The following is a 264767-nucleotide window of genomic DNA, read 5'->3' as shown; positions in this document are numbered from 1 at the left end:
TACTACAATAACATGGTTGAATAAGTGTGCACACCCTTAAACTAATACTTTGTTGAAACACCTTTTGATTTTTTACAGCCCTCCATTTTTTGGGGTAGGAGTCTATTAGTAAGGCACATCTTGAAGTGACAATATTTGCCCACTCTTCTTTGAAAAAGGTACTCCAAATGTGTCATACTGCGAGGAAATCTCCTGTTCACAGCCCTCTTAAGATCACCCCACAGATGTTCCATTGGATTCAGGTCTGGGCTCTGGCTGGGCCATTCCAAAACGGTAATCTTCTTTTGGTGAAGCCATGCTTTTGTGGATTTGGATGTGTGCTGTGGGTCCTCGTCATGCTGAAAGGTGAACTTCTTCTTCATCTTCAGCTTTCTAATAGAAGCCAGAAGGTTTTGTGCCAATATTGCCTGGCATTTGGGACTGTTCATAATTCCCTCCACTCTGACTAAGGCCCCGGTTCCAGCTGTGAAAAAACAGCCCCAAAGCATTATGCTGCCAACACCAGACTTCCCTGTGGGCATGGTATTCTTTGGGTGATGTGCAGTGTTGTTTTTGGAATCATGGCCAAAAAGTTCAACCTTGGGTTCATCAGACCAGAACACATTTTCCCACATGCTTTTGGGAGACTTGATGTTTGTTTTTGCAAACTTCAGCTGGGCTTGGATGTTTTTCTTTGCAAGTAGTCTTGCCCCCTTAGTCCAAAGCCCATTCATATGAAGAATACAGGAGATTGTCACATGTGGCACACAGTCAGTACTTGCCACATATTCCGGCAGCTCCATTAATGTTGCTGTAGGCGTCTTTGAAGCCTCCCGGAGCAGTTTTCTTTTTGTCTTTTCATCAATTTTGGAGGGACGTCGTGTTCTTTGTAACGTCTCTGTTGTGCCATATTTTCTCCACTTGACTGTCTTCACTGTGTTCCATGGTAGATTTAATGCTTTGGAAATTCATTTTAGCCTTCTACTGACTGATATCTTTCAACAATGAGATCCCTCTGTTGGTCTGGAAGCTCTCTGCAGACTGTGGCTTTTGCTCAGAGATGACTCTCATTTTTTCTAAATCACAAAAACCTGGCATTTTAACAGGGGTGTGTAGACTTTTTATATCCACTGTATATGGCACGTGATCTGCAAAGTGACTCCATTGGTATTAGTAATGAAGCTGTCACAACCATGTTTTTAAAAGGAATTTAAATAGCTAGGAACACTAGCTATTGAAGTAATTTAAAAATTGTTCACTAAAGCTTCTGGTCTAAAATTCTATAAATCCCTACACTAATCAGGACGTTATTAAGTCTTAGAGAAATTATTTCCCCAAACGCTCCTTCAGCCCATTGTTAGTGTTGAAACAGTTTGGTTTATGCTGCTTACATTTTAATAGTACATTAATAGTAATAGTAATTTAATCAGCCTGGCTGACAGGCAAGCTGGCGTAATAATCCAGAGTACAGTTTAAAAGGAAATATAACGTCTGTGTCTACACAAGTGAACAGACAACTAGACTGTTGTGTTTGAAGCCTTCTATTTGCATATGATTCATAAAATAAATATTTTCCAATATAAAGAATATTTATTCTCCTCTTTGTCCAAAGGATTACATAATTATAATGCAAGACCATCACCTGTGTCAGTCTTTAATTCATGTTCAACTAGTAAGGAGAGCCTCTGCAGGTAAAATATTTGCCCGTCAGGTCAATGGCCTTTATAGCAGCATAAGAGCAGCAGGACACGTACCAGAAAGCACAACACTCTGAACCCGAGTTCCAGCCATTTCGCTCCAATAAGACTATGTAAATGCTGCCAAGATACACAGTGTGTCGTGACAACTACAACCAGCTGTCGGACATTAAAACTATGGACCTGGATGTTGGACTTGCAATGGTTCTGCTACAGCTGCATTAATTTAACTTGACTCTTTTTGTAACAACCTCGTGGTTCCAATCAAGAATAAGAAAGATAGATTTCTGTTAAAAAGTAAACATCTTGGTAAGTCTTATTTTTCACTTGATTCCTAATGCCTCATAACGAAAAGCTTTAGTTTTCTTTAATTCCTTGAAAGTGAATGACTGCTAAAAAGATAAATGTACTCTCAAGTGGGGTTTCATTTTTTGACTTGTCTGTCATATACTAATTATTTTGGTTTTGGACCTCTGAAATGTACTTTCTTCTGGCTTTTCCTAGAGGAGTCACCATGCCGGCTGGATCAGTGAAATTGCAAAGCATTAAAAAACTGGGACAGAATAACCACAGCTATGACTTTTCAGATGAAGGTAATGCACAATAATAGTGAAGATGCATCATTAAACGGAAAAAAGAGTTGTGTCATTTTTTAAATAAAAAATATGGGTAAGAATTACAGCTACAGATTTAAAATTGTAAAAAAAAAAAGTAAAAAAAAAAAAAGTAAAACGCTTGTTCTATTCTTGTGTTGCAGAACCAGCTGGCTCCTATACGTATGTATTTTTTGGAGTATTTCATGCATCACTATTTATGCGTTGTTTTGGAAATCCTCTTGGATATGGATTTAAGTTTTAAAAAAGTTTTTTTTTTTTTTTTTTACACATGTTGAGTGATATGTTACTGACTGCCGTGTTACCCCCTTTGCAAGAAATGTGGTTGCTAGAAAAAGACATCCATCTGAAAGACATGGTCGTTGACCTCTGTGGAGGTCAACGACCATGTGTACTAGTCTGTTTTTGTATGTTGGCAGACATGCACATGTGTTTGTATGGGTCAGTTGATAGTGTTTCAGATAACACCAAAGATAGATTTCTAGTTGTAGTGTGTTTTCAAATGCGGTGCTGCATCAGATTTGAATAAGTAATGCAATGTTATGCTTTAGACATGCTGATTTCATGCTAAATTGAATGCACAATACAGCTGCAACTAAAGATTATTTTAATCATTCATTAATCAGGTGATTATTCTTTCAATTAATAATTTTGTGAAAAATGACAACCACAGTTGTTGTCAAAGACGTACAGACTTTTGAAGACCATTTGCATGTTCTTTCTTAATTTGTAAGGCATTGAGCTTTCAGGGCTACGGTAATGCTACAGTTAGTAACTTAAAAAAATATTATAGTCATATTTACTCAAACTGTAACTGTATCCTGGCACTACTACATCAGGATCATCTGGAAAAAATACACACACACACACACACACACACACACACACAGTGTACAGTAAAATATGTTCTGAAAACATTTGAGGTGAAAATTATGCAATGCAGAAGCAGAATCTTAAGTCATGCTTGATCAATGCTGCCTAGTGACAGTTTAGCTCACGAGCAGTCACTGACACCGCGTTAGAAACTGCTCGGCTCTGATTGGTTATTAGTCTTTGCTGCAGTGGAAACAAATGCCATTAGAAGCATTAGGGTTTGGGTTCAGATCGATTGGAAAACAAAGGCATTATAGAAACCTTTGACGATCTGGTAGGGAATAAATGGAAAAGGGCTGGTTAATGTTCAGAAAACATTTGATAGCGGTACCAATACTGGCACTTTTATAACTGTTACTAAACAATACTTTTTCAATACCAATTTCATGAAAACAAAAATAAATTACGACACAAATCTTTTTATCTGTTGCACACAGAACCCACTCTCTGTGTGACAGATGTTTTCCTGTGCGTCTCATGACGTGTTACATTACACAGCCAATACATCCTGCATTGGTTCATGCATTTAGTCATCATGCAGTTTTAAAGCATGTGTTTTGTATCTTTATTTTAAAGTGTTACACAGAAGATAGGTTTAGCAGCTTACTATGTGTTGTCTTTTTCTATGCAGGGCCACGGCAACTTCCAAGGATAATGACAAGTGAGTAAAAGATAGCAAAAGAGGTTGAGCTGGGCAATGTGAAAAAAAAATTAAAAAAAATCAAATAGAATATTTTTTGACCAAATACATCCATGTGTTGACTATTGGTGCTTTCACTAAATATTAACACAATGAGGGTTTTGATAAATAATCACCAATAATGTGGATACAATGACAAAGTGGGTAAATGCAAATAATAAAAACAGCTAGTAAGTCTGGCCAGTTTAGACAATGGCATCACTTTACTGTTATGCAGCCTTTAAAACCAGGAAAAGATCCAGAGAAACCAGACGGAGCACTCAAACCTCATCAAAACCTGTGATACTGCCGGGCTCAAAGGCACTTCAGCAGCTGCTTTGACTAACTGATTCAAACTGTTCTCAACACTGTGCGGGACAAACTGCACCTTCATTATCCTAACATAGAGCAGTGAAGTCCTGTTCCAGTGGACCACCATGGGACTTTATTTACCAAATCCAAAATTTAAGACGATATCTAGCCTCATATACAGATGTTGATATAATAATATATAATTAATGTATTGCCAGCACTAAATAGAGGCCATGTATAGTTTCACATATCACATAAAGCTGACTGGTCTTCTACTCCAAACAGAAATCAGGAAAATGATGAGCAACCGGCGATAAGGGTTGGCTTCTTTCAGCTGGTAAAATATTCATTTTTCATATGCAACACTGGCCTTTTTATTTCCTTCATTTCTACTTGAGATTTTTCCACCTAATCCAAGTTCTGTTCTTTTATGCCTGTCCAGTTCCGTTTTGCCACATGCAAGGACGTGCTGATGATGGTGGTGGGCAGTGTGTGCGCAGTGCTGCACGGCTCGGCCCAGCCTCTCATGTTGCTGGTGTTCGGCTTGCTTACCGACACCTTCATCGAGTACGACATCGAGCTCAACGAGCTGAGAGACGACAGAAAGGAGTGTGTGAACAACACCATCCAGTGGAAAAAGAACTACCCGGAGGGGATCGGCCAGATGACGCCACTGAACCAGTCGGGCTGGAGCCTCATGAACAATTCAACATGGGAGATGTTCACACCGCTGGCGGGCAGGCCGTGTGGGTAAGTGGTGCATGCATGAGGTGGACTTTTTTCAACATCAAATATAGTCTAAGATGTGACATTAAAAGTTTTAGATCTGTGTTTCAGTGTATGTGGGTTTGTAAGCCTCATATGTGATGAATTTACTGTATTTGTTTTGCTACATTTCAGGGTTCTTGACATTGAATATGAAATGACCCTATTTGCCTTCTATTATGTTGGAATTGGAGCAGCTGTGTTCCTGCTGGGATACTTTCAGGTTGGTCTAAACAAAGATTAGGCGGTATCATGCTTGCATGCTTTTAAAACCAATTCAATTAGCATGACACATTTAGACCCAATCAACTGTGAAATCTTTAAGAAAAGTGTGCAAGCTCTAAAATCCTCTTCCTCCTGTCTGGATATTTTGGCCACCAGCTTTAAAAAATGTGCTTGGCATCAGATCTTATGCTAATAGTCAACTCTTCTCTTCTCTCAGGCTATTTCTCACAGGCCCTGAAAACTGCAGTTATCACACTTTTAACAGTCTAGACCCTTCACTAATGAACAATTACAAATGTTCAAATTACCCAAACGCTTTAGTATATTGGATGATATCAAAGCTGCATTCAACACAGCTGCCACAACATATTACCAACGGAATGGGGCCTACTGGCATATTCGTAAACTGGTTTCAATCTTATTTGTAGGATAGGGACTACTTTCTATTTAAAAACAATGATTTTTTTTGGTTTGCACAGCACTAAATGGTTTAGAAATGATATTACACTTTTAGAAAGCTAGGAAGTTTACAAAAGACAGATTGAAAAAGAATGGTCAAAATCAAAGCAAGAGAGTTTTTCTTTTGCTATGGGATTGATATTAAACTCCAGAGATACATACGCATGGCTAATGTTCACAAGCCTGCATAAGAAAAGAAAAAAACACCTCTAAATTGTGTATGTTGCTTGTGTGTAAGCCTTCACACAAGTATGCCACAGACAAGGCTTACACACAAGCAACAGGCACAAGTCTGTGCACATTTCAGCCTGAGACTGCCAGTTCCCAACACCTGCACTAATGACTCAGCAGTATTGTGTTTCATACACCTAATGTTATGAGCTATGCATTATAGAAACTGCAAGGAATACAAATTTGTGCTTCAAACACCAAATGCCTTACGTTTATAATAGACAACCAACGTAGAAAAAATAGCATGTACTTACCATTAGACATCTTCATAACAAAATAACAAAAGAACAATGCTAGCATCCTCAGCAGCAGTCACAGGGGGGTCCCCTTCCTCTGCTCCATCCTCCATCCACCTTAATGAGAAAGAAATTATTACTACCACCTGTATTAGCCCTTTTAGGTTCAAAATCTTCTTTTGACGTTTTATGGCAGTTGGCAAACAACATTTAGGTGTGCATTACCGCCACCTTCTGAAATGGAGTGTGGATCCCAATGACTCTATTCTACCAAAAAAGCCCAGTTTTTTTCTCCAAAGAAAGGATAACTATCAATTTTGTTTCAAAGTTTTGACTCTGTCTCCACATGCTTTAATTATGAGAACTTACGAAAATTAGTAGCTACTCTGGCTAACAGGAAGTGAAGGTCAAAGGTCAATGGGTCAAAAGGTCAACGTGTGCTGTGCCCATTGACCAAATCAGACCACCTGTGTTGGCTTCATGTTGTTAGCCTAAAATAATTGGTTATAATAACTGATCTGATTACTGTATTTTTTTTTTATTTATTTTTTACAAATTAGAAATTATAGTATTACCTCAAATTTAGCTACAGTACCCACAAGCCCCTCCCTGACGCCGCCTATGGGGGGAGATGTTGTTGTCCCAGTATGGGTAAGAATGGCTGGAATCTACATTTCCCTTCCCAACTTAGTAGTGCATTAGATCCAACATGCACACATTTCTTTTTAAAATATTTATTATTATATATTATATATAAATAAATAATATATATTATTTTCTCAGACTTGACAAAGCTCATCCAGAGCCACAGAAGACATTAAACTGAAGGCTGTGTTGTACTCCTAATGAAGAATAAGTTTGTTTTTACTTAAAAGAGGTCCGAGGTAAGGGTCATTGGACCAATCAGAGTATAACCGGTGTTCTACACTATAGATCTCCCTGTGGGTGACGGCCGCTGCCAGGCAGATTCAGCTCATCAGGAAGTTGTACTTCAGCAGAGTGATGAGGATGGAGATCGGCTGGTTCGACTGCACCTCTGTAGGGGAGCTCAACACTCGCATGTCAGAGTGAGTGGGACAATGAAATGATATCCGTCTAGTGGAGTATTTCTGGAGTAATGGTGTGTATGTGTAACAGTGGTTATGTCTGTATTACAGTGATATCAACAAGATCAATGATGCCATTGCGGATCAAGTTGCCATCTTCCTGCAGCGCTTCACTACCTTTGTGTGTGGTTTCTGCATTGGCTTTGTGAAAGGGTGGAAGTTAACGCTTGTCATTGTTGCAGCAAGTCCAATGATCGGAGTTGGAGCTGGTCTTATGGCTCTGGTGAGACTTAACTTCAACTGACCTGAACAGACTAGACTTTTTGAGTTGAAATTCACCTGTCTAGAATTGTTGACTTTACTTCTCTTGACTTGACTTGTGTTTTTACACATTTTTTACACAAAGTTCAAGATGGTGATTGAACAAGTATGTTCAGCATTTTCTTATAGAAAATAAAAAAACAAACAAAGAGCATGTGTATGTACCAGCACCTTGGCATAAAGGCTTTTGGTAAACAGCAAGACAATGGTAGCACACAAGGAACGTATGCATACAGTTTACATACATACTCATACATCAAAAACACTAACACAGTATTTATTTTTTAACAAAATATAAAAAATGCAATTCGTGACATGAACACACGTCATTACCACCCACCCAGACAAAAGTTAAAAAAAATGATGAAACAGTAACTACAATATTTTTTTACAAAACTTTCTGATTTCTCATTTATGTGTCACTTTGTTTTTCCTCTAGTTCGTGGCTAAGCTAACAGGAAGGGAGCTGCAGGCCTACGCCAAAGCTGGAGCTGTAGCGGATGAGGTCCTCACTTCCATCAGAACTGTGGCTGCTTTTGGTGGGGAGACAAAGGAAGTGCAAAGGTAACATGTGCCACATAAAAAGTGGAAGATTTACATTTTCCAGTACATTTGCAGCTGAGGTGAGCTCTCCTCCTCTATAGGTACGACAGGAACCTGATCTCAGCGCAGCGCTGGGGCATCAGGAAGGGTCTGATCATTGGTTTTTTCACTGGATATATGTGGCTGATCATCTTTCTGTGCTATGGTCTGGCCTTCTGGTATGGCTCCAGCCTGGTGGTGACCACTGGGGAGTACACACCAGGAACCCTACTGCAGGTATCACACTTATCTGCTAAATATGATTCATCACAACCATGACTGACAGATTAGCACCGGAGCAAATGGGAAAAGTATGTTTCATGCAGATCATAAGCAGCCTTTTCTTGTTGAATTTTAGAGTCTGAATTAATTCTGTGATCCACCTTTCCTTTATTCAGTTTTTATCACTTCAGAACAGTGAAAGATAAAACCCAAAAGTGCTGCTTTGAAAAAAACAAACTCAAAACAAATGCATGTGGAATTTCATAATTTACATTTACATAAATATAGAAATATGTAAAACAATATTTCTTCTTGTATTTGACCCTAGTATTTTCATTCATATTTATTTTCTGTTTATTTTGTGCTGCTTGGCTGATTTTTCTGCTGCAACACGATCATTTCCGATTTTATTGGGATCAATGTCTATCTATCTATCTTTTTATCCATCTATCTATAATATGCTGACCTCTTCATTCTAGGTGTTCTTTGGTGTTTTGATAGCAGCCATGAATTTGGGACAGGCCTCCTCATGTCTAGAGGCATTTGCTGCAGGCCGTGGAGCTGCTACCCTCATATTTGAGACTATTGAGAGGGTGAGATCGCTTGATGTTATAATTTCGCAAATTCTTACAAGGTGTATTCTTTTGATAGGAAACCATTGCCTCTTGTTGACAAGTTTCATTCTGTAATTGTGCCACTGTCAGGAGCCGGAGATTGATTGTCTATCCGAGGCTGGATATAAGCTTGACAGGGTCAAAGGAGATATTGAGTTTCATAATGTGACCTTCTACTACCCCTCCAGACCTGACGTCAAGGTAGTTGCATGCTTCTACTCTCGTAGTCATATATAACTGAGAGTAAAATTGAAGTTCTGGAAACAATTTGATTCCTGGATTTTTTCAGTGGTAGTTTTGCCATGGCGTAATGTGATCTCTACTCAGATCCTGGACCAGCTCAATGTTGCAGTGAAGTCTGGGGAGACCACAGCCTTTGTCGGTCCGAGTGGAGCCGGGAAGAGTACTGCTATTCAGCTCATCCAACGCTTCTATGACCCTAAAGAGGGCATGGTAGGTTAGACAGCTCAGACAAATGTTCTCATGTGACAGTCATGTAACAAACTGCTATTCCTCAATCAGTGGGACATTTTTGTCAACTCCTGAGATTGAAGATTTCCTCGACACACTGTAGCTGCCGACTCCCTACTTTTAAGCTTAATTCTTTGTTCTAGTGGTTTCAAAAATAACCATCCCCTGGGGGGTGATAGAAATACATGATAATCTGTTTCATTATTCAACCAATGGTCCTAACAGGCTCATTTTTCACTTTAACATGAATGTGAGGTCTTTGCACACCTTAAGCGCTTATTCCTTTTGGCTTCTAGGGAAGGAAATAAGCTCATACAGCAAAATGAACGTTATGCACAAGACTAACAAACTTACTGTTGGAAATTAGCATCGTTGCAAAAAATACCAAAACCATAATAGCCTCAAAGTACTTACGTAATAGCATAATCAATCAATTTTAGCAAAACCAGCTCTCTGTGTCCCCCTACCTCAGGTGACCCTGGACGGTCATGACATCAGAGGGTTGAACATCCAATGGTTGCGCTCGCTGATTGGCATTGTGGAGCAGGAGCCTGTGCTGTTTGCCACCACCATTGCTGAAAATTTGCGCTATGGTCGACCCAACATCTCCATGGAAGAAATTGTCAGTGCTGCGAAGGAGGCCAACGCCTACAACTTCATCATGGACCTGCCTCAGGTAAAGTTGCACACAGGATTTAAATGCGCTCATGTACAAATTCAAAGGCTTAACAACCACTAGGCCTGATAACTTTCCTTGTGATATTTAAATCGGACAGCAATTTGACACCTTGGTGGGGGAGGGTGGAGGTCAGATGAGCGGCGGTCAGAAGCAGCGGATTGCCATTGCTCGAGCCCTGGTCAGGAAACCTCGTATCCTGCTGCTGGACATGGCAACCTCTGCCCTTGACAACGAGAGTGAGGCTATAGTTCAAGAAGCTTTGGATAATGTAAGTGGGACTGGTCTATTTGCTGAATTAGCTTCTGTTATCATCTCAGTTTTGGATCATTTATGGTTTCATTTCCTGATGGTATGATGATGAAAAACCCTCGTGAAGACATTATTTTACAGTAATTTCAATTTCTTTTCTCTTTGTTGTAAATGAGAGTGGAGGATTACTTCATTCTGACATAATACATTGCATGAAAACTTTACTTATTAGAGTTTGTTCCAAAAATATTTAAATTGTCCTAATGACCTAAGAGTAATCAATGCAATTAAGTAGGCCTGTCTACTGCAAGAACCTACCATGTGTAAAGCTATAATACCAATTTTGAACAATGATGCCTATAGATAAGGGAAAGCACATTATCATAAAATAAAATAAACAAATCCACTCCACAGCCAAAAATCAAACTTGGGGTCTAAATAGAGAGAAAGAGAGAGAAAGATCTTTATATATTTAAGGTCTCACTCCTGTTTTTTATTCAAAATCTGATACCCCCCCCCCCAAAAAAAAAAAAAAAGATTATTGAGCTATCAAGAGGGGTTTTCTCCGTTCCCAGGAAATGATGTACACACAGACATTTGATTTTTGTCACAGGTACGCATGGGTCGCACCACCATCTCTATTGCTCACCGGCTGTCCACCATAAAAAACGCAGATGTGATTGTTGGCTTTGAGCATGGCCGAGCTGTTGAGAAGGGAAAACACAATGAGCTGCTAGAGAGGAAGGGAGTCTACTTCACTCTGGTCACCCTACAGAGCCAAGGAGACAAGGCTCTGAATGAAAAGGCTCGGCAAAGTAGGTCCAACTTTGGGGGATAATGTCTCAAAAATGTATTTATCCAAAACCTAGGAGCTACGAGGACCTACTGACTGATCATCACCTTTTGTTTCTTATATTAGTGGCTGACGATGACAAAGAGCATGAGAGGCTAAACCTGTCCAGAGCAGGCAGCTACAGGGCCAGTTTGAGGTAATGCACATTCCCAATTGCCCCGCACTTCAATACTTGCTCCTTTGCTTACTTATGTGTGTATAATGTATAATATCTATTTCCATGGTCGTGACTGTGCATCTAAATAGGATTATTACAGTAGTCATTTTGTCGTTGAAACTGAGGTGTGTCATGGCAGAAACTGGCACCTTCATTTACATAATTACCCTCTTAAATTTACTTGGACATTTGGAGCATTTAGCTGACAGTATCATCGAGAGTGGAGCAACAGCAGAAGAGGCTCGCGTTCCTCCATCACCACCATTACAAGCACCCAGTAATCAGTGCAAGAAGAACAGCAGCAACAATTTACTCCTGTGTCCTTTGAATATTCATGTGCATGAAGTGATGGACATAGTCCTGTTGTCATGAATAATCTGGTGCTCCTGTTTTATGGCAATTTATTGTATTAATCCTTGTTTTGTATTGTTTTATGTCACATACTTGTCCCTATACAATTAAACATTAAGAAGAAGATTACAGCAGCTCTTTTGTTTTTGCTATTGCAGAGCCTCTATCCGCCAGCGGTCCCGATCTCAGCTGTCCAATCTGATCCCAGAATCTTTTGTTCCCATCGCTATAGAGCGTGGCCCCAGAGACGCTGTGTCACAGGCAGACAAATCTAAGGTGTGTGTGCTGGAGTGTTTGCATCCAATTTTGTATGTGGGTGGTCAACAACTATTTTAATTACTTACTGTTTGAAATGTTCTTGGCATTTGTTTTTCCTATATCAATCCTTAGATAGTATACACAGTTTACATCTTGGACTGGCTGCTGATGTGTATTTTTGTGTGTGAATGCTCAGAAGGAAATCCCAGAGGAGGAAATTGTGGAGCCTGCTCCAGTTGGTAGGATCCTGAAGTACAACATACCTGAGTGGCCCTACATGCTTTTTGGATCTTTCGGTGCGGCCATAAATGGAGGGGTCAACCCCGTCTACTCTCTGCTGTTCAGTCAAATCCTGGCGGTGAGGTTCACATTGTAGTCAGAATTTCTGAAACACACAAATCAAGCTATAATTTTAGAGTGTGGCTCCCTGTGTTGGAAAAACAATCATGTCAGTTTCCTAAATATATTTAGATTCTATATTTGCATAATCTACATTGGTAAACATGTTTTTGTATTTGAACATTTGTCTGTGTTTGTGTGTGCAGACATTCTCAGTAACAGATCCTGTGGCTCAGAGGAAGGAGATTGATAGTATCTGCCTGTTCTTTGTCATTGTTGGCGTGATCTCTTTCTTCACACAGATGCTGCAGGTAGAGTAGTAATCTGCTTCAGCAAGACTGATAGCTTTAGTGCTTCTCCACTGCCTTCACCCCCTGTGTGTGCTCAAGGTTGGGGGAAAGTCACAAGAGATCTCCTTTATTTGTCAAATTAATACCTTCTTTGGATGAAAAAGATTTCCCCACATCCTTCAGCGTTCCAGTTCTGTGATTCATGGACACCCCTGGGGTAGAGGGATGCAAAGACACAATGTTTCCCAGATTAGTTATATATTACATTATGATGAAGATCAATGGAATGGTATTTTGGATTAAATGAAAAAAACACTCCCTGTGCGTGTGTTTTCAGGGATATGCTTTCTCCAAGTCTGGAGAGCTGCTGACACGCAGATTACGGCGGCTCGGCTTCCATGCCATGCTGGGCCAAGAGATTGGCTGGTTTGATGATCACAGGAACAGTCCCGGAGCTCTGACAACACGTCTGGCGACTGATGCCTCACAAGTTCAAGGAGTGAGTTACAGCTTCAGTGGAAAAAGATAGTGATTTTGAAAAGCAATTCAGTACCATATTCAGGGATACAATTATAGTATCAGAGAATGTGACTTTACCAATTATTTTGGCTTGGTATCCGGACTTGTTAAAATCTGCTCCGGTGATCTAGTTCAAATCCATGATAAGAAACAAGACATTGAATGGTAAAAGAATCCTTTTTTTTTTCTTCTAAGGCCACAGGCTCACAAATCGGCATGATCGTCAACTCTCTGACCAACATTGGCGTGGCCGTCCTCATGTCCTTCTACTTCAGCTGGAAGCTCACGCTGCTCATCCTGTGCTTCCTGCCTTTTATCGCTCTGTCCGGTGGCTTCCAGGCTAAGATGCTAACGGGGTTCGCCAAGCAGGACAAGGAGGCGATGGAGATCGCAGGACGGGTCAGACAATGCTTTTTTTGTGCTGTACAACTTCACAAAAATCTATTTTTATTCTTTGTGGATTTTTATAAGCATCCAGTTTGAAAATACCACAGTATTCTGATATTAAGAGACACGCCAAACACATCATCTCAATAATCCCATCAAACCTTCAGGTGGAAGGGAACATCAGCCGACTTACTGACAGCAGATAAGAGAACGTTTAACAACAGTATCTATTTTAGGCTCTAGGTTTCAGTTTTTTCTCATCACTGCTCTGTCAGGCTCAATACCAACTGGGGCCACCCAGGCTCAAAAGGCTGTCATGGTACAGACAACACATAGTGGATAAAACTTCAGGACAAAGAATACAGTGAGACCCAGAAAGCTCAAAACCAAAGAAAAAGGCAATTTACTGTGAACACTATCTCAGTTATCCCAGGGCAGTAAACCCCACCCAACCCGATTAAGTGGATAAGATGAAAGTTGAATTATCCCTATGGGGGGGAAATGGGCTTACTGCAGCAGCATAAAATGGGATATAGAAGAGAACAGATGCTAATGCTTTGTCTGTATCGTATTCTCCCTGACACATTAAAAACAAATAGGAATTAGGAACAACTTCTAGTCAACCATCTGCCTGGTTTTTACCATGTCATTTCATCTGGTATTGAAATGTTAACCGGATTCTTTTATTTGCAGATTTCTGGCGAGGCACTGAACAACATCCGCACCATCGCAGGCCTGGGGAAAGAGAAGATTTTTGTGGACATGTACGAGGCCCAGCTAGACGGTCCATACCAAGCGGCGCTGAAGAAATCAAAAGTGTACGGAGCCTGCTATGGTTTTGCCCAGTGCGTTATCTTTTTGACCAACTCCGCCTCCTACAGGTTTGGAGGTTACTTGGTGCGGCAGGAGGGGCTCCATTTCAGCTTGGTGTTCAGGTGAGAGGAGAAGACTATCAAGTCTGGTGCCATTCTGTGTGTTACTTCTGTTTATCTCCACACTTAATTCCAGGCTATGCTGCTTTCTGTCTTGTTTCATATATTGTTTGAAGACGGCGGACCCTGCCACTACCAACGAAAACTACTGTGTAGAGAGTTAATTCACAGCTATTGCTGAAAACAAAAAATTAAATGGTATCAACAACTGATTTCCAAGGAGAAAGGACCCAACCCAGTGGGTGTGTGATACAAAGGTAGATTGCTAAATTACATTACATTGGTTTCTCTGGCAGGGTCATTTCAGCCATCGTCACCAGTGGCACCGCTCTTGGCAAAGCCTCATCTTACACACCAGACTACGCCAAAGCCAAGATTTCAGCTGCACGTTTCTTCCAGCTGCTGGACCGTGTTCCTCAGATCAGCGTCTACAGCGATACAGGAGACAAATGGGTATGAGGGCGTATGTTGTGCTACGTGTATTCTGCCACATGTCATGCTGAGTGTATAAAAAATGAAGGCTGCCTGCTCCTTCCAGGATAGATTCAAAGAAAAGAATCCAGATGAAAAGTGTAATGTATTATTCCTTTATTGCTTTTGCTTGTTCATTTTACACCAATCATGAAGGAGAGGTGTAGACAGAGGAAGGAGAGACAAAAAGGAATTTTTAACGTACTGTACATCCAAATGGAAAAAATAAGAACTACCTGAAATTGCAAGTACACACAGAGCCCTTTGAAATGTGAGGCATTTTGAATTAAAAAAAAAGACAATTGAATGAAATGAAAGTCCTTGCTAGAATTTCCTTTTGTAGACTGGAGGTGGCACCCTGACACACCGAGACACATCCACTAAAGTTTATTCCCTCCCTCCGTTGTGTTTTCAGGATAACTTCCAAGGCAACATTGAGTTCATTGACTGTAAGTTCACCTACCCCACGAGGCCAGACATCCAGGTCCTGAATGGGCTGAATGTGTCGGTGAAGCCCGGCCAGACGCTGGCCTTTGTGGGCAGCAGCGGCTGCGGGAAGAGCACCAGCGTTCAGCTGCTGGAGAGGTTTTACGATCCTGACCAAGGCAGAGTGGTGAGGTTAACTAACAAACAAAACACTGCACACGTGCATTGAATGTAATGTGTTTTATGAATAGTTTCAAAGTAGATCTGGAAATAGTACAATTTTAAGGTACTTTTTCTTTCCATTCTATACCACTTAATACTCCCACTTTTTACGCCACTACATTTTTTAGCTTATACTAACTAGTTACTTTTCATATATAACAATCCAATAGTAATAAAACAAATGTTCTACCTGTGTCCACATACAACAACAATAAAATATTAAATAAATACACATATTGTATCACTGTACAATACACATACAATACACTGTATCAATATACAGTACATTTCTCAAATTCAGTACTTACACTTAAAGGGGCACTCCAGCGATTTCACACAAGATTCCGTTTACTCATACTGAGTACTATTAAGCTGTTTTCAGAGTTGTACACTGCTCTGCGGTTCTGATGAGAACTTTCTGTACGCTGCCTGCAGAGCAGCAAACGGTTGACAGACAAAGTTGGCGGCTAGCTGGTGAATATACTAAAGGAACCTTCAACAGTTAAACAGACATTCTTCTCAGAAGTTAGTGGAGACAAAAACCAGAGCTAAAAGGAAGCGTGAATATTGGACCTTTGTCTGCCAAGTGAACAGTATTCTGTCTTTGCCAGACTTTCATTTAAACTGCCCTGAAATGCGTCTGGCTACTCTACATAGCATTCAGGATGGAAGGAAAATGTGCTCTGGTTTAATGGCAATTCTTTAAAAATCTAAATTGTCATGGGCGGTGCTAAACTCGCACAGAGCTGCTGCAAAATAGTCGTGCAAGAGAAAAGTCAGATTGGACACATAGTCAAGCTAGCTGTCTCATTTTACCAGGCACAGATCTGAGGACAAGTCAGCAATAGTCCTCATAAATCCACCAAATTAAAAAAAAAAAGAAAAGAAAAAAAGAAAAGAAAAAAAGAAAGCGGAGTGAAACGGAAAATACATGTATCCAGCAACTTTCTGTAATATTGGAGCGACCCCGGAAGTGGAACGCGAAGGTTATAGATTAGGTGAACACAAACACGACTTATGATTTAACATAGTGGCCAAACAGTGGAATTACAACTTCCGTGTCTGTAATAAACCGTTGGGTCCAAAAAATTGTTTTCTCTTTAGATTTAGATGGGAAAAGAGACGTCTATAAATCAGTGGATACATTTTTAAATTGTCACAACCCCTGCAAAATGACTCGTATAAGCATCAAACAGGGGGGAGCGGTGCTGATCATCCGGGTATTTTACACGCAGAAGCTCAACTTTTTTTTGGCGTCAAATAGGCAACGGTTTGCGGTAAACCTGCTCAGAAAGAAACTGGTGAATGCTTTACATATTTCAACAAGGATACATGCAAATGATAGGTCTGAAACATATTGTAACAGCATGTGCTTACCTTTATCAAAATGCCATGTATCATCTGCTTTCAACCTACTCTCTCATGAGGCTCAGCTAAATGTGTCAACATTAGAGTAAAATTTGTCAAAATCAAAGAATAATAATATAATTATTATAATAATAATATTATAATTGCTGAACATTCAGTGATGAAATATTTCTGACTCTCATATTACTTCAATTCATGCATCAGTCAAGACATTATTGCAGACTTTGTGTGCCAGTAAGAGATTCCTGCCAAGATTCAAATGGCCATAATTGAGTTTAAAGTGGTTTGGAAACCCTCAGTCCCAATTCTCTGAGATTTTAAAAAGGATCGTATCACCTCTGCAAAGTCAGGATAGAAATCACAGTAGAGATGTTGTAATGATAGCTCATTAATTATCATATTATTATTATATTGGTTTCTCCTAATGGTAAAGTCAATTGCTTCATGTAGCTGATTGATGGCCATGACTCGACTCGTGTCAGCGTCCCCTTCCTGCGTTCCAAGATTGGCATTGTGTCCCAGGAGCCCATCTTGTTTGACTGCAGCATCGAGGAGAACATCAAGTACGGCAACAACTCGCGTGAAATCAGCATGAATGAGGTCATCGCTGCCGCTAAGAAAGCCCAACTTCACGACTTCGTCATGTCACTTCCTGAGGTACATATATATATATCAGCTTCAAGACAAATAATATATGAATGAAATAGGGATATGACTCACTATGATATTCCTTCCTTCCTTCAGAAATACAACACAAACGTCGGGGCCCAGGGTTCTCAGTTGTCTCGCGGTCAGAAGCAGCGCATCGCCATCGCCAGAGCGATCATTCGTGATCCCAAGATCCTGCTCCTGGACGAGGCCACCTCTGCCCTGGACACTGAGAGCGAGAAGGTAGGCTTCATTAACCCTTACCTTAAACAGCAGCGTTGTCGTGTGTTTAATCCACACACACTTCATATTACAGTACAGTGCTGCTGCTTGATATTCTTCGGGCATAGAGAGCAAGGAGGGCAGACACTTAATTATTGTTATCATTAACATCATTATCATTCATCATCTCTATTATCACCAGCAGCTCACAGTTCACATAGCCCTCCAGTAGAGCCTCTTTAAGATGTAAGCTTTTCCAGCTCAAATAGCTGGACCACGCTGAGGAGCAAAAAGGCCTCTGCAGCACACTGATGCACTGGCACATTCTAATGATAGTAATCACAATTGTGAAATTGTTATAATTGTGAGGCTCGCGTGTCTGCTGTGCGGTAGAACTAATGATGGCTCCTTCCTGTGTGTGCTAGTCCGTGAACACTGCTTAATGTTTTTGGTTGCCATGACAGACCGTGCAAGAGGCTCTGGATAAAGCCAGAGAGGGACGGACGTGCATTGTTATCGCCCATCGCCTGTCTACCATCCAGAACTCGGACATTATCGCCGTTATGTCCAGGGGCTTTGTGATCGAGAAAGGAGCACACGACCAGCTCATGGCCCTGAAGGGAGCTTACTACAAACTGGTTACCACGGGGGCACCAATCAGCTAACTGCTCCGGGAAACAGTAGCCGATTAGCAAGGCAGCAGAGAGAAACAAATGTAAGGAGCAGTGTTGATGCCGTAGATCGAGCTAAAGACCAGGACCGGAAGTATGCTAAAGAAGGTAAAGAAAGAAAGGAAGATACACATGTTCATTCTTTCAGTATTTATTTTTGGGTTTGGATCCAGTTATAAAGAGAGAAGGGTTTTGTGAGTCACACAACCAATTCTGGGGTATTTTATAGGAAGGATATTTTTGAAGACGTTGGGCGAAAACTCCATAATAACTTCCCAGGATATTGTAAATCAAGTGGTCTGAGTGGAAACTAGAGTTTTGCCCCTCTTCTTGGCTCAGTTGTCAGGCTTTAGAAAATCTAGCCCGTGATGAGAGACTTTGGCCAATGACAGGTAATTTCAGCAACAAAGAATGTTCCTATGGGAAGTGGATCCCGCAGTCCAAGTTCTACTGCGCCAAACCAGTCCTTTGGTTGGTGGTAATGGACCTATGAGCTGCTTTACAACCAACACCAAATCTAAAAACATAAAGAAGCTGAATTTCATGCAATGCTGGATTTGACTAAATATTATTTATGTTATTCATGTCCAAAGAAATTCAAAACAATATGTTATTTGTCTCATGTACAGTACAGTATGTACTCTGGATAGTTCGTTGTAATTTCTTGATCAGATGTACTCGTTCTCCAAGCTTCTGAATGTGTTTCTTTTACCACTGTCATCTGAGTGTAACTTTAATGCTGGATGCATGGTTCTATTTTTTATGCTTTATGTGGGAATTGAATAAAACAATGAAAGTGTCTTGGCTTGACTGAGCCATGTATAGTATTTGTGTGAGTGAAGAATGGCCTCATTAATCAAGCATGTTACGCTCTGATAAACTGGCTTGCAGTTTTAACAAGCACCTGGCCACTGTTGGCAGCTGCTAAAGATACGCCACACAAGTGAGCACTCGACTACTTACGGCTACTGCAGGTGTGAGTATTGGGACAGATCCAATGTTTGAAGTACGGATTGCGAGTCTAACAAAATCTGTGTATTTCACATGCCCTTTAGTACAGTTGATGAAAACAGTTTCATTTAACAACTTTGAAACATTTAATAATGTGGAGAATTTAATCTCTAATATACATGAAAGTTAGATCAGGTAACATCAGTAATGTTTACAACCTACCCATTAGAAGCCACGTCAGTTGAATATTTCCCTGTCAGTTGAATATGTCCCTTAAAAAAATAGCTTCTTTTGCTTCTTCTGACGTTTCATGGTGGTTAGATAACAGCTTTTAGGTGTGCATTACCGCCACCTTCTGAAATGGAGTGTGGATCAGAACGACTTACAACAACTTCAACTACTACTAAAAATAGAGCCTAGTTTTTTTTTCTTCAAAGAAATAATGGCTCTTTACCCCTCATGTCCTGAATTTAGTTGCATTATTTCTTGAATATCAAATCTGATACTTAGTCTTTTAGAATCAACTTTCCCTGCTGGTACCTAGGACGATGAATAATTACCCGTTCTACTTTTTACACTGCTCACACACACTCCGGTTTCATTTTCTCCAGTCATTTGAAACGTACTGTTTAGTCCAGTGTCTAAATCTTGTTCCAGAGATAAGGTCCTCTTCCTTTTTATTTACTGTTCATATTTTTGTGGATTTGTAGTGCATTATAATCCCCCCCCCCCCCCCCCCCCCCCCCCCCCCCCCCCCCCCCCCCCACACACACACACACACACACACACACACACACACAGGTGTTTTCAGTTAAGCTAATTAGACCTGTGCTCAGGCCAGAGGTGGGTGGAGCGAGAGGACAGAGGTCTCTGTAGTGTAATGTTTCCCAGAAAGACAGAGAGAACTCAATCAATCAGTCTGTCCACCAGTGGTGAAAGAAGTATTCCACCAAACCAAATTTTACCAAACTGTAAAAATACTCTGTTACAAGAAAGTAAAATTTTACTTAAGTAATAGTATGTAAGTATCATCAGTAAAATGTACTTAAAGTATTAAAAGTTAAAGTACTCAATGCAGAAAAATCCTCCCATTGCAAACCATCCAAACAGATCTGTCAATCAGTGTAATAGGCTAATCAATATATCGATGGGTAGTTTAATTTATAATAAAACATCTTTTATGCACTACATGTGGTTTGTCAGCAACAATTTGAAAAGTAACTAGTAACTAAAGCTGTCAGATTAATGTAGTGGTGTAAAAAGTACAACATTTCTCTCTGAGAAGAGGCATGAAAAGAAAAAGTGCATAAAGTAAAGCACAAGTACCTCAAATTTGTACTTAAGAACATGTACTTAGTTACATTCCACCACTGCTGTCCACACACAAGAGTAATCAGCTCAGTAAGTGAAATCACCTGTACAGAATGTTGTATTTCACCAGCAACTAAACAAATCTGAATGGCTGAGCGTCCTTATATGTACTATGGAGCCCTGAAGAAAAAATGCAATAAGAAGTTATCTGACGAGTCTAAATATAACTCATCAGTACATATAAATCCATCAGTACATATTACTACTAGCTAAATAATTAAAATGGTGTTAATGAAAAATAAAGCTGTGTTCTCAACATCCAATCAGTCAGTAAGAAAAAAGAAAACGTTTGCCCTTCACAATACATTCCTAACATAAATGTACACCAAAGTAAGTTTACTCCTACTATTTATTACTGCGTTCAGTCCGTTTTGAGGGGCTTACTAAATAAGGAAAAATGACTCCTGCTTTCAACTGCATTATCACATGATGAAGGGAGAACTTTGACGGAAAAAACAAGGGCAAAGAAACAGTCACTGTGATGGATTACAAATCTCAAGTGAGTTTCAGTCTCAGCACCCAGCAGAAATGAATACCAATCACTGGAAGGAACTGTAGCAAATCCACCTAAAAAAGAATGGTATGCATAAAAAACCCTTGTAAGTGTATGCGATTTGTATTTAATAGGCTAATACATGCAAAGCCACTGGCACGGCCATTTAATTCTAAACCAGAAATGTATTTTTCTACCTGTCAGTCAGTTGTTAAACTGACAAGATGACATGCTTGTAATAAACACAGTGTTACTCGGTACCAGCATAGCACAGCACAGGCGCATTAGAACCTGCTGCTCTGGGCTGCCTTGCCTCTGAGACACATGTTGGGATAATGCACGGCAGGGCTTCCTGCTATGTGAAGATAATGCTGGATGGCAGCATTTTAGGGCTTAGCCGTTTATAGCCGAGAGCTGCTGTAGGCCTTTCCCTCTACTTTTTCACTTACATAAACCAAACCATGAATAAGCAGTTTGATAGCATAACACAGCTTCTTAAGAAATCCATAAACTGACTCTGACAGGAATATTAAATCCGACGCAGCCGCTTGATTCTCCATCCCGTGTTAACTGGTGTTGACGCCACTGCCGCTTGTGACAGCTGTACCGTCAGAGTGCAGATGTCAGAGACACTCTATCAGTTAGAGGTAATATGTGATCACACCACACTGACCTCTGGGAAATTGAGTCTTTAATCACAATATCTCCAGCACCAGACTCCTGGTAAATTAGCATTCCTTAGATTCAATCTAATCTCACAGCTTCCCATGCCAATTCATTCAACAAGAGGACACTGTTTGACTTTGTGCCATGTAGTGTCAATGCAATTCTGAGTGATGAAGACAGGCGCTGGAGCCTGAGGGATGTGTCTCTGTTGGGTGTGAGAGTGATAAGCAAGCTTCGCTCAGTGGGTTTTGTCTGATCTCAGTCCACAAAAACAAGGCCAACATAGGCAAACAGAATATTATGACTAATATTGTTTTTTTTCTGATTCCAAAAGTTGCTGGGTGTTAATTGGAACTGTGATTTTCTTTTCAGGTTATTTTATTTGTACACGTAGGTAGAAACATAGAAAGGTATTTGTAATTGCTTTGTATGTCTGGCACATATTGCCGGATTGACAATAAAGTTGACTTGACTTTGTGGGAAAAATTAGTTGATACAATTACAAATACTCAAGGTTCCGCCAATCAGGACGACCATGGACGAGAGAGAGAGACAATTAAGTGAAATAAAAACTTTCAAATACATTTTCTCTCAAGTAATATCAAGATCCAAGCAGTTTTAAAACCAAATTAAAAATGCTTCTATTATATCTGTGCTAATCTCACTACTGCTTATTCAGCTCAGGGATAGCAGCAGGAACAAGGCTTTGTTGGGGACTAAACATGCATGATGATTTCATCTTAACATCTTAAAAACGATGCTAATAATTAAAAAACAAAAAACTATTTGTTGCAGGCGCTATTAAATGGATTATTGTGTGCGCCTCTTATAATTACAGCTCCCGTTAATTTCCCATGAGGATCATTTGTTTTACTGTCTCTACCGGCCCGCCCTGCTGGGTGCCGGACAGCGGGGCTCTGTAGGATTTAAAGCGCTGACGGTCAAGAAGTCATTACAGCTCGCAGAGGGGACGGCCTTGGGTGGCTTGCAGGAGCAGTAAATAAAATGGAGGAGACCCTTGTTTTTCAGCTTGTCAGTAGCTGGCCTTAAGGCGGTGGTGTCTTGAGTCAGAATGTAAATGTGGTAGAGAAGAGAAGAAATTAACATGACACTTGGCTTCAGACTGCAGAGAGCATAACTAGAAAGTTCCATGTTTGATCTACGGTAGCAGCTGGAGGTTGTATTCCTACTCCGAGTGACTGAAAGTGTGAGTTGCTTTTTGAGTTTTCACTCAGAGGTTCAATCATACTAAAAGGCTGCTTTGTTCACCAGGCCTGTAGGAAGTATCCTTTAAGTCAGAATAGTATTCAGTTCTGAAAACACATGCTTGACCTTTAACAAACATTGTGGTGATTACAACCAGAATGTCACATAGCTGCATAATCAAATAGAATTTGTTTTCTATCATGAATCTGAAATGCAGGAAGGCAGAGCCAAGATTAAAAGCTGCTGAGGTTTCATGTCTTTTCTTCTGTCAGGCTGCATCATGGTCAGGCCCATGAAACTGAAATTACAGTGGACATTGTAAAATAAATCCAGACTTGAAGATGTATCATTAACCCAAAAGGGGACATGAAAAGGATCGGCAATATAACATGCTCCTAATTTCATCATAACTGATGACAGTCATTACCATTGAATATTTTCATTATCATAATCATTATCACAGCACCAATAACAGAGGGACTGCGACAAAAGAGAGGGCCAGGGCCGGAATTAGAAGACTATCCTGTAAGAAGTTAGTCATTAATAAAATCTGAACATAGAACATAGTTTTTTCCCAGGATGTGTGTGCAGCAGGGCGGTACTATCATTGCAACAATGCCATGATAGCTTATATAGAGACATTTTCAGTATTCAGAAATGGACTGATTCACTTAATAATTTTTTATAATCCAGTATTAGTCTGGACCCTCTCCGTTTTTGTCCAATGTCCAAGGGACGTGGAAATTACAGCAAACAGTCCACTTAAATGTGTTCTGAAACATTTGAGGCGAGAAAAAGGCAATACAGTCCAGTACAGAATCTGGATTCCCACTTAGTAGCCTTATAAAGAGTTATCTTATAACAAAGTGTGTGTGTCATCACAAACTGTGACTGTTAAGTTGTGCTATCTTACAATCAGTACATAGTAAATAAGTACTAACTAATAAGTTAAAGTGCGTTGCTGATGTAACTGGTTAGAACTCAAAGTGGCTATGAGGTCTTAAAATGTGTGGAAAGGGTCTTAAAAAAGACTTAAATGGTATCTAGATTTAACTTTTAGGATTCCTGCATATAGCCTACCTTGCATTCACATTTTTAATATTAACAAAGATAAGACCTTAAAATCACTTGGCACCTCCAAGGGGACCTACTGCATTGTACTGCATTGCGAGACCATGTCGTATTCTGCAGATGGCACACAGCGTTGGGACATGTGAATGAATGACATTCCACCCCCCTTACAACAGAGCTCAATTTCCTCTTTATCTTGACTGTTACGTAACGGTAAATATTTATTATGAGATTTTATCAAAACAAGACATAAATAGCAAATTTTAACCCGTGATCGTTGCGGCTGGCCTCAAGTAAACCTCTATAATATCTATCTATTACTGAAACATCGTGCAGGCTGGTTCTTATAGGGCTGTTGAAGCAGCTCCGCTTGCATTAAGTGTAGACCTATTCAAACTTTCTAAATATCAGGGACGTGGTAATCTTAAAAGTGATTTCTTTGGGTGTTAGTCTCATTTTAGGGCAAATAATTGAACCATGCAAATGTGCCATTCAGCATTTATGAATAACATTTGCCTAAATTACTCACAGTTGTTTGTTTAAGTCAAAAGCACCTCGGAGACTCAGTGGAAACTGATCTGAACATCAGGCCGTGGATGAAAGAGCAGCATTCTGTTAACATGCAGGCCAGCCTGGACACACCTCTGATCTGCTACACATCTCATGCTGATCCCCGCAGCTCTTTGACCTCAGATGCTGCTTAGTGGGAGAGCATCTTTCACACGATGAATCTCCTGATTCACGAGGAAAGCCAGGTGATGCTGAGTCTCACTCTGTCCTCCTACATCTACACTGCACCCTCCCAACAAAGTACTGCAGCATGCTGCTGCCACCGTGAAGAAATACATACAGTATCTGCTCCGTTTTTCATTAGAACAAGAATATGTGCTCATAACAATGTATTTTTCATGTGATGGGAAATTTTACTAAATCACAGATAACATGGTCTCCAATAAGAATGATTGTATTTTTTGCAAATTACAACTTTTCACTTTTCAATTACAACACGCTTCAACTTTTTGGAATTACAACTTTCATTTGTTCATCACTAAACATTGCATATAATAAGTCTGTGGCCTTTCTTTCTGTATAACAATTACAATTTTGATGACAAAAAATGCTGGTTTTCCTCGCGAGTGTGTTGGCAGGGTGTAATTACTGTTCTGTGCTTATTTGCATAAGTAATTAGTGGTGACAGACACTGATGTTTACAGTGATTACTCAGCCAGCCGAATGCAAACAAGAGGAGGGACTTGCTCAAAATGCTGAAAGTGAGTGTTGGATGTTTTCCTACAATAATTTGTTATTAACATGCAAGAAAACAGCAACACGTGTCAAAACACAGAAACTCAATTTCAAACAATTTGTGAGATTAAACTGCATCAACTTGCCAGCTGTTAACGCCTCACCCAGAATGACACCAACACGATTAAAGTCATTTCTAAGAAACTTGGTTTGGCTGGAATCTGTGTGACCAGTGGTGGAACAAGTATTAATATTCTTTACTTAAGTAAAACTACTAATACCACACTTTAAAAATACTCTGTTACAAGTAAAAGTCTCTCATTGAAAATGTTTCCTATGTATAAGTATGGCGTTACCAACTGGAAAATGTACTTAAAGTATTAAAAGTAAAAGTACTCAGTGCAAATAAATCCTCACATTCTAGAAACTGGAAACAATCCAGAGTCTTAAGTTGTAGAGTAACTAATAACTAAAGCTGTCAAATTAAATTAAATTAAAACAATTTTAATTTATCCCAAAAGGGAAATTCAATTCTGCTGTCAACCAGTCTCACAAAAATATGGACAACTTTAAAACACCATCGCAAACGGGGGGGGGGGGCAAAATAGCGCCGCCCTATTGGCATCAAAAGAGAATCCACAAGAACGACCATGGCCAGAATAACACTTGATTAATGTAGTGAAAATGGAGTAAGAAGTATAACATTTCCCTCTGAGATACAGTGGAGTAGAAGTAGAAAATGGCAAGGAATGAAAATACTCAAGTCAAATACAAGTACCTTCATTTGTACTTAAGTATACTACTTGAGCAAATGTACTTAGTTACAGTCCACCACTGTGTGCGACAAAACCTCGAAGAGCGTAATGAAATAAAGCGGCCCGGCAACATGAAGGTAAGGGGGGGGTCAACGACTCCATGTGGCTGAGTCGCCCCTTTTTCTTCATCTGAGCTGACACTGTGGTGACACCCGCCCGAGGTGGGACAGCCAGTGGAAAGGATGATTTGTCATGATTGGGTAGGTGTACCCTCCTTCCTAGTTAATATTGCTCTGGGGGGGTGGGGGATGGGGAGGGGGGGGGGGGGGGGGGGGGGGGGGGGGGGGGGGGGGGGGGGGGGGGGGGGGGGGGGGGTTTGAGTTGACAGTGACATACATCACTTCTGTCTAGTGAGAGAGAGAGGGACGTTAGCAAGCTTATGTTTGTAAGAGTGTGTAGCCATGAGCTTTAGTGTGTGTGTGTTTGTGTATGTGTGGGTGTGGGTGTGTGTGTGTGTCCACGTACACAAACAAAAATGTTAGTGCCCACGTATTTGACTTACATCACAGAGCTAGACAAGGTTACGCTTATTGTGACCATAAAGAAGCCAGGAGCCATTCTCTTGGCAGCGGTTATTGTGTCCTCCGATTATCTGTTATCAGCCCCGAGCCATTACATCCCCCATAATCCCCCACGGGCACGGGCCCACTGCCACTTAATTACATTGTCGATTATCTTCCAGAGTGCGGGAAAGACGAACAGTGCTCCTGTATTTAATAAAATGGATACGATAGGACTGAGTAAGAAGTCTCTGATGTAATGTAATGGTTGACCTTGTATTCCCCCCCCCACTATCCATCTGACCTCAGCCTCCTGGGTAATTGAGTTTCTCCCCACCCCACCTTTCTGAGTAACAGCACTTTGTTGAATCGATTTTGGTGTTTTTTATCGCTAAAAACTTTGAGGAGCTGCAACGTCTCTGCAGAAAGGAAATATAATCTGTTCCTTCTCGTCTGTTTTACACACACATTCATACACTCACATAAACAACACACGCAGAGCACCTAGAGTCGAGTATGAATAATGGCAGCTATTAATCTCCCTGACACTTGTGGTTTGATTGAATCTGCAAAGCTAGCCATGACAATACGCAGGATCTTTCATCTATTCAGGCTTCCGATTGTCAGTCATTTTTTTAGCTGTGTACCCTGTTCCGCCTGGATTGGTGTGAGAGATGAGAAAGACTGCTAACAGAGAACGCACATCAGTCCAGGGGTGGAGAGAGAAACCAACAAGGAAGATGAGATGATTACAGGAGGACAGGCAGAGCGAGAGGGCACAGCATCGAGATGGGAACTCTACATACAAAATGAAATTGCATCATGAGAAGATTCAGTTCAAATTCAATAAATACTGTAGTAATGCATATCTGGATTTGAAAATCATCTAATCATCAAGTATATCTGATCTAAAGTAATTCAGTTCATCCAACTTGATTGAAAAATGACTTAGCGTGTAGTAATTCAATAAAGTTTGTCCAACTAATTTCTTTTTTCAAAGTAGCAAATTCAGAGATAAACACAATTAAATGTAAGATGGATGCAACAGGAAGTTATTTTCTGATGTGGATCCATGTGCAGCGTGTGTAACGCCTGAGGTTAAAAGCCCTCACTGTGACAGGCACAAAATGTTTGCATTTCCTCCATGCTGTTCTTACAAAGCATTTTTGTTGACAAGTTCGGAGAAAAATGTCAAACACATACAGGGAAACGTCTGTGAGGTCCCCCCCACCACTTTATCTATAAATTCATGCATTCCATCTCTGCAAATAGCCTTGCTTTCACATTTAAAGCTGTGTTGTCTGTCAAAAGCATGCAGCGAGCCAGACAGTCTCTCAGGCATCTGCTGAGGATTTCTAGGGCCTTACAGTAAGACCAAAATAAGATGTTGAAACTGCGAGAGAGGGAGGTGGATCGAGTCGATGGAGCCTTAAGCCTTGCTTACATTTTCAGACACAGAAAGAGATGGGAAAGGCGTTGGGAGTTTAAGAGATAGGGACAGAAAATGAAAGGCAAAAAAAAAACTGGAAAAAGTGACAAAAAGCAGACAGGTCGGCAGGTTCACATTAACGAGAAAACATAGTCTGCCATTATTCCTGTAAAACGCCTTAGCGTGGCACAAATGAGATTACAAGTCTTTTTCAGCCATCCATCTTAACTCTGTAGATTTTTGATGTCTTTAAACTCTTCCATCTACCCCTTCCTGGAAAGCAGTCATCTTCTCCTCCTTTTCCTTCACCCCTCTCTTCAGGTTTGTGTTCTGAAGCACACAATTGCATGTGAGATGTGGATTTAATAAGAGATTAATTACGTCCCAAATGAGGCAATAAACTCCCCATGGATCCACACCAGAGGGTTTTGGACCACTGTTAATGACTTAAAACGTCCATGGGTAGTCTACAAGTTCACTATAAGAATATTAGACCAAATGCACGGACAAAAGTAACTCAATTCTTTATTTCAGATGGGATAAAGTAGATGTAAATGTTTCCATACTGGATACATCAATGTTAAAAACTCTCAGTGCAGTAGGTCGTAGGACCTTAATCAAAGTAAATGACCCAGTAACAAAGACCCAGAGGCTTTTTAACACAGGGCGGTGAGGAAGAAAGAGAAGCTTGGAAGTAGCAAACTTTACGGCTGTTAAATATCATTCAGGAGTAGTTCTATATTTCAGGAAATAGGAGGTAATGATTAACTGGTCTTGAAATAAAATCCCGAGACCTCTTTATCCAAGATGGAGTCAAAAAATGCAGTCTTAAGACCAAGACCAATCTTGAGTACTACAACATGGTTATGTAGTTTATATACAGCATTTTAGGTGATAAGATATTCAGGTTTGACTCACAAGCTTGAGTTTCCAAGCCTCAATATATTAAGCATGCGCCTAGTAGTGTGTAACATAATTAGCTCAAAATAATGGATAAACAGTTAAGACAATTAACTAAAAGTAATCGATAAACAGTTGAAGTTCTTAGCTGAAAGCAATGGATAAATGGCTAAACTAGTTCGGCAAAAGTAATAAAATATCTCGCTGAAAGTATTTGGTAACAAAAAAGTGGTTGACTTTCCAGTCTCAGCCAGTTGAAGTGCTACAATGTAGTGTATGAAGAATTTATTTTATGTAGTGTAACATCCACTATAAACTACAATTAACACATTTGGAACATAATTAAAGTCAGGGTACTCTGATGGGGATGCAGGGGAATGTCAGACTTGGTAACCACTGCACTGTGTGATGCTGTAAAGCACCGAGCTGCCTCTGCAGCCTTTAGAAGGGCACTGCTGTTTGCCTGGAGGTAGGGCGAAGAACACAATCCAAGGATCAGATAGATAAAATAGATAAATATGAGTTGTATACATCCCCAGGTATGCTAAAATATTAAAACTCTGACATCAAATGCACAGCAAGCCTGTTACGGGTACCTTGTTCCTTCACCTGCTCTCTGAAGCCAATAATCCTGATATTCACAAGCACACATTAGGTATTTATGAGACTCCACTCACATACAAATATGCAAATATGTCTTCTAAGGTTGCAGCTGGTCATAAATATGAGCCTGCAGCTTTCATAAGGTGAAGTTGATCTCTGTTGCTTCCATCAGTTCCAAGATATTGGCATTAAGGGGTAATTCATTACTCACGCAATTCAAATTTAGCCTGTCACACGCTTCAAGTGCTTGTGGTGGCCCTGCCTCACATCCTGATGTATGCTTCCTATTTAAAACCCATCTATCTGTTATGGATGACAGAAAATAATTTATGCTGCTGAAATCCCGTCACCGACAAGGACAGTTTCTCCTAGCAGAAAGCCATATTGAGGTTTACGTATCCAGGTTGTTCTGCAGCAAGGGTTAACTTTCTGCTGCCGGACACACTTGGAAGGATCACAAGATGTGAGGCAGGCAGAATGTGATTGCCTATAAAACACCAAGTGACAAGTATATCATTTATGCAGCGATGCAAAGGCAAACGCAACAAAAAGCACAAGTCTGGAGCTGATTCTGCCTCGCTGCTGTTACTGTTTTGCAAAGAAGTAAACTCACTAAAAATCTGATGTTCAGTCCCAGCAGATTTCCAAAATCAACTTCTGTTTGTTTTATATCCATCAAAGGTTTGAAATATGGCAGACAGGACTAAGATGAATAGATTCTGGGTTTTGATTGCTAAACTGCATCATGTTTTGACCTTTGAGTCGCAAGTAAATACCAGTCTCAGAGCCATGCTTCCTCCAGGACTGCTGACCCTGGAGTCAAAACTCAGCATAAAGATGTGAGAATAATTAAAGAATTCTTAATTTAAGGTAACACATGTTGTACTGTTCTGGGTGGAGGTCTCACACAAGATATTAGTTAGTTCTGTCTTCATCCGCTGATATTTCTCAGACATTCAGAACAGAATGGAAAGATAAAGATTTTAAGGGAAAAGTGTGATAATTATACTGTACAGAAATTAAAATGAACTTGTGAAATCATTTATATTATAGGGATCCTTAAATGTGGTTTTCAAAATCTGATTAACTACTATAAGTAGAGTAGATGTTGTTACTGTATGTCTTTAATTTATCCCTTTTTTTTATTAAAATGGTCTCTTATCAATTTTCTGCAATCACAATTTGAAAGTTAGAAAATAAATACATATGATGAATATATATACATATAAATAGAATTTTTTGTTTCCAATTTAAACAATGAGTGTTAACCTTTGTTTTTTTAGTTTTAGTTTTTTTAATTATTCCAAAACTTTAAGACATTTGAGATCTTTCTTGAATGGAGAGGTCGCCTTCTTTCACACACCTACACAAAACCGAACATCCAAAACATCCCGGTCGGTTGTCAAGCAACACCAGAACATCTATCAGATCCGTCATCACTTAGCCCGGCCCCTCACACGTCCAGTCGGCATCGTTTCAGGGAAGCTAAACAGCGCTGAGATGCATCCCAGCAGCTCTCAGGGCTCATTTCCTGGAGGAAGGAGACTATTGTTCTGCAGCTCCCCAGCTGTTCACCACGGCAACCTTTGTCTCACCTTGGTATAACTGCGCCTGCACAGATGGCAGATTGCACACCACCAATTTATTCCACGGCTAATTTCTCGTAAACACGCATTCTCTTTCCCTCAAAGAACAGGTCACAAGGAGGGAATTCTAACCGAACGTCTGAAAAAAATAAAGTTTTTTGCATAGGAATAAATATATATACACACAAGGATGCTGCCTTTTAATGAGATCCTCTCTGCAGCGGGTTATGCAGCATTAAAACTAAAAAATCCTCCAGCCTTAATACCATCCAACTAGACAAAATTGCCAAACCGAGGACTGTGTTGTAATGGTTTTGGGTTTCTACTCAAGGCTCCACAGGCATGCCTTCCAATGCTTTGTTTAGAAATCAGAGTGTTCCCAGTTGTCTAGCACTCCGCCTCGCTCGTTATGAGCTTCATTTACCACAAACCCTGGAATAATCACTCGCTTTTCATTTTCCCAAAGCTTTAGCCTTTTAAAATGCTCTACCAATGGGTAGTTTGGCCAATTACAGAGAAGGCTTTCTATTACTCAGCATATTGCATCAAATTGCATATGCCATAGAGGCTAATCAGAGGAAGGCAAAATACAGCATGGAAGATAAGAAGCTGTGAATAACAATTATTCTACATGTATACTACTGGGCAGAGTAAAGGCTTGCTAGAATAATTGGCTAAAAAGGCTTGAATTTTTTGGAAGAAAAATGAATTAATTAGCCGTACAGAAAACATACTGTGGCTGTTTAGGATTGTTTTCATAGCCACAAAACATCTACAAAACAAATGCAGCCTGAACTGATACACTGGAATAAAACTGTTTCAATTATATCCTAGTTTCCAAAACTGCTCTAGAAACTGATCAAAAGAAGTATTTGACGTAAAGATGTCAACCGGGAATAGTTTTATTATGAGGAAATCATAACAGCATTGGTGTGTTTTCTGCCTACAAGCTCCCACAAGATCTCCGAGCAAAACTGTTTGAGGAAAGAGCGCCGCCACAAGTGCTTCCCACATTTTCATGTTTATCTTTGCAAGTAAAGAACAGACATTTTTCATTTCTCCAGCACTAAATCCCGCCGGAGTGATGCTGCTCCCTCAGATGATGACGATGCCTGGAACAAAGAGTTCACAAATCCAACGTGTACACACGCACGCACACACACACGCCTGTTGGCATCCGAGGCTGGAGCAACCTAATTCCACTGATGTTGCCTGGTGCAGATTTGCCCATAATTGCTGACATCTTGCATCGAGATAAGATAAAAAGCTCTTTACTTATGAGAAAAAATTAAACAAATTAACAGGTCAACATTTCTTAAGTCTTCAAAAACGGGAAATCAGATTTCATTTTGAAAAAAAAAAACAGGTCTTATTGCTGTTGTTCTGTACACGCACCTCGTATGAAAAAAAATTGGAATGATTTCAGAGAATTTCTGTTCCTGGCAGATTCTAACCTTTGTTAATTGGTTCACCAGTGGTGACCCACGGGCACGTCATCTTAACATAACAGGTGTGATTTGCTTAGCAATGGGGGTCACTGCTGTAGATGTCCCTGTAGAAGGACAACATGTCAAGTCAAAGAGATAAACAGGCACTGCAAGGTAGTACTGTCTACACACCATGCTTACAAACATCTGTTAGGGCAAAACTAAAAGGTTTTACCATAAGGAATCATATACAGCTTTGTTGTTTGAGTCTAATAATGCGGCTGTTCACTCTGACGTTTATAAAGTAGGCTACAGTCAGTCTGACATCACTGATGGACAAAGGTCAGTAAAGGTCAGTATCTGTCACTAACCGTACACTTTCTCTGAAATCACTCACATCCCTACAACTGACACACAAAATGGAAAATGCAAGGTAAATGTGCAATTTCCAAATGCCTCAAAGATCCCCACCATGTTTTTAGAAATATAAAAACACTAATTTTAATAGTGTATTATCCGATTGGGCTTTACTACTTCTACCTTCTTAAAAAATACAGAATGTCAATGTGCAAATAAATTCCATCTCAAAAGAAACAAGATGTTTCACTGTAAAGTGCATTCTGTGTGTGTGTGTGTGTGTGTGTGTGTGTGTGTGTGTGTGTGTGAGAACTGGAAGTTTCATGCTTCCTCACCGGACTGTGACTGGCTTCTGAACTAGTTGTGATGTCATAAATCCTGCTGGTGTTTACAGGTGTTAGAGTGAGATTTAAGGTGAGCACAGAGACGCTTCCCCTCCACCAAATTAAGTGTTGAAACAGCTTTCTGCCAAGCTCTTTGCTTTAAATATAATATGTGCTCTGACAGTTTGTAGCATTGTGTACTCATTAGGGAGAAACAAAGACAAAAAATACAAAAAATTACCTTTGTGGATCATTGGGAAGGTTTATGCACTGTATTTTAACATAAAAACATCCACTTGCTTCGGTAATTCCTTTGTTGAGACATGGTTGGAAACAGACATTCAGCTGCCAATTATGCAGGTGGTACATTTGATTTAATCTCACTTTGCACACAGTCTGCGTCTACTTACACACCAGCACCTGCACGGAGACGAACACGGCCGTGCTGTTTCCAGAGCGCCCATCAGTGACGTGTTGAGTGCTGGGACCTGCTTCCAACTGAGCACAGCTGATGAAAATAACAGCAGTCCTAATGAGAGGCTTTCAATTCTATGGCTCATGTTTTCCAACAGTCATACCCTTCAGAGTGTAATCTAGTTTCCTTACTTTATGCATGCTGCTGTATTCATTAACAGATTGTGTAATAAATCCAGCCAAACCTTTATATTGTTTTCTCTTATAAATGCAATATCAAGTCTTAAAAAACGCTTTATTTAATCTCAAGTAATTGAAAAGAAGAAAACACTCCAGAGTGTTATAGTCATCCTTACTGCTCTCAGAGTACATTTGTTCTCCTTCATGTTCAAGTAATAGGCAACAGAATGGTCTGCAACCTGCTCACAGCACGGCCTGGGAAAAATAACTGCACAGTACACGTTAACAGAAGTAACATTCACGTGGGAATGAAAGCAGACGATACCTTCACGCTGTCCGGATCCTTTTTCATTGCAAGGTACAAAGATCTGTGGACCTGTTGTAAGAAAATAAGTCTGATTCAGAAGAGAATATTACAAGAGGCAAAAAGGTCCGGTCATTAACGGTCCTTGTTCCACTACTTTCTAATATTATAAGAGCAACATGACACACATGTTTAGCCTATTTAAAGTCATTTAGAGTCATTACACTGTAAACACACCATGGTCCTCACAATGACGACAGCTGCTGCAGCGCCAGACAGTACATCCAATATTAACAACGTGTTCAGAAAGTACAACAACTTGAAATACACGAGGAACATTCATAATTAGAGCTTCCGATCAACCCATGAGGCGAATGTCTGGGTTCAAAGACGTGTTGGCATTTATGTAATCTGCAGTTTAGTAAATGGGGGACAGTTTGTGTCTTGTATGAATGAGTAGTTGAACACAAGCCTCTAAGCTCCCTGTCTTGTATTTTCCTATCAAAATCATAGTGCTGCTGGCAAAGACAACCAACCACCTGAACAGTTTCCAACTTTGTGCCTGCTTTGGGGAGTCTGAGCTCTCATAAACACCTTGAAGTGAGAAAGGACAGAGTACAGAGGAGTATTCTTTGGCACTATAAAAACTCCCGGCAGATCCCCGGATGCTTCGTCAATCCTGCAAATCCTGAAAACGCAGGTGATAAGATGACATTTGACTCCTTCTGGACTCCCCCAGTGGCGCTAGGCTAACAGTCCTGCTAACATTTAAGGTGTTTCTTGCTGGTCATGTCGTTCCAGATTCGGTGCATCTCCTCGGGGGAGATCTGGTGCACAGTGACAACCCGGCGGTAGCGGCAAAGGCTGTAGGCCATCTTCCAGTGGTTGAAGCCGCTGTTCTGGAAGGGGTGGATGCCCAGCTTACGGAGGCACACACCCACGTACACGTCCTCCAGGTGCAGCAGCCTGGTGTGTAGAGACGTCGTGTATATGAGCTCGGCCACGTCCGCCGAGAAGATGTAGCCGGTGCCGGAGCAGAAGGGCGGGTACTTGCTGTCAGGGTACAGATCCCTGGGCATGTACCACTTGCTGCGCATGTCTCTGATCGGCCCTCCATTGATGACGTAGCCGGTGAAGTACCTCCGCCTGGGCTTTGTGGTGGGCTTTAGGAGGTTGTAGATGAGGTTCTCCATGTTGACAAAAATGTCACTGTCTGTCTTGAGGACATATTGAGCTTTGGAGCAAAATGTGGCCACCCAGCGCATGCCCATCAGCGTCTTGAGCGTCAGGTTGTGGTAAGAGTCGATAAAATCCTCCACCACAACGTCGTGAAAGATCTGACTCTCCTGCTCGACCATCTGGTTGAGGACGACATCGGTGCTGCGGCCCAACAGGAAGAGCGTGACCACACGCACATCTGGAAACGTGCTCTCGTCACCCCATGTCTCCCTTATGGCCTGGCGGGCGTCAAATTCCTTGTGGGTGGTGCTGATCAGGATGACGAGGAAGGGTGGCTCTGCCTCGCACTTCATGGCCTCGTTAATGAGGTAGTTAAAGTCGTGCGGGTTGAGCGAGCGCGTGCGGATATTGCCGAAGGTGCCGTTCTTGGTCACCGTGGGCGCTTTGCGTATGGGGATGGTCAGCTGGCCCACGTAGGACGTGGAGGGGCGGGACACACTCAGGTACCACAGAGCGCTGGCCCAGCAAACCACTGTCAGCAAGTATAAGCAGGAGACCTTAGAAGGCATCGCTGTTCACTCGGCTGGTGTTAGCGGCAGCAGCGTTGAGAGCGTCGAGGCCGCGCCTCCATGGGTCGTCTCAGATCTGGTGGTGCAGCGTGAAGGCCGCCTCTCCAACAGTGCTGACATTAATCTGAGATAATGGACTTCTCTATGATCTAATGTTGCGCTGTGATTTAAAAAGAAGCACAGCGGAGATTTCTCTTCACGTGCGTGGCCTCACCGTGTCCCATCGCAGCTCACACAAACGCTTTTAGCCCTCGGTGACAGCATCTAAACAAAGAGATGAGAAAACAGACATAAATCCCAACATAATGAATCCACAGCGATATCATACGTATGTTGACAAAAAGGTGTAACCTCTAACATCTAATTTTCATCAAAACGCATTTATGGCAGCAAGGCGTGTGACATATCTAACAGCATTTGTTTTTATTCCCTATTCATTACAGCCCATAACATCAGCCCACGGTGCCACAGAGAGTTACCCTATCATTCTATCACTGCCTCTAATAACAGCTCTGTGGTCTGAAGAATGGGAGTATCCCAGGAACCTGTCTCTCCGCTCTGACCACCTTCTGTTTAGAAACGCAGTTTATCTCCATTCTGTCCCTCCTGGACCAGACACAGGCTGGCGAATCAGAGCCACTACGGCAGTCTGAGAAGAGAGGGAGGGGTGGGACGGAGAGGGAGAAGGATCAAAGCGGAGATGGTGAAAGTAAAATGTCCTCATATGAAAAGATTAATATCCACTTCCTCTCATTCTCCTGGTCTCATCCCCATTTTTACTCCAGCATCTCCCTTCTGACCCATCCTTTCCGTACCGCAACGACAAACTGGACGTGGCATTTGGGTTTTTACAAATTCCACTCTGTGATGAGCTTCTCCTTCATTAGCTGGCAGTGCTGCAGAGAAACTTTCAGACTCCCTGCTCTAATTGGACACACTGACAGACCATGAGTGGCAATTTAGGCTCTAAATATGGATTTATAATGCTCAACCGCTGTGTGCTTCCTGTGTTTAAGCGTCTGCATTCAAAGGCTGTGATGGATCATCAATTTGCAGGATGTTTGGTGTCTAACTTAATTTAATCCTTCTTTACAAACAGACTTGTATTTTTCTCCTTTGATGTGGTCTTATTCTGGTGAAATCTGTCATTTTTTTTACAATGCATAACTGATGATGAACAAAAAAAGTGGTACAGATCTTATTAGAGATACCAAAAATGTGCAGAGATGCCACTTGGGCTCTGTTTTAAGACGAAAGAGCAGAGATAAAACTGACTGAGTCTTTTATCAGACTTCCAGATTTTGTTATGTTTTGCGGGGCCCGATGGTTCTTTTTAATCAGGGTTTTTCTCTAAGTCCCCCCCCCCCCTCTGTCTCTACTATCTCTTCCCTCTCCTTCTCTCTCTGAAGCAGAGTCATCAATCTCATGGTCCAGCAGAATCCATCTCATCATGGCTGCCTTTCCACACCTCCTCCCTCTAAATCCTCTCTCTCCTACCGTCCTTCTCTACTTCAATGGGTGCTTGCTCCATTTTTGTATGTCTGTCCACCTCAACCCCCCTTCTTTGACCAACTCTCTCGTCAGTTTAATTATTTTTTTTTTTATTGTTTTTGTCTCCATGGGACTCCTTGTTTCTAGTTTCCCGACCTCCATTGTTCTGTCTTCCAGCCGTGTTGAGCTACCTTTCCTTTTCTCCATTTTTCTCCTCACAGCTTGACTCTAACTTATTGACAGCTTCTACCGCAATCAGTCTCCCTAAAGCCACTCAACCTCCACTTCTCCTCCCTCCCTTTTCCTTTACATCGCTCATTTATGCCTTTCACCACCGAGTCTATTGCTTTCATAATCCTCCAAAACAACTGCAAGCTAATTTTTCTGGAGCCCAGAATAAGCCATATCCTCATTTGGCCATCATGCATCTCACAAAAACCTGAGACCTACGTTCACCTCAGAGCAATCTGAAAAACAGCTGCATCGTTTCACGCTTAGGTGTCACTTTGAATTCCATTAGTTCTCAGTAGAAGTCATCTCCTGAATATGTTACAAAGAATAACAGGGGGATGGGATCATGGTTTTAAACCGTGGAGATACAGCTCTTGCAGTGGCAAATATTAATAATGAAAGTGTTAATTGAAGGTTAGCAGTAACGAATTAGCTATGGCCAAAACAGACCCCCAGCCTGGGGAGAGGTTCAATGCTGCCTCTCTACAGATTGGAGAACTTATGTTTAGAGCTGCACCCAACCATTATTTTCAAAGTCAATAAATCTGTTGATTATTTTCTCAATTAAGCAATTATTTGTTTGGTCTAACATGTCAGAAAATGGGGATTATGAAATGGTTGATCAGTGGGGTTTTTCAAACCCCAAGATTACTTTGTCAGATCTCTTGTTTTGTTCATAACTTAAAAGATATTCAGGGAGACACTTTCCTTGGTTCAGGATATGGACAAACAACTCTTGATTCAGCACAATGGACAGTGACACACATTTCTTGATCTGGGACAAACAATTCTCGATTTAGCACCACGGACAGTGACACATTTCTTAATCTGGGTCAACAATTCTTGATTTTCTGTCCTTGTATCAATACATGGTTGTCACTTTCCATGGTGCTGTATGGTAATGTACTTTGTAACACAAGTGTTTGTCACTCTCTGTGTCCAGAAGCATGAAATGTGTGTCACTGTCCATGGTGCTGAAATAGAATTGTGGGTCCCTGTCCTGTAACATGACATGTGTCACTGTCCATGGTGCTGAAAGAGAATTGTGTGTCTCTGCCCTGTAGCATGACATGTATGTCACTGTCCATGGTGCTGAAGTAGAATTGTGTGTCCCTATCCTGTAGCATAACATATGTGTCGCTGTCCATGGTGCTGAAATAGAATTGTGTGTCCCTCTTCTGTAACATGACATGTGTGTCACTGTCCATGGTGCTGAAAGAGAATTGTATGTCCCTGTCCTGTAGCATAACATGTGTGTCATTGTCCATGGTGCTGAAATATAACTGTATGTCACTGTCTATGGTGCTAAATCAAGAATTGTATGTCCAGAAAGACATCCGTGTCACTGTCCACAGAGCTGAAAGAGAATTTCATACATTTCTTAAAAGTCGCTTATAACACCACAACTACAGTAAGATTGTTTTACGGTAACAGATCACATATTGCTATTATGAAACCTTGTGGTTGGTGATCGACGGTGTAGATTTACTGTAAGTAGCAATATGGCTATTCAAAAATGGCGGGACAATGTCCCTTGTAGCACAAGTAAGGACTTTAATGACGGTTCTCTCTGACCAATCAGTGGTCTGCAGTGTTTTCCATCCACTCCATCTAATAGTAATGCAAAATCTAACTCAAATCTTCAATCAAAATTCACTCTTAATATTTAATTGGTGCTGTCTCACTGTCACAGAGTTTGCTACGGAGAACAGGAAGATGAGACGGCCCGACTGCATAGACCACAGGCTAGCATTTAAATACCCTACCATTAGATAACAGCCAAACACAGTGTAAATAACTAAGTGAGTGTCTTTAATACTGTGCATATATAATCAAATGTCAAAGTCTAAAGATAGCCTACAGCCGTTAAGCTCCTGCACAATCATTACCCTTAATGTCCTTGTTATCAGTCCCAACTTTACTACTGTTGGTGACAAAACCTGCATGAAGAAAAGTGTGTTTGCCTATTAGACTTCTGTCTTCAAATTGTATCTCAGGGTGGAGGGAAACTACCAGCTGATGCTGTGATTTTGGCAAGGTGTTAACAATCAGAAATGATACTGCGGTGACCCCTGTCTGTATTGCTGCATGATGGCACTGCTGGCCATGCAGGAGAACTAATCTCTAATGGAAGAAACAAGAGAGAAAGAGATTTCAAGGACCATGACTATGACTGGCCAATATGCTGATTTCAATTCCCTAAAGCTGTGCTCTTGGATCCAAACTGTAATAAACTGGGTCCAGTAGAGAGAGTGGTATCCCGGAACTGTGCCGTCCCGGTCCAATTACAGGTCCTCGCCACTCTGGATGCTGTTTCCAGAGGGAAATGGCAGAACCATAGGTGCTTAAAAACAATACATAGATACATACATACATACATATATACAGTAGTTCTGCTAAATCTTATCATATAGGTCTGGTATATTGAAGCTGTTGCCGAGTGCTATAATGTCTGGTGTTTTGGTCTGTGTTATTGATATAGGTAGTCTATAGTTCAGGTTCACCTACACTGTGCGAAACCAGGCCAAAATTATGGCTCAATTTGAGCAATTCCTGAACGTCTGAGAAGTTTTTTTGCTTTTTCTCCGCCAGTTGTCATAATTCAGCATAACAAAAGAACAACTCCCAGGGTCATTAACATTCTGATCAACATGATGAGGGGCTTTGCATTGATTACTGACGGTTAAAAAAGGGTGTGCACAGGGCGGGAGAAGAGGCTGACTCACGTACGCACACTGATGTATGATTTATAAAGGGAATATTGCTTACAGATATGCGTGCGTTGCATTGCTAATGACATGCTAATGTGAACCGATGACATGACCGCACAATAACAGGCCATAGGGGGAAAGAGAGGCCAAGTGACAGGAAATGATAGGAAACGGTGGAGGAGTGAAGCTGTGCGTCAGCATTACGTGCCCCAACATTAAGTGCCCCCCCCCCCCCCGGAAGTCAATTTAGCAACCTTATACTGAGCTCTGCTGCAGTATTTGCTCCGTTACGCCTCACACTGATTGTGCTTTAATACTAAATAAGGCTTACAGTGATCAAACACTTATCCACTTCCTGAAAGGTAACTACTGAGAGAGGCAGTGCTTGTTATTACCCTGCACCTTGCTACTTTGTAGTGCCAACTGACAAAATCTAACATGCAACAGTTTTGATCAATCCGTTAAAACGGTACTCCAGCACAACTTTCAACTGACATATCATAGAAAGAGCAGTTTAAATTGATGTGGTAGATGCATAATGTTGGGTTTTCAACAACATCTTTTTAACTCCAAATCCATGTCTAATAATCAGCTAGTCATCAACTTCCCTATAGGTGCTATAGTTAAAACAACTGAACTCAAATTATTATCTTAAATTTTTAATGCAACTTGACAGTGCCCACCTGGTAAATGCCCACATATTTTAAACTCCACAAGTTGTATTATTATTTTTTTGCCTAAAAAAGTGATACAATTTACAGCCGTAACTGGCCCGTGACAGGGTGCCGGCCGGCCCATTGATAATTTTCAGAACAAAAGTAAATGGATTCACACAAATACATTTTTGCGTGCCAGACTACAAAACAATTGAGCATGTTGACAAAATAACGTCCCGATAGAAGTCCAAGCTGAGCCCCGCATGTCCAACAAACCCAAGAAACACCCATGCACACATGTCCAAAGAAACATGAGTTATGGGCCTTTTAATGTGTTCATTTTATCTGGTATTTTTATTAAAGATTGTTTGCCAACTGGCGCCAGTCATTTTGCAAAAAGGGGCCCCCAGGCAAAGCATGTTGTGGACCCCTGCTCTAGGCCCAAACTGATGACATCACTATGACTTTTTCAGAGTTATTTCTTTATTCTTGTCTTTTGACATTATACTACGGTTCTGACAGGCTGAGTAGTACTTATCAAGCAAACAGATCTTTCATTTGGCGGCCAGCCCCTTTATTAAAAGTGATAAAAAATATTTGTTGCAGCCTTGCTGTTGACTAGTCAGGATTTCTTTTTATCAATTGCTTCAAGAGCTGGAGTTTATAGCAGCACCTTGTTATCATACGTTAATGAAATCAATTTGACTTTATGTCTGCTTGGGGGGGGGGGTCACAGGGACTTTGAAGAGACGAGAAACATCTGCTATGTTGTCTTTACAATAGAGTGACCTCTATAAGCTGGAGCAAAAGAAGCTGGAAGGCTCCAGATATGTGGGGGTTCATTCGCGTTTAATGTTGCACCAGACAATTGATTGCAGTCATTAGGGCAGTGTAGCGTGACCTTGCCTGGGGGGGGGGGGGGGGGGGGGGGGGGTTGACTGTGTGTATGTGGTGAGTCAGTGAATGAGGAAAGTAGAGAAAAATAAAACAAAGCAAGGTGGTTTTATAGACTGTTATGTCTGCCGTCTGTGTTGCCTGGTGAGCGTGGAGGTTAGACACATCTAAAGGTAAATAAATCATATTACATTATTATTATAACAGACGTGTTGCATTTAGACCGACTGTTTCCTTTTACAGATGGAATGATTGGCAGAGGAAAACAGGAAGCAGCCTCCGACGCCTGCGGTTTCCATGACAGCTGCTTTAAGCAAAGCTGTCAAAACGTTTTGTGAAGAAATCCTTTACATAATAGCATCATGATGTGGTAATAGAATTTGAAAGCAAGGCACCACCTGTAAATATCACTCAATACAAAAAAAAGAAACAAGTGGATAATGGAAACAAAAAATAATTGCTTTTTATGTCTAAGGGGGGGAAATGCTACTCAGGACTAAATTATATTTATCAAACACACTTGCCTCTTTGACTCTAGGGTGTGTGACATTGTCTTAGAGTGGCTGTGTATGCTTTTTGATTACTGAACCAACAGCAGCTTTCCTGGAGGGAGAGAACTCACACTTTCTACCTCTGAAACAAAACGGACTCCAAGGCCACGGAGAGCTGCATTTGAATGCAGTGACACTGCAGGCATGAGGATGTGTACAATAAACAGGTGTGTTTGTAGAATGTCAACTGCATTTGAGGATTTGAAAAGCTCTCTTCTCCATGGATTTAAAGTATACGAGCTAGAAATTTTAACATATCAAACACAGACACAGACTAAAGTGTTCTTGCAGATGCTGACATGCGCTGTCCACCGCCCATAACTCAACACCTTATCTCAAGCTCCTGCTGCTGAATATGTGATAGGCTCAACAGGAGGTTTATAATTGTCAGCCACAAAAAAATAATGTCTTCTGTTCCATGTTTGATCCTCTTTTCCTGCAATCTTCTTCCAAGTCTAAAACCCATTATGTCGGCTTCTAAACATTCAAAAAGGAATTAATGCACGAGGAATTTAACAGCAATGGCCAAATTGGTTAGCATTCCACCTAATGTGAGAAAAGCACAATTAAAATGTCAGGCCTGGTAGGCTTCCAGTGTGGCACTAGTTATGCTTTTGTTTCCTGGCTAATAAAGGACTTGATCGTTGTGGAGCAGCACGGCCAGCCATATAGTCAGTACCACAGGCCACAGGCTGGGCACTCTGGGCTTAGCGCAAAGCCTCTGAATGCAAAGCAGCTTAGAAGTGACAGAGGAAATGGGATATCAATAGCAGCCAACAGATTTGGCTGCTGTACAGAAGCCTGATGCTCCAGCCCCACTCCAGTGCTGACTTGAGCCCAAACTGGGCTGAGGCATGAGTCTGCTGTCAGGCAGAGCTTGCAGAAAATCTTGTTTTATTTAACAGGAACTTGGTTAAAGAAGGGATGCTTTCCTCAAAAGGACATTATAGTGATTGGTGAAAGTTAAAAACACATCAGTTTAGGACTTGAGAACTCATAAGACAATATTTAATTTGCGTTGAGCTGCTACTCCCACCTATCTGGTGCCTATCGCAGGTTAAAACAAGCTGAGAACTATGTGCAAAGGTTACCGTGCTGGTGGATGAGTAAGCAGAAAAACAGGGTTTGAAATGGAAACACAGCTGCATTTCATAATTACATAGTCAGTGTTTTCTCAAGAAAAATGAGCACAGGGACATCTGGTTTGTTTTGCATTGTCACTGACCTCAATACAGAATCCGCACTACGGCGTTAAAAAAGGGGGTTCGGAGAGCCATCAGCTTCAGCTGGCTCCTCCACACTGGCCAGACATGTGCTATGAATGCTAAGCTCCCTCATAAATTGGAAATGACAACTTGATTCATGCAGGTAATACATTTCACTGTCCGACTGGGTGACATTGCTGTTATACAATACTCAAGCTTGGTGCTGCATCGGGGTAAGTGATAACAATGCTCCCAGAAGATGGTGGAATTATGGTAATGCCTCTGAGACATACTCAGCACCCAAAATTAAACATTATGTGCTAACAGCTGGTGAAGAGAAATGCTAGACTAACAAGGTAGGGTGTTTCTGTTGAAGGGAAAAGGTGAAGTTGAGGATTGATTTGGGAGCAGGTAGTGATAACCTTCATATACCTGGCAGTGGAAGTCACAGCTTTATAGTCTTGATAAAATGTATCAGTCAGTAGAGAGTGCAGGCGCCTCGGGCAAGGCAATGTTCACTTATTTAAAACTTTTATATTATCCAGAGCACAGTTTTGCTGAGCACGCACTCAAAGCAGCGGGCCGGCCTCACATCTGTACACTCACACCAGAGAGCTGTTTGGTTGCTCGGTTCAAGCACCGTTTTCTAGTGTCAGACACTAACATCTATTATACAATGGTCTGGTGAATAGTCCATTCTGATTGGCTGCAGGGTGTCCATTAAAAGTAATGACACATTAAAACTTATGTAGGAAACTACGCATTATTGATTCTTTGTCTCTGCTTTGGCTTCACCATTTTCATTATTTTAATCTCATTTGAATGTTTTTTTTTAAAGATTAATTATGATTAGGGCTTTCATTGGATAGGATGGATTAAGACAGGAATAGAGAGAGGGGGAGGACATGCAGCAAAGGGACACGGTCAAAATTGAACCACGGACCGCTGCATTTAAATGTTTTTTTGCTTAACTTGCCTTGCGTATGTACTGCTATTTTAATTGCCACCGTGTATGAAATTTGCAATATATATAATCCAGGTTCACTGCCCTGTAAGGTTTACTACATGCATACATGTGGAATCTCCTTACATTCAAAGAAGTAAAACCTTGTAATAAATCCTACAAAACTCAAACGTCCAAAGTAATCACAAGGGTCTAACAATAAAAACAAAGGAATTTAATGCACATGCGTGGGTGTTTGATTGTAATTTAACTGAAAAGGCCTCAAACAGACATGACTGAGTGCTTGGACACATTATGCCACCAACCGCAAAACGGTTTGAGAGAATATGAACGCTTAGAAACTGACATCTCGTCGTGGGGCTGTCATTTCCACGTGCAGAAAAGCGCATCCATCAGCCCCACTGCAACAGCACTCAACCAGAAACAACATGAAATAGAATTGATAGGATTGCTTTCTTTACTCAACAGCAGAATCTAATTTTTGTAAATAAGGCAAACCTATCTATGTGATCTTCTTTATCTCGATGACGCCTTGTGATTTGAGGTGAGGGCTTTTATATTCAGTCATATCAGATAATCTGTTAAGCAAGTGTCTCCTGGAGTCTCATCACATGCAGAGGAACATTTGTGCAAGACTGAAAAACAATCCGACAAGGCAATTGATCCAGCAGCAGGCTGCAGCGGAAGTGTAGACACACAAGTAGCACCAACCTCTCAAACCTCTCCTTTGAGTCAACGGTTTTCATTTAACCACTTTTGCACCTCTTTCTCCCTTCAGTTCTTCCTGTGCTCTCTCCCTTTCAGTCGAATATTGACCTTAAGCCTGTGAAAGTGTCTACAGGCACCTTCAACACTAAAGCAGCCAGGGCGATACGTCTCCGTGCTTGTAAATTCTCTGCTATTGATCCGGCTCTGAAGGGCCTCTCAGGGGGTTTCTCAGTAATTTTATTTTCCTTTGTTTACGTCCATCAGCAAAGCAATGAATCAGACTTCCATAATACCGTGTGAGGACAATCTCCTGAGGACTTCCATCAAAAGCACCAAACCTAAACTGCACACAGAGTAAACATTAAAAAAAGGTAATAATAAGTGAGTGACAGGGAATAACAGACTGATAGAACAACAGACAGGCAGCTTGAAATTAAATCACTACCATTATTATCATTCTGAGAGATCCCCTTTTCCCCATCATGCTCCTCTGTCCATATTGCAGCAGTTTCTATGGGGACGAAAATGCCCCAATCTACCAGACACTACATGATGTGAATTGCATGCAAATTACAATATTCATATTAAGTGTTTCACTCCAAATATGAAGCAACCACCAATTGAAAAAAGAGGCACTTAGGCTCATGATGGATAGGACAAAAAATGAGATAAGTGATGTTCCATTCTGAACACAAATGGGTAATTTCAGCACTTATTTGATCAAATTAGATAACTTTTACGCACACCCTCCTCTCTACTTGGAGGATAATGAACATTAATTTAAGGAATTATTTCACAAAAATGAGCCAGAATTGTAGTGTAGTGTTGCATTTAGAATTTTTAAAATAGCAAGAAAAAGAAAACTCATCTCCCCTGAAGGGTACAAGCCACTCAGAGATTTCTATAGACAAATTATACTTAAAAGCTGAGATAGAAAACATTGCCATTAGTTTATGACACTAACATGATTTGTTTTGTCGCCATTGTATTAGCGTTTAAGCACAAGTTTCAAAAGGCATTTACCTCAAAAGCCTTAAAACATAAAACTAAAAATATGCAGTATATCCACCACACAGCAGACCTCACTGCAAGCCACCTGACCCTGTTACTGCTGGCTACTAGCCACCTTGCCACTGGCTATCTTGATGCCAGCGCCTGGGCCACATCACTGTGTTCCCCTGCTGGAAACCCAGGTAGTGACAGACTACTAGGGCTGGGTACCGAACTTTGATACTATTAGGCACTAATGATTTGCTTACGTACTAATGAAAGAAATTCCCTGTCAATTAATACCAAATTTCAATAATATAATAAATATAATCAGTGTCAAGGAGCCAATAAGCATGCAGCATGCTTGTACCTAAGATCTAAAAATGCTGCTGATTGGCTGTCTAGCATTACACACCATAGAGGCCTGCAGTGAAACACTGTTACACACAGATATGGCCCTAATGTGTGTGTGTGTGTTGCATTTTGAGAACCTTGACTACAGTGTGCATCATAATAAAAGATTTGTACAGCAATGTGCAATGTGGCAATTTCTTTCATTTTTTTTAAATGGATTTTAATCATATTTGTATGGAAAAATGTTCAGGAACAGTTAATCAAATTCACAGTTTTGGCACAGTTATATGTATCAATGATTTTTAGCGATACCCAGACAACATACATGCTGCACAAATCTCTTATGAGACCATGACGTCAGCACCCTGTTGTCAGCGTTAGCTGTGTGGCTCTGCAACATTAAAAGGCCACATGCTCAGCAGAGTCCTTGTGTTGAGTGGGGACCCAGTGAGTGGGACACCTCCCAAGTCAAGCTCTAATATAAATGCAGCTAATTAACTCATGGATGTCTGTACAGTCAACATTATTTCCACACATACACACTCACTTAACTAATTTACCTAGGAGAACAACTGGAGGGAGCTGATGGAGACGAGATTTCAACCATATGTCCAGCGCTGCTGACCGATGGCAGAATCCCAGCAGTGTGCTTCACTCTGCTGCAGCGCCGACGAGTTATCAGGAACACCATCTCAGTGCTGGCAGACAGTACAGCATGGAGCAGGCTGAACACATCCCATTATACAGCAGGGCGCCGACAACTGCACCTGTCTAGATAACATGAGCGACTCCAGGCAACGGTGATGCTGGGGGGGAAGGCGCACCATACATAGGCAGAGACAATGTAGACACACACACACTCGCAAGGTTTTATCTAGCAAGTGCTTGCGTCCATATGTCCTCAACCGTCTCTCCATGTAAAAAAACTAAAAAAAGTAGTATTTTTTTTAGGCCTATGTGCACACACAGGTGCCCCCCACATCTCCCCCCCCACCTGCTTGGTGTCTTTGCTGTGAGCTTACAGTGCTCTTGTTAGTTGCTCGGTTGAACCTAAAAGCTTAGCGGATGCCAGATGAAGGGTCCTGGGGTAATTACCTTGTCTCCTACCCTGTCTCTCACACACACACACACACACACACACACACACCCCTGCCACTGCTGATGGCAGCACAGGCTGAGGACATGCAGCTTCAGCACTCCTTCCGGTAAATAACACTCCTCCTGCTGATATGTACTGGGAACACTGCGCACACGCACACACACGCACACGCACACACACACACACACCGCAGTGTCTCCTGAGCTGAGGTCTGCATTGTCTTCTAAACTGTGTCCAGGTATTACAGCTATTACTAACTATTAGAAGTGCAAAAACTGCTAAGAATGAATCTTATTATCTGTATATTCGGATATCCACATTCTGTACATGAGTGTGTCTGGTGTATGGAAATGGATTTAGGTAAGGAAAACCGAAATTATCCAAAATATACAGTACATGTTATCTGTCCCTGAATTGATGATTTAAAAATACAATCCTGAGATTGATGGATAAAGACAATTACTGTTATTTGCAACTGTAGTCCACTCGTGGTCACAGACTGGGGCTACTACAAAAACCGGCTTGCCGAGAGTTTCATTTTAGCCATTACGGAATAAGTGGTTATTAGCAGCAGAGGATTTGATCTGCAGCTGTTTGTCATTTTAACCAGAGGATGTGGCATTCAGCGCCAGCTAAAAATGAAAAACCTGCTTCTTAAATGTGTTCTGCCTTGCTCCTTGCTCATAATGTAAAGAGACTTAATGGTCTGATTAAGAGATTCGTTAGGGTCCCAACTAACAAACTTGCCAACAGCAAACTGTTTTCAAAATGGAACTCAAACATTTAAGATCATTTACAGTTTGCTCATTTGCATCCTTCCAGAGACTGTTCCATTGGCCTGTGAATGTACTTAGATTTAGTGGGATGTGATGGTTATGTCTTCTACTCCTCACATCACTGACATCCTATTGTAGTCTTTAAATACTTTTGATAGGCTTGTTAAATGTAAAAGCATTTGGCAGGCATTAGTTGGATAATTAGATTTTTCTTTTCTTGCTTTGAAATAAAAAGCTTCTTTTTTTGCTGCTCTAATCCAATTCATGAACCTAAAACTTTTACAAATCCATGATGACATACAATTCAGAAATCCTTGGCAACCAATTTCAATAACAACACAGTACATCTGATAGGTGTAACACAAGATAACAAGAATTGACATCCAAATTGTAAATCTGCATAAATGTGAGCTAAGATTCTTATCTCGTACATGGTGAGATGTATATTCTTAAAATAAAAATTCCAGACAAATGGCGGCCAGTGGATGTCAAGAGAGATAACTATTAATGGACTCCTCTCTCCCTGCACACACAGTGACACACATGCACAAGCTTCTCTATCCTGCAGAAATCACAGCAGGCACTTTGGTTCTGATGTGTGCGTGTGGATGGCGTGATAACCCACGGTCCGGCTGCCCACAGCTGCTTCGGGCGCTCTGAGGTGAGGCGGCTATCTCCGGCCAGCATGAGGTGCAGTCAGAGGCCACGCTGCTCAGTATGCTCTGGGTAAATAAATGATTCCACCTGTCGGACCCGCTAAGCTTCAGCTTCACAGAGGTGAAACGCAGGAGAATTCATGTCTGTGAGTCAATTTCTTTGTTTATGTTTCATACGTGCCTGTGTGTGTGTGTGTGAGAGAGAGAGAGAGAGAGAGGGAAGATCGAGCAACAGAGGACAGAGTGGATGCTTTCAGAGTTTGGCTTCGATCTAAACCATGAAAAAATATATAGTGTTCATTCCTCTGTAAGCCTGTCAGACACAGTTTAGCACACACATTACACCCCCTCCCCCCAAACACACAGAGAGAGAGAGAGAGAGAGAGAGAGAGAGAGAGAGAGAGAGAGAGAGAGAGAGCAATTCTCGGAACTTTCAACCCCTTGCACACATCACTATTAGCTAGAGGTGTATTCAGAGAAGTTATATTAACCTTAAACTGTATTTTTGTTTGTGTCGGAGCAGCCCTGGAGAAACACTATGAAATCAGAGGGATTGTGTATAGTATCTGTGTGTGTGTGTGTGTGTGTGTGTGTGTGTGAATAAATGTGTGTTTAAGAGCCGGGAGGAGGAGGAAAAAAAACAAAAGCGTGGGCAACACACAGGTAAGGCGTATATGTGTGTATGTATGTTTTACAATATTTATGAGTGATTGTAACACTGTGCGAGCACTACCATGGTGACTGCATCATGTGAAGTTCTAAACACAGCTGCATCTTAAAAGAAAGAAATTGCATTCATCTCCTTCAGATTCTCTACGGCTAATGAATATTTAAATTCTTCCACAGAGGACTGGACAAGGGTAACTGGTGTGGATACGGGCTGACTGCACCTCCAGCTCGGTGTCTGATCTCTGAAAGCCACTTTAATGCGAGCTTTCCAAACATTTTCACAACCAGGCCAGTCTTTGACAGAGGAGGCATTGTTACAAAGATAAAGAGAGAGAGAGAGGAAAGGAATACAGATACACAAATCTGAAGGAAGGATGTGGGGCTGAGCAATGGGGTAAACCTAAACATCATAAGTAAAAATTGTTACTGTTCCATAGCACAGAACTGTCATAATATGTCTGCACAGTTTAATAAGGTTGTTGATCAATACTAGGGACTCAACAATTATTTTGCCAAGTGCTATGTTTCCGACAGTGTAAATAAAACACCCATTAGATGACTAAATACCTCTTTAAAAGTACTCTTCTAATAAGGATCACAGAGACATTCAGTGAAGAGGTCTTTGGGGGAGTCCTCACAGGCATGTTAAGGGGCTGCATGCAAACTGAGGTGGGGTCAGCAGTATCCTCCCCCAAAAATCTAAAAATTGTATATTTATGGCACAGAAAAATAAAAATGCAACTGCTCCCTACTATTGAAAAGTTGCTAAATAAAAATGTATTTTAGGGCTAAAAGGCTTTTGGGAACTGGTCAACATTTTTAACCAAATGCTAAAACAGATTGTTAAATTGTGCCCTACTCATTTAAAGAATCTCGCACTGACATTTGGATAACCTGCATTGTTTTAAAATATGATGAATAGGATGTAGGCGGTGCAGGTCTAATATTTTTTAAAGTCTTTAAACATCTTATTTTAACCACGTTTTAGTTTGTCCGCATTTTAAATTAAATAATTCTATTCAAATTCATGACGACACAAGATGAAGTGTAGAATCAAAGCTCCATGTGTCTTGGTAACAGTTTGGTGGAAGAACAAATGAAGTGTGTGGGTTCAGAACACTGAAGAAAAACGTGTGTAATGCATTAATGGTCTGATCATATGAACTTTCCAAACCGTTAGTGTGTTTATTCTAAAACAATAGAATTTATGTTTTACAATAAATCCCACAAGGGATCATTGAAATAATATATGGGATGAGAAAAAGTTATAGGACCCTGCCATGCTCTCCCAGAATATTGACACTATGCTATCTTCAGCAAAGAGAACAGTGCCTAACAAAGCCACTTGTGTGTGTGTGTGTCTGTGTGTGTTTATTTACACAGGAGTGTGTCAGTGATGACAGAAGTGATGCAGTAGCAGTCTCCCGGTGTTGTGTTTAGTTTAAAAACGGAAAAGGAAATGTTAAGTTATAGTTAATAGCTGATACTTGAAAAGGTACACAACTTTATTTGTTTAATACTGAAGACTGTCAAAGGAAATGCTTTTATTTTGAAGTAACCTACACGGAAGTTGTGTGTATTCTTGCTAGTTTTGCAGATCAACGTGAGAAGCTAGATGTATTCAGTGTCCGCCAGGCCTAAACTGTTCTTTTCTTTTGTAAACTGCAGCATAGAGAACAATAAATGTTCTTAGTAAAAGACAAGCGTTTTCGGTCGTCATTCGAAGCCATTCCATTACACCCGGTGTATGATGGTCAGACGGCAGATCCATCTGTGTGATTAGCCACTGGACTGGGACGGATTGATCTGGGCTACCCGCTGAGAGGACGCTTCCCCCCCCATCACAGATGACTCTCAAAAGTAAAAAACTGATGCATGCATTCAAGCCTATGCCTCCTCAGTGGGTTTGGGTTTTTTCTTCCATTTCTCCCCCTTGACACCTTTCTCTCATCTTCCAGCCTGTTCTTCACCATCTACAAAATGGCCTCCATCACAGACCGGTTCATTCAGCTCCTTGTATCAAGAAGCTCAGCTCAGGGGGCTCGACTGGAGGGGCACAGTGACAGATGAAACCAAAGCTACTTCTCAGAGCATCTCTGATTACACTGTCTCTCTTTTAGTCGGCTATTCCACGGAGCTAATGTCTCATCATTTCGTGATCAATAGGGGAGTTCGGGCTGCCCTGATGGAAAGCTGAGATCTCAGAATGAGACAATTCACAACTCATTTCTCAGTTTCTTTATCTGCTGTGACTTAGACCCACTCCTCTTCGCAGGATCAGAGAGCCTGTTACGAGAAACACCAGCAGCTCTTTGACCTGAAGAGTGTCCCTGCAGCGGCGGCCATCATGACTTTGACTCAGCCAACCAGGAGTCACAAAATACGTTCAAATACATTTTCTAGATTGGCTCTTATGAGCCAAGAAGGTATTATAAGCTTCTATGTGCATCATCAGAAATGTGACACCTTAGCCTTATACCTCAACTTGTTAAAGTTATTATACCAGTGTAACATTTTCAGGATTTATATTTATTTGAAAATTACCAGATGCTAATGTCACTATTAATGTTCCAACTAAGACAGATGGAAGCACAATAACAGTTGTGATCATTGACCATGTCACCCTGATCACTGGGAGCCCTGCAACATCTGAAAAATCAAAGTGCACGTCCGCTGTATATGGACATATTGTTAGAGGCTCATAATATAACTATGAGGTCAGTTGTTGTTAGTGCCCAAAGGAACTGAAAAGTCAACAAGAACCATTTGTCCCTTGTTTTCCTCTGGGTGGGACCAGTGGCAATTTTGGTAAAAACATTCAGTCTAACAAAGAAAACCCGTTTCTAGCCCAAGGCCATTTCTATCAAAGTGAGATGCATTTCCCAGCATCCTTGGGTCCTATATCTGTGTCGCCATCAGGTCGGTGTACTTCTCTATCTTGTTCTGATAAACCAAGGGGAGATGAAATATTCACAAAGAAAGAGGACAATGACTTATTTTCCTGTCCTCTCTGCGCTGACACCTATCACATCCATTTGAATGAAACACTTTTCTGCACATTAAAATAAGTGAGTAGAACAGAACAGTTACCGTGACAACAAACTCTGCACCCACTTGACACTGTGAAAAAGACTAGTTTGGTTTGGAGTTGGAAGAAAGTTTCAATTAAGTTGGAATTGGACGTGTTTTCATCTTGTCACTCATTCTTAAGTATACAGCTCTGTCTGCTCAGGTCCGGAGGCAGGAGGCGGGGTAGGCTCCTGTGCATCGGCAGAGATCCTAAAAACTCTAATAATAGGTGCTCACCGACCCCCCTCTCTTGCTGCAAATTCATTTTTCCATCTCTGCCCTTGAAAGGATGATGTCTGAGAGCTGTCAGGATGAGAACTTCTTGGTTGCGTAACAGCAGCCACTCTGAGGCAGGATGAATATTGAACTTGGCTGGTCGGGCCTCAATGAGCCACTTACTCTGATTGAGTTTTCTGCTCAGTTTGTGCCGAATAAATAGTGGGCTAGGATTTGATTCCAACCGATAACAAAAAAACTGAGTTAGAAACTGTGCTGGAAGTGACAAAATGTACAACTTTCCAAAAATATGAAACCAGATCAATATAGTAAAAGCCAAAAGTCAAAAGGTCCGATAGCTTATGTGTGCTTAACACATACGTTACTGACAAACATTTTCCAATCCATGCAAGTAGAGCTGTGCTTTATAAATTCATATTTTCTACCTTCCAAGGGCTGCAAAATTTGGAGAAAAAGTCATATTGAGATTTCCAATTAAGAGATTGTGTCATAATGGCATCATGAGTCTACTTACTTGATTATCAAGGACCATGCACAAAATACTACAATTAAGACTTTTGACATTTTTGCAGTTATATTATCATTGTAACATCGTGGTTGCAATTAAATTAATCGCGCAGCCCTAGTTTCAACTATTAAAAATCCATTCAAAACTTGCTCAGCACACATTATAAAACAATAGTCTGCACCGGTTTCCCTCAAAGTAAGAGGTTCAAGATTACGCAGTGTTGGCATTGGATAAGACAGGGCTACTGCACACACATTATTTAGACAACTTAGTCTATATACTTATAATTAAATCATCTGTTTCAGTCATTAACAATGTCATGAAATAAAGACAGCTAATATTCTGCTGCTATCCAATTGTGTCTTTTATCCGAGCACTAGACTCCAACCACAAAGACAACAATGACTAACACTTTATACTGTATTGCTTGCTATTTAATAACCAGGCTTGCATTCCAGCTTCCATTAAATCACTAATTAAAACATCCACAGTCAATGTTAAGAGTTTACAGATCATCTTTCTATCACTTTAATTAGGCTAATTTCTACAGTGCATATTGTGATGCTATTTATTTAGGGAAAAAATGAATAGATGAACCCGCGGTAATAATCATAAAGGTTGTTAAGAGGGAATCTGTGCTCTCTACTCAAGCTTAGTGGAGCTTGAGCAACAGGAGAGCAGAATGTGACTGCCATTTTACTTCATTTTCTAAATGACAGCTTCCGTGGGTGTGAAAATGAAACTACTGCTTACATTCCTAATTAGATGTTACAGTCAGGTAAAATAATTGGGCTAGTTCTGATAATGTTAAAGGAGTCGTCAAACATTTGGTTGTAGATATGAATGGCTCATTCTCAGGAACGAAAACACAACCATTCTAATTTCAGTTGATTATACACTAAAGAAAACATACTTATCAATATTATATTCCATTTCTGCCAATAGCTCACCATACATTCTACACACTGTTTCTCTAAGTGAACATAAAACACAAATCATCAAAGTTAAATCTTTACCAGCTGAAGGTGGCTGTAAGCACTTTAACGTATCTCTCTCATGATTCACACACAGGCGTTGGACTGTATGTGTGTTGACTGTCAGCTTTTACAGCTGGGATTTGAGCACCTGCTATCTATTTAAAGTTGACGTTGCTACAATGCACATTTGTATCAAGTCTCGCTTGCTATTTTAGTGTCTGCGAAGACGAAGACTTTATGGGCCGTACATCAGCCGTATCAGGTGATACATCTGAGAGAGCAACTTCCATCTTCCCACTGCCAGGCGGAAAGGTTACGCTCGTGTTTATGTAACACTTCCACTGAGAGAAAAGGAGATGCAGAAAGAAAGATGTTAACTGTTTCAACCAAATACGGTTGTTCATTAAGGATTCAGATCCAAAACAAATCATCAAGCTTTAGAGAATTATGTGTATTACATACCATATCTCTACTAAATTGGAAAACCTCTGCGTGCGCACACACACACACACACACACACACACATCTGTCTTTGAGATAGCTCATGAACTGTTCATCCAAACTACTTCATACTTGGTTTCCTGGGTAACCAATGAACTTAGGGTTTGGAATTTTGAGTAGTTTGGACAGCACTGGATGTTGGTTATTAATAAGTGATTGGCTCTGATAACGGGCCAGATCAATGAGTCCATAAGGCATATGTCTGATTAGTCCACATTTAAATTTTTATATTTTGTGATTCTGAATCTGCAATATTCTGCATCAGGTAAATGTGGTAGTACAAGGTTTTCCTCTAAAGTAGAAGTATACTGTAAGTCAGTGGTAGGCTAGTTGCATATTAAGTGCTTTGGGTTTCTTCGGTACGTATTCTTGGGGATCTGTAGAATGCTACAAGAAGCAATACCACGAGCCAAGCAATCGGCCCAATCCAAGCAGAGACGTTATGAATGGGCATTGTACTAGTACAGATAAATCCTGGGAACGTGATGAGAAAGTGAGCAGCAGACACTCAATATCTCCCAGCACATGTAATCCAATAACTTCTCATATAGACAGGATCATCTCCTTTAAGGATGGGTGTAAATCTACCAGTGTGTGATCGCTCTATTAATCTGATAAAAAAAACAAAAAAACACTTGATAATAATTAAGATTTATTGTTTTAGATCTGCACAACAGATACACTTCAGCGTGTTCAAGGATTTATTTGTACACTGCGTGTGTGCCAGGAATGTATTAACACTCAAGCCACAAAACGGTCTTTTCATTTGTACATTTGGTACATCAAAAAAATACTGTACTGTTGGTGTACAGGGATAATGTGAGCCATTCCATGGTGTGATGATATGTAGTTTTTCATTGTTTCCAGCATCAAAGAGCTTATTTAGCTTAATTAGAGTGTTTAATCATAACTGATGGTTTCAACCGGTGTGAAGGAACACACTGATGGGGCTGTTGGAGCATTACTGCCACCTGTAGGTCAGTGGAATCACCGGAAACCCCTGGCAGGTGTATGCATCACGCAAACTGCATGCTCATTAACATGCCTAGGGACATGAAAGAATTGCTCTATAATCGCTGTTAGTGGGGTGGAAAAACAAAAATCATTATGTACTCCTTTACAAATGAAATAAATGTTGGACTGACTGACTGGTCATGTGCAGTCTTTAACTACTGCTACAACTCCTAAAGAGCCGAGCCAAGTTCCAGTGTGTATAGCAGCCACGGGACGAGGGATACCTTAAGCACAGGCTCACCAACTTAAGGGGGACTGGCTTTATGGTGGGCCAGATATTCTCATTTAGTGGCATGCTGGTTCTCCATGTTTTCCTTTAGTTCTTTCTCCCTCGCCCCAACTGACAACTAAACTCTCACCAATATGCAAATGAGCACATGACATCATTTACACATAAGTGATTTAAAAACCAAGAGGAAACCCTGCTATGCTAGATCTTTTATATCACAAAAAATATATATAAAAATGCAGCAGCACGCAGATTCGATGAATGATGGTTTATGACATCCAGTGTTAACCCCCTATAGTTAAGCCTGAAGACTCCTCTTCGCCGCAGGTTTATTTAACAATGAAATGTGCGCCCTACGACAGACCTTGAAGCGTAGGTTGGGCTTCTGAAAGAAATTACAATGCATTAGCATTTTAAAATGTTTTCTTCTTCTTCTTCTTGTTATATTAAGGATCATCACGGTAATTGCATTATAGGTTTGATTATATTGCATATAATTACATTTTGGACAGCTGTTACATGCACTGAAAAAGCAAATGTACCTTTGCCGCCTAGCTTTTTAACTTTGCGCCAACAACGGTTGGTTTAAAAACACTTGACATGACATTATATTTTACTTCTGACCCTCATCATCACTAATTACCTCTTGTATGTACATACACTGATTTCACATTAGCATATGTTATGTGCTGGAGGTAGGCGTTTTGGACTAATGGCATAATAAACACAAACCAGTAACCAGGGGCAACAATACTTTTGAGTTAAGGAAAATTAACCCTTTATGGATTACATTTGAACCCACAACTGCTTCATACGTTTTTCTGTAATTGACTGCACGTTTGAGAAGGGTAAAGATTTGATAAAGATTTGAGATTTATTCCCCGCCAGCATGTACTGTAGAGACATTAATGTGTCTGTATTAACACATGTTGGCCCAGTACAGTTGCACAGTAGCTATTCAACAAATTCAGGAGCTCAAGTTTCACTTGAAATGAAAAGCGGCTTAAGCCTGCCTGCAGTGTTTCAGATGGTGCGCGCAGGATGAGACGTCGAGTGTGATTAACACTTTTGATATCCAGCACCAGTTCGGAGTTCGGTTGGCTGGCTTTCAGATTTAAGAGAAGTTGAAACTTTAATGATCCCAATTCCCTGTTGGGTCAATGAAGCTGCAAGCAGTGACAAGAATAAAAGAGCAAAAGCAGAGATGTTATAAAATATGCCAACAGTAAGTTGGGATGGCAGTTGATAAGATTTTATTGATAACTATGCCCTTATCGATTCTGCTCATAGGTTGGATTCTTTATTACTTTCCTTTTTGATTCTTGGTCAAGTTTCTGTGGGAAAAACAGTGTGTCTACGCAGGTTTTCAGCACCAATATAACTGTTATAATATTTGGTCTGAACATGTTGATTAAAAAAAAAAAAGAACATTTGTATAGTCATCAATCAATTAGTTAGGATCTCCTCGATTAGGATCAATCAATTAGTTGGTAAGTGCTACATTAATCAGCAACTATAGTGATAACTGATTAATCAGGAAGAGTCATTTAAAAAAGAGAAAGTAAAAATTCGGATTCCAGCTTAAATGTGAATATGTTCAAGTTCATTTGCTCCTCTGACAGTAAACTGAATATGTGTGAGAGTTGAACACGGCATATCAGGACGTTATCTTCGGCTTTGGGTAACACTGACATTTTTTACAATTTTCTGACATTTTATAGACCCAATAACTACTTGATTTATTGCCAATGAACATAATTGGTAGTTGCAGCCCTAGTTTTCCTACTTAGAGAATAAGATCTGCTAGAATAAAATCTGCACAGCCTGCCTGTGGGGCACTTATGGTATTATAAAATGCCGGCATTAATAACAAATATTGAAAAGCTCGACGGCATGCGATTGTGATGGAAGGGACAATTTGGAACCAGTTCTTAACTGGAACCAGTTCTTGATTCCCATCCCTAACAATAGGTCAAACACTGGTACACCCTGTATGAGTGACGTTTGAAAGGACTTACCAAACTGGGGTTTTGGTGGTTCGTTATTCTGAACCTGCTCTTTCTGGAAGAGTGAGGAGGCAAGTCTATTATCCGTCTTGGTCATCGGACACACTACAATAACTAGAATAAATCAGTGATGAGTTTTATGTTCCCACAGGGGTAAAACTGGGCATTGTGTTTAACTGGAGCAAATAACAAATGTGTCAAAAGACTTGGTAAGAACCTCAGCAGAACTAAAATATCTTTATAATAAACGTTTCTAATGGTTGGCCGTCAGTGATAATAGTGTGGAAACCTTGAAATAAGTTGAATAGTGTTTTGGATCTCTGAACTGTACATTTTATTGACTGTCAGATATTGTATTTTCCTCAAGCAAAGGACAGGCAGAGGGACCAAGGTAAGACCTGATGGTGAAAAAACTGAACTGGATGCAGCTTGACTTATAAAAGAAAGGCCGTCTTCTTATAAAAATGTTCAGGTCTGTATTTATCAAGCTCTTCAGAGCAAGACATCAGATTTTGAACGCCAGAGTAAAAACATTTTTCTTTTTCTTAACTTCAGATATGACCTGTAAGGACCTGCAGGTGATTTGCTTGAGATGTGAATAGTGTACATGTGGGAGCTTCTCAGATGATTAGCATGATGGCATAAATAGTTATGTTTTACGCATGTGTTTCGTAAGTACTGGGTATAAAACTGGACAAACAAGACTTGGGTTATTTTGCATGTGATGTGGGAGAGTTTGAAGCAGATGTTTTGACATATCCCAATTACTCTAATTTATTAAGATATTTCTTCATTTTGTAAATCTTTGCTCACCGAAGGGAAAAGGGATTGAAAATAAACTTCTCCATCCACCAGCCAAATGGTTAATGAATGTTCAAATTTTAACAGCCACTCAATAGATTACCACTGGGTTTTTTGGGGCTGGTGAGAGAAGCAAATCGACCAGTCGCATGCATATTTTTTACCAGTATTTGGCTGGTAGACAGTGCCAATTTCAAACCACAAAGTTGCAGTTATATATTTAAGGAAATACTGAGTAATTTATATCAAAATGGTCATTTTGAGTGTGAAGTATTCCTTTAAACTTGAACGAACTGAAGCTGTTATACTGTACGGTACTGTCTGCACTACTGCATTTACTCTTTAACAGTGACAAGAACAATCAGGTAGAAAACAGCAAATAAAATAGTCCCTCTTTAACTCCCTCTTTGGTTCAAGAGAGATTGTTGCACTTGATTTGAATTGTCCACCTATGTTGGATTCTGAAAAAAAAAGTATACATACAGTACACCTTATCACATTTCTCTTGTTGATAACAAGGCCAGTGTGCAGACGTGGATATATGCTTTACACTTCACTATATCACAAACTCCAGTCGTAAAAATCTTAACACTGTGACAAAGTGCAGGATGTGTGTGTTCTTATTATCACGATCATCATCTGGTTGTCCATCATCTGGATGTTATATCCGGTGGACACAGTGTGCATTAGAGATAACAAGTCCACAGATATGCAGTGATTCATTCATTCACAGACTCATTCATTAATGAAAAATATAATTTAGCATTATTCCCTTCAAAACACACATTTCTGCCTCTTTGGATTCAAGCACTTTTCTATGATGTACTGTGATGTCTGCTACTTTTTAAGAGAAGCTGTATAAGTAATGTGCTAGTCTGATTTACATGAAACCATTTTAATCTGAATTAATGAGCAACAAAGTATCTTACACACATCTACAAGCACACAAACCACAATCCAAGCATGAATGCACACACATATGGAAAGAGACCACAGTAGCTGTTGATGTTAAATACTTCTGCTGCCAAAAATGAGTGACAATTGTAATTCAAAACACATTATCCTGTGGCCACAGTGGTAATTATGGTTTCTAATGTGGGACCAATTAGCAAGACCCATCAAGCTGTACTGCTCTGAATGTGCAATTAGATTTAATTACATGATAGAAGTTGTGCCGATAACAAGCGAACATGAGATGACAAAACATGCTTATCTCTCAAACGCTGTCCTGTCTTTGAACGTTCCCTATTGATATGATGGGTAGGTATTCCAACCCATGAAGGAGAAGCCACACTGTAGGGCTAATACTTCACATTTAGCCACATTTGGCATCTTTTCAGATGCTAAATGCATGCGGAGTTTAGACCAACATAGGAGTGTAATTTGGGCCTGATTGATGCAGTGTTTGCAGGCTGGCCTTGAACTGTTCCTTTCTCCATTTACTACATCTACCCACTCTCAAGCTAAGGGGTGGGACAAAATATTGATACAGCAATATGTTATTGTCCTTCGTGTGATACGAGAATGGATACGCTAGCGCCAAATATCGATCTTTTAATTAATAAAATAAGGCCCTCTAAATAGATTTCCCTGCTTCAAGCATCACTACTTTGATTTTGCACATAAGCACGGACATTGTTTTTATTTACTATTGTTGCAAAGTTGCTCTATAGTTCTGTAATTTTAATTTACAGACTGAGAAACATGTGCGCTGCACAATTGTGCCGTTTCTTACCAGTTTGTATCTGCAGTAAATATAAGAGAGAAAACCTGTACTTAACCTTTTATTGGAGCATTTTGTATTCATAGACAATTGTAATGTATTATTATAGGATTGTCTAGCAATATATTGATTATCGCAGAATTGCTGTATGGTGATATTACCATTATCGTGAGCCATGTAGTGTGTGCCGTATTGTGCGATATCCTTTGATTCCCACCCGTACTTAAGCTACTTCTTCTGGTTTGGATTTCATTAAATGGAAAGGCCTCAGTACACATAACAGCAGATAAACAGTCACATACTGCTAATGTATCCAAGCTTATATAGACAAATATTGTCCAAATGTAACATACTAACAGTAGGATATGTGGGGCCCATTAAAACACACCTATACCTATGTCTATGTTCCTTCTCTCTGGTGATAGTAGTTTGAAAACAGAGTCCAAATCCTCAATATTTTCACAAAAGTCAGATAGATACTCTGCTGGAAATCATAGCTGATCCATGTGAGACACAGCCTGAGGTCAGAGCTGGCTTTTGGTTTGACTGGCCAGTTACTGAGAGCTGTCAACTCTGCTTCATTGTTCCTACAGCAGCAGTGATGTAATGGGAAATAAAAGAGGTGAACATCACTCTTAGTCTTTTCCCCCGGAGTAGTGTGGTTCCTTTCTCCAACGGTCTCCTCCTCTCCTAACCTGTTATGTTATCCTTTAGAGGCTATTACTGAACTACATTGTTTGCACAACATTTTAAAACTATTAACTGTTCACTAAGCTGGTCCCCAACACTTAAAACCATAAGAGGCTAGTCAGGCTTGCCAAGCTGTTTAATACGATGCTTTGTTAAGAGAGCTAAAGGCATTTTTAAAGGATGGTGGGACTTTTTGGGTAAGAAATTGATTGTCTGTTTGTCTGCTTTACCATAAGCCTGCAAATGTAAGCATGTCAGGCTAACTACAGTTGCTTACAATAGCCTTGGCTGATCATGGCTAGAACAGAAACAATGTGTAAATAATTTATTTTATAGTCACTAGAAATCATAATCAACTATTTCTACTTACAGGTCCGATGGCATAAGAATTTCCCTTTTTGAGGATTTTTTGACATTAACATGCGTTCCCCCAGCCTGCCTATGGTCCCCCAGTGGGTCCCCCGAGCCCTGGGTATCCTGCTCTGCCTTTGAGAAAATAAAAGCTCAGATGAGCCAATCTGGAATCTTGCTCCTTACGGGTTCAAAAAGAGCAAGGTTACCTCTCCTTTCTCTGCTTTGACGGCCCAGAGAAATTGGCCCACCCACGAGAAAGAGAGGGACATCATGGCTTTCAAACGAGCAAAGTGGCAGTTGGCCAAAGCCACACCCCCACATCAACTACACACCAAAAGCTTAAAAAAATAATTGGGGAAAACTACAATCTGAAATGAGATCATACAGAACAGTATGGCCCAGCTGTGCATTCTTTAACATTGATGCAGTAAAGGAAATGGAAATGTGAAAGAGAACAAAGATAAACTGCAGGTCACAAACAGTATCAGCAGTGCTGCTGAGTTCAGCTTGCTGCCTCGCTTTATCAATATACTGTACATAGAGTTTGATCTATGCTCCTATTGGAAGTTTGACTTTTCCCTTAATGGGATTTGTTCTGCTGATTATTAGTCTGCCGCATTCAACGATAAACCAAGAGCCATGCAAAGGCGAGCAAATCAGGCCTGCGTCTGAACTGAGATGCCGTAATGAGCACAACTTCGCCGGCCCCGCGGCAGGAAAGCCTAATGTCAGTAACCTGCTGTGAAGTAATGGCTGTGCACGTCACTCTCTAATGCCATTTACTCAAACATACACACGAACACAGATATGGAAAGATGTATACCAGTGTGTGGACAAACAACAAGGTTGTTTAAAAAGTGTTTCATTATCCTCTTTTACCCCCAAATACACTAATGGCCAATTATTCCAGATATTTTATCAGCGGTAAAGTTAGCGAGAGTTTTAGCTGAAAATACCCTGCAGACTTTGTCATGTGAACTATGTTGCTTAATAAAGGCTGTCTGTGTGTGTGGAAGATGAGTGGCATCCATAAAAAGACAGGGTTTTCTGCAGCATTGACATTTGTAGGATAAAACATAATAAAATAAATATTTTTTCCTATTTAAAAAAAGAGCTGGCTTTCACCCTGTTGCATTGTTTTCCAAAGAAATGTATTATGGCATCAAAGCTCTTCACTTAATCCAATCCTAGTGAAATAGTTTTAGGTTAAGTGCAGGCAAACATGTGCACATACTGTAGATATCAGATGATAACTGGTCAGTGTTGCCAGATTTGACTGACACCAAATGACTATCAGAGCCTTAAAGCAGCCCCACCATCATTAAAATAACTGATTTTGTCGGTCACTTTAATGATGAAATGTCACTCTTTAGTTATCATATGTTATTAGGCATTGCAAGTCAAGCTGATAGAACTCAGTGCCAATCTCCATCATAAGTGTAGGAGAGGGATGCACTGGAACGTAGCATCACTTTTCATTGAGGTAACAACCCAAATGGTACAAAATGTAGCCCAAGTTGCCCAAAAACATGTTGCCCCTGCACAATTGAATAAAAAGAAGCTCAATTGGGTGGGAAACCACATAATCTAGCTACACTGAACCTTTGTTTTCTTTTCCAGGTAAGTTGGAGTAACTTGAAGACACACAACGGATTGGAGTGTGGTTGGCTCATTAGCGGCTGAGGTGTTGCACAGGATGCGTCGCAGTTTGGACTAACGTCGACACACTGGGGACATCAAAGAGAATATGTGAGAGGCTGACAAGTATGGCAAGCCATATTGAGGTGACAGAGATGTGTGTGAGTGTGAGAGAGAGAAAGACAGAGAGAGAGAGAAAGAAATAGGAAGAAAAGAGGATTTGTGGTATTTTGCATATGGTATTCAATGTACTAGTTTTCATCGGTGTATCTATATAGGACCCAATGAAGTTAAAAGCTGTATGTCTTTTCCTCTTTAAAAAAGGAGCTGGCTTTCACCCTGGTGCATTATCTTGTGATTCTTCAAACGTTTTTAATTGCTTTAACCAGAAATGTCAATTATACTCTAATGTACTGATGAGATTTAGGGCAAACATGAAATGTACAAATAATTTTCCATTTTCATGCAGAAAAATCATCAAATTACAGTAAACTGTCTATGTAGCTCTGCAATTATTCTCCATTCCCTCGTGCTTCTGAACATCAGGGGTACATGGAATTACAACTTTGTTGACAACAGTCACTGATCTATGGGAGATGCATTAGTTGCATAATGCTAACTAGATGTTAGGAATTAAATCAAAAAGGAAAGGATAGTGAGAAAAGATGGGCAGAAAATCCCAGAGAAATGGAAACAAGAGTGGTTAGGAGACAGAAATATCACACTGGCAGAACAAGCTATGGAGTGAGAGAAACATCAAGAAGAGGATTTCTTTCTATTGGTGTCACGGGGGATTGGGAGCAGAGGGAACAAAGATACACACGTCTGTGACCTCAGCCAATAAAAATTGCTTTTGTAAACCTAAAAGCCCTGTGACACCCATCGTGGGGTTTTATGATCTCCCGTTGCAGCGCAGAAGCCTCCTTATTCCCTGTGAGGATGTCGCTGCTGTCTGTTTACCCGTGAATACAAAAAAAATGGAAATTCAAAATCTAGCAGATGATGCAGCTTCCCTTTGAGATGTAGCGCTGGGTTAGAGTGACGGCTACACTCCTGAACTCTACCTCTGATTCACTGTCTGACTCAAACAAACGGCCTTATCACACACTTGCCCTTTGTCTCGTGTCTGTGCTATTAACGCGTGGGAAAAGCTGCTTTTTTAGTATCATTGGTGGTCCATACGTGTGAATTAGATGAAACTAACATTCTCCATGTAGCTAAGGATGCACATACAGTACATTCTGTTTTTACACCAGGGAGTGCAAATACAAAAACACAGAGTTAGTGTGTAGGTGTGTGCGTGGGTGGGTGGCCCTGCACTCAATATGTGTCCAACTGTTTCTAACAATGTATCAGTGTATGTGGACCAACCAGTGGGCCATTATTAAACTTCAATACCCATTATTTTCAATAATTTGCACTATGGATGAATTCAACATTGTTCCTTCTAACTTATAAATTAGTTGAATATTTAAAGCTAGTGAGCGTGACCTATGGTGTCTTGTCACAGCACTTGAATGACAATGCCGTCCCTGTGCTTGGGTGAAATGAAACGGAAAATGAACAAAGCTCTTGCGGAAAACGTTTAAATGACTCTTGATTATCTTCGCCATAGTGCCAAGTGATACACTAGTCATGTAGTTAAGACACACTAATCCCTCTTAAGCTAACTACATATATTAAGCAAATGTCTTAATCTTAAAATAAGTCAGCGTAGAGAATTTTAATATGTCAGATTTTCTGCATGTGGATGTTTTTAAATCAAAATCTGACCTTTTATCAGTTTTATGTCCTACAGTAGTGGTATATCCAACATTCTACCCTGATGTTGGGGCTGATCAACACTTCCATTGGTCTAATCATTACAATAATGTACTGTAGAATATATGTAATGATTTTTATCAACAATTTTAAACATCTGATGTCCCTTTCACTCTGATGTCACCTCGACCTCTTCCATTTCTGCCAGTGTTTGAAGCTTAGAAACCAATTTCCTCCATATAATAACTCATGGCCGACCATTCTGTTAAATGTGAGAACAAAGATGACTATTACAGTTTTAAAGACCATGAAAATGTACTTTTTTTCACCACTGTGAAGGGGGTTCACTTGTAAGAAGGGTGATGTCAACACCAATCAGGATTCCGCAACTTTTGAAATAAATGAAACCCAGTATGCTTTTTTTGAATTTTCTGTCATATATATAATGTTACAATGTCAGATGTTCATAGTAAAGCTTCAAATTTATGCTTATGTATTTAATAGAAATCCACGTGAGTCAAAACCTTGGATTTAACACTTCTTAACACTCTGATTTCCACAGTTCTAATTTCAGTTTTCTATGTATGGTCATATGCTCCAGGCACGCTACCGCAGTGTTTACATTACATACACTACTATATGCAGGGAGAACTGTAATCTTGGTTTCAGATGTTATTACTTTTATATTTGCATAAAGCAGTAACATAAGCATTCTATCATAGGCAGACAGTCACAGACTCTGAACAATAAATGAACAATAATCCTTGTAAGCTTTCCTGCTAAAGTCTTATCCAATTTACAAACATGAACGCATAACTTGTACTGCACCCCAAACAATCACCAGGGAAAACAAATCACACTACACATGCAGCTAGATGGCAAACCTCCCGCTCACAATAAACAACATGTATGTAATGTACCTGTAAATGCAAAATGCAAATGTCACATGGGTGCAGTGGATGCTATTATGGTCTCTACAATACCAATAACAAAACCCATGCCATGTAACAAGCTTTTCCTGCACTTTAGCTGGGACTATTAAATATATTTTTTATTAGTCTGCCAATGTCAGATTAGTCTGACCAAGAGAGACCATGATGTTGCGGGTTAAAAGGCCTTGCTCATCTATGGTCTAGCCACATGAGTGTCTTCAGTAACCTGGCTGCAAAAAATAAGAATAAATAAAAAACAGGTGCACAAGTTGTCCTACTTTACCAAGTGAGGGAGATGCTGATCAATATGCCATTTCTTTTTAAGGACATTTCGACATTTAACAAAATGACAAGCAGAAGTGTAAATAATCAAATGAATAATAGCTGAATTCCATTTAGCTGCTTCAGTTTCAGGGTCCTTGCATGCTGAGTCACTGTCACAGCACACTGGAACACTTGAATTGATCATATAATATTATTAACAGCTGTGCTTTTCCAACTATGACATGTTAAATATGCTGCCGATTATTTAAACGCCCACACGGCCCAGAATAGTGAACTAATCGGAGAAAATAAATAAAACATACCTGCGTGGATGCTCTTTATAAACTAATCTGTATGTGGGAGTTAATCATCTTACACAAAGTGATAAAAGAAAAAAAGTCATGCAATCAAGCCTGCATCAACATCAAAGATAATGTGCGTTTCTCTGACGGTATACTGGCCCTGCGAGAAAAGTAAAATATTTTTCAAATCCAACAGTGCATGTCTTATGACCCTACATGCTGTACGTTACACGACCACGAAGTGTGTCCTGCAGAGCCAGCGTTAAATTCCAGCGGCAGCTCTACCCACCCAGGCTTGTTTTACTCCCTCCTCTCATTTCATGCACGATAACCTTCGAATTTAGAGGGCTTATGGTTGGAGTAATACAATGCATGAACTATCACTAAATATCTCTGAGTAATTCTAAATTACATTTTTAATTATAAATGTAAATGTGCTGATATGTAGAGATTCCTTTTTACCTTCATGTTGTTCCCGTCAAAATGGAAAATTAAAACTTTTGTTGACGCTTTTAAATCAATGTTTTCAGACGTTTTCAACACTACGTAATACTAACTTATTAACTTTATGAGGTTTTAAAGTTATTTTTTTAATTTATGGTCAATGATCCTCATTTACAGGAAATGACACCTAATGTTTGAATTAGAAATTAGGAATTATTTCGACTAAAATTAGAGGAATGGATGTTGGTGGATAATCACAGACTGGAATATGTCAACTTTAACTCAATAATATTTCAAAAGCAATTCAATTTGTTTTTCAAATGCTATAAAATTGAATAAGACGCCCCAAAATTAATGGAATATACAGTATATACAGTATGGTACATGTCCAGTGTTGTAATATAAAAAATTACTAACACTTTGTTACTGTACGCAAGTGGAATTTTCACATATTTGTAATTTACCTCTTTATTTTTATCTCTTAATTTTTTCACTTTTACTCTCAACTGCCTTTTCTAAATAAAATGTATACTTTTACCACTATATTTCCCCCATTACTCCAAAATAAAATCAAAACAGGTTTGGCAAAACATTGCGCCTAGATTGCCAAAAGTAAAGAAAAAGAGGAAGAAGCATAATAACTAATAGCGCCATGGAAGCACCTGCGGCAGGCTCTGCCTTCATCGTAACAAACAATGAGATGAGCACCCCGGCGACACTGGTCAATGGAGTTGGGATGAAGAGAACGTTACACACCTGTGGCCATATTTGCAAGATATATTTTCTTGTGGTTGTAGTGAAAGATTCTTCGTCCCAAAAAAGGTAATTCTGTTTCTGTTTTTCTCTTTGTCAATGTCAGCGCTATCAGCAATATGCAGTGTTGGGTCCTTGAACCTGAGGGAATTGTGCCTAGAAAGTCTGTTGAAAAGACTTTGAATTTAATGATTAAAAAGGTGTGTGAACCTTGAATATTATGCTTTAAGCTACAATAAAGTTCATGATCAAAGTTTTTTTTGTTGATGTTACTTTTACTTCCAATTATAAGGTGACTAACGTTTTATCAAAGTAATTTTCTGGTAAGATACTTGTACTTTTACTTGTGTATTGATTTCCAAGTACTTTATACAAGACTGTATGTATCTTGATCATTTGGCACCGGGCCGCAAGGTAACATCCTTGATTAAAATAGGCCTGCTTCAGGCAAGGAGGGTGGTTCCACTGAGGTGGAAAAGTATGGACGGCCCAACATCTGCTATTTGGTCAGAATGGCGTCCTCATTTGCTTTAGAGAAATTACCTTATGGAAATATGGGACACTTATGCAATTGCTGGAACGTGATCAGGCTAAAATTATAGGAAATCAATACATAAAAAAACAAGTACAAGTACAAAATACTATACACACATATTATATATGTATAATTAAATTACTAATTAAATTTCCCTAATTGTTTTCTTCCCTTCTCTCTTCCTTTTTCATTCAATGAAAAATAAAAATACACAACCATATATACAAAAAGGTGTCAGGAGATGACTATGACCCCATAGTCCAACACAACAAAACAGAACAGATACATGTTTGATACAGTTTAGAATATACACAATAATCCACTCTGTATCCACTCAATCACGTTATTTTTCCTCATTTTCTCGCAGCAAAACATAATTGACATACAGAAGGAAGGATATTTCCAGATACAGATACATGTAGTACAGATGATGTAAATAGCCCCGTTTGGTTCTATGGAGATGTACGCGGGGTAGCTGAGTAACGCCTTGGTGCTGAAGGTCACACACGCATGCATCGATCACAGTCAGGGAAAGTGAGAAGGAGATACTTGTCTTGATTGCCAGTGACACTCTTACAAGTGAACTTGCATGTGATGCAGAGGGAGATGGAACAATAGTGTGTGAGTGAGGGGAAAAGCATGAAGAGAAGAGAGAATGCGGAGAGGTATGGGTGTTTGACATTAGGCTTTCTCCTTGAGCTTGCCGCCAGCGGAGGGTCCCATGGTAACCTCCCGGTGTCAACAAGAAGGCCACTGTAGATCACTGAGAGAGTCACCAGCCACAGGGTAAGAAACTAACCCTGCATTACAGCAAGAATAGTCTAGCATTGCCAGACCTTGGTCCACAGCGCTGCAAAGGAGGGTCCGGCAAGTCCACACTGCATTCCGGGATGGGAGAAAAACCTGCTCTGGTTTATTGGTATAGCTTCAAACCAATCACAATCGTCTTGGGCGGCGCAAAGCTCCGGACACAGGTAGGATGCCTCGTGCACGTAGGGAAACAAGCTCTGGAATTAAATTGGCTGATGAGAGTGTGATGAGAATATTAATCCACAAAATATACAGGTTCTAGTTTGGAGAATGTTTCCCCAAATCGAACGGATTTTAGAATGCCAATACAAAGAAAGCGGAAGGTGAGCAAAATCCGGCCCAAATGAGAGACATCTGGCGGAACTTCAGGAGGCACCGGAACAATTCCGTAAATTAAATGTTGTCGATATAGACTACAGCAAACAGCATTTGAAAACTGTGAAAACTAGCACTGGTCACATCCTTAAACTGGATTTTTACTGTTAATGTACTGCACACACCCACACACCCACACCCACACAGAGAAGGATCTCTCTAATGTGTGGATGTACAACATCACTCATCCTCCTGGTTGACTTACATCACTGCGGAATGCCAGAGTATTGAAATAAAGGATACAGTTTGAAAGGGAACTGTTCTGTGTTTTGCTTCACAGTTACAAGAATCTGTTCACCTGCTGCATTTGGATGTGGCTTAAAACTAATGTATATTGTTTTGTTGACTACTGTCAGTTCTCTGCACACCACACTATTATGGAAATCATTTTCCAAGAGGATGATAATGGTAGAAAACCTCAGGTCACACATGCTTCAAATACCGACAACAACGGTTTGGCACTTTGTGTATTGGTTTTTCAAATTGTGTGTGCGCACATGAAAGCTGTTAAACTGCAAAACCTCCTATGAACATGTGCTAATAGGCTGTTCTCTTTTGTTGCACATTGTCAGAGGGAAACCTTGTGTTTCCAAAATGTCAACTTTTCACAAAGCAGCCTTCTTTCCAGCCTTGAACACCATGTACTTTTGGCTCAGCCGGTGTTTGAAAAATCTAAGTACGTTTTTTTTTTTTAGGACAGCATGTAACAGATCATTCTGTAAATTTCTGTCCCTTCTAGATAGGTAAGAATTAGAGATGGCAATCAATTTAAATATTTAACTGAAATTAATCACATGACTATCCATAGTTAAGTTGTCTTTGAGGTTCAACATACTCCAGTGGTAACTCAATTACCATCAACAGGATATGCAAATACCTTCAGATTTGTCGAAAGAAAACCATCTGAAAACGCTTTGAAGCTGAACTTGCCATTCAAAAGACCCTTTCTTTATCTATTTCTGCTCAATGAGGGTTTTTTCTGCAATCCATTAACTCCTGTTCTGCCGTCTCGGCTGCAGGCAATATATTTGTATATATTTCGCTTCCCTGATAGTCTGAATAAGTCGCTAAATTTGTCACTAAACTACTATACATTTTTATAAACAGTCACTTAGAGGGTCTTAAAAAATGCTTAATCTAGCGAGGAAGTTGCCAAGTTGGCAACACTGTCCACAACATTACTGCTGCATTGCTTCCTGATTTCCCAAACTACAGATCAGCCGAGGCTGGAATCACAGATTGCGCGAGTGTTATTACACGCCGGAAAATAAGGAATTTGCAACTTAAAACAAAGATATCATGATGATATAATATGACAGGTTTGCTGCCTTCTGTGCTGTGCTCCTGATGCTTTCACTGTATTATACTAAAGGTGTATGAGCCACTGTCAGGGCCCCTGACAATGCATTTTTAGGTATCCCTTGCAAAGACAAAATTCTTCGCACAACAACAACATTTACATTAATTTCACAGAGCGATCGGATATTCTCTTGCTCCCTGTCGGAGCCCTCCGCTATCTTCCTGGACACCCAGTGAGTAATGAGAGTGGGGTGTGAGCCAAGCCGTTGGCTGTGTAATCCCTTTCATAATGCCCTTATTCGGAGGGCCAGGGGTCATAAATAAACAGAGCAGCGGCGGTGCGGCATTGCCGACGTCTGAGAGGCAGCAACCGGGTGGGCAGATTGTAAATTGGTCTTGCCTGGGAGGAGCGGTAGGGTTACACCGCTTATGACTGAGAGGGTCACAAGGTGCCATGGTGCGAGTGCTGCACACACTTGTTATGCTGAAGGTGTGATAGACGGGGAGGGAGAGGAAGAAAGTAGGGAGGGCTGAATGGAGAGCTGTCTAGGGGTTATGTGGACTGCTGGACCTTATGATGATAGGGAGCTCCTGTGGGGAGATGGGGGCCTAGAAACAGTGTCCCTCTGCAGATGTACTCTCTGTGTGTCTGTGCTAGCGCATGACTGGACGTGCGACGTGAGACTGTGTGTCCCGGTGTTGGTCTGTGCAGCTGCAGCAGTTTCTCCTCCTGTAGCTTGGGGAGCAGCAGCTACGCCTACATTAGCAAAATCTCTTCAAGGTCAGAGCGGGTCTTGTTGCTCAGTGTCAAAATGGAGGACATGAAGAAGGTATGTACTGTAGGTAGGTGGCTGTGTGTGTGTGCAGGGAGAGTCATCATTGTCTCTGTGGGAGGGAGGGGGCCTGAGTCCTTGTTGAGTCCTTGAACACCTCTCTTCTTCCGCCTGCTCACAAACATGAAATGAGAGTGTTCCTTTCTGAAACACAGTCCTACAGATACACTGGCTAACAATGAGCCTTCATGGTTCACATCCATAACACCTAGCCAGAGCTGTCAGCCATATACGGGCCAAAGCTGGATATCAGGTGGTCCTCGGTTGCCAGAACACAGCCAAATGTGCTGACACTCTATCCGCCTATTTGTTTAGACGTTGATTGACCGAAAACTGATCAGCAACTGTTTTGATATTTTGATAATTAATTAATCATTTTAAGATTAGATCAAAATTGGGACACATTAGTGATACAGCAACAAATATAAGACACAGCAATCATCCAGAGTATACAAGAAATAATAAATAGGATAAAATACAAGAACTATTCAAAAAGTATACAGAGGAAAGAATGTACAAACGTATATAAAAGTTTTAAAATGGTTTAACCTACTTGAACAGTATTTTATAAAGCAGTTTATAAAGATGTACGTAAACCTAAATTTGTATAATAGGGCAGTAGTATAGTGATGTTTATCAATCTTGTCAAACACTCAGTGTTAAAATGTTTTATTGCATGTGGTACGAATGATTTCCTGTATGGGTTCCTGCAGGGTTGTCCATGACGGATGATTGTTTAGTGATGATGATGATGATTTGAATAGGAAGCTATGATCCTTGTGAGCTTGCTCTTTTCTGCTGGGTTTTCCAGGTTTTCTTGTGTCAATCTAAATATACAGTATTCCAGTTTGCATGGAAATGACTTCACTTCAACTAAACGTGTGCAAGCCCACGCCTAACAGAGCCCACAGCTGTGCCCTTTTAAACTTAAATTATCGCTAGCGTTACTTTTACATAACATACCACCGACACAAAGCACTTAGTATGCTATGCAACCCACTTTGAGTAACCAGAGACGGCTACAAGCCTGCACTCCCACGGATAGGAGTGGAGAGTAAGCATGTGTAACAGAGTGCTTACGTCCAGAGAAATACTTTTGGGCAGAACTTTTGAAAGTTTAGGTTGTCTTTTCCACTTCAGTGGAAGCAGTAAAAACAGAAATGTTCGGAAATGTAAAAGAAAATGTCAACATGTTTACCAAGACAGAGCGGTGAAACTGAAACAGATGAATATGCTGGAAAAGTGTGGACAAGAAGACAAACACACACACACACACACACACACACACACAAACACACGCAATCTGCTATTTATCCTGCACGTTTCCTTCCTTTGTCATTTTCTTCATCTATTACCTCATTTTTATTGTGTTTTATTTCTTCCTCAGTCTGCCTTCCCCTCTCTCTCTAAAAAGGTGAAAAAATAAAAAAATACCTGGTTGATAAAAATGGCGACTTGATGAATGGCCATCGAAAAATTCTGCCGTCTGAACCTGGTTCTAATGGTATGCAACATCAACACACTATTGTGCCAAAGTCCAAGCCCCCACATTCAAGTAAAGGAATTGCAATGCATAAAAGCCCCCTCATGAGGTGTGCTATCAGTGTGTGGAGGGAGGGTTTATTCATCTACAGAGTTTAGCTTTATCAAAGTCAGGCAAAGCAGAGTATGCAATTGCTCATTGAACACACAAAAGACTAAAGGATTTGGGCAAGGAGAAAGCCTCACAGTCCACACACCGAGGTTCATTTCTAACATCAAACACCACTGTTCAAAGCGATTGTATGCTGTGCGTGTGTGCGTGTGTGTGTGTGTGTGTGTGTGTGTGTGTGTGTGAGAAAACACCTTCAGGAAACGTAAAGTCTAGGCAGTGTAGGGGAGAAGCAGGGGGTAAATAGACAAAGCAGAAGTGTGCAAAGGAGGTTTACCCCGCAAGAGAAGCAGAGCAGGGAATGAAAAATGCATTGGCTTTTCACTGACACTGGAACAACATTTTTATTTTCAAGCACTTTCACCTTGATACCTCGTCATCAATGGCCCACCTCAAACATCATCAATCAAACTCAGGTTTTTTTATGTTCAACCAGGCTCTTATTCAAAAGCAAAGTGACTGGCCCCCTAAGGCGGCAAAGGGTAATTTAAACCCACAATACAACGTTGAAAGAATCAAACAAATTGCTGTTGATTTTCCCCACATACTCTTTGAGTTTCACCAAGCTTGGCAGGCACTCAAAGAAAGTCTACAGGGTTTATTCCTTTGGGGGTTTAGATAGGTATAATCCTTGCAAATGTTATCATTAGTGCTTATCCACCAGTGATCATTAGTATCAACAGCAAATTCCATGGACATCTGGCCACTGTAGATTCCCGCCATGGACCAAAGTGTTTGTGAAGGGAAACATTTGACTTAACATTGATGTTAAATAAAACGTGAGGTGATCAACAAAATCCTTTGGAATGATCCTCTAGGGATTAGGACTGCAAGACTAATCTTTATAAAAATCTACTTTCTTCTGTGAGTTTTAAACGTATAGGTTTCCCCAAATTCGAGCAGGCCTACTAGGGATCACAACAGTGAATAACCCATTTAATGGAAAGCTGGCAAGTTGGGGTTGAGGTACTGGACCAAAGTGTTGGACAAACCGATGGACCAACGTTGTTGTGTAATTCTTGAAACAAAGTAGTTTGTAGGAAATGTCTAAGGACAAATGTGTTTATAGCTATTCCACAACACCTATTTCCACAGGGTTCCTTTTTAATACCACGTACAATTGAATTTGATATCTGTTTCATGGTCTTACAAAAGTATGAAAGTATGGGCTGCAACTAACAAATACTTTCATAGTCGATTCATCGGTCAATTCTTCTCTGGGACAACTGATTAGTGGTTTGGTCTACAAAATGCCAGATAATTGTGAGAAATGTCGATCAGTGTTTTACAAAGCCCACAATGACATCCTAGAAACTTAAAGATATTCAGTTTTCTTTCACGGAGTAGAAACTAGAAAATATTCACATTTAAGAAGCTGGAATCAAAGAATTTTTTTCAACAAAAACTAACATAAACCAATTAATCTATCATAATAGTTGGCTATTCATTTAAAGGTTGACGACTAACTGGTTAATCTTTGATGCTCTAAAAGCATTTTATAACTCAGATTTCATATGACTTTATAATACCTTCTAAAGCCTTTGAACTAAGATTGTTGTAGAGGTGTGTTTGTGTTTGTAGGGAGGGGGTTTCACACACTGTTCGACTATACAAAAAGAACTTCAGATGACGTACACTGACGCCTTGAGGCCCAGGGGTTGAAGGGAAAAACTAAATGTATGTTATTATGTTGGTGTTGTGTCTGTTTAAGTATTCAAGTTAAAGCAGAACTGTGCTGTTCTCACAAAGCAAAAAGTTAAAACTGCAGACAGCTCATGCTGGTGACTGACTGCTTATGGACTTCTCACAAGGAAGTGTCAGCCAAAAACTTTAAATTAGTAGCAAAGTGGAACAACTCAGGGAGGGGGGGATTCACTCCAGCGATTTCAAAACAGAAGCAGCTCGCAACCTTCACTTTAAATGAAACCTTCATTTGTCAAAAGATGCTCTGACTACCATAGCTCTCTGCCAAAGCGGATATGCACTACCATTAGACAGAAAACAAAACTCAAACACAGCACTGCATCGTGCTTGGTTCGATGCCAATGCAAACACAATGTGCTGCTTTTTACACAGATTTTAACCTTGCAAACATATAGTGACCATGCATCTGAGGGCTCCCCTCTTCCAGCTCACTCCACAGTCCAGTATTGTGCTAGGCTGAAGTTAAAACATTAAAGTAAGACAACCTTTGAATGAAGCTAGATTCCACCTCCACTCAGCTAGGTTAAGTAGGGACCCATTGATTTGTCTCAGTGGACAAAGCAGCCAGCAGAAAACAAAGACTATCCATGTTGGCATACAGCTATCAGCGACTCTGCCAGAAAGGAAAAAATCCTCTTTCCTTTCTCTTGGAGCAACTGTTAGGTTTCAGTAAGTTATAGAGTGTGGTCTATACCTACTCTACATGAAAAGTGTCCTAAAACAACGTCTGTGACACAACGTAAAAATAAAATGAATTGAACATTGCTGTAATGCAATTATGATTATGCCAAGAATATGGTTTCTTAAAGTCCAAGAAATTAAGATGGAGTGCATGTGCATCACAGCCACAGGCTGACATTTTTGCTTTTAAGTCTCAAACCTCCTGTTTTCTTATGCATGTGCAACTTGTTGAAAATCCTGAAATGTTTTAAAACTAAGCCTATATAAGCATTTCCTCCACAGAACACAGCCTCCACAGAAGGATAAAAAAAAGAAGAAATCAGAACTGTATACACCAAATGATTAACACCTTAAATGGTAGACTTAAAGTTGCAACTAAAGTTTGCTCAGAAATCAGTAGCCTAGGATGGCAACACTGTCACCACGCAACTTGACAGTGCGTCTACTAATGCCAGATATTAGATGTCAACTGCTGCCATGGGAAACGCTCACTTTGAAGCTCACACACGGTTTCCATAAGTGTGTCAAAAACAGTTTTATTCTATTTTGAAAATAAAATAAAATAGCTTCAGTATCATTGTTATACTGACACACAATGTAAGAGAATTTACATTTCTATAGGACTTTAGCACTTAATGCTTACATCAACTAAGAGCATACCTGCATATAATCAGATTGTGTATGTAATGTGTCCTGAACTGGTGCCTTCATTTCTTAATGACACCGGGCTATGGATGGAAATGTATTCATACAATAAAACATACAGTGAGGCTACACTGGGTGACTGGCAATTTAGCTATCAGAGCTATCTCGGCACAGCAACCTCCACCCATCAACAACTTCAAAGAAATCCTAATTTGCATTTACTACGTGATCCCGGCGGGACCTTCCGCTTGGTCGATCCCAGCTAGGATTTAAAATATTGTACATCAGCAGTCAGAGGTCCTGCGAGGAGGCTGCTGTGATTCACATGTCAGTCAAGAAAAAGAACCTGGGCTTAAATTAATCACCCTTTCATCCACTTATTTAAACCCAGGCGCACAATATAAATCAACTCACACACAGGCATGGAAGACCTTTGACATGCATCAACAGTCCTCTGTCTTCTGTTGTCAAAGCGGCGAGATGTTTTTGCTCAAATCAGGAGCCACTTGCTGCTCGCCAATTGAAAGCCCACCATGGTTTCATTTAATCTGACAAGAATAATCTTCTGAGATTGCCCTTTCCCGCTGCGATGTCTGGAAAGCTTCTAAAAGACTCACTTCATTGATCTGGAGACACTTAAGTGGCCTTATTGGTGTTCCCATGCCATTGAGCCTTTAAAATGGAATAATGCCAAACAATGCCAGTCAGTGAGCAAGTCAACCATGAAATAAGAAGGCTTAATAGTTGTATCATTGGTTCAAAATTGTGCAGTCCATCTATGTATGTGTGGCCATCTTTCTGTCTGTAAATCTGCCAGCAGTCCGAGCACAGCTCATTTATTGTAACCACAGATGCAACCATTGTTGAGGTTGTATAGATCGAATTAGGGAATGTTCTGTGGAGAAAATACCATAAAGTCTTCTATCTTTGGGGATAAATTACTGTAATCATTGACAATAAAAAACGATTAAGTGAAGCACACACACGCTTTCCCACTCATCAAGCCCTTTACCTCCCACTGCGCCAAAATGGATTCCCCCCAGAAGCCAGCCTCAAGGTTTATGTTCCTAATGACCCACAATAAGTCAACCGTGATTGATCAGCGAAATCCACTAATGAGTTACAACTACCCCGCCAGGACAGAGATGTTAATCTTGGAGGCTTCTTTGCAACTGTATTAAGCATTGTGATATCTCACTGTGAGGTCAAATAACTCAATGCCATTGGCCGGATCCAAGGCAGATATCTCGCTGTGGTTGGCTGCCGTTAATGCTGATCACACAGCGCCAGCGGAAACCGTGCGCAACAAACCGGGCCCTGTGTTCACACTTCATTCGGAGGGTAACTCCTCGCCGCAAGGACAGCCGGGAAAGATGTATGAGTTGGTGGCTTAATGTATTCATTGGGAAAATGATGGAGATATTGGTCTTGAGACATGATAAAGTGCTTGCTGAGGTGTGTTTGATAAATTATGATTAAGCTATGCAAATAGCCCCTGCAGCTACGTTCAATTAATGCGTCACTGTGGTGGTAGACTAATACTTGGACTGAGTGAGAAATGAATCAATCTATTGCTGAAATTCAGTCTGATATCCAACATTATAATACAAATCTAAAATCAATATCTTGAGTTTGGTACAGATATAAAAAGGACAACTTATGATGTTTAGATTAGTCTAAAATCAACACTTTGTCATGGGACCTTTCTTAAGACACCAATTAACAAGCCAAGCAGCAAGACAGAGACTCATTTTTTACCCAGAGAAAAGAAGTCTCTTAAAGGAAGTTCAAATATGTTACCACATTACACACTTATATCTGAATCTGTGTCGGAGAGCTGCTTCTAACACTGCTACAGTGTAATTCATCATGTCTTTCTATTTCTCTTACCAAATAAGAGAAAAAGAAATCATCTGACTTGTCGGAACGATGATCTCAAGGGTTGATTGAACATTTAAAAAGAGTGAGTTTTATAAATAAAAATACTAGATGAAGTGCTGCTTTTAACTATTTGTGTTTACTCATAGGGAATTCACAGTTAATCCCCAGAGTCCTGATCTTGGTTCAAAGAAGGTTGGAAACAGTTCAAAGAAGGTTCAATTGACTCTTAGATTTTGACAGTTTTTTCCCCTCAAGGCCCATCAATACATCCACTCCTTTAACATTTCGCCATGAGGTTAGGCGTGAATCACCCATGCATTCAGATTTTACATTATGTTAGGGACTGTTTTTTATTTAAAGGGGCTAACGGAGGAGTTTTGGGATCTATAGTCAAAATAGACTTGACCTTCCCTTCACCAGCAATCCATTTTTCTATGACCCTCCAAAATGATTGGGAAAAAAGGCACGACCCTCCCCAACCATGTCTTGATGCCTTCTGTTCTGCTTTGAGCTTGGCAAAGATGTACAGATAGCCATTGTTTTTTAACAACCATGACATGACTTAACCTCTGCGTTTTCATCTTACACATCAAACGCCACCATTTCAGTAGATTTACTCACTAACGTTGTTGTGGAGACAAGCATGGAAACAAAATGCACACTCCCTGCATTACTTCAAATACTAGTATCCATATGAAATAAAACAATAAAATATCCAGACCATTCAACAAAGCACACTGGGTAATAACAAATTCAACACATTAACTGGTTGCTATGGACTCTTCACTAGGCTTCCTCAGTCATTGTATATTTTAGCATACAGGTAAAGCTGCGAAAGCTGAACTTTATCCAAAACTCCATTTCTAAGACCAGCGTCAATTTGGGAGACTGCATGCTACCACTCCTTCCATCTCAAATGTCTTGAAAAGGCTGTCGCACAATTTCAAATCTCCGCAGATTTATGTTTTCCTCCATGGATGCAAAAACAAAACAAAAGTAGGCCAGTCAAAAAATGTTTGCATTTCAGAACATTAGGAAATAGGATAGGATTGGAGATGAGAGTGGTCGTAAAGAGCCAAGAGAGTTCCACCCCTAACTGCCACTGATTAGGAACATTTATAGGTTTAGAAACTGGAATATCATTGTGATTACAGCGTTAAATATCATAATACAGCAGGAAAAAACGATGTGTCCGGCTGCAGAGCCACTGGAATTAAAAATTGCATCATATAAAAATACTCTTCAAGGCTAGAAAATGCTAATTATATGCAGATATTTAGCATGATTCATGTATTAATTTGGCATGCTGAGCAGTTATTAGGTGAGTGGGAGTAAGCAGCAGTTGCTAATGCCTAGCAAAGGCTAAAAACAGTATGGTGATGGGCAGCGAAAGCCGGCAGTTTCCTTCCGTTACCCAGTGTGAGAGATGACCTTTTCACAGAGTCCCTGCCTGTGGCGCTAAGGAAGTGCACATCTGAAGGGGATTTGAACTTTAGCCCGCATGGAGCATGTGACATATGTTTGCTGACTATTTGTGTCTCTACAGGCTAGCGCAAACACTGGCAGGCCACCAAGAAGAAAAGAAACTAAGGGAAAAAAGAGAAGGCAGTTCTTAATGTCTTATTAAAAAGACACTTTATCCAGATTTTGTGTCAGAGCAAAACCAAAATATGTCCACCCACATGGAGGACATTTGGATTATACCATCAAATACACAGAGAAAAGTGTCCTCGACAGGATCGCTGCAACTCATCCTGTGAAAACAGTTGTAGAATGTCTCCTGTGGCTCTGGATGAGCTTTTTAAAGTCTGAAAAAATTACTTTCAACATAATACCTGTGTGACCAGGGTTTGAAAGGTGTGGCTGTTTACAAGGCAACATAGTGGCCCGATGGTTAGCACCATGGCCTCACAGCAGGAAGGTTCTGGGCTCGGAATCTAGGTCGTTCCAAGCCTTTCTGTGTGGAGTTTGTATGTTCTCCCCATGTTTGCGTGGGTTTTCTCCGAGTGCTCCAGTTTCCGCCACCATCAAAAAACATGTGACTTGATCAAGGCACTGGCTCAGATCTGGAGTTGATCCCAGGGCACTGTACAGCAGCAGCACCACGCACCACCAATCAACAAGCAGCCATGGTCACAGAGAGTAGCAGTACACATCATTTTCCTCTACTTCACAGTTCATATTCTGTGGCTTGCTTCAAGAAACAGTTTTCTTCTCTGGCGATTGTGACGCTTCAAGTAATCAACGCTACAAACAGAAAGTCTCCTCAGGTGTTAGAAATATTGACACAGACCAGCGAGACCCACAGCCATCCAAAACAATTATGATATTACGTCAAAATAGGTTTGATTGAGGTTAGAAAAGGTTTCATCCAGGAAATTAACATCATTAACATTCAGCCGATGTATGGACCAGTACATGTGATTCTTGTTCTGCTGGATAGAGTGGGGAGGCTGCACAGACTTGAGAAAAGAACTGACAAGAACCACTGTGATGCACCACACACCATTTCTTCTCTTCAATTTAGTAATTCCCTTTGATGACTAAGGGAACCCAGGAGACTTAAACGCATGCAAGGGTGACAAAGCCGCCGCAAGATTGAAGCAGTGAACCTTAGAGGCAACAACAACTTTTTTATCTAAGTCTTCTGTTTCAGTTCTCATTTTCATCTGGCTTCTTTTTTTTCAGCAGAGAAAGCTCTGTGAAATACAGAAGCACAGTGTCTACCTATTATAAAAGACCTTTTAAAGCCAGAAATAGGCTACATCCCTGACTGAGCAGCACTCTGACAAACGGACAGGTAGCTGAGGTCAGTGTAGCATACAGTACCTGACACAGCTGGCTCTCGTCCAAGGCAATATGGGCTCCGTCTCTTCATACCAGCTCTACAAGAAAGAAAGAAAGACAGAGCCAGGTCAGGAAAAGTGATATACTTCAAGAGAGAAAGGAAATTGGAAAAAGGAAAAGAGATTAGATGATGCTGCGAAGTGTGTGTGGCTTTAAGGCTTTTAATGATCTTCCAAAACAATTTTACTTTTCAAATAAACATCTTGTACTGAGGCTAAAACACCACTGTGAATCTGTAAAAAGGATCTCGAACATGAATAAATGAATACAGTTGAAAGTTGAACCCATTCCGTCAGAAAATTAAACAAAGATTTAGAAGTGTAGGCTTTTAAATAGCAGATACACACATGATTTCCTTCATACGAACTGCATAAAAGCTCGACTCAACCCAAATGTTGCTTGACACAGACCATGAGGTAGTTGTAAGTGTAATCAGCCGATGGCTCATCAGTATGCTGCAGCTACCGCCGCTATCTAACTATAGAAACAAACAGCGGGAGAAGGTGGAGGGATCTATTGATGTGTGCTCTTTTATGAAAATGTATCATTCAAGACTCACTTACGCCCAGAAAAGGTCAAATGAAATTCTCTCATATCAAAATGAGTTTTTCACTTGATTAATAAGCTTCGGTGGCAGATGCTGCCACACACACACACACACACACACACACACACACACACACACACACATTATTTAATTCTCACATTAAGAGGTAAACTGAGATTTCAGACACTCACTAATCATTGTCATTGCATTGTCGGATTGTTAGCAGAACGTCTACGCTACTTCTTTTGTTCTGTGCAAATGTCTCAAAGTACTATATAGTGGAAACATTTCACACTCAGACACTCAAACTAAATTATAGACAATCAACATCATAGACTAGAGTGAATAGGGAGCAATATGGCCAAAGAATAAAAGTCTACAGTAGGACCAGAAAAACTTTTTTTTATGCAAAACTGATTAATCATTTGGTTTATGAAATGTCAAAAAAAGCTGTAAAAACCAGCCACCAAACCTCCAAGGCCAAAGTAACAGAATTAGATAGACAAGTAATTCCATTTAAATTTCATTTTCTATCATTTAGAACCAACCAACCCAAAAATATATGGTTTATATGAATATGAAACATGGCAAATCCTCACATTAAGAGATGGTTCCAGATCATGCTCGGCATTTCTGACTCAAAAGATTAATCAATGATCCAAAAAAGTTGCTATTTAATTTTGTGTTGATGGACAAATCGATTAGTCAACTAATTGTTTCAGCAATGTTATAGTTGGTGCAGACCAGTCAGGCCAACAATGCCCCCCCCCCCCGGTCCCCGCTAAGCTACTAGTAAGTCTAAAATAAGGAAAAGGGAAAAGGCAAATAAAAGTGTTGAATATCATGGTGTGACTATTTTCCCATCATCAAGCTTAAGATGGCGAGAGGAACGCCATGTCAGGGTCAGGATGGAGCCCCGCCAGCGCTCCCGCTAACAGGCAGATAGCAGGGCACACTGGGTAATTGGGCAGAATTTCCTGCCCTTGGGTTTGAGTGGCATGTCTCGGTCGTGGCCTGAAGTCAGTTACCTGATGGGAGCTTAGCTACACGGAGCTGTCAGGCTCAGCTCCGGAGCAATCGCAGCCCTTCATTACCAAGGAGGCAGCTGATGAGCAATCACCTTACAAATTGGCTTAATATCTATGCAGAGAAACACTTTTTAATTAGTGTGTTACACATATGCTTTGGTGGCCTTGGCACAGTTCTGACTTACTACAGAAGCTAATTCAAAATGTATTTCTCATGCATTTACCTCATTGTGGAAACATGCCTCAGTTCAACATTAACATAATTTCTCTGACGCTGGAAAAAGTGGTGCCATGTGGAATGTATTACGCCCCCCCCCCGTCACTGTGCTAATCAGCACAATATGAATTATTGCTATCATTACGGTCGTGGGATAAGAAATAACAATAGGTCTTAATTATTCAACAACGAGGAATCATAAGGGGAAAGCAAATGCACCTTTGGTCTATTCTGCCAACAATCGTTTGAGTTTGTATCTCTCTCCCCGTAGGGAGCAGAATGCCTCTGTTGTGGAAATCATTTCTGAGACCATGATGACTGATGAGCTTGTTTCTCGCCCTGAATGTACTCCTTGTGCTGTTTGTTTGTGAGAGCCCACTGCCGAAATCATAATAGCCCAATAAAAATGCGCTTTGCAATATTTCATTTCAGTTTCCTTTTATAGCTGTATAGCATTCAAAAAGAGAAGCTAAATGCTAACATCAGCATGCTAAAAGGCTGAGGTTTAGCAGGTTTCAATTTAATGTTCACCACCCTACTTTAGCTTTTTGGCATTCTAACACTTGATAATTCAGAAATTAGGTACAGCTGAGAAACCATGAATTATCATCCATCATGTAGGGCTGTTCTGATTGGCCTCTGTGAATTTTGTTTTAAAAAGGATAGAAAAAATATATATATATTAAAATATTAAATTCAAACAAATTAAATCAGTGTGTCGTACTTCCATTAGAGTAGACTTTCCATGAGAGATAAAGGCTTTGGCTGAATCCACCAATAAGGCCGGGTTCCTCTGACCTTGCAGAATCAGTTACCAATCAAATTTCAGTGAGTCTTAATGTAGACATGAGCATTACAGCAGACATGATTCAAAGCTATAAACTGCGGCCCTTCGAAAAGAAAATGAAGTAACAAAATGGGTGAGTATTTCTTAGAGATACGGGTTTCACAAAATAGAGAAAATATGGCAATGGTTTCATTGATGATGATTAGCAGTAGTAGAAAGAGATATAGTAAAATAAAAAGTGCTTATGCTGGAGATCAACCCACACTGCCGTTCAGTGTGTTCACCGTGACATAGGATACAAAATTCAAGGTTCCATTTCACTCCCTTGCTTTCTGGATCCTGGTCCAATTTCAATTCTACCACAGGTCCAGATCAAAAGAGTCTTTGCCGAAGCAAAGCAATACTCTGTTGCTTCACATGAACTATACTGCCAGCCGTCCACAAAACTCTGCTTTCTTCCTTGGAGGTACAACATCTCTGAAAAAGCTTTTCGTTCTAGCACTTTTTTTTTATGATTGCAGTAAGAAGATAAATATACATTACTGGCCACTCCTTTGGGCCTCAGCAAGAAAGGTCTTTAGCACTACTGACCACCGGAGGAGGAGACTATCTTGACTTAAGGTGAGACGCTGCAGGCAAAAACAATGTTGTCCATGCACTGGTCGATTTTGAGGCTATTTTGCTTTCATATCATAACACTTCAGTAGCACTCACACACAGCACACCTTCCAGTTTCATGCCTGTCTACAGTAGATTCTGAATGTTCTTTACAGAGGAGTTTCTTTATATATCATGCAGAGCCTCATTTAAATAACATGTTATTCCTAAAAACATGGCAATTGTTTTTATGGCTGTAATTTTTGATTCATGGAGTGATAGAAAGGGATTTCCAAAATTCCCTTAGTAAAAGCCTTTGACTAATATGTCAACAAAATTAAAATCATTTTAAACCTGGCTCTAGCCGATGTTCAGATTTCTGTTCTTAATACATGCAAATGAGTAGAGGGTTTAAAATGATAATGCCCCATTTGTATATGTAAACATAACATTCCAGAATTACCCAAAATGATTGTCTAAATGTAAGTAATCAACGGGGTAGGTGTCATGTCGATATCTATTAATTTACTGTACATTTGCATTATACAATATCTTTTGTTAATCAATTTACCTGCACTGTCAAAAGGCTGGTCTTTATTCTTGTTAAGATGCCTTGCCTGCAGGAACATTGTATTATGAATGGTGCATTAAGAAATGAATTAAGTTTTATTTTAACTGAAATGACCAAGATCTAATTGGAAATGCCCTAGATCTTGATTACTCTAATCAGGCACCTGGAGCGCACGTCATACAATAAAGTGTTGGGTTTTTAACTTTACCATAGCCTTTGATTGGTTAACCTTTTCAATATACCCCGCGTTATTAGAGCTCTAATTATGAGCCCCATTAGAATCTGAGATCCTGTCAATTAAGTAATTAAACACAAAAGGTTTAGGTCTCTCCAAGACTCTCAGCCGTCATCATCAAAGCCAAATGTCAGCTCATGACAGAGGAAAGCCCATCTGTTATCGCTCGGAGGAATGAAAGATTGTCTTACAAAGCATGTGGTAAAAAACAAACCTACTTGTGGTAGATCTCAAAGGAATTACAGTACTTGAAATTGAATTAAAATGCCAAAATACAGGGTTTGAAACACTTGAATATACATTCTATCTCAAAGTCTAGTCCAACTAGTGTCAAGTTAAGCGTTAACAGTCCTGTACTATAGCCCCGGGCAGAGAATTGGATCTGTAAGCTCTGAGGAGCATTCTTCTCTTCATATTCCTTGCTGAATAAAGTTATGAAGAGATTCACACAAGAGATATCCATCTACACTATTCAGAAAATGTACCACTTTATGCTTACATTTACATCTTATATCAAATCAACATTAGACATCCCTCTTTACTTAGTCTTTGCCTAGCTGTTGATGCATTTAAAATGGCATCTCCTGTATCTACAGTATGTCCTCCTCCTATTTCTCTCCTTCTGCCTTCAGTGCTGAGAGATCAGCTGCACTCAGGCAGAAATGGGTCACGTCTCCCTAGATTGCCTCTGTAACCTCTCAGTTCATAATGAGCATGTTTAATGAGCGAGACACTCACCATGCATTCTCAATGGAAGTGTGTCATCTTCATTGTGTTACATACATACATTACGTTTCACTAATGTGTTCCAGTCTACGGCACCTTGATTTCAGCTTTAAATGTGGTTTCCTTGGGGCCATTGAGCATGGGGAGAGCAACTTTAGAGGCTGGGTGCAGCTGTCGGATGCATCTTTTCCTCAAGTTGTCAAAATGAGATCAGTGGAGTCTGACATATTGCATGTGACACAATGAATGAGCAAACAAATTATGTATCCCTCCCTGTACAAACCCGGGCTTATTAGTGTGAAGTTTGAAAGTAATGCAAGTTTCAGACAACCCCAACAGACAAATTAGACCAATTAGTTCATTTCTAGAAGTGATTTGGCCACAATCCAGTCAAACAGATGGAGGGTCCGGACAGACAAATCGTTTGCTCAGTAAGTGACAAATTTGAACAAGAGAGCTGTTGTGATTAAAATGGGGTAACAACAAAGATGTTGCTGACATGTGCTGGTTTGGGAATTTTCATTTTAAGTTTTAAGGCCCAGGAGGCGGCTGGCTGAAATCTTGTTTTACAAGCTGGACAACAGCCCCGTTCCGTGGTCGTGTGTCGTGCTGTTGTTTAACCTTTGTAATTTCGGGATTTGTCTATGGTCTCCGCGGTAAACGTCACAACGCTTTGAACTGTGGGCAATTCCCTTTGGTGAAGTCTGCATCGATGCTGACTCAGGGGAAGGCCTCCCTTTGAAATTCTACATTGGGACAACCCTAAGCCCTTACAAATTTTGCGAGAACGCGGACTGTAGGATCGGGCCACAGACTAGCTACAGGTAGGACAGCTGCGTTGGTTTAAGGAATTGTTATTCTTGGTTATTTTTGTTATTTATTTGAAATTTTTTTATGTATGCATCGTTTTTAAAAAAATGCTCCAAAACTTCAGCTGTGAGATGGAAATGTAGTCAGAGGCCCATGTTGTTTTATTACCTCCAAGACAGGAACTAGGCATTTCATAAAGCGGACGGAAACACCATGAATATGAACTGAATGTGAATGTCAAGGTCACCAGTGGGGAAAAAAATACTGTTTTCTTATTAGGCACTTAAAAAGAGTGTTGCTTGAGGACTTTTTTCCAATGTTAATAGAGTATTGTAGAGAGAGGGAGAGAGAGAGAGAGAGAGGGAGAGAGAGAGAGAGAGAGAGAGAGAGAGAGAGAGAGAGAGAGAGACTATTCCCATAGGATAAGGAGAGATTGCCTGTATTCTAATCAGAAAGGATTTCTTTTGTTCTGTGACAGTACAAAATCAATGTGCACACACTTTCCTATGGGAGTTATTGGGGAAAACTGATCTGGTGAGACCTTGAAACTTTTTCTCTGTAACTTCCCTGTAATTAATTACATAAACCTTTGCATTATAGCATTTTAACCATCTCTGTGTTCTCTTTGCTGCTGTGTTTGTATATTAAGTCCTAAAGCGTATAACTGATCAGAAAATCTCCATAAGACGTGTAAATGATTCCTCCAACCTTCTCCATTTAACTAACGTATGGAACATTCATCAAAAAATATTTCAGCCAAGGCCTAAGTGCACTGTTACATGAGAAATGCACAAAGCTTTCAGGGATAGTGCAAAGCAAATATTTAGAGACTGTTGTAACTACAGGGAACAGAGTTTAAAGACTATTGAGAGGAATATACAGCGATTGAGCTATAAGTGAAAAGGATTACCCCGTTCTCTTTGGTTTTCATTATTGAATGAATGCTTTTCTTGAAGCACACAACCCCCCCCTTCCCCACCTCATTGCCCCGTCAAAGGAATGGAGAGACAGGCCCTGGATGAGTGCACCTTTGATCTCTCTGAGGCGCCTCTGCTCCTCCTCCTCTCTTTCTCCCATCATCCTCCCTGTCCTCTCTGCTGGGGAGCTGTCAGAGTTCTGAAGTCTCGGCCTGTCCACTCTGCTCCCGCATCCACCCGACCATGTCTCCAGGCTCTTTCATCCTCACGCCCAATGCTTCAGAAAAGCAGCTCTAGTCCCAGAAGGACCTCGCTACCACCCACTGTCTAGCCGCGCCTAAGTATCTGCCACCTGCCTTCCCTCAGTTCTCCGGTTTATCGTGGTTGGCTTTTTTCTTTGAGTAAAAGCACAGCCATTAGTGAGGACTGAAGGGCCATTCCTCACTTTTAACAGCTAATTGTTGCAATCGCTCCACCGAAGCGCTGGCAGTGTAGTGTATGAGTGCTAAGAACAACAAGGTGCCATGCTTCATCAGGTCCATGCATTAAATGTGCATAACAAATAGGTTAACAAATAATATCTCTCCTATTTTCATTTATTTATTAGATTGTCAGCGCTGAAATGGCCAATCAATCCAGACCCAGTGGGATGTGATTCTATCATAGCTCAGCATTTGATTTTATCTTATTTATACTATGTACCACAGGGTCCTTCTTTATCATTGCTCCACAGATTTTCTAGCAATTTTCACTTTAGAAGAACAGTTGGACTTGCAGCTTCCGTTGTGGGATTTGAGCGTGTCATCTCTCCAGCCCGGCATCTGTTATCTTCCCATGAAGAGATACAGTGACTGGCCCATGCTTCAACAATGCAATGAGCCGAGCTCACTTCAATCCCTTGTGCTATAACGTATTCAATTAAATTCATAGTCTCCTCGCTAGTAATAGTGATGAATACGCAGTGTGTTAAATTCTTTGTGTTAGTCTAAAAATAAGGAGGCATTGGGGGTTGACAAAGCATGCCAGCTGATTGGATCCCTGGTTGCTGCAGGGCAAACGAAGGTTAATGTTGCAAGCAAGGACTATGTGTTCTGAAAAGAGAAGTTTCTAAGTGCCCGTGCAACTGGCACCCATATGCATTGCTCACATGGGTCACAGAGAAATCACACACATGGAAGAGATGACTTCCAAGGAACATGCTTTACATAATAGTTTGGAAATGCAGTAAGACACAGATGACTGAAATGAGTCTGTGGCATCGATGCCAAGGATCCACCTAGGGACAATGCATCCTCATTTAAAAACAAGTTTGCATTCTTATAATAAACCTTTGTGTTCTGTGAAGTGTGCTCATACCGGTGTCCCAAATCGGGCTAACCAAACTCTCTTAACTGCACAATCTTTTCATTAATTGCATATTCCAATTTGATAAATGCCACCCGTGTATGAGTAGGTGCATGTTCATGAGATCTGATCATCAGTATCATCAGCACCTCAAAATTGTCAAAATCCTCTCCGTTTGCAGGATTTAAATCAGCAACAGATGAAAAAATAACAGTTACTAGAAAAATAAGGAAATGTTACAACTGCCAACTGTGTGTTATCACAGATCTGTCCTGTAACAAGAAAATGTCAGAATGCTTGATTTCAATGAAGTATACATTTGCAGGGCTTAAACTAATAAATCCTTTTCATTATCGTTTAATCTGCAATTTCTCAGAGTGACATTTTCACATGAACGCATATTTGGTGCTCTGTCATTTCAACAATGACAAGGGCAGCACATACACTTGAAATGGAAAAAGAAAAATTCCAGAACAGATGTTATGTGCAGAAGTACAAAGCCACCATTAGGATGGTGTAATTCAGTCATGCAAGGTAGCGTGACCTCACAGATGTTTAATTTCTTTAAAGTCCAAAAAGCATTTCTCCAGGAACTGTTAATTCCCAATTATTATTAATGACTGATTGTAAAGTCTGAACAATGTAAAGCTAGCTGACCATGACTCACACCTTGCCAAACATAGGAGGCAGTTAATGGTTGCCTGTTGGCTAATAGCAGCTTACACTCTACATAAACGGGTTTTGTTCACTCCTATTCTAAAGTCGTTGCTTCTCTTTCAGCGAAGCCATTACGAGTTCTGAAGAATCAATGGCTTCAAATATGTGTAAAAACTAAAGTTGTGAACAACTAACAAACTCTGGCAAGCTTAAATTGCTTTTCCCCAGATGGTCAGATAGAGTGCTGACTGATGTAGCATTAGTCAGCGTGTGCTACACTGAGGATAAGTGGGCATGGATAGATCATTAGTCCACAGAAGCTGAATTAACATTTGCTAGAACTATTTGTGCTGATTGCCCTCATCCATCTTTGAAAAGGCATCTTTCCTGCTTTGGACAAACACAGGCAGCGACAGTGGAATAAACCACTGGATAAGGGTGGATGCTACTGATTTTAAGTTGCATTCCAGGTGTATAGGTGCAGCGGAAGCCATGCCTCATTATTGTAGTCATTTCAGTGACAAAAGTTACTGTTAAAGTTGCAAGGCAGCATTTCGTAATGGTCTGACATGAATCAAGACAAACTTAATGTTTCCAGAGAATTGCAAAAACAATCCAACAGACTTAATAGAGGTTGCTGATATATACCAATATGTTACATCTAAATGCCTTTGGGCATCATCCTTTCCCTCTCTTATGATCCTACTCTATAAGACTACAGTTGGATATTAAACTTTCTGGTTGATATAGAAAAGGTAGACATTCTGCCCATTTAGCCTTAATTTGGCTTGAGGTCGACACATAGTTAAAGCCATGAAAAAAGGGGTTACTGCATAAACTAGACAAGTGAACATCTGGATCGCCCCCTGGTGGCTGGCTACAGTACATGTCGTAAAGTACAGTGGGAAAAAGTAGAGATTAGTCTTCCATTTCTATATACCATTTTGATATAGTCTATGCATGAAATAAATAGAAATAAACCGTTTAAGCTGTTAAAGAAATGGCTGGACTAGAAAATGTCTTTGATCAACTCATTCAGTAAACAAAGTCAATGGTGGAGTAAAAACTTTTAACTGCAGGAAACACACTGCTCTTATGAATTAACACATCAAGATTTAATTTCTTCTCAGCCATGAAAATCAATGACAGTAAGAGAGTGTGGGAGGCAGAGGCTGCCAGCACACTGTCATGCAGACCGACGTCACCTTGACTGCACCCTGCACTGGGAACACTGCCAAAGTGCAGCATTTTACTGCTGATTCAGCCGGTCCTCAGCCTGGCAACCATGGTGATGTGCATCGGGGGATGCCTCCAAGTGTCATTAACTGGCAAGAATGAGGGTTGGTCGTTGCAGGGCACTGCCACATGCTTTTGCCCATATGCATGCACACATACAGCACATGATGCGCAATAACAACAACAACACTAGAGATAATAGAACTGTGACTAGACATAATAGTAGCAGTGCAGGGTGGAAGCAGGACCCCGATAGCAGCAGCAAAAATGATCCAGGTGCCACCACAATCCAAGTTCAGACAACAGTAGCTAACTGCTGATTCATGGAAGAAGCCCCTGGCTGGACATGACTCTGGCATGCAAACATGTGGTTTATAGATAAAAACGAAAGAAGGTGAAAGATAGACCTGGTTATGTTCCCTATTGCTTTTACATTTACTTTTAATTCACTACTATTGAAAGTGTCTTCTCATTGAGTAGGTGGTTGTATACAACTAAAGGGGCATTTTTTCATTTTAAGGTAATTTATATGTCTTACAGGTTGCTTGATAAATTTAAGCATGATTCATTTAAATATGATTGAATTTATCCTCATTGAGAGATAGCATTAGGAAATGCTGAATGTCTTTACTGAATGGTATTTTTTATAATGAAGTTTTTAGTTTCCCGGCACAGTAGGTGAAACAAATAACAAACATTGGTATCAGCCCAGAATTTTACAATCGATGCATCCCAGAGAGACACAGGAGGGTTAGAGATGACGGCAGGTTCTAACGGAGGAAGAAGTGTACGGGCATATCAGGAGCAAAACCCCAGAGAGATGGAGAGTAAGAATGCAACGCGAGGTGAGCAAGAGATAGAAAGAGTGGGAAGTAGATAAAAAAGGCATGCGAGTAAAGTCAGGCTGACTCATTCCCCGAAGCTCATCTGAAATTTCTCTTTCGTCTTCTGTTCTGTCTGCCGAGTCCACAATAACAGCACGTTCAAAAGACGGTCCATTCTTCACAGGATGATAGATTCATGAAGAACTGCCTTTTTCTTTAGTTGAAGTCCTGGACGGTCTCTGTCTCTGGAGCAGATTTAAAATGAACACTGACGCCAATCTCATTGTGTTGGCTAAGAATTTATAAAGCTGTTGCTCCCGGCTCTACTGTACTGGGCTGCACATCACAATGCCCAACTTTCATGTTACAGGATTAGGAGGGATCAGTTTTCTGGATCAATAGGATTATAGCTGTCGTTAACCCCTCTGAGACAAAAGAATCACAACCTACAGAGAAAACAAGGGGCTGTACAAATAATAAAAAAGTCTGTTGCAGGGTGGAAGGAGGACATTCTGCCAGTACTTGGCACAACAAAACATACAGTTATTCAAAGCAGGAATAATCTGTACTTGGAAGAAGACGAAAACTAAGCTGCCCACGGCAGAATATTAACAAAAGCACACTGGAAAAGAAAGCTCTTACTGTATTGTTCAAAGAGCCCACAAAGAAATATCACTCACTGTAATTGGCCTGCCTTTCTTCTACATGTACCTCTAGAGAGGAAGAGAAACAAGCTTATATAGGTGCACAGAGAACAGTGTTCTTCTCGACTTCTTTGCAGGCCACATACACAAGTCAATACCTGCCTTCAAATCTACTTTGAGCTGCTTTCAGCCTTTGCATCTGCTGGCAATGAGGATGTTTAAAACATACTGCTTGCAGGGAAGTTACAGAGAAAGTGTGCACTCCGCAACAACCTTTACTTATCTGCTTGCACACCAACTCATTGAATTGCAGGAGAAGGACGAAGAAATTAAAGAGGAATGACGTCAACAGGGGTGGTACACAGAAGTCTAAGTTCAGGTTCAAGTTCGGTAGAGCGTACAAAATAAATTCATAAAAAATGAAAAAGAAAAGAAAAAAATCTTCTTAACCAAAAGGCAACAGGTCAGGATAGACTTTAAAACTGAAAACCATGTCTTATGCCATTGAATTGTATACAATTGTATTATTATTTGGGGAACACAAAAAGAACACAGTTTATGTCCATCATCAACAAAGTTTGCAATGATCAAGTCAGCTGCAGCGCTTATTATGAAATGCCAGGTGGATTGTCTGGGACTTGTCTTCTGAAAATCAAGGCAACCCAATAAAACCAATAGTTTACAGCCCTCCACTATAAAAACTAATGAAATGTGCTAAAGTAAACCACTGAATGATTCCTAAACCCTTCTATTATACCAAATCCATTCGGTGGCTGTTGAGATTTGTATGCGGCTGCAAACGGGAAACACTTGAAGTTAAAAAAATCTCTCTTTATTAGGGCATGGCAGGCATATTTCTCTTTTAAACACAAGATCAACTACATGAAAGAAAACGACCCACAGAAATGTACAACCGTGCATTGCAAAAAGACAGGGCCATAGGCCGATGGGAAACTGAATTGAAAAATAAATAAAAGCCTAAACACTCTGCTGCAATATCAGCATTGCATTGAACACGTGACAACTTAGACTACATATTTATTTTAGTTTACAACGCATTCTCACCCTGCGCTTTCTTTTTATTCTGGAAGTGTGCTTTCAGAAGCAGAGAGCGTCGATAGGCTCAGGCGGTTTCGGATTTTTGTGACAAATTGGCCGCAGATAGAAAACGCTCTCTCCGCCTCCACGGATGTAGACTACTGCTGCGTAATGAATTTAGTGAGCCTTTATTACCGTAGCTACATTACAGCACAACAACAGACGTGCTTTAATTTAATTTCACTTCCCGTCATAACCTTTCCCGGGAATGGAGAAATAGTCTTCATCAGATTTCCCAGGAATGCCGTTTCCCGGGAATAAACCCTAGTCAGAACACACAACTCTCTGACCAAAAACCTGCAGGGTCTTCCAGCTCTGGCCTTTCAGTTGCACGAGCCATAGTTGACTCGCACGCCAATCAGCTTGTTGTGCTAACAGCCAACGGCATACATAGAACTCGCACATGTAAACTTTGGCTTGCATCAGTCTACACATGGTGTATTTTGCATGTAGCCATGATCCCCGTGCTGTGACAATTTGGAAGAAATACACAAAGCGTTACAGTCCTGTGTCAATGGGTTTAAAATATGTAAGGATAAATGCTTTGTACTTACTGATTGACAAGTGGAGCAATGATTTGGCTTTTATTTTCCTATTCGTTATACTTATTTGATGCTTCCTGTTTCAACACAGCATTGTTAACTCATGTGGGTATTTTTACTGTTTTTCTCGACTAAATGCATCAGTGTGTACAGTATGTGTAAAATTTGCTCACACCAATGGACAAACAGAACTCTTGCACAGTCTTTGTGTGAGTGTGTGTGCGTGCACACGTTCCCACCGTTCTCACATCAGCTGCTCACTTTCAGCAGCACCAGATGGATCCCCTCAAAACAGCTAGGGAGAAAATTAAGAACAGTTGCAAGATCAGTGAGTGAAGTGAGCAGGAAAAAAAGAAGCAGAAGAAGAGAAAGGAGGAGGAGGAGGAGGAGGAGGAGGAGGAGGAGGAGGAGGAGGAGGAGGAGGAGGAGGAGGAGGAGGAGGAGGAGGAGGGGAGAACCCCGTGAAGCCATAGAGTCGCAGCTTGCTCAGTTAAAGCCAGATTGACATTCAGCGAGCAGCTTATTGGGAAATTTCATGGGAGTGGGGAAGTGATTATCCCAGACCCGTCAGCTGCAAACAACATGTCAAAATGCCACCCAGACATCCCCCCCCCTCCCCCCCAGGTGGTTGATGCGTTGCTGCAATGGAAACTAAACATGTGTTCATGAGACTGACAGCTGAGGAGGGAGTGGGGTTTGGAGTGCAGATGGAGGCCAAATAATACACACACATCAAACATTAACTCGTATGCAAAATCAGCAGATGAGAACAAGTGCACTCAAGTGCGAATGCTTCCCTTCTTTCTCCTTACATCTCTCCATCCGTCTGTCTGTAAACTGATTTGATGCATCCAGAGCAGCTAATAAGGGCTGTTTGATCATCACAAATATTCTGATGGATTTAAAATCAACATTTGTAAAGGAAATCAAAGTGCTATACATACAGTGTCAGGACATTTTGCGACCATATGTGGGACAATTTCCAAAATAATCACACAATGAGATTTGTGATAAATAATCATCTGTAATGTGGACATAATGACTAAGTGGGTAAAGGCAAATAACAGAACAGCTAGAACAGTCTGGAAAGTGCAGAAAATGGCACCACTTTACTGAAATGTAGCCTGTAAAACCAGGAAAAGACAACGTTTTATGTCATGTTACAATTTCAAAGATCTAAGTCAATATCTAGTCTCATATCACAATTATCAATTTATATTGATATATTGCCCAGCCCTAGCTGAAGGTCAAAGACAGGTCAGAGGGAAAAGGAACAGCGGCCAACACCAACGGAGGCCCACATGAAGAGCGGAGACTATTACTGCAACAGATGAATGCCATTAAAGCATACCTTTCTGTGAAAAAGAAGACATCGTAGAGATTGTATTACAAACATTCTTCTTGTAACTCTGACTCGCTGGCATAATCGCATCACAAACAATACAGAGAGCTCATAAACATCATGGGCAAACATATGTCTTAGTAGAAGTTGGGCATCAGAATGATGCAGGGGTACAGTAGTCTGTTATTCAAAACTATTAACTTAGCCTTCTTCTATTCACTTTAACTCTCTTGATTTGGATAAAAGAGTATTTGAAAATGTATTGCAGTCCAAAATACATAAATGCGTCCAAACCGGGAAGTAAGCCAACTGCCCATAATATTGTAATAATATTGTGTTGAGTCTGTCTGCTAAACAGAAACACGGAGCATCAACTTATTTGCTATTTTGCGCCCACTAATGTGAAAGGCTTTCACAACATTAATAAACCGGAGCATTGCTTCTGAAAGCTTCGAATTGTCTAACTTAACATCCTTCCATGTAGTTCTGATCATACATGCTATATTGGTTTCAAATATGAATTTAGTATTTAATTGAGTATTCTGTTAGTTCTGTTTGTGTTTATTTTTGTAAACTTTCACGGCTAAGACTTACTTGAAGTTACCATTGGGATTATATGCAGAGAATACTTTAAGATTCCAAGTGAAGTCATTAAGATGCTGATTATACGCCGTATGTGACTCTGGTTACAAATTCTTTTTCAAGATTATTAATCTCATGACTTCTAAAATCCTCAACAGGCAAATTCACATAGGTCAGCTAAGGATAAGACATAAGCGGTCTGGATCTAGATCGGATTCCTGCATCAATCTGGTATTCACACAGCAGCATTTAAGAATCAAAGTTAATGTTCCCGCCTGTTTGACCTCTGACCACACCCAGCATCACCCCGCCAGAGAGAGGGAGAGAATATATATATATATATATATATATATCTATATATCTATATCTATATATATATCTATATATATATATATCTATATATCTATCTATCTATCTATCTATATATATATATATATATATATATATATATATATATATATATATATATACACACATATAAATAAATAAATAAATAAATAAATGGGTTGGTCTTAAGTAGCTACGTTACTCATAGGTGTCATAAATTAGTCCCTAATTTACCGACGTGAGTCTGTGGAGGGTGGCAAATAGGAATAATACATGCGTCGGTGTACTACAAAGTCAATAGGGCCCCTAGAAAGGATGTTTCTCTCCTGTGTAGGATGCGGACCATCACACTGAACTACACCACTCACAAGACGGAGTAAGTGTCAGGACAAACTACGTAAGAGAACTCATCATGGATATGGTTTCAGGTTTCCTGCGTGTCAGCACTTTGAGTTTCCAAATAAGGACGAAAATGACAAGATAGCAGACAAGATGCAGAAAGCTCACAAGTTGAGTATTGTTTTACACTTCCAACACAAGCCTGAAATAGCTTTTTAATAGGAAACATCTCTGAGCAGATGCAAGCTGTTCTACTGTGCTGTTTTTTTTTTAATAAGTTTTTTTTTTTTTTTTTTTTAAACCACCCAAGCTAATTAAGAGATAGTACTGGTCTTTTTAGTTTAACAGGCATTGACTTGGCTTTTGACATTTTTTTTTCTATTTCTGCATACATGATGCTATTTATTTACATAGGGTTTTTATGCATACATGCATTCTTATACCTGCCTCATTTGATGGAAGCATTATGATTTTTGAAGCAGAAAATACACCTCAGGAAATCCTCCTGGGTGCTCTCTGTCACCTTTATTATCCTTGCTAATGTATTCTCTCAGGAGCCACCAAAGATATTTCATTTTGATGAAATGAAAGTATCAACTCTTCACTTTTTTGTTGGAGGATGTAGCTCAAATTAACACTACTGATTGGATCCTGGCAGACTGAGGGGAAAAACCCTGAATTAACAGCATTGAGTGTGTTGAGTTTTGAAAAAAGTAATTTGATGATGACATACTGTATGCCTGGAGAGAAAAAATGCGAAGCCAAAGTTGTCAATATGCAAAACATCATCCAGTATCTGTGTTCTGTAATAAGCTGCAGAGCACATATTTTCACTGGGACTGTATGGGTGTTGAACGGAGAGAGAAAAGCAATTGTGAAAAGAATATCAGGCAAAGTGATTGTTTCGGTGGTGTGTGTGCATGTGTGAGACGTGCTTTTGTATGCAGGGTTGGCCAGTGGCTGAGGGGTCTGATTAGCAGCAACATCTTGTGCCAAGCTACTTCTTATCAGTACTGATTTCACCCAGCTATCTGTATTCATTTATGCATGGAGTGAACGTGGAGGATGAGTGGTGTGCAAAACAGACTTTGTTTTCTTCATATTCTCTTACAATTCACTCCGCACTATTACCATCTCCTCTGCCTCCTAAATCATCATTCTCTTGCTGATTCATTTTAATAGTATAAGCAATAACATTTCAGGATTGACAATTTGTCATTCTTTTGTGTAGGATTCCAGACTAAAAAGGAGTGCATGTGTTGTTTTGGGATTTTGAATGCTACTATGCAGCCACCCACTGTTCAGAAACAGTCCTACTATGAATAATAACTACATGACTGAGAAAGCTTCTCAGAGTGAAAGCAAATTGCTGTGCATTACACATAAACATCCGGCTTTCAGCCCTAATCTTCTCTCTCTCTCTCTCAATTGTGTGCCCTATTTTGTTGTTGAAAAGGAAAAAAAAAAATATTGACATGCAGGGCTCCAGTGGGAGCACTGGTGCTACCAACTTTCTCAGTTGGTCGCCCCAGCACGTGATTTGTTGGTACAGCATGCGATTTTAATGTCTCGATATGCCGTTAGGACTGTGCTGTTGGATTCAAAGATTGATTTTGACTTGTCAGAGTAGAACAGTACAGCTGTCATTTGGGGTGTCACAATTCAATTTTAAAGGTCCAAATTTAAATTTTCTGTTCCAGCCCTGACAGTTATGCCAAGATCAACATATCATTGGTTTAATGCCCTGACAACTGTCATTTAGATATTCAAATTCTTCTTTAAAAAGTTTGATATGTGAATGTAGTGCACTAAGACCATATGTCCATTTAAAATAATGTATTTAAAATGTAATAACACCAACTTATATTGACAGGCAATTGGAACAAACAGTTTAACACAAACACAAGAACTTGATGGCAGAAGTGTACTCAACAACAACAACAACTTGAGTCTCCTGACCTGCAGAAAGCCACCGCATCCTGGCAAGGATGGAAAAGATGCCTGTGTCAATGCTTCCCAGGTAAATATATTTGTTCATGATGCCTGAAAATCTGTCGTGCTATATTTATCGTGCTGTATGTTTTTTATGGGGAAGGCAAAATGTTTTCTGAGAAAAGTACCTACAGTAAAATGCCTAAAATCAAGTGCACCTGCTCCGATTATGGCTGTAGAGGCGTTGTGCTGCTGCCCATCTATGCAACGCTAACAGTAATAATGGCCCTGGCACCAACCCTAATGCTTGCTCACTGCTTGTTAACATGGAAACCTCAGCATCTGAATCTGTCACTGAATGTGGACTTTAAAAATGAACACACTATGCAAACTCAGCATAACACAACACAGATGCAGCAGCAACTAATTGGCAAAGTGGAGACACTTTAGCCACTTTTCAAACCCCTCGGTGAAATACATTGCAAATATATTAACATGATAATTAACATTTCACTTTTGGTGATTTCTAGCTAATATCTAATAAAAAAATGCAAAATTTGCAGGTGAGAAAGACGTTAGAATGAAAAATGACTCATTTAGATGCTCTTCCCACTGCAGATGCAGGTAATCTGGGCCTTATACTACCTTCTGATCTAGGTATTCTGCAAATTAAAATCCCTCCAGTCCACACAGAAGTATGAAGGATGAAAATCAACAACCTAATTTCAAACTCCTGGCTCCAGAGGAGCTGCTAATGCTGCTGTAGATAATTCACCGCCTTGCCTCAGTGAAGAAGCAGCTTAGAGAAATGTGTCCAGTTCAGAGAGGTACGCCAAGTCTCCCTTTGCTCTCATTAACCAACTAAATAATGATGACAGTAATGACAGTAACTGTAAAAGTGAGCTGAATGGACACAGACGGCTGACCAATTAAAAGAAACACCTGAATAATTGGGAGCTGAACGACTGCAGATATATTCCCATTCAGGACACAAAAGGTCCACCACCATCCTTAAAACATTAAACAAAGGAGTTCAAGCTATTTTATATTATATCATGATTTTTATATCAGTTTTCATAAGCTAATTATTTATTTCTCTTAATTCATTAAATAGTTGGTCATTTATAATATCAGAAAATAAGCAAGTCTTTTAATGGAAATTAAATGCATCTTACATTTCACAAAACAAGGAGTTTCACATTAAATCTGGAAAAAAAAATGTTTAAAAAAAATCTTTGGAAGTTTTGAATCGATTCAAAATTCATTAAGAATGAGTTGTTTTATTTCCAAAATCCCAAGCATTCAGCATGTATGCCAGTGGATGTAATGCATACAGTAAACAGAGTGCATGCTGGTTAGCTGTAGTCTATTATCAGAAAATCTGTCAAATGTATTATGCTTGTCCTCAGGCTCAACGGGCTCAATTAGCGTAATAGATGCTGGAATACACATAACTGTGGTTTATTGACAACTTCCTGTTATTGATGTTACATCTAGCAGCTTGCACATTCTGTTGGAATTGTAACTCCCAGGCTTTGCTACAGTTAAGTTCATCTGGAAAACGTCATGTCTGCAACACAACGGCTAAATGTGAAACGGCTAGCGTTCTGCACACCCAGATGGATGCATCAAAAGCAGCACGGTCGCTGGCTTTGTAGTCAATACTAAATACAATCAGATGCTTCCAACTCTGCATCCAAATGGGGCTACAAGCAACACACGGGCCATTACAGAGTTAGTCGTAATGCTGCCCCTCCCTCGCACACCAGCATCTTTTGATTTATTATCGGGCTGAAGTCCTCACTGTACCATGTTGCAGCAATGCTGATGTATCCCTGGAGACACATTGCAATACATTGAACTGCCATTGTTTTCTTGCAGAACTGTACAAATTGCCTCATCAAAGCCACAACATGGGTCCTCCACCTCTAACCATTAATCAGTGGGAGAGACGTAGGCGCCACAAAACGCCTTTGCATTTTACTGAAGCTGAGAAGAGCATCAGGCTGACAAGTGTTGGTATTCCCATGTTTTCCTCGGGGAGAGGGGAAAATGAAGACAGAGTAGTATTGTCAAGGCCAAATGTTTTAAAGCAGAAGCATTGGAATTGACTTACCTGACTTGAATGTCTTCAAACTATGTTTTATTGAAATGATATGGATTTAGTTTCAGGTTGGGAGTGACAGCAGGTGATCCTGTGCCAGAGGTAATTCCTGACCTGCGAGTCAAAGACGAGACACAGTGCTGCGTGTCTCGTATTAGACACGCCGTTGTTCTAAATGACATTCAGCGATGGAAATCTCTCCATCGCCTTCACCCTAAATATGGAACAGATCCATAAATGAACGACACCGCTTTGGGAATAAATTAGAAGTGCAGCGGGCTGAATGCTAATGACAGTGTTAACCTTTTCTAACAAAGTTCCATTTACATTCACTTTTCAAAGGGGAGTGAAGGAAGAGGGCCTTCCAATTGTTCTTCTCATAATTTCCTACCCTCGTGTTCCCAGTTTTTCATTTCTAATTGTGATGAGAGCTGTGAGGACGTGACACTTGAGTTTCATTAAATTACCCACAAAAAGATTTTTTTCCAGATGCCCATGTGCAGCATTATTACGCTATTTTTGGCCCCGGCGTGAGTGAGATCTTAAACTCTAATTGTGTGTGTGGAAAGGGGGGGGGGACTGATGAGCTATTGAAGTCTTACAATGCATGCAAAAAAAATATGAGATTAGTGCAGTTCAATAATTTCCAAGCTTGTGTTTCAACAGCAGAAGAGAGGCTTTTGTACAAAGTGGGAGTTATGCAAAAAGCTTGTGACACAACACTGCTCTTATACAACAGAGAAAAACAAACCCTGAGTCCCGGCCTGGGTGGCCAGTTAACCTGAAAACACACTTTCAGACAGGCAACAAATAGCACTCCCTGAATGGCAAACTAATTGAAGTCTCAAACACACACACACACACACACACACACACACACACACACACTCCCACACACAATAGCATGTGTTGTTGAACCTTGTACCGACTCAAAAATCATTATGTTTGATGATGCCTGAAAAACATTAATCCACCTCAGTCTTTACTGTGATGCAAGGTTAACCTAGCCAGGATATATATTTTTGTTATCCGGTTAAATAACCCAAACAACTGCAATCTGGTGGTTATCAACTTGGTAATTAAACCTAGGGTTTCCCAATCTAGCCATGAGCATGTTAGCATAAAAAGCGGCGGTGTTTGCAGCATATGACCAATCAAATACTATACATGGACAAGTCTCCCAGCATCAGTGAGGCATATTTTACAAATGAAGAGCAAACCACAATATTAGACAAAGAACACACAAGTCAATGATGATCCAGGGTAAAAGCAACACAGCTGCAGCTGTCAAATGTGGAAAGGACAGCTGGCGTAAAATAAAAGGCTTATAATATCACTGCCCCATCTAGGTCACAATTAGATATGACTATAATTACATTTGTGTATTCCAATAAATCAATGCCTGGTGGCAATGTTAGCCCTATTGTTTCAGCTGCAACCCCAAAAGTTTGAAATGGACATAGGAGCAAATAAAAAAGAAACATAAAAACAGAATTCAAGGCAGTAAATTGGCTTACAAGTACAAGGCTTTAGTGCTTCACTTTCTAGTTTTAAGATAATATTGGTATACAAAAGCACACACACCGCATATAAAAGTACCTGTAGAAAAGTAACGCAAGCCAATGCAGACAGTCTGCGGAACTGTAAGCACACAACTCAGACGAGTTGTACTGGACAACATACTGTTTAAGAAGCTGACACAGATAAGCCAGTCCCCTCTGACGTGAATCTTTATATTTCATATAAAAAAAATTGTCAGGGGAAGCCAAGCAATTGATTGGCAAGTATGTGGTGCTTTTATATGTCTTGATCTTGTCTCTCAAACATAACCTGCTCCGGAGCAGGGATAGAAACAGAGCGCATCACGCCATATTCTGAAAGCCACAGCCACTGGAGGGAAAAACAACTCCTGATGCCTCCTCATCAACTCCATCTGCTAGAATAATGTCTTAAAGCTGCTTTGTGGTGGGATGCACTACCAACACTGTGTAGAACCCATAACTTCCATTTTTATAAGCTTCCAGCATGAAAAACAGAGCTCATATGAAGCCAAAGGTGGATACAGATGTGAGGAAGCAGCAGGGAGAATGGAAGACTGTGGGATCCTGACACACAGACATAACGTCCTGAAACTAACGTTATGTCTGACATATTTCCAGCAAGCAAATGTCCAATATATAAGTCCCATATCTAAATGTCAATTTGTCTGGGAGTTAAGCTAACAAATGTAATGTCCGACATAGCGTCAGTTTCTTGTCAAAATCCCGCACTCTCCCCATTCTTCCTGCTGATTCCTCACGTCTGTATCCACTTTTGTCTTCATAAAAGTGGAGTTTTTCAGGTGGGCAGCTTATAAAAAACTCAATTTATAGGGTCTTTACATTGTTGGTAGTTTATATCAACACACAGCACTTGGCGAGAAGGCACCTTCACGCATTATAGGTCAATGGAGAGCGGAGAGATCTTTACCCCTCCGGTGGAGGCTCTGTCTATACGGGAAACAAGGTTTTGTGGTGTAACTCACAACAACTATGGGCTTATAAAAACGTCATAATGACCAATAAGTAGCACAGGAAAGTTTTCAGTGAACGCTGAGACACAACCAATATTTAATGTGCATACATTGCTTGAACCACCATACACATGTAATAAAGCATGATAGCTCTTTTTGCTTATTAGAACCAGATCTATTCATATGTCGACTCAAAGCAAGATACACCAGCAGCGAGCCTCACTTAAACATAGGCGGAAGCATGGTGTCCTGCTGTCTGGATAAGGGATAAGCAACTCTCTGTTCTTAAATGTATGCAGTGCATTTGCAAATGCTTCCTTACATCTGACATGAAGCTACTAACTACCACAGTACATGTACACTGAGTCACTGCTCTCAACATACAAACCTCTATCTGGACCAGAAGGTTACTTGTCCTGTACCTACCAGTGTCAGTACATACAGTACTGACACTAACCCTTCCTCTGGGGTGGGGGCTTAAATATACTTGTATTTATGTAAGACGCTGCAGAGGACGTTTGCAGTATGCCATGATCACTTTAGAGGCATAAGAGCTCAGCGCATGCAAACAAAGAAGGAAAACATGGACAAAAAGAATAGGACTTCCTTAAAAAGAGATTTAGATCAGATTTTTTGGTGACAATGTTATGGTAGAAAAAATGAGCCAACTTCTGAATCCTTAAAGGCTGCCTGTGGTTAAACCGAGGAGGGCACAGCTGAGTGAAACTATGTTTTTCAACTGGCTTCATCCCTTCCCCAAAAAGATTCTGCTAACTGCAGCCTCTAAATCCTGGCTGCCAATCGTGCTACAATCCCTCTCACACAGAGCTTTTCAAAGAAAAAAAAAAAAGAGAGCGGTTCCCACCAATTCACTAAATATAAACTGTGATGTCACATTGTGTGAATGTTGAAGATTTATGTCTGGGCCTGATTGCTGTCCGTTTCTCAGAATTACGTTGTTAAACTTGTTGGTCACAGAGTGCGGCACGTCGTCCATTCAGGGCTGCTGTCGGCTCACCTCTATTAGCCGACAGTGCTGGGAAGTCAGCCAGGACGAGGGGGGCAGGTGGGGTGGGGTGGGGGGAGGGGGGTTAATGGTGTTTGCATGTCAGTGTCTCACACATCCATAAACACCGGGACCAATATGGTGCCAAACAATGTTGAGCCTTTTTATTGCTTCTCAGAGTTACAGTGTATAGCGTATTATAACTACATAGACTGAAGATTATGCCACTAATCTGTTCCGACAACCAACACTGTCACTGTTGATTATTAAAGGCCCAATCTATAATCCAGAAGCACACAGAGGGGACGCCTCACTGCTGAAAAGCGTTCATTCATTTATTCATTCATTGCCAGGAGTCTTGATACAAAGAATGACAAGCTGGGGTAACTGATAACAAGTTTGCGATGTAGACTTGGAAGCAAATGTGCATGCTGGTAGAGTATAGCTCAGCAGTGTGTTGTAATAAAAACAGCAACAAAACTCTAATCCTTTCCTTGAATAAAGGCAATATCTCAGTATTAGTGACATTTCAAACATGCTTTGGGGGTTATGGAAAAGTCAGATTGTTATGGTTGCACTTCAGCCTCCACAATGTATTGATTCAAATAAAATTAAAAAACTGCATATGGCCAATAAAACAGCATTAAATGTCATATCTATGACATTTCAGTTCAATTCAGTGTTAATCCCATGAAAGATTTTCACAAGCCCGAATGGAAACTGTAAGGCCAAGATGTCATTAGCAGAGAAATCACTCTGTAATATTGAATGGAAGACCAACTTAGTGGAAAATAATGACATCCAACGGGGAGGTTTACAGAAAGTAATATATTCTGCTGCATGGTAACTTAATCTACAGTAAAATAGAGCTATTTCAGCTCGCTGAGGCACTCTTGAAACTGTCTTCTGTCAAAAAAAGGAAAGGACACAATAATTTCATTTAATGACAAAAATAAAATGGGAAATTGTCTAGGATGGATAGGCAGATAACCTTTTGATGGCTGCAGATGAAGAAGGACGAGATGCCTGCTCCAATTAATATCACGCTACTTTTCAGCAGCCTCTTATTAGGCCTATCATTTGCTGGAACACGAGGCACCTTTGAAACCTGGCATCCGTCTTTGCTCCCCTGACACCTGTAACACTGACGTCTCCGTATGGCCCAATCCATCCTTTTTTCAATTTTCTCCATTAATCTCCCAGCCCAGTAATTCAGTTTTCATTTGCTCCTCATCTTGCGGGCTGGTGAATGCCAAGCCGACAGAGCAATCTCTGTTAGACTCATGCCAGATGACTGCTCAGCACTGCGTGTATTCTTTTTCACAGACAGGAGGCCGGGGGACAGATTAGGCTAACCGCAATTACAGAAGAACAGTGAAGGGGAGGATTTTCTTCGTTTGTTGTGGACCTCGGCTAACCCCGGCTAGTAACTGCGCACCTGGCCTGTCCCTCCTGGGCTCCTGTACTTCACTTAATTAGTGAAGATCCTTTATTGCACCTGTGCCTCCCATTCACTATTCCTGTGCATGCCCTTTCCCTCACCAAGGATGGCAAACATCCAACAGCATAGCAAAGACAGCCCTTTTATCATTGTCTCTCTTTTTTATCTCTCAGCCTCTCGTTCTACCTCTCCTTCCCCCTACCACTCAGATATTTAGACTGCAAAACAGCTGTGAATCCAATCACGGTGATTGAGTTGAAAGCTGTGAAGAAGGTGAGGAGAAAACTTACTTAAATCGGTGAATGACTATATGACAGTGTGACTGCATATCCTTTTTTCCTGAAGTGTCACTTTTATATTTCCATCCTAAAAATAATTCCTGTTGACCCCTCAATCAGTGAATGAAAAGCAGCCTTCCCTGCAGTACCGATGACAGAATGACTGCTGACAGTTGAGAAAGAGCTCCGCAGCGATTCACACATTATAACAACGTAAGAGTGGCCTTATCACATTCGGTTGGCACTCGAGGAACTGACTCCGACCGACTCTTTATCACGAAACACAAGTCCCCGTGAAATTGAAGAAAACAAACTAGAGATAACACAGACGGAGCGCGTGAATTCAAGACACATCGGGCAGCAGAAAGCCAAAGGGGATTTATGGACAAGGGAGATGACTTGCAGTAATGCTATGGGGTATTTATGTCCTTTTGTGCTTCCTATGAAAAACTAAAAAACACACACCACCAGTTTGTTTTGTGCTGAGTTTGTGTTTGTGCTGTCTTTTGTTGGAGGCTTGATATCAGAAGCCGGTATAATAAAGCAAAGAGTAAAGTCGGGGCTGTCGAGCTGCACATAGACACTGTTGTGTACATATTTTATGGCTCTTGCTTATTAAAAATATTTGCATAGTACATTAATAATAACTGAGGTTTCCAAATGGGTACATTCATTTCACTAACATACTGGGTCTTATTTAGTTACTTTACACACTTCGAGATTTTAAAAGATGGTACAAATCTGCAAACATTTTTGTTGACAGCATATTCAGTAAAGTAAAAACTTATTTTTATTTTTTCTGTGTGATGCATGGTTCAGATCCACAGTACATCAACCGTCTTCCTGCAAAACTAAAAAAGACAGATTATTTTAAAAATCAGAGCGAAGGCGGTTCCACAAGGGTTTTTACCATGCACCCATGGGCCATTATAATGAGCAACAAAACACCACAGTAAAAAGTGCTGTACAGCTCCATAAAACTGCAGGTGAGAGTTAACGGAGGTGAGAGAGAGAGAGAGAGAGAGAGAGAGAGAGAGAGAGTAGATAAACAAGCCACAAAGAACCCAAGATAATATGGAGCATAAAAAGATCTAAAAGCTCAAATAATAAAACAGAAGTTATTAAAAAAAGAGCATTAAAAATGGGATAATAAAAAGGACTTTTGCACAAAATGTGTAATGCAAAAGATTTGAAAGGAAATATAAACTCCACACATCCAGCTGGGGTTCAGAAAGGCACACAAAAAAGGTTTGCTGCATGGTAAAAGAAAAATAGTCAACACAATCTATGTCCTAACTGCTAGGTAACTAGTGCTAGTGCAGTCTCACGGCTGTCCCGACTGAGTGCTGAACGGCACTCACATGAACAGCTACTGTACGTGACACATGCCACTTAAATGAATGAGGAATGGCGGATTAAATCGGCCGTCCTACACACAGAGTAAGCCTGGCATACACACAGCTAAACTAATCGAGGCGCTGGAGACAGGTGGACCTACTGTACGTTCAGTGTCCATGGACAGCTGTCGTCTTGTAACTACCGCTAGAGCGGACGCACACACTGGGAAAGTGGCTGCATGTATCCACGACTACGGCCGGGTATCAAAAATATTCGATACTGGTAACGATACCAATACCATGACTTTGTAATGTTAAATTAGACAGCCAATCACAAGCATTGTTAGATCTTAGAAGAAACATACTGCATGCTTATTGGCTCACTGACGCCGATGAGATTTACTCCTTAGGTGTTGAATGACGAGGCATTTTTCAATATTATAGAGCATGTGTCAAACTTATCCGGGATGCATATCAATTTAGGTTTACAATCAATTTTGAGCCATCTAGTGAACTGAAAGAAAGGAAACTGTAATCGTGAGACACTCAGAGCAGAATTTGGCTAACCTTTCGACATGTCCACAGAACCAGAGAGTGACATACTGTGTTGTAGCCTGCTTTTAAATTGCAATCATTTTTCTGCTTAATACGCTAAATTCTGTGATGGCTAAGTAACTATTTTGTTAACTTTTTTAGGGCTTCATGTCAACCAAACTGTAAGTAAGAAAGCTATCTAAGACATGAAAAAATAATGACAAAACTATTTTACTTCTTTAAATTATATAAAAACCTGTCAGTAAACTCTACATGTCTGGCTCTTAATAAGATTTTCATTTTCCAGTGTGGCCCTTAGTGAAATTGAGTTTGACCCCCCCGCTTCAGGTGGCAATTCAGTCAGGGCCAAAAAAGTATTGAATTCTGTATCCCAGGCCTATCCTCGCCAGGGCCGGGGCTGCGTGACCGGTGCAAGTACACAGCTGTTTACAGTCGCTGAATGCCCGAGCCTCCCGACGGGTGTACCGGGACTCGGCCAACCGTCTCTGCTTGTCGCTTCAAGGTTACTAAACAGTGAAAGAGGGTCAGTATAAAAACCCTAAATTAGAATCCCTACTTTGGTGCAACGAGGACTTTATACAGATTGTCATTGAAACCTGCTACAACTTTTTATTTTTATTTTTTTTTAAGTGAGGATTCCCAGCAGGTCGAGGCTTCTAGGCTGCTCGCTGTTAGCAAATACCGCCTGGCCTGTTATTATAGATAGAGTCCAGGCTCTTCTCATCAGCATTCACTCTGGGGAGCACCTGCTGCTGAGGTGGATGCTCCGCGAGTTATTGGATTGCTAATCTCTTCCTGGGAGGCCTTTTCAGCCAGGCGGACAGATGAGGGTGGAAAAGGCAATAAGCCATCTACAAGGAGCAGCTGATGATAAACTTGAGTGAAACGACAGCAACATAAGGTGGATGGTGGGGGGGAATGAGAAACCTACAGTATGTCCATATACACAGCCGAGTTGGGGAAGGATGGCTGTCTGGCTTGCTAAGACACGCCTGTCTCTTGATTTCCTTCTCCACAGTCATAGAGTTATTGCTTTTATTTGAAGACCGTTCCGGCTTTCTCCTTCAATAGATCATAGCGCTCAATAAAGTGATGGGGGGGTGGGGGGGAGGGGTGTGTGTGTGTGTGTGTGTGTGTGGGGGTGATTGGGGAGGAAGGGTGAATCTGTGCCTGCCATTTACACTGCTGGCTTCCTATAGCCTAATCTGATCTGCAGCCAGCTGATTGCTCGCTTAATGGTGATGAATGCACAGGAAATGGTGGGCCTAGTTGCACAGATGCAGTGATGGAAGGGAGTAATAACTCTACATCATGAGAGCCTTTGACCGTGAACGGGCACAACAATTTACACCGTCAAGGAAACACCAAAGTGAGTCGCAACAATCCAATTAAAGGGATATGATCACGTTTGTCTGATTAGTCAAAAGGGCGGAGCTAGAGCCGCAAACAATAAAATTATTAGTTTTCAACTGCTAAAGGAAATGCCAACTATATTGATAATGGGTTAATCGGATTGAATCATTTTATATGAAAAAAAACAAAAAATATCCTCTAATTCCAGCTTCTGAAATGTAAATATTTTCTAGTTTCTACTGCATACCTTTGAGTTGTGGACAAAACAAGATGTCATCTTGGGCTTTGAAAAAAGAAACACTTATCAATATTTTTTTTAATGTTCTGACATTTTATAGACCAAACAACAATTATGGGTTAGGGGGTTTAGGGTTTATTATATTCTGTTGATTAAAAACAGAAAATAGTCATTAGTTGCACTAGGTGGTGCATACATGACAAACTGTATATCTTATTTGCATTTGTCTGCGGCACATTTTTCATAAAGAAGTAGATTTTGTCATTCTTTTTTGTAAATGCAAACTTCCAGATGCTACAACACTACAATCAGAAAGTAAATATAATAAAGATTATAACTGTAAAACATCAGCATGCTCATTTCCAATGAGCATGTTGATATGGGGACATTAGCATGTACCTCAAAGCATTGCTGTGTCGGAGTATGAGAAATAACACTCAGCACAGTGATCAGCCTGCCATGCTGGCGTCCTCTGTCGCCGTGTATAATGACGCAGCAGAAAAAAAGGGCAAGTGACTGGACTGACAACATTTTAGGAATTGACATTTAGAGGGCAGCCCTAATCGACACATCTTAATTTGGATTATTAGATAAGCGGCCAAGCTTTTCAGCATCAGTGTTGAATAGAATGGCTGGTGAACTGTAGCTTGATGCCACTGATAACATAACTCCTCTATGTGTCCTATTTGGCATGCATGGGGACAGCTGTGTGCTCGGCTTTGAACCTGCGGGACTATTGTGGCATGTTTAGTCGTCACAGCACATCAAACACATCTGAAATCTAGAGGGGAGTCAGAGCTGCGATCGTACAAACCGCAAAGAAGGACAATCATCCTCCGGTTCATTACACACGGCCTGTTTGTATGTCATTGTGATAAGCGGAATCGTCATGGCAGCAGCAAATAGATGATGGTGATAGTCTGTCCTGCTTGCTCTCTGTATAGTAACAGGTAAAACAATCCCTGCCTGTCCACATGAAGGAAATGCCGTTATTTATGTGTTTCAGCATAAATAAAGACATATTTACGGAAAAGATTTCCTTTCCACAGCTTCTGTTTCCCATTATTGCAGCATTCTTATTGTTAATTTCAGGTGCAATTTTGATCCTCAAAATTCCATCTTCCACTATTTTCCTGGGAACCTTATATAATGTAATTAAATCAGTGTTATTTGAAGATGTTTAACTCACTAGATATCAATTAAAATTCATGACAGAGGATAAAAATCTAATGCCAGTGGCTTAACCATAATGCCCCAAAACAACATCAATATCATTCAATATGCGAAGTAGCAAATACATTATTTCTCCAAAGACTACCCTATAACTCCACAAAACAAAGGCATAGTGATGAAAGCAAATAAAGTAAATGTACGTCTGTAATGTGGATACACTGAATATTAATGAGCACTCTTGTGTAAGTAAAACCCACAATCCCTGGAGCTGATTAAATATGAAAAATAATGTAGAAAGCGTAATCAACCGCATCATTAAAAAAGCATGGGGTTCACATAGTAGAGAGGATACAGTGTGCTTCTCACCAGAACACACATTAGCCTGGCCCGATTACACTTCTTCTTTTCCTGCCAAGGCAACTAGATAAGACAGCCATTCCTGCAGTAATCTAAGCAGATAAAAGAATCTTTAGAGCTGGGGCGTCGGACAAGTCATTTATCATTTTTAGATCATAGCATTTATGTTGTAAAGAACGTATGCAGTCAAACCTCAGTGGCTAATGGAGTGCAACATGCAGAATAAAAATCAATACAACGCATATTTGTGGACTTTTTCTGAAAGATAAATGTGCATTGCTTGCCTGGAGTACAAATATAACAAAAGAGCGCCCTGAATGCCTGAGAATAAACACGCTCCAAGAAAAGATTATACCAAACAAACCTCTAATGTGCTTTGCTTCTATCCCCATGTCTTCTTGGGTGCTCCAGAGGAAGAATTACTTTTTTTTTCCACCCCTGTGCCACTGTGAGCGCACAGACAAACAACAGATAAACTATGTCTGATGCAGTAAATAAAAATTAAAATCTAGTTTGCACACTTGCTCAGATACAGTACACAATTATGTGTTTCTTTTGTTGATGTAATTTTTTTTATTTTGTCTTTATCATGAACCACTAGGGCTGCCAATTTATTTTCAATTAAATCGGTCTTAAAAATATCAGAAAGTGGCAGTAAAATGGTTAACATCATTTTCCAGGGCCAGAAAGTGATGGCTTGAAACGTCTCTTAATGTCCAACCAACAGTCCCAAACACATTCTAGAACTATCAAAGCAATACAACAAGCAAATATTCTGGAATTCTTTGCATTTTTGCTTGTAAAATAATAAATGAGCCACTATCCAAACCGATGCTTATTAATTAATTTATTAACACACACTTATTTGCTATCTTTACAAAGACATTCTAATACTCTAGAATGTCTCCCCTTTTATTCAAACAGTCAAGAACTACTACAATAAAAATGAAAAAACTACAAGAACAAGAATGTGTGCTGAACAAATGTATTCTCCTATTATCACTCAGGCAGACTAACTTAGTGTCATTTGACCTTTCGAGGCTTCTTCACAGCTGTTCCCAGACAAGAAAAGGAATAAATGAAACAAAACTCCTTGAGAACACACTCCAAACATCGCAGATACACTCCTGTCCTATATCTGTGTTTAGTGCATGTAGGGGTCCATCTAAAAAGATACAGCTGTGTGTAAAGGGCTGGGCGATATATACCAAAAACCATGTCTTGTTTTTTTCTGGTTGAATGGCGATACAAGTTATTTTCTGGGGGCATTTAATGTTCAGTTGATAGTCCAAGCCACACGTGTGCACATTTATATTCAAAGATACTGATCAAAATAAAATGCAAAGACAAAGCCTGTTACAAAATATACAGCTGCAACACATACATAAAGACGAGAGAGGGCGCTGGACGGGAGTGCTTAATACAAAGTTAACGCTAGCCTACGTCCAGTAGCAGTAACAGCTACTGTGCTCTGAGATTTTCTTCCGCCGTCAGGAACACAGCTTTTTCTCTTAACCTTCACAAAAAACACGTCCATCTTGTTAAAGTTAGAACATTTTTGCAACTTGGGTAGGACGAGTGCTCGGCCTCAACCTGGGCGTCGGCAGATTGGTTTGTTTATTAAGGAATATTTGAAGGCAAACTATTATCATTTATGATGACATATAAAAACTATTATACACATTTTGTTGCAATTGTATCAAAAATAATAATACATCTTATTCAATGGGTTATATTATTTATAATACCATTATCGCAGATAATATACCCGGAAATATTGAGATATTATTTTAGAGCCTTATCGCCCACCCCTTCCCAATTTATTCTTTTTTTGGTTGCTTTTCCCAGCCCTTCTCACTTTCCAGGAGTTCCAGTTGTTCATCCTTTCAAGGAGTTATTCATCCTTTTTGCAATCATCAATACTGAGAGATGGGTATTGACAAAATTTAAATTTCTATGAGATGTCCCAAGTTAAGTACTGTGTTGCGTTTCAAACAGCAGCAAAGCTACATATGCACAAACCTAAATCAAATACGACCTAGTGAAATCCCGCGCTACAGCGTCGAGCAGGATAAAAGCACCTCCGTTACTCAACGTCCCGTCCCACTGCGTGCATACAGTAACCTGCAGCTTCATGTCATCAACAAGAGCGGAGGCCGAGGGGATCAGGATCAACCTCGCAACTCTTTGATGGCGACCATCCGCTCGGCCTGGAAGGTCAGCTCCGAAATGCTATTATCTGTCTGTCAGTCTCACGTGAAATATAGTTTATTGTTTTACGGCTGAGCGTGGAGGCAGTTAACAAGACCAACTGGGATAAGATGGGGATAACATTGCTCCACATTATATCTGTCTATCTTCAAAATGTCATATTTACAGGCCTCGGAGGATGAAGACGCCTAAATATGCATACAAGTGTATCAAACATATGAAAATAATTGGTGTTGCATCTAGTTTGTCTAAGATTAATGATGTTCCGTATGGTGTGCACATATAATTGTGCATATTGGTCCACTGAGGAATGTGAGAGCAGATGTTTTATTGAAATCAACCGTGCATACAGTATGTGCAGCAGGATATCAATATCACCTAGTGAATTACACCGAAAGCAGTAGGACATGTTTTGACATACAGCCTTGGAATTAAAAGCAACTGTCCTCCGCCATGGTAAATGGTGGGTCAGACAAAAAACAAAAAACAAACAATGAGTATGCTTTTTTCTAAGACGCTAGCATCTGCCTTCAAATTGGAAAGGCATAGTTAAAGCACAATGCTACATTCCAACATGTCTTCCAAAAGTCTTTATTTTTGGAGAAAAACAGCCTTCTTATTGGAACATGAATTTTAAAAACAGATGGTTCTGAATGTGCTTTTTACGCCACAGGGTTTCCAAATATGCTCAACATAAACTTTCAATTCACAGCCTCAAAATTAGAGCAACATGGCATCCATGTGGTAGCAGAGAGAAGGCGTAAGCATGCCCCATCACAAACAGCTTTGTTGTATTATAAAACGCAGTGCTCTCGGACGCCAAACAGCATGTAGAGTTACATATGGTCCTCACCCTTATATCTCCCTCTCTTTGACCACTCCAATGGGGAGGGGCGGTTACTGACTGACTGGGAGACATCAATAGTCGTAGCAGACAGTTTGGCAAATTGGCAAAGTTATATCATCGGAACCCAATCATCAAAAAACCAGGGCTAGCAGACTCCACTCGGCACTCATCCCATGCCAAGTGTGGTGGCGGAGTGGGATCAGCAGGCTGTGCAGCAGAGCCCTGCGTGTGGAAATCAGAAGCCAATGGCAGCCAACATGCAACTGCAGCTGGTAGAGTATGAGATAACATGATACAGGGGGATGGGGGGGAGGGGGGAGCGGGGGCATGAAGCTAGCACAGCCTGGCCCAATCCCTCCCTTTGACCAGCTATGTGATACAACTACTATTAGGGCTGCAAGATGGGAGGAAAGTACGGCAATATGCAATAACGTTGAATTTCCCAATAACGATATTACTCACAATAAATACAAAAATATTAATGTGTACTCAGTTCAGCAATTCTGCTGCTTACAGGGTTCTGCAAGAAAAAACATGCTTGTTGAATTTCAAATAAATGAAAAGTAATTTTTTAATAATCATCGTGATGCCCAAATTGAATAAAATGGAATATAAAAAAGGCACCAGTAAAAAAAAAAAAAGAACAAAAGTCACATTTTATAGTGCATTTTTCTACTGATATCTTTCAACTAACTCAAATTTAACTTTCGTAATATGTTTATTGCACCAGTAAATATATATGATGGTGATTAAAAAAAACTATATATTGTGCAGCACTGACTACAGTCCTAGAAATAAACCACCATGACCCTAAGAGTTGTGCACAAAGAAAGTAAAATATGATTCAGCCTTCTCCACCAGTAATCAGCTGGCTGCTCCATCAGCCCCGCTGCAGCAGGACGTTACCCACTTCATCAAGGTCTTTAGTAAAACAAGAGAAGATGTCTGCCAGCTGAGCATTTTGGTTAATAACAGCACATTACTCCTTATAATTTGTCATTTTTGTTTACAAAATTCAGATCTCCTTGCTATAACTTGCACGGTGGGATAGAGCCCGACTGATGAAAGATTTTTAAGGCCGATATCAATTCAAACATTTGGTTATTTAAAAATCGTATTTATATATGACTTCTCACTAAAATAATATGATAATAATTTGTTTTATTGTCACAACAGAACAGAGGAACAACAAAATGTATTCAAGTTCTGATAAATAAAATGTATTAAAATACAAACTTCAGATATGAAACGTAAAGTCATTTGAACAAAAACACATCAGTGTTGCCAACAGGGACGTTGTAGAGCGCCCTTTGGTAGACACAATATACATCGTAACATGATTGACAGTCCGTTTAGATTTTTTAGATATTAATTTATCTGCCGATAACATCGATAATAAACAGTAGAGCTGAACAATGAATGGTTTTCAAAACCAAATGTGAAAGAACATTTTTTATTGTACCAATGTTTTTAGTTTTTTTCATAAGATGAATGCTGGAATAACGTTACATAGAACAGATTGTTTACATATTTTTATTTTACTTTCAGTGGACTTCCCATTTATTTTGTATCATTTTACAAATTTGAAATGTCAATTTACAGGAAAGTACTGATGTTTTTCATCTGAATTGTTTCTGTATTATTATAACTAACTTTGGTGATAAATGTTATGTTTTGACTGTTCCCTGTTTATTAAAAGAAAAACACTTATTGCTGTCAAATCATTTCCATATTATCAACCTTCCTTAAGAAAATAGAGCCGTTTTGATGATATCTCATGTTATAATGCTCCATGACATGTTTTATCTGTTACACAAAATATCTGGCAGAAAAATTGCAATTACATTTTTTTCCCCAAACCGTTCAGCCCTAATAAACAGCCAGAATATATTTTGTTTGTGCCATGCTGTTGAAAGGCCTGCTAAGCAAAACTCGGTATGATCACAGTATGGTGTTGTTGGATTTCAATCCATCATCTGTTCCCACAGTCATATGCAGAACTGGAGTCACGCGTGGCTAAGCTCCAGCCAACAAGATTATCAAAATCATCCAATAAACTTTGGATGGCAGTCACAGACATGATCACAACAAGCGGACACGTCACACACGTCACAGACGTCACAGACGTCACACACACACACACACACACACACACACACACACACAGCTCTGTGTAGCACTCCAAACCCGTCGCCACAGTGACAGAGCGAGCAAAGCAGGGCTGAAAGAGAGGGAGCCAGTGTGGAGGAACAGCATAGGTCAGAGCACACCAATGTGAAACTAACAAAACGCCTTCAGAGAAATAAAAGAATCAGAGGGAAATCCTGCAGCCACAGCGGCACAAAACTCAAGACCTTATAAAAGATGACAGCTTTGCAAGTTACAGCCTCGTCCTATCAGTAATTGCAGTGTAGCCAGGCAGTCATGACGTCTAATGCATTTTAAATTACGAGTTGTTACACAGAAACCATTAATTCTGCATGAAAACAGGCAACTGGGCACTGCTCTCCTCCATTGCTTTGCTTTCCCATGTGCGATTAAATTGAACTATTTGGTCATTCATTATTCAGAAAGAAGGCCAAGTGAATAACAATAATGCAATAATTTGCTGATTCCCCTAAAGGGAAATGGTCTTTTCGTTTGGCCTGCCTCTGGAAGAGGTCGACACTTCCAGCACTCTCTGGAGAGCTGTTCAAGGAGGAGGGGGGAATTTAATGGATCCCAGTGAGAGGGACAGTGTGCAGAAAATCAATTCATAATCAATAAAAATTTCTTTGGGCAAATTGCAAATACATCGGTTGGTTGTTGACCAATTTTGCGTTTGCTATTTAAATTGGAATTATCTCTGTATCTTCTGTAGATACAGGCTGGTATTTTTGGCCTGTTATAGATATGACATACAAGATATTACTGTGCCAAGCTTATGTTATTTTGTTTCTACATTAATGATCAGATGGCATAATGTATTTACTTGGTAAGTCGCTGTCTGACAATGTTTTGATGATGACCCTTAACACCCCTGTTAGCAGCTCGGCACCTAAACTACTCAAGCTAACATTTACGTTGGACCGACAAATCCCAGATTTATTATATGTATCTATACTTCACCAGCTACCTCCTCCAAACGCTGAAGCTTCATTTCATTGAAGTGTTGATATTATCGCAATGCGGTCCTAGACGATTCTGCATTGACAGACCATAATCGATTATTGCCTACTGATGTTACTTGTTGATTTTCCTGTCGCTGCTTTTGTTCTTTTTGCCTTTTGTCTGTTGTGTTTAGACACCACTACATTCAGAAAGTGTCTGTTTTAAGAGCAGATGCTATAAAAAGGGGAGTTTATATATGTCTGACTGCTTGAATTGTTGATGAAAACCATGTTTTGCTAATAATACGTAGGAGGTGATGGATCTCGAGATCGAAGTGAAGACAGGATAATCATAATGGAATCATACAACCAGTTAAGATTTACACCTTTTGTTGATGTTACACGACTCAAACTGCAGGTGATCACTTAGTTCATGCTTCTATAGAAGCGTCTCCACTCTGTAGGTCCCTGCTGTTGAACTACAAAAACATGTAGTGGACTGGCGGCTGTCCAGTGGTGGTAAACAGTGATGTGCTTTTTTACTCACAAACAATATTTGTCTGAATACAGACAACAGGGGCTCGGTCAGCCCGACAAAACAAAGCAAAGTGTCGTTTTAAACCGAAACGGGGGTGCGTTGACACCCTGCTGTGTGCGCAGTCACACTTCCTACATACACAAGTGCGAGGCAGCCTTGTGTGGAAGTCTGTCTTAACTGCTTTGAGTTACATATTGGATAAATGTTTGGCTTACATTTCCCACTATGTAATGTATATTTAGCATTTTGTTACTGTCATTCTGCCAGTTCAGCAGCCACCTGGTTGCCAAAGGAGAAGCAATGTATTGGAAAAACCCAACATTAGCACCGAGAATTGTCCAGATGTGTGTATTAAAGAAAGAAATTCAGCCTTGGATATTTGAAAGTCATCATAATGATTATGCTCAGTGCAAAGAGGAAGTCATTTTCTTTATTTTATTTTCTTTCCCTGATTTATATTTCCCACAAAACTGCAGAATGCGTCTAAACCTGAGGATGTCCATCCCAGGTGGTCCAATGGCTATATGAGATATGCTTGCCAACTAGTCCACAATTTACCGGTACCTGTGATTGCGGCCATGCCCCTTACTCAGCAGAGAAATTGGTATCTCTTTGTCTTTTATGATGGATTCCTCTCTGTATGACGCTTGAATGTTGATGCAAAAAGACTTCGAGTGACTGACACCAAATCCTGATGAGGAACGGCAGAGCAGGTTTGCCAAAAACAAAATTAAACCAATGGCTGTGATGGTCGGGAAAAAAGCTCAATTTAACATATACTAAAGCAGCATTTTCTAAGGGAGACTGACAAAACAGCATATGTTCCCTGGGGGTACCCAAATGACACTGCACGCTGTGACAAATAGCAACCCACGAGCTGACAGATTTTCCCTTTAAATGGCGTTGACAAGAAAAAGCAGCGACAAAAGCGTAAGTATATTGAAATGAATGAGTTCATAAGCCGGTTTGGAATACACTTCACTATCGGCCTCTTTACAAACGTCATTCATCGCGGCCGCATACAGTTTCTCTCATCTGGGAGGGCCTTTTTGTACCATGAAATCAAACTCCAAATCACTTCCAGGACAAAAATATTGTACTTCAGCGGAATCTGGTCTTGACCAAGGGCTTCTTCCAGATTCATTTTAGCCCCAAACATATCATCCTATTTCATTTCCTATTTGACTCTACAAGTCAGAATAGCATCAAGTTATTTAGTGTGGAACTAAGATTTCACATTTCAAAAGATCAATTTTGTGTGTGACATTGGCCGATTGACTCTGACAGACAGGATGCCTTCACATACACCCCCCCCCCCCCCCCCCCCCCCCCCCCCCACACACACACACACAAACACAGGGGTTAAATGAGTTAAACCGCAGCATGTTACATTCATGCCCAGGGGCTTGCTTCCGCTCCCAGGATATCAATACGATGTAGTTCCCAACACAGCACAGGCCTACATAAACCGCCTACTTATGTTAATGGAAGGGGAAGTGAAAAGGTTCATTGTTTAATAGTGATGTGGTGTTATTAATAGTTCTATTAGTTAAGACCATTGATTTTTTTTCAGACCTACAGCATCATAAGGAGAAAATTCTCAGGGGCTCCTATTAACACACAATCAACAGCAGTGGTACAGTATGATGAGGAACTGATTAGCTGCCTCTATTCTGGAAATAGCTTTCCAAATTTTGAACATGTGTAGGAGCTTCAGTGCCAGACAATGATTTATATCAAGATTGGGCTTTATCAAACCGAGGCAGCCCCAGTCTGCCAAATTGAAAAAAATCTAAATTGTAAGATGAAATCAGGCAAACTGAGATCAATTAACAGCGTTTTTAGAAGTACAGAGTCAGTTCTATCACGCTCAGTGCAACTACATCGCCACACCCGTGTTCATCTGCAATCACCCGTGTGTCGAGTACCCATTTTAATGTCATTGCCTAATTCAGATTAAACCACTATATTCCATGTCACTGGTGATGAGTGGAGGACAGTGGGTAATTTTTTTTAATTAAACTGAACATTTTTCAACCGCCACAATATCAGTATCTGGTCATGCGCCAGCACACAGGCTTAAATGAGAGAATTTGGCAGGGCTGACGGTATTAATGACCCAGGCGGCGATGCAAGGTTGAAAGCCACAGTGCTCACAGAAGAGATGGGTTTGCTTCTCTGGTATAATACTCCATGGCAAGAAACAACGTGAAGAAGTATTGATGTAACCACTTCAAGGAGCAGTGTAATTGTAGAGAAGAGGATCAGTCCTGTAGGAGGGAGATGGGTTTGAGATCTGTGGCATTCTTGTTTCAAAGCAACTGTCAAAATAACTCTAGAAATGGATTCCCAGAGGCTTAGGCATACTGTTTACAGCAAGCAAAGACACTGACCGTGAATTGTTGGCATATGACCCCTCGACCAGAAGGTACAATCCCAAAGAGCAGCTTGCCACCATTTCTAATGACTCTTTTATACAATGAAAATTCAATTGCAGTATGTAACAGAGTGATAAAGCACAGCATGGTGACACTCATCCCTTTATGCAATGAAACAGAAGGCTAATGGATTTCACTAGCTCATGTTAAGTGATGGAGATTAGCAGCCAGATAAATCACTGGACTTGATATTAGGCTATAAAGTGCACAGCATTATCAAATGAACAATGCTCTTATTTACTAATCTGGCTGTATGCTGTCTTTGCCTTGGTCTATTATTGTCTCTCTCTCTCTCTCTCTCTCTCACACACACACACACACACACACACACACACACACACAGCAATGCAAATAATTCAGACACAATCGAACCAACTTTAAAATTAAATACTGATGCACTGGAAACGAAGAAATTAAGACCATGAATGATTTCAGATTTGAGCTGTAACCTGGCACAATAGGTAGCAGCTCCACACAACGCTCCCTAGATGCTCTACAGTAATCCCATCCGAAAAGACTAACTGAAACGTGAACCTTCAAAATCAAGTTTGAAATGCCACTGTTACCACCGGATAGTTCAATAGAATTGGATTTCTTTCGAAACAGCCTCCTTCGCCATAGGAGGCTGCATCAACTGCCACAGCAAAAGGTCAAATAGGGGATCCATCAAGAGAACGCCACATAGGACTTAGCGTGCGTTAACTCAATTTCACTTCCTAAAACAGCATCCGTCCGGCGGCGGAGAGCGAGCAATTCGTGCCTAGAAAGCGTACAGCACACCACACAACGAATAACCGCGGAATTGTTTTCAGCATTTCTGCACACCCACCTGTGTTGTTCTCCGTGTCCCGTCCTTACAACTTGTCCTAGCAGCCGAGCAACGTCCGCTCCACACCGCGCGGAGTCCTCCTCTGCTCTGCTCTGCTCTGCTCTGCTCCGCTCTGCTCGGCGTCTCGCGCACCGCCGCACGCTCCTTCTGGAGTGGAGGGGCCGGCTGCAGCCGGCGGAGGACAGCAGGCGCTGCTGTCCAATCAGCGGCCGCCTTTTGGGGAGCATTGCAGCCAATCGGCCCCGGCCGGGAGCGAGGAGCATGATGCTGCTTTGTTTAACGGGAGATTGGATTTCAAGCAACGGAGCGGCCGCTTGTCATGCCCGGGTGATCTGATGGCATCGCATCTGGACAAAAAAATAAAAACCCAGGTCCCGCTTTAACTGTGGCAGAGCTTCCAATGGAGTTGAATGATTGACTGGTCCTGTTAAGGACATCCTCATTCGATTGAACAGAGATGAATTGTAAAGGAGAAGTATTTTCAAGCCCATCTTGCAAACGCTCCGATATATTTATTATTAGATTATCTTTTGAGTAGTTGATCACTAGCAAATTGTCAACCATTGGATTATCGACCTATCATTTTAGTTTCGTTCTTCTCACTTTTTGCTGGTCTAGCCTTTTTCTCTCTTTTCCAGTAAACTCTGACTTCACTGTTTGGGCTTTTGTGAGTGGCACTGTTCATATGTTCTGATCCTTAATAATGAATTAATCAGTTAATTGTGTAATTATTGGCAGAATTATTACTAATTTAAAGAAGCATAATTTGCAGACGTGAATCACTCCTCCTCTCCAGACTTGTAATGAAAAGATATCTTCAGCATGACTGAGTTGGACCCATCAAGAAGCTACTGTGTTTCCCCAAAACAATGTTTTAATTAGAGAGTTGACAGGAAATGTAACAAATGGGGGGGTGCAGCAGGCCTGTGTCTTTTAATGTGCGCATGGCGATGTGGTCCAGGTTATAAGACAGACCAGGAACATGTGAATCTGGTCTTTAGGTTTTGGGGAACTATCAAGCTGGGCTGCAGAACACCCTGTTGAGCTCATGGGTAAATCTGTATTTCCATTTTAAAACCGAACACAGTTTGGGGTATCTGTCTATCTTTCGGGCCTCTTCTTTCTGATTGGCCGGGCAGTTGTCTGGGTTTGTATTTATTAGGAAGAAGGATACAACAAATAAAAAACTGCATCTTTGTATTGTCAATAAAACACTACAGCGGGAAAATAGCCCAATTAAAAAAGATGCCAAACTGCATTTCAGGAGAGGATACTGAATTGTTGAAACAGCAACAGTGCTTCCCCAACTTAAAGGAGCTGTCAGCACAATGTAGCATGACAACCCCCAGTGAAATTCTTTTTGCTTGTTTAATTAACATTGCAGTATATTCTTGTTGCAGCCAATTACCCATAGTGTTCAAACTGTAACTGAGAAGGAGAACAAAATCTGTCAGAGGTGACAAAAGCCACCTAATGGAAAAATCTGTAACTCCTACATCAGGCCTGCTCTCAGTGAAAATCAATACGCCTTTTGCCAAAGAGATCTCAGCTGAACTGTGTTATCTAGCCAGGCCATATATCAAACTAGCCAGCCATACAAAGGGGACACAGCTAAGTACCAAAACTGCTCCCGCGTGTCTGTGCAACTACTAATTAAAAAGTCATATGTCGAGTTCATGAAGCTTTATTTCAACCATAAAGACATAATAGAAAACGGGAACACCTCTTTGTTCAGACACAAAAGAAAGCTGGCAGCCATTCATTCAAAGAAAAACAGTTTGTAATTAATGCACATATTAAAAAGTTTAAAATATAGCCCTGTTTTGATCAATCAGCAAAAACATAGATATGCGTACTACGTAAAATACAAGAAAAAATAACCACTTTCCATTTCTCTGCACACCAGGTGCATACAATCAAAAAAAGCTAAATATTGAATAAAAGAGCAGAAGAACAATTTTAAAACCCAGTACAAAAACACTTGATTGAAATCAGAGCAGTTCATCTCTCCATGGACATAAATATGAAATTACAAAGCTGCTTGATTATTAGCTGAATGGGCCGAAGGTGGTTCAAGCGTTGTCGCTGTCATCGTCATCGTAGTATCTGTTCCTCTTGATCTGCTCCTCCACTGTCAGGGCGTCGTTGTCGTCGTCTGCCCACAGAGAAGTCCCACCGCAGCCTGCTCTGTAGTTTGAGGCAAAGCTGTCACTGCTCTCATCCCTTCCCCTCACATCTCCCGCTTTATCTGTGCTTTCTCTCGCCGCCATCCCAAAATCTAAAAGGTCGTCCAGCGTCGACACCGGAGGCGTCTCCCCGGCAGATTGACTGAAGATGTCGCATCTGAAATCAGATAGCAAGCTGGAGCTGCTGGTGCTTAGGCCGGCGAAAATGTCCTCGAGGAAGCTTGATGTGCTAATCTTTGGCTCGCCGGCCTCATTTTTGAAAGTGAACGGTCCCTCGGCTGTGTCTGTGAAGAAATTTGTGTCTGTGGCTTCACTACATTTGGCACCCGCTGGCACAAAAACATCATCCCTCTGTGCCAATTGCTGCACGGCGCTTGGCATCCATTTTGATTCTTCAAAGTGGAAGAAATCGGTTGTTGTCTCTGTACAACAAAGTGACTGGTTTTTCTTCTCCTCATCCTCGTTAAGCCCTTGAAACAGGATATCACGCTCCAGCAGGGTCTGGCCATAATTATTGTTATTGTTGGAGTTTGCATTTAGTGCCTCTCCTGCAGTGGCCTGCTCATCTATTGAAGTGACCTTTACCGCCTCCCCATTGTTCATTCCGTCGTTCTTTTCTTTATCTATCTCCTTCTGGCTTGCCTTCTCACCCTCTGCACTTTCTATCTGCCCATCATGTCCATTTATGTTCACTTGCTCCACCCTTTCTGCGTTTTTCTCTCCATTCTCCTGCAGCACGTTTATGCTCTCAACAGCTCCGCCACCATTCCCTTCGCTTTGTTCCTTCTCTTCCACTCCAGGGTGCACTTCAGAGTCCATTTCAGAACCCACTGGTGCCACAGCCCCGGAGCCACTGTTTGACTCTTTGGTTTCTCGAGTGCGAGTGACACTTGTTTGTTCCTCAACGACTGCTTGGGGGGAGGCCAAAGCCTGTGACTGTGCTGGAGTCTCTTCAGGATTTTTCACATTCTCTGTTGAACAGGTACTCTGTTGCATCTTAGCATTTCCCTGGTGTCCATTTTGTACTTTAGCTGCAGGGCTATTGGTCTCTTTTGATGAAGGCCTCATCGGCTGAATGAGTGGTTCATTTTCCTGAGCTGAGCCCTCCCTGGGGGGCCACGATGGCTTAACCAACTTCAACTCCTCCTCTATGTTGAAGGGTTTCTTTGGAGATTCGGATTGAGGAGGCCAAATTACAGACATCTTGGTGGTGAGCTTTTTGCTTTCCTCCTCTGATTTTCTTTCGTCATCATCCTTGATACCTAGTGTGCTCTGAGCGGCAGGACATCTGGAATCCATGACTTTCTTCTTGGGGGACGGCGATTTGACTTTTGTGTTTTCAGCTGATTTCTCCTGGTTCTTACTATTCCATAGTTCTTTGTGTGGTTTCTGTCCAAATCCCTCGTCATAATTTCCTTTGGATTTGAACAGCTGCGTGTAGTGTGGCTTGCAGTACATTCGTCCATGGAGAGAGGCATAGTTACCAAGACTATTAAAGAAAGAAAGAAAGAAAGAAAACAAGAGGTTAGAGTCGGGCAAACACTGGACAAAAGACCACTTCTCATAAACGTTCAAAAGAACAAAAAACAATGAAAACAAGGTGTTTTGGCTTGTAATAAGTACAAATATGTGTGTGTATTAGTGTGTGTGTGTGTGTGTGTGTGGTCTTGTATAGCAAAATTCGTGGGGTCCAAAAACCGGGAGTCCAGTATACTTGTGGGGTCCCGACAGCTTTGTTGGGCCAAAATGCTGGACCCCTCAAGTTGAAAGGGCTGTTTGAGGGTTAAGCCTTGGTTCCAGCATTAGGGTGTGTGTGTGTGTTTGTTTGTGTGTGTGTGTGTGTGTGTGTGTGTGTGTGTGTGTTTGTGTGTGTGTGTGTGTGTGTTTGTGTGTGTGTATGACAGAAAGGTTTGCCAGATGTTTGTTGGATGACCATAAAGATGTTTTTTGTTGTTGTTGTGTTTTTCAATGTTAATCTGTTGATTGTTAGAGCAAACGGTGCAAGATAAGTTTAATCTTATCTCTTATCTTATCTTGTGTTTTTTGAAGTCTCTTTCACTTAGCAAAATAAAAATGAGTCCCTATGTCTTACTGAAATATTACTTGTTTGGTGAATGGGTCTTATATGAAGTGTTATTAGATATTTTGAAAAGAAATGAGATGTATGTACTTGGTAACATTTTGCTTTTTGGCAGTGAAGAGAGTCCACATTTTTGCCTCTGCTCGGTGAAGGAGCTTTACCTTAGTTTGCCTCTGCAGTGCTCACAGCGAAAGCAGCTTTTATGGAAGTTTTGTTTGTCTGCGATCAGCAATTCCATCGGGTACACCCTCTTCCGACACACCCTGCACAGTTCGGACTCTGGAACTCGAATTTTCTGCAAAGAAATGAGTTGACACTTTGATTTACAGGGTTGTCATTTCCCTTGTTATTTCCCGGGACATTTCCTGGAGAGAACCATGTCATTTAATACAAAATCATAGGCAATATAAAGATGTTCAGTTGGTACATGTCTAATTCATGTGTTTAGTTTGACCTAAAGCAGTGTTTCCCCAACCTTTTATGCGTGTGACCCCTCCATTGATACATGTCTAAATAATTATAGGAATATAATATTCAATATAAGTCCAAAGAAATAAACAGAAGTTTGTACAACAGAAATAATTTTTGGGTTATTCTCATCTCTTCAATAAAATTAGGACTGTTCTGATAGGGCCACTCGGGGGTTAATGACCTGCAGGTTGGGAGCCACTGACCGAGAGTCTTTAAAGTGAGATAAATAAATAATAAATGTTCATTTACTAGAGCTATTCCTATTTTATCAAGAATTACTATCAAATCACAGAGCTCTTCCCAGGAATATAAAAATCATAGTTAGGAGAGTGTTACCATTCAATCGGCAAACAAATTAACGCGGTAACACACAATGTGGACCCTTCTTCTGTATGTGTCAGAATATGTACTGCTCTGTAATTAGCATCTGCATTGCATTTGCAATTATTGTCTAAAAAGGGCTTGTTTTTGAAGGTCTGAGAGTCATATTCAATATTACAGCAACAGCTACAAAAATGTCAATAATTGAAGGTTTTAACACGTTACTTTAGTTTAAAATCCACTTCATGAACCTGGAATAAAAGCTGAAGCCTTATCTTGAACTGAAGAATAGCAATCTTCTTGCTGGAGACATTTCAAGCAGTCCTCTGCATCACACACCCAGGCATAAGAAATGTAAGATCAATGTGCTGCCGTTGTTGCCAGAAGCATAAATGAAAAGGGTCAAAGTTTGACCAATGAAGATTAAATCATCTTTTAAAAGTGATAGCACCTAAACTGCGAGCAGCTCAGAGCTTCACTGTGAACACATCTAAAGGAAATCATGCTGTGTAAATAACTGTCAAACCAAACGTTAATGCTTCTTTACTTGTCTGCACAATGCACTCAATGCTTGAAACTCCACACACACAATGCATGTTAAACACACCGTCACGCCTAGTATCCTCATGCTGCACAGCTCGGTTTACCCGTCACGACAGTCTCCTGCTGGCACGTCACAATCTGCGAAGTTCTCTGCTCCGTGACACTGAAGCCCAGATTCTGGAAAACTCCTTGGCTCTCGGCCCACGACTGCTGGAAGTTTCTCAGCAGTTCCTCGGCGGAGGCCTCGGCGGGCACGCCAACTGTTGGAACGTTGCCTCTCACCACGTCAGCGTAGGACGGAGGGTTACCGCGGGTCAGGGAGTTCTCCGAATGCATCTGACTCGTCGTCTCACTTATCAGGTTTCCAAAGTTGTCGACGCTGCAGAATTGCTCGGTGACTGCTGTCGTTCCAGAGTGACCCCCCGATACGGAACAAGCTGATTCAGATTCTCTTCTTTCTATCTGCTCTCTCAACTCTCGGGCAGCCTGTGAACTATGCTCTCCGGTCTCAAACACATCCTTTATTGCTTTGACGTTGAATGAATGGATTTCAGTGTCAGTTCTTGGCGGGTCAGCCTCCGCATCCTCTGTATCACTCCCCAGCCTCTCGGTGATGGCAATAGGCTCCTTTCTGGCGTAGACTTTGGGTTGTGGAGATTCAAACTTGTTCACCAGCTTGGACAGATCCACTCTGGGGAGATCCTCTTTCAGAAGGTCTACAGTCACAGCCGGGGCACCTTCCTCGGCGTCGGGTCCCAAACGTTCGGGGATATCGATGGGATCTTTCCGCATGTACGTCCTGCTGACCTCCAACTTCTGCGCCTCCTCAAAGAAAGACTTTTTATCCCTCACAGTCATCATGGAGTCCCCCATTTCTGCCATTTCCGCCAACTTTTGCTCATCTCCGTCTATGTGAGTTGCCCGGTCGCTAAACGGGGAGGACTGCTCTCTTTCAGCTGCGAAGCACTCTGATAGCGGAAGTGGAGGCGGAGGGGTAACACCGCGGGGAAGCTTGGAGGTGGTGTCCCGCAGTTTCATCACCTTCTCCGTGCGACTCAGGGTGGGAGATGGTGTGGCCCTGCTGAAGCTACTAGTGGGCGTGTACGTCTTGCGAGGAGGAGGCGGAGGTGTCCCGACTGACTTGTAGGGCGGAGGAGAAGGGGTCACTCTGAGCGGCGAGTCTATCCTCCGTGACTCAATACTTATAAACGTGGGTGACGGAGTGCGGATACTTGCTAACGGGGAGGGCAGTCTCGGATCAGCCGCCTCACTCATCTCCTGATACACTTTTCTCTCTTGCAGTGATCTTTTCTCTTCCACTACTTTCTTTTCACTTTTGGATGAGCCGATACTGATCTTTGATATCTTTGCAGTTGCTCCGATGATAACGCTCTGGTCTGGTTTCGGAGGCACTGGCGGCCCTTCTTTGTCTTTCCCGTTCTTCTCCACAGCGGTTGAGTTTTCCTCCAAAAAAGTGAGCTTGGCTTGAAACATATTTTTCATATACACAATCATTTCTTTCAGCTTTTCCTTACTTTGGTGTTTAGCTATTTCCCTTAAATTGTGTTTCTCGTCTGAGCCCATGGCCCAGTCAGGGAGTTCGCTGATAATCATCCTGACGGTGTTGGACTCTATTTTGCTTGGTGTGCCTTCGAGCTCTTTTATTTGAGCGAGCAGCTTCTGGATCACATTACATTTCTCCAAATTGATGATTTCTTCTGAATGAGCTTCATTTTTAGGGGCTGCTATCACAGTCCCTCGCGCAGACACATCCTTAGGTTCACCTTTTGACTTTACAGCCTTTATCTGTATTTTATTTGTTTCTGCTGCTTGTACCTTGCTTTGTTTTTGCATCTGAACGTCCTCTTGCCTCTGATGGCATTGCTGTACCACACTCTCAGTCACAACCTCCTTGTGTCTCTGAATTTGCTCGGCCTTCATGCTCTGCTGACTGTGGGAGACAGATACATGGCCTTGATAGGTTGCTGCTGATGTAATCTTAGCCACCTTAGGCATTAAAACAGTAACTGATGGTGACTGCTTCACACTCTCATTCCTTTGCACCGGCTTTTCCTTTTCCACGTTAATTTCCACTTCAACTCCCTTTGTTGGTGGGCTCACGTAACTTTTCTTCTCCTTTTCTTTCACTTCTGTTTTCATCTCGGCTCTAGCTGACGTCAGCTGGCTGCTTTTCTGATACACTTTTGTTTCACTTTTCTGTGACACATTGCTTTTCTCTTGCTGTAAATGCATTTCACTTTTCATTTCACTGGCACATTTCTCCTCTGTCTTCTCTGTTGGCATCTTAAAGGTTTTCACCTTGAAATTTGGAGTTACCTTTGGAATTTTAGTTGGTTGAGAGGGAGTTATTTTCCCCTCCTGTGTCAGAGGCACATTGATATTCTTTACATCTTCAGCTTTCAATGTGACCGCAGTCTGCCTTTGAAGATTTACATTTTGCTGGACAGCGCTTTGTGTGGCAGTGACAGACCTGCTGCTGGATTCCTTAATAGACTGCTGCTGCTCGCTGACCGAAGAAGTGATCACGCTCGAGCATGACTGGACCTTAATATTTGAGGCCTCGCGATGACATTGAGCAGCAGAAAAAGTCTGATTCTGGGGTGCTGTTTGACTCTTTTTTACATCAGTTGAGGAAAGGATTTTTTCTGAAGAGTGCTCGCTGGCAACATGCTTTTTATCCACGGATATATTTGTAACTCCAGATGCTGATTTCTTATTTACCACTGACATCACGGGCTTGCTCAAAGGGATCTGGGAAGGGGTTTTCTTGGCAGGTGATATTGTTTCTTTGGAAACGCTCTTGGCTTCTTCGCTCTTTGCTTTTGTCGCTTCCATGGTCACTTGTGTCTCTGTGTTCTGTGCTGCAGAAGGCTCTGGACTGGCAACAGTGGCTGATATATCAATTGGAGGAGAAGTGGGAGTTGTGACATTACTCCTCGCTATTTCTTCTTTCTCCGTTTGTTGCCGATACCTTTCCTCTGCAAGCATGAGCGGGGTTTTAAATTTGCGAGCGTAAGGCCTAGGCTTCGAGGTTGGAGCAGGTTCAGGAGGTGGAGGCAGTTTAATAGGAGGGACTAACACTTTTTTAGGTGGCTGTGGGCTCTCTTTTGGCTTCACAGCCGGGATGCTTGGGATTTTTGTTGTCGACACTGTTGTTAATTCAGACTGCATCTGCTTGCTTGTTTCGATCAGCTGGCTTGTTTCCTTTTTCACTTCTTGAACTTGAGCTGCTTTTCCCCGCTCTGTTGACGCCGTTTCTGCTTGATCAGAAGGGAGCTGTGGTGGAGGTGGAGGTGGTGGAGGAGTTGGCTGCTTTTTCTGCCATTTGGGTTTAATGTGCACGGGCTGCTTCTGTGTTTCTGGCTCTTTGAATAAAGGCTTGCCAATGGGTTTGCCCAGCTTTGTAGCTGGAGGCTGAGGCATGGCGTTAAGCTCTTTCTGCGAGGGAGGTGGAGGGAGAAAATCTTGTCCACCCACAGAGGGCGGAGGCGGAGGAGTTGGAGGAGGAGGGAAAAAGTCAGGGTCAGACCTGCATTCCATGGGAGGCGGAGGGGGTGGAGGTGGGAGGTCGCTGTCCTGCCTCATGATAGACGGGGGCGACGCTGGGCTCCCCAGCACTGGTGAGGGCGGTGGAGGGAGGGAGAGCTCAGACTCTGAGGGTGGAGGAGGTGAAGAAGGAGGAGGAGGGAAGTGAATCTCCGGCTTCCCCTTTTTGATTACCCCTTTTCCTCTCACGTCAAGGCTCCGGTAATCACTCTTCATATTTTTGATGTTGTGCTTTTGTGTGATAGCCTTGCTCTCCATTTGCTTTTGAGACATTTGGTCGGAAACATTTTGCTTGTGTGTGACAGTTTTCTCCATCAATGTAGTCTGCACCTGTTTGATTGTCTTGGTTTCACACATTTGCTTGTTTGAAACATTGGTCTGTGATGAATGCACCTCTTTCATCACACTCACATCCGATGCTTTTGTCTCCGTTTGATCATTATTAGTCATCTGTTTATTCTTTATCATAATAGGCTTAGGAGCGTGTGTTTTCTGCGGGGGTGGCACTTTCTGTTTCTGTTCTTTCATGCTCTTGTGTTGAGAGGCCCCAGCAGTACTGTCTGTTTTGGCTACATTAACAGAGTGGTCCTCTTGGGTTATTACCTGTGTTTTCACCGATTTGCTTTCGTGGTGCCTCTGTGTGTGTTTCTGTGACTCACCGCTCTGAGCGAGGTTTTTCACAGCGGGGGCTGGATTGACTGCTACACTCTCACTCTTGGCTTCGTGTAAGCATTCATGCTCCGCTTGCTTTACAGTTAATGGATTTTTCACAGGCACTTTTGCTTTCTTGGGGAGATGCATGCGTTTCACATTTGAATATTGTTTCCTATGCATTAGGTTCTTTATTGCCCCTCTAACGTCCCCTTTTACTACCTCCTCTTTTTCCACTTGCATTGTCTCCTGTCCTTCATAAAGACATTTTATAGATGTTTTCACATCTCCTTCCATGCTCCCCCTGCGCTGCATGTTGGGAGAAGTTGTGGGCTCTAACAAGAGCTGAATAGTGGCTTTGACATCCCCTTGTTCACTCACTTGATGCTGGTAAACCTTCTTTGCACTTGTTGCCTCATGTAAGCTTTGCATGGCAATGTGGATGTCTCCTTTGAGAATCTTCTCTTTTTCAATCTCTTTCACCGCTTGCTTTGCCTCCTCCAGAGACTTCAGGGTCCCTTTGATATCACCTGGCACTAGATCTTCAACAGTCGCTTCCGTATTGGTGGTTGCAGATTTCCCCAGTGACTCGAGAGCCCCTCTGATGTCTCCCCTGACAATTTCAGGCTTTTCCATTTCTTTGGCTTGATGCTGGGCCTCCTCCAGAGATCTCAAAGTAGTTGGGATGTCCCCCTTGACCACCTCCTCTTTCTCTATTACCACTTTCTGATTGATCGCTTGGGCCAGTGAATCCAGGGCTGCACTCAGGTCACCTTTAACAATATCCCTTTTCTCTAGGTTTCTGTAGGCAACGGCAGGCTCTGTCATAAAAACTTTAACATTGCTGTGTACGTCGCCAGGAACTATGTCATCCTTTGCCACCGTGCGACCAATCTGCTGCTGATTCTTCTGCAGCAAGATTTTGGTCACCTCGACGTCACCACCTATGATGTTCTCCTTTTCCGTCTTTCCCTGAGCATCATCAGGTCCGTACTGAAGCTGCTTCAGGTAATCCAAGGCTCCTGACTCGATGCATGTAGAGTAAAAGCTGACGTTACCCCTCTCAGTGTCTCCAACCATTATCCTTTTCGAGTCTTCGCCTCCCGAGTTGGAGAGCAGACGATGAAGTGTTCTGCTCACATTTCCTTGAATGATATCCTCTTTCTCCATGCTAGCCGTCTCCGCTTTATTCAAGAGGGAATAGATAGTCATCCTCACGTCTCCTTTCTCATCCTCTTGAATCAGTATGCCACGCTTGGAGGAGCCTTCGCTCTTGAGCAGATTGTTTACGGCCTCTTGAATGTCACCGCGGACAATTTCCTCTTTCGCCACATTGATTTCCCTTTCCTGGTTGAATAACTGCTTCACTGTGGTGTCGATGTTCCCCCGCTCCTCGCTGTCAATTGTTATCCCCCTTTCTGTGACCTCCCTGTGGTTGAGGAGGTTCATCATTATGTTGCTCAGATCCCCTCGGATAATTTCTTCTTTTTGGATTTGTGGAGCCTCCTGGTTCATGAGTTTGAACTTGGCCATGCGGACATCGCCGACCTCATCTGCCTCAATAAGAACACCTTGGGAGTCCACCATTTTCTGAGAGTAAAGCTCCTCAAGTGTCTCTTTGATGCTTTTACCAATTATTTCTGTCTTTTCCTTGCTGCTTTGGTTGAATTCATGAAATGGAGTGGATTCAAATAGCCATGTTGTCGTCTTCACATCGGCCTGTGGGATTTCCTCCTTTGTAGAAACCAGCTCTGTGCCGTCAGTCTCTCTGATGCTATCAAGAGGCTGCTTCTCAAAGAGCCACACGGACTGTTTGACATCTCCTTTCATCACTTCCTCTTTTGTCACTCTCTCCATGCCATCATACTCTGCGCCATCACCGTGGATCTCGTCCATTGTGCGCGTTTCAAACATCCATGTGGCAGATCTGACGTCGCCCTTTTGGATTTCGCTCACGCTAACGGTTCTGATGTACTTTTGCGACATCTCATCAGTCTCAAATCGCTGCTTGTTTGTCTTCACATCACCGCCTTGGATATCTGCAACTGTTTTAGACCTGACTTTTATTTCCTCTGTAATTTCATCCAGAGGTTGCGTTTCAAACCTCCACCTTGCAGAGCTGACGTCTCCTTTGTTAATGCCTTCTTCAGTCACAGCTTTTATAACATAGACCTCCTCCGAATGTCTAATTGAATCCAGAGGCTTTGTCTCAAACTGCCACCGAGCCCCCACCACATCCCCTCTAATGATTTCTTCCTTGGTAACTGTAGTTACTTCATGATAATGGCCCTCTTTGTCGCGGATGGCGTACAGCGGCTGAGTTTCAAACATCATGGTATAATTTTTCACATCCCCTCTTTCTACTTCATCTCTAAAGATACTAGTGAGTTTAGATGTGTCATTCTGAGTGGACTCCTCTTTGATTTGATCCAGAGAGAATGTCTCAAAAATGAAGCGGCCTTTGTCAACGTCACCCCCCTGTACGTCAGTCACAGTGCGACTTTCCCTCGCCTCTGTAGAATCATCACAGATGGCATCAATAGGCTGATGCTCAAACTTCCAGGTACAGTTGACCACGTTTCCCCTCTGGATGTCCTCGGCCTGCTTTCTCTTCAACCTCTGCATTGTTTCCTCAGAGGTGGAGCTCATGATGTCAGAGGAGCGATTCTCAAAGATGCACTTCATCCTGGAAACATCGCCCGACTGGATGTCAATTTCCGTCACCCTCCTGAAGGAGGGGTTGTCCTCGCCTGTGATATTTTCCAGGTTTTCGGTTTCAAAGAGGAAGCGGGCCAGTCGTACATCTTTTCCTTGGACATCCTCTTGATTTACAGTGCAGGTTTTCAGAATGGTCTCAGACTCTGTGTGGTCGTGTATGTTGTCAAGTGTCTGGGTCTCAAAGAGCCAAGTGCACGTTTTGACATCACCTTTTTGAACTTTCTCAATATCAACCTCACTCTTTTCCACTTTTTCATACAGAACATCCATCGGTTGGGTCTCAAATAGCCACCTGCAAGTCTTGACGTCCCCTTTCTCAATTTCCAAATCTTCCTTAGTTTTGTGTTCTTCATCCTCCAAATGACTGGAACACTTTATGGCATCAAGCGGTTGAGTTTCAAACAACCACTTGGCTGTTTTGACGTCCCCTGACTCGACCTCCTGCTTGGATATACCTTTTATGATCTGAAACTTATTGACGCTTTCATCAAACTCGTCAATAGGACGGGTTTCAAACATCCATCTGCAGCTGCGCACATCACCCTTCACAATCTCCTCACGCCTCACGGTCCTCACCTCGTGGTAATGGCCAGAGCTGTCCTGCATGGCGTACATAGGGGTAGATTCAAAAAGAACTCTGTTGGATTTGACGGATCCACTTGTGACACCTTCAACCTGAATTCGCTGTGTTCCTTCACACTTACTTAAATCCATGCTCTCAAACCTTTCTTTATAGTTTGTCACATCTCCTTTGTCAAGAGCTTCAATGTTAACAGTTCTTGTAATCTCCTTTTTCTCCTCCCTTATATTCTCCAACGGCTGGCTCTCAAAGACCCATTTTTGATGCCTCACATCACCCTTTTCTTCTTCAGATGCAACCGTTTTCTTAAGTTTTCCCACTTCAAGCAGTTCTTTCAGATTTTCCATGGGTGCTGTTTCAAACAGATGCCTGGCCGATTGAACGTCGCCTCCTACAATCTCCTCTGAAAGTAAAGGTCTAGCATTGGCATCGTCTTTCAGAGTATCCATAGCCTGAGTCTCGAAAACCAGACAGTGCCTTCTTACATCAGCACCAATTATGTCTTCTTTTTGCTTCCTAGAACTCTCCCATTCTTCATCCTTAATGGTGTCAAGGGTCTTTGTCTCAAAAAGCCATCTACCTTTGTTCACGCCGCCTTGAATGTTGTCCTCCATGGATATACCACATATCAGCTTCACCATCGCAGGGTCTTTGTTAATAATATCCAGAGGCTGGGTTTCAAACATCCAGCGCGATGTCTTGACGTCTCCCTTCTCCGTCTCCTCCCTGCGGATGGTGGTGATCTCTAGCATCTCTCCCGAATCCCCCCTGATGACACACATGGGCTGAGTCTCAAACATGCGAGTGGTTGTCTTCACATCCCCTTTGATCTCTTCCAGCTCAGACTTCAGGTTCAGGAAGTGGCTCTCCTCAATGGTTTCGGTTTTACCTAGGGAATCCAAATGCTGGGTCTCAAAGAGATATCTAGCGGTTTTCACATCTCCACCGGTGATGCTTTCAGTGGCAACAACATGCATCTCCTGCTCGTCTTCCTGGTAGATCTTATTCAGATAATCGAGTGGCTGCGTCTCAAAAAGCCATGTAGCTGTGCGGACATCTCCTCTCGCAAGCTCAGCCGACTTTTGGGACTCCTCAGTTGAATTTGAAGCCTCTGTCCCTAGAGCATCCATGGGCCGAGTCTCAAACATCCAGGCTGTGTGTCGGACATCTTTACCAGCAATGATTTCCTGCTGCGCAATATTCTTCACCTCGTCCTCCTCTAGGGTGTCATCTTTGATCGTATCTAGCGGCTTGTTCTCGAACATCCAGCGCATGGACTGCACTTCGCCTCTAAGGATCTCCTCCCATTCCAGATCATCCCTGTCGGGGCTTGAACACTTACTGGAGCCGTTGCCATCATTTTCAAACATGTAGCATGCCTGATGGACGTCTCCCACCATTTCCTCACTTTCCAAAGCCTCCTTTTCTGCTTCAGTGAGAGCACTCAAAAACTCCTCTTCGAGGTTCTTGCGTACCTCTGGATGAATGTGCTTGGAGATGCGCTTGAGTTCAGCCAAGCTTTTGTGTTTAAAGTACTGCTCCTTGGTAACAGTGTGCTTATGTTTGGAGGCTGGCTCCTGATGCTGGGATGAGACGGACTCAAGCGTTTCCTGTAACAGGTTTGCAGGCGGGGGAGGGAAGCGCTCCGTCATCTCATGAGCTACTGACGAGGCAGACGCTGTTGACGAGGCAGCGGCAGTCTTTACGGTGGAGGAGGTGTCATAGCTTGTCATGGTTGAAGCTTTGGAGGACTGACTAACTGGTGCCCATTGAAATTGGTTGACATCCACATCAACCTATGGTTCATATGTGGTTTTGGTTAAGGAGAGAGGGACATTGAGGATTGTTAAGCAATTTGAAGATTGTTTTGCTTCATGAAAAGCACAAAAATCGACAGCGTGGAACTTTAGGTACAGAGTTATTCTGGAAAAGGAAGTGTCAACTTTTATCCTAAAATTACATTCGTTATACATGTTATTTCCAGGACTTGTACGGCTGAGTCATATTTATTTTCCAAATTGAGAAGCAACAAAAAACAAAACTAATTTGGATATAAATCAACAAAACAGACACGTCTCCAGTCTGTCAAACCCAGACATTTTCAGTGATGTTCCTTGTTACTGAATTGATTGAAATATTCACTGACGATCACTTTAACTGCAGACAGTAACATGAGTTCCTGTTTGAATCTGGGTTTCCCTTTTGACACAGCATACAAAAAAGCTTCAGACGTTGGCTGTGTAATGACACATGGTCTTTGAACCCATCCAATTTATTCTCAATCATCTCATAGCATGAGCAATTTTCGTTTGATGATTTCATTATATGGCCTTGTCTTCATACTGATACCTACTGAAAATCCAAACTATCACATATTTGGATAAACAGACAGCATCGTTACCTTAATTTCCTTGGCTGGTGCGGCTTCCTCAATCGTTTTTTCATACTGCTGCTTCAAAGCCTGAGTTGAAACCTTTGGTAGGTCCTCTCCTCCAACGAGCATAACTGAATTAGACACAAGAAGAAGGCTGCCTCATTAAGTCATTCGCGGTGAGGAAGCTCAGGGGGATCGGACAGAGAAATAAATCATTTCATTAAAAACCTGAGTAGTTTTCATTTTCTGAAACCAGGCAGCGGTGATTGCCCAATTTCCACTTTCCAATATTTCGCCTTCCTTACTTTGCCTTGATTAGAATTGCTGCTATGCACTGAAAAGAAAATCATCTGCACTCCAACTCATTTCCATAGCTCATCCCTTATTCAGCTGTAGTGGGAACAATCATTAATATACAGGACACACGCAGTGGTGTGATAAAAACGTGCAAATTAGAATATAAAAGCAATGAGCGGAATAACCTGTTTCGGCGTAATGGTCCCCGTAACTGGCAGCCACATTGTTCTGGTGGAATCTTTGATCATGGATCACCTGTGAAAAGGTAAATCATTAGTAAACTGGCAAGTGCACTGCAGCCTCCAACTGTTTTCAATCAGTGAGAATTTAAAGGCCTAGCATGAGGCCATTTGTCTATATATAAGAGTTCAGAAATAACCAAAGAACTGGGGTTATTAACAGCCTGTCGGTGGAGACATGCTACAATACAGCTGTTGAAAAAATGGCGAGTTTCACAGCCAGTACCTCTTGTTGGTTGTGAAAGAGGGTTGTGGTAGGAAGGACCTCTCTGGCACTGCTTCTCACTGTCACCTCTGAGGAGCTTGACATCTCCTGTCAAACACAGAGAAATGGGTATGTGGAATCCCTATTAAATGCACAAATGGGCGCACACACAAACACAGACACACACCGCTACGGTTTTGTCACAGAACGAGCTGTAAGAAAACAGCAGGTGAATAAGTCATTTTTATATTGTGAAAAAGCATCCTAATTCCGTTTGTGGCTTGCAGCAAATGTTTTTTCTGTTACAGAGCTGCTTTCTAGGGAACTACTGAGTATAGGAGGATCTCAGTGTTTAAGAGGAAAATCTGCCATTTTCCTCCAGTGAGATTCGTGCAATTTGAACCAGATGAAAGAGAAATATACTATTTCAGCTTGTATCCACTGCTGTTAACATGAAAAATTGATTTAAGAAGTGCTCTTCACTTCTCAAATCACTTATGTCAGAATAATAATATATCTTGCTGATGTACAACAAGTTCTTAACCAGAGCAAGGATATTACACCTGCAAAGAAAAACCCGAGCTGAAAGTGATTTGCTGTTTCCACTCAGACGCAATAACTCGATCAAACAGACACTTCCCCACACGGACCCCTCTGTAAAATTTTGCAGTCAGCAAGGTCCTTGAGCGCTCGATGAATCCCCTCTGCTTCCCGCCTGAATGAGCAGATGGGGAGAATGCATGGAGGGGTGGAGTTGACCTTACATCACTGAGATCCGGCCCCGCGCCAGGCAGCTAACGTGTTCTGACATTTTCCTCACGCACTCGATGACAGTACCACATAGTCGAGCAAAGTTCAAGGTGCCCTTCTTTGATTTGACCTACAGTACATGAACGCCTCACAGCCCAAAGCATCCCTATTTCTTCCAATGTAGAGCTACAGTAGAATGTAAATCTTTCTTACTTCTGAACTGGTGAACAGACACAACAGCTCAGCAGGGGTGGACCAAGTATTGACATCCTTTAAACGTACTAATACCACAGTGTAAAAATACTCTGTTACAAGTAAAAACCCTGAATTGAAAATGTTTTTAAGTAAAAGTATGTGAGTATCATCAGGAAAATGTACTGAAAAAATGTTTTAGAAACAGGAAACAAACAAAACAGGGTTGTCAATCAATTAAAACAAGTTTTTAATGGTCTAATCATTTCAGCTGTACTTGTAGGCCGCTATGTTGTTGGGTAGTTTAATGTATAATGCAATGTTGTGTTTTATAAATTACATGTGTTTTGTGTGCAAAAATCTTAGCTTGAAAAGTAACGAGTAACTAAAGCTGTCAGGTTAATGTAGTGATGTAGTGGAGTAAATAGTATACAATTTCCCTCTGAGACGTAGCAGAGAAAAGTAGAAAGTAGCATAAAAAGAACAGACTCAAGTAAAGTACAAGTACCTCAAATGTGTACTTAAGTAGTAAATGTACTTAGTTACACTCAGCCACTGCAGCTCTGTCTTCTAAATTGCGTTGACTTTAAATAGGAAGGAAAAAAATCCCTATCTTTAATAATTAATTATCCATGGAGAAGTTGCATATTCAATAATGGTATTATCACATCACTTCACACTACTGCAGATGATTTTCTAAAAGAGCCTGTTCAGCAGGGAACACGCTTCCATCCTCACCTGGACAGTTCTCTGCTCAAAGTGAAACTGGGCGACGCTGGACTGAGAGGACGAAGAGGCAAACTCCTGCTTCTCAAACTGTTTCTTCACACTGGCCAGGCCGCCAGGCAGCGAACAAGCCTCCGCCTCCTCCATCACCTATCAGCAGAAAACAGATAACGTGAAATCCACCTGGAAACCCATGTGGATACCAGAGAGATCATAGATTACATACACTGTAATACTACATCAGAGGAGTTTTAGAGATTGGATTGGAACCCATCTCTGCTTTCATTGATTGTGAATATGTTATACATTCACTTATTCTAATGTTACGGTGATTATGTTAATGGCTTTTAGGAGCAGTGTTGGCGTTCTTTTAAACGTGACATGAATGCTAAACAGTGGAGTGAGATGGTTCCCTTACACTCCTCTAGGAGGTGTAAAAGGCAAGAGGCAACAATTGACTGTAATGTACCTTTGATAATACTAAGAGATAGAAGAAAATGCAAACAAAAAGAAATATTAGTGATACTTCCGGCGACTGAGGAGGATAGAAAACCCACATAATTATACTTTTTGTGTTTATTTCTGGCACCAATTTAATAAATAGCTAAAATAGCAGGCGTGTAAATTTAATGGATTTACTTTTTCCATATCTATCCTGCAACAGAGCATGAAACATCAACGGAAAATTCAGTCTTTCAGATAAGTCTTAGTAACTCACTTGAATGGAAGAGAAAAAAATAATTTTCAATACGTTTTATTGAGCTACTGAAGGAATGAATCCTTTAAACTAGAGTAGTACAACAGAAGTACAGAAGTCTGGTTTCTTGGCAAAGAAGAAGACTGTCTAAATCTAATCAGTATGGAGGATGCAGACCTCACACTACGAGATCTGGGCAAGAATGCTCACTGACTGTTTGATACAATAATCTCCTTTTGGGATTGTCAATTACTTTCCTAATAAAACATTTATGTGCGGGCGTCTACATATATAGGTTTGGGAAACTGCAATATAAGAAGAAGCTTACTGCTGTGTGTGTGTGTGTGCGTATCTGCTGGTGTGTGTGTGTGTATGTGTGTATGTGTGTGTGTGTGCTTGTGTGTGTTGAAAACAATCCCCCATAACCTTTGCTTTTTTTGTAATGCAGATGAGGGGGGCAATGCAATTTGTGAGTTATTGCAAAGGAGTTCAGATCAGTGACATTTTATGACAGGGCACCATGTTATCAATATTTAACCACTTCTGGGTGCAATTGCAATATTGACATACCATGAAATAAACCTCTCTCATTTGACATCATACATATAGAACGACATAATGTCCACTGAGCATGCATTCAGACAGGTTCAAAGAGCAGGGATTCTCACCTGTATTTACAGTTGCAATTTAGTAGTATAAATGTATGTCAAAGTGTTAGTAGGAGACAGGGCTGCTGGGTGATAGACAGACTGACAGCTGCAAAGATTTAAAGGAAAAACAAGATTCCTATACAAAGTGAATGGAGAAGATGTATTGAAGTCTTACAATGGTTGTTTTTTTTACACTTGTGTGGTGTCATATAATTTTGTTACACAGCCAATGTTCCCGGGTCTGGTGGACCCACCACATTATTATTACATTGTTAGGCTTTTAAATCAAATCAGTCATGACAATGTATGTAAAAAAATGCTTAATAGATGTTTACTTTAGCTCAATTACCAATAATATTCTACATCATTTATGGTTCACATTTGACATTTACCCCTGTGAGATTATTATTAGGATCATATGATAATTTTTTGTGAGAAAACAGGGAACTTCATTTGAGAAAAAAAAAGAAAAAAAAAAGAAACAGGATTTTTGATTTTCATTGGTGCTTATTTCTTAGAACTTAATCAGAAAAGGTGAAAGTGCTTGAAATATTGCAACTTTGTGTGAGAACAGCATTGCAAAAATAGTTTGAAAGCACCTCCATTTAAATGCACTCTGGTCCAGTTCATATGTAACGGCAATGTGTAAAAATAAGTTATTTTTAAGTTTTTCACAGAAAACAAGCCAAGGCCAATGACTTTGAGTTAGATGAAATAATAGTATAATTAGTCTTTTAGCAAACATTGACAACAGCCGAACACCAGACAAGGGTTAAGCCTGATTGTGTGCATAATATATTATTATGTGTGTAATAAAAAGCAACAAGCCACTCGAGGCGGTGTTTTGCCGTGATGTTATTGCAGCTGGAAATGTGCCCTGTGTTGAGTTAACGACACGTCTCAAGCTTGGCCTTGAGTGGCTTGTTACCACGCAGACCTGCAGCTCCCTGAAAGTCACCACCAAGCTGCGTAGTAGAGGACAACTTTCAGTTATTGCTGTAACTACTCTTAATTAGTTTTTGAATGTTTGTCATTCTTTATCTAAACTTTTTAAATTTAGTTTCAGTTCTATTTGAGTCCTTTTACGCCGATTCTATTTTTTTAATTACTTTAAAACACAGCTTGCAGGTTGTGTGTCTTGTCATGTACAAAGACTCCAGAAGGTGGCAGGTTGCCCTGTGGTAACACGCCGCAGCATGGCCTCATGATTGACATGCTGGCCATAGGTTGTTCATCACATTATGGACCAACAGATTCAAGAGCTGGATGTGAGGCTTGGGGATCCAAGTCTCACATCCAACACAGGAGTTACTACAAAAACAAGACACAGGAGTTACTACAAAAACAAGACACAGGAGTTACTACAAAAACAAGACACAGGAGTTACTACAAAAACAAGACACAGGAGTTACTACAAAAACAAGACACAGTAGTTACTACAAAAACAAGACACAGTAGTTACTACAAAAACAAGACACAGAGGTGTTACAGTGTCAAGCTTTTGGTTGTACTTTAAAACTATCATCAGGAGCAGGTACAGGTATCAGGAAACATTTTTTTTTTTTCAATCTGACAGACGTACTAAAACTAAAGTTCTTTTGATCCAGTGTTTGACACAACAAGCTCAAGTAGCCGATGATTTCAAACGTCCGTTTCCTCTGTCACATGGGTGAGTCAGCATTGAGAAATGAGGTGCATCAGATATTTTTATACTTTGTCATTGTTTTCTAGGATTAGGGAGGCACCAAAATCCTGGTTGCAGCTGTCGCCATGGTGCTGCTGCACGTCCTGCGATGCTCTGTTACACCCAGATACGATCGGGGGTGCCATGCTACGTCCTGCTATGTCCTGCTGTGCCCTGTAATGCCCTGCAGTGCTCTTTTTTATTGCGACTGTTATTACCACCATTCATCACACCCCCAACCGGCCCCATCAGACACCGCCTGCCTACCAGGTCTGTCCCTGCTTTCTTCCTAATAGGAAGTTTTCCCTCCCTGCTGTTGCACTAAATGCTTACTCTTGGGGGAATAACTGGAATTCTTGGGTCTTTGTAAATTACAGACTGTGGTCTAGACCTACTCTATCTGTAAAGTGTCTTGAGATAAGTCATTATGATACTACAAATGAAATTAAACTGAATTAATTCCTCATCCCTCCAAACATGAATGCCTCACAATACATATTCAGTTTAATCTGCACAAAAAACCTCGGTGTGGTCTTTAATTAGATAAGGAACACAGTGTTGTGTCCTGTAGCTGCAGTGCACCGGAGAGAACACACATGCTTGGTTCTAGATACTGAGCTGGCTTACTGCAGTGGCCTTGGCTTACTAACTGCTCAAACTGTTGAATTATTGGGTTCATTTAGTGCATTCACTCTTGAAGGTACTAAGACTTTTTTGTTCTTGGTCGTGACGAATAACTTAGGGATATTCAGACACGTTTTTGATAAAAAAAAACATTAATTAAAATAAAAGCTGTGTGATTTTTTCTGAATTTGCTGCAAAACATGATTTTTTTCTCTATTTACAGATAAAGTTAAAATGACACGTGCATGTGTGTGTGTGTGTGTGTGTGTGTGGGTGTAGCTAGTCCTCTCTGTATGTTGCCAGTGCATACATACACTCCACTACAAGCTAATAACTTCCTGCAAAATGGAGTTAAAGTATTTAAAGTATAAGTACTGGTTCTGCAGAAGAAAATGCCCCCGTGGGTAATATAATTATCATATATTACACTATTAAATTATTGATATCAATGCATGAGGCATAAACCATTGGCAGTTTATTCCAACCTAGGGGATGGGAAGATTAACAGTAGAAGAAAGAAAAAATAACAATGTTCTGCTACACAAGTATACAAACTATGTATATATATACGTTTTCTGGACTTATCTTAGTGTTTAGTGAAACAATGGATAATTTTACTCCTATGAGCCCAGACCAGGAGCTTAGAGAGAAACGTCTCTTTGGGGAAATGCTATCGACCCAATAGTCAAGTTTCCATCCAAATGTATCAAAGATTTTAATCAAATTTTGGTAAAATTGGTGAATGAATGCAAATGGTTCCATCTACTACCGTCATGCGGTTATTAGGAGTTGGTATGGTATGTTGAGAAAAGCAGAAGGTGGTCAAAAACACGTTATACCACTGCAGAAGAAGAGGATTATCAAGACCTTAGTGGCTGGAAGAAATGGAATTCAACCAGATGAGTTGCTTTTTATGTCAGGGGTCCAATAATACATATACAGTTATTGTAAGCATGAACTTTATACTGTAAGTAATTCTACATTCAAATAATCATACTATATATTCATTTAGAAAAATTGTCTAAAGATGTTGATGAGAAAATGATATATCCTGCTGAATTAGCAGCCCTGTGTGCAATACATGACTCCCCCCGGCTCCCATACACACTCCAGAGGTTCGGTTTTCTGAGATATGTGACACTTTGACAAATATCGCCATCATACCCCCCCTACCAATTTTCTCTTCAACAAAGTAGACTACAGGCAGGACAGGGTTCAGTGACAGCAGAAGTATAGTTTGGGGAGAAAATGTTCATTTACATCTGCAATGCCACACGGTCAACCTAATTATTGAATCCTGTAACAGCACATTATGTAATAACAATTCATTATGTAATAAAATGATAAAACATAGACAATTCATGCATTATGTAATAAAACCTGCATTATGTACTAAATTAATACATAATGTGGTGGTTCTTACAAAATGCAGGGGGTACATGTTTTTTTAGGATGTAATTAATATGACGGACGATGTAATAATAACCTCCCAAAACAAATGTCTTCATTAACTTTTTATAACATTCTCATGTTTATTTTATGAATTCTTGCGTGAATCATGGTGAGTCAGTACTATTTGTTTAGTAGATGAGTATTATCTTTCTTAGGTCAACAAGCACTCACAAAACTTATTAAATATGGCGTTCAGGGTTTTAATTACAAATTGTGGCATCTTATTACATCATCCAGCTGTTATTACATAGTGAAGTATAAATGTATTACATTTTGACGTGTTATTACACAATTTATTGTAACGTGATGCGTTGTTACAGGATCCAAACTATGTCTGTGAGTGTCTGCTGTCTCCCTGGCTGCCTGTATGTCCTCACTGCTGTCTCCCTGGCTGCCTGTATGTCCTCACTGCTGTCTCCCTGGCTGCCTGTATGTCCTCACTGCTGTCTCCCTGGCTGCCTGCATGTCCTCACTGCTGTCTCCCTGGCTGCCTGCATGTCCTCACTGCTGTCTCCCTGGCTGCCTGTATGTCCTCACTGCTGTCTCCCTGGCTGCCTGTATGTCCTCACTGCCGTCTCCCCTTAAACCCATGAGGAAGTATCGTCTTACCGCAGTGGAGGCGGAGGAGCTGCTGGTTTCTTTCTTGGACACGGCAGCCTGATACATCGCCAGCCGCTCTTTCACCGACACCGGCTCGTCCTCCTGGTCCTCGGCGCTGGGGGCCCTGTCCTTGGGACGTCCTGATGTGGCTCTACCTGCGCTGTCTGCAGCTACACAAACACAAAGAAATAACCCTCAACTTACTAAAATATTACATAATCACACTGATGTTCCATGACAAGGAAATAAACATACGTATACACTCAATGTAGTTGCTGACTTGACATTTTCTGCCTTTTTCTGACCATGACTGTTTACAATCCCCCAGTTTAACAAACACATCTTCATAGTTGCTGTAGATGATACTTTATAGATAATACTGTAGAAGTTTCAAGGCAAACAATCAGCAGCAAATGTTGACAAGAAATCGAAGCAGAACACTCATCAATCACAAAGCACTACTGTATGCTACTTCATAATGCTCAGCACATCCCCACGGATAGCCAATTAGAGAAGACAACATATTTTATATTTGACTTTTCTGCATTACAAAGCATCATTAGGCAACCAGAGAAGGCTCCATTAAGGCTGAGCATACACCCACACCGGACCTTTTAACTCTTGGCATGTTCTCTCTCTCTGGGCAGCAACACCGTGGGATGATAAGACCCTAAATAGAAATGATTCTCTCTTATTATGTGCTCACGCTGCAACCTTTAGACATTTTGAAAACCTCCTTCTTTTCCCACCCTTATTATACATTTTCTCCACGTGTGTGTATACTAGTATAACCTTAGATCAAAGATGAGGTCAACAGAAGTTCCACCTCAGAACTGATTGAAAAGTCTTACAACAGCTGCTTCTCAAATGCATATGGATCCATCCTTGCTGCTGTTGGAGAGCTCAGTAAGAGATTCAGTGCTTAGTGGTAAAGTACATGCTGTTCATTCCTGGCTTTGCAAAGCAAGCGATCATAACACTTCTCTTAGCCCACTAATATTATGTCTTTATCCAGTGGTGGAATGTCCCTAACTACATTTACTCAAGTACTGTACTTAAGTACACATTTGAGGTACTTTGAGGTCTTTTCTTTTCATGCCCCTTGCTACCTCTTCTTTGCTACTTTGGGGGGGAATATGGTACTTTTTACTCCACTACATTCATCTGACAGCTTTAGTTACTAGTTGCATTACACGTTTAGATTTTTGCACCTAAACACATGTGCAATGCTGTATATGCATACAATATAACAGCTTACAAGTCCAGCTAACATGATTAGAGCATTAAGCACAGAACTATTTGGATCGTTTCCAGTTTCTAAAATGGGAGGATGTTCCTGAGTTTTTTTTCTTTTAATACTTAAGTACTTTAATTTATTTAATACTTTAGGTACATTTTCCTGATGCTACTTACATATTTTTTGCTTCAGTAACATTTTCAATGTAGGAGTGTTTAACAGAGTATTTTTACAGTGTGGTAAAGAATATGAATACTTCCTCCAACACTGTCTATATCACTACACTCTCCTGGTCTTCATAAAATCATATCATGTCATCAATGTGAAGAACTGGAACACACCCGGTTGGGTGTCCTTGTGCCACTGACCAACAGAGTTTGTTCACTGAGAGGAGCTGCTGGACCTGAATGTGTTCTGTTGGTATGATGTGGTAGATTAGTAATCACATTAAATGAATGATGTATTGAGTATATGTATATGAGCCTAATTCCTGATTATGAAAATATGATATAGGTTTACGGTATGGCCACCAGTTTTCTTTTTTTTTTTTAAACTTTGTCAGTTTGGCGTGGTGGATGGCTCGAAATACAATACCCATGAGCCCCAGTTGCCATTGCTGTGGAGAAGAAGCCAGAGGCGTGAATTTAGAGCTGCAGCAAATATCCAAAGGTTTTGTTTTTACACATGTGAAATAAAAACACTGAATTCATCCAAAATTAAAACAGAACCTAAAAGTGAATTGATTTAAGATGCTAAGCTTCCGAGAGAGCTTTAGTCCCTTCTGTAATAACCCCTTACTGAATAAAATCACGTACAATCTTGTGAACAAAACATCAGAAAAGTTATGGCACAAGTGCAGAGAAAATAAGGCTACGGCTGTTTACCAACTAGTCATCAAACTTCCATTACCACATGTTTTATGAAAATACACGGATGAATTGTGTTGTGCCAATTACTGGTGTGACCTTAATACAGACAAGAGAGGACCAGACTGGCAACAGCATGCTCTCCTCATCCCTCAGCTATTTTAGCTTTCTGCTACGTCCGGCATGTTAGTGTAACCAATAACCTGTCGGAAATAGGCTGCCGGAGACAGCAGCATCTGAAATAAGTGGAGGGTTTGAACACCCTATAAATAGTGGTCAGAAACTCTACACCTGAGGCCGTGACGTAATCTAATACCGTATTGACAGAAACACAAGGATAATGCCCTCATTTATCAACCGAGACAAATGTCCACGTCATGGTCTGGAGCTGTCAGAGAGGCAGAGACACGAGGCTTTATGATGAGAGCGGTGACAACAGAGAAGGGAATGCCATATGCAAAGCTCCCAAAGCATGGAGGTGAGGTAACCAGGGCTCAGAGGGGGCTGACTGGAGACTGGAGAAGAAAAAAACAAGCTGAACCTTTTAATAACGCGGTTCTGTCTGCAGCGTCCTTTTCCCCTGTGACAGGGAGATTTATGGATGTGGAAGCGTGTGCGTTGGCGTGTGCATGTGAATGTGCGTGTGCATGTGAATGTGCGTGTGCGTGTGCGTGTGAGAAAGAGAGAACTAAAAGGACGAAAAACAAAGTAAAAAGGCAAACTTAGGAACTTCTAATGAGATAGAATGCTTTTCGAAGATTTGAAAGTCACCATTCCTCCATGCTGCCACTAATTGGCACCAACTGATGTTAAGTTAGCACTAAAAAATAGCTCTTTCAAACACTGTCTCATTGCTTTAGATGCCCCCAAAATAATGAAGGCCAAGTCTCTGTTGACAGAGTGGTGTTGATATCAGAAAAACCTTTTTGTTTAGTCATGTGTGCTTTTGATGGAGAGCATATTGAACCACTTAGCGACATATTTACCTCCATACTCACTATTATTATTTTTCCTTTTTCTTCAATGCCACAGAGGCAGCGCAGGTGATTGCACAGGCGGGGGGTAATGGAAGTAAGAGAAACAGGGAAAAGTCGATGCCATAGGGCGCCTGGAGTTAATATATTATATTAACTCAGTATTATATGGCTACACATAGCTATATTAAATCAGTAGTATGTAGCTATGTGTGGCCATATTAACTCAGTATAATGTGGCTGTATTAACTCAGTATTATGTGGCTACATGCGGCTATATTAACGCAGGATTGTGTGGCTACATGCGGCTATATTAACTCAGTATTATGTGGCTACATGTGGCTATATTAACTCAGTAGCTATTTTAAGCCGCGCCAGGGTTTTTTGACCTCTCTGTCACTGTCTCCTCGCCGCTGCCTGCGCTAAAGATCAGAAGTAAGACGCTGCACCGCCGCCTAGCAAGAAGTGAGGAGGTGAAGGACGGCACAGAGTGTTAGGGAGAGACAACAGAGGAGAACGTGTCCAAGAGAGAGTGAAAAAGAACAAGAGAGTAATTTTAGAGTTTAAGGGTGCAGGAGAAGCCAGCGGGGCTCCGTGGCTCAAAGCTAAATCAAAGCCCACAGATTTGTGTCAGGCAGAGGCCGACCCCTAATCACAGAGGTGTCACCACCATTCTCTGCCCTTTCCTTGCAACAGAAGCCTGAAACAACCCAATTTTCTGTCCAGTACTTACTGACCCCAGCTTTTGCCTGGTGAGGTTTGACAGGAGAGCCAGATCGAGCTACACTAATTGAGAACGTCAGCCGTGGAGGGCAATTTCTTCCTCACAGACAAAAACAAAACAGGCACAATAATTAAGCTGTCGAATCTATCAAAATAACTTCTTTACATGGAGGATGGATTGCCCCGGGGTGCTTCCTTATGCTAGGCTAAGCACTTTGTCTCCGATTTGCTACGCTTTCAGAATGTTCCGGATCAGATTGCTGCTGGTTATGTCTGGTGGAAGGAAACAGGAAGGGCCCATGCATGTTTTATGACTAAGCACAAATCCTAGTGGAATCCTGGAGACATACTTCAATATCACATAATTCTCTATGTGGCTCCAGCACCTGATGTTCCAACACAAAACAGCAACTCCATTGCATTTCCCATTTTACACAGAAGATGCCTCATATCTGCACAGCATGGGCACATCAAATCGATTCATTATCAGCCAAAATGTCACATTCCATTTTCAATTTGTCTCCTTCCACTTGTGCTTCGGTGAAAAAATCCTTTTAAGTAAGCTGTGCTGACAGTGAGGTGTATGTCGCCACAAGAGTCAGCCTTGAAATACCGAAATACATTGCTTACCTTATTTTACTGTGTAAGTTGCTCTTGACGCTTAACAACAATAGTATCCAACAGGATAGAAAGTGCCTTGGATCTCCAGAATATGAAAATGGACTGAGTCGACCAGCCTTAGACTAAAACAGAAAGCAAATCCTGGGCAGAGACAGACAGTAAGGCTTGGAGACCAGCTCCAGCAGTGTGCTCCACAGCTCAATGAGGCCCAGGCGTCCAGTGACAGCTGATTTTATTTTAGAAGTCCCCTCGTAAAAAAACAAAAAAAACAGGAGTGACTTGGGGAGAGGGAAGGTGGATGTGGGCTGGCTTTTTTTAGAAAAGTATTGAGGTGCCCAACATGCCCTTAACCTCATGTCACAGTAGTCTTATAGACACAGACCGCCCACACGCTGAGCTGGACACTTGGTACATCCGTTATTTACGCCGTGGAGTGTAGGAAGACATTTGGCATTTGAAATCACTGCTTGTTAGCATGCTAAATACCAAGGTACTCTATGATTTAATGAATATCAACAGACAGAAAACAAGAAAGCTTGTATACATTCAATGATATGTCTGCAACAAACAATGAAAGATATGAATTGCTCCACATTTTTGGAAAATATGCTTATTCGCTTTCTTTAAGAGTGTCACATGAGATGATCCATACCACTCTGTCTGTACGCTAAATATAGAGGTAGAGTCAGGAAGTGATTGGCCTAGCTTAGCATTCAGACTAGAAGCAAAGTCTGGCTTTGTCCAATGTTGTAAACATACATCTAACAGCACATTCGCAGCTCACAGTATAAATCACATCTGATTAATTTATTCAGTACACAAAACAGAGATGTGAAAAACAACAAGTTGGTTTAACAGGAAGTTACGTTACTATAGCTTGGTGATCAGAGCAGCAAGTCCCATCCGCTGTTCGTCAAGAAACAGTTCCAGCATCGTAACACCAAAGCTTCACTGCGCTTCAGAGGCATATTTATGAATTTTGGACAGAGACAGGCTAGCTGTCTCCCCCTGCTCCCAGTCTTTATGCTAAGCTAAACTTATCAGCTGCTTGCTCTAGCTTCATATTTAGCATACAGACATGAGAGTGGTATTAATTTTCTCATCTAAAACTCAGCAGCAGGTAAACATAAAAACATAATAACAAGCATATTTCACAACGTGTCAAGTGATTCATTTAAAATAGACAGCCGGGATTGAAATTGACTTGCCCAGGCCATACTAATACATCTCTTCCCAACATAGCCCTGTTTCTCTATGTGCATCAATGATTAGAATAGTGTGTTGCCACTACTTCTACTGTAAATCAATGCATAAAAGGACTTCTTCTCAATGAAATGTCCTTGAATAAATGAAGTAAAAAAAAAAAGAAAAAGGAATCCTCTCACACATTATTATCTCTCCAGAGAAACACTTTCCTATTCAATGTGTTGAAAGCCTGCTGTTGTGTAGATCGTAGAAACATGCTCTTGATGGACCTGAGTTAAATACGGCCTGTGAAAGCAGCTCAACATTTTTTCAACGTGGTGAATGATTTAAAGCATTCTGCCAAGAGGAGTTGAGTGACCTTTCTAGGTGATAAAAACCCATCTTGTACACTGTATGCCTGCCGTCAAAATGTCTTTGAACCCTTTTCAAAAGACAGCTCTTCAGATGGATGGTCAGGCAAAGTGAGGCAATTTAGTTCCCAGAGGCCTGAGAGAATAAGCAAGACACCTTTAATGGTTACCACACAGGTAATGAATTTTAAGTTAAGTGGAAGAATGGAAATCATATTGTTATCCTTTCTTTTCTTTCTTTTCTTTTCATCTCTTCCTCCTTGTTCTTCTTTCTTGGACATGTGTTGCCCTAAAGCGATGGCAAAGGTTCTCTTTGAAACCTCTGGCCTTATGTTCACTCTTTTTCAACCTATATCCTTCTTGACAATGTGACAGAGATTCTCGTGTTTATCACCCTGCAGGAATCCTTTGTGTCTTTTCTTTCCACATATTTTGCCGTGTTCGTGACCGTCCTGTATGAAACACCAGGTGTTCCCCAAGAGCCCACCCCAGCACATCGACTAGAAGAGCGTGGTTATCCAGCGTGTGGAGAAGCTGCATTCTGCTGATAATCCTGCTGAAATTGCAAATAGATTTTCTATTCCTAAAGTAGAAAATAAACATACTCCTGTAGAATACCGAATGAAGGGGGCCTGAGAATAAAACCTAAACTGATGTCCAGAGTGAGTTTAATTCAAGTCAGTTTCAAGCTACACCAACTTTCAAAAAATGGAGTGCTGAATGTGTTTAGTATGTCTAATTTGCAAGAGAAAATGTCCAATAAATTGGAAACCATTCTTTATTTTCAATTTTCAAACATCAATCACATCTTCAGGGCTAATTTGTGTCTTATAAAACCACTAAGGGGACCAAATCCGGAAACAGGAAGACCATCTTTGTTTTTCCTAAGGATAATATTATAAGACATCATCATTTGGCAGGTGAAATTGGGAGGATATTAACAAAAAAACACCTTTTGGCAATTCCAGCTCCAATTGGCAGCATTTGCACACTTTGAAGAAATCCTCTTGGGCCAAGGGTGTCTGACAAGTTAAATCCGCCACAGTCTAATATAAATAATAATAATATAAATCCTATTTAACTCAATGCTACTGTGAGTGCCACAAAGCCAGGCACAGTGTCATGGGGGAAACAAGTAAACAAGGATGCCTGTTTGGAAAGAGCAGCAGCATGGAAATTTAGAGGTGAGCTTTGCATCTGTTTAAAGCGCAGTTGTTTAAACGGTGCAGCTTTGCAGGGAACAGCTCCTGTAGGCCTTCTGTCTTTTGAACCGGCAGATTACGCGCCGTTGTCAATGACAACTTGTCAGCCAAGACAAAAGCGATCCCTCAGTCAGGACAACAGGATTGTCAAGAAGCTCCGATTTTAGACGCGGCACAGAGATTTAGAGACTTGCAGGGTGACACGAAAGCATTACTGATCTCAGATGGAGAGGCTCTCAGTCTGGTATGAGAACATATGGAGTGTAAGCATGCACAGTTAATGTGTGTGTGTTTATGTGTGTGTTTAACACCTCTGTACCGCTGGATGGCCTGACAACACTTTAGATTCTCGCCCTCCACAATCACCACCTCTCTTGTTGTTTTTCTCTTTTCAATTTCCATGACACGTAAAGACGTGTGTTGCCAGAGCACAGAGAAGAAAATGGAGGAATAATAACTATTATTAAACATTGTACTAACTATAAACAGAAACTTCACAAGTTGCTCCGTATCTGCTGTATGAAAAGGGTTGCCATCGTGCATTGGCAACACGTTAAGCTTAACTTTAATTACGAGACTGTTGTGCTTACAACTTGTTTCCACTGACCCCAAGTGCCCAAAAAATATCACTTATTATACTTACACAGGTACAAAATAAATAATAATCTTCATGTGTTGTGTTCATAAGATGCACATTTAGCCATTGTCATTTTCCAATAACGGCCAGCAATTAACCCAAAAATTATAGAAGCATTTATTTCAACTCTGTATTGAGCTCAAATTTACTGTTCATTCAGATTCTTTTTTCTTCTTCCGGTTCTTTTATTTTTTAAAGGTGCCGGTTGAATTTTACTGTTAGGGGATGGGTAGCAGCTGTGTGATTTGTTTTCTTCACTCCTTTGTTGACAATACTTTTCCTTTAAGTGTCATTCCAAGACTTTGGTTTATGACCAAATATGTGCAAACACACAGACATCCCCCCCTCACCACCTGTACTGTTTAGTGCTAATTAAGATGGTGAACGTGGCAAACATTATACCTGCTAAACATCAGCTTGTTAGCATTGTCAATGTGAGCATGTTAGAATGCTAAAGCTAGCATTTAGCACCCTGTGCTTAAGTGCAGCCACACAGAGCTGCTAGCAAGTAGGGGGAATTTAATATGCACCATTACATAATAATAATTGTTTAATCCACAAAAGTAACACAGACCACTGCTGTGATACCTGAGGGCCCAATGTTTTAGAACCTGTCTCTTTAGTTTGTGATGCTTCCACAGCTATAACAAAAAAAAAGGACTGTACCCACTGTAAAATCCATTTGTGTGTACATCGCTATCAGCATCAGTGGAAAACAAACTGGAGGTAGCCACCATGGTGCTGCTATCACAGTAATGGAAGCACAGTATCTAGCGAGCCCCCAGCTTCCCATTAAAAACCTGCCAGGGAGGCAGCGTTATCTGGCAATGAACAATCTGGTTTTCAAAAAGCTGCTTTCTGCCAAACGTTTATCTCATAGAACAAATGGGACACCACATTGCATTAACCATGCGGCATTCTCCGTTGTTTGTTTGACAGACTAGTGTAACCATGATGCAATCAGAGCGCTATAACACATCTAATGTTGTCCCCAAAGTCTTCTGGAACTTTTTTTAACTCTAAAATTGCAACAACAAGGAAGTACTCACAAAGAGTGGTGTCCGTAGTGGAGGCCATGGTCTGATCTGTTGATGGGTCAGCCTGTGTGAGATTACTGGACGTCGCTCTTTTAGACGAGGAGGTGTGGACGGACACTTCCTGGTTGAGAGAAAGAGAGAGAGTTATCAGAGAAAACACCTGTGCTTCCTAAAACAGGGAGATGGAGAGGTGACGCCACGGGTCCTCAAAACCTGATGGCCGTGCCCAAATCATCCCTACACACCCTGACATATACACACACATGTACACACACCCTGTCACACACATAGAAAAAACAGAGCATACACATGCTACCACACATACCTCAACTATGAAAAATGATACAGTCAAACGTCTGGTGACATTTAAGATCTGGATTCCAGGGAAACTTTGTTGCGGTCGTCTGAGCTGCACACACACTCACACACACACTCACATACACACACACATCTGTGAGTGTAAAGAGAGACGACCTTGGACACAATGTGAACAGTAGGCATCGACTGGAAACTTAGTGCAAACAGCCCTTGGTTGAATTTTAATAAAGCCAATCTAGAAGTAACTAAAGGTGTTTCCAAAGGCTCCCTTTGATAAGAGGTTCAGAATTGGTAAATGGCCTGTCCTTGGTGCATGCAAGCTTTTTATTCCCCTGGAATAATTCTGTCAGCCGGTGCACCTATTCAGTTGCAAATTAACCCTGCAGGGAAGAAACACACCTGTGTATATTTGTGTGTGTCTGTGTGTGTGTGTGTGTGTGTGTGTGTGTGTGTGCGTGTGTCTTTGCAAATGTGTGGCTATATTTCTCATTTGCAAATCAAATGTTTTCCAAGTAACGTTTTTTTTACATGCCGGACCTCAACTTGGAGTGACAACAAACACAAAACAACTCAGCACACATCGTAACAACATGGTGGCACACACACACACACACACATGTATCTGTCTAGTTGGGTCTCCTTTGCTCTAAGAAGGGTGTCAACCGCAATTGTAATTCACCAAAAGACAAAACGTGGTCCTCAAAAATCCCATTTAGCAAATCCCTGGAAGACATGGTCATTTGCATACTTTCTATTACACACACACACACACACACACACACACACACACACACACAGTCAAAACATGTAAGCATAATCTCTCACTTTCTGTCACTGCCATTCTCTTTCTCTCTCTCTCTCTCTCTCTCTCTCTCTCTCCCTCTCTCTCTCTCTCTCTCTCTCTCTCTCTCTCTCTGTCTCTCTGTCTCTTGCTGAAGTAGCACTCACATTGAATGAAGCTCAATTCAGTGAGCTGCATGTTGCAGAAGCACATGTTGCAAACCGGCTGCTAACCACAGCTCCCCAGTGCTCTGTGTCTGCTGATATTAAACAGAGTATTTTGTCTATGACGGGGTGTTACTTTGCTCAGGGGATGATTAAGTGCACAAGCTGTAAGGATGTTTTTACAGGCCAGTGTGTGAAGAGAATGTGTGTGTGAGCGTGAGTTTGTGGTGGCTTCAGTTCATTACAGCTGGTTACAGAATGAAGGTCGCTGAACGAAAGCCATTAAAGGGATTGAAACATTTATCTCTCTTTGGTTGTCTGATGGGCTTGTTTACACCCCACTTAAAGTCAATGTCAGAGTAAATTATGCATCTAGTGCATGTGGTATGTGGGTGGGAACACGTTTTGAAAATTTTTCTCTGTACATTGACATACATTTGTCTTTTTTTGCATTACATCAGATGGAAGGACATTCAATCTCACACTTACACAAGAGTAAATACTGAAAATTCTAACCAAGGGGGAAAAAGGGGGATTCAGTATCTCAGGACAGAACCCTGAGGCACACCACAAAAATATTGACTCCATGTGACTAGAGCTCTCCAAGTAGTTCAACCCCTTCTTTTGTGCTCTATGGCCCAACCTGATAGTATTACCTCTCAAGAAAGAGATATGAATTGACTGCATTAATTTCACTACGGAGCTCAAAAGACACTAAATTAGATATTCATTAATATCCATCTAGCTTCTCAGTGCTCCACTTGTCACTGAAGCAAGACTGGAATTAGAATGTATGCCAGGAAAATTTGTCAAGTTAGACAAGTAAGTCAAAACAAGCAGAAAAAATGTTCAGATTTGTTTTTTCGAATCTATTCATGTTACTGGTGGGAAGAATGTGTGTTGTGTGTTTTTAGAAGAGGCCACGCAAAGTCAAGTTTTGAAAGCCAATGAAAAACAGCGAGTCGGCCTGGAGAGAGTAATAGTGTTGACAAAAAAATATCGCAATGTCAGCACGGAGAGAGCTTTAGAGGACACAGTCCTAACTGCAAACCCCTAATTCTTTACAACAGGAAAGTATATCCAAATTATTATTAAGATTATAGAGAAATACGCTATAATAATATGATAGAGTAGCAAGACTGAGTTTGAACATAATAACAGGACAGGAGAAAAATGATTGGCTTTTTTAAAAACTGTTAGCTGGGAGCTTTTTGTGGAATTGACTAAGAAAGGGAACATTATTCGATTCTAAAGACATCACATTGCTGATTGGTACTGTCTCTAAGTTCCACCAATCAGAAGTGAGCACTGCAGTTACCCATTTCATGAAATAACTAGTCTAACAGGAACAGTGTCACAGCCCAATGTCTCCTGCAACCGTCACCGAGTGCTATCTAGCTCTGACTCCCTGCCATATGTTCTCTCTGGCGCAGGCTGTCACAGAGGAAGAAGGAAGAGGAAGGGGGGGAGTGGTGGTGGTAGAGGGACTGTCTCTGCAAATCTCCTGAAGACTGACAGAGTTAATAAGGGACAGTGCTTGGTGAAATCTGTCTAAACGAACCGGCGTGTCACGAAAGATAATCCCTGTGAATAAAAAAAAAAAATCACTGGATCTCTGGAAGAAGCTCAGCTAATGAAATCAATGCTCGCCATCTGGGACCATTTAATGTGTGACACAAGCCTACAAAGAGGCCAGTTGGACCTGTGCTGGTGAAACCATGGTAACAGGAAGTAGTACACTACCAGTCTAGGGAGGTGACACTGTGACACCCTCCACCTGCATATTGATGCCTTTTAGAGGGAGACATCACCAGAGATACGTTTGTGATGACCAGGATGGAGGAAACTGTGAGACCGCCATCACACATGCAGGGATCATCCAATTTTACGCTGATTGTCCTATGTCAGCAGTTGACATTTTCACCCTCTAACAAGCAGTGCTCCTTCTAGTGGGACTTTAATGACATGCCATGGTGCTTGAAGGGTCTCTGAGGAGAGCTGTCCGCCTCTAACTACTCAAATGTTCTCCATCTGTCCTCCCCCTCTCAGCTCCTGTGTCATCCCTCTGTTTAAAAACGTCAGTATTAATAAATCAAAAAGTCTGAGCTTTAAAAAAAGCGTTAGTTGGATCAGTGAACAGTGTCTAACCCTGCTTTCAGGACACGATTAATACATTTGTCTTTAGATATGGTCAGACGACATATCCTACAGAATACAAAATCTGCGATCACTGTGAGATATCTAGGCAACCAACCAGCCAGCCAAATTAAACTAAATAAATCATCCTGGTCTCCGCGGAAATCTGAAAAATGGCTGTCAACACCGCATTACGAAGGTGGGAAAAGTCTGCGTGGCCACCATGGAAAACAATACCAATGTAAAGTCAAGGAGAGGAAGCCGAAGCATTCGGAGCGACTACTGTAGCGAGTTGTGTGAAAGCTCGGAAATCCACGTAAGGAGGTTGGTGGTGGATGGGTCAAACACAGGACAGGACTTTCACCGGGGATCGTGTCCAGTGTGTAATGTTTCCTAAAGTCGCTTTCTTCTTTTCCTAAAACCATCTTTACCGTTGTTCCCGCGTGTCACAGTACCGTAAGCCTACCCAAGACCTTTTCCTTAACTTAAAGGGTAAAGTCTTCTGTGGGCCCATCACAGAACTATTTTATGATTCCGTGAAACTGCCACAGATATTAAGTTGAGGGCCGTGTTGATTTCACAGAATTCTGTGGGATCAGGTTGATATAAATATGATGTCCTAATCGGTGAGCTTTGTATTAATTTGATGACATTTGTTGACATCGAGTGATGAGACCACTGTCTCCCACCGTTTTCCTTCTAAATAGACTGTAGGTTAGAATGAACTGTTTGAGTGAAACTGTATTTAGTTTTTATTAGTGTACAAGTTCAGGATACTGTTTGGCAAATGTTCAAACTTTGCAAGCTGTTAATATTTAGTCATTTATTAAGAACATAAAGAGCTACTATGGTCTCTCCTGTACTCGACTACTTTGGACTCAAATACTCGGAAATGGCTCTGAGTGCTTTTGCTGGAGCTGCTGAAGCTACAGTAGCAGATCAAATCAATAAGGTTCACTGGATCGATGTCAGGTGTGACATTTTGGAGGAGAGAGGGCGCCTACCTCAACACAATGTGCTCCTTAAATACTTTTAAGATCTTATTTTTGGATTGCTCTCCGTTCGTTTTTCCCTCTAAGTCTTTTTCTTTCAATTTACTATTATATCTTTCAACCTTCTCTTTTCTTTTGTGTGGTGTGACAGCTCCGCGGGCTGCTTCAGTGCATCTTTAGGATGCTTGTTATCCTGATTGTCTCATGGTGGGCTTCTTTCCTCTTCTGTTTTTGAACCTCCTTCACTGATTAGCACATTCCATGTACTCAGCTCATTTAATGTCTGTGTCAGTGTCTCTGGGCTAGCACTAGCTGGTGTACTGCATGGCGAGGGACTGATTTGGCCTGCCAAGAAAATATAGTCACTCACACACACACACACACTCACACTCACACACACATGACTCACTGTTTGTGTACTTAATTTTAAATCAAATGGTCTTTCATTGGAAAATGGTGCATAAACAAGTGAATCCAAGCATGTGGACACAGACACTATATTCACATATACAGTTCAGCCACATGCACACTCCCTCTGTCAGCTCTTAGACTGAGTGCTTCTGGCTGTGAATGCCGCCTCATGGGTTTACTGGCATAACATACAAGTAGCTGCTCTCAAACATGACTCATGAGACTCTACAACAGTAAACAAATCATTGAGCTGACCGAGGCAACCGGTTGCTTTGGACTTCCTCCAAACACGCCTGACCTTCTACAATTCTAAGCAATGAGCAGTCAAATTGATAGTTTGCAGGAAGAGCTGCACAGAATGTGTTGTTTGAGTTTGTTACCGGTCTGTATCACAAAGCAAGTCCACTTTAGTCTGGCTGTGTTAGAAACCCAACAGGACTATGGAAACTTAACAACTCCTCCATGGAGCTTCCCATGAGGTCTAGGCTCTGCCTTTTTCTACAAAGTGGAATGGTTGTGTCAATGGATAGTGTGGAGTGGATATATATTTAACTCCAGTAACAGAATGAGGGAGTAAAGCTGCCCTATTCTATATTTTTGAACAATGCAGAAGCTTGTCGGCAAATTAAATGCAACTAAAGGGGCACACCGCAGATTATACATCTCTAGCAGCTGTTAAGGTGCTCTGTTACATTTCTGGTGTCTTTATTGTTACATTCTTCCTCTATTGTATCTATTAATAGATTACGGACCAGCAAGTTTTGGAAATATGTCTGTCTATGAAGGATTTATTTAATTCTTTGTGCATTCATTATACAGAAATCAACAACCATCCATTATCATGGTTGCTGTAGAGAGTGTTGCATTTAATTAAGTTTAAGCTCTAGTTACAGTAATGAATGTGTAAATATGTGTTATGTATTTATGCCTGATTTCATGTGGAAGTTGTTGATTGGTGTACAGAAACAGTCACCTCCTACGCCAGATGGCTTCTCAGGATGTAATACCTTTTTCCTGAAAAGGGTCTTGCCTACTATTTGACTTAGTATATTTTTAGAAAGTTAGACAGTGTGTGGGAGTTTTCTTGCAACGTTTGACCTGTTTGTCCCCCTCCGATGCACCTGTCTTAAGTTGTAGATGTAGAAGTGTTTTTCTCTTCTAAGTTTCTGTGTACCACCATCACCAGCAACCCAAGATGGGATACACTCTCATCTCATGTCATCAAGTGGGCTCACCATTGGAGACCCCAGGAAGTTTGCACCCAGTTCTACAGAACCACCACTGAGTGTGTTCCCACTTCCTCCATCACTTTGTGGTACCCAGCATCCTCTGCCCACACCAAACACACACTGGAACACAACGCACGAACAGCAAGGCGGCTCACAGGCCAGAAACAGGTGCACGTGATTGTTCCGGCCTACTGCCTCTTCACAAAGCTCAGCACAGCTTCTTCCCCTTAGGCCGTAACTCTCAACAACCCACCCCAGTTCCCTTCCTCATCCCCTGACCACCCACCATGCATTGTTGCCAACGCCCCAGGTTGGTTTACTAGTCATGCTGATTCCTCCTCAGCTTTAGACCGTTGTATAATGTCTTCCATGGCTCTGGAAAAGCTTAAAAAACAACAATGTAGATTACAAATTCAAATCTGAGTATGACAGATATTATTGAAGTGTAGTTGATTCATAAATTAAAATGCACATGCAAGAAGCCAAACAATTTCATATATAGCTGAAAATGTAAGCAAAATGTACTTTCATGTACACATATTGTGTTGTTGCTTACTTACTATATCTGTTTCAACAAACGTTTTTGAATTGTTTTTAGACTGCATCAAATCCATGCAATCTCCGGTTTTTGGCAGCTTATAAGAAATGCATCTTAAGGTGTGTTGTGGTTGCAGCTCGCTGGATAGACACTGTCTCTGGGGGAAATCATTCATGCTGTGTGAATAAATAGATGAGTGAGTGAGTGAATGAATGAATGAGTGCTGGAGGGAGAGGCCTTGTTAATTGCGGGAGGTAATCGTCACTTTGAAAGAGACAGCTACTGAGGGAAAAGAAGAACGCACGGAAGGATCTAATAGGTTTTATCTACAGCCCATTTGCTTTCATTAAAATGTATTTCATTTTTAACCACGTTATTTTGATGTTTGCCAATGTAATTAGTTTTTAAACATTTACTCACATTGATGTTTTGATTTAAATGCCGCAGTGTAAAGCTGAGGTTAAAAATCAGCTCCCGCTACAAATAGGGATATAAAAATCTAGTCTTCAAGGCATCCTGGTATCCTGGGTGACTTCATTTTTTTCTGGTAAATGCCAGGTGATTGATAGTGAGACATTCAATCTGGGGCATAATGAAATAATAATTCAATTTAAAAATGTCCCTTTACTCTCCATGTTCATGGTGATGGATCACCTATCATTGTGGAAGATGCTCTGCGTGTTGTAGTGATGAAACCAGAGCTTTGTCCCTCCCACTGTACTGTGCAGACAAACCAGGAATGACAGACATCGCAGGGGGGAAAGGTCTGCAGCCTTTAACTGTGCTCCAGGAACCGGTCCATGTTAGCGTGCTAGCATGCTCACAATGCTAACATGTTCACAATGCTAACATGCTCACAATGCCAACATGCTCACACGCTCACAATGTTAACATGCTGATGTTTACCAGGTAGAAGGTTCTTCTCAGTTTAGCGTATTAGCATGCTAACATGTGCTAATTTGCAAGGGCAGGGGATAAATGGATTCAGCATAGTATCGCAATACTTTCTTTCTCTTATAATATAATTTGCTAAAGAATTTAACTTTTTGGCAGTTGAAACATAAAATCCATTGGTTTTTTAGTCCACTAGATGGTGGAGTTTTCTTTTTCTGACGAGGTCAAAAAGAGGGGAGAAAGATACAAAGTTTTCAATTTATGACATAATCTAAAGGTGGAAAAACAATGATAAAAAAATGATAAATAAATGAAATCATATCGCGGAGCTCCTGGTGATTCATATTGCTACTTATCAGCAACAAACGTATAAAAGTATTTCACAAAATCAACATTGACCTGTTGGTGGTGCTAGAAATTCACCAAAGTCAGGGGGACGTATCTTCTAGAGACATTGAGTGTCTGTGTAAATGTTCCAACCTGGACCGAAGTGGCCGGCCGACCCACCCACAGATCAACATCACCATCCCTAGAGCCATGCTGCTAGCACGGCTAAAAATACAGCACCAAATCTGCAGCAGCACACACATCACACGTAAGTGTTCTAAAATGTCCTTGGGGCTGGGCTTTTGTAGGACAAAAGAAGACCTTTAAAGAAGCATATCTTAGTTGACTTTTAAGTTGTCCTTTGTGACTTAAGACCCAGTAGTGTTGAAATTGCTAAGCTGTTTCCACCACTAAAGGATGCAAATCAGTCAGTGTGCTCAAGTCCTTCCTTTGTCTCTGAAGTTTCTGTCCATGATCAGAAGAACTTGAATCAGCTGCACATTGTTGAAAGAAGTGTGGAGAACCCGTTTTCATCAGTAATAATTTGTAGAAAATAATAATAATAAGCAGTCTGAAATACTGAAACAGTAAAAGAAAAACATCCACAAATTGTGATTATTTTCCTGTGCTATGCCATTTGTCATACGAGGTAAAAACATGCACAAAAAGCAGCGGAACCACACATGAGCTCATAATGCCTGAAATTGGAACTTGACGCTAATCGGTTGCATTCTTCTATCACCCCTTCTTTGTTGGTGTTGTGCAATTGTGTGCATTGTTCATTTGAAGGTCTTTCCGGCTGTCATGCCCTCCTTCTTTCCACTCCCTCCCTCACTCCCTCTCCCTCTCTCTCTCTCTCGGTTTGTCGACTCTTTGGCAGCTGATTTCTCTTCACCAGTGTTTTTGTTTGCGCCGGGTGCCTTAAGCATTCCCATTTGCAATCCAGCAGGAGTATGAAAACAATTTTTGGGGGTTTTCAATCCTCCATCGACTGTCCTCATTACGACTAAATGGAGGCACATCAATATTTCAAGCACTCGTGGGTAAACAAGGGCGCCAAAAAGACACGTCCAGAATCAAAAAGGGTGAAAAAGAAAGAGATTAGCCACAGGGCCAGAAAAGAAGACAGAAGAGAGTCAAAATACACAGCATGGAAAAGTCAGAGAGGAAAAACAAATCTGATGAACAACAGAAAGAGTGTTATAGAGAGGTAGAGAAGGTGACTGTCGGAGGGAGAACCTGGTTTGTAACAGTGATTTGAGATTCTCTACGTAGGCCAGCTGGGACTGAATGGATTAACTAAAGGCCAGACAGAGAGGTGAAAAGCTAGGAGGTGGGAAGTAGCAACAAAGAAGAGAGATAGACGGAGGAAACAAAGGACAGACATCTAGCGGGTTAGAACAAAGCCCACAGGGATACGTGATTCACACTTATCCTAACAGTGCTGCAACACAAGCTATGTTTTCATACTGAATCTATCCAACGCAAAAACCTGTCTGGATAGGGAAAAATAGGCTTAGGCTGCATATTCCACTCTGGTAGTTTTTGAAACATGAAAATGTCATATGTTGTGAAAAATGCTTTCTTTGTGTACATGATGCAACATTCAGTCCGAGTTTTCCCTCAGCTGTATTTGTAGCGCTGTTCTGTCAAAAGCCTTCTCCCCTGTGTCTGCTTGACAAACAATGGAGTGGCTTGCCCTCCCTATTTTTTATCCTAAGTGGTAAAATCTCTGTAGAGTATCTCAGGTGCTGTATTTAGGCAAAGAGCTGTACTGTACTGTAAAATACTGAAACTCCCCGGCTAACTCACAAGTCACAAGATTCTCTAAATTTTTCTCCACTAGCTAGCGTGCAAATTTATCAGCTCGTATGCTTAGCTCAGTTGCTAACGGGACAGCATGTTCACACAGATTATTCAAACTACTAAATAAAGAAAAATGGATGGTGCAACAATATACAATGGTTTGAATACTCCGGCTCTCATTCCAGGAAAATGTGTGAAAAAAAGAACTTGATGGGTAAAACTCTAGCAAATTCATTTTGCTCCCGTGAGTATGTCCACTAACTTTGATACAATAGGCATGAAGTGAATATACAGTGAAATTTCAACACAGATTTCAAATTAACGCCTCACACACAGTCAAACTTGTGTACTTAAGTTAACCATACAGTATATACACGATAGACTTCACCTTCACATACTCAGCGGTTCGATCCCCACACATTTACACCTGGGACCCGCCCAATACAAACACAGCTGTCTTTGGTTGGCCTCCGAGCAGCCGCACTGGAGCAGTTGGAGGTTATTATGACTAAACCTGCTGCTATTTTTAGCATCAGCACTCCTCATGGGGCAGCTTTGGTGCAGGAACACCAGAGGGTAGTCCAGTTTAGTGGCAACATGGATATGTATTTCCATTTTTTTATTGAAGAGGATTTGAAAGACACTTAAGAGGTTGACTGTTTACAGCAAATGGTTGCACAGTTCCAATCAGCAGGAAAGGATGTACTGTAGGATGGAGCTCTAGAAGTATCTGGGCAATAACACAGATTCTGCAGCTTGATAAACATGACATTTTAGTACAATCACCATGGTGCAAAAAACTATAAATATTGCAATAAGTGTGGGTAATCCCGCGAGTGGTCCCTACGTCATTAAGCCTTGAAAAGGCCTTGTCAGTAAAAAGAGATAATCTGTCTACTCACTCACCAACCATACAAAAGAGTGTTTTTCTGTAACATCCATTTGGTGCCAATCTTCCAACAGTTTGTAGCAATTGTTTGAGTGCTTCACACTTTTCTACAGGGTTAAGTGTTTTGCTCGCCGACACTCCGGGGATGGAAGCTGTTATAGGAGAGTGGAGTAAATTAGGTTGCCCAACTAGGCCCATTTGCAAATGACAAAAATGACCCAGATCTACTGAGCAGATAAATTCGAGCTTGACAGACGTCCAATGATTGGGGAATTTGGCTGCAGAAACTCCCTGTGTGTATTGACTTCTGAAAAAATGAACACCTTAAATGTAGATTTACACAACCACCTACCTGTTTCCCATCCATCAGAGACATGTAACTGTTTGATACATACGTATGGTTACTGATGTGGAGATTAATTTACAATACCACATTGTAGCATTTTGTTCATTATGATGACATACAGCAGGTCAACTTTATGGCAACACACACAACATTCACTAAACAAGTTAACTTGTGAACATTTTTGAGACAAATTTTGAGATACTTGCGATTTACAACATAATTGTGTCTTTCATTCAAATTTGAAATGTATTCATTGCTTTTCGAAACGGTTGAAAGTTTTGAATCAAGCATACATTTTTTTGGTTATATCACTGCCATGTGACCCAGATGACGTAATGCCACAGCATATGAAGTAAACCACACGTCTTTATTATCATAAAACACTATATTTTTCCTTCTTAAATTAACATCAAATTGACAATAGTAAAGTATTATATAGTTTAGACCGTAGCTTATGTGACCAAATAATGGTGGTTAAATAAAGAAAGTGTGGTTATGTAAAAATTATTGATTAGACAGTGATTTAATAATTTATACAGGCCTACGAACATAAACTAGTATAAAAGTTCTGAAAGAATGTTATATGGTCAGTTAATACAGGATCCTTCTTATGTTGTGTAAATAACGGTGGTCATAGTCTGTTAGAGCTCCTCATTCTGTATTCTCTCCTGGGTATCAGTGTTCTTAAGGGGGCTGGAATGTAACAGACATGTGCTGGGCTCCAGGGAAAGATAGTTCTGGGGAAAAGATCAAATTGAGCAAAGGGTCAGTTTGTGCAGCCGTGAAGTGGGTCCTAATGAAGCCTGTAATTATTGAAAGATGAGTATAATTTGTTAATCAGACTCTGAACTGCTTTGCCTGCTAAAATATGAGCTTGCTTTTCATTTCGATTCCTTCTCATAACGGCTGATTCGCTCTGAATCTCCATCGCTCCCTATCCATCTTCATCCTCCGTGCTCTCTGCCTTCCCCTCCCATCCACTCTCCCAGTCCGCTCTTTCACAATATGGCCATGTGCTCACTGAATGTAAATCAGATTTCAGTCTCTTTCATCAGGCTACGTGCTGTCTTAATGTTCTGTGAGCGATGCCAACATCGTCCAGGCACTACTATTTATACATGACCATTCTAAAGTGGTTTGGGAACCGGCTCTGTTTTCAGCCTCTCCAAATATACACTGAATCATGGACACTGACATCGGCTGACACACTGCATACCTATTCGATATTCTGGGGATTTAAGTCTATAATTGTGCAAATGTGAAACAGGAGCTCAGGCAAGTGGATGGACATCACGTCACCTGAGCATGCCAGGTTTACTGCTGTGACTTTGTACCAGACTCAAATGTCTCATCATCTATCAGATGGATGGCCATGACATGTTGTGCATTCAGATTCCTAGAGGATGAATCCATTGATAATCCTTTGACTTTTTATTTACCACCATCACAAGGTGAAGGTTTAAGGTTTAGGGTTTGAAATGAATTGTCTTCACAACTGTTGCCTGGATTGCCATGAAATATGAAATGTGAAATATAAACACTAGAGTGTGGTCTAGACCTACTCTATCTTTAAAGTGTCTTGAGATGACCCCTGTTATGATTTGATACTGTAAATACAACTGAATTGAATTGAATAGAATTCCACCACTGCCAACTTCCTTCTAACACGGCACAATGATTTCCATGGTCTATAACAGATTATATACATAAAGAGATGACCAAGGCCTATTTCTAGCAACAATGCGGAGAAACTGAGAGCAGAAATGTTGCTGTGTAATCTGCTAAATCATTAGATCAAGATCAGCAAAGGCACACAGCTTCTCAATGAAGTACTTCCTATAACATTTACTCAATGAAAAGCCCTTGATGAACAATGAAAACTTGTCTTTATGCTGTTTTTCTCCGCCCCAGTCTGAAGGTTTTAATGATTGAGCTTTGATACATATTGCCATGATAAATGATTGAAAAAGCAAGCCTTGAGGTCTTTGGCTAAATGTTGTACCCATATGCTCTTGGAGGGGGGGGTGGTAGTGGTGGTGTGCGTGGGGGGGGGGTCAAACCGCGTTAGAGAAAAGAGTCACACAACAATCTGTATGGAAAAAGGCCTGCAAACATGTATTCATTACCGAGCTATGGGAAATGGATCAACATAGGTTAGAATTATTATGCACATGCTACCACGATACCTCTAGCGAAAAAGGCCTGTCTTAACAAGGCTAGAGAGCTACACAGAGGAGACTTTTACGCATTTTTTAATAAGACAAATCCATAATCAAAGCAAATGCCAGGTAGGCAAATGAGTGATCTGAACGGGTCAACTGAAGCAGGGAGTTTCTGAGCTGTGTTCTGGCAGACATCGCCACAGTGCAACTATTCTCAGAGCCAAGGCGGCAAGCAACAAGTCATCATCACACAACAGAGCAGCAATGCGTCACCCGCGTGGCTCCTCTGCCAGCTCCATTAAAAGATTTGAATCTGTGAAAGTGAGACGAAAGAGATGCTTGGTAAAAGTTAATGGAATTTTTACGAGCTCAATGGACTTGATGAGGACGCCCGTGTCCTCATCAAGACTGGATCAATTTCTTTGCAGACACATTGTGGCTTTTGGTTTATTTAAAGTTTAATGAAGTGGGTTTAGGAACGGTGGTGCATATTGATTGATTTTCTTATATATATATATATATATAAATATGTGTGGTATATTAAAAAAATTCTTAGCCAAAAGGCTGTCTCATTCCCTTTTTATAGCATGTCATTTGAAACTTTAAAGTGAAATTTTCCAAAATGGCAAAATTGAGTCACTCTCTGCTTAAAAACTGGAGAAAGGTGACTGAAAAGAAAGTTATGGAATAGGAACTACTTTATTTGGTGTCTTTTGAATTGAATACTGCCTTTTTAAGTTTCTTGAGAGAATAATATGAAAGCTCTAAAGAGAAAATGCACTTACAAGGAGAAAATGGCAAGCATGTTTTCACTCTATTGAGTGAAATAACAAAACAAGAGTGAGTTATGGACCGTGATGATACAAGTTATGAAAATAAACCAAGGCAAAATTCCAAACCTCTAGTGCCGATGCCTGAATATATGTCGACACCTCATTCGGAGTCAAAGTGCACACGACATGTGCTCCGCCTAAAAAAGTTCCGCTCTCCCTACTTAACCATGTTATCCTGTTAGCCATGTGTGACGTGCTTTATCCCACAGTATGAAATCCTGTTAAATGATTTGATGTGTTAAATTTACCAAACACATCAGAATTAGATTTTATGCAAATCCTGATAATCTGACTGCCCCAGACACAAGAGAAAAGACAATTTTAGACACCTTCAGGCGTTAGAAATGAACCCAATTAACACCAGGTGATTAGTAATCGGCTCACCGTGATAAACTCCAGATTAAGAGCACAACATTGATCCTCGTTCTCATAGACTTTTGGTTTTAGTGACTGTTGTCAACACTCTCTAAATCTCACAGATGCTACGCTGCCACCCATTGGCCAACAGCAGCCATCACAACATGAATGAATGCCATGTCGGGTCATTTAAATTATGTAACTAATAATTTATGCCTGAACATTTTGTTCACAAGATAGTATAGTGAAAAGCTTTCTCAAGTTCACCATTCTGAGCTGTTTTTGTGCATGCATGTTAATAACTGACACTGAACGTGTGAGCATGTATTTGTGCTTCGGAGAATTCAAGCCCCCATGCATGATGGGTAATGACACCGTGGCACAGTCTCACCTCATCTGTCTCATGCGTGTTCATCAGTATGTGTGTGTTGCTCCCTGTGTGCACAGTTATGACCAGAAGGTCAGACAGATGGTGCAAGCACACGCCAGTGTCCCTGGAGGATCAGCCTGCCACACAGGCGGAAAAGCAAGCCTTTGCCACAGAAAGCAAAATACAGAGAATCATCAAATATTAAACTTAGCCTCACAGATGAGTTGGAGACAAGGTCATGTTTTATAACCAGCCGGCTGCAGAGCTGTGGTCCTCTCCTCTAACTGGAAATCTGGGAACACTGCCCACATGGTCCATTAACTCCCTTTTTTTCCAAGAAAAGATAGGAATAAGCACTTAAGATTCAAGGCCAAGATACAGTATGTGGTCCAATGCCAGCATGTGTCATGCAGAAATTTTTGACCAGCATAGCACACATAAAATACATGCAAAAATAAATGACAAATGTGGTAATTTTAAAAATTTGGCAGTTCAATTAAAATAAAAAACCCTAAAAGAAAAGCCTTTTTTGTGTACTAAAGAGTGAAGTACTGAGCAGTGAGTTCTCATGTGGTGCTTTTTCCCTTTCCTTTATTGTGTTATGTATCTTTTTGTGAATGTCATAGGTTGAAAATGAAACCATGTAAACCTATTCTGGTACAACCTCTAATTACAATTATGAACCTGAAAATCAGCATAATATTAGCACTTTAACAACTTGAATGCAAAATGGACATAACATGCAAGGATCACAACATTAAGTGTGAAGCAAATTACGTAAATAGTGCTTCAGCGCAGTTTGGTTGCTGGATTTTTAAACATCCCGATAGAAAGGTTTTAGAAACATTTAAATGATAGACATTTATAAATTACTTGGATAATATAATATAATAACATATCATCATATTGCCCAGCCTGACAGGTTGTTACTTAAAAAAAGAATATAAATAAATGATCGTCCCTCCACTGGGTAAAGAAGAAGAAAAGCAAGATGTGAAACTGAATGAAGTGTAAAGTGTATAAGCCTTTCCATGTCAACAGGAACTATCCAAAGGGAATTATTACACAAAGGCTCTCTTTCCCCAAAAGGATGATATTATCAGAATTAATGCAGGGATGAGGAGACTTACTCTCATGCATACTGGATATGTAAAGTAGACTCTAGACTAAATGTTAAACATAAGCTTTTAAAAATCGAGATTAAACGGAAACAAACACCATTATACAGATAAAAATCCATCCTCGCAGGAAAAAAACAGCCTCAGTTGTTGCCTAGCAATGATATATTGTACATGTATATGTCATGTCTGGTTGCTCCACTCCCAGTCTGTAAAATGATCACCTAAAGCTACAATAATTGACTGTTTGGTCATTTGGGGGCAGCAGAAACAAGCTGTGAACACAACACTGATATATTATCACCTTTTAAGCTACACATCCAGCAGATACACAGCAACATCAACACTCATTTTGTGTCCACCTGATGAATGTGAGTCAAATATTTACTTTCCTTTTAGCTCTGTTTTAAATCTGAGGGGAAAAATAATCTGTCTCTTTAGCTGCATAATGCTCCACTATGTTCACCAGCTTGTTGCCAACTGTGTGGTGCTGAGCAGGTAGGGTACTGTGGGTTTTAACAGCTGCCTGTTGAGACCTGTGTGAAATAAATTGGTAAGGTGGCCAAAAAATTAGCTGAAAGATGTTCAAACACTCTGTAGAGCTGAGTCTGTTATTACATATCTGTAGGTTTGTCACTACGAGTAAGCGCTTTCACATTACACAGTCATCTGATCCATTGTTAATATGAGTGTATGTAGTATAGCTGCTTTAATGGGTCAAACACTTTCAACAAAGACAGACTGAGAACACTGAAGCACACACATGGACATTGTCAAAAGACTGTGAAAAATACTTCTCATGGTGAGCTGAAGACTTCTAAGTTTTAATAAACATAACTAATGGTCAATGAGATACTGAGATGTGAACCAGCCATATTAAAACCAAAGTGGTGCTCTTATCTTTTGATAAGATTGTCATGACTCTTACCACTGCAGTCCAAAATACACGTCTGACGACATGAATTAGCATACATTAGCCTTAACAGATGCTATCTTTGACCCTTTGCTTTAAAGATGTGGACCATTAACCACAGGCATCTGTAAAATGCTTCTAATGAGCCAGATGTGATTTGATCAACATATCCACGGTTCTCTCCTGCCACGATTCTTTCTACTCAGTCTCCAGAAACATTGCGCTGCTTCCAGCAACAGCCAACATACCAATTACAGGGTTATTTTTAAAATTCTGCTTAACCATAAAGCCCCCCCAAAATAGGTCTTAAATAACAGGGTGTCAAATATCAGCAACCCAGTGGCACTGCACAGATGCAGCCAGCGTGTATCTGTGCCATCACTCGGCACTGGCACACACTGAGAACAACATTCCCCATAATGCATTGGCTGGTGCGGATTTTGTTTTAAGAGTTTGGATACTATGATAAAAGAGAGGTTTCCAGGCACGAGATTTAGAACTCACTGTCCTTGGAACATTTTGAGAGGTTAGATTCGATGTCCTAACTGCATTAGGAGCAAAAAGTAGGTCATCAGGGCCTTTTAGTCTCACTGTCAGACATTCGGTAAATGGGAGGTTTTCTAATAATGACCCGCTTCCCTTACACTTTTTTTCCTCTCCGAGAAGCCAGCTGAGATGGAAAAACAACAGTGGGGAGAGAGAAGGCCACCGTCCTCTCTGGTAACAGAGATGTGTACTCTAAGCATTTTTTTTCATCACCAAAATGACAGAAAACTCTAAAATTACCAGCAAGTGAATCACATCGCAGGATGTGGAGAGATAAGCAACATCCTGTTTTGTCTTCCCAAATAAATCTAAAAATAATGTAGGGTCAAACAATATTGCCCTCAACAGAGTCAATGCACAAAGAAGGAAACTACAGCTCACAACAGTGCAGTCTAGTGTACAGTTTCACCACCCAGAAACTAGATCATGCATGACTTCACACTCACGTCACCACTGCTGACCTCACATTTCCAAGTTTTTTTAAAAGGTCGCAAAAGCGTTTCCATTTGTTACATCAAACCATCTATCTAACGTGGGCATGGCAGTTACCTAACGCTCAATTTATCAGGAGAAAAGTGGAAGTATATTGCATAAAAATGTACAGTTCACACCAAAAAAGAAAAACAAGTGAAAATACAGTGGTAGTTACTTACTGTGTTTGCCACAGCTGGCTTCTCAAACATCCTCTTCAGGTTATCGAGTGGGATGTCAAACCTCTCAATCCTCTTAGCAGCCTGCAGGTCCTCTTTGAGCACAGGCTCGTCTGATGCCTCTACCTGAAGCCCAGAGGGACTGTGGGAAACCAAGCCCAAGGTTGCTGACACTGTGCTCGCCACCTCCTCGCCATTTCCTGATTGAATTTCCATTGTTGGAGAGAAACTGTATCTCACCCCCCTTTTCCCCTCAGGCTGGTATTTGCAGAGGAAGTCTATTGTGTGTAGGCGAATCGGGGGGGTGAGGAAGTGAGGGAGTAAAAGAGGGAGTTTTGACAGGGTGAGGAATAGAGATGGAGATGCAGCAGTTGTTGGGGTTCCTCTCTGTCTGGGAGGCTCGCTGGGGTTGTGCAGGCACTCCGAGCGGCTGGAGGAAAGAGGAGGAGAAAAGAAAAGTTCACAGGGGAAGTTTTTTCCCTCTCTCCCGTGCCCTGTAATTACTCACCCATACACAGCCGCCTATGCAAACCCAGATATGGGCTCAGAAAAGCAAAGTGAGATACGTAAGAACAGGACGACGGGCGACGAAGGGAAGGAGAAAGAGAGTGTGGCTGCCAGAGAAAACAGGAGGAAATACGAGGGAGAAATCTCTGTAAAAGTTAACCCTAATGCTTTGGGTCCTCTTAAACACCTCCAAAACATACTTGTATTTAACTTGACCCTTTCAATTTTATGCTGTTTCACACTAGAACTTTTCACATTATTGCATTTACTCCACCACAATAATTGACATTTACACGATTCAAATATTACATACAGTACAAAATATATACATAGTGATCCAAAATGACACACTGTTTTAAATGAAAACCACCCAACAGGATACAAAGTACTTGAAATTAAATCTACCTTAACTGACCGTTAGTGAGCTTGTTAGCTCGGATAGCTTTATTTTCCCTCTTCAATACATTGTTATTGAACAAATGATGTGCAACATTGATGAGAATGCTAGATAAAACTAAACACACCAGTAAAGAGAATACCTAGGAGCTGTTGTAATTGAGCTAATGGTTAGCTTTCAGCTAGCAGTTAACAAACCAGCCCTTACTGGGGTGGCTCCAAGGCTCTGGAACTCTCTCCCTTCAGCGTTGAGAACTTTGGATTCTGTTTACTTACTAATAATCATAATTTATGTTTTCACACTGTTGTTAGAATACACATAGGTCTGAAACACATACACGCTCAGTACCTATACATGCACTAATGGATAGATGTCAGAGTGAGGGGGGTTTGGTGCCTTGCTCAAGGGCTTCTTGGCAGTACCAAGGACTTGAACCAGCAACCCTCCAGTTCCCAACCCAACTCCCTGAGCTACAGCCACCCCATTACACTAAGCCCACATTAGGTTCATGTTATAAATAACACTTGTGATTTCTCAACACAAGTCAAAATGTCTTATTAATTCCCATGTTCGGTGTCATCCTATTATTATAATGTATTATTATTATTCTAAAACCCCAACAGAGACAAAGCCCCACCCAAACCGGATGGGAAAAGCCCTCTCCGCTCTCCGTTGACTTAATACTGCATCAAGGTGCTTCCCTGTCAGTTCTGTCTGCTAGCAAACAATAGAGAAGTGCCTAGAAGCTGCTGTGTGGTGGGATGCACTGCCAACAGGGTAAATAACACATGGCTAAGTTTTTACACAACCATAATTGGATACTGGCCATATGACTTGAGGCAGCAGCAGGAAGAATGAGGAAAGTGTGGATTCTTGAAACTTAGCATGCCTAACTTTAAGTGTGCAATGACATTTATCTTTAAAAATTACTTTTTACACATATTAGACATTAAGGACTTTGGGCCCCAAACAAACTGAGGATGCAAATCCAGCATCAACAAACCACAAAGTTAATGGATGGCAATAATAAAGCCTGATTTCAATCCTGCTCAGCTGCTTATAGTGAACATTTGCAGACTTTCAGGAAACGGATTAACAGCTTTTTGCCTCACCCATCCTCTCTTTAACACCAGGTCTGGGGCGGGTAGGAAAGCTCATTATTCCTGAACAAATCAAGGAAGACCCACTACAACTAACCCTGCTGGCCGGCCCTGCATCCATGATGGGAGACGTATTGTTTATTTTTCGCCAGTTACACCAACACCTCCCAGGGAGTGTTTTCCTGCACTGTTTCCTGGAAAAAAGGGAAATTAACACGTTAACCCGGCTTCGTCTGTGACTTACATTTCAGCTGTCATCCTGTCGTGCTTAAAGTAAGGGCTGCACAATATATATATTTTTTCTTTATAGTGATCACAATATCAACTGCCGCAATACACACATTGCCAAAGGCTGTAACACATCCCAAAAGACACAATTTGTTTGTGTTAGTTGTAAGAAAATATCATAGAAATCTTTTGATGATTTTGAAAGCATTTGTTGTATTTTAGCAGAACTGAGATCACTTTAATATCTGTTCAGTTATTGCCAGTAATACCATTATATTGCCTATAATGTCATTGTATACTACATATTTTCCTTTTATCCTGCAGCCCTAGTTTAAAGTAAGGTACTCACAACATTTGGGATTTATACTATACAATTATTTAATAACACACTTCCTTTTCTAACCAAGTAGATTTACACATACAAGGAATGTATCCTCTATATTTAACCCATCTGAACTGTTAGTACATCTTAAGTAATTAGGCCTGGGGGGGAACTACAGTTGTAATGCCAGTATCCATTTCAAGGGTAATGGCATGAGCTGCTTTTGTAGTCCATCTTTTTTTTTAGCTGGAGTCAGAATTCCCTCCTTGTTATAGTCCTGTGAGCTGAGAAAGAGAAGCAGGGGTCAAATGAGGGGAGAGGAGAATATGAGGGGCTGACAGAGGAAGAGAGAGATTGACAGCTTAGTTACAGGATCGGGTAGAAACAAAGACAGCAGAGTTCCAAGCCTGAAACAGTCAGTCAGAGCCACAATAGAAACATCAATACAGAGGGAGAGTTAGAGAGAATGGAGCTGAGAGGCAATCCAGGATAATCCCACTTTAATGAATGAACGGTCATGATATATGCATCTGATAGTACGTTGGAGGACACAGAATCACTCCAATTATACTAGCGGCCGATTCATTATTCAGAGAGGACCAAAGGTGTGTGTGTCACTTTCAGCTGGATCATGTGTCCACTGAGGCCACTCAGTTTACATCAGATACTTACATGTAGAAGGAATGAATAAAAAATACAAATGCACTTTTACGTCTGATTATTCCATTTTGAATTTCTGTTAAGTTTTTTGCCAATGCTTCGTTTCAGCATTTACGAAAAATGTCAATTTTAAGAGAAAATAGGTCGCTAAAGACATGTTCTGGGATGATGGAGTGGGTGGGATTTTCCGTGATAGGCGTTTTGATTTGTTGCAAAGTGAAAGTAGATACCCAAGCATATATACTGTTAAGTGCAGGGCTGAGTGGAATTCAATGTGAGGACAAAACATAATGCTCCTTAACAAATAGCTCCAGAGCAGCTTTTCTTTAATACAACACGACAATTTTTCAGCCACAGTGGGGTCCCAGAGTAAATCTGGTGAAGATTCACCGGGGTACTACACTGTCAGCTTCTCTTAAATAAAATATATAGCTGGTTCTGTGTTTGCTCCAATATTGAATTCCTGGCCAAGGACTCCAGATGAGTTTGTTCAGAGGACAGGCTGAAATATGATCCCTCTGATAAGATTAGAACACAGAAGTAACTATTCTGATCATTTTGTCTGCACTGTCAGAAAGAAGTATGTGGGCATACACACATGTTAAATGTCCCAGTAAACCATTAAAAAGATGCTGTCACTAAATACCTCCACGTAGTTCAACATGGTATCTATGTATAGAACCAGAAAACACAGAAAAAACATTCCACAATCGCGTCACAGGCAAGTTTTCAGCTAGAAAAACTGTTCAAGACTCTAGCCAGGAAACTCTGAGGCCTGATATCAAAGACATTAAAGGAAATGCCATACTGTCTGATTTCAACACTCTTTTTTTAGCCAAAGATGACATTTATGCCTGGAGCTTTTCTAAGTGCATTATTATACTCTTGAACAAGTTGCCTATTTTGAGCTATTAACCATAAACTACACTGATCACTATTTCCACATAAACACTTGCTCCAGTGACCAGCTTAATGGGAAAAAAGGCTCTCTTAGTGCTGACCCCACACAGAATAACAACTAGGTACTTAGTACTGTAGTTTCCTTCAGCTCTACTGAACATCTTCCAGCTAATGGTCTGGATTTTATACTACTTTATACTGTCAAACCACTTCATGAAAACTGTTTCAGATGCAAGAGACAGCTGTTTAGAGAAAATGTAATGGAACAGTTACTAGAAATATTAGTTTGTAGTGGTTCATGGCATAGCAGGGCACTGCACGGCATTACAAGGCACAGCAGAGCGTATCAGGATGTAACAGGGCATCGCAGGACGTGTAGCAGGACCACGGGGACGGCTGAAACCATGAATGTGAAGCCTCTCTGATCCAAGGAAACATGCTGGGGGAAAAAGAACATCAGGACTCCGGGGAATGACTCCCCAGAGCATTTCTGGGACTTTTACAGAAAAAGAAAGATAAAGGAGAGGAGCTCAGTATGTTAAATGAAGTCCCCCAGTAGTCTAAAACTATGACTGCATAACTAAGAGAGACAGGGTAACGAGAGGAGCTTGGTCGGGCTGTACTGCCCTGCCTCCCTTTAGTTTTATTGTGTTATTGATTGTATGGCAAATTTATTTGACAACTATAAAGAGAAGCAGAGAAGAGCACCCCGTAATTGTTAACGTATTATATTGTCTCATTGGTCAGTATTTTAATGGTTAATGATTTTCTTTGTTGGTTGTTTAGATTACTCCATTTGTCTTGTCTTTACCCTGTTAGTTTGATGCTTCAGTGACCTAATTCTTCAACAGGGATCAATAATGTGTTGTGTTATTATCTCAACCTCAATTAAAAATCTCTCCACAGACACTTTATTATGGTTGAGTTGCAATTTGCTTTTTTGGCATAATCAATTGTCCTCAGCCCACCTTCAGGGCTTTAAGATAAAGGATAGACTCACGAACTGAAACAAACAGTTTACAAGAACAGAATGGCGTCAGTGATCTTTGACCTCCGACCCCAGTTGAAAAATTAAGAAAATGTATGATTAAGAGCTGTTTTTTTGTAGTTAGCATTGATTTTCTAGAGGACCCAGGTTCATCTATCCAATGTTCTGGAATGGAAGCAGTAACAAAACTGTGTAGCAGACCTTTGACCTCCTTAGAGAGGGTGACAATAACTTTCACTATTTCAAAAATAAGGTAGACAACTGAGTTAAAATGGATTTACATAGCACAAATTTTCACAATCATTTTGCAGATTAATTCATAATGGAAAATAGTTATTTTTTAGCCCTAATGCAATTAATAGTAGACCAAGAATAGACCCTAGCTGCACCCCATTACTGATGGCAACAGTGTGATAAACTAATCAGGCCACGGATGAAAATAAATCTTCACATCATACATCACAATGTGCAGATTAATTATAGTTCTACAACTACAGAATCATTCCCACATACTCCAGAATAACCACCGCCAAATTCCTTTGTGTACACCTCCAGACAATTTACTTCCCTATACTATCATGTACTCCCCAAATGCACACTAAGACACTTACTGCTCACTTTCTATGCACCCTGGTAGACACAACGGATCAGATGACAGCTACACTGCTCAAATTACTGAGGTTTTACTTCTTACCTCGCACTCAATATAACACAACAGGTCATGTGATAGGCCAGAGAACAGTATTGAAGTGTGGTCTACTACAGTAACAGTGAAAACAGAACATTGCATGCACAGGTGTCTTTTAATCGGAAGCTGTGGTAAACGCATAACATAAATAAAATGTTAATTCTTTAAAAGCTGAAATGATTCTTCTTTTACAATATGTGAGTGCAGCTACGTGTCATGCTAAATAACCACTTCATACTCAATTTTTTGGGGCAGTAAAATTGTTTCTACTGTGACAAAGCTCAAATAACAAATCAGTTCCAGGGAAATCATTTAGAGTGGGTTAGACTGTACTGTACGTCAATTTGAAGTTGAGAGAAGGATTCAATCTTGATGTCTTTAGGATGGAAAGCATGAGTGGAAGCTCTGCGATCATCCCGGGCCGTGTAGTTGGCTTGTTTGACTTGGGGCTTCGCCTGCAGTGTTCTTTAAACAGACCAGACAGACGGCCACGCCATCTGCTCTCCTGACTGGCTCTCAACCATCTCCTCCTCTTCTGAGTAGGAACAAATGACAGATCACATTCATCACAGCTGGCTGCAGCATTATCCCCTGGTTTAAAGGGGGGCGATAAAACATGTTAAAAGATGGAACTGCTGAGTATTGGAAAGGTAGATTCTTTGTTGAGAATTTGCAGGGTTTCATAGGTCTTTCACTGGGCCACTAGGTTGACACGCTTGAAAAATCTCATTTACCGTGTGGTTTTATAGAGACAGTGCCCCATTCAATCTAACAAGTAAGCCCAGTAGGCTTTTATAGGGTTTCCAAAGCAAGGTTTGGGCACCTTTGCGGGTCTCTGTAAGGGTTTCCGTTTGGGTCCCCAGCAAGACAAGTTTTACCGCCCCATTTACACATATAACTTGTGGACACAGTAAAAGTGATCATTTGATAAAACCTACAAAAATAACAACACAAGATGTATGTGTCTGTTAAGGCATTAATATTGAAATAACAGTCTTCACCATAGAAATGCAGTCATTGCTACATATTTAATGGGCCCCATATTTAAAGGTTCCCCCTCTTTTTATTTCACCATCAAATGCCTGTGATCTGTTGTCAATGCCAAGTCTGCCATCTGGTGTTCATTACCTGGAAACACACCATGGGATTATTAAAGTAAAGGTGATGTCATCCAGAAAAAGAAAAAAAACTTTAGTTCGAGGCATAAATGGTGGAAATGTCTGCTTCGCGCCGTCTTCATGTTCCATTAAGGCTGGTTTGTGAACATCACATTTCTGTACATTGTAGGTAGAGCCACACCCCCTGTCATGTGCCACTGGGTTTAAATATTATGACATTTAAGGAATTAAATGCATTTTCAATTGAACAAGGAGGATCACTCTGGATTTAACGTGACTGTTGTTTTTAAAGGCTGCACACACACACACACAAGTGTTCTCACCTACTGATTCCTTCCACCATGGCTCTTTTTTATGCAAGGGTCCCAGTAGCCATGCCAGCGGGACAGTTAGCCAGAACTTAAGCAGCTAAAATCCGATTAAGCCACCATTAAACTTACCATTAACATCTGTGCTTTTCTAATGTGACATGTCAAAACACCAAGCTAATACATCTAACATTATATCCCCAAAACATCTCTTTGTACAGCTTTGTTTTGTTTCACATCTTGTGTGTGTGTCAAAATGTTCCTCAAGTGATGCCAACAGGAGGACAATGAATAAATCATGTGTTAATTACAGCACAATGGAATAACAAAAGCTGAAATATGCAGAGCACAAAGTCTCAGTGAGAGATAAAGGTGGGGAAAAAAACTTGCCAAGTAAATTATCAGCTTCATGTACTTATTCATGTACTAAGAGTATTTTTTTCATTTTTTTCATTTGGGAAATGTTTGACTCCCAAGGCAAAGAAAACAAGGACTGTACTACATGTTTGGCATCATAGAAATATTTTTACAACAACAAGTTCTGGATTTTTAATTTTCATAATGTTATGCCCGCTGTACAAAAAATAAATAGCTGTTCTGGTCAACAAAACAGAAATGATGTAATTCAGACCATGTATTTGCTCCCCTGAGGTATAGAAACTGTCAACCCATCCTTTTCTATCTTTCTTTTGTTCTCACACACACACACACACCCACACACGCACACACGTCTGTGGGTCACGGAGCAGCTCGACAGCTGAGCCATTTATCTGGGTCCCTGGGGAAACAATTACACCCCACCAGGCAGCAGAACTGGACAGAGCCTGGGAATTAATGATAGGCTCATGACTCAAGCTGAAGCATAAACAGAATGAAAGGATGGCGGCACTGACCAAGACCCCTGCTGGTTGTCCACACCATGGTAAATTACAGTAATTGCTTCCAGAATATTTTTACTTGTCTTCTTGTAAAAATAAATGACCATGGTGTTCTAGCAGCAAATACCACAAAACACTACAGCAAAAGACATTATACATTGTAATAAATTTAGGCAACATAGTGTAGTGCATTTCCATGTCAACATATACATATCACACGCATCATGAGCCTCATGCTCATGCTCATGTCCAAACCAAAAGTATGTTCCTTGCTATTTGCAGCATGTGTTACAACTGATTATCCTCCCTTCAATTACCAGAGAAGAGGACAACACTCAGAAAAACAAAATTAACCAACTTTAAATGAGAACTATGAAAACAATCGACATTAGATCATTTACATATACCTGCCACTATTGTTATACTTAACAGCAGACATCACTAACATGTACACACCCAACAAATGTAAAGCTTCACAATTTTTGCACACAATATGTAGTACACACACATAAATACACAGACACACACACGTTGCCTAGCAACTTCGGCGTTCTTTTCTGGAGAGAGAGCTCCATCCATCTTACAGAGTGTGTTGTTGTACTCACCTGTCTGAACGAACATTCTGTGTCTTGTGCATATTGTGAAGGCCTCCACTATTTTCTCTTGGTTAAACCTCTCTGACACTCAAAGTGTAGTATGACCAGTCCACTCAGTCCCTCTGTCCCAGTATGACCAGTCTATTCAGTCCCTCTGTCCCAGCATGACCAGTCCACTCAGCCTCTCTGTCCCAGTATGACCAGTCTATTCAGTCCCTCTGTCCCAGCATGACCAGTCCACTCAGCCTCTCTGTCCCAGTTCAGCCAGTCCACTAGCTAGACAAGAAAAACTAAACACTGGAGAATTTAAAACTAGGACATAATAACACTGAGAGTCCGGAACACAAGACAATCCAACACTAAGACAAGAGAGGAAATGAGGGTGGTGATGAGAACAGGTGAAACACATCAGGCCAGGGCAGCCCATCCCAAAACATACAACAGGAAACAGCAAACCTGGGTGATGACAGGTCAATGATGGAACCCGTGTTCCCAAGCTTAACTACCTCTCATGGCACAACTTTGTATTCAGTCACAGGCATTCTCTCTATTCCTCATGCTTGATGAGTAAAAATAAAACAAAATTCTAGATGTTTTTCTTTAACGCTCTCGCCAAACAGCCAACTGTTAGCATGCATGTCTGTCCATCAATTTCTCTTTCATGGTTTTATTAGATTTTTCCCCTGATAAAGAGTTCTTTGTGGGGAGTTCTTTCCTCATCAGACAGTGATCACTTTCTCTGGTACTATGGTTGTTTATCCTGCAGATGTGAAACACAGTGACAAAAGTAAGTCCTTTCCATTATTTATTACAGGACACTGTGTGGAGAGATGTGGAGCTTTGTTAGCCCTGTCCATATACACACATGTCCAGATGGTTGCAGTGTCCTCTAGTGACTTTATGAGCCACATCCGCACAGAGTTTAAAAGGAGAGAATAGCCATTAAGGTGTTATTTTACACGCTTTCCATCTCATGGTACATCATGATGTGATCTGTGATGAATACAATGTTATGCTCAAAATATAATCACGTGCCTGATAGACATTTATGGTAATGTAAAATGTTTGCATTGTTAACATTTCCAACACACACACACACACACACACACACACACACACGCACACACACACACACACACATACACACACAAGCAGGCATGTGCACACACACACACACACACACTGTTTTTGTTCTTTCTCTGTGAAAAAGAAGACCACGTCCAGCTTTCCCCTCATGTTTCGGCGGTACTGCCACATCCCAGCCCCCACCTCCCCACAACCCCTCTAGCTGCCTCCTCCTCATCCCTCCATCCCTCCACCCTCCCCACCTCCCTCCCCCTCGTGGCCCGTTGCCATGGAAGCTGATTGGAAGGATCACTCTGTCTCTGCCACTCCATCCTTGCCAGGAGAAAACAAGACGAATTGGAGCGAAGCACAAAACCCCCGAAAAAGCCCTTCTCGAACGGAAAGTAGAGGTCAGCTATTAGTTACTGACAAAAACTACATATTAACAACAGATTATTCTGTTTTCATCATGGTGTTTTTGTTTAGTTATCTAGAAAAAAATGCACTAACTTTTCGCTTAACTCCTTACATTTTCAATTCATTTAACAGGGCCAACTTCTAAAACACCTATCATCATGTATGTATATGATTATCACAATATTGCAATTTTTTTTTTTTAAATCAATATTTACTTAAGTGGTATTTCCCATTAATGCACCAATTAGCCTACAAGTACAATTTCAACAGCGTTAGTATGTCACAAGCTGGAAAACTAATTAAAGAACTCAGATGCTTCTTGTGGACCATATTGCTACCCACTTCCTCTCTGCTGCGGTCGAAAAAGAGAAAAGAAAATGTCTTCCTGAAAGATGAATCACTTTAACACACACACACACACACACACACACACACACACACACACAGACACACACACATACACACATACACACATACACATACAGTCTCTCTTTTTCTCTGTACAGTACATACAAACTCAAGGCTCTTGGTAGCTTTATTTCTGATGTTCGTCAACCAAGCACAACTATTATCGGAAGAGAGAACATTCCGGGTCCAGTATTACTATAGCAACCATGTTTAGGGGCTTGTCTGTGGGGGTTGGGTGGTTAAACACATAATTCTGAAAGAAATGTGGTTTGTATTGATAGTTATCGTCCAAAGCACTACATATAAAATCAGTGTTATTTAAAAAGAAATGAACAATGATGATTTAGATTTGGGTTTATTTCAGACCAAATTTGACATTTTTCCTGCTAACATGCTTACAATGGCAATGCTAAGGTGCTGACGTTTAGCAGGTGTACTGTTCACCATCTTGGGTTATCTTATTAGCTTGCAAAAAGCACAGTTTTGGGCTAATCTAATGTCTTCAGGTATTAGTATAGGACAAAATGAGTTGGTGGTTGATTGAGTTAATGACTTCTAGAGCACAACCTTGAATTTGAATGTGTGCATCACTGAGTTGTACATTTAAGCAGAGGCAGTGAGTCATGCATGGGCAACAAAAACAGCTTTTTGAAATTGTAACTATTGTTAAACTATACATTTTATGTATGCAAGCTCAAAAGTCAACAGTCAGCCTGGGGGTAGCCCCTTGGATGCAATGGCCAATATTTGGAGGGGTTCCGATGCAGATATCCGGGCCAAGACTTCCTCTTCTGTGCGCCGGGACCAGAAAGCAACTTGGGAAGCAAGAATAGAGTTGGAGTTGAGAGATGATGTCTCTATAAACAGATACTTGCATATGCAGATACATGTAGGTAATACAAAGCTAATTGGGTGTCAGATGATAGCCAATTTGTTCCCAGATTGCATGAATTTAACTGTGATGATAGCTAAGTCAAATCATGATGAGTGATAAAAATGAAGCTTATGTTGACAAGCTTAGCAGAGTAAGTGCTGTCTCATCTTTTAAACCAAGGAAATTATTTGGTTCTTTTTATATCAATAATTTAATGTGTAACACATTGGAAATGTATTCATTTAGCTGGTTTCTACATACAGTACATATTTTTAGTATAGCTTACAGTGCATATGTAATGGATCAGATGTACAGAAACCCACCCCATGAAACAATGTAATCCTTATAAACTGGGCTGTAAATTATCAACATAGCTGAAATGGGAAAGAAAGCTGAAAGAACACATTTGTTGGCAGACTGCAATTTCCCTTTGAATTTCATGACGATGGTTCAAATTTAAAGTGCAGCATCTCTTGTTTCCTCTGTATAATTTGTCTCCACTGTCGATAAAATTAAATTTCAAATAGCCTTTCATGGATACTAAAAGGAGGAACATAACAGTGCATTACATCTGCATTATAAATACCCTGAGAAGTAATAAATGTGAGAAATAAAATAAAGAAGGGAATGGGGAATAAATGTATATCCCCTGTGACGTTAGGTGGAGAAATTCACTGTTTTCACTTATTTTTTGTTGTTGTAAAGAAATATTGCTTACATATTTGTGCGAATAATTGCCCTGAATACTGTGAAAAAGAGGTATTACATACTTCCCACCCCCACCCCATCCCATCAACCCCCACATCCACTGCCCCCTCCCTTTCTCTCTGTGATCTCCAAGGGCTTGCTTCACCTCAGTCAAGCTCCAGCGCTCCAGCATCGGGCTAACAAGTCTTTGTGAGGAGAGAGAGAGAGAGAGAGAGAGAGGGAGAGAGAGAGAGAGAGAGAGAGAGAGAGGGAGGGAGGGAGAGAGAGAGAGAGAGAGAGAGAGAGAGAGAGAGAGGAAGCAAGGAAGGGGGTGCAGAGCAAGAGACTTGACAGTATGAGCAAAGGATGAAGGTGCAGAGGGAGAACGCATGAGATAGGGACAGAGGCAGAGGTGTTGTTCAGTGCTGTACAATAGTGCAAGAGACTGCTCGAAAGAGAGATACAGAGAGAGAGCAAGAGAGAGAGAGAGCAAGAGAGAGAGAGAGAGAGAAAGAGAGTGAGCGAGAGAGAGAGAAAGAGAGAAAGAGAGCCGGCATCATGGCAGCGCTCACTGCATCATCACGACACATGGGGATGTTTGGCTGCTGCTGGTGAACACTGTGTGATGCAGAGGAGAGAGTCGAGGACTTCCTGGAAACCAAAGGCAAGCCGAGGAAACAGGTCAGTGGCGGTCAAACAGACTCAAAGAAAGCCTTTCTGCATGCAACAACACAAGCAGAGATTCGTTCACGTCACAGGGTGATGCTGATTTACATTTGTCAATAAGATTTCCCCTGTTAGTGTTTGGGATGTGGACATGGAGAGTGGGAGGTTGCGCATGCATGCAGACATGTGAGCAGGGTTGTTTGTGTGTGTGTGTGTGTACATATATATATGTGAGTGTGTGTGTGTGTGTGTGTGTGCGTGTGTGTGTGCGTGTGTGTTTGCGTGTGTGTGTGCGTGAGTGTGTGCGTGTGTGTGTGCGTGTGCGTGTGTGTGTGTGTGTGTGTGTGTGCAAGTGTGTGCGGGATTGGTGCTCTAAATGGCACCAGTCAAGAGAGCTTGACCAGCAGGGATGTTTAGGTGAAAGAGGCATGGCTAGCACGGGAACGCTTCCTGGATGGAAGAAAAACTGCAATACAGGGGGTATTGCAGTTTTTCTTCCATCCGGGACATCAAATACATTGGGATGTTATGTAGTGTCTCTTCTACTACAGATCTTTCGGGTTTTACATGTTTTATTCCTGAAAAGTGGTGAGCCGTTGTATATGACTATATAAAACCAGGGAGGCTGAAGATAGAGAGTAAATGGAACGGGAGCTTAAAATAAAAGAAACAAATGAATAAGGAATGGAGGAACTAAAAGAAATGAGGAATGAAAATGAAAATGAAGATTAGGCGGTGAAGGACAAGGCACAGGAATATTTGTATTGCAGTTGGTAGTAAGAGATAGGAGACAAAGCCAGTTTGAGAGGAAAAGCTTGGCCAAGCATTTCGCTCTGCTGCATATGATGTAATCCTCTACCATTCCAAGCAGTCAGCTAAACAGTTTTTTAAATTTGAAATTTAAGTATTGACAAAGAACAGAGGGCTAAGGACACACTCCCCAATACCAACACCATCACTTTTGAAGTGTGAGAACCATCTAATGAAAATGTTAACGAGCGCCACATTTCATTTGGTGTGAGTCATTCTCAACTTGTAAAGCTTTGCAAGTTAGGGAAGGTCACCTAACATCAGATACTGGTGGGGTGCCAAATTTGCACAACAAATCTTAAACAAACCTAGATTCCCTGCAAATCCATGTTAAGTAAGCTCAATTGAGAAGTACTTTTGAAAAATGTGTTATGTTTGAAATTCAAAGTATAAAAACAGTGATAAAAAAATGGGTGATCAAATACTTCATTAGTAATCTCACTTCCTGTCAGGGGCTTGCTTTGCAAGTTTTTATCAAATTCTGCATAATTGAGTGGTAGTTCAGGGAATGGAGTAGGTTCAGCTGGTGTGATAATTGAAATGGGTTTAAGATAAATAAATTCATTCTGTTAGTATGGATTTTAAATATGACATAATCTGTTTAATTTCCGACATGTTTGAGAATCCTTTACAAAAAGAGTAAAATGTTATTTGTGAGCTTAAACACTGTAAGGGCCACCTAATTGCAAATGCTTTGTGTCACCAGGGTTTTCTTCCGGAATTAATTCCATTAAGTTCAATTTTGTGGCTACACAATGGATCATTTACATGAACATTTAACAGTTCATGAGCCACTGCACTCCATTATCATTGTCATAGTTCTTCTCTGAATACATTTGTGGTCACCAATGAACTTTGTCCTTTGTGTAGTTGCGACTAGTGGGAGGAGCCACATGATGAGTGGGATCCTGAAGAGGAAGCTGGAGGAGGGCCCGCCCCCTTACCTGTCACTCCAGGGTTCTGATGAAGACGTGTCCTGCAGTGACAGCGGCAACAGCAGCGATAGTCTCAACCATCCTGTTCCCTCTGGGCTGCTGGACAGTAAGATCACATCACCACACTGTGGCTTTAAAAACACAAGGTTTTTCACATTGACACAGTCAAGTTGCTATTCCTAATCTACCCCTCCCTATGTCCCCCCCCCCCCCACCCCCCACCTTCCTATCCTACAAACCATTAGTGAGTTTTACTCTATATTTATACTTTTACTATATTTAGACAAACGACGACAGTAATATACAGACAGACAGACCGCTGGACGAACAGAAAACTAGCAGACAGAAAAATAAGTTGACATTCAGATGTGAACATGTGACATGTGAACAGGCAGGCAGATGAAGCAAACAATGGACAGAGTTAGTAGGCTATGTTTTGGTACAATGAAAAGCATTAGAAACACTTCAGGTCTTATGTTAAAAGCACAACAACATTTCAAAATATGGCCGAATCAACAAAAATAGACAGAGAAGTGTGAGAACAGGGTCCTAAAGAAAGAAAACATGGTTACTGTGGGGATCATTTGGGGATTTTTATGTATGCTTTTTCACTTGACACTATGATCACATGCACCAACAATGTGCTGTTTTGCATTTAATTAATCATGAATCAGTAAATCAATCTTTCCCCCAACAGCATTAGTGGCCTAACAGGGCTGAGTGTAAGGAGTATATCTGTTTCTATGAAGTGATCACCCTAATTCAACAGCAACAAGTATGCGTACCAATAAGAATACATTTTCATTTGTTGTATATCACCACACAGTTTCAATCTGGCTTTTGCTTTTTATTGTACTAAAACTGCCATTTATTTACACTTTGCGTTTGACTCTGTATGCTGCTCCATTTTAATTGCATGACAGGTTGGCACCAAGGACATGGCTCTCAATTGGTCTTATTCCTGGCGTCTTACTAAAGGTCCCCTCCCCCCCTCACTTGTGGTGTCCTCTGAGGATCTACTCAGGACCATATTATGGAGATTTTACATTAAATTAGAGTTCTATGCTGTTGACACACAAGTGTATAACACCAAAAGACCCAGTGACCCAGCGAATGTACACCTGCTGAACACTATCCTAATTTTTTTCACGTCCATCAGAAATTAAGAGCTGGTTGACTTGGTTTCTTTTTTCATTCAGTATGTTTTCACCTATCTGTCTCAATCTCAGCCACTCTCCAGCAGCAATCGAAGCGACTGCGGGGCCGCAACGTTCACTTTGAGAGCGTGACGGTGTACTACTTCAACCGTCGGCAGGGCTTCACCAGTGTGCCTACACAGGGCGGCAGCACCTTGGGGATGTCACCACGTCACAGCGGGGTGAAGCACTTCAGCCTCAGGGAGTTTGCCATGGAGCAGAAACGGAGCCACCGGAACATGCTGAGGGATCACCTCAAAGAGGAGAAACTCAATGCCATCAAGCACAAAGTCAGTGGGACGACTTATCAAAGCCTCATTTACCTGCTGTAGAATGTTTGGATCTTGAGATTCAGAAGTTTTGGTAGTCAGTCTTCAGCTTAACGTGTTCGACTGAGAGGCTACATTTATGTTTAGGCATACATACATGGTCCAATCCAATTACTTACTTTTTCTGTCCTCCAGCTGACTAAGAATGGCACTGTGTCATCCGTGGAGGCGGATACCCTGACGCTTGATGATATCTCCGAAGACGACCTGGATGTGGACAACACGGAGGTGGATGATTACTTCTTCCTCCAGCCTCTGACTACCAGGAGGCGCCGGGCCCTTCTCCGTACCTCAGGGGTTCGACGCATTGACGTAGAGGAGAAACACGAGCTGCGTACCCTCCGCGTGTCCCGAGAAGAGTGTGGGTGCCGCTGCCGGGGGATATGCGATCCGGAGACCTGTGCTTGCAGCCTGGCCGGCATTAAGTGCCAGGTAAATGGAACTGTGGTGAGGCCCATCTATAATACTAATGTTTTGTTCATGTCTGTCTGTACAGTAGAACTTTTTTAAAGTCAAACTGAAATTTTATACATTTTTGACAAAAACTTAAGTCATAAATCCTTGGAGTTTTTTTTCATTTTCAAAACATATACTTATCCGGTCAAAATTATAACACCAAAACTAGAAAAAAGTTAAATTTTTTTCTTCTGCAGTGACAGGGTCACGGCATCATTGCTCTCAAGGGAACTGGCTGACAGTTTCACTGCTTATTTTTACTTGTAAATTATTTGTGTGAGAAAACATTAAAGGAGTTGTTAAATCGTTAACATGTGTGATGCTGTGTTCAAAATTTGGAAAATCACCTCTCATATCAATACTGGTAGGTCTATGACCAGCTCTTCTCAGTAGGGCAAACTGGAAATGAACAGCGTCACAAGGCTTTTGTCCTCATTTAAAAAAAAAAGAGGGAAAATGTCTACCCAATATTTTAATAATTTTATTATAGTGTATTTGTCCTTACACAAAGGTCAGGTCTCTTCTCCAAATTCTATTGTACTGTTATTATTTCGGCTTTTAGGATTATAGTAAGTAGCAAGGCTGGGTTTCTTTCACAAATCTTTGATACCGGTACCGGTACCAAAACTGTGACTTCAATACAGGTTCCTGAATGATTCTTTTTTCGATCCACATTTTACAAAATCCATTTCAACAAAAAGAAATTGCACAACTAGACATTATGGCAAAAATTGTATTTTGTAGAGTTTTTCCTGCTGCCTTTATGACGCGTTGCTTTAGACAGCCATTCCCGGTCATTATCAAATCTTGGTAGACGCATTCTGCATGCTTATTGGCTCAGTGTCAGTGGTGAGATTAACTCCTTAGCTACTGAAATTTGGTATTGAATGATGAGGCATTTTTCAATACTCTGGAGGCAATTTGGCTTAAAAACAAATTCGATATCCAGTGCTGTCTACCATTTCCCAAAGGGCGTCATGCCTGCACTTCCCTCCTTTCTGCAATCTGACAGCTTCTGTGCACGCCACAGGTTAATTTTTCTTTATCCCCAGGTGGACCGCATGTCTTTCCCTTGTGGCTGCACCAAAGACGGCTGCAGCAACAGCATGGGACGCCTGGAGTTCAACCCGGTCCGGGTACGCACCCACTTTCTGCACACCATCATGAAGCTGGAACTAGAGAAGAGCCGCGAGGAGCAGCAGCAGCAGCAGCAGCAGCCGGAGCCGCAGCTTGTAACCAATGGCAACGGTTACCATGGCGACTCCTCCTTGGTCCAGCAGCAGCAGCAGCCGCCGAATCTGCAGTTCCCATTGATAAGTGGCACGTCACACATTCCCATTCCCATCCTGCACCTCCAAAACACAGGCGACACCGATTCACATCTACATGAAGAGGAGGAAGAAGAGGAAGAAGAAGACGAAGAGGATGAGGATGATGAAGCATATGAGGAAGAGGAGGATGGCAGCAGTGTTTGCAGCGGGCTGTCGGACTGCAGCACACACAGCTTAGACACAATGGACCCTGATGAAGAAGAAGAAGAAGAAGAAGATGAAGAAGAAGAAGAAGAAGACGATGATGAAGACGATGGGGATGAAGAAGATGATGAAGAGGAGGAAGATTGGGGTTGCTCGTTGCATGGAACGAGTCCTCCGCCCTACTCGGTTCCACTTCCCTCTGTGCTGAGTTACTCTAACAACACACTCATGAGCCTTGGCAACCCCTTCCACAACAACACTCCCTCCATGCAGCGTTATCAAACAGACAGCTCTGTGAATGACACCCATGCTTTCCTCAGTGAAAATGTCCATGTCACCCAGACACTCCCCACAGTAGAGACTGCATTAGAGTCAGAAATAAAACCAGAACTCCACCGCCAAAGCACTTCTGGCCTTTTCCCAGACCCCGCAGAGACCCCGGCACTCCAAACTCGCACACAGGTAGACACCCATGAGAGCAACACTGCCCCCGTGGGTGCAGCTGCCAAACAGCCGCTCCCCACAGACCACCAGAACAATCCAGAACGCCGTGACTCACAGACTGAGGCTTCGGCTGGGTCTACGGCGCAGACAAAGGGGGAAGTAATGGAGCTGATAAAGGAGCTGCCAGGACCGCAAAAGCACGGAGACGCCAATCAAATCACACACACGTCATGCACAGAGAGTACCTGATGACTCAAACGCTTCAGAGAGGCCTCAGTTAATAATTGGAAATCTTTAATCAAGAACTGTGAGCTTCAGGCATCAGTTTGATTTGTTCTTGATAAGTGCACTTCCAAAGACAGAATGAGTCACACAGGCTCAAAGAGGTGATCTCGTTTTATCTCTATTTGTCTCTAAACCTTTCCTGGATTGTTGGTTTAAATACAGACTATTAAATAACAAAAACTTAATTGACAAAATTCAATAAAACAAAATAGTGTTTCTATGTGTTACTTGTCAATTTATGGAGTATCATTTAAGCCCTCTTACACAGTATTTGATCATAACAGCATGCTTCCTGGTTGTGAATGGCATCTATGACAAATCAAGATTTTGAGGTGCATTGTATTGTTTTACTATTTTACATTGTGCTGTCTCATCCTTGTTGCTAATCGTTCTTAAATGCCTGTCTGTATAGCATGTGTTCCTTTTAGCTAAGATGTTTCAAGGCTTTACACAAACTGTAAAATGATAAGTGATGCCACTGGCAAAACATTGGTATTTATATGAGTGACTGCCAACATAAATCTGTTCTAATTCATACTAAGTACATTTTTGTTCCTTTTTTTGCTCACATCTTCGGTTTAGACTTGTATATCTCAGTTCAACTAATGTCTGAACAATATTAAAATAATGTACAGACATTCTTGTTCCGCACAGAATGAGTTATAATATGTTTGGACATTTCTTAAAGCAGACATGTTATATTATTAATTATGGATCTTGACTACTTGTATGCAATCTCAGAACTCATTGGCTATCACTCTGACAAAAGTCCGCAACAGTGAAGCTAGTAGATATCGGATAACAGATATCTGAATGAAGATTTCCTCTTCCATGCGCCTGTCATGTTTACAGCACTAGTCAATGACATTTTGGTTGTATCTACAAACAGATATCTGCATATGAATAGTAAATATGTAAAAGATACATTTATGACCAGTCCTTCACGAAATAGCAGACAATAGTGGCACCTAGCTGGTGATCATAGTTGTGCATTTAGCAGCTAAAGAGACAGACATTTCCCTCAGGAGTTGGTGGAGACCAAAAACAGAGGTAAAAGGGGGAATATTAGACACACATTCATCAGGTGGAAAAAGACATAATTCACATGGAATGCTAATGTTGCTCAGTGTCTGCTGGATGTGTAAAAAGGCACCTTTTTGCTAACGTGTTAGCCATATCAACTCAGATTGTAAGGCTATGTTAGTGTTGTATCTACAGCTTACTTCAGATGTCTCCAAGTAGCTAAAAAAAATCAGTAGTTGCTAGTTTGACTTTTCATCTAGTGCCATCATAAGGGCAAAATTGTGTCAACTTTGTCCCATACCAACCCTGGCTGTACTTTATGTTTAGTGCTAGTTAGCAGATGTTAAACATGCTAAATTAAGATAATGTAAAGATAATTGTTAGCATGTTAGCAGGCTGACATTAGCATTTAGCTCAAGGCGCCGCTGCTCCTACCAGCCATACAGCCTCATAGGTCTGCTAGTGTGGGGACTCTTAGTGTTGTTTAATCCTACAGAAGAAAAAACTCTCAAACACATGTTGACATGTGAACTACAGCACACTGAAATGTGAACATGTGAAAATGCTGCCATCATCACTATAGACTGATGCCAACTCTTCTTGCCTTCTTCTGGACTTATAAACAACACAATTCTGTTTCATATAGTCTATCTTAAACACACCATTTGTCGGTGCATGTTATATATCATTTTACAGTCTTGTGAACAATGTGGTAAACTGCACTTTTTCAGTTTTCAGATAGGCTTGTTTGTGTAATAATCTTTTTCTCTCAATACTGCCAAAACTGGGGGCCAAATATGTTAAATATTCTTTTTAAAGAAACTGTACATTTTAATGAGTGTGAATAAAAACTTTTTTCAACATCCATCTCAGTTTAAAGGTGGTTAATTTATTGTGTAGATAGGTCTGAATTCTTGTAACAATATGCTAATAAATAGAACAATAATGTCTTGATCAGGATCAGACAAAATTTCTCAGAGTACTCTATCTTATTACCAGCAGATGGCATCTGTTGCTTAACAACTGACTGGCCACTGACATCCTGCGACATGATGGGGTTAAACCATTGTTTCTGACGTCAGTGAATTTGTTGATTACATATTTCCTGCCTCAGGGCAATCTGTGACAAACGTTTTGCGGGAATACCGCTCCTCTTTCAGCAAACCTTTCTTTCCCTCACTGAAAACTTTAAAAATGTGCAAACAACTCAGGCATCGGGGACATTTTGGTTTTCTGTCTCACTGCTGTGTCACCCTGTGGTCCCATTCTCATTTCTACAGTGCACCAGTGCTTCCCGTTGGACTTTGTTGCACCTTGTAGCCTCTAGAGAGCACTGCTGAGTTAACAACAGTGTGTTTGGGTGGGGCAAGATCAGACAGGGGCAAGAGGAAGCCCTGTGTTGTGTTGTCACCTCATTGGCGAGTCTATTCAGTTATAGAAATTACATATTATGGCTCATTTGATACACAACACACACTGGGTACAATAGGGACTGAATGTACAGAACATTCAGTAGGGATTCTTCCCACAGTGATGCACAAATATAGGCTGTACACTGGTCTTCAATAGGAACACAAAGCCATCACTGGGCTCTTATAGAATCAAACGGGTAAGGTGTGTACCCACTGTGTTGTTGATTGGTGGACCAGGGAATGCCTGCTTGGTTTTACCCAGCAAGGTATCGTGGGTAAGCAAGCTCAGAGACACTGCTGATCAATCACAGGCAGGGGAGCTGTAATGGTAGGTTGCCAGGCAACAGGAAGAGAGAAGCAGGAGCAGCAAAGCGTTGGTAGGGGGATGCTGGGTGGGGGTAGTCTTTCACCTCCATCGCCTTTCTGTTTATCCCAATGAATATGAATGAATTTTTATTTTTTGGGGGGGGATTGTTGGGTCTGGGTATTAGTGGGGTCTAGACCTACTCTGTAGAGTGTCCTAAGATTTCTTCTGGTATTAATTGACAATAAATCAAAATTGAATATTGGCAAAATGCACATAAAAATAGCATTACATTCTAACATGGTATTCCACTCTCTCTTTCAGCCATGTCCCTTCATTCTGTCTAACCCAAGGATTTACACACTTTGTGTTTGCTGGCTTTCAGAAACACAAAACTGCATTCTAACTCAGGGTCCACTTTGCATATTTCTTCAAGGGTTTTTAACCACTGACATCCTCCAACATGAAGGGGTTAAGCCATTGTTCAAGGGTTTTAGACGCAATAGGGATCAGTTGCTCAGCTGTCAGGTCAGTTTGTAGCTTAAGTGACGTGATAATAGACGGTCTTATGGGAACCTAGGAAAGGTCCAGAAGAAACCACATTCTCTGAAAGAAATCTAGTAAGTAGATCTTAAATTGTTTTATTTTTTTGATCAACCTAGTAGCGCGTACCAGTAGTGTGTTCTGAAGTGAAGAATGTTGACGCTCGACTTGTGTTTGTGATCCCATCTGTGGATGATTATTATGTGTTATGTCTATAAATAGCACACTGTAAAATTTGTCCATGTGTGTAATGACGTCATTAGATTTTTACATTACACATTAGACAAAATATGCTTCCAAAATAGGTTTTATTTTGGAATTCTAGATTGGGTTTTGTTGCCACATCTTTGGTTATATAACAAAAGAAAGTCACTTGTCACATTTTGCAAATTGATACATAGTTAAGTGTAACATGTATTTGTACCACATGAATGATCCTGCTCAACCAAAAGTTCAGGTTCAGATCACAGGCCAAAGAGCAGATGACACTCCCAGAAAAACATTTGGAACCATCAAACTAAGACAAGGCTGGAAAGAAAATGGCAAAAATAAACAAGTGTTTACAAAAAATATGTCCTTTATTCTTTTGGCTTTGAAATTATATTACCATATGAGCGGACAGTAGTCACTTCTTGCATGCAGTTCACTAAAACACCACAAGCGCAATGAGAGATGGCTACTGATTGCTTCATGGTTTCTATCTACAGATATGGGGACCATACACAGGTTTCATCTTCTGGTACAGTGCAGAAAAAAAAGAAAAAGATGAGTTCTAGAATCAAATTTGAATCAAATCCAAAGACTGGAATAATGCACTCATATCTACAGTAAAAATGTTATTTATAATCAGTGGAACAAACCACCTGCAGACCCCAGTTGCACAAAAACACACTCATTCACATAAAGAGATAGATGCTTACATTATCCCCTTTGTGACAAATATACACATAGACATACATATCTCGCACGCGCAAACTGACATGTATGACTGCCACAATTGGTATTACGTAGCAGTGGGGATAAAAAGTGCTCTTACATCAAATGTAAGTGTGATGCATACTGTGGGCCCAAATAGCAATATTACATACAAACAAAACCACTACATTAAAACCACTCACTTCTGAATCTTGGAACAACATGAATGTTATACAAACATTTGGGATATATATAAACCTTTAAATGTGATATATTGTCATGTTCTAGCGTGAAAGCAGTTAGACAGATTGACATTTTCTTTTCATTACTTCTTTTTTCTTTACAAGAGCTCTGGGAGACTAAAGGGGGAAACAAACGTGTGAGGGAGACGATGCAACACAAAAGCAGATGAACGAGTAGATACAAGTGTCGCCTTAAAGGAACAGTTTTGACATTTTTGGGGAATTAGGCACCTAGATGAAATAAATGAGGGGTAGATGAAAAGATTGATACCACTGCCAGATAGGAGCGTGGTATCAATCTTCCTCATCTAAATCGCAGCAAAAAAAAAAAAAACTCAGATTTTTTTTGTCAGAGTGTCAAACAATTTCTTCAAATGTGCCTTGCATACATTCAACTTCTCTGTATTCAGAGACTTGTGTTTTCTATTGAAATAGGGTGATGGCAGACTAGAAGCACAATACAGATTTCAACAATAACTGATGGCACACCAGTGAATACGATGAACTGAATTTGTCCCTTGCACTTCAGAGGCATGCTTTCCGTTTATAGCTGCGTATACTTTACAAACCAAGAGCATTGTGGCAGCGACCCGTAGTGTGGCAGCACTGTACTTTCAGATGGTTGGTGTAGTTTCCAGCATTGACTTGGTCTGCCCTTGGTGATTTTACAACAGTGAAAGCAGTGGTCACATTCTCACAATCATCATACACACACAAAAAAAGTAGAAAACATTCTTTCTCATAAAAAAAACAAATGAAACCTTGTAACTATGAGTACTTAAGTGATACAGCCATTGTTAAATTCAAGAAACTGGATTTATAGTAGTAGCAGCAGCACTAGCTACGGACAACTTAACAGCACACTCAAGTGTGTCAGATAGTAACAACAACCAATAGGAAAATCACAAGCGTTTTTGCACAGAGGCTTTTCCATGTCATATTCCAGTCAATCTCTGGCAATATCTGCAGGGTTGTTTTGTTTCTACATCACTCCCGTTTTCGGCCTGTCTTGGGTTAGCGTTCCTTATCTCTCAACAATCAACGCAAAAGGGACATACATCTATCCACCCTCTTTAGAAGTTGTAAACAAATCTCCCTTGTGTCTCTGATGCACTATTTTTTGTTCTTATTTAAAAAGTCTACGTCTTTCTGTCTTTCCCGCTTTTTTTCTTTCTCATACTTGTCCTTGTCTGATTTCGTAACGCTGTTGTAAGACGGCAGGGAGGCCGTGGAGGGCGTCATGTCCGTTTTGTCCGAGGTGGAGTTCTCGTTGAACTTGCTGATGACCATCACGTCCTTGTCGGGGTCCCGGAGGCCCTCCTTTAGCTTCTCCTTGTAGAGGGTGGAGGCCTTCTTCATGGCCAGGCGCATCATGTAGCGACGGAAGGCCCTCTGGATGATCACGGCAGCCATGTCCTCCTGTTTGCGGCGCAGGGTGGTGGTGATGGGCTCGTAAGACACCTTGGATGGGTTGGACGCCATGAAGCGCTCCTCCATCTGCCCGCGCAGCACGTCCATCTCGCCGCTCTCGCCCAACACACGCTTGGTGAAGGCGAACAGGATGTCAAGGCAGTGGATGCGCTCGCCGCTCACCATCGGCAGGTCCATGGAGATGAGCTGCAGCATGTTGGGTTTGGCCATGCGCAGCGGCGGGTCTAGGGCATCAGCGAAGGCCGACAACTTGCTGTACTCCATGAACTGGGTGGCGTCTGGGTCGAAGCGCTCCCACACCTCGTAGAACATCTCAAAGTCGTCCTCGCTCAGGGGCTCAGCACTCTCCTCCGTGGCCACGCTGAAGTTCTCCAGGATGACGGCAATGTACATGTTGACCACGATCAGGAAGCAGATGATGATGTAGCTGACAAAGAAGAAGATGCCCACCGATGGGTTGCCACAGTTGCCCTTGTAGTTGTTGCCCGGGTGCTCCATCTGGCTGTCGCAGTCAGGCTCCCGCTTGTTCAGGATGGGCGCAAGCAGGCCGTCCCACCCGGCCGACGTGGTGATCTGAAACAGGCAGATCATGCTGTTCCCGAAGGTCTCGAAGTTGAACATGTCGTCGATCCCCGCCTCACGCTTGACGTAGGCGAAGTTGGACATGCCAAAGATGGCGTAGATGAACATGACCAAGAAGAGAAGGAGGCCGATGTTGAACAAGGCGGGGAGTGACATCATCAAGGCAAAGAGAAGCGTCCGGATGCCTTTGGCACCTTTGATAAGGCGGAGGATGCGGCCTATCCTGGCCAGACGGATCACTCTGAACAGCGTCGGGGACACAAAGTACTTCTCGATGACTTCGGATAAAAACATACCTGCAAAAGAAACAAAAACAATTTAATAAAAAGGAAATCACGTTCAGCGCACCATTTTATTTAAAATCCAGTGAAAAGCTGAGGGCCCTCAAATATCTCCTTACCTACAATAGACAGGATCACCACCACAAAGTCAAATATGTTCCAACCGATGGTGAAGTAATAGTGACGCAGGGAGATCATCTTGAGCATGCACTCGGCGGTGAAGAGAATGATGAAAACCAGATTGATCCAGTAGAGGATTTTGTCCATTTCCGGCGTCTGGTCGTCCGTCTCCACCATCATGGTCACCATGTTGAGGCAGATGAGGATCATGATCACGATGTCGAAGGCCTGCTTCGTGATGCAGTCAAACACGCAGCCCTGAAATGAATTCTGGGCGCAGGAGGCGGACAAGAGACAGGAGAGCAGAAGTCATTTTACACTTCCACTTGTAGACCATTGGTATCCTATCAATCAATCACATTTATTTAAAGTGTAAAATCACCAATATACATGGTTTCCGTGCACTTTACAATTAAAGGAACAGAAATAACAAACAGCAACAAAACAATGAATTTAGTGAATGGTTACACTGAATTAAGTGTAACCATACATATTCCTCATATATACTGTATATATATATATGAGCAATGTATATGGCTATGTTTGCTTTGAAAGAATTTGTGTGGTTGTTTAGTCTGAAAATGTCCCATCTGCCGGTCATGTTTCATGTGGAGCCCAAGAAGAGTAGCTGATGTTCTGCACCAGCTAATGAGGATCCTGATAAAATCATATCAAATCCGGTGATAATAAACCATACCAAACCAGTAACATAAGTCAACAAGTTAAAAGGTTTGATGCAGAAAGGATTTTTCCCCCCCAGAAGCTTTAGCCTTCCCCAAAGGAAATTCACCAGAACCAAAATGACTCTCCCTGTGATTTTTCTAAATATTTGTATTTTTTTTACAGGTTTTGTTAATTGGGGTTTGTATTCACTCAAAAATATACATTTTGTTTATCAAATTGTCAAAAATACCAGGGAAGAAACATAGATTTCTGTCAAATAAGGCGACCCAAACTCATTACTCATTTTCTGTACGCAGACCGATCATGCTTACTGCTGTGTGTACTTGTGTGTGTGATCAGATGTGATCATGTTTTCTAGTTTTTGTCCGGATTCTGGCTGCAGTGTTCTGAGCAAGTTACAGGCCTCTAGTGGCACAGTTAGTAAGAAGTGACAGTGTGAACACTAAAGAGTCTTACTGTTGGTCGAGGTATCGGTTTTTGGGGTTTCTTGGAGCCCAGCTTCTTCATGGCATTGTAGTATTTCTTCTGCTCTTCTGTCATGAAGATGTCCTGACCTCCAAAGTAAAGGGAGCGCAAAACAAGACTTGGTTATAACCACATAGAAGAGTATCTGTCTTTTACATTTTAGAGAGCAATGTGAACAGGGCAACCAAATGTCTCACAAATATTTTGTTTTTTAACGGAATTATGAGTGGCATTAAAGTATTGTAAGAGTGCTAGGTTCTGTGTTGAAAAATGGAAATTGTGTCCTTTAGATTGACAGAAAATTTATCCGAACACCCCCAAGTTGCTAGCAGCGTTTATCCCGTCAAACCCAGGTGGACACGGAGATTTAAAAAATACATGATGACTAATATGTTAAGTTGGCTTTTTTTTCATAGAAAAGGTGTAGTGCTTAAGACAGATGTGCCTAAACAGATGTTTCCATCATAAGAGGGCACTTCTGGTTTGTAAATTAAACATGAGTACTGTTCTTATTTTTAATTTGTGGAACTGTGTATTATGATTTGTCAGGTGACCATTTAGGTTGCTGCTGCTGTGGTGTCTTGTGACACCATACATGCACCACAACCAATCAAATGTCAGATGGTAAGAGGAAACAGGTGCCTTTCACTGGGGCTCTCTGTCTCAATAAAACCAGCATGTCTGTATTTCCTATTAACAAAGTGAGGGGAAAAGGTGCCAATCCAGAGAACAAACACAGTAAATTAATCACCTTGTGTGTGATTCATTTGGGTAAACTGATTTGCAGTCAACAGGCTGACAAATCTGCTGCTGCATTTTGGCATTAAGCCTTCATCAGAGCATGTATGACAGCTGTGAGCTTTCTTTTAAAAGATCTTGGAGAATAATAATGCGGGTGTAATCGTTTTCTGTTCCCTATATTCTCATCGTCATAGGGAAAACTCGTGAAACTGTTGTATTTGATCTGAGGTTAAACATATTCTAGAGGCTGATTGTATCAAGATTCTTTTTAAAGTGCACAGCATGGAAAATGCATTTAAAAAAGCAGCAGCTTTAACACTTTTTGAAATGATTTCCAAAAAAATGAACCACATATTGGGCCAACACAGTCACAATGCCTTCATTAATTACAACACGATACATGAGGCACACGTCACACCGGCAGTGCTGCGTTATTGAGTGTTATGATGCGTGTCTGGAGGGCGGACTGGTGTCAACGCTGAACAACCGTCTGTGTGATACTGAAGCTGCGGGGCTGCTGGGCCTCACCGACTGATCTCAGTCAAATCAGACTTGCCAGCATGCAGCAAACACAGTGCAATCCCCCAACCCCTCCCTCCCTGGGCTGTTTCCAATCCTATATGTTACTGTAGGCAGGCCCAGACTACATTTGCTGAGACACTGCATGTGTATATGTGTGTGTGTGTGTGTGTGTGTGTGTGTGCAGCCCGGGTGTTTCTCAGTGACTCATGCACCCTCAGTAATCGTCGGCAGCAGCAGGTCCTCACCATGCTGCAGATAATCATTATTCTGTAGCTCAGTTCTTTTCTCGAGCACAGCTGTGGGTCGGCTCTGGCTAAATCGGGGTTTGCTTTGTATCCGGGGCAACGCATGTAGTTGGCACAGTGTGGCACTGAAGTGCTACCTTTTGGTGTACCTTTGCAATAACAATGCAGTGGAGAACCAAAGCTGCAATTGTCAACATTAATAAGAGCTAGCAGGGTGGACCAACAACACAGGATGGCCTTTTGGACTTCATCTTCACTTTGAAAGACTATTACATACAAAAGCAAAACAAAGCTGATGTGTTTCCAGAGTTGTTTTACCCTCAGGCACAATTGCATTTGATGTATATTCTCTACTTTGATGAAGAAATCTGGTAGTGACTGCTCATGGCTGTGAGTCATAACAAGTATTTTTAAAATATGCATATTGCAGGAGACTAGGAAGTTATTTTAGGAATGTTTTGCACTTTCATGTGGTTTCCATTTCTACTAAGATGTATACAGAATATTTTTTTATCCGAGTTTACATTATCTGCTAGACTATTACTAAATGCAACTTATCTTCTTCTTCTGCTGGTTGAAGTTGTCGATGATGACACCGATGAACAGGTTGAGGGTGAAGAAGGAGCCGAAGATGATGAAGATGACAAAGTAGAGGTACATGTACAAGTTCACTTCATACTCAGGCTGGTCCTCCAACTAGATAAGGAAGATGGAACAAATTAAACAAGTCAATCACATCCATTGCTTGTGTATGTCAGCCTCTTGACCTACATATCCCTCTGTTGGGCATCGAGAGACTTACATCGCGAGAGTCCACGGCTGCGTACATGATGTCCATCCAACCCTTAAATGTTGCCTAAGAGCAGATCAGAGAAGTGTCAGTCTGATGTGTGACAGCCAAGCTTCTCTGGAGGAGTTTTTTATTACAAACTACGGTACCTCATCATAACAATAAAACAAATGATATTAACTCTGGGAACATCCCTGTTTTTAAGACATTTTTGGGAAAGAATTTCAGTGAGTTTTGGTCATCATTTAGGTCTCACTATTTATTGCCTACTAATCTTTGTCTGCTGTAAAACAGAACAAAATCACCTCATATATCACATAACCAGCTGTCTTAATAACGGGCGTCATTCCAGCTGCATGAATGATTCTACGCTCATATTAGGTACTTGTATTTGCCATTCATTTCAAAGAAAATTACGGTTATAACTTTGAGAAATATTGTTATATTGTTAAAGTGTGTTTTCCAGGACTGGGTGACATTATGCATGTGGTTTCTCTCACAGTGAGCGTGACTGAAAGTGGCTTTGGACAGTCATTATTGTCCATGTAAGGGCGCGTGTGACGGCCCAGAGCCTGTGTGTTTGTGCATTTGCAGTTCCTTGGCCAAGGTGCTAACAAGGTTATTGGGAACACCTGGCCTCCGTTATTTAACCTCACCTCGCCAGACGCCAATCTGTCGGTCCCTTTACCCTGCACCCACTCTTTTGTTAACATTGACAAAGGTCAGAATGCTGTGTGGACTCGCCAGACCCTCTGGCAATGTGAGACTAGTTTGCAATTTACTTTAATAAATGTCAGTTTGTTAAAATTACGTTTACCGTACCGTTTTCTTGTCGCCTGCGTGTACATAGAAAAAGTCTTAGATCTTTGAGTTCAACTCGTTAAAAATAGGGGCAAAAACAAAAGGGTTGCTATGATTCAGTAGAGCCAACTTCATTCATTCATCATTTTTTAGCAGCATGAGTAAAATGTATTGCAAAGCCTACCATGCAAATGGAAAATTGGTAACTGTAACTGTTCCCTAATATACTTAGGATAGGTTAGAATGCAGAAATAGAATTCCACCACATTGCACTGTGTTTGTGACGATTAAGAAAGCTTGTTAGTAGCTGTCAACTGCATCATTAACACTTGTAAACACATTTTGTCTTCATAATGCCCCTGTGTCACCGAGACTGAACTCACCACTTGCAACAGAGCCAGATAGCCGGCACCGACGTTGTCAAAGTTGATCTTGACGTTCTTCCAGCGGGCGCTATCGTTGACCAAGTTCAGGCACTCGCTCTTGTTATTGACAACGTTGATGGGGAACACCTCATCGTTGGTGGTGTTGACGCAGTAATAGTACTTCCCTGCAAACAGGTTGACGCCCATGATGCTGAAGATGAGCCAGAAGATGAGGCAGACCAGCAGCACGTTCATGATGGATGGGATGGCCCCCAGCAGCGCGTTCACCACAACCTGGAGAGGTTCAAGCACACAGACAAGATCGGCACTCTCCTAATGGTCAAACCGAGGTCTCTGCTTGCCAAAGATAGAGAGGGCTGTTTAATTTGAGACGAGTGGCCATTACGACCATCTAATCACTTAACTGTTCATAAATAACAAAGGTGGACCCCTGATTTGACTGAGCTATAAAGCAGATGCAATGTAGCGGCTATTTCAGAACAAAAGCCAAGGCTTATTAAAAAAAAAACTTTATGGCCCTATTTTATTCAAAGCTGTATTTATTATATAATATCTGCACAAATAAAGCTCTTAACACCATATATATCTACAAAGAGAATTTTCACAGAATGACAGTTGGAAAGAAGAAGGTGGATAGGTGAAAAAGTTTACATTTGATAGATAAAAAAGCAAAACAGAAAAAAACCTTAGAGAGGCGGGATGAAGTCACAACATTTTGTTTGACTGTAAATGAAAAAAAGACACACAAAGACAAAAATTACAGGTCAAAAGCACCACAGATGTCAGAGAACAATGCCTGAGAGCAGCAATATACAGTAGTCCATTGACAGTGTGCAGAAAGGCATGCAGACAGAAGAGGTACAGTGCTGAATTGCATGGAAAAGATAACTCTAAAAAATCTGTAAAAAGCATGCAGTCTTACAACTATAAGGCCCCCTAACACGCTAAAACCATTTCATAGACATCCAACGTTGAACCAGAAGAATTTGAGATTCTTAAAACAGAAGAATAACTTAGACAGGCCTTTTCCTTTAGCCGCCTAAAGCAAACTTGACATATAGCAAGTCAAATAAAAATAACACCATTAACATTTTATAAAATAAATGCATGGGCAAGAGGAAGGTGGTCTAGCTTCAACAAGTTAATATTCTAAAAAAGTTTTTTTTTAATTTAAAGTCAGTCAGTATGTTTTTGAAGGTAAACAGGCACGCTGGCTGTCAGCTAGCCCACAAACAATCACATTTTCATGTGAGGTTTGTGTCGCTGATATTTCAAGATGTCCTTACCCTCATGCCCTCAAACCGAGACAGGGCCCTCAACGGCCGGAGGGCTCGGAGTGTCCTCAGAGATTTGATGGCGGAAAGCTCAGAGTAGCCCAGAGCGTTGGCTACAAGGCTGACCAGTGACACCTGAGAGACGGTAATGACAAGAGACAGGCAGGGTGAAAGGTGAGGAGTGTAAAAGGTCCCTCTGCACTCTGTTTAAACAAGGTGGTTGATTATGCGCTAATGATTAGTCTGCACCATTTAAAGAGATATAAGATAATAAGAATTGCCACTATCTATGAATTTCAGACAAAGAGACATGATAACAATGAACAGTAACTTGTGAAGACTCAATGGTATTGCTATCTGTATGATAAACATTAAAGGAACAGTTTGAAATTTTGGGATATATCCTTATTTGTTTTCTTGCCACAAGTCAATTGAGAAGATAGATACCCTTTTCATGTCTGTACTAGGGTTTACGTAAGCCAGTGTATGCTAACTTTTTGCCAGCATCACATGTAAGTATCCATTACATGTCATTTAGCTGATGCTTTTATCCAAAGCGAGTGCTTACAACCTTGTACAAACTCTGGACAACAAGAATCAAGTGCAAGCACATTAGCTTCAAATAAGCCAAAATTTAGAATATGTGTATCCGGCAGATACAATTATGACTAGTCAAAATGTCTGTTAAGAAACTATGTCAAATATTTAATTAATTGAATTCAAATCCGTCCATCATTTTGACAGACTGGAACCTAATCTTCTGTTCATTGCGTTTGTGTTTTCTTTTGCGTTTTACTGCAGTTTAAATGTAGACTAATATACAGCTATTGAGACATTTGTGTGGTAGTTTTTCTATATGGAATGCTGGAATATCAACAGCCATATTGACCATTTAAAAAAACACTGGTCTTCATTCGCTAAATATAAAGCTACAGCCCGGAGCCTATTAGCATAGCTTAGCAGAGAGAAAAGAAACGGGCACACATGCTAGCATAATTCTGGGCACAGCTCAAAACAACATCAAGACCTCTGAAGCTCACTAAATAGCAGATTTCTTGTTTCTTTCATTTATACACAACACAATGCTAAGCACAAGATGCATAGTATCGTCTTTGACTTAGCGCCAGATTAGAAGCTTTATTTTTTTAGATGCATTGAATATACATACGTCTACAATGAGGAAGTCAAGCCAGCACCAGGCGTTTGTGAAATACTTGACAAAGCCGTATGCCACCCACTTCAGCAGCATTTCCAGGATGAAGATATAAGTGAAGACCTTGTCTGCGTACTCCAGTACTGTTTTGATGGTCCTCCGCTGCTCGATGTAAACGTCCTCAAACGCCTATACAGCATGGAAGAAATAGTAAAGATTGCTGGTGGAAAACAATGAGTTGTGAGTTCGATGTGACCGGGGCTGAGGTGGTTGCTGTCTAGTGTCAGTGTTAAGCACCAGTGTTGTAGTCAAGAGCACCTAAACCGAGAATAAGTCACCACCAAGACCAGAGTGTATTGAGACAGAGACTTTGACTGTTTGAGACTGAGTCGAGACCAAAACCAGATTTGTGTTAAACAGCCAAAGGTTCTTCTACTGTCTCACGCATTCACTTTCTTGGGAGTGTGTGTAAAGGACGCAGGGAGAGGGCAGGTTTAAAGTAACACATTTAAAATTACATGTGCAAGTTTTGACACCTAGGCGTAAATCAGGCAATTTAATAAAATCCTTGCAGTTGTGGTCTTGACCGCTCTGGAAATAAAATCATGATTCCTCATTATCCGACACCGAGACGAGACTGAGTACAAATAGGTTGTTTCCGAAAAAATTGGATTGACACCGAGTACTACTGCTGACCACTTACAAAAAAAATATCTGAAATATTTTCGGGTCACAACTGGAGGTAAATGCACATGCAAACAAAACCCCCTGCTTACCAGTGCTCCACTGCTGAGCAGGATCATGAATATGATGAAGGATTCAAACCAGTTGTGCTCCACTATGATAAAGCAGGTTTTCCTGAGTGTCCACCAGGTCTTAAAATGGTCGTCGTCCTCATTTATCTGGCAGCACTGGAACCTGCTCACACAACCTGCAGACATGGGTGGGGGGCGAGAGAGGCAGAAGAAATGGCCCAAAAAATGAATATGGACTGTTCTTATATATAGCGCTTTTCTAGTCTTAACGACTACTCAAAGTGCTTTTACATAGTTCAGGAACCCTTCACCATTCACACATTCATACACTGTGGCTGAGGCTGCCGTACACCTTCTCATCAGATAAACACTCACACACATTTACACTCCGAAGGCGCCGCATCGGGGGCAACTCAGGGTTCCGTATCTTGCCCAAGCACACTTCGACATGGGACTACAGGGTCAATGTTGACTAAAGGTGATTGCATGATTAAACCAAAACAACCCTCATCTTTTTTTCCTCATTACTTGGCTTTTCTCTAACCAGGTTCTCATACAAACATAGTCCAAAATCCAATTTAATTCTAAATGTGTTCTTATTTACCGTTTGAGTGCCATTAAACCATTGCAGAATCGTCATATTTTATTTCTGTATTCCACACTCATGAAAGACTGAGGAGATACTTTTAGATTCAGAATTGCACTGGAGATGTGTCAGACTAAATGTCAAGATCCATTAGAAACCAAGACAATCCCACAGACTAGTTTTCTTTCTGTACTACTGAGCATTTTATTCCTTGTCACTCAGCAGTGAGTAAAACACACCAGTGCAATGCACAAATAAGTTCATGCGAATTGAATTGTGCTCTGAAAACATTTAAACGCTCACCTTTCTTGCTTTGTCCCACTTTCCCACTACCCATCATCCTCCCTGTCTATCATCCTCAAATTTAGGGCTGGGTACGAAATTCAAAACTTTATAAGGACTGACCGAATTGCCTCTATAGTATTGAGTATCGAAAAATGTATTGCCATTCAATACCCAATTTCATATATTATCAGATGAAGCAGGTTTTCCTGAGTGTCCACCGTGTCAGTAAGCCAATAGGCATGCAGCATGTTTCTATCAAGATCTAACAACGCTGCTGAGTGGCAGTCTAATTTTACATACTGAGAGACAGGCAGGAAAAACTATGTTACACACAGATACTAGGCACACGGAATAGGAGCTAAAAACTAAATACAAGGTTTGTGCTGTAATGTGTAGTGTTCAAATTTCTTTTTGTCAAAATGGATTTTGTAAAATTGGTATGGAAAAAAAGTGTCATTTAGGAACCGGTATCAACATTTTTGAACAGTACCCAGCCCTACTCACATCCCGCTCACCCTCTGTGAAGCAGGCCTCGGGTTCCAGTGACTCCTCCGGCTCCAGCTCCACTGAATCCACCCCATCTCCTGGTGGGCGTATATCCACTGTGCTCCCCTCCGATGAGCTCAGAGGATGGGGCTCTGCATCAAGCTTCTGCATGATGAGGAAGAATATGAGAGCACAAAGTTACAGTGCAGCACTAGAGAGGTTATGGGAGCCAACCGTCTGAGCTGGTTATCATTGTGATTCTCCATTCACATGTACTCCAGTGCCACAACTATAGATACCTTAGTGTGGAGACTAGGCACTGTAAATGCTCACAGAGTCGGGCTCAATAAAGTCATAGAATTATCATCATCACATGCATCATCTATCAAATGTACCTACAGGCTTTGTTAGTAGTTTCAACCGATGGCACAAATTAGATTATGTGGCAACACATAGACAGAGGGAGGTTGGCATTACGATATTGGACTGTGGGTACGTTTGATTTTACCTCCGTTTGAGGAAGAGTGCATGCAGTATTCCAGTGCATTAACCAATCCAAGCCTGAAATAGTACCAAGCAGAACGTTTGCTGAAGTATTTTCATGTCCACTGAAAAATGACATCAAATCAATTTGTCCATAAATTACCCCATTTTCAAAATGACTTCTATGAATAATAACCCCCCCACCTTAAAAATGAAAATCCACCTACAGAAGGAGTGCTGAACATTTTCCTGAGTGACATGAAAACACGTTATTTCCATTCCTTGAAAGCAGTGTACAAGCTTCTTCTTTGTGTTGAAGGAGACGGTTAACCACATTAGCTTACCAGCAAAAACCAGTACTGTGCACTGTTTAAAAGCCAGCATGTGGTCTGGCATTTTTTGTGTTCCCATTTATAAAACATGTTGAATTAGCACCAATGCATACCCATATTTCCGTCCTCCTTCTCAGTAATATGTAACACATGTAAGGTTGTTACTGTTGTCAAGTTCGTCCTTGCCAACTCTGAATTTTGAACCCTGGCAACACTTCTCTGAAACCCTAAAATGCAGTGATCTTTGTTTCTGAATTATAGTTACATTACAACATCATCTGCATATAGTGAGACTTTTTGGCATTGTAAGGCTTCCTTTGCTATTCTTTGGGCAAACATAATGTTATGTGGCCTCATGTCTGATCTCTCTGTCTGGCTTGGAAAGTACAGGAACATGTCATCCTAGACAGTGCAGCAGCTCTGATTGCCGTGGGACCCAGCTAATACGGCATGGGAATGATGGAAGCATGCTGCTCACAATTGCATCATTTTCTGGAGAGGTGTTTCCTACAGGTTTCTCTCTTTCTCCTTCAGCAAGAGAACCATTTTAGCTTTTCTGGGCATAGATTATTTAAGGCTTTTACGCTTAACCTAACCTGCTTTTATTTGGCAGATTTTGTTTGCGTTTTACTATATTTGTACAAGTTGGTTGATGGGAAAGTTGCAGTGGAACGACAGTGAATAACACAGGCGTAGATGCACATAGAACAGTGCTGGCTAATCCACAATACTTGTGTACATGCACCATCTCTTAGAGGAGTCAATGTAATTTGGGTTTGAGTTTCTTCTACTCAATATTTGAGAAGGATAAGAAATTACCCTAATTTAATTAATCAAAAAAAATTCTAATTTAATCTAAATTGCCATGTGTTATCTGTTTTGCCACCCTGAAAAAAAATACACACAGGTATTCCGTGTGTGTATGCATGGGCTATGAACCAGACAAATGTCAATTTTGTCCATTCCATCTCCCCCCTATTCTCTTCCTCCTCTCTTCATTCATTCTCATGTTTGGAGTGTTGTATGGTAATAAAGACCCCAAAACAAGATAAAACCAAGCAATGAATTTAAAAGCAAAGATCATGTTAGATGAGTTTGTCTATCAATGGAAAAGGTGGAGTTGCTCATTCGTCATGGTTTACAACTGCAGTACAGCCTGATGCTTAGAGATAAATTATGAAGGGGTGGGGGGCGGGTAAAAGGAAAACAATTACAGCATTGAGTGTGCTGCTGTATGGGGAAGGGTTGGTATAAAGCAAAGGGGGTGGGGTGGGGGCGGAGGGCAGACCAGGCAAAAAACAAAAATGGGCAATCCATTGAAAGTATGAGAAAAATATGTTTTTTGTCTGTAAATGGCATAGGCAGTCCTCATGGTTAGTGCTATGGTACAATAAAGTGATCTTACAATTTTCCTCTTACTGAAAACCTTGAGAGCGTCTGTGACACAGCTGCAATAACAAACGGGGGGTTAAACAAAGTAAGTCAAACACACCATAAGCTAGGAAACAACCTCAAGTGTGCTTCACTGTTCAGCTACAATGCACAGTGGGGGAACACTGTGCCACACAGAACAACTTACTTATATACAATTCCCTGAAAGCATATTCCTCATTAGATAGCAAAGCAAAAGATTGGTATACTGTTTCTGTACTGACTGCACACAACTAACACACTCTAAATTGTTATGTAACTTGACATTTATAAATTAATATTTCTTATATCGCCTGGGTTTTGAGTCACAGGGGACTGGCACCACACCCACAGTTGCAAGTTGATATCACCAGGTCAGCCTGGCAACACCCAAAAGCAAACCTGGCATTTGCTCTGTTAGAATAGGCAACAAATTACCAAGCAAGACTTCTCTGCAAATGATGTGCCAATGGTCTATTTTGTTTTGCTTAAATTGTAGTTTGCTGCTTCATTAATTTTATCTTTACACATGCTTGTTGCTTCCCCTAAAAAATGGAACAATGAAGCAGTCTATCTGTACACAAATGCACTGACACGCATGTAGAAAGTGAACGTGCTACATAGGCCAATGGCAAATTTGAGACATTATTTGTCATGGCTTCTTCTACTACCAAGGGCTTCAGAACTGAGTAATAATTAAAGAAGATTCCCTCACTAGAACGGCATGATGCATGTTGAAATGAGTCAGTAGATATGTCATTTTCAAACTGCTTGACTGTTGGAAGATTTTCTGAAGAAGGCCATTGCTATGCTAATCTTGACATTCAAGCATCGACTGGCTTGCGTTGGGTGTTAACTATTAGACATCTAAAGGAGCTAATCAAATACAAAAGTGGTGTGACTCAAAAGGTTTCCTACACACTGGCAGACATGTAATCAATCAAAGTCTTTCATTTTACCTCTTTGCTGCCCTCCACATCCGACGAATCGCTGCTGAAATCTTCTGTGTTTAGGTTCTCAAAGTCCGACTCGCCCACAGCAATGGGCACAGTGACTGTCAAGCTGGGGTTATGAATAAATGACATATAGTCACATTCCTCCATTGGGAACTTGGGTGTGGTGTCCCCACCAACCCCAACCACCAGCCCTCCTCCTGGCCTTCCATTGCCCTCTGTCATGTACACCCCACTTGGGTCCTTGGTGATCTCCACTGAAGTGTGGTTGGAGATGCAGTTTCCTTTGCCATTGCTGTGAAGTTCATCCAGGGGTTTGATCTCCTCACCCAGACCGGAGCCCTTACCGGCCCGGCCAAAGCAGAGGCTCTGGAAAAACTGCCGCACTTTGGATTTGACAAATGCGATTCCCCGTTGGATCCGGCCCACAGCAATCTGCAGGTTGTTCATCTCATTGTCGTCGTCAGTTGCTGCCAGATTGTCAGCGCTGAATGAGCTCAGGAGGAGAGCCAGGAACAGGTTTAAAACCTGGGAAGAAGTGGACATTAGGAAGGGAAAGAGATCTCCACTTGACCTTATTACTTGTAACAGATCATATTTGACTTACAACTTGACTTTAAAACCAATCCAATATTTAAAAAATTCAAAATCTGAAGCAACCTATTGCCATTATCTTAACAGTGTTATCCAGATTATAGAAAGGAAATAGAGAGGAGATCCCCGTACCACCAGGTTTCCAATGACCATGACCATCATGAAGACTATCAGGCACATGGACTGTCCAGCCACCTCCATGCAGTCCCACATTGTCTCGATCCACTCTCCGCACAGCACCCGGAACACGATGAGGAAGGAGTGGAAGAAATCGTGCATGTGCCAACGGGGCAGCTGACAGCTATCAGAAATCTTACACACACACTCCTTGTAGTTCTTGCCAAACAGCTGCATGCCCACTACGGCGAAGATGAAGACGATGATGGCCAGCACCAAAGTCAAGTTCCCCAGAGCACCCACTGAGTTACCAATGATCTTGATCAGCATGTTTAATGTGGGCCATGACTTGGCTAGTTTGAAGACCCTCAACTGTTTTGAGACAAAAGGACAAGCACTGTTAGACTTTCTGGATTTCTTCTATAACATTCATTAAATGAATAAAAGCAAATTTTTAAACTATTGTGTTCCATATGGATATTGTATGGAAAGAGTGGTATCAATCTTATCTAACAAAAAAGTGCTTTGCTTTAACCCTCCAAGGTCTAAGAGCATTTCTTCATTTCTTTTCAAATTCACTATTTATGGATATTTGCATATCGTATCCCCATGTGTTTCATGTGTGTCAAAAAGTAACAAAAAAAACTCTTCTTTCTGTATAGTGAGGCCAAATTTGTTCCATAGAATTGTATGAAGAGATAATTTGGCCCTAAACGTAAAATGAGTGGATGTTTGCTTTTTGAAATCTGTAAAACCGCTTGTGAAAACAAACCTAAATTCAATTGCTTTGGTGCTTGAAATGGGTTTACAAAAGTCTTGGTATCACAAAAGTAGCGTAATATTTGAATAAAGCAGTAAATACATGTTTAACGTGACATTTTGTAGTAGTGCGTGTTGTCAAACATCGCTTGGACTCGTCTTTTGTCCTCAGAGGGATAAAAGTAAAACAAAATTTTATTATACTGTACTGTTACCTTAAATAGTCTAGCAGCACAGCAACGATCATACAAAGCTAATCAAGTGAACACACTGTATCCCAAAGGCCAAAACAACTCTCAGTGGGACCGCTCACGTACTGCAAAAAAACTGTTATTATATCATTACCTCATTAATAACATGAATGTTATTGTGAAAGCCATCGTGGCCTGACCCTAGAAGTACAGAGTGGTACGGAGCGGATGAATCATGTAATGCAGCGTTTGTAATAAGATATCACTCCGCCAGTGCTCTTACCAATCTAAAGGACCTGAGCACAGACAGGCCTTCTACGTTGGCCAAGCCAAGCTCCATCAGACTCAGACTGACAATGATACCATCAAAGATGTTCCAACCCTCTTGGAAGTAGTAGTAGGGATCCAGGGCAATGATCTTGAAGCACATCTCTGCTGTGAAGATGCCTGTGAACACCTATTAACAAAAAGAGAGCAACATTCTAATTTTACAACTGAATCTACATCATGAGAGACATTTGACATTTAAGTTTTCTTCTGGTTTTGTCCACTCAGAGTTTGTAAGCATATCACACAATACTTGCCAGGTTTCCAACTGAGAGTACGTTGTCAAATTCTTTAGTCATGGGGTAATGCTCCATGGCCATGAAAAGGGTGTTGAGGACAATGCAAACTGTGATGGCCAGATCCACAAATGGGTCCATGACCACCGTGCAGACAATATCCTTAAATTTCAACCACGTGGGGCTACAATCCCAGATCAGACAGGTGTTGGCAAATCTATACCAGCAGGGGGGACATTTCTGTCTCGACTCTTCAAGCTCTGGAAAAGGAGAAATTACCACATGTCATTATAATGAAATGCAGTTCAATCTATTTCTGTAGGATTATTGCTTCATATTCCGTGATCCTGACCTTCCATGGTGTTGGTGAGGATACTGGCCACGCTCATGGCTCTCTGCCTGGCCACCGTTTCATCTAAATAATCCATGGATGGCTTGCGAAAACCTGACCGGCGTTTCTTGAGCTCGGTATCTGTAGTTGTCCCCTTGAGAGGAAATAAAACAAAAAACACACGCATCAAAAAAAAAATTTTATGAGCAATATTTAGCCGAGAGGGAGATGTGTACAGTATAGAACAGGAGTCAAACAGACCTTGAGGTCATGAGAACAAACAATGTACAACAAGTATTTTACCATTGTATAATTCTTGAAAATCTTTTAGGGACAGTCTATTGCAACCTGGTTTTGTGCGTGGGTGACACAATGGATGTAAAAGAGGTAACAAAGGGTGGGAATAAAAGCAACTAAGGGGAATAAACTTGAAGCCGGTTAATGAGAAAACATCGCATGAAACAGTTCCGTCACCTCAGGCAGCAGGAGACCTACAGGGGAGGTTGTCACAGAGGTTCCGCCGACCAGCGACACCACACCGTTGCAGTCCACGGCACAGTGCATCTTGCCGTTGGCGGGCAGCATGACCCGCGGCGCCCCGAGGCTGGTCTGGCTGACGGCGCTGCAGCGGCGCTCGAGACGGCGCGGCAAGAACAGTGAGCCCCGACGGCTGTCGCTCTCCTCAAAGGTGCTGTGCTCGTCGTCGGCGAAGTCGTTCTCGGAGCCCATGTCACGCGCCCGGCCGCGGAAGCTGAACAGGCTGGCGCGGCTGTTCCTCCGAGGTGAGAAGAGGGATCCGCGGATACTGAGGAGAGACTGAGAGAGAGAGAGAGAGAGAGAAAGAGAGAGAAAAAGAAAGTTAGAGGATGCAGAGTCCTGGAATACTTGGTGAAGACTTGGAGGATGGAGGGGATACATCTAAATGACACATTTGGTGCTGGTGGGGTCTGTGAAATGAGGAAAGGACAGGGATGTAGTTAGGCCGAACAAGAAAGAATGAGACCAAAGCAAAGGAAAGATTGACAAAATATGCCACAACAGTAAATGTAGCTTAATTTTTATTGTGGCTTCTTTAAAAGGAATAGTTTGACATTGTTGGAATAAAACTCATTTGCTTTAGATAATAGATGTTTCTATAGCCTGACTCAGTCTTAATGCTACAAACTCTGCCTACCAACCCCTTTCAAAGCTCACTAATCAACACATTACATCTTGTTTCTTTACACTCTACAATGACAGAAGTGTAAAACACAAAAAATGAGCCATGCTAGCTTATGCTAAGCTAAGTTGGCTCCATCTTCATAGTGAATGGACAGATAGGAGAGTGGTATTAATCTTCTCATCCACCTTTCGACAAGAAAACTAATTACATATTTTTCTAAAAGGCTGAACTATTCCTTTAATTAAGAAAACTGAATACATACTTTAATAGGTGCAAATAAAGTAAAACGTCATCCCTGGGTTTACCTAGTTGTAGCTTTAAGGATATCACTGGCATGATGTGAAATGTTGTGTATCATTGACAAATTACTAAACCTATTTGTCAGGGAAGTATTTACCTGGTTGGGTGAGGAGCATCTCTTTTCATAAGAAAGTCTATTGGCATCGATGGAGAAGCGGAAGCTAGTTCTCTTGATGCTGTCCTCAGACTCAGACTTGTGGAACTTATCCCGGCCCCCCCTCTCCTCCTCCTCCCTCTGCTTTCTCTTCTTCCACCTGTTGCGTCGCTCCTTGGCACTTTTGGAGCTGAGCTTAGACGTCCCCGAGGAGGACTCTGAGGTGGGGCCACCTCTCCCGCTGTACTCCCCGCTTTCCGTGGCGGCTGCCGCAGCAACCTGCCACCCAATAGGAGCACAAATACAGTTGTCATGGCAACCCCGGGCCTGTCTCAAAGGCTCTGGCGGACTGGAGCCGAGGAGAGAGCCTGGCAGCTGAGAGCAGCAGCAGCATGAAAAGCCAAGTAAGCCCCAGACACCTTCTAAAAATGGACGCCTGAATCTTTTCATGCAGACCAAAACATGTCTAATTTCTTGCATTCATAATATATTTATCCAGTAAGAGACAAAATTGTGTGGATGCTGGGTTAGGTAGCAATCTTTTTGTTTTATAAGCAAGTTGGAAATTCTACTCTTAGAACCCAAGCAACGTTGATCAAATCACACAGAGGTGCAGAATTTCTAACCCTAACCCATCTTTAATTAAGAAATATGATTTACTACCATGTGCACTCTGTTTCATGTTAGGCTTTTTCCACAGAAATGTGCTTTGTTAACTTCCTGAAAGTCTACTGAGAGGCTAGGTTGGGGGATGTCAGCGGGGAAAATCTGGTGATGTCAGGAAATGTCTATGAATTTCCAGCATTGCCAAACATATCACAGACTCCGCATATCCAATAATTATGCAACTGATACAATTGAGAGGCTTATACTTAATCTTTTTATCTTTGTTCTAATGGAGAGAAATTCTTCGTGTGTCCCACAAAACATACGGCACTTAGCACAATGATTTAAGAGTCTGTCATGGCATCAACTAACAACAGCATTTGGAATGTGCACAAGTCTGATAAGAGAGTGTTGAGCCTGGCAGAATAGTGCACAAGCCCGATAAGACAGTGTTGGGCCTGGCAGATTAGAAGGCTCAATCAGAAGTGTGGTAGAAGTTCTGAAAGGAAACAAAGTAAGAGAATGTATCTGATCTTCCACTAATCACAAGGAGGTGGGAAAGATGTGGTGTAGTATTTTATGAAATGAAATGCAGAATGTACAAGGAAAATAAAAATTCTGAATTATGTTACACTATTTATATACACCGACACCGACACTGTTGTTCCCAACCTTTTTGGGGGTCACGCAATCCACACATCCCTTTCACATGATGTCAGGTGCCCCTTCATCAACTCTACCAGTTATGTGTTCATTTCAATAGATTTGAACACGGATGCTTAGGAACACTGCATAAAAGAGGATATTATTTATAAGAATCTTTAACAGGCACATGAATTGTCAATGTTTAGGTCAGTTCTGTCAAGTGTGCATTCATATTACTACCACATGGAGTGGCGAGAGCTAACCCTTTTTACCATCTACTGAATACATTTCGCTTACTATTTCAACTGTTTACTTTTAGTTAATTATTTCAACTGTCTACCTGTGCATTCGGCCGTGTGCTAAACATGTCGCCGGACAGAAATAGACTGTCTGGCTTTGTCGTCACAAGCTTCAAAAATAACTTATTTCCATTATCCAGGATTTCACTTGCACTCAATGTCCAGCTGCTAATTGTTCTTTATATTGGTTGACCAAGGACTGCTGACCCCTGATGGAGCAGCAGAGGGGTGTCAGTAATCCAGGACAGTGAATCGCTTGGTCGCCCGGGGCAACGCTACTTTTGGCAGCTGGCACAGACTACAGTATAAGTCCCGGAATCAATCCAGACTCCCCAGTTACGTAGATACAAAGAGATTCTTCCAGCCACTCGTCTATATTATGAAATACTCCAATTATTTTATGTGCTACAAAAAAGCAAAGTTCCTAAAACTTCCCCGTCGCATTGGCAGTTTGTTTCTCAAAAGGACCCCTTTTTCCTCACAACTCATCTCCAAATGAAATGTTTTGATATATTCACTCATATGAAATGGACACACAGAACAACTGGTGGCCTGTATCTCAATTCTAACTTGAAATCTGAGCATACAAAGATAAATGTCCTGCCTGTGCCTCCTCCTGCTGTCTCTTCAGCTGCTCCAGCATGGCCTGGAACTCCTCCTCCTTCTGCTGGGCCTCCTCGATGGTCGCCTGGTTCTGCTCGTCATAGGCCATGGCCACCACGGCCAGGATCAGGTTGACCAGGTAGAAGGAGCCCAGGAAGATCACCAGCACGAAGAAGATCATGTAGGGTTTACCTGCCGCGCGCAAAGTCTGATGGAGCCAAGACAGACAGATAGAATTTTTTTTTTTTAAATCTACCTGTGTATGAGAGTAAATAGATTATCTTTGAAATAACACAATGTACTGCATTGTGTTCAGTTGTGGTCATCCCATTGTTTGGTGACTTGTCAAGTTGCTGCATTGTATTGCTGCAGTACAAAACAGAATAGCCTTACATAACAGGCCTGGTCTATGAAAGATTGACATACCTTTCTGAAAAAACTCTTTTCGACTGGGTATGTCTGCTCAGATATTTACTTGTTATTATATTTATTTGAAGGTAAGTCTTTTATCATGAAATTAAATATTTAAAGATAGGTGTTACCAACGTTCTGTGAAGTTCACTGTGAACAACCTTTACGGACAAGAAAAATATATAAATATACCCAAGGGAGCATTCTGTAATTCTATGATGCTCCGAAATGAATTCTACCAACCTGCTGGTAGAGGTTTTCCCAGAAGTCCTGGGTCATGAGACGGAAGAGGGAGAGGAACGCCCAGCTGAAGGAGTCAAAGCTGGTGTAGTCGTAGTCGGGATTACGACCAGCTTTGATGCATATGAAGCCCTCCGGACAGAGCCTGTCAGGACACACAGGTGTTAATGATTAACACTTTGCATTAGACGTGGCACGTTGAGTGTTTTAACATATTACCCTAAAACTCATATCCATATGTTCCTCTTGGTTTTTGCACAGATGAGGGCATTTGATTGAGTTACAATGTTCTGAGGGCAACAGGGTTTACATGAAATACTAAATGTTTTCAAATACATGGCATCGACTAGAATTGACCCCTTATGGTTGTATGCCTCCAACAACCAGTCAAGGAGCAGTTCACATTCATGTCTGTCTGGAAATATATGTAATGGATATAAAATTTGGTGTATTTTTTGGCAAAACAGCAATGCTTCACACACATCTTTAACCCGGCAGCACAGAAGATCTATACAATTGCCACAGTTACAAGATCAGCGTCACCAATTTAGTATCCAACCAAATGTGAACTTTTGCACACCCACTAATAAACTTTTAAACCATACAGCCAGTTATGTCCATGATATGGAAATATGATTGACTTAAAGTGACTCTTTGATTAATGGTTTAGTTATCAGCTGAAATGAGTAAGCTTCCCTTAAGGTAAGCAGAAAGGAAGAAGCATTAAATGAAATGCCCTCATAGTTAACCAGCAGTTTGGATTCTTGCAAGGCCTCAGAGCGGTGGCGAGTGTCGACACTAATTGTGTATGCTCAGCTTTGTGTTGCATCTAATTGGCTATATAAATAAAACATGTCAAGCCTTACCCGGCGCCACTGCCATTCCCACAGAGCAGAGCATCCCTACGGCCAGGGAGGTAATAGTAATTTCCTAGAGGAGAGGGGAGACAGAGGGACAGTCAGACACAGCGACTTCACAGGAGTGAGGTTGCGGATATGAGGAAACAGAAAAGATCGATGAGGGAACAGGATGACAATGTGCGCCCTGTGGGGTTCTCCTAACTTTTTGTGTGTTGTGTAAATTGTCCCTTGCCTGGGAGCATGGGCGTTGGACTGGGGGTGGGAAGGGGGCTAAGTACCCAGGGACCTCATGTGAGGAGGGCTCAAAACAATGCTAGAATGAACAGCTGTGGATGTGGGGAGGGGCCCATAGAAAATGCCTTTCTACAGGCCCAGCATTGTGTGCTATACCCGTGGCTGGGAGACAGAGAGGAAGGATGGTGATTTGTCTGTTTTAACACCCAATCCAATTAGTCCTCCTTTGGTGTGTTTTTCTGTGTAAGCACATCATTTTTCATTTAGTCACGGCCACTCTGTCCTCATCTACCACGTAACTGTCAAAAAATTACAATCACATCAGACTTTTTTGGGAAACAAAGTATCTTTAAGACAATAAAGATGCCAGACTACACGATCAATGCAATTGTAATCCTCTGCCTGTCTCTTCTTCTTCTCCTCTTGCGTCAGCTTGTCATGTAGCTAGTGCACAGCTCCTCGATATCCTGCTGGCGGTCAGTGACTCACTCTCCTACGGCACTTTAGGCGGCTCATGCCACACAGATGGGCCATGGGAGAATGATGAAGGGTAGCGAGGGGGTGAAAGTAGAGGGTTTTATTGTTGTGGAGATTATCCACCATATTTGCCGCAGTCTCCCACAAGCCTTGTAAGAGAGCGCAGCCCCTGCTCCCAGCCATGGCTGTCACTCCCTATCACGGCTGTGCCTGACCTACCCCACTCAAACCGCCGCCATGACCCAACTCTGCATATGAAGTAGCCAGTATCTGACTTCGCCCGTCTGGGACGGACGCTAACTTGACCCCGGTTAACCCGTGTGCGCCAGACATGCAACAGCACTTTAATGCCACCTCATTCGGCTTACTCTCATCGCTGATGTACTCCGTCCAGTTGAAGGAGCTCTCTGTGGCGTTCTGCATGAATGCCATGTTGACATCCAGCAGGGTGTTGTTGCTGAAAAACATCGTGGTGTCGGCGGTGATGTTGCTGCTGCTGTTGGTGGCATTGCTGTAGATGGGCTCACGCACGCACTTCTGCCTCAGGTTGCCCATGAAGAGCTGCAGCCCGATGAGGGCGAAGACGCTGAGGCAGAACACGGTGAGGATCATGACGTCTGAGAGCTTTTTTACCGACTGGATCAGCGCACCAACAATGGTCTTCAAGCCTAAACGGGAGAGAGAGTAACGGGTGGCAGGAGGGGGGGGGGGGGGGGGGGGAGACATCGCAGAATGATTACTGATTGCTAATTACAGCCACACACTTTTATAGAAAAGCTGCTGCTAATAAGAGCTCACGGTAGCAAGCAGCCAGGGGAACTGCAGTGGAAGTTCCTGTATGAACTGTTGGCAGTCATACAGGAAACGGGCTGAAAGAGATCGCTGCTTATCATGAATAAAGCACGAGAGGACGATTCTCATGCCCAATATAGTGCGATGATATAAGGCTCTGGGAAAGTTATTGTTAATAAATAAGGTGTTGTAATAATCTATACAACTGTGCTGTTGTCTTCTGTCAGAAAGCCACTGAACAAGTTAGTGCAGTCGCAAAGACCAACGCACAGCACTAAGTAATGTGCACAAGGTCAATGTCGAAATGTCAACCACACGTTGTTTTATCTATATTGGCAGCATACAGCATTATGCACAGGAGGGTTGAGTGAAGTGGTAAATATATTTGGAGGGTGGTTGTCACATTACTGGTTTCATACCTAAAGGCCCAAGTGCATAACTCACCTTCAACCTAGACTGTTGTCCATATTTAAAAAATGAGATACGTGTGTTAAAAGTGAGCTTTAGAGGTGATGGAAGTTGTATTTCTTCTTTTAAACTTTTGGACAGGGCCATATTAACTGTTTCCAGTCTGTATGCTAAAGTAAGATAATCACCTGCTGGCTGTAGCTTCATATTTGGAATGCAGACATGAGAGTGCTATCATTCATCTTATCTAACTCCAATCAATAAAGCCAGTTGGCCTATTTCCCAAAAAGTAAAACCCAACATGGTGTTTGGATGTCTATTCTCAACATGTCAGACCCATTTTCACCAAAATGGCACTCTCAATCTTACACTCTTCTCTCACCTTTGTGCCATGTGCACTATGCTCTGCATATAAATGTCAAAGTGACAAGCGAAAGGCATTAACGGTTTGGAAAATACCAACATGTGCTAGCGCCGCTTGTCCTAGGCTTTCAACTGCAACACAAATGGAGCCCAAAATCTTTAAGTGGGGTCCAAATGTAGTAATGTCAGCCAGAATATGTAATGTATGTTGTGGAATTGGATGATCTTCTTTTTACAAAGAGCCAATGACACGTTTTCCTGGATGGTTTACATATGTCCTTTTTTTTGTGATGCGAATAGGGTTAGTGTTTAAATGCCATTACCCACTCACCATATCACAAGTTCTCCCAAAACACACAACATTGAACACGACATGCACAGGAAAACAAGGTAAGGAGGAATACTACACACACAAGTCCCTGCCACCAGAAAATCGGCTTTTGCAATGTCTCATGCAAAATGGAAAAAAAACAAATAAGTACACAAAGTCTACTTGTAAGTCTCCCAAGGCAAGAATAGATTTCAACCAAAATGAATTCTGCCTTAAAGGATGTATCTAAAAGCTAAGAATCCTGTCAATCCGTGCAGATTGGAGCAGATTCCAGCTTTTACTGGCCTTGGGACGAAGGCAGCATGAGGGATGGCAACGGGTGTCATTAGGCTTAGCTACAGTGAGATGAGCCGCGAAAGGGGGGCAGGGGGGGCTTGGATGTTAGCGAAACGCCAGTTAGCCGTTAGCATTTCATTAACCTTATGGGCCTTGATAGCTCTCTCACCTGGGATGACTGAAATAGTTTTCAAGGCTCGCAGAACCCTGAAGGTTCGCAGTGCTGAGACATTGCCCAGGTCCACAAACTCTGTGACATATCTGTAAGGGAAGGGAGGGGGAGGAAGGGAGGGAGGGAGGGAGTTGGATGGAAGGGTATTTTTGGAAAAGGTGTGGGACACACAAGCACACACGCCCAGGCACACACAAATCAGACACCCACACACATGTCGTGACAAGACAAAAGAAGGGTCATGGGGAGGGGAGGGCAGAGGAGGGAACGGCAAACAGTCACACACAGAGGACAAATGGCAGGAGTGCTGGCAGCAGGCGGGGACAGCCTTACCTGGTATTACTGAGATAGTTTTCAAAGCTCGCAATACTCTGAACGTGCGCAGAGCTGAAACATTGCCTAGGTTTACAAACTCTGTTATATACCTGCAGGATCAAATGCACAGTTACTACACAGCAATATACAGGCAAACACCCATTACACACCATCTGATAAAAATAAATCCACCTCTCGTAACATTAGGAATTCCAGGAATCTCTCCAAAAAGATTGCAGTGTTATTATATTATGAGACCGGTGAGTAACAAATACTATGATCACAAAAAATGAATCAGATCGTAACCTAGTGCCAAAGGCTTTGTTTTGTAGTTTTTCAAGACAAGTAGCTGAAGTCTTTGAGGCGTTGGACCAAATATAAGCCAGGATAGTCCATGCTTTCAGGGCTCACATCCACAATAACAGAGTAGGGTGGAGACTTCTGGCCATGATTTCAAAACCCACACAATTAAGCTGCAGATTGATTTACTCTCTCTCATACTCTTCATTCTCTCTGTTCTCCTCACATTCACAGTGGGCTGCTGCGCTGATGATTAGCGTTGAGAGCATTTGGCCTCTTAATCTACGCCAAATGATGTTAAATTGATCCTAACTATGTTTGTCAGAATACTTACGCCATGAGGATAACACTGAAATCCAGCCAGTTCCACGGGTCCCGCAGGAAAGTGAACTTCCCCACACAGAAGCCCCTAGCCAGGATCTTTATAAGGGACTCAAAGGTGTAAATCCCTGTGAATGTGTACCTGATAAACAAGAGAGGAAGTGTGAGGAAAGAGGAAAAGACACACAGGGAGAAATAATGATGTTTGTTAACGGCTCCATCGCTCAGCGGTAAGGTGACAGACTCACTGGATGCAGGGCAGCGCTGGATCTTTACATTACATCTAGCACTGTACCCTCAAATCTAATTAGTCAACCATTTTCTTGACGGGATCCTTATTATTTAATTTTCTCCAATATTTGATTTAATGCTTTGGGGGATTCAGGCAGGAAATACGCTGTCGTGGAGTTGTGGGCTATTGCCGCTTTAATTTCATATGGAAGTTGAAAGTTACGGATTTCAAAACTTCTAATACATCCACATCAATATTGAAGTTGTTAATTTGACTAGGAGAATCTGATAATTTGGAAAGCTCTGACAAATCCGACTTGGCAACGTCAGCCAAAGTTTGTGTTTAATGAAACCTACAGTGTATGTCATGGATATGTCGTTTTATTGTCAAGATCAATTTAATCCACAGTGAAAAGTCATACTGTGTTATCTATTAGCAGTTTTTGTCTTCACTTTAGCTATGGATGTACAGACAAGAACTTGATTTGATACTGAGGAAAACATAAACATCTAAACATGGACATTTTTCTAAGCAGATTTGTAAAAAAAATTCCACAATCGACATCACTAATATGATGTTCAGTGTGTGTGTGTGTGTGTATGTTTGTGTGTGTGTGTGTGTGTGTGTGTGTGTGTGTGTGTGTGTGTGTGTGTGTGTGTGTGTGTGTGTTTGTGTGTGAGTGAGTATTGAGATTTGACGGAGTCATGACTCTAAGAAGTAGAGGTGTGCATTTTGGATCCGGTTCAAAGGGCAAATTAATGTGTGTTTCAATGTAAATGCAGACTTACTCCACATTCTTGGCCCAATCCGGGGGATTACTGAGGGTCATGAAAGCACAGTTGGTCAGGATGGTGAACATGATCAACATGCTGAACATCGTAGAGACAAAGTCAAGGAACACAATATCACATTTGGGTTTTCAAACATTAAACATTGTACTCATTCATGCCGTGTGAGAAACCCTACAACCAAACCTGACAGCTAAACAGGCATTCATCCATAATTTAAAATGTCTTCCACTTCTCCGCAGCAGTAAAGCTATAAAGATATACTGTTGGCACAGAAAGTCTAAACCAATCATGACATTAAGTCTCCGTCATTTAAATCCCTTTTTTGTCTGATAAACCCTTAAATCCAAATCAAGCTTCATCCACAGAAACTCTGAAAGGATATGAGTGCACTAAAACTCTAATAGCAACCCTCCTTAGAGGGTTGAAGGGGCTTAAGATGTACAAGGCAGGAGTGGCGTTGAAACGGAAGATTGCCTTCCCGCGATTCAATACTATGAAGCTCTGAAAGAGAGACAAAACAAAATTGGTTAAAATCTGTATCATGCAAAGCCTAGTATTGGCCATTCTCAGCTTATGTGTTATGTGGAGATATGCAAAACCAAGGGGAGGCAAAACTGCATTGAAATGACATTTTATAAATCTGCACGTGTTGGTGTATGTGTGTCTTATAGTGTCTGCTCATCACGCCGTGCCATACGAGGAGAAAGGACTAAGCTGTCCACCTCAGGCAGAACAAGTTGGCACTGCAGATCAACTGGCCCAGCAGCTCACATTAGCATTTAGCCCCTCTGCTGGCCCATGCTTTAAAGGCACATTACCGCTGAAATGGCTTTTGCATCTCACCTGTTGAAATACCAAAATGATAATGTCGCCAATTTGTTTGATTTTAATGTAGCAACGAAATAGGCATTTCACTAGAAAGTTGTTAAAAAATAGGACTCTATACGCTCACCTCACGTGGCTACTTAGAAAACATTGAAGGCTGGGTGCTGCATCCTAAAAGTGAGTAATCTTAAATAGAGCTATTAGGACAGCGCTCCAATTTGATTGAGTTCATTGCCATACAACGGACGTTTTGGGCAATTCCAAACACTCCACACTCATTGGTTGTGACTCCCTCTGTTGGGATTGATGTGCTGGTTGTGGATGATTGACTCCACCTGTGCAGTAGCGGTTGTATAATTAAACCCAGCTGTGTGTGTGTGGTGTTTTGTTTAGGATTGCCTGTGCACACGCAGACGAAGGGCGCTGCTCTAAACGTCCGTTGTGTGGCAACAAACTCAAAGTAGAGAGCTGTCCTTGTAACTTTGTTTACTATGAAATTGTTTTTCAATATTCAATAGTTAAATTTCAATATTCTGATAATTTAGTTAAATAGAAGTTGCGGTGACTATTATTCAAAGCTAAATCAGTATACATAATGATGCTTTAACCTTTAGAGAACGGACCTCCCGCCGGCGGGAGATCGTTGTTACAATGATCCTGTTCACATCAATCTAAAATAAAGACCATAAAAGGTAGAGTGTTCGCTTTCTTGCAGCAGAAAAGCTAAGGCTTTTGTCTTCATCATCATTTCGTTCGTATGCTCGTGATGACGTCATAACGTTACGTGACGTCGGGTGAAAACCCGCAGGCGGACCCTTTCTATTGCAGATGACACTATCAAAACGCCTTTACACTTTGCTCATATTAAAAAGCATATCTTAAAAACAAACCAAAAATATATAGAGTTCAAATAAGTTCTTGAGGGATATGAAGCATTTTAAGGTATTCCAGGAGATGACATCATAGGGAGAAAAAATACCAACCAAGGCTCAGGAGGATTGGTTCTATTGCAGAGTTTGGAGGGTCACAGCACAGACAGGAACATGCATTAAATGTATCCAATCACATTAGTTTGAATATTTCCTTTCATAAGAATGATTATTTTAGTAACTCTTAAACGGACCTTCTGATTGCTGTAGTAGGTGTCCAAGTCCTCCAGAGGGGTGGACACCATGTGGGGGGGGATGTCCCCATAGATGAAGGGGAGAGATTTCCCCGCCTCCAGGTCACTGTTTGGTCTGGGCCCATTTTCATCGTCGCTGTCGTTACGGCGCTCCACCCGTGGTCTCTGGGCCTCCTCCTCGGCGATGCACCTCTCGATGGCGGCCAACGACTCTGGCACGAAGGGGCGGAAGCTGTCAGGTCCGGGCGGTACAAGCAGTTGTGCCATCTTGTCATCCTGCTCCTTCAGAGGGCAGCGAGGGGCTCAGCTGGGGCAGGGAGCTGAAACAAGAAGGGGAATGCGGGGGGAGATGGGTCATCATTCACCGCCCGGCTTCAGGGTTACTCCTGCATAGAGAAAGTGTTGGCGCCCCCCAAAGTGGTTTTAGCAAGCGCCAAAGGAAAATCCCGAGCGCCAAAGCAGCCAGCCTCCCTCTCATCCCCAGCTGATATATTTTAGCATATTTAGTTAAACAAACTGGACTTTGAGGTCAATCAAATCAGGGCCCAGGTCCCCGATGCAAAAGCCCATTATATGCACTTGTATTTTGACATAAAGCAAGACACGTCACCCTTATTGTGTGCCTAAATGTGTATCAGAATGTAGGAAATGAAGACCCCCAGACCCCACCCTTCATACTGTATGTGTCCCACCAAAGGCCCGTTCTGAGTCAGCAAAAAACCATGATAGTTGCTACATTTACTTATGGATTTTATTTCAACAATTCAAATAAAAATAGTATATTTTTTAATATATATATTTTTTTAAGTCATGCAGCAGACTGTATATTGTTTTCATCTAGACCATTAGTAGAGTATTTCAGTTACTGGAAATACCTTCAGAACAGCGGTACAGTGAATGTAACAATAACTGGGTATTTATTGTTGTGCTTTGCTATGTGAACGCAGGAATGTAAAAGGAAATACACAAGAAACAAACAGAGGCAAAATGTAGCCAGCAATGTTAAATATTCCCTGCCTGAAAAAGGCTTTAGCGTGGGTAGACTTATCCTTATATATTTCATCAATCCGTCGTTTTTTTTAGGTGACTTTTGTGTTAATGGAGACATCTTACAGTTTCAGGAATTGCAGGCTTGACCCCAAATGCAGAAGATGAGAAGAGGAGGTAGCAGGGAGGGTTTCAATGACTAAATGATGAAAAAAAATCTTACAGTCCAGAACAGCTGGCAGGAAATCCAAAAATGGAAAAACAGGTGTACTAGGAAACTGAGTTCTAGAAACTGACAGAACTTCCAGACACAAGGTACTGGCAAACAAAGGGAGCACACGGACTGAATACACAGGGCGGGTTTGTCACAAGACACAGGTGACATTAGAGCTGATGAACAGGTGAAACACATCAGGGGCAGGGAAGGCGATCACAAAGGTGGGAAAACACACACAAAGGAGAAAGTCAAATAAGACATGACACATGGGAAAGGCCCCTACGACTACATTTACACATGGCCGGCAATTTTCATAAACGGTCATTCAACCTCTCTGTTTTCAAAATTAACATCCTGCACAGTTGTGAGTTTTCAGAAAAGTGTTTGTTTACACATTCCCCTTTATATATGCCGTCAGTGCTGTCAAGAGCATGCCAAGCCTGTAGGTGGCAGTGTAACAAGAAGCTCAACGCCCACGTTAGCCAATCAGAATCAACAACAGCAACCAATCCCTTCCTCGGCTGCTTAAACCAGGGGGGTTAGCCTCTGGACAGCATCCAGACACTAAAGTTACAATTTCAACGATGTCTTCGGCGGCACCTATGGCGATAAGCTGTAATTGAGAGATTGAAAAAAACAGTGTGTTGCTTCACACACAAGTGAGTTATAAAGCAAGTCTGTTGCGTTAGCTCCGCCTACCATCGCTGGCAAGCCAACCACTAAGAATCAGATTTTAAATGTTGCTTTGTTTCACGCTGACCTCTGGGTAGAACGTTTAGTTCACAGCAGTGACAGGTTGGAGGTAGGGGGGAGGATTTAGAGAGCCAGTGAATACTGAGTCTGACATTGGCGACACACCTTCAGTTGATTCACAGCATGAAATAAGCCAAGCATTAAACTCCTTCAAAGGAACATCATTCTTTCACTCTTCCCCTACATCTACTCAATAATGTGGCTTGCTTTTGTTGGCAAATGCTTTCTGTAAAGAAAGACGCAGAAATGTTTTCTTATGGATTAATTAATTGATGTATTGCCTCAAGTAAGAAAAGAACAATAGCTTTTTACAATAGCTTCTTGTAGGAACAAATGTATTTGACAGTAGTCATTGATTTGTTTTTCCTGCACTAACACTAGATCCCCCCTTTAAACCATGCACCACCCTTCACAACCAGAAGCCCATTGTGGTCCCGCAGGAAATAGTGGGAAGGCACACAAACAATATGTTCCCAGAAAACCCTGCTGTGCCCTTATCAGTCTCAAAGGTGGGTCTTATTTCTCGTGGGACAGTGTACTGGCCCTGAAGACAGGAACCTCCCCTCTAGCAGAATCTCAAAAGTGGTGTCTCCTTGATTCCTCAGCTTTATTTATTTGTTACAAATGGAAATGGAGGAACAGAGACAATCCTACAACTTATTTTTCTTTCCATTTTAAAAAAGCAGCAGTAGAGCAAGAGACAATTTTAAGCTATTTTGACATTTCGCCCACGCCTGAGTAGCTGGCAGCTCAAGGGAAAGCCTGGAACACAGTGTCACATAGCAGGCAGATGCTAAGCCATAATCTAAATATGGGGTTTATATTGGGTGACTTTGTGTCACATACAATGGCACCACACCTAAACTAATTCACAAACTGTCATTTTATACATCTTTGAAAGCAAACTTCTTTTCCAGATGAAAAACTGAAAATTGAATATGGAATTGTACTTGGACAACTGTCATTCCCACTGGAAAATTGAAACAATATCACAAGGCTTTTGTCCTAAAAAAACCATGTAGTTTATGCCACATCATTTTCCTTTCAGCCGTTTCATTTAAACTATTTCTTGATGAGAGAGCAAGAGATATGGCTCATAAACTGATAAAGTCCAATATAGCATCCGGGAGGGGAGGCTCGATTGAAATCCAGTAGCCAGTATATATTGGATTCTATGAATTCATCAGGCATACAACTGTGAATTGTAGCTTCCCCTATAGGGGCATATCATAAAACACTGTTTGTGTCCCAAATGCCCCGGGACCCAGTGTTATGATGTGTGGCCTGACAGCTTTATCTAGATGCTGGGTAGATAGTGGTGGTGGTGGGGGTGGGGGGGGGGGGGGGGGGGGGGGGGGGGGGGGGGGGGGGGGGGGGGGGAGTCCTGATGGACACCCGTAGGCCCAACATCCACACCCAACTCTGAGCCCAGCTACCAGCGCGGTCATCCCTGGAGTCAAATATAACACGACAGTCTGAAGACATGTAGGGGCAACTGACAATTTTTGAGCTCATGTATGTATTCTCATGCTCTCTGTCTTGTCCATCTTAACCCATATGTGCATTTGAGCAGTTTTGGTCACTGTGATAGTAGCGGCCATAAGGAGATCACTTCCTGATGCAATTCAAATGTCCACAGTTCCCATTGCAAAAATAAGCTACCATGAGGCTTCCGCAGTCTGATTTAGGCAAATTAAGTGTGCTTCCTCCAAGGTTACTCTCTTTTTAGTGCCCTCTGTGTTACGACTGTGAAGCACAGAGCTAATTTGTACCAAATTGTCTAATGACACAAGACTATACTCACTTGATTTGTGTAACTCAGCTTCATTACAGCTTCAGCTGAATGACCTGTCGCTTCCAATTTTGCACTAAATGGGGAGGAGGCTCAATCCCAGAAACCAAATGCTGATTTAATGTACATTAGGGTGTGTTTGTATTGTTTTAACACGGACAATGACCAAGCTGTCCTTTAAGGAACAACATGTCCACATCCACATAATGTCTCCTTTAAGCGCCCTTGAGGGAATCGTTATCTAATAATAAGAATAATAAGCATTGTCTTTTTCCACTGTCCATGGTGCTGAAGAAGGTGACCAGCTGCCTCAGAAAACAAACAGCGGGTGGAACCCTGCCTCAATGTGTGAGACAACAACAAATACAGCATCTCTAGTGTTCTCGACCTAGACATTTGCTCTCTGCACGCTAAACGTCCCTAAGTTACCAGCATGCTGAATGACTGCTTCACCTGACATGGTGACAAAGGGGCGATACTGTCCGTTTAGAAAAACATATGGAAACCTACCTGAGACCTAGGAGGCATTTTGAATGTGTCTAACCACAGCATGTCAGTAATATACATATCACATACACAGGCGTCTCTAGAGCGAGTTTATCGAGACCTTAAAGCACTTTGAGGACGTGCGTAATCCCAGGTGGTCCCTGTAAAGGTATAGCAAACATCAATATTTGCTGTATTGATGTTCTTAACAGCTCATAGCTACATATAGAGGCTGAGATGGAAGTATGTAGCTAGGTAAACAGGGAATTCAAAATCAGACATGAAGAGACGACGGGTGCCAGACGATACCTTGATTGTCTCGGTATCAAAACGAGCCGAGGGGGCCGCAGCAGCTGTCGCCATGTTGGTGATGTCTCCGCGCAATCTCCGGCACTCCGAAAATCGACACTTTTTGTGTTGGTCACAAACCAGAGCCTGTTGAATCGGCAGCGGCTGTCATGTCCGCCTCCCCCCTCCTTCCTACGCCACCAGCAGAACGACGACGACACCCAGGAGCATGAAAAATAACAAGAACGGCGAAGGCACGTACACACCGGGGAGCGCCCGACCGAGGCTGAGGCTTTTTTTCTTGGTTATTGCTTCAGAGGCAGCAGCCACCCATCATCATCATCCCCTGGAAACCACTCGTGGCCAATCGGAGGCCTGGGGCCACATGGGGCCCTTGAACTGTGATGAAATGGTTCCAAGCAATACTGGGAGTGATTTAACCCTTGGGTTGAATTCCCCTCAACCATTATCGATTTTCTTGACATTTTTGTCACTTTTTCAATGTTGTGGGTGCTTTTTTGATGTTTTTTCCCAAGTTATTGGGAATTAGGATATTTCTAATGTTGATATTTTCAGTGCTTATTTCGAAGGCCCATTTTTGGTGATAAAAAAAAACTGAAAACAGGTCCAATTTGACCCGAGGACAACATGAGGGTTAATTTCACCAGTGTCAAATTGTATCATATTTGTCTTATTATTTCCATATTACACAATTAATACTAGATCAACAAGTCAAGTGCCCTGCTAGGGTCAAACACATGGGACACACACTCAAATGGGAAATATGTATAAATTACAGGCTAAGTGGAATTGGGCTTAATGACGTCGAAGTCCCACCACCCCTGATGGGCCCCAATCAGTCTGCATGAGTCTGGGCGTGTCCTAGCCAGATGTGTCTGTTGCTTGGAATCAATCCCTCAAAATAATGAAAAATAAATAAACCTCTGTTTTTCTCACCTTGTCTGGTCGTTTAAATATCAAACAACTGTAAATGTCCCCCCCCCCCCCAGCACGTCACGATTGCTAGTATGTTAAGCCCCTTTTTTCTTTTCTTTTTTAGTTTTCGTTCATTTTGTTCCTTTAAATAAAAGGAAATGCACCCCACTGTACTAGGACAGTCCATACCTGAGCTACAGTATTGTCAGCCAATTAGAAACAGCACCAGTGAAATGGTTGCCTCTGTGAAGTTAAGACGACATGTCTGTGTGTTAAAATGATATTTATATACAATATAAGAGGGACACACCTTTTAAATATAGCCTATTGCGTGTCATGTCACACTGTGGTATGGGCATATCACAAGCCCGTTTACCGGATACATATTAATGATAGAATATAAGAATATATCACAAATTCATAGGATGTACGTTGTATATGTGTTACATGGCATCTTATTCACACAAAAGCCACCGCGGTGCTTAAATTGCTTTCATCTGAGCGAAGGAAAAAATCCCAAATCCGACTATATTTCATCTGGGGTGAACTATCTAATCAACAAGGCACACTCTTCTCCAAAGATCTGGTACTTACCACCATTACGGTGCCCAGAGGGTGGGGACCCTGATGGTAGATCCCATATCCGAAAGAATAATCCTTGATTTAAGCGGATAGCCTATCAATTCCAGATTTAAACGCGTCTCCTTTTGTGAAATCCCGTTTGAGCGTTGATGGATTATCGTTTAATAAGAGCTCCTTTTTTCTGTATTTAGCCGACCTTGCTTTCCATGATAAAATCAATGCGGGCTTCCGGTTGGTTAGGCTTCATCACAGGCTGGAATGGATGTCCTTAGAGCTGGGACTGTCACAAACTGGCCTGAATGTAGGCTGCGGTGCACCAACTGACGGAGAGGGACAGCCACCTGTTAGCTGTCATAGGACCAACACAAATGACATGAAACCTTCGTATTCTTATTTGTAGGGAAGATTGGATCAGGACATTTACTTAATATTTAATTGTATTACTTCATAATTCAGATTAGGCTATAGTTTTATTTTGGGAGCTGATTGTTCTTTCACTTCCTTAAGGTTTTCATTCTTAGTTATGATAAAATCACTGTTCTTGTTCAGTTTCATTTCAAAGTTGCCAAAGTTAGACCCACAGCTATACTCCAGGGGTTTTGTTCCAGAGAATATCATGCATTACTTTTTCAAGCTCTTTCAGCAGTTATAGCCTAAGTGAAATAATACAAACCAAACCTCTTTCATTTCTAAAAGATTCAATTAAATTACATTGAATTCTAACTGCTTTATTTGACCCTGATGGGTAGTTATTTAAATAACTACATGGTACTGCATTGCGTAATGCTGTGCATTCTAACGTTCTAATCTGTAGATATTGTATTGGCAGCACAATAAATTTGAACTTTTTAGACTACTGACGATTTGGCTGACATGAAGGCGGATATTGAGGTGTCAGGAAGCTGGCATGTGCTCACGCGGAGATCACATTGGGGTGCAGACTTCAGTATGCTCCACTCCCTCCGATTTTTTTCTTGTCAATTCATGCCATCTCCTGGACAGGAGGTCACGTTACACCCACACATGGTTGACAACTCCTACTGTGTGGAAGAAAGGTAGTTCTCTTCTGTAGTTGGGAGTAGAATCGAGCTCTTGTGAAATGGTCCCAGGAGTTTATAGAAAACACAGAAGGTGGACAAATGGGGAGCACAGCCACCATATAAACTATGTAGATACTTTAGATGGATTTGTTGCACAGTTGAGTGATCCAAAATATGGAGATTAGATTTGGGAAGTGAAAAAGAAGCTCCACAGTCAGGAGAGGTGGACACACCTTCAGCTTGATGTAGCGTGTCACTCTCACTCTCACTCGGTTTCACTTCATCATGGGAACATTTTACACAACTACACACTTTTACAAGCAGGCCTTGCTGGGGTTCTCATGTCACTGCTTTCCATATTCCGATTGTCTAAACGTAGTCTTCTGGTTGTCAGAGCGGCACTAATCCATAGAGGATAATGGGTCTATAGAATTTTATGAAATAATTCCAACTATATATAACACTTTAAAATAGGTCCTTGTAACTGTACAGTACCAAATTACACCTAAAAACGGGGGGGGGGGGGGGGGGGGGTAGCACGACATTCTGGGCGCTGTAGAAAGGCATTTTCTGCGGGCTCCTTCCCGCTTCTCTTGGGGCCCTCCTCACATGAGGGCCCTGGGGTCTGGGTCCCCTGTTTCCCCCCAGTCAGAAACCCCTGCCTGTTTGACAGTCAGTGTACTTGCAATTCTGTAGTCAACCCAAATTGTACACATTTGACAGCATGTGTGTGTGTGTTTGTGTGTGTACACAACACGCTCAACTGTAAGAAAATGAGATTGAAGGACATCACTTGGAAATGTTATATGAACATTTATGGTTTATAGCCAGCAGAATTAAACTATTTACTACTGCTAAGAACACGTTTAGAGCTGCAACATATGCAGTGTTTCCCTGGTTACATTCCACCAGTTAAATACTGTTTCCACAGCTGAGTACAGCTTCTTGGCAGCCCTCTGTGACTTTGCTGCATGTTTCATTAGGAGCAAAGTGATGAATTTAGAAGCCTTGGTCAAACAGTGCGACTTCGAACTGAGGTTGCATGTTAGAGGAATGCTTCCATTCGGCATTGTACATATTTAGCCCTTTGTTTCTGGCGGTGCCCCTGTTGGAAAACAGCAAAAACACACAGTTGAAGAGTTTGTGTATGTTCAGACTGGAAAAACTGAATGTAGATTGGGCAGTACACACACAAGTTTACATAATCCTACACATGAATGTAAACATTGAAAGCTGGGTTAAAGGATAACACAGGGAAATGAAATCCTGTTGTTGCCATTTTCATTTCCTTTGACGTAAGAAATACAGCTTGCCCGTGTCACGCCATCGTACTTAGCTGGTCCCTGGTGGCGGCTAACTTGCTATAGACCTGAGCTAAATCTAGCCTTGTTCTCAAGTGGGTGCATTTGTTCAGGCCTTCTTCCATTTCATAACATGATAAGTGATGAGACAGAGTGACAGACTGGAGAGTGTGACTAACAGGCGTTCTGTTCATCTGTTAGTCATCTAAAGAAGTGCCTCAACCCAAACAGTTACACTGGGATCTGTTTACTGCAGCCAGCTACCGTACAATCCCATCGAGTCTCCACTAACAGACTTCACAATGAGATTACAAGATTACAGCATGAGCATGTGTTCCTTGTGTTTAATTTGATTAAAACGCCCACTTAACTGCCTGCTATACTGCTCACCTACTGTATGCAGATGAATCATTAGCTGTGCATGACAATACTCCCCATAGCTGACATTCATTTGAGTTTCTGTCATACATTAGGGCGTTAAAGAATGTTATCTAATCACATATAATCCAAAAATACAAGATCCAGGAAATTCTTCTCTGAATGACATCTGCAGGTCGGGGATACTCCCTGCTTTGCCTGGGGGCCATTTTGCAAAATGACGGCCAGAGGCCAGTTAATAAAAAACATTAGTAATATTGATTGTAAAAAATTAATAAAATGTAAAAAGGCGCATAACACATCTTTCTTCGTAAGTCTTTATTTTCAAGTTGACTAACTTAATAACTACACCATACAATATCTTTGTCTCAATATGGTTGCAAGCTAAAAAAATAAATGCAATTACATGATCCATGCTTCTCAGATAGTTTTATTTGAATACATATTTTTTGGGCCTGAGGAGGTCAAATTAGCCAGTGTTTTACAAGAAGAAGAAAAAAGTAAATAATGTTAATGTCGTGACCCCTTAAATGTATAGCATGACCACTCATGTCCCAACCCCCAGGTTTGGGACCACTGTTTCAACACATTCCAGGAGTTATTTTTTGGTCTACACCCCTCCGACAACTTGCCTCAACTGCTTCTACTCAATTAATAATGTGCAACAGTTTGTACAGAAAACAAAGCTCTAATTGCAGACCTTAACATGAACATTTAGCTTGGTTAACAAGAAGCTGTTGAGAGGGAAAAGTGACACACAGAGCTGAGCGGGAGTCACGGGTTGGATTTTCCAGTAGAGCAAAAACCATCTGTGCCAAACTGAAAGGCCGCTATCGGCTGCATTTAATTCTGGAGGATATCCTGGTATTTCTGCTTCCTCTTTGATACATATCTTGGTCCAAAATTGTTGATTCAGTTGTCTAATTGTGCAGACATTACTTGTGTTCCCATGCTATACTGTATGATGGACTATAATATAGCTGATCAGCAATGTTTTTGTCAGATCTCATGGAGAAGATCAGTAGTTTACATGGATTAGAGTCCTTCATACAAACTGAGTGGTACAGTACACTCTTTTAACATTGATGCGGTTTGGGAAGAGCTTGACAAATTGCAGACTGGTTCACCAGGTTACCAGGCACATGTCAAACACAGTCATGCAAAGTGATGTCACATGACTGGGCAGGGCCTATAGGTGTGGTAGCTTGTCTGCTAAACAGGGATTACAGAGGCACCGACCTCTCTCTTCCTCCACATCCCTCCTCCTACCACTTCATAACACAGAAGACCAAAGTTAAAAGAGAATGGGAAGAATCTCTAGACACAGGTAAGTGTTAAATGGCTATTGATGCATTTAAAAATCAATTAAGAGTTTCTGAATGTTGTCAGAACAGAGAGACGAAGCCTTTTAAAAGCACTAATCCCTCTTACTCAAGACACAGTGTAAGCTTATTTGGAACTGGGCATTACTGCTTGAACAACATGGCTGGAACAGACAGGGGCTGCGTTGTCCTGGATGAGTACAGATACATTGTCTTTGGATAAAAATGGCTTTTATGGTGTCACTGTGGTTTTAATCTAATATATATTAACTATAGACCGGGCTCAGCTGATCAGAAAAGTATAAAGATTATTTCTGTTTCTGTCAACAGACCAATGGTCCTTGTGTTGATATAGCCTACTGTACTTTTGGAAAAAACTATTTATTAATGTAGCTTACTTTAATACTTGTATTTAGCATGCGTAGTACGATAAAGTAATAGGAACAAAGACATTAACAAATTAACAAGAAAAAATATTAAATTAATAACTAAATAATCAGCTGGTAAATTCAATATGGACTGGAAAAAATTGGACATCTAAAACAATACAGTGACATAAGGACAGAGACATTTATACAAGACATCATGGGCTAGACAAATACAGACAATGCATGAGCAATCAATGTGTGCAGGTGTAACTGTTAAGAAGGAGCTGTTTGGATATGAATTATGTGATGGAAGATAGTGTTCTGATGTGGGATGGCATTCCAAAACTGGGTGTATGTCGAGAAAAAAGATTTCTGACCAAAGTTGTTTTTACAATGAGGAAGTGGGATAAGTGCCTGTGAGACTGACCTTCAGTTCATTTCATAATATAATTGACAAATGTAACTTCTTCATTTTAAATGTGGCAATGCATTCAATCCACGAGTGAAGATGTCATTACATATGTACATTCAGTTTGGTTTCATTCAGCAGTGTATTTTCCTCAAAGGGTGCGCGCGTGGCAGTGGCACGCATGTGTTGATGAACAGATACACGCAGCTGTGTTGGCACGCTCCGGTGAACTCTTGGTTTAAAATACACCGAGGGCGTTGGCTTTAATGAAACTGTTTAAAGAGGCCGTTCCCGTGTCATGGTAAAGAACCACAGAAGGTCAAAGGTGAAGCCGTTCCTGGAGGGAGGCGAGGAGTGTCTCTCCCCCCGTCCGCAGCGCGTCTCGGCTGGGGAAGTTGCTCCGTGATTGGCAGGGAGACCCAGCAAAGTAGCGAGTGGGAGGCTCGGTAAGGGTTCAACACTGTGGACGTTTATTGCTCTTCCATGTGGAAATACATAGTGGTTGTTGGATTTGGATTCGGATGGTCATGATGGTTCAGGTTTGAGAACGAGGCTTTTCAGGTAACTGCTGACATTTAACGTAATATTTAGTTGTCTAACTGAGCGTTTGGCATTTCACAGACTTGGAACGGGAAAGAATGAATAGCATATCCTTCAGTGTTAAAAACAAAATGCAAGGGCTTCTTTGGACCAACAGACCTACTAAAAACAAAGATGAGGCACTCAGGTTTACTGGTATTGTGAAGGTTATATTTGTGTGTGTGTGTGTGTGTGTGTGTGTGTGTGTGTGTGTGTGTGTGTGTGTGTGTGTGTGTGTGTGTGTGTGTGTGTGTGTGTGTGTGTGTGTGTGTGTGTGTGTGTGTGTGTGTGTGTGAGGGAGAGAGCGCAATAGTTTTTCTTTGTATTTGTATTTGACCGGACAGTGAATTAGAGCTGATTGATGACTCCATTGCTGATTGGACAGAAATGAACAACCCTTTAGTCTTATAAAGAAAGTTTTGAAGCAGTGAGTCCTCACAAAAGTGAGCATTTGGTGTTTTTTTTTATTCATCTTTTATGATTGCACACAGAATTAATTTGGGTTTTAAACTGTCGGACGGAAGAAACATCACATCTGAATGTGTCAACTTGCTCTTAGGAAAGTTCTTCCCCTCCAGTGAGGTTTCCAGGTCCATCCATGCGAGTTAGAGTCAGGCCTTTAAATCTCATCCTTGGAAGGTTTTAGAGCAGCTGTTATACATTTCACACCGGCACCAACAGTCAGGAAACCCTGTCACTGACCACATGGTGTTCCTGCAACGATGGCTTGAACAACCACACCTCTCATCGACATCATTTGGGTGTGTGAGTTTTTTTTTCTGATGCTGAAAAGTGTAATTATTGAATATACTGAAAAAAATCCTCACTTTTCAGGCAGTTTACCTGACATTGGGAACAGATTCAGATCTGGAGAGGCTTTTAAATTCCCTTGTAGTCCATCAAGATGGATGAGCAGGCCAATCCATTGGAGAGAAACCACTCTCTGTCTGTGGTTCTGCCAGGGGGGCTGGAGAAGAATGCCACAGTGCATGGAAGGTAGCACATATTACACGCTTTTTTCCCCTAGGCTGTGTACAGATTTTGTACAGTTTCACAGGTAAAGTTCCATGACCATAGGTGTCTTTTAATTCTTACATTGAGTTTGCAGATGGACTTATCTCTGTTTTTCTTAAAGAAACTCCTGTAGAAAGACATTTAAATCTCTCTGGATCATAGTTTAATGATAAGCTTGCACCTTTAATACAATTAATTGATAACTTGTGAATTTCATGACTTTTAGCGAATATCAAGATGCAGGATTTTTATGGTCATTTCTTTTCATTGACTTGTTCTCCTCCTTAATAGTAAACCAGTGATGGACCTACTGGTGACCCTTTGTGCAAGTTACCATCTGAATCCGTCAGACTACACCGTTGAGGTTCTCTCGACCAACAAGAACAACATCAGCTTCAAACCAAACTCTCCTATTGGCTCACTGGAGGCGGAGACGATTGTGCTGAAGCCCAGAGGGATGGAGGAAAAGATCAGGAGGCAGTATATGCCTGAGGTAAAAAGACAGAAAGTTGTTTCTATTAACAAAAGCATCACTTAAACCATACCTAATGGGAAATTGATATTTATTGTGGTGTATTTTGAGCCGATTTTCATTCCATAGTTGCAGAAGATAAATGGAAGTTAGTTAGTTGAGGGCACCCATGCATAAAGGTTTACTCCTCGATGCAGGGGGCCCAGGTTCGACTCCCATCTGCGGCCCTTTGCTGCATGCCATTCCCCCTCTTTTTTCCCCCTTTCATTTTTTCAGCTGTCCTGACAATAAAGGTCAAAAAAATAGGAGAAATGCATGAATAACAGAAGGAAAAAGAAACTGAAGAAACAAATGAAAAAAGACAGACCGTATTCAAGCATATCATCTCAGCAAAGAGCTTTTTAGTGGAAACATTTCTTTGCAGGCATCTGTGCGTCTGTTGATCAACTACAATAAGTCCCATAAGGCCGTGGTGCGGGTGAATCCCAGAGTGCCCCTTGAGATGCTGCTGCCTGTCGTGTGTGACAAGTGCGAGTTTCAAGTTGAAACAACCGTCTTACTGCGAGACTCTCAGTGCCAAGAGCCGCTGGACCTGACCAAGACCTTAAATGAGCACGGACTGAGGGAAGTGTTTGCCAGAGACGCAGCTGGCCCCCAACACACACCCACCACACCTGAACCAGGTATGTTACAGGACACATTGATATATAAGCTTCTGTTCCCATACACAATGCATACATATTTTTATATGCTTTATATTACACACCCTCTCTACCGCTCAAAGGTTTTAGGTCACTTACAAATTTCCATTCCACTCTATTATAGACAGAATACCAGCTGATCTGTGTGGGTGGCTGATCTTTAATGCAGTATCTACAGTACATCGCCCGGTATCAGCAAGCATTCACCCAATGTATCAGTTTAAAAAATATCATCTTAAAAACTAACTGAAAAAACATTGCAAAACCTTTTTCACATATGTATACACATAATGGAATCTGACAACTGCTGCCCTGGGAGAGGGAAAGGGAGAGGGAGAGAGATCTCTAAATGAAATCAATCTCAAGTACTCAGGATTCTTACTGTAATGAGACACTGCTTACATAACCCAAGATGGCACCACAAAGTTTGTTTGTAGGAGGGTTGCACATTTCCTCTCAATATTATCAAAATCACAATATGGATTATTGTAATATGTTTTAAAGGCAAAACATGTGTTTAAACTACAAATCGTATCCTACAGACTAAAGGAAAACATCTTTATTCAGCACAGATCCTCACGAAAATCACACTATAATCATTTTAATTTTTTGAAAAGATGTAATATTGTTCAGTGAAAATTAGAAAGATGATACAATTGATACAATGACATATTTTCCTCATATTGTTTAATTATTTTCTAGTTTTTACCTTGATTTTTGTCATTTTGGTGCTCTGACAAAACACAGAGGTCATCATGGCCTATTTGAAATGTTTAGCAGATGTTACATTTCTACAGAATACCTACTTCTATATATAGTGTATATAACTAGATATGTATACCTGCCAATACTGTTCACCCTGACCTGATAATGGTTTAGTTTTCTGTGTGAAACAGCTGTCACGCCAACAGTGGTCATCTCCCCCCCTCCAGTACGAGGTAACACATTCATTCAGTCTCAGAATGATTCAGTCTGTCTGGTTCATACCGATCAAGATCTTGTATTTGTTGTATAGACGTGGCAACGAAAGAAAAGAAACCGAAGGACAACACAGGATTCCTCAGCTTATTCCGAAAGAAGAAACAAGCAGAAATGGTACAGTGTGTTGTCAGCTGGAGGGAGCTGTGTGAATCTTCACTATGTTTTCATAACCTTCTCTTTGCTTGGGACCAAATATCTTCCCTTTCCCTCTCTGTAGGACGGGGCGAGGAGTGCCCCAGCTTCTCCTGGGTGCAACAAACCAGGGGGAGTCATTATGAAAGCGCAGGGTGTTTCCACTTTTACCACTCTGCCGACTGATATGCCCAAGAAGAGACGAGCCCCTCAGCCGCCCATGGGTGCATCCCAGAGCGTCCCAAACAACCTCGCCACCTGTCACGTAGGAGGATCACAGGTGGGTTGGCGGTGGGGAGTAGAGTCTTCTATTCTTGTTGTTGTTCTTCCTCTTTTTTCTCCTACTTCCTCCCTCCATTTCTGTTTACATGTGTAAGCTAAAGACACATTTTATTTACTGATCTTTAGAACACACTAATCTCTCGCCTTGTTATCATGTACTGTAAATAGTTCTGTCATTTGTTAATTGCCTGTTGTTGTTGTTGTTGTTGGGATGTTCTTTTTTTTCCATTTTTTGTTTTTCCATTTTAATGTTCCTGTTTAGAGAACCTTGGTTTTTCTTTTGTACAGCACTTTGGTCAGCTTTCATTTCATGTGTTTATTTATAAGGACGGCGCACATTCATTAACATTTCTGTAACTGTGCCAGTGTTAGCCAGTTGGCTAAGTTTCAACTGCAGTCCTTAAGCTGGGTTTTCAATGTGCTGAATGTGCTTACTTACTTCACCACCAGGGCAAGGACGTTTGTATGTTTGTTGGTCTATTAGTCATCAGAATACCTCAAACACTATTTAATAGATTTCAGTAAAATCAGATGAAAAAATAGAGCACAGGGGCATTTCCATTTTTGGTATTTATAACTCTCAATGTCTCTCAAACCATGAAAAAACAGTTGGAAAAACATGAGCTCACCTAAAGTCATTGTCTCTCTGTAGAGGTCTGCAGAATGCACCATCAGGAGTACCAAGAGGAGGGCCCCTCCCCCTCCCGGTGCAAACACCCAGCAGGAGCTGCATGCACACGCAGAGGTTAAAGGTAAAACCTTCACTGATGATTGATGGCCCTTGAGCTTTAGTGGTTGACATTTAAAAGAAGGGCTACTGGAAGCTATGGCTGGGGATTGCTCAAAAATCTTTGATACCAAGGGCTGTGTCTCAAATCGCGCACTTCCGTTAGTGCACTTTGTACACTATGTATTTACTTGCATAGTGCGTAAAATTTGACTTAAGTCATTAACTTAGATACCAGTTCCTGAACGGTATATTTTTCGATACCGATTTTTATCAGATTTTATTTTTATCGGATTTTGAAAATCCATTTCAACAAAAATAAACTACACATGAAGGCACATGTTATCATTTTTCAGCTACTACTTGAGTTACGTCCAGTTTTTCCTGCATGTCTCTTTGACGTGTAATGCTAGACAGCCAATCACAGACATTGGTAGAGCTTGGCAGAAGCGTGCTGCAGGCTAATTGGCTCACTGTTACTGTGCGATTTACTACTTGAGGTATTGAGATTTGTTATTGAATGACGAGGCATTTTCAATACCTGATACTTTAGAGGCAATTTGGTCGGTGCCCAGCTCTACAGGATCCTGTGCTGGACACATTTCATTTTCAGTATGAATGAGATATGATTGAGTTCTATTGGCTATTTAAAGGTAAACATTAGGGTCAGTACCATTTCACAATAGTCAACGCAGAGTTAAAATTAATACAGGGTAATCAACTGGTGAGATTTCTGTTTATTTTGCCATGTGCTGGTGATTGTGAAGGCAGCATCGTTGACATGGCAGAGGATATGAAATATGCTGGTAGGATAATCCCAATTGACCTTTTACAGTATTTCCGTGGAAATCAAATGGGTTTAGAGTGGGGCGAATTCTTGTATCTGCCAAATCCTCACGGCTTCAGCCAGTGCCACGCGAGTTCAAGAGAGATTGAAGTTAAATCAAGATTAAGATATGAACGCGGCTACCTTCAAACAAGAAGATTTAACAGTTAAATCCAACGCAAAGCGCAGCTTTTATCAGTCAGAACAATTTAACCCTGCTCAGGGCAATTAAAGTGACCCGGGGAGCCTTGTTCAAAGAACACACTGGCTGCAGTCTGTTCCAAGATAAATCCCTCTATTGTCCAAGCTTTCATTTCCGTGCATTAGTCAGTCTGGTACGCTTTCCCCACCTGGGTCCACATTTTCTCCTTCTACTGATTTGCTTTCACGACCTGAATGGACAATGACCGTTTTTTTTATTTGACGTAGGTTATTAGTGATCTGCAATTAAATGAGAAACTCTTCATTGTGCGCTCGGGCGGCACAGGTTTAAAAAAAAGGCAAAGTGGAAGAAAAGAGAAAGTGAAGTCTAAAGTTTTAGTGTACCAATTATCTGACTTAATTGCCCTCCACAGTGTCAGTGTCTTAGTATACTCCCTTGTTTTCTTTTAGCCATGATAGTGCAACACACTGCTGAGTTGATATTAATCCTCAGCTAAAAAAAACCCAACTCCCAGCCAAGAGTTGATGATCGCATTCTTGATCCTGTCCTCCCACACTTACATAATTACGGTTCTATATGGCATTTTCCTTTTAGACCAGAGATCTTCAACAGGGGGTCTGCGAGCCCTAGGGGTCCTTACAGTCAGTGCAGGGCGGCTTCCAAATTATTGTCAATTTTTGAAGGTTTTTTTCAAACATTTAAAGTTCTTTACATAGTTCCAACATATTTTTTAGCAAATCTACAAATCCCCACTGATGATAGGCTTACTGGCCTATGGGTAAGGTAGTCACTAAGATAGCCACACACAAATATAGTTAACCCTAAGTCATCTTACCCACTGTTTGTATGTGTAACATTAAAAATGATTTAAAAAGTACTTCATGCAACAATTATTTGAATAGCTTGGCATTCTAAGCAAAGAAGGTGCAAAGGCTCTAGGGCACGCTACACGTTATTATAGGCCCAGATTAATATGCAGCATCATTTTATATAATGTATGTAGTAGGGGGTCCTTGCTCCCTCTTTATTTCAGTCAAGGGGCCCTTGGCTTATAACCCTTGAAGACCCCTGCATTAGATGTAAGACATTTAGTCAGTAGTTTTATAGTTGATACTTTCTTACCAAACTGGCTTTTGCGTCAGTATGGGACTTCCCTGTAAACTGGAGTTGTGACTGAGGCTTTTTCTCCTCCCTGCTTTCAGACTCTGTGTTACCTGAAGGGGGTGATTGAGGGCTGCTGCTCCTGTCTCCTTTTCCTCTCCTCCTTCCACCATGTCTATTCCTCTTCTCCGTCCTCCTCCTGCGTTGGCCTCTTCTTCCTCCTTCCCGTCTTAGTGTCTTTACTGGATGTCTGTCACTGTTGCCTGCTGCACCTCAATGCTATTTATTTGTCCTGTTTTTATTTTGTCTGTGTATTCTACTCATCCTTTTGTCATTTCTTTTGGAAATTCTGTAAGTTTTCTTCTTTTGACTTAAGTTTTTTGTCCTTTTTTTTGTATGTTTTCCTTTCAATTCACTCAATTTCATTTTTTTTTTTTAAAGATTATTTTTTGGGCATTTTAGGCCTTTATTTGATAGGACAGTTGAGGACATGAAAGGGGAGAGAGAGGGGGAGTGACATGCAGCAAAGGGCCGCAGGCCGGACTCGAACCCGGGCCCGCTGCGTCGAGGAGTAAACCTCTATACATGGGCACCCGCTCTACCAACTGAGCTATCTGGGTGCCCTCAATTCACTCTTTTGATACATATATAATGAATTATAATTTTTCCAAACCCCTTTATAAAATGATTTATTTTTTCTTTTTCCGAATTGTATTTTAATGTACCATGTTCACTTGTTTCTTGTCTATATGTCTACTTATTCTATAGTGATGTGATAAATATATTTATCTTTCCTTTATCATTATTTTAGACATGTTTTCTTTCAAAATGTAAAGTTTTACAATTTTATATGCAGGGTTTAGTTATTATTTAGATATTTATTATTTTATTAAAATAAAATTGGAAGCAATTTAACTCTAATTGATTTCATTTTTAAAATGTGTTTAGGACTAAAAGGGTTGAAAGTGGAATTTGTTCTGAGAATTGAGTCACATGTTCTTTTGTTACCTGTTTTGTTTGTTGTATTGAAAGAGTTATATATAATAGAAGTTTATGGTGCAGAATGTCTATTGGAAATACAGCAATTTCTTTAAAAGCACATCTCCTAAAGTTTTCTGTGAGGTTTCAACATTTCAAGACTTCATTAAAACCCTAAATATGAATAATTCAGCCTTTCCTGTTTCTCCAGGGACTGTAGATTCCCTAAACACTGTGGAGGAGCTGAGTGAAACCGCTGAGTCACACTCTGTAAACCTATCACTCCCCTCATCTTCATCACCCCATCAATCACATCCACGGTCATCCTCCTCACGTCCATCATTTGCTCATCTGCACAAAGTGGCTGATCCATATCTCCCTTCGTTTCGAGGGAAAGACATATCTGACGCCCGCTCTGCTCTAGCAAAGGTCCTGACATCCTCTGTGTCCAAAGGAACTCTGACCAAACGTCTGAGGAAATCTGCCACATTCACTAAATCCTACAGTGGCTCCTCCTTTATGTCTGTGTCTCAGAAGTGTTCTGATAATGGGGTTTTCTGTGCAGAACCTGAATCTGTTCTAACATCCAACCTCCCTACTGAGAATGAGTGGGACGATCCCACCCAGAGGAAAGGAATGACCACGTTCAAAGTGGTCCCCTTGAATAAACAGCAGTCCCATAATGCTGCACTCACCCCAGACCAAATAACAGAAGAAGATAACCCTGAGATTAGGGGAAATCTAAACGAGACTGAGGATCCATGTTCTCCTGACAGATCAGTAACTGAAACACCTTTGCAGAGTCCAGAACCCTTTGCTGAGGACAAAACGGAGACTGAAACAACTTCGCAGAGTCCATACCTGTCTTCTGAGGACAGATCAGAGACTGAAGCAACTATTCAGAGTCCAGATCCCTCTTCTGAAGATAAGACAGAAACTGAAACACCTTTGCAAAGTCCAGACCCTTCTTCTGAAGACGAGATAGAAACTAAAACACCTTTGCAAAGTCCAGACCCCCCTGCTGAGGACAAGACAGAGACTGAAGCACCTTTGCAGAGTCCAGAACCTTCTTCAGAAGAGATTGAGGCTTCTGACAAGCCAGCTTCTCTTCCACCTCCACATGATTCAGACTGTTGGGATAGTCCAGTCTCGTTTCTTTCTGACGTTGGGGACGCGGTTAAAAAGCAAACGGAAAAGGAGGAACCTGAAGTCCCATGTGAGGCATCACTAGCAGCACCGGCAGATTGCCGCGATGGAGAACTCGGCAGTGACAATCAGACCAACTCAGCAGACCAGACGGAGTGTCAGAGCCCCAGTGGACAGTCCGTCAGTACAGAAGTGGGCCGTTGTGCTTTGTACTCTTATGAAAAAGAAGTCAAGGGGGAAGTGGTACAACAAGAGGAGGACTTTTTCCCTCCCCCTCCTCCACCTATCTTCTTTGATGAAGACATGGAGGCCATAGAGGAGAAGAGAGGAGGTACTAGAGCTTCCTCTCTGCCTTCCAGATTTGCACAGGCGGTAGCAATGGCCGTGCAGAGGTCCCGTCTCCAGAGTCATGGCAAAGGTTCTGGCCCTCCGGCCACCATTGGTCCACACAGTACACTTCCCTCATCACCCAGGTCCACATACCAATATGGTGAGTACCACTGACCAGCTATTGTTATAATTAAATCTCTAGAGCAGTCCACTAACACTAAAAAGTCTCCAAAGAGATAATCTGCAAATTGTTGCTGGCCTTGAAAACCTGTTTGTGCCAACGGCTTCTTACTAGAGCTGGGACAATATGCTTTTGTCCCAAATCGATTTATTCACAACACATAGGTGCCAATTGGATTTCGCATGGTGATTTTCATTTCTTGCGATTCAATGGCATTTAGCATTGAAATTTCCTTTTCCTTCTTTAACAAAAAAATACAAAAGGCAAATAATACACTTCTTGAGACAAAACATCATGAGACATTTATCTTTCAAGGCATTTATTTCATTTGTAAGGAAATACATAGTACTTATGTACATAGTACCTAGTATTTTCTGCTTCTGGTCAGAAAAGAGATGTTGTCGCAGTCAGCAGCACCGTATAAACAAACTATTTAGGTGAGTCATTGGGAAAAGAAAAGAAAATGTTATTGCAAAAACCATTGCACCACCAAAAAAAAGTCATGATACATAAGATTTTTTCCCCCCGCCCCTACTTCTTACGGGGTCCTACATTAACAACATTTGGGTTGTGACAATGACAGCACAGCATAATCATGTTCAGTAGAGCAGGACTAACTTGTAGGTGTGTGTTTTTTATTGTTTCAATGAAACTTCTCAGTACACACACAATTCTAACATTGAAAAAAAGATTTTTTTTTTGGCTTTCTTGGCATGGATACGAGCCGACATGGAGACACAAGTATATTTCTGGACATTTGATGTCTGACTGTCCATGACCATATGTCCTGGGGCCCTTTTTATTCCCTGCCTATAGATGATAATATGTCTCTGTTTTGAATCTCTCCCTGCTGCAGGTGCCTGACTGCTCCCTCTCACGGCGGGGAATAGAAGTCCTTGTTTAGGGTGAAGCATCCGAGCGAGGACACCAGTCTCAGTGTTTAAATCACTTAAACACAATGTCGGCTGAATAACAAGACAAACTGCATCAGTTTTATGACAACAAGCAGCTGACTTGGTTTGTCTGATTTATTTTTTTATTTGTATTATCTCTTTTGTGCAAGACACCTCATTGTCTCATTTTACATTGGACTTCAAGTTCACAGGTTGAACATAAACATTTTCTGTTGTCAGTAAGCCAAATGTACAGGACATGAGTTGTTGAACCGACAATGTTTTGTTTTCTTTTTTCTTTTCTTCCTTTTGAATTTTCATTGAAGATGTGCCAAGGCCGGACTCAACGCTGACGTGAGAGCTTTTTAGTTTGTGTTCATGTAAAACAAAAGAAATGTACTCGCAGTAATATGCTTATTCTATGTTTGTGCCAGAATTAGTTTTTTTTTTTTTTTTCCTGAGGGTGTACATTTGTGTGCTTCATGACATTTATAATGCAGTAAAACTCATGAACTTAGTTTCAGACTGGTTTGTTGTTCAGTCACCAGGTGGCAGAAGAGCATTATTTCCACAAAAAAAAAAAAGGGAATATCTTGACAATGTCCATTTGTGAGGTCTTCTTTATCATGAGTTCTGGTGGATGTATTACAAGTGACACACTTTTTATAATTTTTAATGAAAAAAGCAGTAGTATATTGTTTTCTTATTACTCAGGAATGTTAACATAAAACCATATTCTAATATTTAATTACCAATAAACGTCTTAGTAATTCTTTCCATCTCTGCCAAATCAATTTCGAGGAATAAAAAACAGTGCCTTTTATATGATTAATGGGGACATGAGAATTTTTGCAATTTCCAGCAACAACACCCAAAACCATCCTTGGAAGCATCACTTTTATGCCAAGCATCTAAACACCTTCCTGAATAAACTTAGTCCACTTTGCTCACATGCACACACTGTTATGTCTTTAACAGACCCATACCTCAGGGCAATACTGCAGCGCTATACTTGGGTGCCAAAAGAATTCGCACTACTATATGTATTGATCCAGCCCTGGCCTTGGAGGAACTGCATGGAGCTATGCGAGGTAGAGACCTAGCCAGAATCGCCTGTGGCTAAAGCTCCATGTTTGCCAGGCCGGACTGAGTGGGCTTGCTTCAAGACTTTCTCTCTCTCACATTCCTCGCTTCACCTGAGGAGAGAGAGAGAGAGATAGAGGGAGAGAAAGAGGACGGGTTGCTGGTGGATGATGGGAGGTGACCGTTGACCCTGTCGTGTTTCTGCGGCGCTCCCCTCAGAGGGGGCGCCCGGCCCTCAAGGGCACAGCCGTGTCACAATGCCGTTGTCATGGAGAATGCCATTACCACCCCTAAGGGAGAAAGCCATGTCTAACGTTTTTCTCTTCTTTTTTTTGAAAGTCTGTGGAAAAAGAAACACATGCTGGAGAGAAGCTCTTTTTCAGCCCAAAGCAATGATATCCAATGTAAGTGACAACTCTGGCATTATCCTTTTTAGCAGTGAAAGGTTGCATTTCAACCTGAGCAGCAAAGCTCATGAGTATGCAGACAAAAGAAAGCTGGATTCATAATGCAATGTAAAATGAAATGCTACTCTGTCATGTACGTTTATGATCCAGCGCGTGGCACAAGACGCTCTCAGCACAGATGAACCTTTGAACAAAAACAGAAGTCCACACAAAGAGCTTTGGTTGAGTATTGTCTCAGGAGACGCTGTGGACAAAGATGGTATTCAGAATTGTGGAGGACACTCCAGTCACATGAACACATCCTGGTTCAGACAAACGGATGAGGAGGCCGTGGTATGGAGGCACTACCACACAATGGATCACTCTGTTCATACACACCTGAACAAACATGGATCATTTGGAAACAACTGCCCATGCGTTTAAATTGAGCTCAGGTTGTGTGTATATCATAGCCATGTATATTTATACACACATGGCTATAATATGGCTAGTACATATACTGTACATGATATACAGTATGTGGACATTTGTATATTTTACATGTCCACATACTATTATCATGCACTCAATTTAGCAACATATTAATCACCTTACCCGACCCATACTACAACTACAAAATAAATTGAAAAACACGTTTTGACAGAGAAATACAAAGTACATAATAAATAGATTTATATTAAAAAATACATAAAAACAATAACATTGGATATTCAATAAAGAAAAATACTTAATTAATAATTTATGGTGGGAAGAAACCGGAGCACCCATAGGAAACCCACGCAAACACGGGGAGAACATGGAAACTCAAACCAAGAACCTTCTTGCTGTGAGGCAGCAGGGCTAACCACCGTGCTCCGAGGGACAATCCTTATTATTATTATTATTATTATGTAGCCTAGTCCCTTCTGCTTATTAAAATTTCCATACAAAGCATGTCAAAAGATAAGTTGTTGGCTTGATACTCAAGGAATATTAATTGTAATAATTTAGGGCAACGGGGTATTTCTATATTAAGTGAATGGCAGAGTGGAAGCACCCACAACTGTGCAACAGCAGGACATTCCCAGTGTATTTGTAAAAAGAAAATGATGTAAGAGTTTGAAATCTATTAGTTGTTGAGCAGAATTGTTTTGTTGTTTGTTGCAAACTGTTTGAAAGTCAATGTCATTAGATTACAGCATTACAGATCTGGTGGGAAGGAAAAGTCTTTTGACTTGATTTTAACAGGAGTGCAATAAGGAAACTAGGAGTTGGTTTCCCAAAGATGGACTGTGACCATGGCTTTTGCATCTGTTGCACAAAGCTGTTTAGTTCTCAACTGTTTCAGGACAAATTGGCCTTGAATTCTGGGTAAATAAAGAAAAAGTAATTAGTTTTTTCTAAAAAAAAGAATAAATATTTTTTAAAAAACTGTTAAGAAGATGAAACTTTATCATTTGTCATATACAATCAGACAGTAAAATAAAGTGGAGTTCAACCAAGCATTAGGAGCAGTTTGACAGCCACATACCGTCCGGGGAGCAAACTGGGGTTCAGTGGTTTTGCTGTGACACTTTGACATGTGACCGGAGGGAGCCAGGGGATCGAACCGCCAATGTCGTGGTTGAGGGCCGACCCGCTCTATCTCTGATTCACAGCCACCCAAACATGGCCGACCGAGTCAACGCGTCAAACTCGTCAGCTCTGTTCACTCCAGCGGAAAACGTTTTCTTCCTGGAAGATTTTACAACAACGACAAACCACAAATTCATTTACAGCCACTGGTCAACAGTGTCTTATTGTTACCATGGAAGCATGGCCCTTACTTTAAAAAAGTCTCTATTTTCTTAAAAACATCTGTCTTGGAATCGAATCATTTTAAAGCCAAATTAATACTGGTTTTACAATACACACTAGTCTAACATCTCTTTGTAGATCATTTACTTCAAGAAGACTCATATAGTTTAGATGGAAGTTGTGAAAGTGAAGTAAGCAAAGAATTGGGCATTTTAAGCCTTTATTTTCGACAGGACAGCTTAGACTTGAGAGGGGAGAGAGGGGGGAGTGACATGCAGCAAAGGGAGTTGAACCTGCAGCCGCCGCGTCGAGGACTAAGCCCCTTTATATGTGTGCACGCTCCACCTGGTGAGCTAGCCAGTCACTGCAAAGCATTTCTTTGACACAGATATGTATAATAAAAAATTTCTTGAGGCATTGCATGACATTTAGAAATCATTAAACCTTCTCATCCCTCTTGTCATCCCACTTATGTGATAAGACATGGATACCTTTAATACTCCACTGAGAAAAATTAAAATTCCACACATATGACTTGGCCCACACACTGTAGCTCACTGCGAGTACACACACAAAAAGATCCCACTAAGCTCAGATCAATAACACAATAGTTGGCCCACACAAACAGCGGTAATGCACATTTATCATTTATTTATTCCTTCATCTCTTCATTCATCTCTATTTAGCTATCCATCAGATACATCTATCTGCCTTGTGGTTTGAAGATGCCCACGAGCTGGTAGAAGCCAGAACGTGATTATAAAACAGTGAGTAGGCCCGAGGCGTGCCTCACTAGATCCACAGTGTCTGCATGTGTGTCGGGGGCGCACATGTGCATTGTAAACTACTAATATATGTGTGTTTACATGGCACCTCCATGCTAGAAATAATCAATAGATGAATCACCCAAAGCAGTGTAGCTCTCCACAGGCAGTGTTGTGCAGCCTAATGCTATTCTTTCCATTCACCTTGGGAATGGCATCCATCAGGCCTCCCCCCAAAGTGAGGTACGGCTGCCTAAAACATCAGCACTGCTTGAGGGGCTGCTTGGAAAGTGATGCAGGGAGAGCACAGTTGACCTCTCACCTCCTCCGTGTTCGCGCTCGCTTCCCTCCTCTTTGGCGGAGCGGCAAATCACAGAGTTCCTGCCTCATTGGCATTGTCAGGCGCTTACAGTAGTGTTTATCTGCATTGTGCTGGTGGTTAACTGGTTCAAATGTTATGGAAATGATATTTACCTCTTTTTTGATCCTGTAAACTCCAAACAGGCAGGCCTTTTTTCCCCCTGGTTGAGGGAAGACGGACTTAAAGAGGCGCTATAAATACAAACAACAGGAAAAAATAGCTGTCCAAAACTGAACTGCATGGTAAAATCAATCCCATTTGAAGGCTCTCCACTGCAACTCAAGCCTTTTAAATCATGGTCCACTGTTGCTTATACGCTAAAGGACATAGTGAAACCTTTTTGTTTTTTTTACACAAACCACAAAGTCAAGCCGGTTTGATTGATGATGCTTGGGAGCACTATATAAAATAAGCAACTAGGAACAAAAGCAGAAGCAGCGTTTGATGGCTGAACGTACAGTAGACGGCCCCTTTTGCTCTGTGATAGATAGTGGACAAGCCCTATCTTTCTATCATTTTTCTTCATTCATTCCTTATCACTGAATCCTGAGAGAAGGGGAAAAAAGTGTAACTCTTCTCTGTGATGAATGGTCAACGTCTCCGATTCAATGCACTGACAAACTGACACAATCACCGCAGTTAATTTGTCACCGGGGGCTGTTGCTTGATCAAAACAGACGAGCCTGCCCTCTGATTCTATACAGTGAAACAAATGGGCACTTAAATGCTAAACAACGCTTTTTTTCCCTCGTTCTGATCTGTCGCCCTCTGTGTGTATCTCTGCTGCTCAACTCTAATCACTCACTGATCCCAGCCCGTTGTCCGTAATCTCACTGAGAACTTTGCTGTAATGAAGCTTAGACTGACAATGTAGTGCTGATTAATAACCAAGAGGGGGCACAGTAATCCCTGCTTCACATCAGGGACGCTGAGAAAGGCCTGAGAATTACATTGGCTTTGATATTAAGATATAAACCCTGGACAGTCAACAATTATTGGGAAAGTTGTTGCAGATTAGGTTTTTACTTTACTTTAAATTATCCCAACAGCTGTAATTACCTTGTGTTAATGAATGTGTACATTTAGTAAGGAAGCTTTATTTTGAGGTTTTAGGATGTGATTAAGAGCTATGTGGGACTCCACTGCACCCCAAATTCTTTGTATGATACGCCAAACTTGGGATTGTGTACCAACACATGATCAAACAGCCTGCTATTTTACAGTAAGAAGCCGGTATGCTGACTCTAACAGAAACTGTTGACTCTCCTTTTCAGTCTTTAATTACACAAAAAGAACAAGGCAGTTATATGAAATGTTGACTATTTTCCACATAGTTTTGTTTCCCAGTACTGTATCCTGTGAATATTTCAAGAACTGGCTCAGAGTGACATGTATTTCTTCTTTTGTTTAAAAATGTACAGCATCAGTAGGAACAAGTGAGTGTTTTACCTGATTTACAGAACAACATGACACCGATCCGGTATTGAGATTGGATTTCGACCCCGATATTGACAAAATATCTAGTATTTAATTTGTATTTTTTTCCCTCCGTCACAGCACATTCATCAGCAGTGCGTGTGTTGCATGCTGGACAAGTGGAGTAAACCGTAACATGTGTGGAGAAATTTCACGCTTGCCACGCCAACTGGTTTGTCGGCTATTTGCAATGTCTGCAAAGTAATGTTACGAGGGCTGGTGGTAGTACTGCAAAGTACAATACTACCAGTTTACCAAGCACATCCAAAAGCACCACGCAAATTTTGTAATAGTTAGAAAAGTAATGTTCAGATAAGTCCGATGCCTTTAGTCTCTTCCACATGGTGGAAGAACGGTGGTATCGGGTATCGATATCGGGTCTGAAAAAGTCAGATCGGTGCATCCCTAACTAGTCATGGGTTGTGTCATTAAGTGCTACTTTTTACAGGCTTATTTGCAAGCCTCTTTATGGAGCCACAGCACTCAGCAGCATTCCTTAAAAAGATACTAGAGTTTTTATTCTTCTCTTTCTTTCTTTTGTCTGTCATCATTAACAATTCATCTCTTTTCCTGGATGCTAAAACAACAACAAACAGAACAACAGCTCAGATAATGTATTCAGTCAAAAGCTCATTGTCTAGGGGAGGAGGAGAGGGGACAGCGAAAGTGTGCACTGGAATGAGACAAGAGAGCACCCCGACAGGGAGAGGCTCAATGTCACTCCGCAGCATGGCAGGAAGGAAGAAAAACAAACGCCAGAAGGGGGAACAAAAAAAGAGAGGAACGTTCAGTTTGTAAGTCATAAAAGCCCAATTAGAAGCATTAGTGTCCTCAAATGGAGGATAACAATGAATAATTTGTGACTGCAATTTCTTTTTATGACTGATTGTGCCATTAATGTGGATGACAAAAAAGGATAGATTTTTAAGAAGGGCTAGTGAAAAAAAAGCTCTCAATGCAGAAAAAAACATCAAAAATTCAAGGTTACATGAATATGGTGCCAAATCTGCACCCTGGCTGTACATTGACTCAGCTGCCTTACTTTAAGTCTCCTCACTCCCCCACGTCACCCCTTCATTTGGAGTAGCTCGACCCTGAATGTCTCCGGTGTGAACCAGTGCCCCAGCTTTCACATTACGCCACAATGGATCCTGACTCATTCAATTTAAAGCCTTCAAGAAAGCACAATACAAGGCAAATTAGCAGCTATTATTTAGACACTTCCATGCCCCCCAATTTGAGGTTATATGACAATTAGTTACATTTGTCTCCGCGTTCTCTGTGGTTGTCCTGTTCTCTGTAACTTACATAGGCCTCTTCAACTGGGTTTTCATATTAATGTCTTTAATTTTTCTCATTTAAAACTTATTACGGCACATCAAATCCACAGTGTTCAATGTGTCAGGCTTTTGTATTGAAAAATAACACGCTACACAATTGGGTCATTATCTTCATAAAAGCTCTAAAAAAAGATGTTTTTTTTCTTTGAACTGCTGTGACAGATATTCAGGTAGGAGTTCCGAGGATTCACACATGGACTGGACCTAGCGTTAAGTCTCTGTAGGGTTTTCCAGTTGAATGAAATTAATAGAGCACTTCACAGTATTAGCATTGGACTCTTAAAACTTTTTTTGGACTCCAGAGCAGCAGGGTGTGGAGGTGGGTGTGGAGGAGGGCGTGGTTTTCAATCAGCTGCAGAGGAGACAGGTGTGGGGGTGGGGCATTAGAGCAGTGCCAGGTGTGTTAACTTACACAGCTGGTTCTTGTTGGCCTGATTAAACTCTCCCTTTATATTCAGTAGTACGGTAGACCTTCAGGTGACCGGTGGAATGTAACCTTCTACACTAGTACATTAACACTACTCTATAAGTACTGTCGCCTGCTGTATTTTTATGGTACTTTACTTGAGTCTTTTTTTTTTCATGCCACTTTCTACTTCAACTCCACTACATCTCAGGTGAATGACTAAATTGTAAGTTTTACACCACTACAATAATCTGACAGCTTTGCTTTACGAATTAAAGTTTTTTATACAAAACGGTATTTAAAAAAAAAGTTGTTTTATTTTAAATTCAACTACCTGCAATAAATAAGCCTATAAGTCCAGCTGAAATGATAAGACCATTAACCCTTGTATCGTCGTCACTTTGGGACCCCCTCGTGTCCCTCGGGTCAAATTGACCCGGGGCTTATTTGGGTTTTAAAAACAATTTTGAAACAAAACTTTACTTAATAATCTAACAAATATAATCTTTATCTCAAAGTCAAACAATTGACATAACATATGTTTAGGGAATGCAATCAGTCTCTACTAGAACACAATTAAAAACGGAAGTATGATTTAGTTTTGTCATAAGGTTATAATTCATGTTAAAAATCCACCATGGAAAAATCATAAGTGGTCATATCCAGAATAATTTTCTGAAATGAGTCAGGAATAAATGTTTTATCACAGAAAATAAGGTAAGGCCATCGATTTTCAGTTAGAAAACATGTAACTTGTACCATTTTCTTCATGTAAACATTTGAAATGGGTCAATTTAACCTGAATACCGTACAAGGGTTAAACACTTAGTTGATTGACAGAACTGTTTGGATCCTTTCCAGTTTGTAAAATGTGAGAATTTATTAGCATTGAGTACTTTTAAGTACATTTTCCTGATGATACTCACACACTTTTACTTAACATTTTCAACATAGGTCTTTACTTGTAACATTATTTTTACAGTGTGTCAGCACTTTTACTTCTTCCACCACACACCAGACAGGAGGAAGCTGCGCTCTGAGATATTGTTTATTTGAACTGTGTTTAAAGCGCTAAGCAACAGGACTGTGCTCATGGGAGAGAAACCAGAGACGCAAGGGAGTTCGCTTGTGAATTTCTGTTTCTGTAAGTGTGTGAGTAGTCAGATAATAAATACTGTTTTTGGTGAATCCTCAACGTGGCTGTAGCCGACCCACACTGACAGCAGGACTTGCCACCTCGTCTATTATTTAACACATTCTTCCTCTTCATTTTCACCTACATGGTCAAAACATGGCGCCTACTTTACCCACAATGCAGCTTGATCACCAATAGTTTGGCTTGAGATTTGGGTTTATAGAACTTTTTCACGGCAGACATTTTGACATGTCATAGTAGGAAAAGCACAGGTGTGTTAGAAACCACTACTGATGGCTGCAGTCCACTTGAGAAGCGTGCACGCTGACTCACTGCAATAGCTTACTGTGACACTTGACGGAATTTAGCCATTGTTAAGGTTAGCAGTTTAAGCTGTCTGCTGTGAAAAAGGTCCATTATGCTAGTACCGCTAGCATAATGAATTGAATTGGTTTACTTGTTACTGGCAATAGCACCCAACTATTATAACTAATTTTAGTTATTCTGTTGAAACCAATGGACGACTGCAACCTTAAGCAATAGCATGTTGTGGTTTTTGGAAAAATGTTGCATGCGTGTAATGCGTGAATCTTCTATATTTAGGATAAGTTTCTAACCATTCAACGTATTCTATCGATTGTCGACCGTGCTTCTGTCCGTCAGTTGTCAACAACGCGTCACCAACTTGGAAACTCTGTTGGCAAATATAGCCCCTGTTTCCCACCTCTGATTCCACGTGACGTGACGTGAATTATGACGTTTTCTATTGGAAAAATGGTTTTCCGATGCCCATGAAAGCAGTTAGATTTATCCAACGCTGACTCGAGTGACATCACTTGATGATATCCATCAGACTTCACACAGCTCGCTCTGGCCATCACTGTTTGTCTTTTATGATTGATTCAATTTCTAGAACTAAACTCTGTAAAATTTGGAGGTCTCTTTATAAACCACCTGGCTCATGTCTGGGTTTTTCCTTTGTACTACCTCTTGAGAAGCCCACTCTAAGGACAAAGGTCTTTACATTGCTCATTATGACATCAGTGATATTAGGGCTGCAATTTTTGAGTCTTTCAATTGTCAATTTTTATTAGTTTTTTGGTTTATAGAATGTCAAATGGTGAAAATGTACAGTAGATCAGTGTTTTTCAAAGCCCAAGATGACTTCTTCCACAACTCAGATATATAGTTTACTGTCAAAAAGGAGTCCAGAAAGTAGAAAATATTCATACATTCAAGAAGCTGCAATTATCATTTTTATTAAGAAATTACTTAAATCAATGAATCGATTACATTGGGTGATTGATTTAATAGTTGACAACTAATTGATTAATCTGTGCAGCTGGTTCTTTGGTTCAGATTTGGCTTCAGATGGAAGTACAACCAAAAGCCAGTTGTGTTGGGGAACTAAACTTGGTTTGTTTCTTTCTTTACCCAGTATATCAGTAATATATTGTTTCCCTATATCAAAACTAAGAGGAAAAGTCACGGTGATGCAGAGGAGCACAATTTGGCAGGAATCCATCCCAGGCCAGCGGTAGTACAGAAGCACTTTACTTCCAGAGGGAAAATGTAAAAATAAAAAACCACCTTTAAATTCAGATAATGCGTTCTGAGCACCTGTCTGTGTTAACTTTCCTGAGTTTACCTCTCAGCCGGCCTAACCTGAACCATCCATCCTCTTCCTCCATAGAAACTGAACCTTCCCTTATACAACATTCTTTCTTATCTAATGCATTGTTATGCTGCGGTATGCACACTTTGCATCCTTCTCTGCTATGAGTTTAGGGGGGAAGGTTCAGAGCCTCAGAATAATGCACTGCTGCTTCAAATCTTATTTTTACAGTTTGTTGACGAAAACCCCGTCAGGGCAGAGCTTTTAACAGGTGTTCACGCCACCTTCCAGCTTTGGCTCTTTATTAAGCCTAAAGGTAGCTTTAACCTCAGTGCCATCACACTTAGGGTAAACAAACATGAACCCTACACACAGCAGGGATCTTCCATTCACAATGTGTTATTGTGTGCAGGAAATCGTGATGGGGCAAACAAGATATATGGACTTTATTGCTCTTTTATCTGTGGATGTTTTTTGAGTTCTGACATCTTTTTCTATAGAATATGCAATGCTGAGCTTTCTAAAAACCAACCTTTGTAATGAAACAGTGCAGATGTTTTAGGTAAAAGGCCCCAGATGTCTGACAGAAATAAGTTGGTAAATTCAATCTGTATTCCGACTCTGTGTTAGTTTAAGGAGCTTAAACCATGACCTTTTTTTCTACTTACCTGCATCCAGGGAAAATCTTTATCATGGGCTCTTCATTTGGCAGTGCTAGTGAAAGGAGAGGTTTTCCAGCCAATTGAGTGATACATGATAGAAGCATTGATTTGAGCATCTATAAAAATAACACCCGACTGTATGCGTGTGTTTGTAAGAGGGAGAAGTTTTGTACTTTGTCCTCACAATCTATTCACAAGCTGCTGAAGAAAGCCCTTTGAACTTGCTCTTAATTGTAAGTTTTTAGGATATTGTAAAGAAACAATCGGGCTGCATACCTAGCTCTCTCCGTCTCAAATGTAATATGAATTCATGGTATGATACCTAGAGTTATTAATTCAGGGCCACAGAGACGGCTGAATAATGAAATTTAATGAAAATTTTAGATGGACTAAAAGTCAGTGCTTCCGTCATTAATTTTAAAAGCACACATACTACCAGGCTTCGCACAGTAATACATGTCTCCATCGGGCTTCCTGCAATATAATAACTGTGCCCAATTAACGGAATGGAGGCTGTTAGGTGTTTTCTGCATTGTGGAATTCAAGGTCTGGAGTTTATGAAATTAAATTCTGGAAAATGTGACTTTTAAAGTAACAATAGGGGCTGTAGGAAAATGATTTGTTTGGCCGGATCTAATGGCCTGCTCCTTAAAAAAGCAAGGCTCTTTAGCTTTGTTAAAACATTTTTATGATATCTTTGTTTAAATGCAACACCCTCCCACCTAATATCTCAAAATAAAATATTGTGTGGAATATATTCTACTTGTTCAATCCTAAAACGTAAGGTGCATTTTTATACATATTAAAGTGTCGTATTTGTTATTTCACTTAAGTAAATGATAGAAGCACAACACTGCTTCTACGTGAAACATTTAAAAACTCTTTGGATAATCTGAAAAACGCATTGTAATGAGGCTGAAATATTGTATTAGCTTAAGGAGAGATGTTTTGGAGGTGCATGATTTACACAGCACCGTCAGGATAGGTCAATGAGATAATTTTCACAATATCTACCAGCAAATCATTTCATTTTAAAAGTATGGCAAACAGAATAGTGCATACATAACTTTCCCTTTTTTTGAGATGCCCTAAGCATTTTTGTCCAGTCCTTTATTTAAACTCACAGTTAACAGTGGTGTGGCTGTCACAGAGGAGGGACACTGCATCGCTGTACCCTTTAACAACGGCTTCACAGCTAACTTACTAAATGGAAAAGGAACTTTGAGCGGATAAAGTCAGACACGTATAATAAATCCAAACACACAGCCACTAACAGCCATCAGACGTGTTCATCACTGCTGCTACTACTGAGCTGGAACAAAGTTTCTCTCTCACCCTGTTTTTATCATCGTAAAGCACAATAGATTTCTTCAAAGAGACCATTTTATAATCTTCCTGTGACCAGTAGGACTTTTTTTTTATTCCAAAACAAATTGTAAAAGACACTGGTTTGTAACTAACTAACTAGGCACAAATGCTTTATTTCACTGTCAAAGCACCAGCATTTCATTTCAGGTCAGAATGAGGACGACTCAATTAAGTTTTAGATGTGAGTAGAACGGTATCGTCCAAGGAACAGCCTTCAACATTTTATCTAAAGGAAATCCACGTTTTGTACATAGCAGACTTCTTCACAATTAATTGGGTTATCAACTTCTTTTCAGACATGTAAACCTATGTTCCGAGACAAGTTGTACGTGACTAATGAAGTAAAAACTATAGTGTTGATAATTTTCAGTCAGATGGCCTTGAGTTTTTTTACTTTCTGTTGGTGTTAGGATTTTGTTACTTGAGAGAGAGAGATCTTTTTTTATTAATAAATAAAATGTGTCCTTGTTACACTACATCTCTAAGCACCCCCCTCTGCCTGCCTTTATTTGCCGTCTCCCTGAGTCCCTCGTTTGTCTTTGAGTTGGCTTATAACATATTGAGCCAGTACAATAGGTCCGCCACAAACCAAAAAGGATGCTAGCAGGAGAGTAAATTCACTCAGATCCCTGTGGTTTAGTCATCCTACCCCACGTCCCGTGGACTCGCCACTATACCTGCAGCCCAGCGTGGGCCGCACTCAGCCAAGCATGATGCTATTGGACCAGCCATGGAAGCCCAACGTTCTCTGACCCGGAGGAGATTAGATCCTTGGTTGTGGAAGAACTTAGCGACGGCTGCCTCCGTGGCACCGCAGTAGGACTCCTGACAGTGGGATAATGTGTTAGTGGTACAGTGATAAGACTCCAGGCTGCAGTAAACCAGGAGTCAATACAGGATTAAATAAAGGATGATCCTCTTTACTTAAAAAAAAACTAACTTTTGCTGTTGAGATTTGAGTGCAGTAGATTTAGCATGTCCAGCTTTAGCCATTTACCTAACAATCTGATGGATCTGAACTGACATGTCAAACAATGAATAAGATCAGATAAGATCAACCTTTATTGTCATATCACAAATACCCATACAACAAAATTGTGAGTGCCACACATGCAGGTGCATAAGAGATAACAAACAACATAGACAATAAATAGCTAAACCAAGAATAATTCAGGACGTAAAAACACAGACGGGATAGGAGAATATTGCACATGGTCTATGATTATTGCAACATTATTGTCGGATGATAAAGGCAAGTTAATGGTCCATGTATGTACTTACACGCTGTGTGCATGTATCAAATCCTGACATCTTTTGTTTCTCTGAGCCATAGAGCATTTTATTTTGAGTGGCTCAGTAAATTCTCCCACCACATCCTTGGCTGAAGTCAGTCCCAAACATACGCGATATTTCATCCTGTTGGAGTGACATTTTGTTAAACTACTGTGCTCAACTGGTTAAGAAACATCATTTGACCTCTTTTTTTTTACAATTGCAAAAAAGTACAGATTCCTGACTCTTTTTTAAATATCTAGTGGCATGTCTAAAGTTATTTGATGTGGGGAGTGGGGCTAAATGTTCAGTGATGAGCTTCCACATGAACTCAGTTGTTTGCCACATTAGAAGAGCTTTGCTACGGTATTCTCAATTTCAGTTGGTTTTTGTCCCGGTTTGTTTTGTCCGTGTGCTTCTTTCTTAATGATTTTTAAAATGAGTGGGGCTCAGTTGAAAAAAAAAGGAGATGCAACACGTTTCTGTGCACCAATTAGGATTTCCCATTTGAATCAGAATGTGAGGACAGTGGTGGAGATGTTAGTTTAAGTAGCCCGGTCAATCAAATGTGACCAAACCACACAGTCCTGCTCAGGCATAGAGCTGAGTGTTAAAATCTTGATTAACAACTTTTTTTCTAAGCTGTAGCTTTGGTTTCTGCTCATTCAGTCACAGATATTTAATGTTTATGTTAGTTGTGTGTTATTTTAACTTGTTACCACTTCAAGGGAATGGTAAAATATATTATAAATGTGGAGTGAAAAAAAACACGTCAGATTGCCCTTCCTTCAGCAAAATAAAAAATACAAACTTTTTTTGACCCCCCCTCCCTAATAATTTTTGTTCAGTCGCTTACATGTTCACTTCACACACCTTATTTTCATGGGGTGGTGATCCTTTCATATTGCCCGTCCTGTGCTTTAAATTTACCAAAGAAACAAATACCAAAACATTTGAGTCCTTGATGCAGATGAAACTACAGAAAGAATAATTTCATCCTTTCTTTATCAACATCCTAACTTTCTTTGTCTACTACGACCAAGTCTTTGCATACAGCTGCTTATTCCAGCTCTCAGTCATGTATTAAAGGCATACCCAAATGTAACCCTTATGTTTTAAACACTCCAAGCCCTGTTTAAAAAAAAAAAAAAAAAAGAATTAGTCCATCAACTTGGTGTACATTTGGCAGCAAAAAGGAATGCCTATATTTTTTGAGCAGGTATACTGTCGACTCTTTTGAAGGTGTTTGTCTATGGAGTGTCAAGGCTGTCAAATGATGTTGTCACATAAACATGTCACGGCGACATCCAATATCTACCCCCGTCCACTCGCTGACAGAGCCACGCTTCCTCTGTTAAATCCTTTACTTGCCTGCACAGTAGGACTCTTCATAAACAAACAAACAGAGACAAAAGGCGGCAGAATTCTTACATGTCGAAACTCAACTCTTTGAAAAGCCAAAAAAGAAGCAAGCGCTTCCAGTGAGCGGTGTGTAACAACCAGCAACTGTCTTCCACTTAACTACCCATAGCTTTTGAATTGCATTAGAATACATGAGGACTCCTAGACAGCGAGGTGCTCTCCCTTGGTTCCTAATGTATGACTATTTCATATGGACAGGAGGGGGGGGGCGAGGGGAGCTGTCTGTGGGGGTGATTGACACAGGACCACATTAGGAGCAGCTTTTGGAAATAGGTCCGTAGAGACTTGGCGGATTGGGTCTGCTGAAGGAACGGTGTCTCCACGAGGAGCCGTGCCTTCTTAACCCCACTCATTGGTATGCCGATGTGCGGGTAGCGAGCCGTGCTCCAAACGGCACAGCCTTCCAGACTGCCCCCCCAACACACCGCTACGCAGACACAATCCCACTGAGGACCCATGACGATATGCAGCGTGGAATACTGAATCAAAATAGACTCCAATTAATAATCACGTAGCTAGTTCATTTTTTTAGGCTCCCTGTGTGCACACTGTGGCCTGCGGTAGAGCTCATTCTTCCGGAAGTTTCAGCAGCGAAAAAGTTTGGTTAAAATTTCTCAACATGCTGCAACACACACAGACACACACACACGCAAGGCGTCAAACATGTCAACTTGGAGGAAATAAGAAAGCACAAGCCCTTGAGTCTGTCCCTCCTATCCCTCCCCACATGTGACAAAACAGGCAAAATAAAATGTTTAAATTTGGTTTTAGATCTCACTTCTGGTCTCTAGAATAAGAGGAATAACATGTCAGCATTGAGACATACTCTGCTGTCAGGTAAGAAGACAGACTATCACTTTACCCTATTGTGACTTTGAACTATATGACGGTGAGCAGACAGATTGTTTTTGTCACAGAACTAACTGACCTTTAACCCAGACCGTTCTCTTTTCAAACTCTTCCTCCGTACATCTAAAAATATTCCCATCAGAAGCAAACTGATAGGATTTACAAGACCTAATGTCATTGCAAAGAAATATTACCACAAACATACAGTACATATTTTTGTCTTTATCATTCGAAGGGAGATATCATTTAGCAAGCTTTGAGGTCCAAGGTGAGACAGGAATATTTGAGTATGCCTAATGAAAAGCAATATAAAAGGTGCCTCTTGTGTTGTTTGAAATCAGCCTTTTTTGTTTTTTGGCAATGTTACATGTGCTGGCACTAATTATACAAGCTAGGTAGTCCTCGCGCATTCAAAAAAGAAAACTCGACCATTTTTGACATGTTCATTTAAAGTTACTAATCAGATGTAAATATGCAAAGCAGGTCCCGATGGGATTTCTTTGATATGCAAATTGAAAGTGCAAACAAAGGTGGGGGAGATAAAGGGTTTGTTTCTCCTCCTTCAAAATGAAAATAAAAATCTCAGAGATGGTACTGTCATGACGTTCTGCAAAAAAAATAAGATGTGAGATACTGCTTTTAATGGCATTTTGTAAGACCAAGGGCAGAGTTGGTAGCGTTGGTGCAACTGTGTGGGCATGATCAAAATAAACAACAAAAACATGCACTGAGTTTCAGAGCCACATGTTTGACTCCCATTCATATATCAAAAGCAGCGTCCGATATGAATCTTGTCTTATTTTCCATTCACTTGCATTAGAACATGTAAACAGGCATGACAGTGTTCTTCCCCCTCCTCCTATCATAACAGCAACTTACTGGCCAGTTATCTGTTTGATGGGATGTAAAGGGAAGGTCAGTGATTCCATAATTCACTCCAGAACCATAAATCACATTATATGATCTCCTCTGCACAGGGAGCTGCCGAGTGCTGTTCATTCTGACTGCAGAAAAAACGACCAATTCACTACTGTATAATGTGGCACTTACGGGCCCGGGTGGAGGTTTTAAAGACGTTGTTTTCCTCTTTCTGTCGCGGCCCGCTGTCTCCATGTACTCAATGTTCACATTAATCGTTTAAAATCTTTTGGTTGAAAATGCAATCGCCATTTGCTGCACGTTAGCATAATATTAGCCGTCTGGCGCTTTGAATGTAGCTGACAAAAGTCCCTTTGTGGTCAGCGATGGGAAGCAATGGAGAGAAACTGACTTTTATTGACACGGGGCTGTCAGAATGGAGACGGCACCGCTGTTCATTTCCAATTTCAGCCCACAGATTGGAATCCGCCGCTGGGCTCTCCAGTGTCTCAAGCACCATTTTCTGAACCTATGGTGTGGAAAACATGATTTCATTCCTGTTCAATGCTTTTCATCAGAGTCTCCATCCCTCCAAATCGTCTTTGTGTGGCATCATATTGAAGAAGTAATTGTGCATTACTGTGGATGGTGGAGTGCAACATCCTCTTGTAAAGCAAGAGGTAAAATTACAGCTGGACAGTTGAACAACAAAATATTATATGACTCAAGTTTAGCTTGATTACTTATATATGTGGCACATTTAGCTCTTGTGAATTGCACTAAAAGGAGAAATGTTCCAGCACTGTTGTATTATGTAATGTTTCAATGTAATACTCTGCTTCTTGCGTCTTTGCCCTGTACTGACTGCTTACAATGGCAATGTTCTTTTTCAGTGAAAGTGACTCAGGGACTGCACTCACAGCAGTGGAAACAGCTGCAACTAATGAAAAGTGACTGGAAACCAATACCTGGCTATATGATCAATACATTAAATACGTCTTTGCGGAAAGCTCCATGATACTGCTCCTTCACCATGATGTGTTTATTCATGCTGTTAAAAGCGCCTGAGCCGAGGCCACCCGACCACACCTGAGGAGTTATGAGCTGCATCTTATTTGATTGGCCCTTATTTGATAGCTCCTCGACTCCAGGTGAAGCTGTAGGGTTCCCCCAAGTGTTTTTGCAAAGCCGGTGGCCCACCAGACCTAAGCTGCCCCCCACCAGGCCTTAGTCTCTGTGACGTTTAAAAAAAATTTATTCTGAAGATGTTTTGTAAACTGCAGTTGCAGTGGGACGGCTCGGTTGGAAGACTTAGAGGTGGTCATAGTTTCAAGTCTCCAGTTAGCTTTTAGCATTGACTTATAAAGTGACTTATGTAGGACCCTATGGAAGCTGCTTACCTCTTTTAAATTCTCAATTTCGCAATTCCTGCCTCATGAAGCATCGAAGCTTTCCAGCAAAAGGGTTCATCATTTCTCAAGGGTTCATTTGCTCACAAAAGCACCTGTTGGTCAAAGAGTGTAAAACAGACAGACATCACAGATGATCTATGTGATATATAGTATGATACCATGTATAGGTATTTCTGTATAATAATGACATCCGTGGTGCAGTTGAAAGAGATGTGTTTTTAGCCTTCGTAGGAAGATGCGTGGGCTTTCAGCAGTCCTGGTGTCAACAGGGAGCTCATTCCACTGTTTAAGAGCCAGGACATTTGTTGTGTGATTAGTTGTCCCTTGCTGTGAGGGGGAAGCGAGCAGGTTAGCTGATGCAGAGCGGAGTGGGGGGGTTGGGGTGTATGGTTTGACCATGTCCTGGATGCCCTGTACTGGGCCTGATCCGTTTGTGACCCTGTAGTATTCTAAAGTGCCAGTGGTTTACCTGGGCACAGGGCAGTGAATGTGCTCGTGCAGATCATGGCTGTGTATAAAACCGTGTAGGTTAGATCCACTTCCTAAAGCAGTCACATGGTTTGGACGGGCAGCGAGGCTTCAAATGTCATCAATGAGCTCATTTGTCAAAATTGATACACGCTCTACGGAAAACATACGGGACTTCTCGACACGTGCTTTAAAGCTTCGGCACAGAACGCAACATCCCTACCGTAATGCACACAATTTATGTCCGTGTTCTGATTTATCGTAATGAGTGTGCTGTCTCGTTGCAGGGTTGAAACCACACATGCGCTGAATCTGCCTCCTGTCAATAAATGCTCTGCTTACACCGCCGATCTGCTGACTGCGTCTCATTCCATGCTGACACCAATGGAGTCAACTCTCCAGTGTTTCCTTCACATGCAGAATGGAAAGGAAAGTAAGTAAGAGTTCCTCTTGCACTGGCGTTACTGCACTACAGTAGACTGTGTTTTTTTTCTCAGTTACACTAGTTTTCCTGTTGGCATTCTGGGCACGAGGCCCAACTTGTTTCCGAAGGTTTCAACCACATCTCATGGCTTTCCTCGGTCACTGAAGTTTGCAATAGAGATGCTTTAGCTGCTAATAAGTAAGGAATTTTGGCCACGTACTGTGACAGCAGTGTAGGTCAAGTTACTTGACAAATTAAATAAATTACTCATTACTAATTAAAGCTGTAGTTTGTAGTTTCTGACGTCCTCATAAGGAATTCCGAGTAATGACAACAACACTGTCGACGCGTCCACATGATGCAGCCTTCTGTGATTGAGCACCATCCCCCCCCCCCCCCCCCCC

At 41.2% G+C, this 264767-nt stretch overlaps 6 protein-coding genes across 16 annotated transcripts in view; 3 read left to right on the top strand and 3 right to left on the bottom strand.

The window, feature by feature from the left end:
• Window positions 1-19178, top strand: part of abcb11b (ATP-binding cassette, sub-family B (MDR/TAP), member 11b) — a 29443-nt gene extending 10265 nt beyond the window's left edge. Inside the window, exons 1-29 of one of the 2 annotated variants that reach the window (XM_034864393.1) lie at window positions 1747-1985; window positions 2181-2269; window positions 2434-2452; window positions 3795-3824; window positions 4440-4491; window positions 4597-4904; window positions 5055-5142; window positions 7004-7137; window positions 7228-7399; window positions 7877-8001; window positions 8082-8256; window positions 8721-8834; window positions 8946-9056; window positions 9183-9308; window positions 9799-10002; window positions 10103-10273; window positions 10868-11069; window positions 11174-11243; window positions 11774-11891; window positions 12070-12231; window positions 12419-12523; window positions 12840-13001; window positions 13217-13420; window positions 14102-14343; window positions 14637-14793; window positions 15227-15424; window positions 17278-17484; window positions 17572-17718; window positions 18162-19178. In XM_034864393.1, coding sequence (XP_034720284.1) covers window positions 2191-2269; window positions 2434-2452; window positions 3795-3824; window positions 4440-4491; window positions 4597-4904; window positions 5055-5142; window positions 7004-7137; window positions 7228-7399; window positions 7877-8001; window positions 8082-8256; window positions 8721-8834; window positions 8946-9056; window positions 9183-9308; window positions 9799-10002; window positions 10103-10273; window positions 10868-11069; window positions 11174-11243; window positions 11774-11891; window positions 12070-12231; window positions 12419-12523; window positions 12840-13001; window positions 13217-13420; window positions 14102-14343; window positions 14637-14793; window positions 15227-15424; window positions 17278-17484; window positions 17572-17718; window positions 18162-18362 — 4083 coding nt within the window. In that variant the 5' untranslated portion in view covers window positions 1747-1985; window positions 2181-2190 and the 3' untranslated portion in view covers window positions 18363-19178. Of the gene's footprint in view, window positions 1-1746; window positions 1986-2180; window positions 2270-2433; window positions 2453-3794; window positions 3825-4439; window positions 4492-4596; window positions 4905-5054; window positions 5143-7003; window positions 7138-7227; window positions 7400-7876; window positions 8002-8081; window positions 8257-8720; window positions 8835-8945; window positions 9057-9182; window positions 9309-9798; window positions 10003-10102; window positions 10274-10867; window positions 11070-11173; window positions 11244-11773; window positions 11892-12069; window positions 12232-12418; window positions 12524-12839; window positions 13002-13216; window positions 13421-14101; window positions 14344-14636; window positions 14794-15226; window positions 15425-17277; window positions 17485-17571; window positions 17719-18161 lie in introns of those variants that run through there. The other variant, XM_034864394.1, reaches the window with a different exon arrangement.
• Window positions 19179-34001: 14823 nt separating this feature from the next.
• Window positions 34002-121164, bottom strand: LOC117939297 (beta-1,3-galactosyltransferase 1-like). The gene is made up of 3 exons (XM_034864530.1): window positions 120985-121164; window positions 81359-81414; window positions 34002-36221 (listed from the first exon to the last, which is right to left on the bottom strand). The coding sequence occupies exon 3, from the start codon at window positions 35955-35957 to the stop codon at window positions 34971-34973; it is 987 nt and encodes a 328-aa protein (XP_034720421.1). The 5' UTR covers window positions 35958-36221; window positions 81359-81414; window positions 120985-121164; the 3' UTR covers window positions 34002-34970.
• Window positions 121165-124536: 3372 nt separating this feature from the next.
• Window positions 124537-173418, bottom strand: xirp2a (xin actin binding repeat containing 2a). 4 transcript variants are annotated; one of them, XM_034864351.1, is made up of 11 exons: window positions 173326-173416; window positions 171228-171654; window positions 153457-153565; window positions 144601-144761; window positions 138897-139034; window positions 137238-137324; window positions 136958-137027; window positions 136503-136606; window positions 126690-135897; window positions 125412-125545; window positions 124537-124659 (listed from the first exon to the last, which is right to left on the bottom strand). In XM_034864351.1, the coding sequence occupies exons 1-10, from the start codon at window positions 173343-173345 to the stop codon at window positions 125451-125453; spliced, it is 10419 nt and encodes a 3472-aa protein (XP_034720242.1). In that variant the 5' UTR covers window positions 173346-173416; the 3' UTR covers window positions 124537-124659; window positions 125412-125450. The 4 variants fall into 4 exon arrangements, with proteins under 4 accessions (XP_034720242.1, XP_034720244.1, XP_034720245.1 ...); XM_034864352.1 differs by lacking the exon at window positions 124537-124659 and having other exon boundaries at window positions 125429-125545; window positions 126650-135897; window positions 173326-173418; XM_034864353.1 differs by lacking the exons at window positions 153457-153565; window positions 171228-171654; window positions 173326-173416 and adding an exon at window positions 149022-149241.
• A 10221-nt stretch (window positions 173419-183639) lies between these two features.
• Window positions 183640-191042, top strand: LOC117939263 (cysteine/serine-rich nuclear protein 3-like). Of its 2 annotated transcripts, none has more exons than XM_034864462.1 (5): window positions 183640-184046; window positions 185712-185882; window positions 187006-187262; window positions 187437-187733; window positions 188810-191042. In XM_034864462.1, the coding sequence occupies exons 2-5, from the start codon at window positions 185735-185737 to the stop codon at window positions 189923-189925; spliced, it is 1818 nt and encodes a 605-aa protein (XP_034720353.1). In that variant the 5' UTR covers window positions 183640-184046; window positions 185712-185734; the 3' UTR covers window positions 189926-191042. The 2 variants fall into 2 exon arrangements, with proteins under 2 accessions (XP_034720353.1, XP_034720352.1); XM_034864461.1 differs by having other exon boundaries at window positions 183641-184046; window positions 187437-187748.
• On the bottom strand, window positions 185427-230204 carry scn1lab (sodium channel, voltage-gated, type I like, alpha b). Of its 4 annotated transcripts, XM_034864385.1 has the most exons (28): window positions 225014-225235; window positions 223901-224220; window positions 222335-222453; window positions 221950-222039; window positions 220943-221071; window positions 219991-220082; window positions 218020-218319; window positions 216947-217010; window positions 216084-216225; window positions 215431-215637; window positions 213280-213555; window positions 212195-212536; window positions 211742-211874; window positions 211411-211649; window positions 211110-211283; window positions 209892-210248; window positions 209172-209693; window positions 206017-206152; window positions 204652-204806; window positions 203891-204064; window positions 202735-202857; window positions 201446-201721; window positions 200274-200327; window positions 200030-200167; window positions 197955-198059; window positions 196814-197084; window positions 195387-196709; window positions 185427-185438 (listed from the first exon to the last, which is right to left on the bottom strand). In XM_034864385.1, the coding sequence occupies exons 2-27, from the start codon at window positions 224165-224167 to the stop codon at window positions 195514-195516; spliced, it is 6081 nt and encodes a 2026-aa protein (XP_034720276.1). In that variant the 5' UTR covers window positions 224168-224220; window positions 225014-225235; the 3' UTR covers window positions 185427-185438; window positions 195387-195513. The 4 variants fall into 4 exon arrangements, with proteins under 4 accessions (XP_034720276.1, XP_034720278.1, XP_034720275.1 ...); XM_034864384.1 differs by lacking the exons at window positions 185427-185438; window positions 225014-225235 and adding an exon at window positions 229954-230204 and having other exon boundaries at window positions 195514-196709; XM_034864386.1 differs by lacking the exons at window positions 185427-185438; window positions 225014-225235 and adding an exon at window positions 228445-228703 and having other exon boundaries at window positions 195514-196709.
• A 3651-nt stretch (window positions 230205-233855) lies between these two features.
• Window positions 233856-246211, top strand: cobll1a (cordon-bleu WH2 repeat protein-like 1a). Of its 3 annotated transcripts, XM_034864447.1 has the most exons (11): window positions 233856-233987; window positions 236173-236334; window positions 236644-236845; window positions 237249-237507; window positions 238422-238463; window positions 238541-238620; window positions 238724-238918; window positions 239573-239672; window positions 242927-243528; window positions 243580-244351; window positions 245229-246211. In XM_034864447.1, exons 2-11 carry the CDS (start codon window positions 236243-236245, stop codon window positions 245234-245236), a joined length of 2352 nt encoding a protein of 783 aa, XP_034720338.1. In that variant the 5' UTR covers window positions 233856-233987; window positions 236173-236242; the 3' UTR covers window positions 245237-246211. The 3 variants fall into 3 exon arrangements, with proteins under 3 accessions (XP_034720338.1, XP_034720335.1, XP_034720337.1); XM_034864444.1 differs by having other exon boundaries at window positions 242927-244351; XM_034864446.1 differs by lacking the exon at window positions 233856-233987 and adding an exon at window positions 235181-235320 and having other exon boundaries at window positions 242927-244351.
• Window positions 246212-264767: the final 18556 nt, after the last annotated feature.

This window comes from Etheostoma cragini, chromosome 24, assembly GCF_013103735.1.
Source record: "Etheostoma cragini isolate CJK2018 chromosome 24, CSU_Ecrag_1.0, whole genome shotgun sequence".
NCBI classification, from domain to species: domain Eukaryota; kingdom Metazoa; phylum Chordata; class Actinopteri; order Perciformes; family Percidae; genus Etheostoma; species Etheostoma cragini.
The sequence above is the reverse complement of the archived record's forward strand: the minus strand, read 5'-3'. Positions and strand labels throughout refer to the sequence as shown.

What these genes read in the sequence shown, in the direction of transcription:
- LOC117939297 (XM_034864530.1), bottom strand. Translation starts at nt 35,957, where the DNA reads ATGCCTTCTAAGGTCTCCTGCTTATACTTGCTGACAGTGGTTTGCTGG.
- xirp2a (XM_034864351.1), bottom strand. Translation starts at nt 173,345, where the DNA reads ATGCAGGGCCGGCCAGCAGG. An exon ending in GCTCCTCCGCCTCCACTGCG is followed by an intron (nt 139,035 to 144,600) that starts GTAAGACGATAC and finishes TTCTGCTGATAG; the next exon opens with GTGATGGAGGAGGCGGAGGC. An exon ending in TCTTTCACAACCAACAAGAG is followed by an intron (nt 137,028 to 137,237) that starts GTACTGGCTGTG and finishes ACCTTTTCACAG; the next exon opens with GTGATCCATGATCAAAGATT.
- LOC117939263 (XM_034864461.1), top strand. Translation starts at nt 185,735, where the DNA reads ATGATGAGTGGGATCCTGAAGAGGAAGCTGGAGGAGGGCCCGCCCCCT. An exon ending in TCCCTCTGGGCTGCTGGACA is followed by an intron (nt 185,883 to 187,005) that starts GTAAGATCACAT and finishes TCTCAATCTCAG; the next exon opens with CCACTCTCCAGCAGCAATCG. An exon ending in GCCAGGTAAATGGAACTGTG is followed by an intron (nt 187,749 to 188,809) that starts GTGAGGCCCATC and finishes CTTTATCCCCAG; the next exon opens with GTGGACCGCATGTCTTTCCC.
- scn1lab (XM_034864384.1), bottom strand. Translation starts at nt 224,167, where the DNA reads ATGGCACAACTGCTTGTACCGCCCGGACCTGACAGCTTCCGCCCCTTC. An exon ending in TTCAGTGTTATCCTCATGGC is followed by an intron (nt 220,083 to 220,942) that starts GTAAGTATTCTG and finishes CTTCCCTTACAG; the next exon opens with ATATGTCACAGAGTTTGTGG. An exon ending in TGGTCATTGGAAACCTGGTG is followed by an intron (nt 209,694 to 209,891) that starts GTACGGGGATCT and finishes ACTTCTTCCCAG; the next exon opens with GTTTTAAACCTGTTCCTGGC.
- cobll1a (XM_034864444.1), top strand. Translation starts at nt 236,243, where the DNA reads ATGGATGAGCAGGCCAATCCATTGGAGAGAAACCACTCTCTGTCTGTG. An exon ending in GGAGGCAGTATATGCCTGAG is followed by an intron (nt 236,846 to 237,248) that starts GTAAAAAGACAG and finishes ATTTCTTTGCAG; the next exon opens with GCATCTGTGCGTCTGTTGAT. An exon ending in CTCCCCCCCTCCAGTACGAG is followed by an intron (nt 238,464 to 238,540) that starts GTAACACATTCA and finishes TTTGTTGTATAG; the next exon opens with ACGTGGCAACGAAAGAAAAG.